General features: G+C 42.2%; 2 protein-coding genes and 1 pseudogene across 4 annotated transcripts; 1 reads left to right on the top strand and 2 right to left on the bottom strand.

The window, feature by feature from the left end:
- Nucleotides 1-96101: 96101 nt before the first annotated feature.
- On the bottom strand, nt 96102-148770 carry GPA33 (glycoprotein A33). The gene is given in 7 exon segments (NM_001035330.2): nt 96102-96689; nt 97077-97209; nt 97919-98038; nt 111479-111631; nt 122925-123141; nt 131786-131940; nt 148658-148770. Coding segments are annotated over 7 exon segments (960 nt in total). The 5' UTR covers nt 148701-148770; the 3' UTR covers nt 96102-96550.
- A 2565-nt stretch (nt 148771-151335) lies between these two features.
- STYXL2 (serine/threonine/tyrosine interacting like 2) lies at nt 151336-218546 on the top strand. Of its 3 annotated transcripts, none has more exons than XM_005203419.5 (6): nt 151336-151469; nt 152156-152281; nt 178443-178537; nt 187293-187524; nt 191400-191617; nt 215202-218546. In XM_005203419.5, exons 2-6 carry the CDS (start codon nt 152172-152174, stop codon nt 218021-218023), a joined length of 3477 nt encoding a protein of 1158 aa, XP_005203476.1. In that variant the 5' UTR covers nt 151336-151469; nt 152156-152171; the 3' UTR covers nt 218024-218546.
- LOC104971408 (dynactin subunit 5-like) lies at nt 190173-190716 on the bottom strand (annotated as a pseudogene).
- Nucleotides 218547-249462: the final 30916 nt, after the last annotated feature.

Genomic DNA, 249462 nt, shown 5'->3' with positions numbered 1-249462 from the left:
AAATAATTGATGTATTTTAACTGTGGTGTTGGAGAAGATTCTTGAGAGTCCCTTGGACTGCAAGGAGATCCAACCAGTCCATCCTAAAGAAGATCAGTACTGGGTGTTCATTGGAGGGACTGATGCTGAAGCTGAAACTCCAATACTTTGGCCACCTGATGCGAAGAGCTGACACATTGGAAAAGACCCTGATGCTGGGAAAGATTGAGGGCAGGAGGAGAAGGGGACGGCAGAGGATGAGATGGTTGGATGGCATCACCAACTCAACGGACATGGGTTTAGGTAAACTCCGGGAGTTGGTGATGGACAGTGAGGCCTGGAGTGCTGCAGTTCATAGGGTCGCAAAGAGTCGGACATGACTGAGCGACTGAACTGAACTGAACCCCTTGAATCTATTTGTCACTTCACTGTATAATGACAGTAATTGGGTTGCTGAAGAAAAAATATCTTTATTGAAGATCAGTGGACTGTATTCATCTGGGTCTATTTACGTAGTTCTGTTCCACTGATCTAATTGTCTATTATTTCAGTAGCACACTCATTTTACTACTCTGCTGCTGCTAAGTCATTTCAGTCGTGTCCGACTCTGTGTGACCCCATAGAAGGCAGCCCACCAGGCTCCCCCCATCCCTGGGATTCTCCAGGCAAGAACATTGGAGTGGGTTGACATTTCCTTCTCCAATGCATGAATGAAAGTGAAAAGTGAAAGTGAAGTCACTCAGTTGTGTCCGACTCTTCACTACCCCATGGACTGCAGCCTACCAGGCTCCTCTGTGCATGGGATTTTCCAGGCAGGAGTACTGGAGTGGGGTAGCATTGCCTTCTCCATTTTATTATTCTAGCCTTATAGTAAACCTTGAAGTAGGATAGTGCATCTTCCAACTTCGGAGTTGTATTGAATCTGTATTGTCTGTTGAATTGGCTGGGTCTTTTGCTTCTCCATATATAGTTAAAAATCAGTTTGTTGATAATCACAAAATAACTTACTGGGATTTTGAGAGGGATCGAACAGAATCTGTAGATCAGTGTTGGTAAGAACTGCCCTTTTGACAATATTGAGTGTTCCTATCTGTGAACATGGAATCTCTCTACATTAATTTAGTTCCATCAGAATGGAGCTATTTCATTTTAGGGTGTACTAATGAAATAACTTTTTTAATATTTAGAGACAGTTTTTACAGGAATTTTATTATTTTAAATTTTTATTGAAGCATAGTTGATTTACAGTGTATTTGTTTCTGCTGTACAGCAGTGAATCAGTTACACTAATAAATGTATCTACTCTTTATTTGGACTCTTTTCCCATATAGGTCACTACAGAGTACTGAGTAGAGTTCCCTGTACTGTACAGTAGGTCCTTAGTTTAGTTCAGTTCAGATCAGTCACTCAGTCGTGTCCGACTCTTTGTGACCCCATGAATCGCAACACGCCAGGGCTCCCTGTCCATCACCAACTCCCGGAGTTCACTCAGACTCACGTCCATCGAGTCAGTGATGCCAACCAGCCATCTCATCCTCTGTCGTCCCCTTCTCCTCCTGCCCCCAATCCCTCTGTGCATCAGAGTCTTTTCCAATGTGTCAACTCTTCACATGAGGTGACCAAAGTATTGGAGTTTCAGCTTCAGCATCAGTCCTTCCAAAGAACACCCAGGACTGATCTCCTTTAGAATGGACTGGTTGGATCTCCTTGCAGTCCAAGGGACTCTCAAGAGTCTTCTCCAACACCACAGTTCAAAAGCATCAATTCTTTGGCGCTCAGCCTTCTTCACAGTCCAACTCTCACATCCATACATGACCACTGGAAAAACCATAGCCTTGACTAGACGGACCAGTGTCTGCCTAAAATGCGGGAGACCTGGGTTCAATCCCTGGGTTGGGAAGATCTCCTGGAGAAGGGAATGGCAACCCACTCCAGTATTCTTGCCGCCACCCCCCGCCACAAAAAAAGGGGCTCAAAGAAAGGTCCTTATTAGTTATGTGCAAATGTCAATCTCAATTTACCACCCCACTTTTCCCCTGGTAACCGTAAGTTTGTTTTCTATATCTTTATTGGAGCTTTAGATTCACAGCAAAATCTAGAGGAAGCTACAGAGATTTCCCATATACCTTGTATCCCCATACATGTATAACTTTCCCCACATTAGCAACATCCCCTGGTTACAATTAATAAACCTAAAATACACTGACATATATAGTCATCCAAAGTCCATAGTTTACCTGAGGCTTCACTCTTAGTAGTGTGTAACCTGAGTTTGGACAAATGTAAAATGACATATATATACCCATCATTATGATACAGAGTATTTTCACTACCCTAAAAGTTCTCTGTGCTCTGCTGGTAATGTGTTTTTAATTTCAAATTCCACTTGTTCATTACGGGTATATAGGAAAATGATTTTTTGTATGTTAATCTTGTCTCCTGCAACCTTGTTATAATCATGAGTTTATAATTAAACTCGCAGTTTTTTGGTTAATTCTTTTGAGTTTTCTGCATAGGTTATTATGTCATCTGTGAACAAAAATAATTTTGTTTCTTCCCTTTCTGGTGTCTGTACCTTTTATTTCCTTTTCATATCTTATTGATATCCAAATAAATGGTCTTATTATGATGACATGAGTATCAAAGCTAGAGGTTTGGGGGAGAAGGAAGATAGATCTGAAAGAAGCACTGAAGAACAAGGAGATGCTACCCAAACCTTTAGGCTCAGTGGCAACAATGGGTCTGAGAGGAGAAACAGCATTTGAGAAGACTGCAGGCAAAACTGCTTTCAGGGAAAATCCACATTTCAGTTGTTGCAAGAAGTCACCTTGCAAGAAGTGATGAGGGCATCCAGGAAAAAAAGGTTGAAAGGCAGTTTTGATGAATCATGAATTTTAGAGGGCATGATAGTTTCAGGAATTGGAGAAGAGTGCTGAAGGGGGCAGGATTAGGGATGTATAGACCCTTTGATCTGAGTGTGGGAGCTGACCTAGGAATCTGGCGGTTCTTGTGATAACTGACAAAAACAGCACGAGAAAGCTGCTCCTGGTAGATTCAAAGCAGATACTGATGCTAAGACTATCGTTGTTAGCAGGTCAGGATGAGTGAATTTCTGTGACTTTTCACTCATGATGGATGAGCATACACCTATGGGAGGTGTACTTCTGGACCCAGACACTGACTCGTGCCAGACCTCTGTTGAGGGAAGGGCAATCACTCTAAACATGTCTACCTCATCTTGTTGATGCACAGCAGGAATTTGAAGTTGTGGAGGGCCTGGGTGTAGGAGATGGACATAGAGCATAATGCAGGTGGCATGACCGCTATCATTTGACTTGCTAGGACCAGGAGCAAGATGGAGAATCTGAGCCTGGCCTTCTACCTCTTGGAGGTCTGAAAGAGTACCGTGTTGATGAAACCCCCTGGGCATTGTCAGAAACAGACGGTGACACTCGTAAGAAATGTTTGTCCAATTTAGTCCTCCAAAATTCCCTCAGATTAAGATCACGAAGTAGCTCATTAAGCCCATGAAGCCTAGGGAAAGGTAAAACATCTTGACAGTAGAAACATCAAATAATGGAATTATTCATTCAGGTACCACAGATACTGGAACTGTTAAATATGGAATGCAAAATATTTATGCATGAAATGTTTTAAGACTCACAAAAAAGTAAGCAATAATTATTTGAATGAGGAGGCATATTTTAAGGACAAAAAATGAGAAGCTCTAGAAATGAACAAAATATAATTGTTGAAATGAAAAAAATATCACTGGAAGATTAACCACAGATGAAAAGAGAATTAGCAAGCTGGAAGATAGTACTGAGGAAATGAGTAGAATGTAGCATAGAGATACAATAGAATGAAAAATTAGAAACAGATGATAGATTTGGAGGAAAAAGTGAGAAAGTCTAGTATTTGTCCAATTGGAATTTCTGTGCAAGAAAAACTAAAAGAGAGGTGGCTGAAATTTTTCAGAAATGATGAAAAACATGAATCTTTGGTTAAATTTCTCAGGCAAGAATACTGGAGTAGGTTGCCATTTCCTTCTCCAGAGGATCTTCCCAAACCAGATGTCAAACCCTGTGCTGCAGGTGGATTCTTTACTGACTGAGCCACCAAACCTAAGCAAATATTGTTCATGTAAAAAACTGAGTATTATATTGTTTAATTCAAAGGGGTTATAAAAGGACAGCTCTAAAATGCTGGATCTGTAATAACATAAGCAGACAGGGTGTTTGCTGAAATTACCGTTCTAAATTCCTAGAATTGTTCATTAAAAGTTTAATATATTATTTGATACTGTGCTGTGCTGTTCTTAGTTGCTCGGTCATGTCTGACTCTTTGAGACTGCATGGACAATAACCTGCCAGGCTCCTCTCTCCATGGGGATTCTCCAGGCAAGAATACTAGAGTGGGTTACCATGCCCTCCTCCAGGGGTTCTTCCCAATCCAGGGATTGAACCCAGGTCTCCCACATTGCAGGTGGATTCTTTACCATCTGAGCCACCAGAGAAGCCCTATTTGACACTAAATCTTACCAAATAAATTTGGTAAAATGTCCAGGGTAACCACTGAGAGAACAGAAATAGAGTGAATAAATTATAAATTTATAAAGAGAAAACAATTAGAATACAGAAATATATAATAACAAAAATAAACTCACCCCCCTGGGGAAGCAGGAGAGAAGAAAAGAAAGAAAATGCATAGAGTTGGGGGAAAGAAAAATAGTGAAAATAAAATGGTAGAATCAAGTGTAATATATCAATAAGTACAAGAAATGTAAACTCACTGGTCAAAAGTTTACCATATTGAATTTTTTTAAAAATCCAGTTATATGTATATGCTATGTACAAGATGGCACTAGAAGCAAATTGGCAGGAAAAATGAAAAAAAAATGTAAATACATATGCACCAGGGAAATACCAACCCCTCAAAAATCTGTGGTGTTAATATCAAACAAGAGTGTTTAGCAAAAATCATTGTTAGATTTTTAAAATATTTCCTGATTAATTCAGTAATTTTTCCTTTTTCAATAGTTTCCTAAAATGTAAAATTAAAAGTAAAAGAGAATAAGGAGAAACTGACAAGTCTACCATCATGCTGTAAGATTTAAACATGTCTTTGATAAGCACACTAAAAATCAGTAAATATATAGAATATTTGAAAACTTTAGTTAAGCTTAAATAGACAATTTGTTAACTACATTCATTTCAAATACACATGGAATTTTTTTTTTCAATAGTAATGGACCAAACTGTAAGAAGAAAAGTCTCAATAAATTTCAAGGAATTGACAAATCATGTTTTTTCTCAATTATCTGTATATATCAAAAATCTTTTTTAATCTCATACATTTGGAAATCATGATGAAATCCAAAAACTTATGACTAAATTGATAGTAAAAATCTGCATAACAATTTTATTAAATACTACATACTACATGAAGAGAGAGGAAAACATATAGCTTTAAATATTTATATTGGAAGAAAAGGACTGAAAATTAAGCAACTAAATAACCAACTTAAATTAGAAAAATAACAATTTACCCATGAAAAGTAAAAGAAAAGAGAAAATAAAGAGAAATACAAAACAAAGATAATGAACTTCAACAAAGCCCAAGCTGACTCTGAAAAGATTATTAAAATAGATGAAAACTCTGAGATGAACCAAGCAAAAAAGAAGGCATATACAATAATTAGGAATATAAAAAGAGGCATAAATTCAGACCAGCAGAGGCTAAAGACATGAAAAAATACTGGAATATTTCATACCAATAAATTTGAAAACCTAGGTGAACTGGAAAAAATTCCTAGAAAAATGTAATTCACTAGAAATGCATTTAAAAGACATAGAAAGCCTATACTTCCTGTAATGGAGAAACTGAAATGCTAAAAGATTCTTAAGAATAAAATGCCATGGTCACACAGTTTAACCAGCAAATTCTACTAAATTTTCAAGAAATATATCATTCCAAATATATACAAAAATATATCGTCTGTGTTCAAGTTGGGTTTATTCAGGAGAGCAAGAGTGATTTAGCATTAGAAAAACCTATAAATGTCGTTCATCACATTAATAGGTTCAAGGGAGAAAAAGCATGTTATTAGAATGGATGGAGAAAGAAATATTTGACAAAATTCAACACCCACTTATGATTTAAAATACTATAAGTGAACTAGAATTAGAACTCCCTTTAGCCTGATGAAAAGCATCTACAAAAATTTTATAACAAGTATTCTCAATGGAAATTTAAAAGCTTTTCCTTTAAAATCAGGAGCAAGAGGCGGAAAAAATGTCTGATGTCACTAATATTTAACATTGTACTGGAGTTTCTAGCAAACACAATATAAGAAAGAAAAGCACAAGTTTTGCTTAAAAGAATCTACAAACAAAAAGTAGAAAAAAATAAGGAACTCCCTGGCAGTCCAGTGGTTAGGACTCTGCACTTCCACTGTGTTTTCACTGCCATGGGCCTTGGTCAGGGAACTAAAATCCCATAAGCCATGTGGCAAAGCCAAAAAAACCAAAACTAACAAGCAAAAAAAAAAAAGTAGAAAAAAAAAGAAGACTTTAGCTGGCTAAAAGGTCAATAAAAAAATCAAATATATTTCTATACACCAGCAACAAATAGTTTGAAAAACATTTTTAAAAAGAAGGGGGGGGGGAAGACAGCATTTACAATAGCAAAACAACAACAAAACAAAACAGAACACCCAAACTGTGAGGTACCTAAGAATCAGTTCAGTTCAGTCGCTCAGTCGTGGCCGACTCTGCGACGCCATGAATTGCAGTAGGCCAGGTCTCCCTGTCCATCACCAACTCCCGGAGTTCACCCAAACCTATGTCCATCGAGTCGGTGATGCCATCCAGCCATCTCATCCTCTGTCGTCCCCTTCTCCTCCTGCCCCCAATCCCTCCCAGCATCAGGGTCTTTTCCAATGAGTCAACTCTTCGCATGAGGTGGCCAAAGTACTGGAGTTTCAGCTTTAGCATCATTCCTTCCAAAGAACACCCAGGGCTGATCTCCTTTAGAATGGACTGGTTGGATCTCCTTGCAGTCCAAGGGACTCTCAAGAGTCTTCTCCAACACCACAGTTCAAAAGCATCAATTCTTCAGCGCTCAGCGTTCTACACAGTCCAACTCTCACATCCATACATGACCACAGGAAAAACCATAGCCTTGACTAGACGGACCTTTGTTGGCAAAGTAGTGTCTCTGCTTTCGAATATGCTATCTAGGTTGGTCATAACTTTCCTTCCAAGGAGTAAGCGTCTTTTAATTTCCTGGCTGCAATCACCATCTGCAGTGATTTTGGAGCCCCCAAAAATAAAGTCTGACCCTGTTTCCACTGTTTCCCCATCTATTTCCCATGAACTGATGGGACTGGATGCCATGATCTTCGTTTTCTGAATGTTGAGCTTTAAGCCAACTTTTTCACTCTCCACTTTCACTTTCATCAAGAGGCTCTTTAGTTTCTCTTCACTTTCTGCCATAAGGGTGGTGTCATCTGCATATCTGAGGTTATCGATATTTCTCCCGGCAATCTTGATTCCAGCTTGTGCTTCTTCCAGCCCAGCGTTTCTCATGATGTACTCTGCATAGAAGTTAAATAAACAGGGTGACAATACACAGCCTTGACGTACTCCTTTTCCTATTTGGAACCAGTCTGTTGTTCCATGTCCAGTTCTAACTGTTGCTTCCTAACCTGCATATAGGTTTCTCAAGAGGCAGGTCAGGTGGTCTGGTATTCCCATCTCTTTCAGAATTTTCCACAGTTTATTGTGACCCACACAGTCAAAGGCTTTGGCATAGTCAATAAAGCAGAAATAGATGTTTTTTCTGGAACACTCTTCTTTTTCCGTGATCCAGCGGATTTTGGCAATTTGATCTCTGATTCCTCTGCCTTTTCTAAAATCAGCTTGAACATCTGGAAGTTCATGGTTCACGTATTGCTGAGCCTGGCTTGGAGAATATTGAGCGTTACTTTACTAGTGTGTGAGATGAGTGCAATTGTGCGGTAGTTTGAGCATTCTTTGGCATTGCCTTTCTTTGGGATTGGAATGAAAACTGACCTTTTCCAGTCCTGTGGCCACTGCTGAGTTTTCCAAATTTGCTGGCATATTGAGTGCAGCACTTTCACAGCATCATCTTCCAGGATTTGAAATAGCTCACCTGGAATTCCATCACCTCCACTAGCTTTGTTCATAGTGATGCTTACTAAGGCCCAAATGACTTCAACATTCCAGGATGTCTGGCTCTAGGTGAGTGATCATACCATCGTGATTATCTGGGTCATGAAGAGTTTTTTTGTACAGTTCTGTGTATTCTTGCCACCTCTTCTTAATATCTTCTGCTTCTGTTAGGTCCATACCATTTCTGTCCTTTATCGAGCCCATCTTTGCATGAAATGTTCCCTTGGTATCTCTAATTTTCTTGAAGAGATCTCTAGTCTTTCCCATTCTGTTGTTTTCCTCTATTTCTTTGCATTGATCACTGAGGAAGGCTTTCTTATCTCTCCTTGCTATTCTTTGGAACTCTGCATTCAGATGCTTATATGTTTCCTTTTCTCCTTTGCTTTTCCCTTCTCTTCTTTTCACAGCTATTTGTAAGGCCTCCCCAGACAGCCATTTTGCTTTTTTGCATTTCTTTTCCATGGGGATAGTCTTGATCCCTGTCTCCTATATAATGTCATGAACCTCCATCCACAGTTCATCAGGCACTCTATCAGATCTAGTCCCTTAAATTTATTTCTCACTTCCACTGTATAATCATAAGGAATTTGATTTAGGTCATACCTGAATGGTCTAGTGGTTTTCCCTACTTTCTTCAATTTCAGTCTGAATTTGGCAATAAGGAGTTCATGATCTGAGCCACAGTCAGCTCCTGCTCTGTTTTTGCTGACTGTATAGAGCTTCTCCATTTTTGGCTGCAAAGAATATAATCAATCTGATTTCGGTGTTGACCATCTGGTGATGTCCATGTGTAGAGTCTTCTCTTGTGTTGTTGGAAGAGGGTGTTTGCTATGACTGGTGCTTTCTCTTGGCAAAACTCTATTAGCCTTTGTCCTGCTTCATTCCGTATTCCAAGGCCAAATTTGCCTGTTACCCCAGGTGTTTCTTGACTTCCTACTTTTGCATTCCAGTCCCCTATAATGAAAAGGACATCTTTTTTGGGTGTTAGTTCTAAAAGGTCTTGTAGATATTCATAGAACCATTCAACTTCAGCTTCTTCAGCGTTACTGGTTGGGGCATAGACTTGGATTACTGTGATATTGAATGGTTTGCCTTGGAAATGAACAGAGATCATTCTGTCGTTTTTGAGATTGCATCCAAGTACTGCATTTCGGACTCTTTTGTTGACCATAATGGCTACTCCATTTCTTCTGAGGGATTCCTGCCCACAGTAGTAGATATAATGGTCATCTGAGTTAAATTCACCCATTCCAGTCCATTTTAGTTTGCTGATTCCTAGAATGTTGGCATTCACTCTTGCCATCTCCTGTTTGACCACTTCTTGTTTACCTTGATTCATGGACCTGAAATTCCAGGTTCCTATGCAATATTGCTCTTTATAGCATCAGACCTTGCTTCTATCACCAGTCACATCCACAACTGGGTATTGTTTTTGCTTTGGCTCCATCCCTTCATTCTTCCTGGAGTTATTTCTCCACTGATCTCCAGTAGCATATTGGGCACCTACCGACCTGGGGAGTTCATCTTTCAGTATCCTATCTTTTTGCCTTTTCATACTGTTCATGGGGTTCTCCAGGCAAGAATACTGAAGTGGTTTGCCATTCCCTTCTCCAGTGGACCACATTCTGTCAGACCTCTCCACCGTGCCTGCCCGTCTTGGGTGGCCCCACACGCATGGCTTAGTTTCATTGAGTTAGACAAGGCTGTGGTCTGTGTGATCAGATTGACTAGTTTTCTCTAATTATGGTTTATGTGTCTGCCCTTTGATGCCTCTTGCAACACCTACCATCTTACTTGGGTTTCTCTTACCTTGAACATGGGGTATCTCTTCACGGCTGCTCCAGCAAAGTGCAGCCGCTGCTCCTTACCTTGGACAAGAGGTATCTCCTCACCGCTGCCCCTCCTGATCTTGAACGTGGAGTGGCTCCTCTCTGCCCTCCTGCGCCCAAGCAGCCGCTGCTCCTTGAATGTGGGTTAGCTCCTCCCGGCCACTGCCCCTGACCTCAGGCGAGGGGTAGCTCCTCTAGGCCATGCTTCTGCACTGTCCGTCACAGCCAGCGACTATAATTTCCTACACAAAGTGCTCCTGACCAAAAACTTAGACCTAGTTCTTCTGTCTATCAGTTCAGTTCAGTTCAGTTCAGTCGCTCAGTCGTGTCCGACTCTTTGCGACCCCATGAATCGCAGCACGCCAGGCCTCCCTGTCCATCACCAACTCCTGGAGTTCACTCAGACTCATGTCCATCAAGTCGGTGATGCCATCCAGCCATCTCATCCTCTGTCATCCTCTTCTCCTCCTGCCCCCAATCCCTCCCAGCATCAGAGTCTTTTCCATTGAGTCAACTCTTCACATGAGGTGGCCAAAGTACTGGAGTTTCAGCTTTAGCATCATTCCTTCTAAAGAACACCCAAGACTGATCTGTATAGAAAGACTCAAAATTGTACAGATTTTCATTCTTCCTAGACTGGTCTGTAGATCAGTACAGTTTCAATTAAAGTCCCAGCCCTGTTTTTTCAGGACTTCGCAAGCTAATTCTAGGAAGATAGAGATGAAGGAAGCCTGGACACACCTAAAGAAGAATAACGTCTTAAGAGGGATGGGACTTGCCCTGTCAGATATTTAATTGATTATAAAACTTATTATAATGATAATTAAGACTGTGAGATATTAAAGTAAATAATAGCCAAATTAACAAATAGCATAAAATCAGAAGACCCACTCATTATTATTTTTCCCATTCATTTATGAAACTGATATATGACCAAGGTAAGATTTCAGACCAACGGGACTATTTAGAAAATTGTCCAGGAACAATTCATTGGTAAATGCATAAAGGGAAAAAGTTTAATTTAGACCCCTTCCCCACGTTATTCATAAAAAGCAATTCCACTTGATCTAAGATTTTAAATATGAAAAGGAAACCTTTTAAACTTTAGAAGAAAAATGTATAAAATATCATTGAGGTCATAAAGATTTTTTTGAACACATAGTACAGAAAGAATTGACTATAAAAGAGACTACTGATAGTTGTGACTACATTAATGTAAGAAATTATGTTCATTTTTTTAAAAAGCTACAGAGAATATGAAAAGACAAGACACAAACTGGAAATTATAACCATAGAATCAAGATAGCAAATTGCCTCTGGGAAATGGGAGTGAGAAAGCAGAGGAATGTATGTGTCAAATATTACACTTAAAAGGACAATAAAGAGTCAATTTTAATAGAGGCTTTTTGGTGACTAAAGCAATAAATAGTGAAATAACAAGTTTCTTTCTCTCATGTTATGATACCTCAACCTTCCTCTAAGACAGTTTATACTAATTGTTACAGAAAGGGCTAGAGTTAATGAGTTACCTGAGACCTTTCTTCTACTTTGAGAAATAAAGGCAGGTGAGTTCTGTTTGCTGTCTCAGTAAATCAGATGTCTTTATCAGCTGCTGAGCTGAAACTCTGCATCCGTCCTTACTTTTAGGGGAAATAAAATCCCCAAACTGTCAGTCGAGCCACAGTTGGATGCCACCTTGGGAATTTATCCACCCATTACATCCCTGCTTGAGGAATCTAAAAAGTCCATTTCTCCACTTGAAATGACAGACAAGGATGGCAATTTAACTAAATTTGGCCTCCCAGGAGCTGAGAGGCAAGTCTGCCAGCAAGTCCAAAGAGCATGCATCCACTGGTACTAGAATTTGCTAAAAATAACATATATTTTCTGTCTCCTGCTGGCACACAATAGTGTTAAGCACAGCTACTTTAACACTGGAACAGATCATGATGGAGGGTGATGTGCACTTAAAAATGCTTTGAGTGAGTGGTATCACTCAGTCGTGTCCGACTCTTGGCGACCCCGTGGAAAGTGGAAAGTGAAAAGTGAAAGTGAAGTTGCTCAGTCGTGTCCGACTCCTAGCGACCCCATGGACTGCAGCCCACCAGGCTCCTCCATCCATGGGATTCTCCAGGCAAGAATACTGGAGCGGGTTGCCATTTCCTTCTCCAGGGGACCTTCCCGACCTAGGGATCGAACCCAGGTCTTCCGCATTGTGGGCAGACGCGTTAACCTCTGAGCCACCAGGGAAGACCGCAGTTAAAAAGGCTTTAACTAGTAACATTAGACCCCTGACTTTTGCCAGATGCTATCTGGGCTGTTTTAGAACTCTTTTGAGTTTTAAGGCACCTGCTTTTAACCAGAAAAAAGTCTTGTTGGAGGCCAAAGTGCTGCTGAATATGACTTGAACTTGGAGGTTAGAGCACTCGTTCTAGCTCCATATACTGCTGCTGCTGCTGCTGCTGCTGCTGCTGCTAAGTCGCTTCAGTCGTGTCCGACTCTGTGTGACCCCGTAGACGGAAGCCCACCAGGCTCCCCCGTCCTTGGGATTCTCCAGGCAAGAATACTGGAGTGGGTTGCCATTTCCTTCTCCAATGCATGAAAGTGAAAACTGAAAGGGAAGTTGCTCAGTCATGTCCAATTCTTCCCAACCCCATGGACTACAGCCTACCAGGCTCCTCCATCCATGGGATTTTCCAGGCAAGAGTACTGGAGTGGGGTGCCATCACCATATACTATAATATTTAAATAAAATACAAGTATCCTCCTGCCTAAATTGCCATGAACGCTATCTTTCCAGCCCAGTCAGAACATAATTTCATCCCTGGTTCTCTTAGGATGCCAAACACTTTCCATCTTGTAGTAAAGCAATAAATGTATGTCTGGTGTCCCCAACTTGAGGACAAAAAGACGTTCACTTTGTTATGATCACTACTGTTATTTGGAATAGGTTACTATGAGTGAGTGAAAGTCATTCAGTTGTATCCAAGTCTTTGCAACCCCATGGACTGAGTCCATGGAATTCTCCAGGCCAGAATACTGGAGTGGGTGGCCTTTCCCTTCTCCAGGAGATCTTCCCCCCAACCCAGGGATCGAACCCAGGTCTCCCGCATTGTAGGCAGATTCTTCAGGTTACTATATTTGAGTACAAATTCAGAAGATAGGAAGGATTTGTGGTAATCCTTATGCATGACTTGCAAGATAGCACTTGTATCCAGTGTACTCAATTCTGTTCTGCAGGGGCACCCAATATTTCCAGTTTCTTGGATGCCTTTCTAAAGTACCTTACACCTATAGAAACATACCAAACATTCATATAGTTTTTTATCCCCTCTTTCAAAAATTAGAAATGATAGCATACTATCCAACATCTTGTGTTTTTCTGCTTGTTGTATATGGAACTCATTCTGTATCATTCTACAATTTCCTCATGCTTTTTAACAGGTTCGTGTATTTACGTGTGTGTGTGTGTGGAGCAACATCCTGCTGTATGGTGTGACCTATCCCTGTTCATCCACAGTTAAGTTACTCCTTACCTTCTGCTGTTACAAAAGCTGCAATGAATATCCTTGTATGTACATATGTAATGTTGCACACATACAAGTATGTAAGTATCCCTGTTTCCCCAGACCACATAGTATGTTCCCAAACCTGGATTTTCTCCAGAGTGATAGTGTTTAACTATGTTTGACTATGGTATTACAGCATAATTTAAATTCCATTTCTCTTAATGTGAATGAGGCTGAATGTGTTTTATATACTTAAGAAGATATATATATATATATATATATATATATAATTTTTTTCTGTTAACCAGGCATTCCTGTCCTTTATACACTATGCTCTTGAGTAATTTTTACTTTGATTTTTAGAATCCCTTTGTATCTATGACATGAGTTGCAAACATTTTATCACAGCTTATTGTACTTTTTTATCTTTACCAATTGTTTTTGTCATGCTGAAATTTCTGTTTTTACATTGCTCAGATTTATTGATCTTTTATATATGGGGCTTAATATTACATTTAGAAATGACTTCCCCACATGGAGATGAAAAATAAATAAATAAATAAATAAATGTATATATACACCATGCTTATTTCTCAGACTTCTAGAATTTCATTGTTTTATAACTTTTTGATCCATCTGAATTGTATCTTGGTGACAGTGTAAGACTGTATTTTTGCACTGTACTCAGATTGTATTTTTTTCCAGATGATCAATTAGTTTTCCCAACATCATTTATTAAATAATCCACATTTCCACACTAATTTCAAAGTGCATATTTTTCATACCATAAATTCCGATGTTATTTAGGTCTAATTCCTGACTTTATATTCTATTCTATTCATGTGTTCTTATGTCCTGTTTTACTTATTATAACTTTACAACAAGCGTTTAATATCTGGTATGGCAAAGGAACTGTTTTATTCATTTTTAATTTAACCTCTACCCTTCATTTTTCTACTTATTAATACATTTATTTACTAGTCAAGCATTTATTAAATGCCCTCCATATTCCTGGCATTATGCCACATGTAGGAGAGGAAAGGATTAACAGCAGTCCCTATTTTAGAGAGTTCACAGAGAAGTGGGTAGATGGGTGGTACCCAGTCAATGTTCAATGAATGTCAAATATCTGTATGTTAGTGGTTAAGAGTATGGGCCTTGGGCAGATAAACAGTTTCCACTCATATCTGGACTCCACCACTTATTGGCTGTATGCTGCTGCTGCTGCTGCTGTTAAGTCGCTTCAGTCGTGTCCGACTCTGTGCGACCCCATTGACTGCAGCCCACCAGGCTCCCCTGTCCCTGGGATTCTCCAGGCAAGAACACTGGAGTGGGTTGCCATTTCCTTCTCCAACACATGAAAGTGGAAAGTGAAAAGTGAAAGTGAAGTTGCTCAGTCGTGTCCGACTCCTAGCGACCCCATGGACTGCAGCCCACCAGGCTCCTGCGTCCATGGGATTTTCCAGGCAAGAGTACTGGAGTGGGGTGCCATTGCCTTCTCCGTATAGCCTTGGCAAATTGTTCTTCTCATCTAAAAGTGGTACTAATAGGAGAATGGGGTTGTTAGGAGAATTAAGAGATTTGATGTACTTAGAAAATTCTCGCACTATGTATTTTCTAGGTGAGACAATCTCGCCCTGACCCCCGTAGGCCTTCAGGGATCTCTGAATACTCTGATAAGATGTCCTCTCCCTGGCCTCCTCCTCGCTGGCTGGCAGGAATGTCACATGACCCAAGACCCCAGCAACCTTCACACTCATGGTGGCTTCCCCACCATGTGCCTTGAGACTGTTGGACCAATCTCACTGTGCTTCCCCCGAACAACCCTGGCTCCAAACACCAGGCTCTTAAGTCATCCCTCTTCCCCCACATTGGAAGCCGCTATAGCCCTGTATGTTTCTTTCCAGCCCCCACTCAAAGCCCTCCCCATCTTATGAAACCCTTCCACTGAGCCCTCTGGAACTCAAGGGCAGTTGTGGGCACACCCTCCTGTATACACCACCTCTTGTAAGAACACTCCTTCCACTTCATGCTCTGTATTCACCTACATTGCTGGCTGCTTCTCTCCCACTTTCTTATACCCCCAGACCTAGAGTTGAGAAGGGTCCCCCCTGCTTCTTCAATGCTCTTTAAACTCCCTTTTCCTACCATCTCCCTTCTCCTCCCTAAAGCCTAAACCCTAAGAACCTCCAGACTTAAGTGTCCATTGATAGACTGTCACCCACTACCCCTCCTGTTGCTGCCATCTACCCCCCCAGAGCACTCCCACTCATTCCTTGCCAATTTCAGCCCCAGGCTCACTGTCACAGTCTCCAAAGCTACTTCTACCATGGTTCTAGGTGATGTCAATCTCCATGGAGATGATCTTTTCAAATCCTGACCTCTTACTCCCTCTACCCAGTGAACTTGTCCTCAATCCCTCTTCAACTACTCACTCTCCTAGTCATGAAAGTGAAAGTGAAAATGAAGTCTCTGACTCTTTGAGACCCTGTGGACTGTAGTCTGCCAGACTTCTCTGTCCATGGGATTTTCCAGGCAAGAATACTGGAGTGGATTCCCATCTCCTTCTCCAGGGGATCTTCCTGACCCAGGGATCAAACCCGGGTCTCCCACACTGCAGGCAGCCTCTTTACCATCTGACCCACTAGGGAATCCTAGTCATATCTGAGTCCTTATCACTAATAATAACACTACCCCACCATACAGTGAATTTCAAGTGTTCTGTGCTTGACTCATCACCTCACATTTTTAATTCATACCTTCTGGCACCCCAGGTTCAGCAATTCTTCTGTTGCACATGGGACCCACAACCTGTTGATTCAGTCACCATTTTCCCCATCTCTTACCATTCTTTGTCTTCACTTTGCTTTTTACCAAACTAAAAGGCCCCAGTCAAGCGTTATGATCACTCCCTTGCATACACATTCTCACCTCCTTTGCTCATCTTTTTCTCTTGTTGTTTGGCACAGTCCAAATCTTGCCAGAAACCCAGTCCGGTGCCTACTCTGTGTCAACAGCCACAGATCTAAATACCCAAAGAGAAAGACACCCAGCCGTGTTGCCCAGTCTTACTATGAATTCCTGACCCCCACCTGCAGGGGGCGCTTAATGCTGCCATATTTCCCTAGTCCCTAGTCTAGATGATTACACCTTTTTTTCTTTCCTTAAAATTCCAATACCCACCTCCCCATCCACACTCCTAGTTTTGTACTACTAGAATTTCAATAAGCTCCCTCTGCCACATCTACCCAGTGACTGGCATCTGTCCCACATCTGCATCCTCCCCACCCCAGCCCACTGAACAGGTGATCTGCTCCTGCTCCTCCGTAAGGCCAGCACCACTCCTCCAGGCTACATCTCATCCCTCTCACTCAGGGCATTGCACCTGCAATCTGGCTTTTTCCTCAGATACCCTTAATGCTTCCCACCCTAATCGATCATTCCCATTGGGGTACAAATTTAGTATTATTTCTCCCATTAAAAATCAAAAACAGTCCTCATACCCCTCTATTGTTCCACTCGGGGCTCCCTTTTAGAGCAAAGCTTCTCTTCCTTGCCTCAATTCCTCTCCTCCCCTTGTCTCTTGAAGCCAGTCAGGCATTTGTCCCTCTCAGTCAACTATGACTGTTCCTATCAAGGTCACCAGTGACTTTCATATTGCTAAACTGAATGGCCAAAGTCTCAGTCCCCCTCCTCTTAATTAACCAGTAACCTTTCTCTAAAGAAATGTTGAAACACAATTGAAACAGGCTCTTCACTTAGCTTCCAGAACACCACATTCTCTTGGTTCTCTCCTATCTTAGTGATTCCTCAGTCTTAGCTGCATTACCCTCCTTCTTCAAAATTTTACAGTTCCTGAGGGCTCAACCTCCAGAAAGGATCAACCCAAATGACACCCTGATTTCAAACTTCTGGACTCCAGAACTGTGAGAATAATTTCCATTGTTTTAAGCCATCCAGTTTGTGGTATTTTGTATGGCAGGCCTAGGAAATGAATACATGCTGCTGCTGCTGCTAAGTTGCTTCAGTCGTGTCCGACTCTGTGCGACCCCATAGACAGCAGCCCACTAGGCTCCTCTGTCCCTAGTTCAATAAAACTACTTAAAAACAAGCAAACAAACCTTTAATGGCTTTCCATCTCAAATCATGAACAAGTCAAACGTCATTTTCTAGTTACCCAAACCTGCACTACTTCTTTGACCTCACTTCCACCCTCACCTTTGATCCAGCCTTGCTCTTCTCCTAGCTATTCTTAAGCATTGCAGGCGCACTCCTGCATGGGGTCTGCATGATGGCTCATCCATTTACCTGCAGTGCTCTTCCAGAGATATCTGTATAGCTCTCTTCTTGCTTCCTTTGTTTGCCCAGATGTTATCTTCCCAGACATTTTTCCTCAAAACAACTGTTCCCCCACATTCCCTAGCACCCTAGCCAGATTTATTATTCACTATTGCATTAGCAGCAGCAGCATTGCATTGCATTTAGAAGTATCTGGGATACTTTGGGAATTCCCTAGTGGCCTAGTGGTTAGGACTTGGCAGCACTTTCACTGCCAAGAGATCTGATCCTTGATGTACAAGCCGGACAATGAGGCCCAAAAAAAAAAAAAAAAAATGGACCTTCATACCTTGTTTCACTCACTCATTTTTTTTCTAGTTGATTTTGGGTTTTTTTCCAAATAGTAAATTTTTATTTTGTATTGGGGTGTAGCTGATTACAAAATAAAAATCTAATATTTGGGAAAAAATAAAATCAACTAGAAAAAATAAAACAAAATAAAAAATGAGTGAGTGGCTGATTAACAATGTTGTGGTAGTTTCAGGTGAGCAGTGAAGGGACTCAGCCATACATATACATGTACCCATTCTCCCTCAAATCCCGCTCCCATCCAGGTTGGCACCTAACATTAAGAAGAGTTCCAGGTGCTGTCCAATAGGTCTTTGTTGGTTATCCACTTTAAATACAGAAGTATATACATGACCTTCCCAAAGTCCCTAACTATCCCTTCCCCTTAGCAACCATAAGTTCGTTTTCTAAGTTTGTGAACCTCTTTCTGTTTTGTAAGTTCCTTTGTATCATTTCTTTTTAGATTCCACATATAAGGGATGTCATATGATATTTCTCCTTCTCTGTCTGACTTACTTCATTCAGTATGACTCTCTCTAGGTCCATCCATGTTGCTGCAAATGGCATTATTTCATTCTTTTTAATGGCTGACTAATACTGCATTTTGTATATATGTACCACATCTTCTTTACCCATTCCTCTGTCAATGGACATTTAGGTTGCTTCTATGTCTCAGCTATTGTAAACGGTGCTGTAATGAACATTGGGGTGCATGTATCCTTTTGGATCATGTTTTTCTGTGGATAAATGTCCAGGAGTGTGATTGTAGGGTCATATGATAGCTCTATTTTTTGTTTCTTAAAGAACCTCCATATTGTTCTCCATAGTGGCTGTACCAATTTACATTCCCATGAACAGTGTAGAAGGGTTCCCTTCTCACTAACCCTCTCCAGCATTTGTTTGCAGATTTTTTGATGATAGCCATTCTGACCAATATGAAGTGATATCTCATTGGAACTTTGAGTTGCATTTCTCTACTAATTTGCAATGTTGAACATCTTTTCATGTGCCTACTAGCCATCTGGGTGTCCTCTTTGGAGAAATGTCGATTCAAGTCTTCTGCCCATTTTTTGAGTGGGTTGTTTCTTTTGATTCCATTAAAGCATCATAAGCTGTTTGTAAATTTTGGAGACTAATCCCTTACTGGTCACATTATTTGCAAATATTTTCTCCCAATCTGTGGGTTATCTTTTTGTTTTGTTTATTGTATCCTTTGCCATGCAAAAGCTTTTAAGTTTAAGTAGGTCTCATTTGTTTATTTTTACTTTTATTTCCATTTTTCTGGGAGATGGATTGAAAACGATGTTGGTTTATGTCAGAGAGTGTTCTACCTATGTTTTCCTCTAGGAGCTTTAGACCAGAGGAGTGTCCGGTCTCACATTTAGGTCTTTAATCAACTTTGAGCTTATTTTTGTGTATGGGGGTCAAGGAATAATCTAATTTCATTCTTTTGCATGTGGATGTCCAGTTTTTCCAGCACCATTTGTTGAAGAAACTGTCTTTGCAATATTGTGTAATCTTGCCTCCTTTGTCATAGATTATTTGACCATAGGTACATTGACTTATTTCTAGGTGTTCTATCCTGTTCCATTGATCTATATTTCTATGTTTGTGCCAGTACCATACTGTTTTGATGACGGTAGCTTTTAGTATAGTCTGAAGTCAGGGAGCCTGATTCCTCCAGCTCCAGTTGTTTTTATTTTTATTTTTTTCCCCAAGATTGTTTTGTCTATTCAGGGATTTTTTGTGTCTCCATAGAAATTTTGAGATTTTTTTGTTCTAGTTCTGTGAAAAATGCCATTGGTAATTTGATAGGGATTGCATTGAATCTGTAGATTGCCTTGGGTAGTATAGTCATTTTGACAATATTGATTTTTTCAATCCATGAACATGGTATATCTTTCCATCTGTTTATGTCTTCTTCAACTTCTTTCGTCAGCATCTTATAGTTTTTGGAGTACAGGTCTTTTGTCTTCTAGGTAGGTTTATTCCTAGGTAGTTTATTCTTTTAGATGCAATGATAAATCGAATTACTTCTTGAATTTCTCTTTCTGATCTTTTGTTGTTGATGTATAGAAATGCAACAGATTTCTGCATATTAATTTTGTAACCTACAACTTTACCAAATTCATTGTTGAGTTCTAGTAGCTTTCTGGTAGCATCTTTAGGATCTTCTATCTTTTATCATATCATCTGCAAACAGTGACACTTTAACTTCTTCTTTTCCAATTTGGATTCTCTTTACTTCTTTTTCTTCTCTGATTGCTGTAGCTAGGACTCCCAAAACTATGTTGAATAAAAGTGAGAGTGGACATCCTTCTCTTGTTCCTGATCTTAAAGGGGATGCTTTCAGCTTTTCACCATTGAGTATGATGCCAGCTGTAGGTTTGTCGTGTGTGTGTATGTGAGTTAGTTGCTCAGTCATGTCCAGCTCTTTGCCAACCTGTGGACTGTAGCCCACCAGGCTCCTCTGTCCATGGGATGCTCCAGGCAAGAATACTGGAGTGGGTTGCCATTTCCTCTTCCAGGGATCTTCCCAACCCAGGGATTGAACTGAGTCTCCTGAATTACAGTCAGATTCTTTATGCTCTGAGCCACCAGGGAAGCAGGTTTGTCATAGATGGCCTTTATTATGTTGAGGTATGTACCCTCTATGCCCACTTTCTGAAGCATTTTATCATAAATTGGTGCTGAATTTTGTCAAAAGCTTATTCTGCATCTATTGAGATGATCATATGGCTTTTATTCTTCAGTTTGTTGATGGTGGTATATCACTTTGATTGATTTGCAGATGTTGAAAAGTCCTTGCATCCCTGGGATGAATCCCACTTGATCATGGTGTGTGATCTTTTTCATATATGGTTGGGTATGAACTGCGAGCATTTTGTTGTGGAGTTTTGCATCTATGTTCATCAGTGATATTGGCCTGAAATTTTCTCTTTTTTGTGTGTGGTATTTTTGTCTGGTTTTGGTATCAGGGTGATAGTGACATCATAAAATGAGTTTGGAAGTTTTCCTTCCTCTGCAACTTTTTGGGACAGTTTCAGAAGGCTAGATATTACCTTTTCTCTAAATGTTTGATATAAAATTTGGTTGTGAAACCAAGGTCCTCAACTTGTATTTGTTGGGAGGCTTTTAAGTACAGCTTCAATTTCAGCACTTGGAATTGGTCTGTTTATTTTTTCCTTCCTAGTTCAGTCTAGGGAGACTGTACATTTCTTCCACATTGTCCATTTTTATTGGCAAATTTCTACTTTTTCACTGATAATTTTACTGATTTAAGTCCTATCTGGTTTTTCTTGATGAGTCTGGCTAGAGGCCTATCAATTTTGTTTATCTTTTCAAAGAACCGGCTTCTAGTTTCATTGATATTTGTGATTATTTTGTCTCTATTTTATTTCTGCTCTGATCTTTATGATTTCCTTCCTTCTGCTAACTTTGGGTTTTGTTTGTTCTTCTTTCTCTGGTTGCTTTAGGTGTAAGATTAGATTGTTTATTTGAGGTTTTTCTTGTTTCTTGAGGTAAGATTGTATTGCTATAAACTTCCCTCTTAGAATTGCTTTTGCTACACCCATTAAGTTTTGAACTGTTGTGCTTTTGTTTTCATTTGTCTCTAGGCAATTTTTCATTTCTTCTTTGATCTCTCCAGTGATCCAATGGTTGTTTAGTAGCTTATTGTTTAGCTGCCGTGTGTTTGTGTTTCTTCAGGTTTTTTTTCTTGTAGTTTATTTCTCATCTCATAGCAGTGTGATAAGAAAAGATGCTAATATGATTTCAATTTTGTTGAACTTACCAAGGCTCATCTTGTGGCTCAGCATGTGGTCAGTCCTGGAGATGTTCCTTGTGCACTTGAGAAGACTGTGTAGTCTGATGCTTTTGGAATTAAGTTTGATTCATCTAAAGTGTCATTTAAGGCCTGTATTTCCTTATTGATTTTCTGTCTAGATGATCTGTCCATTGATGAAAGTGGGGTATTAAAGTCCCCCACTATTATTGTATTACTGTTGACTTCTACCTTTCTGATGTTAGCATTTGCCTTACATATTGAGGTGTTCCTATGTTGGGTACATACATATTTATAATTGTTATATATTCTTGGATTGAACCCTTCATAGTTATGTAATGTACTTCTTTGTCTCTTATAACAGTCTTTGTTTTAAAGTCTATTTTTTCTGATATGAGTATTGCTACTCAAGCTTTCTTATAATTTCCATCTGAGTGAAATGCCTTCTCCCATTCCCTTACTTTCAATCTGTAAATGTCCATAGGTCTGAGGTGGGCCTTTTGTAGACAACATATACATGGGTTTTTGTATCCACCCAGCCAGTGTGTATCTTTTGGTTGGTGCATTTAATCCATTTACATTTAAGGTAATTATTGACATGTAAGATCTTCCCTGGTGGCTCAGAGGTTAAAGCGTCTGCCTCCAATGTGGGAGACCCGGGTTTGATCCCTGAGTCGGGAAGATCCCCTGGAGAAGGAAATGGCAACCCACTCAATATTCTTGCCTGGAGAATCTCATAGACAGAGGAGCCTGGTAGGCTACAGTCCACGGGGTTGCAAAGAGTTGGACACGACTGAGTGACTTCACTCACTCACTCATTGACATATATGATCCTATTACCATTTTCTTAATTGTTTTGGGTTAATTTTTTGTAGACCTTTTCCTTCTCTTGTGGTTCTTGCCTAAAGAAGTTCCTTTAGCATTTGTTGCAAACCTGGTTTAGTGGTTATAAATTTTCTTAACTGTTGCTTTTTTTGGATAGCTTTTGATTACTCCATCAAATCTTATTGTGAGTCTTATCAGTAGAGTATTCTTGCTGGTAGATTCTTCCCTTTCATCACTTTAAATATGCCATGCCATTCCCTTCTGGCTTGTAGAGTTTCTATGGAAAAATCAGCTGATAGCCTGATGGGAGTTTCCCTGTATGATACTTGTCATCTTTCCCTTGTTGCCTTTAATATTTTACCTTTGTCTTTAATTTTTGTCAGTTTGATTACTATGTGTCTTGGTGTGTTCCTCCTTGAATTTATCCTGCCTGGGACTCTCTGTGCTTCCTGGACTTGGTTGACTATTTCCTTTCCCATGTTAGGGAAGTTTTCAGCTATTATCTCTTAAAATATTTTCTCAGGTCCTTTCCCTCTTTTCTCTTTCTATAATATGAATGTTGGTGCACTTAATGTTGTCCCAGTCTCTTAGACTGTCTTCATTTCTTTTCATCCTTTTTTCTATATTCTGTTTTGCAGCAGTGATTTCCACCATTATGTCTTCTAGGTCACTTATCAATTCTTCTATCTCAGTTATTCTGCTACTTCTATGTATTCCTTCTATGTATTTTTTCATCTGTTTGTTTGTTCTTCAGTTCTAAGACTTTGGTAAACATTTCTTGAATCTTTTCCATTCTTTTCCCAAGATCTTGGATCATCTTCACTATCATTATGCTGAATTCTTTTTCTGGAAGGCTGCCTATCTCCACTTCATTTAGTTATTTTTCTGGAGATTTATCTTGTTCCTTCATCTGGGACATAATTCTATTTCTTTTAATTTTGGTTAGCTTTCTGTGATTGTAGTATTAGTTCTGGAGGCTGTAGGGGTGTGGTTTTTCTTGCTTCTTCTCTCTGCCCTCTGGTGAATGAGGGTAAGAGGCTTGTGCAAGCTTCCTGATGGGAGGGACTGGCTGTGGGGAAAACTGGGTCTTGCTCTGGGTGGGCAGGGCCATGCTCAGTAAAACTTTGATCCAGTTGTCTGCTGATGGGCTAGGCTCCCTTCCTGTTAGTTTTTGGCCTGAGGCACCCAGTTCTGGATACCTAGAAGTGGCAAAAATACACAGAAGAAGTGTACAAAAAAGATCTTCATGACCCAGATAATCACGATGGTGTGATCACTCACCTAGAGCCAGACATCCTGGAATGTGAAGTCAAGTAGGCCTTACAAAGCATCACTATGGACAAAGCTAGTGGAAATTATGGAATTCCAGTTGAGCTATTTCAAATCCTGAAAGATGATGCTGTGAAGGTGCTGCACTCAATATGTCAGCAAATTTGGAAAACTCAGCAGTGGCCACAGGTCTGGAAAAGGTCAGTTTTCATTCCAATCCCAAAGAAAGGCAATGCTAAAGAATGCTCAAACTACTGCACAATTGCACTCATCTCACACACTAGTAAAGTATGCTTAAAATTCTACAAGCCAGGCTTCAGCAACACATAAACCATGAACTTCCAGATGTTCAAGCTCGTTTTAGAAAAGGCAGAAGAACCAGAGATCAAATTGCCAACATCTGCTGGATCATGGAAAAAGCAAGAGAGTTCCAGAAAAACATCTATTTCTGCTTTATTCACTATACCAAAGCCTTTGACTGTGTGGATCACAATAAACTATGGAAAATTCTGAAAGAGATGGGAATACCAGACCACCTGACCTGCCTCTTGAGAAACCTGTATGCAGGTCAGGAAGCAACAGGTCAATTAGAACTGGACATGGAACAACAGACTGGTTCCAAATAGGAAAAGGAGCACGTCAAGGCTGTGTATTGTCACCCTGCTTATTTAACTTATATGCAGAGTACATCATGAGAAATGCTGGGCTGGAAGAAGCACAAGCTGGGATCAAGATTGCCAGGAGAAATATCAATAACCTCAGATATGCAGATGACACCACACTTATGGCAGAAAGTAAAGAAGAACTAAAGAGCTTCTTGACAAAAGTGAAAGAGGAGAGTGAAAATGTTGGCTTAAAGCTCAACATTCAGAAAACTAAGATCATGGCATCTGGTCCCATCACTTCATGGGAAATAGATGGGGAAACAATGGCTGACTTTATTTTTCTGGGCTCCAAAATCACTGCAGATGGTGATTACAGCCAGGAAATTAAAAGATGCTTACTCCTTGGAAGGAAAGTTATGACGAACCTAGACAGCATATTAATAAGCAGAGACATTACTTTGCCAACAAAGGTCTGTCTAGTCAAGGCTATGTTTTTTCCAGTGGTCATGTATGGATGTGAGAGTTGAACTATAAAAGAAAGCTGAGTGCCAAAGAATTGATGCTTTTGAACTGTGGTGTTGGAGAAGACTCTTGAGAATCCCTTAGACTGCAACGAGACCCAACCAGTGCATCCTAAAGGAGATCAGTCCTGGGTGTTAATTGGAAGGACTGATGTTGAAGCTGAAACTCCAATACTTTGGCCACCTGATGCGAAGAGCTGACTCATTGGAAAAGACTCTGATGCTGGGAAAGATTGAGCGCAGGAGGAGAAGGGGATGACAGAGGATGAAATGGTTGGATGGCATCACCTACTCAATGGACATGGGTTTGGGTGGACTCCAGGAGTTGGTGATGGACAGGGAGGCCTGGCATGCTGTGGTTCATGGCATCACAAAGAGTTGGACACGACTGAGTGACTAAACTGAACTGAACTGAACCCAGTCCTGGAGTGTACAGGCTCTATGATAGGGATAACAGTAACCTCCATGAAGCCTTACATCAAGACACAACTCTCAGGACTGCTGCTGCTAGTGCCTCTGTCCCTGTGACAGGTCACTGCCGACCCACGCCTCTGCAGGAGAACCCTCAAACCCTCACAGGGTAGGCCTGCCTCAGTCTCCTGTGGAGCTATGAGCCCTTTCCCCTACTCCTGGCGTGCACAAGGTTTTGTTTGTGCCTTCCAAAAGTGGAGACTGTTTCCCCCAGTCCTGTGGAAGTCCCGTAATCAAATCCCGCTGGCCTCCAAAGTCAGATTCCCTGGGGATTCCTAGTCCGTTTGTCGGATCCCCAGGCTGGGGAGCCTGATGTGGGGCCTAGAACATTCCCAAAGTGCAAGAACAGTATTATTGTTCTCCAGTTTGTGGGTGGCAACCAGGGCTTATGGGATTTGAATTTATTGTAATTGCACCCCTCCTACCATCTCATTGTGGCTTATCTTTATCCTTGGATGTGGTAGTGTTTATACTTCAAATAGGATGAACAGTTTCTTGTTTTCTCTCTTTTTAAGGGGTTATGATTATTGCCCAAATTTTTTAAAAAAATCTACTTCTTTGTTAGTTACTCAATCATGTTCAACTCTATGTGACCCTTTGGACTGTAGCCTGCCAGCTCCTCTGTCCATGGGATTCTCCAGACAAGAATATTGGAGTGGGTAGCTATTCCCTTCTCCAGGAGATCTTGTTGACCCAGGGATCAAACCTGGGTCTCCTGCATTGCAGGCAGATTCTTAACTGTCTGAGTCACCAAGGGAAAATAGTGATATTCTATCATTTCCCTCTCCCATTTTTTAGCTGAAATATTTCTACAAAAAGAAGCACCTCCACATTCACCACACATCAACTATCTAGTTTCCCTACCCATTCACAAAAAAGCAGGCATGTGCTTCATTTACCTATTTTTCAAATTAATGATATGAGTTAATAACCATCTCTAGCATCTTCCAGAGGTTATTATTTTAGCATCATTATGAACAATAGATAAAAGTATTTTTATATGTTTTAATCTATAGCAATTATCTTTATTGTTGCTCAAGTTGTCCTATCTTTGCCCAGTGGGAACTCATTTAGATTGATTTCTGAATTCTATTAACACAATTCAACTGCTCTATGATAACTCTCTTACTCTGGTATGACAAAATATCCTAACTTAACTTTGTACATTTATTGCCCTAGAACTGGGTTCAACCCTTTTTCCAAAGAGCCCTATTTTCTTTTCTGGCCAATAGTGTTTAAAGACGACAACCTGAGCTCTAGTGGTAATTCAGTGATACTAGGACACTGTGCCTAAGAAGACCTAAGTTATCCAAACACTGCTTATTCCAAAGAAAGGTTAGGCTCTTGACTAGCTCCTAGGAGAGAACCTCTAACTACTTCAGTTCAGTTCAGTTGCTCAGTCGTGTCTGATTCTTTGAGACCCCATGAATCGCAGTGCACCAGGCCTCCCTGTCCATCACCAACTCCCAGAGTTTACCCAAACTCATGTTCATAGAGTCAGTGATTCTATCCAGCCATCTCATCCTCTGTCGTCCCCTTCTCCTCCTACTTTCAGTCTTTTCCAATGAGTCAGCTCTTCACATCAGGTGGCCAAAGTATTGGAGTTTCATCTTCAACATCAGTCCTTCCAGTGAACACCCAGGACTGATCTCCTTTAGGATGGACTGGTTGGATGAAGGAACTTGGGCCACACCAGGTTATCTGTGCTAACAGTGTGAGTTATGGTGTGGGCGCTGGGTCACACAATATCTGTCAGTTGACCACTGGAGGACATACCTACATAATTGACCTCTAAAATAAAAATCCTGACATCAATGCTTAAGTAAGCTTCTGTGCTTGGGAAGTGCAAGTTGCTGCACACTATTGCTGGGAAAATGAAATTTTTTCTGTGTGACTTACCTGGGAGCAGGCAACCGGAAGCTTGTCCCTCATCTGCCTTATATGCCTTCTTCCATTGTTGATTTTTAGTCTGTATCCTTCCATTGCAAAACCTGTAATCCTGAGTATAAGAATTTTGTTGAGCTCTGTGGGTTCTTTCAGAGAATCACTGAGCCTGAGGTTGGTTTTGGGGACCACTGATTAGAGTCAAGAACTGTGTCTGGACCTCTTCAGTAGATAGAACTAGAAAATATATGTATTTTTAAGATCTAATATACATTATTTCATACTGATGAAGTACAGGCCTACAGACTCTTATTTAAACTCACTAGTCTTGCATTTGTATCTTCTTTCAACCACACTAAAAAAATGTGGTTCTTAGTATTACCAAATAAGCACACTTCTTTAATCCTGTGATACAGCAGTCTGAGAATAGCAATACCAAATCTACCACCAAACTGAGAACAATTTATGGTTTTATTTTCTGTTATTTTTGTCCTTGGGGTTAATCCTAGGGGAAATATATGATCAAATTACTGTTTTTAAAGTCATTTAAAATATTTCATTTCTGAGAATTATGTTATAAACTGGATATACAGATATAATCACTTATTTTTGCTTTTTTTAGGGATTATATTTTTATTTAATTTAAAAAAATACTTGTTTCTAAAGACAATCTTTGGAATATTCAGAAAAGATCTTCTCTTTTCCCCTTCATATATAACAATTAAATTTTTTATTATTCTTTTATTGGCTTTTATAACATGAGCAAATACATATGTGTGTATATATTAGCTATATATCTATCTGTAGATATATAATTATATTCACATCTCCTCTTTCTTATACAGCATACTCTAAGTGTCTTTCTTCACTTTGCTTTTCCCACTTAACAATATTCCCTAAAGAACCCTCCTACACTGTTGATGAGAATGTCAGTTAGTGTAACCACCATGGAAAACAATATGAAGGTTCCTCAAAAAACTAAAAACAGAGGTCTGTGGGGATTTCCCTGGTGATCCAGTGGTTGAGAATTGCCTTGCAGTGCAGGGGATGTGGGTTTGGTCCCTGGTTGGGGAACTGGGATCCTGCATGCAATGAAGCAACTGAGCCCACGTGCTGCAACAACTGAGGCCCCTGTGTTCTGGAGTCCTCACGCCACAACTAGAGAGTCTGTCCACTACAAGTAAAGATCCCACATGAGGCCACAAAGATCCCACTGCCACAACTAACACCTGCTGCTGCTGCTGCTAAGTCGCTTCAGTCGTGTCCGACTCTGTGCGACCCCATAGACGGCAGCCCACCAGGCTCCACCGTCCCTGGGATTCTCCAGGCAAGAACACTGGAGTGGGTTGCCATTTCCTTCTCCAATACATGAAGGTGAAAAGTGAAAGGGAAGTTGCTCAGTCATGTCCGACTCTTCACGACCCCATGGACTGTAGCCTACCAGGCTCCTCCGTCCATGGGATTTTCCAGGCAAGAGTACTGGAGTGGGGTGCCATCACCTTCTCCAAACTAACACCTGACATAGCCAAATTTAAAAATAAGTGTAAGTGCCATACGATCCAGCAATCCCACTCCTGAGCATGTATCCAGACAAAACCATAATTCAAAAAGACACATGCACCTTATGTTCATAGCAGCACTATTCACAATAGCCAAGACAGGGAAACAGCCTAAATGTCCACCAGCAGATGAATAGATTTTTAAAAATGTTATACATATATACAATGGAATACTACACAGCAAGAAAAAAAGAATGAAATAATGGCATTTGCAGCAACATGGATGGACTTAGAGATTATCATACTAAGTGAAGTCAGACAGAAAAAGGCAAATATCATATGATATAATTTATATGTGGAATCTAAAACATGACACAAATGAACCACTAAAAAAAATAAAAACAGACTCACAAACATAGAAAGAATAGACTTGTGGTTGCCAAGGGGGATGGGGTGGGGGAGGGATGCACTGCGAGTTTGGGTTAGCAGATGCATGTTGTTACACATAGAATGGATAAACAACAAAGCCTGATTGTATAGCACAGGGAAATATATTCAGTCCCCTATGATAAACCATAAGGGTTTGAGTACGCCTGCCAATGCAGGGTATGCAAGGTTGATCCCTGGGTCAGGATGATCCCTTGGAGAAGGAAATGGCAACCTCTCCAGTATTCTTGCCTAGGAAGTCCCATGGACAGAGTCTGAGCCTGGCAGGCTGCAATCCGTGGGGTCTCAGAGTCAGACATGACTTAGCAACTGAACACAAATGATATCATAATGAAAAAGAATATTTAAAAAAAATGTACACATATGTACAACTGAATCACTCTGCTATATAGCAGAAACTAGCACAACATTGTAAATCAAATATATGCCAATAAAAAAATGCACGTTCAACAGAAAATAATACAAAACAAAAAATAATATACCCTACAGATTACTACATTGTAGCTTTTCCTTTTATACTGTTTATATTCCATTGTGTAGCTAAAGCTTCATTTAACTGTTTTCCTGTTGATTCAGGTTGTTGCCAGTCTTTTGTTATCATAAATAATGCTGTATTATAGTACCTTATTTGTACATCTCATCATATTTTTTTTAGTATGTTTTCAGGATACTGTTCTAAAACTCTAGATTCTTTTTTTTAATACAAATTTATTTATTTTAATTGGAGGTTACTTACTTTACAATATTGTATTGGTTTTGCCACATATCAACATGAATCCACCATGTGTATGCACGTGTTCCCCATCCTGAACCCCCCTCCCACCTCCCTCCCCATACCATCCCTCCAAGTCATCCCAGTGCACCAGCCCCAAGCAACCAGTATCATGCGTCGAACTTGGACTGGCGAATCATTTCATATGTGATATTATACATGTTTCAATGCCATTCTTCCAAATCATCCTACCCTATCCCTCTCCCACAGAGTCCAAAATAGTGTTCTATACATCTGTGTCTCTTTTGCTGTCTCGCATACAGGGTGATCGTTACCATCTTTCTAAATTCCATATATATGTGTTAGTATACTGTATTGGTGTTTTTCTTTCTGGCTTACTTCACTCTGTATAATAGGCTCCAGTTTCATCCACCTCATTAGAACTGATTCAAGTGTATGCTTTTTAATGGCTGAGTAATACTCCATTGTGTACATGTACCACAGCTTTCTTATCCATTCATCTGCTGATGGACATCTAGGTTGCTTCCATGTCCTGGCTATTATAAACAGTACTGCGATGAACATTGGGGTACATGTGTCTCTTTCCCTTCTGGTTTCCTCAGTGTGTATGCCCAGCAGTGGGATTGCTGGGTCATAAGGCTGTTCTATTTCCAGTTTTTTAAGGAATCTCCACACTGTTCTCCATAGTAGCTGTACTAGTTTGCATTCCCACCAACAGTGTAAGAGAGTTCCCTTTTCTCCACACCCTCTCCAGCATTTATTGCTTGTAGACTTTTGGATAGCAGCCATTCTGACTGGTGTGGGATGGTACCTCACTGTGGTTTTGATTTGCATTTCTCTGATAATGAGTGAGGTTGAGCATCTTTTCATGTGTTTGTTAGCAATCTGTATGTCTTCTTTGGAGAAATGTCTATTTAGTTCTTTGGCCCATTTTTTGATTGGGTTGTTTATTTTTCTGGAATTGAGCTGCAGGAGTTGCTTGTATATTTTTGAGATTAGTTGTTTGTCAGTTGCTTCATTTGCTATTATTTTCTCCCATTCTGAAGGCTGTCTTTTCACCTTGCTTAGAGTTTCCCTTGTTGTGCAGAATCTTTTATGTTTAATTAGATACCATTTGCTTATTTTTGCTTTTATTTCCAATATTCTGGGAGGTGGGTCATAGAGGATCCTGCTATGATTTATGTTGGAGAGTGTTTTGCCTATGTTCTCCTCTAGGAGTTTATAGTTTCTGGCCTTACGTTTAGATCTTTAAACCATTTTGAGTTTATTTTTGTGTATGGTGTTAGAAAGTGTTCTAGTTTCATTCTTTTACAAGTGGTTGACCAGTTTTCCCAGCACCACTTGTTAAAGAGATTGTCTTTCTCCATTGTATATTCTTGCTTCCTTTGTCAAAGATAAGATGTCCATAGGTGCATGGATTTATCTCTTGGCTTTCTATTTTGTTCCATTGATCTATATTTATGTCTTTGTGCCAGTACCATACTGTCTTGATGATTGCAGTTTTGTAGTAGAGCCTGAAGTCTGGCAGATTGATTCCTCCAGTTCCATTCTTCTTTCTCAAGATTGCTTTGGCTATTCGAGGTTATTTGTATTTCCATATAAATTGTGAAATTATTTGTTCTAGCTCTGTGAAAAATACCGTTGGTAGCTTGATGGGGATTGCATTGAATCTATAGATTGCTTTGGGTAGTATACTCATTTTCACTATATTGATTCTTCCCATCCATGAACATGGTATATTTCTCCATCTATTAGTGTTGTCTTTGATTTCTTTCACCGGTGTTTTATAGTTTTCTATATATAGGTCTTTAGTTTCTTTAGGTAGATATATTCCTAAGTACTTTATTCTTTTCGTTGCAATGGTGAATGGAATTGTTTCCTTAATTTCTCTTTCTATTTTCTCATTATTAGTGTATAGGAATGCAAGAGATTTCTGTGTGTTGATTTTATATCCTGCCACTTTCCTATATTCATTGATTAGCTCTAGTAATTTTCTGGTGGAGTCTTTAGGCTTTTCTATGTAGAGGATCATGTCATCTTCAAACAGTGAGAGTTTGACTTCTTCTTTTCCAATTTGGATTTCTTTTATTTCTTTTTCTGCTCTGATTGCTGTGGCCAAAACTTCCAAAACTATGTTGAATAGTAGTGGTGAAAGTGGGCACCCTTGTCTTGTTCCTGACTTTAGGGGAAATGCTTTCAATTTTTCACCATTGAGGATAATGTTTGATATGGGTTTGTCATATATAGCTTTTATTATGTTGAGGTATGTTCATTCTACTCCTGCTTTCTGGAGAGTTTTTATCATAAATGGATGTTGAATTTTGTCAAAGGCTTTCTCTGCATCTGTTGAGATAATCATATGGCTTTTATTTTTCAATTTGTTAATATGGTATTACATTGATTGATTTGTGGATATTGAAGAATCCTTGCATCCCTGGGATAAAGCCCACTTGGTCATGGTGTATGATCTTTTTAATGTGTTGTTGGATTCTGATTGCTAGAATTTTGTTAAGGATTTTTGCATCCCTGTTCATCAGTGATATTGGCCTGTAGATTTTTTTTTTTTTTTTTTTTGTGGCATCTTTGTCAGGTTTTGGTATTAGGGTGATGGTGGCCTCATAGAATGAGTTTGGAAGTTTACCCTCCTCTGCAATTTTCTGGAAGAGTTTGAGTAGGATAGGTGTTAGCTCTTCTCTAAATTTTAATTTCTAACATGATTGCTAGGCCAAATGATAATGCATATGTATATATAATTTTGTGAAATATTCCCAATTTCTCCTCCATCAGTGTTATTTTACCATTGTGCATTCCTACCAGCTATGCATTCAAGGGCTTGTTTTACCATAGCTTGGCAAAAAGAGTATATGGTCCAAATATTGGATTTTTGTTGAACTTACAGATGGGAAGTGGTATCTTAGTATAGTTTTACTTACATGTATCTTTTGAATGATATTCAGCATCTGTTCACATGCTTAAGAGTCATTATCATGCTTTTCAATTCACTGTACGCTTGTATCTCAGATGGCTCTGCCTTATATTTCAAATTATTATCCTATCTTTCTGCTAATAGCCTCAAATTCTCAAGAACAATATACACCAAAGAACTCTCAGTTCCTGGTGTAATTTCAGTTGAAGAGTGGTACAGTAAATTCCCTACATACAAACCTTCAAGTTGCAAACTCTCAAAGATGTGAGCATGTATTTGCATGTCCAATCAGGTAAGTTAGTCATGTATCTGGCATACACTGTCATGTGTGTACATCTTCTACAAGTGGTTGTGCTTTTGTGTACTTTACTATACAGTACTGTATAGAGTGGGCTTCCCAGGTGGCTCAATGGGTAAAGAATCTGCCTGCAATGCAGGAGACAGAGGAGATGTGGGTTCCAACCCTGGGTCAGGAATATCCCCTGGAGGAAGGCATGGCAGGCCTCTCCAGTATTCTTGTCTGGAGAATCCCATGGATGAAGAATCTCATGGACAGAGAAGCCTGGTAGGCTAGAGTCCACAGGATTGCACAGAGTTGGACAGACTGAAGTGACTGTGCATGCACACACTATATACAGTACAGTAGCACAATATCTTTATTTCAAGCCCCTTTATTTCAAGTCTGCAAGCAAGAAGGTAGATAGAATTGAATCCAACAAGGAACCAGAACCTATGCCATCAATTTGATCAGGTGTGAGTGAAATTGCAACTTTCCCTCCATCTCCAATTATTGACAAACCTTCAGCTCTTCCATCTCCCACATTCTCTTCTTCCTCCAATCAGTAACTCTTCTTGCCTGTTCACTTGATGCCAGTCCCTGTATGCCAGCTATTGTACTCTATTACCTTACTTTTTAAGGTACTGTACTGTAAGATTTCAAATATTTTCTTTATTTTGGGAGGGTTGCTTTGTATTTTATGTATCATTTGTGTGAAAAGTATTATAAACCTATTACAGCACAGTACTTTATAGTCAATTGTGTTACCTAGAATTTGTTGAACTTACAAACTAATTGGACTTAGGAATGTATTCTCAGAATGGAACTCATTTGTATGTAGGGCCTTACTGTATAGAGACCATGGAGAATCACAGATGACCTGTAAGCATATGGACAAAAGTATCTTCAGATTTTTCCAGACAATGTTATGGAAAAACCTGAAAGAATTTTTGGCCAACCCAGTCCATCAACTCATTCAATCCTCACAGTAATCCTATGAAATAAATGCTATTTTTGGTTCTATTTTACAGATAAGGAAACAGTGATACAAAGGTTAAATATTAATACATTGCCCAGGTTCACATAGCTATTAAGTGAAAGAGCTAGAACTTCAGTCAAGCTACCTGGCTCTAGTGTCTGTGCTCATAACTATATGCTAGTATATGTCACCTTTTATCTTTGATCATTTTAAACATATTTATTTAGTAGCCTATTATATTTTTATTCTGTTTTACTCATACTTGGGGGTTCTAATTGCCTGCTAACTAGCACGGAAATAGCAGGGAGGGAACACAGCTCCACCCATCAACAGAAAGCTGGATTAAAGATTTACTGAACATGGCCCCGGCCAACAGAACAAGACCCAGTTTCCCCCTCAGTCACTCTCTCCCATCAGGAATCTTCCATAAGCCTCTTATCCTTCTCCATCAGAGGGCAGACAGACTGGAAACCACAATAACAGAAAACTAACCATTCTAATCACATGGGCCGCAGCCTTGTCTAACTCAATGAAACTATGAGCCATGCCATGTAGGGCCAGCCAAGACGGACGGGTCATGGTGGAGAGTTCTGACAAAATGTGGTCCACTGGAGAAGGGAATGGAAAACCACTTCAGTATGCTTTCGTTGAGGACCCCATGAAGAGTATGAAAAGGCAAAAAGACAGGACACTGAAAGATGAACTCCCCAGCTCTGTAGGTGTCCAATATGCTACTGGAGATCAGTGGAGAAATAACTCCAGAAAGAATGAAGAGAGAGAGCCAAAGCAAAAACAATACCCAGTTGTGGATGTGACTGGTGATGGAAGTAAGGTCTGATACTGTAAAGACCAATACTGCATAGGTACCTTGAATGTTAGGTCCATGAATCAAGGCAAATTGGAAGTGGTCAAACAGGAGATGGCAAGAGTGAACATCGACATTTTAGGAATCAATGAACTAAAATGGACTGGAATGGGTGAATTTAACTCAGATGACCATTATATCTACTACTATGAGCAAGAATCCCTTAGAAGAAATGGATTAGCCATCATAGTCAACAAGAGTCCGAAATACAGTACTTGGATGCAACCTCAAAAATGACAGAATGATCTCTGTTCATATCCAAGGCAAACCACTCAAAATCACAGTAATCCAAGTCTATGCCCCGACCAGTAATGCTGAAGAAGCTGAAGTCGAATGGTTCTATAAAGACCTACAAGACTTTCTAGAACTAACACCCCCAAAAGTTGTCCTTTTCATTATAGGGGACTGGAATGCAAAAGTAGGAAGTCAAGAAACATCTGGAGTAACAGGCAAATTTTGCCTTGGAGTACAGAATGAAGCAGGGCAATGGCTAATAGAGATTTGCCAAGAGAGCGCACTGGTCATAGCAAACACCCTCTTCCAACAACACAAGAGAAGACTCCACACATGGACATCACCAGATGATCAACACTGAAATCAGATTGATTATATTCTTTGCAGCCAAAGATGGAGAAGCTCTATACAGTCAGCAAAAACAAGACTGGGAACTGACTGTGGCTCAAATCATGAACTCCTTTATTGCCAAATTCAGGCTTAAATTGAAGAAATAGACAAAATCACTAGACCACTCAGGTATGATCTAAATCAAATCCCTTATGATTATACAGTGGAAATGACAAATAGATTTAAGGGATTAGATCTGATAGACAGAGTGCCTAATGAACTATGGACAGAGGTTTGTGACATTGTACAGGAGACAGGATTCCTGTACAGGGATCCAAGAAAAAGAAATGCAAAAAAGCAAAATGGCTGTCTGAGGAGGCCTTACAAATAGCTGAGAAAAGAAGAGAAGCAAAAAGCAAAGGAGAAAAGGAAAGATACACCCATTTGAATGCAGAGTTCCAAGGAATAGCAAGGAGAGATAGGAAAGCCTTCCTCAGTGTTCAGTGCAAAGAAATAGAGGAAGACAATAGAGTGGGAAAGACTAGAGATCTCTTCAAGAAAATTGGAGATACCAAGGGAGCATTTCATGCAAAGATGGGCTCGATAAAGAACAGAAATGGTATGGACCTGAAAGAAGCAGAACAGAAGAGGTGGCAAGAATTCACAGAAGAACTACACAAAAAAGATCTTCATGACCCAGATAACCATGATGGTGTGATCATTCACCTAGAGCCAGACATCCTGGAATCAAAGTCAAGTGCGTCTTAGGAAGCATCATTGAGAACAAAGCTAGGGGAGGTGATGGAATTCCAGTGGAGCTATTTCAAATCCTAAAAGATGATGCTGTGAAAGTGCTGCACTCAATATGCCAGCACATTTGGAAAACTCAGCAGTGGCCACAGGACTGGAAAAGTTTTCATTCCAATCCCAAAGAAAGGCAATGCCAAAGAATGCTCAAACTACTGCACAATTGTACTTACATCACACACTAGTAAACTAATGCTCAATATTCTTCAAGCCAGACTTCAACAATACATAAACAGTGAACTTCCAGATGTTCAAGCTGGTTTTAGGAAAGGCAGAGGAATCAGAGATCAGATTGCCAACATCCATTGGATCATCAAAAAAGCAAGAGAGTTCCAGAAAAACACTTGTTTCTGCTTTATTGACTATGCCAAGCCTTTGACTTTGTGGATCACAATAAACTGGAAAATTCAGAAAGAGATGGGAATGCCAGACCACCTGACCTACCTCTTGAGAAACCTATATGCAGGTCAGGAAGCAACAGTTAGAACTGGACATGGAACAACAGACTGGTTCCAAAAAAGAAAAGGAGTACTTCAAGGCTGTATAAGGTCACCCTGCTTATTTAACTTCTTTCTCTCTCTCTCTCTTTTTTTTTTTTTAAGTAAAAAAATTTTTTTTTACTTTACAATATTGTATTGGTTCTGCCACACATTAACATGAATCTGCCATGGTCGTACACGTGTTCCCCATCCTGAACCCCCTCCCACCTCCCTCCCCATACCATCCCTCCAAGTCATCCCAGTGCACCAGCATCCTGTATTGAACCTGGACTGGCGATTCACTTCTTATATGATATTATACATGTTTCAATGCCATTCCCCCAAATAGTCTCACCAACTCCCTCTCCCATAGAGTCCAAAAGACTGTTCTCTACATCTGTGTCTCTTTTGCTGTCTCGCATACAGGGTGATCGTTACCATCTTTCTAAATTCCGTATATATGCGTTAGTATACTGTATTGGTGTTTTTCTTTCTGGCTTACTTCACTCTGTATAATAGGCTCCAGTTTCATCCACCTCATTAGAACTGATTCAAATGTATTCTTTTTAATGGCTGAGTAATACTCCATTGTGTATATGTACTACAGCTTTCTTATCCATTCATCTGCTGATGGACATCTAGGTTGCTTCCATGTCCTGGCTATTATAAACAGTACTGCAATGAACATGGGGTACATGTGTCTCTTTCAATTCTGGTTTCCTCAGTGTGTATGCCCAGCAGTGGGATGGCTGGGTCATAAGGCTGTTCTATTTCCAGTTTTTTAAGGAATCTCCACACTGTTCTCCATAGTAGCTGTACTAGTTTGCATTCCCACCAACAGTGTAAGAGAGTTCCCTTTTCTCCACACCCTCTCCAGCATTTACTGCTTGTAGACTTTTGGATAGCAGCCATTCTGACTGGTGTGGGATGGTACCTCACTGTGGTTTTGATTTGCATTTCTCTGATAATGAGTGAGGTTGAGCATCTTTTCATGTGTTTGTTAGCAATCTGTATGTCTTCTTTGGAGAAATGTCTGTTTAGTTCTTTGGCCCATTTTTTGATTGGGTTGTTTATTTTTCTGGAATTGAGCTGCAGGAGTTGCTTGTATATTTTTGAGACTAGTTGTTTGTCAGTTGCTTCATTTGCTATTATTTTCTCCCATTCTGAAGGCTGTCTTTTCACCTTGCTTAGAGTTTCCTTTGTTGTGCAGAAGCTTTCAAGTTTAATTAGGTCCCATTTGTTTATTTTTGCCTTTATTTCTAATATTCTGGGAGGTGGGTCATAGAGGATCCTGCTATGATTTATGTTGGAGAGTGTTTTGCCTATGTTCTCCTCTAGGAGTTTTATAGTTTCTGGCCTTACGTTTAGATCTTTAAACCATTTTGAGTTTATTTTTGTGTATGGTGTTAGAAAGTGTTCTAGTTTCATTCTTTTACAAGTGGTTGACCAGTTTTCCCAGCACCACTTGTTAAAGAGATTGTCTTTCTCCATTGTATATTCTTGCCTCCTTTGTGAAAGATAAAGTGTCCATAGCTGCGTGGATTGATCTCTGGGCTTTCTATTTTCCATTGATCTATATTTCTGTCTTTGTGCTAATACCATACTGTTTTGAAGATTGTGACTTTGTAGTAGAGCCTGAAGTCAGACAGGTTAATTCCTGCAGTTCCATTCTTCTTTCTCAAGAAGAAAGAAGAATGGCTTGCTTTGTCTGTTCAAGGTTTTTTGTATTTCCATACAAATTGTGAAATTATTTGTTCTAGCTCTGTGAAGAATACCTTGGTAGCTTGATAGGGATTGCATTGAATCTATAGATTACTTTGGGTAGTATACTCATTTTCACTATATTGATTCTTCCCATCCATGAACATGGTATATTTCTCCATCTATTAGTGTCCTCTTTGATTTCTTTCACCAGTGTTTTATAGTTTTCTATACATAGGTCTTTAGTTTCTTTAGGTAGATATATTCCTAAGTATTTTATTCTTTTCGTTGCAATGGTGAATGGAATTGTTTCCTTAATTTCTCTTTCTATTTTCTCATTATTAGTGTATAGGAATGCAACGGATTTCTGTGTATTGATTTTATATCCTGCCACTTTCCTATATTCATTGATTAGCTCTAGTAATTTTCTGGTGGAGTCTTTAGGGTTTTCTATATAGAGGACCAGACTTTATTTTTCTGGGCTCCAAAATCACTGCAGATGGTGACTGCAGCCATGAAATTAAAAAACGCTTACTCCTTGGAAGGAAAGTTATGACCAACCTAGATAGCATATTCAAAAGCAGAGACATTGCCAGCAAAGGTTCATCTAATCAAGGCTATCGTGTTTCCTGTGGTCATGTATGGATGTGAGAGTTGGACTGTGAAGAAGGCTGAGCGCCAAAGAATTGATGATTTTGAACCGTGGTGTTGGAGAAGACTCTTGAGAGTCCCTTGGACTGCAAGGAGATCCAACCAGTCCATTCTGAAGGAGATCAGCCCTGGGCTTTCTCTGGAAGAAATGATGCTAAAGCTGAAACTCCAGTACTTTGGCCACCTCATGCGAAGAGTTTACTCATTGGAAAAGACTTTGATGCTGGGAGGAACTGGGGGCAAGAGGAGAAGGGGACGACAGAGGATGAGATGGCTGGATGGCATCACTAACTCGATGGACGTGAGTCTGAGTGAACTCCGGGAGTTGGTGATGGACAGGGAGGCTTGGTGTGCTGCAATTCATGGGGTCGCAAAGAGTCGGACATGACTGAGCGGCTGATCTGATCTGATCTGATGTAGAGGATCATGTCATCTGCAAACAATGAGAGTTTTTCTCTTCTTTTCCAATTTGGATTTCTTTTATTTATTTATTTATTTTTCTGCTCTGATTGCTGTGACCAAAACTTCCAAAACTATGTTGAATAGTAGTGGTGAAAGTGGGCACCCTTGTCTTGTTCCTGACTTTAGGGGAAATGCTTTCAATTTTTCACCATTGAGGATAATGTTTGATATGGGTTTGCCATATATAGCTTTTATTATGTTGAGGAATGTTCCTTCTATTCCTGCCTTTTGGAGAGTTTTTGTCATAAATGGATGTTGAATTTTGTCAAAGGCTTTCTCTGCATCTGTTGAGATAATCATATGGCTTTTATTTTTCAATTTGTTAATGTGGTGTATTACGTTGATTGATTTGTGAATATTGAAGAATCCTTGCATCCCTGGGATAAAGCCCACTTGGTCATGGTGTATGATCTTTTTAATGTGTTGTTGGATTCTGATTGCTAGAATTTTGTTAAGGATTTTTGCATCTATGTTCATCAGTGATATTGGCCTGTAGTTTTCTTTTTTTGTGGCATCTTTGTCAGGTTTTGGTATTAGGGTGATGGTGGCCTCATAGAACGAGTTTGGAAGTTTACCCTCCTCTGCAATTTTCTGGAAGAGTTTGAGTAGGATAGGTGTTAGCTCTTCTCTAACTTTTTGGTAGAATTCAGCTGTGAAACCATCTAGACCTGGGCTTTTGTTTGTTGGAAGATTTCTGATTACAGTTTCAATTTCCGTGCTTGTGATGGGTCTGTTAGGATTTTCTATTTCTTCCTGGTTCAGTTTTGGAAAGTTGTACTTTTCTAAGAATTTGTCCATTTCTTCCAAGTTGTTTATTTGCATATAGTTGCTGATAGTAGTCTCTTATGATCCTTTGTATTTCTCTGTTGTCTGTTGTGATCTCTCCATTTTCATATCTAATTTTATTGATTTGATTTTTCTCCCTTTGTTTCTTGATGAGTCTGGCTAACGGTTTGTCAATTTTATTTATCCTTTCAAAGAACTGGCTTTTGGCTTTGTTGATTTTTGCTATGGTCTCTTTTATTTCTTTTGCATTTATTTCTGCCCTAATTTTTTAAGATTTCTTTCCTTCTACTAACCCTGGGGTTCCTCATTTCTTCCTTTTCTAGTTGCTTTAGGTGTAGAGTTAGGTTATTTATTTGACTTTTTTTCTTGTTTCTTGAGGTATGCCTGTATTGCTATGAACTTTTCCCTTAGCACTGCTTTTACACTGTTCCATAGGTTTTGGGTTGTTGTGCTTCCATTTTCATTTGTTTTTATGCATATTTTGATTTCTTTTTTTATTTCTTCTGTGATTTGTTGGTTATTCAACAGCATGTTGTTCAGCCTCCATATGTTGCCATTTTTAATAGTTTTTCTCCTGTAACTGAGATCTAATCTTACTGCATTGTGGGCAGAAAAGATGCTTGGAATGATTTCAATTTTTTTGAATTTACCAAGGCTGGATTTATGGCCCAGGATGTGTTCTATCCTGGAGAAGGTTCCGTGTGTGCTTGAGAAAAAGGTGAAATTCATTGTTTTGGGGTGAAATGTCCTATAGATATCAATTAGGTCTAACTGGTCTACTGTATCATTTAAAGTTTGTGTTTCCTTGTTAATTTTCTGTTTAGTTGATCTATCCATAGGTGTGAGTGGGGTATTAAAGTCTCCCACTATTACTGTGTTATTGTTAATTTCCTCTTTCGTACTTGTTAGCATTTGTCTTACATATTGTGGTGCTCCTATGTTGGGTGCATATATATTCATAATTGTTATATCTTCTTCTTGGATTGATCCTTTGATCATTATGTAGTGTCCTTCTTTGTCTCTTTTCACAGCCTTTGTTTTAAAGTCTATTTTATCTGATATGAGTATTGCTAGTCCTGCTTTCTTTTGGTCTCTATTTGCGTGGAATATCTTTTTCCAGCCCTTCACTTTCAGTCTGTATGTGTCCCCTGTTTTGAGGTGGGTCTCTTCTAGACAACATATATAGGGGTCTTGTTTTTGTATCCATTCAGCCAGTCTTTGTCTTTTGGTTGGGACATCAACCCATTTATGTTTAAGGTAATTATTGATAAGTATGATCCCATTGCCATTTACTTGATTGTTTTGGGTTCGAGTTTATATACCCTTTCTGTGTTTCCTGTCTAGAGAAGATCCTTTAGCATTTGTTGGAGAGCTCGTTTGGTGGTGCTTAATTCTCTCATCTTTAGCTTGTCTGTGAAGTTTTTGATTTCTCCCTCATATTTGAATGAGATCCTTTCTGGGTACAGTAATCTGGGCTGTAGGTTATTTTCTTTCATCACTTTAAGTATGTCTTGCCATTCCCTTCTGGCCTGAAGAGTTTCTATTGAAAGATCAGCTGTTATCCTTATGGGAATCCCCTTGTGTGTTATTTGTTGTTTTTCCCTTGCTGCTTTTAATATTTGTTCTTTGTGTTTGATCTTTGTTAATTTGATTAATATGTGTCTTGGGGTGTTTCGCCTTGGGTTTATCCTGTTTGGGACTCTGAGTTTCTTGGACTTGGGTGATTATTTCCTTCCCCATTTTAGGGAAGTTGTCAACTACTATCTTCTCAAGTATTTTCTCATGGTCTTTCTTTTTGTCTTCTTCTTTTGGGACTCCTATGATTTGAATGTTGGAGCGTTTAATATTGTCCTAGAGGTCTCTGAGATTGTCCTCATTTCTTTTAATTCGTTTTTATTTTTTCCTCTCTGATTCATTTATTTCTACCATTCTCTTTCACTAATCCTATTTTCTGCCTCAGTTATTCTACTATTTGTTGCCTCCAGAGTGTTTTTTATTTCACTTATTGCATTATTCATTATATATTGACTCTGTTTTATTTCTTCTAGGTCCTTGCTAAGCCTTTCTTGCATCTTCTCAATCTTTGTCTCCAGGCTATTTATCTGTGATTCCATTTTGATTTCAAGATTTTGGATCATTTTCACTATCATTATTCGGAATTCTTTATCAGGTAGATTCCCTATCTCTCCCTCTTTTGTTTGGTTTGGTGGGCATTTATCCTGTTCCTTTACCTGCTGGATATTATTCCTCTGTCTCTTTGTCTTGTTTATATTGCTGTGTTTGGAGTGGCCTTTCCCTATTCTGGCAGTTTGTGGAGTTCTCTTTATTGTGGAGTTTCCTTCCAGTGGGTGGGGTTTTACGGGTGGCTTGTCAAGGTTTCCTGGTTAGGGAAGCTTGTGTCGGTGTTCTGGTGGGTGGAGCTGGATTTCTACTCTCTGGAGTGTAATGAAGTGTCCAGTAATGAGTTATGAGATGTCAGTGGGTTTGTAGTGACTTTGTATTTGGAGTGACTTTGGGTTTGGAGCAGCCTGTATATTGAAGCTCAGGGCTGTGTTCCTAGATTGCTGGAGAATTTGCATGGTATGTCTTGCTCTGGAACTTGTTGGCCCTTGGGTGGTGCTTGGTTTCAGTGTAGGTGTGGAGGACTTTGATAAGCTCCTGTCAATTAATGTTCCCTGGAGTCAGGAGTACTCTGGTGTTCTCAGGATTTGGACTTAAGTCTCCTGCTTCTGGTTTTCAGTCTTATTTTTACAGTAGTCTCAAGACTTCTCCATCTATACAGCAGTGTTGATAAAACATCTAGGTTAAAGATGAAAAGTTTCTCTACAGTTAGGGACACCCTGAGAGGTTCACAGAGTTACATGGAGAAGAGAAGAGGGAGGAGGGAGTTCGAGGTGACCCAAATGAGATGAGGTGGAATCAAAAGAGGAGAGAGCAAGCTGGCCAATAATCACTTCCTTATGTGTGCTCCACAGTCTGGACTGCTCAGAGATGTTCACGGAGTTATACAGAGAAGAGAAGAGGGAGGAAGGAGACAGAGGTGGCCAGGAGGATAAAGGGGGGAATCAAAAGGAGAGAAACAGATCCAGCCAGTAATCAGTTCCCTAAGTGTTCTCCACCGTTTGGAACACACAAAGAGATTCACAGAGTTGGGTAGAGAAGAGAAGGGGGAGGGAAGAGACAGAGGTGACCTGGTGGAGAAAAAGGAGAGTCCAAAGGGGGAGAGAGCAGTCAAGCCAGTAATCTCACTCCCAAGTAGAAATGGGTACTGAAGATTGGGTTCTTAAAGATACAAAGTTGACAACAAATACTAAAAAGCAAAGATTAAAAATCTAGAGTAGAGGTTGGATTTTCAAAAACACAATATTAAAGAAAAGAAGGAAAAAATAAGTTACAAAAATTATAACAAAAAATATATATGAAGTTTGCTTTAAAAATAGGGTCTCTTTTTTTTTGCAAAGTAATAGTAGGTTATAAAAATGAAAATTAAAGGAGTAATAGAGGACTTAAAAATTTAAAAAAAAAATTTTAAAGAATGATAGTAAAAATATATATAGGACTTTCTTTGGTATTGTTGTGGGCAGTGTGGGGTCAGTTCATTTTCAGATAGTTCCTGGGTCCGGCTTATATTTCTCAAGATCTATAGGCCCCTTCCTATGTGGTCGGTACTAACTACAGGGTTTTAATCTATTGCACCTGTCACTTCCAAGGCGGTTCCCTGTTTTAGCTTCTTCTGTTTGCTGGTCTCTTCAGTGTCTGGTGTCCGCCCTGACACAAGGGGGCGGTGGTGTACACTTTTTTAGGCTCACTTGCTCAGGCAAGCCACTCCAGTACTCTTGCCTAGAAAATCCCATGGACGGAGGAGCCTGGTAGGCTGCAGTCCATGGGGTCGCGAAGAGTTGGACACGACTGAGCGACTTCACTTTCACTTTTCACTTTCACACATTGGAGAAGGAAATGGAAACCCACTCCAGTGTTCTTGCCTGGAGAATCCCAAGGACGGGGAAGCCTGGTGGGCTGCTGTCTCTGGGGTCGCACGGAGTCGGACACGACTGAAGCGACTTAGCAGGAGCAGCAGTTCTGTCTCACTGTGGGGAGGGAGGGACGCTGCAAACCAATAACACTGGCGTGTGCTCTGTGCTCGCAGTGTCTCAGCCACACTGGGCCTGCCCCCACTCACGGCACGTGTGCCGTCCCTGCCCACACTGCTCAGGCTCTAGGTTGCTCCATTGAGAACCATCCCAGCTGCATGCACCTCCCAGGTCTAAGCTCCTCAGGTTCAGGCACTCAGGTAGTCCTCAGAGGCGCAGACTCAGTTGGGCCCACGTTTTGTGCCCTTCCCAGGTCAGAACAGCTCAGGTGATGAGGTGTTTGGTGAGCACGGTAGCTGTGACTTATCGCCTCCCCCATTCCTGCAGCTCGGTTTTTGGTTTTCTGGGTGTACAACCGGCGCACCTTCTCAGGTGGATGTTGACAGTCCAGAACCCCAAGAAGTCTTAGTTAGCAAAGAAGCCTGCTTGCAGTTTGGTAGATAATGTCTCTCTGGGGCTGCGATTGCCCTCTTCTGGCTCTGGCTGCCTGTCACCGGAGAGGGATGGTCTGCAGTGGGCTAGCTCTGTTCAGTCCTTTGTTCTGTGAGCGGGCCTGCCGGTGTCTTAGGTTAGGGCTTTTTGCGTGGTAGTTATCCCACAGTCTGGTTTGCTAGCCCAAGTTAGTTCCCTCAGGTTGCCCTCAGGGCATTCAGACCTGGTCCTTACTCTAAGCAATGCAGCCCATGCCTCCCTGCCCCAGCCCCCACTTGCTAGTGCCGGGTGCAGGCGTCTGCGCTGCCTCTCCTCTGGGGGAGTTACCGTTGGGCTAGTAATCTGTGGGTTTTAATTATTTATTTATTTTTCCTAATGATTATGTTGCCCTCTGTGGTTCCAAGGCTCGTCACAGACTCAACAGTGAGAGTGTTTCCTGGTGTTTGGAAACCTCTCTTTTTAAGACTCCCTTCCTGGGACGGAGCTCCGTCCCTACGTCTTTTATATTTTTTCCTACCTCCTTTTGAAGACACTGAGCTGCTTTTCTGGGTGCCTGATGTCCTCTGCTGGCATTCAGAAGTTGTTTTTTGGAATTTACTCAGCGTTTAAATGTTCTTTTGATGAATTTGTGGGGTAGAAAGTGGTCTCCCCGTCCTATTCCTCGGCCATCTTAGGGCCGCTCCTCCTTAGTTAACTTCTATGCAGAGTACATCATGAGAAACGCTGGGCTGGAAGAAGTACAAGCTGGAATCAAGTTCGCCAGGATAAATATCAATAACCTCAGATATGCAGATGACACCACCCTTATGGCAGAAAGTGAAGAAGAACTAAAGAACCTCTTGATGAAAGTGGAAGAAGAGAGTGAAAAAGTTGGCTTAAAGGTCAACATTCAGAAAACTAAGATCATGGCATCTGGTCCCATCACTTCATGGCAAATAGAGGGGGAAACAGTGAAAACACTGGCAGACTTTCTATTTGGGGACTCCAAAATCACTGCAGATGATGACTTCAGCCATTAAATGAAAAGACACTTACTCTTTGGAAGGAAAGTTATGACCAACCAAGATAGCATATTAAAAAGCAGAGACATTATTTTTCCAACAAAGGTCCATCTAGTCTAGGCTATGTTTTTTTTTTTTTTTTTTCCTGTAGTCATGTATGGATTTGAGAGTTGGACTATAAAGAAAGCTGAGTGCCAAAGAATTGATACTTTTGAACTGTGGTGTTGAAGAAGACTCTTGAGAGTCCCTTGGACTGCAAGGAGATCCAACTAGTCCATCCTAAAGGAAATCGGTCCTGGGTGTTCATTGGAAGGAATGATGCTGAAGAGAAAACTCCAATATTTGGTCACCTGATGCAAAGAGCTGACTCATTTGAAAGGACCCTGTTGCTGGGAAAGATTGAAGGAAGGAGGAGAAGGGGACGATAGAGGATGAGATGATTGGATGGAATCACTCACTTAATGGACATGAGTTTGAGTAAATTCTGGGGGTTGGTAATGGACAGAGAGGCCTGGCATGCTGCAGTCCATGGGGTCACAAAGAGTCAGACATGACTGAGTGACTGAACTGAACTTAACTGATGGATATTTTAAATTATTGGTTTAGGTTTTATGTTATGAGATAACAAATCCAATACTTCTTAGGTAGTTCTATTTTCTCACTAGTTCAACTAATATTTCTTGAGCACATGCTATGTCCAAACACTTCCAGCCACTGGTGATACAATGATGAATTGATTCTCCCACCTCAGGGAACTAATGGAAAAAGGAATGATATTATTCTCCTGATCCAAGCTGAAAGATCACCCCTAGAGAATATATTATTCTTTTGCCTCATTTTCCCCATGTTTCTGTTTGTGGTATGAAGAAATTGGGAATCAGCCCATTGGTGGGTTTCAACCACTGCTTTTGATTCCAGTTTCTACAGAGATGACTTTCAGTGCTGGAAGAGGAAGTGCAGTCTCATCTTGTCTCATTTGTTTCTTCTATTGAAGAAGGAAAAATTGTCCAGAGATCTTAACACTTCTCGAAGTCATACAGAGCCAGGAGCCCCTGGTCTGTATGGGCTATTTTTTCAGGTCTTACTGGGTTATTTTCACAGCATTAACCATATAGAGAACTTAAAAGAGCAAAAACAACACAAATGCAACCCCACCATTTGGTCCTCATCTAGAGAATAACTCCTATTAATGGGGCCCTGGGCAATATTTGGTGGTGGCATTATTTCTGCCAGGCTGTTCCCTAGCAAGTCTCACCTTTATGTGCCGAGCCACAGAGCTTTCCTGAGTCATGGAGCTGGTTCAAAGGAACTTCAGGATGTTTTTAATTTCATTAGGAAGACAAGAAAAGCCAGAGAAAAGTGGGAGAAGGAAGATAAAAGTAACGTGCTGAGGGAAGGCTTTTCTGAGTTGATAAACCATATAGATCTTTCCCAAAAGGAAGGACAAAGGCTTATAACATTTAGTTGCTTAGGACTAAGCAACCAACATTTATTTAAGGGTTCTGGATCTCTCTCTGAAGCATAAAGTTCAGCAATGAAGCCCAGGACTTAAATGGTCAAACTGTTTGGGCCCCAGCTCTGTCACGAACCAGCTGCCTGAATCCTGCTCAAGATACATCAATCTTCTGAACCTTAGATTCCTAATCTGTATACAGAGTGTGGTTGTCTGACTGAGAGTGTGGATGTGAGGATGGAAAGGGGTCATTGAATATGCTTTACAAAGCTCGGTGCTTCTTCCATTCCTGAACTGGCTATCCGTGAACTTCTGAAGAATCAGCTCCCTTCCCCCATGCCATCAAGCACGTGTATATATAATGCAAAATATTTAGATAGGAAGATTGAGTGGTTGTGATTCACTGAGGTTGATTTTTCTAGAAAGTGGCTCAGTTAATGTTTTGGCACAGCTTTGAAGCCTGTGTCTGGGTCCTGGGTGGGATGAGACACTTTTAATCCACCTCAGAAAGCTCTTGCTTGAAGGCAGCAGGAGCATGTGCTCTTCTCAGAGCAATATGAAATAATCACCCACTGGCACAGTTAGCTCATCTCCTCTCTAGGCAGCACAAAAGAAAGCTCAAAAACATCTCCAGTTTTGATTGCCAAGTAGGGGAGGGGGAGGGGGGGAAAGTAGCCTAAATCATGAGTCCAGGCACAAATCCACTTCTGCGTTTCTGAGATGCTTGTCCTGTTTTGCTGTGCATGCTTCCTCAGCCTCAAACACTCTGGCTCCCTGAGAGAACTATGTAAAGTCAGGGTGAGCTCCCAGCCTGAAAGTCTGAAAGGTTACTTAAACTGGCAGTAGACCAGGCTGATATGCTTATGCTTATGTCAATGCACCTAGGGATCTGGAAAGTGAATTTTAGGTGGAATAGAATGGCTTGTATTTTCATGGGTAGCCTTGTTTTGATTCAGGGGAAAAAAATATAGAAGATTGTCAAGCTAATTAAGCAATGCTCAGTTAAGACTTTAAACTATGGAGTGCCTTGTGTTTATTTTATGCAGGAAAAGTGATATAGAAACAATGGGTTTGTTTAAAAAACTGAAAAGAAGAATCTACAGGGGGCTGAAGACAAGATGCCAGAGTAGAAGGACTCATGCTTACCTCCTCTCCCAAAATCTCCAAAATCACAACTAACTGCTGAACAACCATGACAAAAAGACTGCTGCTGCTACTGCTGCTAAGTCGCTTTAGTCGTGTCCAACTCTGTGTGACCCCAGAGATTGCAGCCCACCAGGCTCCCCCATCCCTGGGATTCTCCAGGCAAGAACGCTGGAGTGGGTTGCCATTTCCTTCTCCAATGAAGACTAAAAGACTAGAACCTATCTAAAAGACATTCTATATCCAAAGACTAAGAGGAAACCACAAGATGGTAGGAGGGGTACATTAGTGATCTAGTCAATCCCATACCCGCCTGGTGGATGATCCACAAACTAGAAAATAATTATATTGCAGAAGTTATCCCACAGGAGTTAATAGTTCTGAGTTTTACATAAGGACCCCAGTATGAGGATTTGGCATTAGGAGGAGGAGCCCCCAGAGCATTTGGTACTGAAGGCCAGCGAGGCTTGATCGTAAGAAATCCACAGGATGGAAGGAAATGGAAATCCCGCTCTTGGAGGACACAGACAAAGTCTATGCACACTGGGACTGAGGGAAAAAGCAGTGACTTCGTAGGAGCCTGAGTCAGACCTACATGCTGGGGTAGGGGGATGTCTCCTGGGAATGTGGTGGGTGGCTGTAGCTCACTGTGAGGTCAAGGATACTGGTGGTAAAGGTACTGAGGAGTACTCGGTGTGAGCTCTCTTGAAGGCTGCTATTTTGACACGATGACCTGACCCCAACCCAACAACCATGTAGGCTCCATTGCTGGGATGTCTCAGGCCAAACAACCAACAGGGTGGGAACAACACCCCACCCATCAGCAGATAAATTGCCTAAAGTCTGCTAAAGTCTTCCTGAGCCCATAACTAGCTCTACCATACCCCTTGACATGACCCTGCCACCAGAGGGACAAGACCTAGCTTCACTTCAAAGTGAGAAGACACCATTTCCTCCAACCAGGAAGCCTTCACAAGCCTCTAAGATCAGCCTCACCTACCACAAGGCAGACACCAGAAGCAAGAGGGGAATGGAGACTACAAACACACAGAAAGCTAGACAAAGCAAGATGACAGAGAAATATGTTCCAGACGAAGGAACAAGATAAAAACCCCAGAAGAGCAACTAAGTGAAGTGGAGATAGGCAATCTATCTGAAAAAGAATCCAGGGTAAAGATAGTAAAGATGACTCAAGATCTCAGAAAAAGAATAGAGGCACAGATGGAGAAGATATAAGGGATGCTTAACAGTTAGAAGATATAAAGAACTAACAGAGTTAAACAACACAATAACTGAAATGAAAAAATACTATAAAGAATCAATAGCAGATTATATGAGTCAGAACAACAGATAAGTGAGCTGGAAGACAAAGTGGTGGATTTCATTGCAGTAGAACAAGGTATAGGAAAAAGAATGAAAAGAAATGAGAGCAGTCTAAAAGACTTCTGCACCAACATTCACATTATAGGGGTCCCAGAAGGAGAAGAAAGAGAGAAAAAGCCTGAGAAATTTTTTGAAGAGATAATAGTTGAAAACTTCTCTAACATGGGAAAGTAACAGTTCATGCAAGTTCAGGAAGTGCAGAGAGGCTCACACGGGAGAAAACCAAGTAGGAAAATGCCAAGACATGTGTAATCAAGTTGACAAAAATTAAAGACAATGACAAATGGGTTTGAGTGAATTCCGGGATTTGACCTTGGACGGGGAGGCCTGGCCTGCTGGGGTCCATGGGGTTGCAAGGAGTCGGACGCGACTGAGTGATTGAACTAAACTGTTCACACTTCCCAGGTACTTAGAAGCATAAGTGTTTTCTCACCAATTAAGAACACAGCTTTTGGAAGTTTCCCAGAGCAAACCTTCAATCACACTGAAACTGAGTCAAAGAACACCTTAATCTGACTTCATCATTTACATCAGTGAGAGAAGAAACATGGATTTTATCTTCAAGAATTTTGAAGCTTCCAGAAATTCTCTTGAGAAGTTATAAAAAGACAATTTCAAAGCAAAACTCAAGCTTCTAACCAAAGTGTGTGTACCAAATTTCTAGGCTGACCACTGGAAACTTCCTCTAGGAAAAAACAAAAAGGGCCCGCAGCTAGAAGAGGTAAGGGGTTCAGGCTAGAGTGCCTTAGACCTAGAGATGGCAAAGGCCTAATAGCTGCCTTGTCCTATAAAATCAACAACTGACACAACATGAATGAAAATAATTAGAATTCTAATAAAGTTTCTAGGTATTTTCCCTACTACTCTAAAGCATGTCACTTTGTTAGAATAATTATAATTTTTTAAGTAATCTACTTTATCTATCCTAATATAGCAAAACAATGACATCAACATGTAATCAATGACAAATTAATAAATCACTTAACAGTTTTTTTCATGCTGAAAAAAAAAAAATAAAAGCAATACAGGAAAAGCAAAAAAAAAGAAAGAAAGAAAAACAGAAAGGGACACTCATAAGGTTATTGGTTTTTTTCAGCAGAAACTCTGCAAGCCTGAAGGGACTGGCATGACAAATTTAAAATGATGAAAGGAAAAATCCTACAACTCAAGAATACTCTAACTAGCAAGACTTTTATTCAGATTCCACAGAAAAATCAAAAGAGTTACAGACAAGCAAAAGGCATGAGGATTCACCATCACCAAACCAGGTTTACAACAAATGCTAAAAGGTGGAAAAGAAAATCCCACAACTAGAAACAAGAAAATTATGAGTGGAAAAGCTCACTGGTAAAGATAAACACACAGTAAAGGTAGAAAGTCATTCCACACACAAATATGATATCAAAACTAACAACTGTAAGAAGTTCAGTTCAGTTCAGTCCCTCAGTCGTGTCTGACTCTTTGCAAACCCGTGAATCACAGCACGCCAGGCCTCCCTGTCCATCACCAGCTCCCAGAGTTCACTCAGACTTACATCCATCAAGTCAGTGATGCCATCCAGCCATCTCATCCTCTGTCGTCCCCTTCTCCTTCTGCCCCCAATCCCTCCCAGCATCAGAGTCTTTTCCAATGAGTCAACTCTTCGCATGAGGTGGCCAAAGTACTGGAGTTTCAGCTTTAGCATCATTCCTTCCAAAGAAATCCCAGGGCTGAAGCAGGATATTGAAAATGCATTTGAAATTGAAAGACAGCAACATAAAACAATCTTGTATGTCTATATACAGACTGCTGCATCAAAACCTCATAGGAACTGCAAGCTAAAAATCCACACCAGATATATACACATACAAAAAGAAAAAAGAATCCAAACACTAAAGATAGCCACCACGTCACAAGAAAAAAGAACAAAAGAGGAAGAAAAAAGACTACAAAAAGAAATCCAAAACAAAATGGCAAAACATACATATCAATAATTATCTTGAATATAAATTGATCAAATACTTGAACCAAAAGACAGAGGCTGGCTGACCAGATTAAAAAAACAAACCCATATATATGCTGTCTACAAGAGAACCACTTCGTATCTAGGGATACATAGAGATTGAAAGTGAGGGGATGGAAAAGCTATTACATGCAGGTAGAAATCAAAGTAGGAGTAGCAATATTCATATCAAACAAAATAGATGTTAAAGTAAAGACTGTTACAAGAGACAAAGAAGAACTACATAATGATCAAGGGTTAATCTAGAAAGAAGATATAACAGTTGTAAATATACATGCACCCAACATGGGAGCACCTCAATATACAAGACAAATATTAACAGCCATAAAAGGAAAAATAGATAGTAACATAATAACAGTGGGGGACTTGAATATCTCACATACACAAATGGACAGATCATCCAGACAGAAAATCAGTAAGGAAACACAAGATTAAATGACACATTAGACCAGATGGACTTAATTGATATTTATAAAGCATTCTATCCAAAGGCAGCAGAATACACATTCTTTTCAAATGCACATGAAACATTCTTCAGGAGAGAGCACATGCTGGGCCACAAAGAAAGCATGGGTAAATATAAGAAAGTTGAAATCAGTTCAAGCATCTTTTCCAACTGTAACACTATAAGTTAGAAATCAACTACAAGAAAAAAAAACTATAAAAAAGGGGGTCAGGGCTAAAAATATGCTATACAACAACGAATGGATCACTGAAGAAATCATAGAGGAAGTCAAAAAATATCTAGAGACAAATGAAAATGAAAACATGATGATCCAAAACCTATGGGATGCAGCAAACACAGTTCTAAGAGGGAAGTTTATAGCAATACAATTTTATCTTAGAAAACAATGAAAATCTCAAATAAACAACCTAACTTTACACCTGAAGCAACTACAGAAAGAAGAACAAACAAAACCCAAAGTTAGTAGAAAGAAAGAAATCAAAGAAAAGATAAAAAAAAAACAGATGAAAGAGAGACAAAGAAAACAGTGGAAAAGATCAATGAAAGTAAAAGCTGGTTCTTTAAAAAAAGATAAGCAAAATTGATAAACCTTTAGCCAGACTCAAGAAAAAAAGTAAGAGGGCTCAAATCAATAAAATTGGAAATGATAAAAAAAAAAAAGAGAAATTACAACAGACACCACATAAATACAAAAAAGAGACTACTAAGAGACTACTAAAAACAGCTATATGCCACTAAAATGGACACCCTAGAAGAAATGGAGAAATTCTTAAAAAGGTACAATCTCCCAAGACTGAAACAGGAAGAAATAAAAAATATGAACAGAACAATCACAAATACTGCAATTGAAACTGCACTTTAAAAACTTCCAACAGGGACTTCCCCGGTGGCACAGTGGATGGAATTTGCCTGCCAATGCAGGGGCCATGGGTTTGATCCTGGGAAGATTCCACATGCTGCAAAGTAACTAAACCTGTTTGCCACAACTACTGACCCCATGCTCTAGAGCCTGCGAGCCGCAGCTACTCAGCTTATGTGCTGCATCTACTGGAGCCTGTGCACCCTAGCACCTGTGCTTCAATGAGAGAAGCCACCACAGTGAGAAGCCTGAAACTGCAATGAAGAGTAGGCCCCCCTTGCTACAGCTAAAGAAGGCCCACACAAATCAATGAAGACCTGGTACAGCCAAAAATAAAATAAGTAAATAAATAAAAATTTTAAAAAGTCTTCCAACAAACAAAAGTCTAAGACCAGGTGGCTTCAAGGGCAAATTCTATCAAGGGGAGAAGAGTTAACACCTATCATTCTGAAATTATTCCAAAAAAAAAAAATGGCAGAGGAAGGAACACTCTCAAACTCATTATATGAGGCCACCATCAGTTCAGTTCAGTCGCTCAATCATGTCTGACTCTTTGCAACCCTGTGGACCTCAGCATGCCACGTTCCCTGTCCGTCACCAGCTCTTGGAGCTTGCTCAAACTCATGTCTATCAACTCAGCGACCTCATCCTCTGTTGTCCCCTTCTCCTCCTGCCTTCAATCTTTCCCAGCATCAGGGTCTTTCCCAATGAGTCAGTTCTTTGCATCAGGTGGCCAAAGTATTGGAGCTTCAGCATCAGTCCTTCCAATGAATATTCAGGACTGATTTCCTTTATGATTGACTGGTTAGATCTCTTTGCAGTCCAAGGGACTCTCAAGAGTCTTCCCCAACACCATAGTTGGAGGCCACCATCACCCTGATATTAAAACCCAGCAGATACCACAGAAAAGAAAATTACAGGCCAATATCACTGATGAACATAGATTAAATTGTCCTCAGCAAAATAGTAGCAACCCAAATTCAACAATACATTAAAAGGGTCATTCATAATAATTATGTGGGATTTATCCCAGGGATGCAAGGATTTTGTAATATCTGCAAATCAGTCAGTGTGATACACCACATCAACAAACTGAAGAATAAAACCCACATGATCACCTCAATAGATGTAGAAAAAGCTTTTGACAAAATCCAGACACTTCTTTATGACAAAAACTCTCTAGAAAGTGGGAATAGAGGGAACTTACTTCAACGTAACAAAGGCCATATATAACAAACCCACAGCTAACATCATTCTCAATGGTGAAATGTTAAAAGCATTTCCTCTAAGATTAAGAATAAGACAGGATGTCCACTCTCACCACTTTTATTCAACACAGTTTTAGAAGTCTTAACCATGACAGTCAGAGAAGGAAAAGAAATAAAAGCGATCCAAATTGGAAAAGAAAAAGTAAAACTGTCACTGTTTTCAGATGACATGATACTGCAGATAGAAAATCCCAAAAATGCCACCAGAAAACTACCCCAAATAGACAAAGCAATCTTGAGAAAGAAAAATGAAGCTGGAGGAATTAGGCTCCCTGACCTCAGACTATGCTATAAAGTTGCAATAACAAAAATACTATGATATACTGACACAAAAACAGAAATATTGATAACTGGAACAGGATAGAATGCCCAGAAATAAACCCATGCACAAATGGTCAGTCTATGACAAAGGAGGCAAGACTATACAATGGAGAAATGACAGTCTCTTCAATAAGTGGTGCTGGGAAAACTGGACAGCTACAGGCGAAAGATGAATTATAACACTCTCTAAAACCATATGCATAAATAAACTCAAAATGGATTGAAGACCTCTATGGAAGACCAGGTACTATAAAATTCTCAGGAAAACATAGCAGAACTCTCTGACATAAATTGCAACAATATCTTTTTGTATCCACCTCTTAGAGTAATGAAAATAAAAACCAAAAAAATGGGAGCTAATTAAACTTAAAAGCTTTTGTACAGCAAAGGAAACCATAAACAAAAAGACAACCGACAGAATGGGAGAAAATATTTGCAAACAAAGCAACTGACAAGGGATTAATCTCTAAAATATACACACAGCTCATAAAGCTCAACCTCAAAAAAAACAACCAACTCAATGAAAAAAATGAGCAGAGTATTTAAGTAGACATTTCTCCAGTGAAGACATACAGATAACCCAAAGGCACATGAAAAGACACACAACATCACTAATTGTTAGAGAAATGCAAATCAAACTATTAATACATCACACAGGTCAGAATATATCATCAAAAAATGTACAAACAATAAATGCTGTGAGACAGTGTAGAAAAAAGGGAACACTTCTACACTGTTGGTGGGAATGTAAATTGGTACAGCCATTATGGAAAATAGTATAGAGGTTCCTTAAAAACTGAAAATAGAATTGCCATATGATCCTACAGTCCTGCTCTTGGGTATACATCCAGAGAAAAGCATTAGTTAGAAAAGATCCATGCACTCCAGTGTTCAGCAGCACTATTTCCAAAAGCCAAGACATAGAAGCAACATAAATGTCCATTAACAGAGGAATTTACAAAGAAGATGTGGTACATATATACCATTGGATATTACCTAATTACCTAGCCATAAAAAAGAATGAAATAACACCATTAGCAGCAACATGGGTGGACCAAGAGAGCACTATACTAAGTGAAGTAGATCAGACAAAGACAAATATCATGTAACGTCACTTATACGTGTAATCTAAAAATATGAACTTATTTACAAAACAGAAATAGACCCATAGACTTAGAAAACAAAGCTTATGTTTACCAAACAGGAAAGGTGGGGCAGGAGGGATAAATTAGGAGACTGGGATTAATATATACATATATAGTGAAGTGAAGTCGCTCAGTCGTGTCCGACTCTTTGCGACCGCATGGACTGTAGCCTACAGGCTCCTCTGTCCATGGAATTTTCCAGGCAATAGTCCTGGAGTGCATTGCCATTTCCTTCTCCAGGGGATCTTCCCAATCAACAGGGACTTACTGTATAGCACAGGGAATGCAATACTCTGTAATAACCTATGAAAAAACTCTGAAAAAGAACAGATATATGTATAACTGAAACACTTTGCTGTATATCCGAAACTAATAAAACATCATAAATCAACTATGAAAGTGAAAGTCTTAGTCCCTCAGTCGTGTCCCACTCTATGAGACCCCATGGGCTGTGGCTTCTCTGCCCATGGGATTCTCCAGGCAAGAACACCATGCAGTGGGTTGCCATTTCCTTCCCCAGGGGATCTTCCTAACCCAGAGATTGAACCAGGGTCTTCTGCATTGCAGGTGGATTCTTTACCGCCTGACTCACCAGGGAAGCCCCAGTAGAGTTCTCTAAAATGACTGATAAGAAAGTTTTAAATTTTAAGGGTATTAACCCTCTGTTGTGGCTGCTCTCAATTTTATACAATTAATCATTCACCATAATTTTAATTATGATCTATGATAGACAGAATTTTAGTTACGTGGCTAAATCTAAAGGTTATCTTTTACTGTTCATTCTTTGCATTTGTAAGCCAGAACATGAAGTACTTGCCATATTTCCTTCTATTTATTTTATGTTTTTATTTTTTACACAAAACTTAAAATCTATTTGGAATTTATATTGACATGTAGTGGCGAGGTGAAATCTCACCTGACTCTTTTCTGAATACTAACTTGCCATCTCAGATTGATTCCTTTCTGTCTTATAATGTCTCCTTATCACCTGTCAACTTCCTAAATACCGGGGCTTGTTCTCCAGTGGACAAGCACGGGAACACAGCAGGGAGGCCAACTCGGCCAAGGTCAGCAAGAGCGAGCTAGTGAGCAGCACAGTCAAGATCTCAGCTTCACCTCTTACCATGCCCCAACTGCCCTAAAGTAATGTCAGCTCTCTTAAGTCTGCATCTAAAAGTTTTAAAAACATAACTAAATTAACAACCTTTCCAACAAGCTGATTTATATTAAGGGGAAGTAATTTGATATGCTCATCAAATCTCATCAATTAGAGAACCAGATTTCTGCTTTTGGTGGGGGAGGGCTCTCAGAGAGCCCTCAAGTGTATATTTTGGAGACCACCAGAACAACACACACAGACAGATGTGGGAGGGATGCATCTGTACATTAATACCAGTTCACAGCCTGGAAAGCAGCCCAGCATCTCTTTGATAACCAGTAGGCTTCCTGAGCTGTGGACCATATAGATGGGTTTCCTTTAATCTAGAGTTGTTGTCCATAGGCTTGAAGATGTCTATAAAGTCCATGAAATTATATGCAAGTGTGTATTTGTGGAGATTTTTTTCTGGGAAGAGGATTGTTAAAACCTTCATCAAAATCTATGGGTTAGCAAGGTTTCTGTTCTTAAAGACTATTCTAAGTTTCAAAGACTACAGTTAAGTCCATGGACCTGTGACCTACTGACCACTTGACAAGTTCTAGGAACATGTCACATATGCTCCATTTAAACTCCTCCCACCAAATGGAATCCTTTTGCCCTGTTGGTGGGAATGTAAACTGGTACAGCCACTATGGAGAACAGAATGATGACTGCTTTAAAAACTAGGAATAAAAAACTACCATATGACCCAGCCATCCCACTAGTGGGCATATACTGAGAAAACCATAATTGAAAAATAGACATGTACCCCAATCTTCACTGCAGCAGTTTACAAGAGCCAAAACATGGAAGCAACCTAGATGTCTGTCAACAGATGAATGGATAAAGAAGTTGTGGTACATATATGCAATGGAATATTACTCAGCCAAAGAAAAGAAAGAATTTGAATCAATTCTAGTGAGGTGGGTGAGCCTATAGCCTGTTATTCAGAGTGAAATAAGTCAGAAAGAGAAAAATATCAAATATTGATGTGTATATATGGAACCTAGAAAAATTACAGGACAGGAATAGAGACACAGACAGAGAACAGACTTATGGACACAGTGGGGGCAGGAGAAGATGGACAAATTGAGAAAGTATCATTGAAATATATGCATTACCATATGTAAAATAGACACCTAGTGGGATGTTGCTGTATAACACAGGGAGCTCAGCCTGGTGCTCTGAGACAACCTAGAGGGGTGGGATGGGGTAGGGAATGGGAGGAAGGGTCAAGAGGGAGGGAAACATGTATATACCTATGGCTGATTCATGCTGATGTATGGCAAAAACCAGCACAACATTGTAAAGCAATTATCTTCCAATTAAAAGAAATAAGTTAAAAAAAAAAAAAGCTCCTCTCACTATTTCTCAACTTTCTCTTCTTTTCTCCATAAAGCTGGAATTCTACACGTTCAGCATTCTGCCCATAAGATCACCTGCCAATCTTAGGACTAAGACACAGAATAAAGGCTCATCAGACATATTAAAAGGTGTGAGGCTAAAAGAAAAGAGTGGAAGGACTTCCCTGGCAGTCCAGTGGTTGACTCCACACTTCCAATGCAGGGGTTAAGAGTTCAGTTCCTGGTTGGGGAACTAAGACCCCACATACCAAGTGGTGTGGCCAAAAGAGAGAGAGAGAGAGGAAGGTGGGGGGAAAGCTTGCTGATTTCCATTGGGAGCCATTTGGATTAGGACATCTGCATTTTAGCAGGATTTAAATGGAGTGCCAAAGAATTGATGCTTTTGAACTGTGGTGTTGGAGAAGACTCTTGAGAGTCCCTTGGACTGCAAGGAGATCCAACCAGTCCATTCTAAAGGAGATTAGTCCTGGGTATTCTTTGGAAGAAATGATGCTAAAGCTGAAACTCCAGTACTTTGGCCACCTCATGCGAAGAGTTGACTCATTGGAAACGACTCTGATGCTGGGAGGGATTGGGGGCAGGAGGAGAAGGGGACGACAGAGGATGAGATGGCTGGATGGCATCACCAACTTGATGCATGTGAGTCTGAGTGAACTCCGGGAGACAGTGATGGACAGGGAGGCCTGGCATGCTGTGATTCATGGGGTCGCAAAGAGCCAGACGTGACTGAGTGACTGAACTGAACTGAAGCATTCCTTATCATGTTTCTGAAATGCCCAAGAGGAGTGCAATCACATGCCCTTTATACAATATTTCTATAAACAATTTATATGGCTAAACATTATTTTGGAGAGTCTAACCAATTAAATAAGGAAAGAAAAAGAAATCATTAAAATAATACCAAAAGAAGAAATAGAAACATAACACAGATGATATTATATACACAGAAAAGTCAAGGAAGTAAAATTATTAACTGTAGCTAAAGAACTTGTCAAGTATATACAAACATCAATATGACCCATGCTAATTATACTAATTAGGCACTATCCTCAACAAGAACAACTGCAACAAAATATTTAGGAAGCACATGAAAGCTTTGGGTCTATAAAGAGATGTGCCATGCTCACACTGTAAAGATATCAATTCTCCCCAGGTCCAGTTCACAGATTTCCTAGACCCTAATTCCTGGGTTTTACTTATTTCTATCTCCTCGGGACCTAGCCCATAGCAGGCACCCAATAAATATTGTTTGGATAAGCGAGTGAGCTCCATATCAATCAAAATCCTAAATGAATTTTTCTAAGAACTAGACAAGTGATGCCAAAATTCACTTTTAGACAGAAACAGGAAAGAATAACTGAAAAAGAAGAGCTCACGGAAACCATGTGTACCAGATTCAAAACATGCTACAGGTCAACAGTTAGTAAAACAGTGTGGTACTGGTGTGCACATACATACAGGCACACTAAAGCCATAAATCAGTGGAAGAGAAAGTGCAATTGAAAAAGTAGATGTAAGAATTATATGTTTTTAAAAAAGAGAAAAGCATTATAAAACACTGGGAAAGCCAAGTTTCATGGTGTTATGTATTTCTTAAACAGCATCTAACCATACACCTCTTCCCTTCACCTCAAGCATTATGCTGTTAAATGTGTTTTCAAGTCAGTCCCCAGGGCCCTTTTCTTAGTTCTGGTCACCACCACTTCTCAGTCTGTTCCATAACTTCCTAGCTTGTCTCCTTTCATCTTCTCCTCTTTCCCTTCCTCCACGTGCTGCCAGAGTTGTCTTCCTAAAGCACTCACTGAGTTTTCTCAACCTTCTGCATATAAGGGCTCCGCAGATCCACTGCAATGGTTTCCAAAGCTGGAACAGAAGTCTTTCCAATGATGGTCTTCCACAGAAGAGAACAAAAGCCAATCAATACTACCTGACTTCAAAAAGTTGAGTGGTCGTGGTCGTGGGTGATCGTGTGTTTGAGTTCTGCCATATTGGGGTTGTTTGGGGATTATTATTAATCCTAGCATGTCCAGAAATGCGAAAGCAGTGTGAGTACTGAAAAGGTTATAAGAGAGGATGAACAAGTATAATGGAAAGTAAAGAAACTAAAAGCCACACAGTGGGAAATAATGCCTCAATAGACTTTCCACGTACAGCAAAATTGTCTCTTCAGGGGTAGATGGTCACGCATTTACACGAGGTGAAGAAAATTGAGTACACTGGTTTTAAGGCTTCTTAAAGCTTTGGAGAACTAGTTTACTTCTCCTGCTGTACGGAAATGCATCTAGGGACTTGCAAATTGAAATATCACAGTCATTCTGGACTTGAGATTATGTGGATCTACACGCAACCTTTCTCAACCTAATTTGAAAATTAGAGATGGGTAGAGTTTTACCACTGTTAAGAGTCAGATATAGTTGTCTTTTTCCAATTTGTAGACAAAAAAATATTACATAAAGAATGCATTTTTCAGGGTTTTAGGTTTGTGCTATGAATTTTTCTTCTCCCTTGGAATTCTTAATCACCCATCATCTTGTCCTGCCTGTTATCAAGATTGCTAAAGTATCACATGTCAGAGAAGCTTGACTGAGCCCCCAGCACATCTCAGAGTCCTCAGCCTGAGCCCCTGTTCCATCTACCCTAGCACTCACCGCAGCTAGTGAAGGAGAAATATCGGATGTATTTCCCCAAGGTACAGCTGGGCATGGGTTCAAGTGGCCACTCCAGAGCATGCATCTGAAAGTATCCAATGACCATGTGAAATCCAAGCTGGTAGATGTGTAAATGTTCACGCTGACAGGTAACAGGTAGCTGGGAGTTGCCTACAAGAATTTCTGTGTAGTTCTGACCATTTATATATTTAAATGTTTGTATTTATTTCAGAATTTGTTTATTTACTCTACAATTTATGATTTAAACTCTAGGAGGCAAAAACTTGGCTAACCTATGTGGAAGAACACTGGGAAACTATAGAAGAAATGCTGATGAAACATTAAAAGAGAGATTAAATTGACTACTAGATTAGGCTATTGATAAGGAAAACACCTGAAAAAGAATTGAGGAAAAGGAGAGGAAGAGAAACATCTGAGGACTAATTAACAGGAAGAGGCCTATGCAAATAATCAGCTCTGAAATATCAAGACACAGGAAGATAATCTTACAACCCAGAGGGCTGAGGTGAACTGAACATTGTTTTCATATCATTTGCTACAAATAGGCTCTACCTATTCAAAATCAAGATATGGCATTAATATTTTCTTACTAACACCTAAAATCCACTAGAATAGGTACATTTGGCTGTATTCGAATTATTTGTTTGTGTTCCCACTCAAGTTCCTAGGCATCAGATATATTTTTTTAACCCCAGTCCCTAGCATTTGACAGATTCTCAATCACATTGGATATTCCCAGGTGGCACAATGGTAAAGAATCCATTTCCCCCCCCCCCAAAAAAAAAGAATCCGTTTCCCAAAGCAGGAGACACAAGTTTGATCCCTGGGTCGGGAAGATCATCTGGAGGAGGATATGGCAACCCATTCTAGTATTCTTGCCCGGAGAATCCTACGGACAGAGGAGACTGGTAGGCTTCAGTCCATAGAGTTGCAAAGAGCTGGACACAACTGAAGCAACAGCATACACACACAATACACATTGGTTGAGTTGAATTGATAATCGAACAATGAAATTGACAACAAACATTAATTCCATGGCAATTAAACACACAAATGACATACAGAAAACTTGAATGTATAAGGAAACACAAATATAGTGATCATGGTCATTTCAACCTTTAGTGGAAAAAATTAAAATAAGTAATGAATTTTGGGAAGATTTGGGAGAATGACATTGAAACATATAAAATATCATGTAAGAAACGAGTTGCCAGTCCAGGTTCGATGCACGATACTGGATGCTTGGGGCTAGTGCACTGGGACGACCCAGAGGGATGGGATGGGGAGGGAGGAGGGAGGAGGGTTCAGGATGGGGAACACATGTATACCTGTGGCGGATTCATTTTGATATTTGGCAAAACTAATACAATTATGTAAAGTTTAAAAAAAAAAAAAAAAAGACAACATCTGGAATTCCCTAGTGGTCCAGTGGTTAGGAGTCCACCTACCAATGCAAGGGACACGGGTTTGATCCCTGGTCTGGGAAAATTCCATGTGCCAAGGAGCAACTAAGCCAATATGTCACAACTATTGAAGCTCATGCACCTAATGCCTGTGCTCTGCAATTAAAGAAGCCACCGCAACCAGAAGCCTGCACACCTCAGTGAAGAGTAGCCCCCACTCGCCACCACTAGAGAAAGCTTGCACACAGCAACAAAGACCCAGCACAACCAAAAATGATTAATTTAAAAAATAAGATGTCTAGGGCTAAGGGGGTGTTGGTGATACATGGCATTCATCATGTCGTGCATGGTGATGTGCATTCTAGGGGACATACTTGCTGTAAATGTACTGCAAACGAAATGACTGCACTGTCATATAAGCAGGCGATTTGCAGTACATGCCTGCCTGCTCAGTCACTCAGCTGTGTCCAACTCTTGTGATCCTATGTAGTGCAGCCTGCCAGGCTCCTCTGTCCATGGGATTTCCCAGGCAAGAATACTGGAGTGGGTTCCCATGTTCTTCTCCTATAGAAAAAAAGAAGAGAAAAATATAATCCATAGTCTCTTGCTGTGTGTGTGCATGCTAAGTTGCTTCAGTCGTGTCTGACTCTTTGCAGCCCTATGGACCATAGCCTGCCAGGCTCCTCTGTCCATAGCATTCTCCAGGCAAGAATACTGGAGAGGGTTGTCATGCCCTTCTCCAGGGAATCTTCCCCACCCAGGGACTGAACCCACGTCTCTCATGTCTCCTGTATGACAGACGGGTTCTTTACCACCAGTGCCGCCTATGGACCATCCTCTCTAGGGCTTTCCTCCGTCTTTGCTGCAGGCTTTTCACTTGGATCTCCTTTGTGTGCTTCCTTTTACCATGTGCCATTAAAGATGCCTTCAAGACTTGACCTTGGCTCCTTTCTCACCACACGCCATCCAGGGCATCTCCTTGGTGTCCATGGCCTTGCTCCTTCCTGGATATCTGTGACCCTTGAAGTCCATAATCAGCCATAACTGTTTCCAGAGCTCCAGGTACTTAGACCTCACACCTCTTTTCTTTATTCTTATTTATTGCTAATCAAACCCACCTTGTTTTCAAAAGAACTTATGATATCAAGGTGGATTATAAAAATACATTTAAAAAGCTACATAAAGGCAATATGTAAAGGCAAAATCCATGTGAAGATAAAAATGAAGGCAATTAAAAAATAATGCACGATACTGGATGCTTGGGGCTGGTGCACTGGGACGACCCAGAGGGAGGGTATGGGGAGGGAGGAGGGAGGAGGGTTCAGGATGGGGAACACAGGTATACCTGTGGCGGATTCATTTCGATATTTGGCAAAACTAATACAATATTGTTAAGTTTAAAAATAAAATAAAATTTAAAAAAAATAATGGAAGAGTTATTTCACAAGGTCTGTTTAGAAAAGTTGTACATAGTTGCTTGATCTGTATCATAAGTTTGTCTTTGAACTTGCTACTAGCCATTGCAAAAAGGGAAACACAAGTTCATCAGTTCAGTTCAGTTCAGTTCAGTTCAGTGGGTCAATCATGTCTGACTCTTTGCAACCCCATGGACCACAGCATGCCAGGCCTCGCTGTTCATCACCAACTCCCGGAGTATACTCAAACTCATGTACACTGAGTCAGTGATGCCATCCAGCCATCTCATCCTCTTCCATCCCCTTCTCCTCCTGCCTTCAATCTTTCCCAGCATCTAGGTCTTTTCAAATGAATCAGTTCTTCGAATCAGGTGGGCAAAGTATTGGAGTTTCAGCTTCAGCATCAGTTCTTCCAATGAATATTCAGGACTGATTTCCTTTAGGATGGACTGGTTGGATCTCCTTGCAGTCCAAGGGACTCTCAAGAGTCTTATCCAACACCACAGTTCAAAAGCATCAATTCTTCAGTGCTCAGCTTTCTTTATAGTCCAACTCTCACATCCATACATGACTACTGGAAAAACCATAGTTTTGACTAGATGGACCTTTGTTGGCAAAGTAATGTCTCTGCTTTTTAATATGCTGTCTAGGTTGATCATAACTTTTATTCCAAAGAGCAAGTGTCTTTTAATTTCATGGCTGCAGTCACCATCTGCAGTGATTTTGGAGCCCCCCAAAATAAAGTCTGTCATTGTTTCCACTGTTTCCCCATCTATTTGCCATGAAGTGATGGGACCAGATACCATGATCTTAGTTTTCTGAATGTTGAGTTTTAAGCCAACTTTTTCACTCTCCTCTTTCACTTTCATCAAGAGGCTCTTTAGTTCATGTCAAATTAAAACAATATGTCTATAGCAAATCTGTTGCTCATGAGTAGCAAAAATCTTCCTAGTAAGCAGAATTGAGAGCAAATTCTCTAGTGGATTTTAATCAATAAAAAACGTGCAATGTAATGATTAGTATCCTCAATAACATTCTAAAGGTAATTACAAAAATGAGAGACCTAATACTGTTTCTAACAATTTTCTGCAATAGTCAGTGGAATAACATAGTTATATAAAATAATTCCAGAATAAATCAAGATGGTACAAACCAAGAATGCAGATCTGATGATTTGACTTGAGTCAAGGATGAGGAATATTATATACTTTGCAAAATTTTTCTGCAAACTTTATTTTATTCAATGGAAAATTTGAAATTTATTGGTTGGCAGTGATTTTTCTAAAGTGTAAAATATTTCTTTCTTGGTAGTTAAGTGTGGACACATTTGCTTTAAAAGCTAGACCATGAGGGTGAGAGTAAAAGTGACAACCTTTTTTGAATGTTGAAATGTAGACACTAACCTAAAGGAAGCCACTCCACTTATTTCTGCATGGAGATGATCTGAGGGGCTAGCAATGGACAGAAAACAACCCCAGGTTCCCTTTGAACCAGGGATATATCAGCAGGCAAGGCCTGAGGTCTCTATGCCATGGAACAATGACAAAATAATAAGGAGAACTGAGACAGTGAAGACACATTGGAGAATGCTAAGAGTAGAATCTTCAGGACTGGGCACAGGATGGTAAAAGGAAAAGTAGAGTCTTATATTAGGGAAAGACTTTCATTTTTTGTGCTTTTTTTCTTCTCATTTTTTCCCTGGGCAGATCACCACTGATAAGGAGAAGAGAAGAGACCCAATACCAGAGGAATCAGCTTCAAGTATCAAGGTGCCTAACCAGAGCAAATGACCAAAGAGGGACCCTAACTGAATGTTCCTCTCTTCATGCCCTTAAGGCTGAGTGACTGCAATCAGAAGAAAAGGCTCCTGAAGAGGGGCAGTGCCCGAGGCTGAGGTGGAAAGAGACTCTGTGAGATTCAGGACCTCCTTGAGGGAGAGCAGCCTAATGCCTCCTAAATATTGAGAGAGCTACATACTATGCTCATAAATTGGAAGCCTCAGTATTGTTAATATGTCAGTTCTCCCCAGTTTAATTTATTGATTCAGAGCAATCCTAATCAGAGTTACAACCAAGGAAATGGCAATCCACTCTAGTATTCATGCCTGGGAAATCCCATGAGCAGAGGAGCCTGGGGGGCTACAGCCTATGGGGTCAGAAGAGTCGGACACAACTTAGTAACTAAATCACCACCACCATATTACAAACGTAAAAGCTGATTCTCAAGTTTATGTAGAAAGGCAAAGGATCCAGAATAGCCGGAACAGTCTTGAAGAAGAACTAAGTTAGAGGACTCTGATTTCAAGGCTTACTATAAATCCATAGTAATCAAGACAGAATAGTACTGGCATAAAGATGGACAAATAGATCAAGGGGAAAGAGCAGAATTCAGAAACAGACTCAAATATATCTGGTACTTTTTGCAAAAGTAGCAAGGCAACGGAGGGAAAAAAAAGTCTTTTCAATAGATGGGGTCACAGAGATTGGATAAACGTGTCAACAGACTGAAACTTCACCTGATAACACACTCAAATATTAATGTGTGACGAATCAAATATCTAAATGTGTAAGCTGAAACTAAAATGCTTCTGGAAGAAATACATGGAAGACATTCATAAACAAGTTAGTCTCCCTAAACAAGGACGTGAGAGGATATGTGGTTAGCAGGTTGTCCACATGGACGAAAGAGCAGTGGCAAAGTAAAGCAGTAAAAGGAGACTGGTCATCCAGGGAAATTTATCAAATAAGCAAATGACTGAAAGAAAATTGAGTCTGAATCTTCATTTCTGGAAGAGGAATATACCAATATGGAAAGCGAGAAAACTCACTTGAACCATGTAGTGTGTTGAAGACATTGGTGTGAACTAATGGTCGTCATATGGAGAGATGAATGTATACATAAATATAGAGGTAAAGTAGAGGATAATGTGTGTGGAAGAAATATATTTCATTCCCTAGATCTTTTCACTTCTGAGAGGGGCTCCATTGCCAAATCTGGGACAATTCAAATGTCAAAGTAAATAATGATAGGAATGGGTCCTAGCCCAGTGGGTAAAATAAAAATGCAAGAGCCCATAGAAACTTAATAAGTTGATGAATAAGCTAAAAGTTTAATGAGAAATGGAACATTTCCATTGTCTCTTAAAACCTCTCAATAAAGCATCTTTTAGTTGCAACGGGAAAACAAGTAACTTTAGAGTTGAGAAACTGCAGATACCATCTCATCCAGTGATCAAAGTTAACATCATGAGTAACAGGAAAGTTGAACTCCTGTGCCACCTAATAGGATGCAATGAGAAGAACACAGCTTCATTTCTGCAGTATTTTTGCTAAAGATGCATGAGTTTAATCATAAAGAAACATCAGACAAACCCAAATTGAGAGACATTCTACAAAATAACTGGTGTGTATTCATCAGAAGTGTCAAAGTCATGAAAATCAAGGAAAGATTGAGGAATTGTTCCAGATTGAAGGAGACTAAATATACATAACTAAATGCAGTGAGTAATTCTGAACTAGAGTCTTCTGCTCAAATGTAAATTCCTGGAGAAACTGGTGAAACTTGAATGTGGTCTGTGGATACTGATACTGATTTCCTGATTTTGATTGCTATATTGTAATTAGGCAGGAGAATATCCTTACAGGAAGAAAATGCACATTAAACATACATATATAGGATGATGGCATGTTGTGTGGGTAACTTATCCTCAAATAATTCAGGAAAAGTCTTTTATATTTACTTGTATATTTTTTGTAATTTTGAGATTATTTCAAGGAAAATATCATAAGGGGGGAAACTCTAGTGGAGGGGTGTGCAGAATCGTACCTCCTTCCTGTATATGTTGGCATCTACATATGTGCCAATCTGATTGCAGGACCAGCCATATGAGGAATCAATTCCCCATTTTCTGGAACTAGAAAGATATCGAAAGGTGCTTGTTCTTTTTAGGCCTTCAGAATAAGGTATGAATATTTCTGAGATTCCTTTTTCAGGGGGAACTTAGATAGCTCAGTTGGTAAAGAATCCACCTGCAATGCAGGAGACCCCGATTCAATTCCTGGGTCAGGAAGATGCTCTGGAGAAGGGATAGGCTATTAATATTAGAATACTAATACTCCAGTATTCTTGGGCTTCCCTTGTGGCTCAGCTGGTAAAGAATCCGCCTGCAATGCGGGAGACCTGGGTTCGATCCCTGGGTTGGGAAAATCCCCTGGAGAAGGGAAACACTACCCACTCCAGTATTCTGGCCTGGAGAATTCTATGGACTGTAAAGTCCATGGGGTCACAAAGAATTGGACACAACTGAGCGACTTGCACTTTCACTTTCACTTAGACTGGGTCACCTCTGAATGAGCTTTAACTCTTTTGAAGGTAGGATAAGTCTCTCTTGACCCTTTAAGAAAGTGCAGGAGTGAGGCTGAGGAGGATGAAGAGACCTAGTTCTTGGGAAAAACAGGATACTCCCAGTTGGTTATAGCTGAAGGCAGCTGTGTTGTTTATTCTTCACTTGCACCTTCTTGTTTTCCCCCCAACTCCATTCTCTTTCCTTTTCTTCCTTAATTTGTACTCCTGGAGGGCACAGCCTGATCCCTTGCCATCTAACTTCTAGTTGGGTTCTGCTAATGAGAGGTGGGCAGGATGGGAGAGTGGGAGGAGAAATTGGTTGTGCTGTTTCCTCCTTTGCACACTCCCTGCATTGGCACTTCTGTGTTAGCAGTGGCATTTCTCCATGATTCCAACTGCTGAAAGTCCCCCTCTGTGCTTCTAGCTCTTCCTGGGTTCTGGAAGGTTTCACCGTCTCCTCTGCCCTGGTCCTTTCAGGCCTTGGGGAGGTTATGGCTTTCCCAGCAATAAAGAACTCATTTCCCATAATGAAAGGCAACTCCTAATCTATATAGTGAAGTGAAGTGAAGTGAAGTGAAGTCGCTCAGTCATGTCCGACTCTTTGCGACCCCGTGGACTGTAGCCCACCAGGCTCCTCTGTCCATGGGATTCTCCAGGCAAGAATACCAGAGCAGGTTACCATTTCCTTCTCCAGGGGATCTTCCCGACTCAGGGATTGAACCCAGGTCTCCTGCATTGGAGGCAGACACTTTAACCTCTGAGCCACCAGAGAAGCCCAAAGCTATATATGATGGACTTAATAAAGAAGCTAAATAGTCTGCACAAGTGGCTTCCTTTCCTTTAAGAAGTAACTTCAAGTTAAGTGATCTTAAGAATTGATTCACTTTCCTTTATGTTTAAGCTGTATGGGGAACCTGTATACAGAGGAAGGGACTGTGAAGGTGGACTAGATTGTTCAGTGTCTTAATGCCTCTCCCTAAGGAGGAGGATGAACCCCTGCCCTAAGATATGTGACATGTGTCTGGCTCTGGATAATGAAATGGGAACAGAAAGGATGGTGCCTCAAGAAGAAGCTTTATGAGTCACTTTGTGAGTCTATCATTTTTCATTCCCCTATACCTTGAGACCAGAATCACCCAAAGATCTGGATTTGTTACCAAGGCCAAGCTGTACTGCTCACCACGTGACGGGCCAATTAATCAAGATAAGTTGTTGTGGCAAGGAATAGTGACTTTATTCAGAAAGCCAGCAGACCAAGAAGATGGTGGACTTGTGTCTCCATGAACCATCTTACCAAGTTAGAACTCAGGCTTCTTTTATACTAAAATGAGGGAGTCAAGTCAAACATTTCTTGGTTCTGGTCAGCGTCCAGGAGGGACATGTTAGTTTCTTCCTCCCTGCGGTCATTCACAATGGGCCTGGTCAGGATGTTTCCTGTGAGCTAAACAAAAGTATTTTAACTTAATGCTCATTACCTGGGAGACAGGGTTCCCAGAGATGGGCTGTTATAGGCAATATCCCTTAGTGAGTAACATGTAATAGAATACAAAGATTCTTCCCTATTACAATTCCCTACTGTTGGTGTCCGTTCTACAATCTCGTGGGGAAAGGCACGAAGAGTTCCCGGTGATGAATATTCCTAGGCTCTTTAGTCAATCCTTTATTATCTACAACTATTTGAACCCGATGAAACCTCTCAGCACTTTGCTGTCTAATTTGTCATTGAACTGGAGGTTTTGGCTCCAGTTCCCAATACATATACTAAATTCCTGTGCTACTTACGTGTACAAAATTAAACAAACTGGTTGATCCTTCTCCAGCTGCAATGAAATTACCATCTACTTCGGTTGAAGAGGCAGATCTGTTGGAGGCAAGCTCGTGAACAGACGTTGGTATGGTGCCCAAAGTTTTAACATAATTGGCAACTTCTAGGTCTTTTAGGGCATTTATAGATTTTCTCACCTGGATGGACACCTAGAATGGCCTACCATACACTATTTGAAAGGGGCTTAATTTAAGCCTGCTTCTGGGAACCACTGATCTATAGCAGGGCAACTGGCAAGGCCTTATCCTTAAATTAATATTCATTGTACCGGTTTTTCCTGTTGATTGTGGTCTCCAGGATGAATGTAGTTCTAATGCTCTAATCCATATCAGGAGATAAAGGGTTGTAACTAATTAGAAGCTACTTATTTTAAAAACTAGTAGCTTAAAACTGTCATATACAAAAAAAAAAAAAAAAAAAAAGACCCACAAAACATTCTCCTTTCCTTCTGAAGGTTTTATGATCCATCATTATCATTAACCAGCATTTTACTATAAGTTAAATGGCCAATCGAGACAACTGAGACAAACAGTTCTGACACCATTCTTCCTCCACTGATTAAGATTGGGGTGGCTGGTATTGGGGATAACACTCATTTAGCTTTCTGAGCTTTGTGGGAAGACTTGGTGACCTTGCCAGCTCTTTCTGCCTTCTTGTCCACTGCTTTGATGACGCCCACAGCAACTGTCTTTCCTGTTGTGAGCAGCAAAATGGCCCAGAAGAGGATAGTCGGAGAAGCTCTCAACACATAATGTTTTGTTAGGAACCATGTCAACGATGGCAGCATTAGCAGAGTTCGAGAATTTGAGGCCATCTTCCAGCTTTTTTCCTGGAGCAATGATCTATCTTCACCTCGTCCCAGCTGACTTGCAAGCAAGGTGAGCTCTGTGACAATCCCGCATAGGTGCATATCCAGCAATGATTTAGCCTGGATAGTTCAAGATAATTCCTTGAGCTGTGAAGCAGCCGCTTCCACTGGAGGGTCATTTTTGCTATCACCAGCTGCATTGCCATGATGAACATCTTTGACAGACATGTTTTTGACATTGAAGCCCCACATTGTCCCCAGAAAGGACTTTACTTTAAAGCTTCATGGTGCATTTCAACAGAATTTACCTCAGTTGTAATGTTGACTGGAGCAAAGGTGATCACCAAGTCAAGTTTGAGAACAGCAGTCTCCAACTGACCTGCAGGGACAGGACTAATACTGCCAATTTTGTAGTCATCCAGGAAAGACAGGTGCAAGGAATACACTGGCTGGTATCCTAACAAGTCAATCTGTGGGAGAAGTGATCCTCTCGCCTCAAATGATATTACTTTGGGTTAGGTGTCAGTGTCCCTTTTTAATGGGATTTGTACTGGCCGAGTGTTTGGCCTTCCCCAGGGTGCTATGAGCACACACTTCTGAACTTACCTTTTAGTAGACCTTGGAGCAGGGGGGAGCTCTGTCTCCTTTTCCTGGGGTTTTCATTTGTGAGTTTGGGTTTTGGGTTTTTTTTTTTTTTTTTTTGCCAGATTTCTTGATTCTAGTTCACTTTTGCTTTGGTTCTCTTTTTCAAAACCCTGTCAAAGTACTGCTCTAAAAGGGCATACCTCCCTCACTGGGGTCCCAGTTTGGTTCATCTGTGGGTACAGCCAAGTGGGCTTCAGCTGTAGATAATTATCCCTATAAAGGAGGGTTATGATCCTTTCAATAACAATAGAAACCCAGCTGGCTATTTGCACCTATCCCCCTATGTGAGATAACAGCAATTGAAATTGCCCTGCCCTGGGAGTGGCTCCTGTCCCAGACTGAATACTCCACTGGTTCTTAGTTGGTGATACCAGGCCAACTTCCTGTGGTCCAGGAAATAACAGGATTTTCTTATTGGTCCCTAGAAAGAAGGGAAGTCCTGATTCCTGGAGTCAGGAATCAAGAAGAAAGGATGGTGGGAAAGAACGGAAGGTAGAGGAAGGAATGGATACATTGGCATAAGAGCAGGTGCATCTGGGACACCCAGCTCAGCTGGAAGGAGGTAAGGTTTGACTCGGCACATCCTTGCCCTCTTTCCCTTCCTTTCCTTGTTTTCCCTGATGTATTGATAAGGGTACAAGCGCTTGCACATAAGGGATATCATCATTCCTCCCCTCTTCATAGAATAGCTACAGAGTCATTCAAAAGCCACTGTAAAACCATAAATAGCAATTGATCATCTCTAACCATTTTGCTTTGGCATCACCAGTTGAGATTGTAAAGAAACTTGGTTACTACTGTGACATACAATTTAAGATAATTCCTAAAATTATGACTGGTATCATTTACCAGAGTATACTAGATTTTGTGAAAGTTAGTCACTCATTTGTGTCCAACTCCTTGCGACCCTTTGGACTGTAGCCTTCAAGGCTCCTCTGTTCACAGAATTCTCCAGGTAAGAATACTGGAGTGGGTTGCTGTTTCCTCCTCCAGGGGATCTTCTCAACCCAGGTCTCTCAAATTGCAGCCAGATTCTTTACCATCTGAGCTACCGGAGTGGGTAGCCTATCCCTTCTCCAGGGGATCTTCCTGACCCAGGAATCAAACTTGAGTCCCCTGCATTGCAGGTGGATTTTTTTGCCAGTTGAGCTATCAGGGAAGCCCATGCCAGATTTTAGGAGCCCCATATAATGTCCAAAATGTGTACATCAATGTTCACCCATCTGATATGATCCAGAGGTTTTATTTTCACTTATTTAATAATTCTTCCCACATTAATTCAACTCACTGAATAAGTCCAGTTAGTTTAGCACTCCTCTCTCAGATGGAGAGAAAACAAATAATTTGAGGTGTTCCAGGAGTCTTTGGAAAACTTCAAACTTAGCTAGAGATCAAATGAATGTCACCCAAAATTTGATTTTGGAGAAGTCTGTCAAAATACCCAGATTTTTAGTCAGTGATAATAAGATCTTAATGGCAAATACAGATCACTTAAACAAAGAAATACAGTTATCAAGGCAGAAAGGCTGGCTCGAAGGCTTAATTGGCCCTAAGGCATGTGGGATCTCAGTTCCTCCAAGCCTTGGGGGAATCTTAGTTCCCCTGAGGTGTGTGGGATCTTAGTTGCCTGACCAGGGATCAAAATTGCATCCCCTGCATTGGAAGGTGATTCTTAACCACTGGAGCACCAGGAAAGTCCCAACACTCATTTTCTTAATTAAGTTCAATCTTATTTAGTGAATCCTGACTATGTCACCTTTTTCCCTTTAACAAAATGCATTTTGATTCCTCATACCTTCTTTGTTGAAAACACAGAATCTATGTCTCTGCATACTGAAATGTTTCCCTTATATCTTCATGTTTAAACCTTAATCTCTAGTGAAAACCAAGAAGCAAGTAGTTGCGAAATATTTGTCTTTTTGTTGTTGTTGTTCTGTTCTCTTTCCTTCATTTGACATCACTAAAAGTTTTAAATATTCCAAAACTGATTTGGCTGTAAATGGAGAACCAGTACCAAACAAAATGAAACAAACAACTCAAAGGACAAACAGGAAATCCTAAGCTAACCCTCAAGTTTGCTCTTGATTTTACACACCCCAGTGACACAGGAAACCATAAGTGATCTAATTAACACAGCAAGGTAGCAGTACATGGTGGACAGGGTCCTGAGATAACCCTCCTAAGCCCCTTGTGGAGATCCTAACAGATACTGTGGCCACACATTATCACAATAAAACATCACCTTCCTCTCACTCATGGATTCATATCTGTATTCAGATCACTTATCCAAAATGCATCTCACAGGACTTTAGGGATAGTTGAAATATTCCCCATTGTTAAAGACAAATTCAAGACAAAACACAAACTTTACACACAAATGCTAACATCCAAAGAAATGAGTGAGCCAATTCACAAATCAGGTAAAAATCCAACAATTCCTTCCTCTCTCCATCAGGGTACCCCATTCAAATACAAAACAAATGGGCTTATTCCAGAGAAAGAGCCCTGAATGGAGAGGAAATAAAGTTTCCAGCTGCACACACTGGAGCAACTTACCCTATTTTATAGAGCTTATCATCTCTCAAATGTTGATTCCTTGTTCCAACTGCCAATCACTGGGGCAGCTGGGTGCAGCTTTGGGAAATCTTGAAGAGAAGATCCTCAAAACAAGGGATCCTAGCACCTGCTAGGACCTAACTTGAAAATCTCCCAATCAAGGCAGCCAGCCAGAAGTAGCAAGGCTCCTGGTTGCTGCTGCTGCTGCTGCTAAGTCGCTTCAGACGTGTCCGACTCTGTGTGACCCCATGGATTACAGCCTACCAGGCTCACCTGTCCCTGGGATTCTCCAGGCAAGAGTACTGGAGTGGGTTGCCACTGCCTTCTCCCAAGGCTCCTGGTTAGCTGTGGCTAAACTTGTTTATCAAGTCCAAGCTTGTATTGCTCACCACATGATAAGCTGATATATTGAGAGATCATTTGCTAGGCCAAGGAATAAGGATTTTATTCAGAAAGCCAGCAGGCCAAGATGATAGACTCATGCCCCCAAAGAACTATCTTGCCTCAGTTAGAACTCAGGCTTTGTAAAAGGAGAGAGAGTAAAGACAAACATTTCCCGGTTCTGGTCAGCCTCCAGATTCCTTCCTTCCTGCAGGTACTCACAGGTGGAACTGGTCAAGAAGTTTCCTGTGAGCTAAACAAAGGTATTTTAGCTTAATGCTCATTACCTGGAAGGCAAAAGTTCCCAGAGATGGGAAGTTATGTATAATTTAAGCTTATAGGCAATATCCCTTGTGATGAACTTGTAATAGAACGTAAAAGTTATTCCTTATTACAAGTTGATCTTCAGCTTGGATTCCAGAATGAGGAAGATGTGGAGGAAGACTGAGCCTATCTGAGATGGCATGTTATATGAGCAAGAAATAGTCTTTTGTTGTTGTGAGCCACTGAAGTTTTATGTTGTTACCACAGCGTAACTTGGTTTAAGCTGGTTAATACAAAAGACACTTCCTTTGTGTAATTTTTTTAAAGGGCTAATGGTACACACCACCCTGCAATATAGTTTGGCCCTTTCCTACAACCAGCAAAGACAGGTATATCCACTTACAGTTGACCCTTGAACAACAGTGGGAGCAGGGGTTTCATTCCTGTGCAATCAGAAGTTTGCATTTAACTATTAAGTCCCTAAAAACTTAACTACCAATAGCCAACTATTGACCGAAAGCCTTACTGATAACATAAACAGTCAATTAACACATATTTTTGTATGTCATACATATTATATAGGGCCCTGGGGGCTCAGACAGTAAAGAGTTTGCCTGCAATGCAGAAGACCTGGGTTTGATCCCTGAATCAGGAGGATCCCCTGGAGAAGGGAATGAAAACCCACTCCAGTATTCTTGCTTGGAGAATTCCATGGACAGAGGAGCTGTGGGGTCACAAAAGTCAGAGATGACTAAGTGACTAACACACCTCCTGCTGGCTCAGATGGTAAAAAATCCACGTGCAGTGCAGGAGCACTGAGTTCAACACCTGGGTCAGGAAGATCCCCTGGAGAGGGGATTGACTAATCTACTCTACCAACTCTAGTGTTCTTGCCTGGAGAATCCCATGAACAAAGGAGCCTGATGGACTACAGTTCATGGGGTCACAAAGAGTTGGACACAGCTGACTGATTAACACACATACAAATATATACTGGATTCTTACAATATTGTAAGCCAGAGAAAAGAAAATATTAAGGAAATCATAAAGAAGAAAACATATGTTTACAGTAGTGTACTGTATTTGGTAATACCATAAGTTTACATTGTCTGTTTATAAGATAAATCATCTGTCAGTAACTACATCAATATCATCTTATGTGTGCAAAACACTGTAGATGTTACTAACACCAGACATCAAAAATGAAAAGATAATGTGAAAAACAAAAATTCATATTTATTTACAAGTATAAAGAATCATGCATTGATAATGAAGAAGCTGCAATATGATTATTTACTGTACTGTAGCTAGTGCTATGAAATTAAAAGGCTCTTGCTCCTTGGAAGGAAAGCTATAACAAAACCTAAGGCAGTGTATTAAAAACCAGAGACATCACTTTGCAGAAAAGGTCATATAGTCAAAGCTATCATTTTTCCAGTAGTCATGTATGGATGTGAGAGTTGGACCATAAAGAAAGCTGGGTGCTGAAGAATTGATGCTTTAAAATTGTGGTGCTTGAGAAGGCTCTTGAGAGTCCCTTAGACTGCAAGGAGATCAAAGCACTCAATCCTAAAAGAAATCAACCCTGAATATTCATTGAAAGGACTGTTGCTGAAGCTGAATCTCCAATACTTTGGCCACCTGATCCAAAAAGCTGACTCACCGGAAAAGACCCCGATGCTGGGAAAGACTGAGGACATGAATAGAAGGCGGTGACAGAGGATGAGATGGTTAGATATCATCACTCACTCAATGGACATGAATTTGAGCAAACTCTGGGAGATAGTGGAGAACAAAGAAATCTGGAGTGCTACAGTCCATGGGATCAAAAAAAGTAGGACACAACTTAGTGACTGAACAACAACAGTGTAAAGTTTACAGTTTCTTCTAGTAGCCTAGCCTATAAATTAATGAATAAATCAGAAATATTGATGGCATCCAATATTGCAGTCAAATTCATAGTACTGCATTGTAAACATTGTCACATTTTTTTTAAAAACCCACTTATCTGTGATGATAGGCTTGTAGGCAGTTTCTCCAATTATGAGAGAGAGAGGCATACTACATGGTAATACAATTTTTTGAAAACAAAGTTAGAAAAGTAACATGTTAATTTTGTATTACTGTAAATATCACTCACCTTATGCCTATGTAAGGATACATGTCTTACACAAAATGTACTACATGATAAATACTTAGGCAGTGATGATGATGACACAAAAACTTCTCATAGAGTTCTTACTGTGCAGTTTTTAGATTTTCACACGAAGATACTCACACACATATACGACAGATAAACCTATTAATATTAGAGCACAGTGATTATTTACTATTCATTAAGGTGAAATGGATCATCTTAAAGGTCTTCATTCTCTTCCTGTTCACATTGAGTGGGCTGAGAAGGAGGATGAGGTAGAAGAGGCAGGAGAGGCAGAAGAGGTGGAGGAGATGGAAGTGGAGCTGCATTAAAAACATATTCAGTTCTTCCTTTTCTAGTTGCTTTAGGTGTAGAGTTAGATTATTTATTTGACTTTTATCTTGTTTCTTGAGGTATGCTTGTATTGCTATGAACTTTCCCCTTAGGACTGCTTTTACAGTGTCCCACAGGTTTTGGGTTGTTGTGTTTTAATTTTCATTTGTTTCTATGCAAATTTTGATTTCTTTTTTGAAATCTTAAAAATTAGGGCAGAAATAAATGCAAAAGGAACAAAAGAGACCATAGCAAAAATCAACAAAGCCAAAAGCTGGTTCTTTGAGAAGATAAATAAAATTGACACACCATCAGCCAGACTCATAAGAAACAAAGGGAGAAAAATCAAATCAATAAAATTAGAAATGAAAATGGAGAGATCACAACAGACAACACAGAAATACAAAGGATCATAAGAGACTACTATCAGCAATTATATGGCAATAAAATGGACAACGTGGAAGAAATGGACAAATTCTTAAGAAAGTACAACTTTCCAAAACTGGACCAGGAAGAAATAGAAAATCTTAACAGACCCATCACAAGCATGGAAATTGAAACTGTAATCAGAAATCTTCCAGCAAACAAAAGCCCAGGTCCAGATGGCTTCACAGCTGAATTCTACCAAAAATTTAGAAAAGAGCTAACATCTATCCTACTCAAACTCTTCCAGAAAATTGCAGAGGAAGGTAAACTTCCAAACTCATTCTATGAGGCCACCATCACCCTAATACCAGAACCTGACAAAGATGCCATAAAAAAAGAAAACTACAGGCCAATATCACTGATGAACATAGATGCAAAAATCCTTAACAAAATTCTAGCAATCAGAATCCAACAACACATTAAAAAGATCATACACCATGACCATGTGGGCTTTATCCCAGGGATGCAAGGATTCTTCAATATCTGCAAATCAATCAATGTAATACACCATATTAACAAATTGAAAAATAAAAGCCATATGATTATCTCAATAGATGCAGAGAAAGCCTTTGACAAAATTCAACATCCATTTATGATAAAAACTCTCCAGAAAGCAGGCATAGAAGGAACATACCTCAACATAATAAAAGCTATATATGACAAACCCACAGCAAACATTATCCTCAATGGTGAAAAATTGAAAGCATTTCCTCTAAAGTCAGGAACAAGACAAGGGTGCCCACTTTCACCATTACTATTCAACATAGTTTTGGAAGTTTTGGTCACAGCAATCAGAGCAGAAAAAGAAATAAAAGGTATCCAAATTGGAAAAGAAGAACTAAAACTCTCACTGTTTGCAGATGACATGATCCTCTACATAGAAAACCCTAAGGACTCCACCAGAAAATTACTAGAACTAATCAATGAATATAGTAAAGTTGCAGGATATAAAATCAACACACAGAAATCCCTTGCATTCCTATAAACTAATAATGAGAAAACAAAAAGAGAAATTAAGGAAACAATTCCATTCACCATTGCAATGAAAAGAGTAAAATACTTAGGAATATATCTACCTAAAGAAACTAAAGACCTATATATAGAAAACTATAAAACACTGGTGAAAGAAATCAAAGAGGACACTAATAGATGGAGAAATATACCATGTTCATGGATCAAAAGAATCAATATAGTGAAAATGAGTATACTACCCAAAGCAATCTATAGATTCAATGCAATCCCTATCAAGCTACCAATGGCACTCTTCACAGAACTAGAACAAATAATTTCACAATTTGTATGGAAATACAAAAATCCTCAAATAGCCAAAGCCATCTTGAGAAAGAAGAATGGAACTGGAGGAATCAACCTGCCTGATTTCAGGCTCTACTACAAAGCCACAGTCATCAAGACAGTATGGTACTGGCACAAAGACAGAAATATAGATCAATGGAACAAAATAGAAAACCCAGAGATAAATCCACGCACATATGGACACCTTATCTTTGACAAAGGAGGCAAGAATATACAATGGATTAGAGACAATCTTTTTAAAAAGTGGTGCTTGGAAAACTGGTCAACCACTTGTAAAATAATGAAACTAGAGCACTTTCTAACACCATACACAAAAATAAACTCAAAATGGATTAAAGATCTAAACGTAAGACCAGAAACTATAAAACTCCTAGAGGAGAACATAGGCAAAGCACTCTCTGACATACATCACAGCAGGATCCTCTATGACCCACCTTTCAGAATATTGGAAATAAGAGCAAAAATAAACAAATGGGACCTAATTAAACTTCAAAGCTTCTGCACAACAAAGGAAACTATAAGCAAAGTGAAAACACAGCCTTCAGAATGGGAGAAAATAATAGCAAATGAAGCAACAGACAAACAACTAATCTCAAAAATATACAAGCGACTCCTGCAGCTCAATTCCAGAAAAATAAACAACCCAATCAAAAAATGGGCCAAAGAACTAAATAGACATTTCTCCAAAGAAGACGTACAGATGGCTAACAAACACATGAAAAGATACTCAACATCACTCATTATCAGAGAAATGCAAATCAAAACCACTATGAGGTACTATTTCATGCCAGTCAGAATGGCTGTGATCCAAAAGTCTACAAGCAATAAATGCTGGAGAGGGTGTGGAGAAAAGGGAACCCTCTTACACTGTTGGTGGGAATGCAAACTAGTACAGCCACTATGAAGAACAGTGTGGAGATTCCTTAAAAAACTGGAAATAGAACTGCCTTATGATCCAGCAATCCCACTGCTGGGCATACACACTGAGGAAACCAGAATTGAAAGAGACACGTGTACCCCAATGTTCATTGCAGCACTGTTTATAATAGCCAGGACATGGAAGCAACCTAGATGTTCATCAGCAGATGAATGGATAAGAAAGCTATAGTACATATACACAATGGATTATTACTCAGCCATTAAAAAGAATACATTTGAATCAGTTCTAATGAGGTGGATGAAACTGGAGCCTATTATACAGAGTGAAGTAAGCCAGAAATAAAAACACCAATACAGTATACTAATGCATATATATGGAATTTAGAAAGATGGTAACAATAACCCTGTATACAAGACAGCAAAAGAGACACTCATGTATAGAACAGTCTTTTGGACTCTGTGGGAGAGGGAGAGGGTGGGATGATTTGGGAGAATGGCATTGAAACATGTATAGTATCATATATGAAACGAGTCGCCAGTCCAGGTTTAATGCACGATATTGGATACTTGGGGCTGGTGCATGGGACGACTCAGAAGGATGGTATGGGGAGGGAGGAGGGAGGAGGGTTCATGATGGGGAACACATGTATACCTGTGGCAGATTCACTTTGATATATGGCAAAACCAATACAATATTGTAAAGCTAAATAAAATAAAATTAACAAAACAAAACATATTCAGGCAGATTTCCTTCCTCAGTGATTTTCTTCATGACATCTGGTAACTCTCCTGTTTCCTCTTGGTCAGAAGAAGGTACTTCTACTGTAATGCAGCCCACCAAGCCCCGCTGTCCCTGAGATTCTCCAGGCAAGAACACTGGAGTGGGTTCCCATTTCCTTCTCCAATGCATGAAAGTAAAAAGTGAAAGTGAAGTCGCTCAGTCATGTCCAACTCTTCGCGACCCCATGGACGGCAGCCTACCAGGCTCCTCTGCCCATGGGATTTTCCAGGAAGGAGTACTGGAGTGGGTTGCCATTGCCTTCTCCGGCTCAGTTCTCTTACTTAATAATAAATGTCCTTGGTAATGGAGAAGGCAATGGCAACCCACTCCAGTACTCTTGCCTGGAAAATCCCATGGACAGAGGAGCCTGGTAGGCTGCAGTCCATGGGGTCTCGAAGAGTCGGACAGGACTGAGTGACTTACTTTCACTTTTCACTTTCATGTATTGGAGAAGGAAATGGCAACCCACTCCAGTGTTCTTGCCTGGAGAATCCCAGGGACAGGGGAGCCTGATGGGCTGCCCGTCTATGGGGTCGCACAGAGTCGGACACGACTGAAGCGACTTAGCAGTATAAGCAGCAGTCCTAGGTAGAATTTTTTTTTTTCTTCCAGAATAGGGTACTTCTATCTGCATTAAAAACATTTTCAGGCAGATTTCCTTCCTCAATGATTTTCTTCATGGCATCTGGTAACTCTCCTGTTTCCTCTTGGTCAGAAGAAGGTGCTTCTCCTGTTATCTGGATGTCTAAAATTATCAAATCATACTTTGTTGGTTTTAAATTCTCCAGCTTTAGATCCTTCACCTTCCTTTCACTTTAAGTTATATAATGACTTCGTTTTTTCTTGAATCACATTAAAGTCTATAGGTATGCCTTGTTGTTACTGTTCAGCCACTAAGTCGAGTCTGACTCTTTGAGACCCCACGGACTGCAGCATATGGCTTCCCCTGTCCTTCACTGTCTCCCAGAGCATGCCTGCCTTTCTTAGAGCAACTCTGTAACACATAAAATCTGTACTACCGATACTAGATTTAAAGGTATTTTGCAAAGAGTGCTAGGTTTTCGAAGGCTTCCCAGGTGGCTGTAATGGTAAGGAATCCAACTGCCAATGCAGAAGATGTAAGAGACGTGGGTTCAATCCCTGGGTTAGGAAGATCCCCTGGAGAAGGGAATGGCAACCCACTCCAGTATTCTTGCCTGGAGAATCCCATGGACAGAGCCTGGTGGGCTACAGTCCATAGGTTGCAGAGTCGCACACAACTGAAGTGACTTAGCACGCATGCATGCAAGGTTTTTTAGACTGCTGGAGTAGCTGCAACAATGGTTTCATGAATTTTCTCTTTTTTTTACAATGGTCCTTACGCTGGATTCATTATCTTGGAATGGTGGGCAGCTGCAGACCTCAATTTACTGTACATATCAAGCCATTCAACTTTTTCTTGTAATGTCATGTCTTGTAATGTCTGCTTCTTGAGAACACTTCCAGCATCATTAGTGATAGTTCGTATGGGTCCCATGGTGTTATTCAAGGTCTATGGTATTTCACTAAACACAAAGGAAAATACACAAGAATCATGAGATCTCCTTTTAGTGTAACATGCAATTGCCTGGAGAGAGAATCTGCTCACACAGTTTTTGATTAGCTGATTAGCATCACACAGCACAGTGGATACTCATGACACTTGAGCTTACCACAATAGCAACAGGAGGTTGTTTTGGATTATGTACATTAGTACAGTATGTACCACAGTTAATTTTATGCAGTTATGGTTTAATACTATATCTTTACACTTGTTTACATTTCCCTTTACTAAGTATGGCACCATGTATGGTCTGTTTGTGAGCATAAGCTTTGATAAATTTTATTTTTTATAATATATTTGTGTATATTTTATGATAGTAAGTGGTAAAATAGATTAGTACATACATATACTTTATATATTCATGATACAGTTATCATTATCTTAAACCTTTTGATATTTCTAGGCTACACAATTTGCGAGTTTTTCAAATTGTTGCGGATCTCAAAAAAATTTTTCCCATATACTTATTGAAAAAAAAAATCTACGTATAAGGTGTTAGTCACTCAGTTGTGTCCGATTGTTTGTGACTTCATGGACTATAGCCCACAAAGCTCCTCTGTCCATGGCATTCTCCAGGCAAGAATACTGGAGTGGGTTGCCATTTCCTCCTCCAGGGGGCCTTCCTGACTGAGGGATCAAACCTGACTCTCCCACATTGCAGGCAGACTCTACCGACTGAGCCACCAGGCCCCCTTTCATATAAGTAGACCTATGCAATTCACACGTGTACCCCAATGTTCATCACAGCACTGTTTATAATAGCCAGGACATGGAAGCAACCTAGATGCCCATCAGCAGATGAATGGATAAGAAAGCTATGGTACATATACACAATGGAGTATTACTCAGCCATTAAAAAGAATACATTTGAATCAGTTCTAATGAGATGGATAAAACTGGAACCTATTATACAGAGTGAAGTAAGCCAGAAAGAGAAACACCAATACAGTATACTAACACATATATATATGGAATTTAGAAAGATGGTAACAATAACCCTGTGTACGAGACAGCAAAAGAGACACCGATGTATAGATCAGTCTTATGGACTCTGTGGGAGAGGGAGAGGGTGGGGAGATTTGGGAGAATAGCATTGAAACATGTGTAATATCATGTATGAAACGAGTCACCAGTCCAGGTTCGATGCATGATACTGGATGCTTGGGGCTGGTGCACTGGGACGACCCAGAGGGAGGGTGGGGGGGGTGGAGAGGAGGGAGGAGGGTTCAGGATGGGGAACGCGGGTATACCTGTGGCGGATTCATTTCGATATTTGGCAAAACTAATACAATATTGTAAAGTTTAAAAATAAAATAAAATTTAAAAAAAAAAAGAAAAAAAGAAAATTAGAGATACTAAGGAAACATTTCATGCAAAGATGGGCTCGATAAAGGACAGAAATGGTATGGACCTAACAGAAGCAGAAGATATTAAGAAGAGGTGGCAAGAATACACAGAAGAACCATACAAAAAAGAGCTTCATGACCCAGATAATCACAATGGTGTGATCACTCACCTAGAGCCAGACATCCTGGAATATGAAGTCAAGTGGGCCTTAGAAAGCATCACTACGAACAAAGCTAGTGGAGGTGATGGAATTCCAGTGGAGCTATTTCAAATCCTGAAAGATGATGCTGTGAAAGTGCTGCACTCAATATGCCAGCAAATTTGGAAAACTCAGCAGTGGCCACAGGACTGGGAAGTCAGTTTTCATTCCAATCCCAAAGAAAGGCAATGCCAAAGAATGCTCAAACTACCGCACAATTGCACTCATCTCACACGCTAGTAAAGTAATGCTCAAAATTCTCCAAGCCAGGCTTCAGCAATACATGAACCGTGAACTTCCAGATGTTCAAGCTGGTTTTAGAAAAGGCAGAGGAACCAGAGATCAAATTGCCAACATCCTATGGATCATCAAAAAAGCAAGAGAGTTCCAGAAAGACATCTATTTCTGCTTTATTGACTATGCCAAAGCCTTTGACTGTGTGGATCACAATAAACTGTGGAAAATTCTGAAAGAGATGGGAATACCAGACCACCTGACCTGCCTCTTGAGAATCCTATATGCAGGTCAGGAAGCAAGAGTTAGAACTGGACATGGAACAACAGACTGGTTTCAAATAGGAAAAGGAGTACGTCAAGGCTGTATATTGTCACCCTGCTTATTTAACTTATATACAGAATATATCATGAGAAACGCTGGGCTGGATGAAACACAAGCTGAAATCAAGATTGCCGGGAGAAATATCGATAACCTCAGATATGCAGATGACACCACACTTACGGCAGAAAGTGAAAAGGAACTAAAAAACTTCTTGATGAAAGTGAAAGTGGAGAGTGAAAAAGTTGGCTTAAAGCTCAACATTCAGAGAACTAAGATCATGGCATCTAGTCCCATCACTTTGTGGGAAATAGGTGGGGAAACAGTGGAAACAGTATCAGACTCTATTTTTGGGTGCTCCAAAATCACTGCAGATGGTGATTGCAGCCATGAAATTAAAAGATGCTTACTCCTTGGAAGGAAAGTTATGACCAACCTAGATAGCATATTAAAAAGCAGAGACATTACTTTGTCAACAAAGGTCTGTCTAGTCCAGGCTACGGTTTTTCCAGTGGTCATGTATGGATGTGAGAATTGGACTGTGAAGAAAGCTGAGCACCAAAGAATTGATGCTTTTGAACTGTGGTGTTGGAGAAGACTCTTGAGAGTCCCTTGGACTGCAAGGAGATGCAACCACTCCATCCTAAAGGAGATCAGTCCTGGGTGTTCATTGGAAGGGCTGATGCTGAAGCTAAAGAGTTGACTCATTGGAAAAGACCCTGATGCTGGGAGGGATTGGGGGCAGGAGGAGAAGGGAACGACAGAGGATGAGATGGCTGGTTGGCATCACCGACTCGATGGACATGAGTTTGAGTAGACTCCGGGAGCTGGTGTTGGACAGGGAGGCCTGTTGTGCTGCGATTCATGGGGTTGCAAAGAGGCGGATACGACTGAGTGACTGAACTGAACTGAACTGACTGATGCGATTCAAACCCTGTTGTTCAAGGGTCAACTGTACTAACAGGAGAATTCAAGTACAAAAATAAGCATGTAACCTAAAACCAACAAGTGATAAAAATCAAATTTTTAAAAGAGAGACACCCCCCAATTCTATGGTCAAATGAACTGCTTGGATCATTTTTTACTTCTGATGAAATTCTACAGAATTGAATGCCCCTGGGTACTCACAGCATTGACTTAACACCACTTGTATTTTCACTATGATTGTTAATGTTTAAAAGTGATCAGTTTAGAAAGCTTTATTGGTCTGCTTCTAATCCTAACTTTCTTTTAAATCCCATTATTTTTAGCTTGTGATTTTGCATACAGCAAGGTTTTTTAGAAATGCACATACATTATATCTGAAGTCTCTATGTTACAGTAGGTAACTGCCAAACTTAAAACTCCCTAACTCTGTCTCCACTCCCACATATTTCCCATTCAGTCATCCAGTTCATACACATGGGGTCAGGAGGAAATATGATCAATGGGAAGGTCTTCAGAATCAGACAGAATTGAGTCTAATTCTTATTTTGTACTGACTTGCTATGTTAACTCAATTGACATTATCTCCCTGAGCCTCAATTTCCTCATCCACAAAGCAGAGATAGTAGATAAGACTTTCTGGAAATTGTCCGCAGAAGATATTGTCTCAGTAAGCAAACTCAATAGCCAATAACCAATATCCAACTGTCCCTGAAGAGGCCTTTCCTGGGGAACTACACTTTCCAATGGGGACCAGGCATGATCTCTGCTGATGCCCAGGGCCCTAAACCAGAACATCTAGGGAGAGGGTCAAAGCCAGTGAAGGTTTCAGAACTCCCGCAGATGGCACAACCCCTGTTTGCACACATTGTTATAGAGGATGAGTGTTCCTTGAAGACGGCTAACTTCCTTTGCTTTGATTCCACACCAGCAGCTGAGGTCATGGTGCCCACAGGGTGAGAATGCCTAGGTCAGGTGGACAAAAGTCCATTCTACCTGACAGCTGTAAATATCAAATTGACATTCTGTGTTTATTTCAAATGCTAAAATTCACTGTACCTTGGCTTCCTCATCTGTAAATGGGAATAATAATAAGATTTATCTCAGAGAGTTGTGGTGAGAAATATTAGATGCTATATGGAAAGTGATTAAAACAGTAGCTGGCTCAGAGCACGTGCTGTCTAAGTGTTTCCTATTTGTATTGTACATCAGGCTCTATCATGCTGGGTAATGTGACTCTGCCTTTGAAAACCAATGCCCTTTCAGTGTGCCCAAAAGCAACTTAAGAACAAGGCCCTGAACTGTGGCTAATTTATTAAGAAGGTACATATTCCCTGGCCCTGGGCAGCCAGTCTTTCTTTGGGTAATGATATGCATGCCTGACCTTAACATATGCCTTTCTGTTTTCTCATTGTTAGTTTATAGGAATGCAAGGGATTTCTGGGTGTTAATTTTATATCCTGCAACTTTACTATATTCATTGATTAGCTCTAGTAATTTTCTGGTGGAGTCTTTAGGGTTTTCTATGTAGAGGATCATGTCATCTGCAAACAGTGAGAGTTTTACTTCTTCTTTTCCAATCTGGATTCCTTTTATTTCTTTTTCTGCTCTGATTGCTGTGGCCAAAACTTCCAAAACTATGTTGAATAGTAGTGGTGAGAGTGAGCACCCTTGGCTTGTTCCTGATGTTAGGGGAAATGCTTTCAATTTTTCACCATTGACGATAATGTTTGCTGTGGGTTTGTCATATATAGCTTTTATTATGTTGAGGTATATTCCTTCTATGCCTGCTTTCTGTAGGGTTTTTATCATAAGTGGATGTTGAATTTTGTCAAAGGCTTTCTCTGAATCTATTGAGATAATCATATGGTTTTTATCTTTCAATTTGTTAATGTGGTGTATTATATTGATTGATTTGAGGATATTAAAGAATCCTTGCATCCCTGGGATAAAACCCACTTGGCCATGATGTATGGTCTTTTTAATATGTTGTTGGATTCGGTTTGCTAGGATTTTGTTAAGGATTTTTGTATCTATGTTCATCAGTGATATTGGCCTGTAATTTTCTTTTTCTGTGGTATCTTTGTCTGGTTTTGGTATTAGGGTGATGGTGGCCTCATAGAATGAATTTGGAAGTTTACCTTCCTCTGCAATTTTCTGGAAGAGTTTGAGTAGGATAGGTGTTAGCTCTTCTCTCAATTTTTCATAGAATTCAGCTGTGAAGCCATCTGGTCCTGAGTTTTTGTTTGTTGGAAGAGTTCTGATTATAGTTTCAATTTCTGTGCTTGTGATGGGTCTGTTAAGATTTTCTATTTCTTCCTGGTTCAGTTTTGGAAAGCTATACTTTTCTAAGAATTTGTCCATTTCTTCCACGTTGTCCATTTTATTTGCATATAGTTGTTGATAGTAGTCTCTTACGATCCTTTGTATTTCTGTGTTGTCTGTTGTGATCTCTCTGTTTTCATTTCTAATTTTGTTGATTTGATTCTTTTCCCTTTGTTTCTTGATGAGTCTGGCTGATGGTGTGTCAATTTTATTTATCTTCTCAAAGAACCAGCTTTTGGCTTTGTTGATTTTTGCTATGGTCTCCTTTGTTTCTTTTGCATTTATTTATGCCCTAATTTTTGTTATTTCTTTCCTTCTACTAACCCCAGGGCCCTTCATTTCTTCCTTTGCTAGTTGCATTAGGTGTAGAGTTAGGTTATTTATTTTACTTTTTTCTTGTTTCTTGAGGTAAGCTTGTATTGCTATGAACCTTTCCTCTTGGTACTGCTTTTACTGAGTCCCATAGGTTTTGGGTTGTTATGTTTTCATTCATTTCTATGTATATTTTTATTTCTTTTTTTATTTATTCTGTGATTTGTTGGTTATTCAGAAGCGTGTTGTTTAGCGTCCATATGTTGGAATTTTTAATAGTTGTTTTTTTTTTTTTCCTGTAGTTGACATCTAATCTTACTGCATTGTGGTCAGGAAAGATGCTTGGAATGATTTCAATTTTTTTGAATTTACCAAGGCTAGATTTATGGCCCAGGATGTGATCTATCCTGGAGAAGGTTCCATGTGCACTTGAGAAAAAGGTGAAATTCATTGTTTTGGGGTGAAATGTCCTATAGATATCAATTAGGTCTAACTGGTCCATTGTATCATTTAAAGTTTGTGTTTCCTTGCTAATTTTCTGTTCAGTTGCTCTATCCATAGGTGTGAGTTGGGTATTAAAGTCTCCCACTATTATTGTGTTACTGTTAATTTCCCCTTTCATACTTGTTAGCATTTGCCTTACATACTGCAATGCTCCTAAAAGGAGTTCGTCAAGGCTGTATATTGTCACCCTGTTTATTTAACTTATATGCAGAGTACATCATGAGAAACGCTGGACTGGAAGAAACACAAACTGAAATCAAGATTGCCAGGAGAAATATCAATAACCTCAGATGTGCAGATGACACCACCCTTATGGCAGAAAGTGAAGAGGAACTCAAAAGCCTCTTGATGAAAGTGAAAGAGGAGAGTGAAAAAGTTGGCTTAAAGCTCAACATTCAGAAAACGAAGATCATGGCATCCAGTCCCACCACTTCATGGGAAATAGATGGGGAAACAGTGGAAACACTGTCAGACTTTATTTTTCTGGGCTCCAAAATCACTGCAGATGGTGACTGCAGCCATGAAATTAAAAGATGCTTACTCCTTGGAAGGAAAGTTATGACCAACCTAGACAGCATATTCAAAAGCAGAGACATTACTTTGCCAACAAAGGTTCATCTAGTCAAGGCTATGGTTTTTCCAGTGGTCATATATGGATGTGAGAGTTGGACTGTGAAGAAAGCTGAGTGCCGAAGAATTGATGCTTTTGAACTGTGGTGTTGGAGAAGACTCTTGAGAGTCCCTTGGACTGCAAGGAGATCCAACCAGTCCATTCTGAAGGAGATCAGCCCTGGGATTTTTTTGGAAGGTATGATGCTAAAGCTTAAACTCCAGTACTTTGGCCACCTCATGCGAAGAGTTGACTCATTGGAAAAGACTCTGATGCTGGGAGGGATTGGGGGCAGGAGGAGAAGGGGACAACAGAGAATGAGATGGCTGGATGGCATCACTGACTTGATGGACGTGAGTCTCAGTGAACTCCGGGAGTTGGTGATAGACAGGGAGGCCTGGCGTGCTGCGATTCATGGGGTCGCAAAGAGTCAGACACGACTGAGCGACTGATCTGATCTGATCTGATATTTATAATTGTTAAATCTTCTTTTTGGATTGATCCTTTGATCATTATGTAGTGTCCTTCTTTGTCTCTTTTCACAGCCTTTATTTCAAAATAAACTGATGGAGAAATATACCATGTTCATGAATTGGAAGAATCAATATAGTAAAAATGAGTATACCTCCCAAAGCAATCTATAGATTCAATGCAATCCCTATCAAGCTACCAATGGGATTTTTCACAGAGCTAGAACAAATAATTTCACAATTTTTATGGAAAAACAAAAAATCTCTAATAGCCAAAGCAATCTTGAGAAAGAAGAATGGACCTGGAGGAATCAACCTGCCTGACTTCAGGCTCTACTACAAAGCCACAGTCATCAAGACAGTATGGTACTGGCACAAAGACAGAAATATAGACCAATGGAACAAAATAGAAAGCCCAGAGATAAATCCACACACCTATGGACACCTTATCTTTGACAAAGGAGACAAGAATATACAATGGAGAAAAGACAATCTCTTTAAAAAGTGGTGCTGGGAAAACTGGTCAACCACTTGTAAAAGAATGAAACTAGAACACTTTCTAACACCATACACAAAAATAAACTCAAAATGGTTTAAAGATCTAAACGTAAGACCAGAAACTATAAAACTCCTAGAGGAGAACATAGGCAAAACACTCTCCAACATAAATCATAGCAGGATCCTCTATGACCCACCTCCCAGAATATTAGAAATAAAGGCAAAAATAAACAAATGGGACCTAATTAAACTTAAAAGCTTCAGCACAACAAAGGAAACTCTAAGCAAGGTGAAAAGACAGCCTTCAGAATGGGAGAAAATAATAGCAAATGAAGCAACTGACAAAGAATTAATCTCAAAAATATACCAGCAGCTCCTGCAGCTCAATTCCAGAAAAATAAATGACCTGATCCAAAAATAGGCCAAAGAACTAAACAGACATTTCTCCAAAGAAGACATACAGATGGCTAACAAACACGTGAAAAGATGCTCAACATCACTCACTATCAGAGAAAGGCAAATCAAAACTACAACAAGGTACCATCTCACGTCGGTCAGAATGGCTGCTATCAAAAAGTCTACAAGCAATAAATGCTTGAGAGGGTGTGGAGAAAAGGGAATCCTCTTACACTGTTGGTGGGAATGCAAACTAGTACAGCCGCTATGGAGAACAGTGTGGAGATTCCTTAAAAAACTGGAAATACAACTGCCATATGACCCAGCAATCCCACTGCTGGACATACACACTGAGGAAACCAGAATTGAAAGAGACACGTGTACCCCAATGTTCATCGCAGCACTGTTTATAATAGCCAGGACATGGAAGCAACCCAGATGTCCATCAGCAGATGAATGGATAAGAAAGTTATGGTAGACAGCAAAAGAGACACAGATGTATAGAACAGTCTTTTGGACTCTGTGGGAGAGGGAGAGGGTAGGATGATTTGGGAGAATGGCATTGAAACACGTATATTATCATATGTGAAAAGGATCGCCAGTCTATGTTCGATGCATGAGACAAGGTGCTCGGGGCTGGTGCACTGGGATGACCCAGAGGGATGGGATGGGGAGGGAGGTGGGAGGGGGGTTCAGGATGGGAAACACATATACACCCGTGGCAGATCCATGTCAGTGTATGGCAAAACCACTACCATATTGTAATTAGCCTCCAATTAAAATAAATAAATTTATATAAAAAAAAAGTTGTGGTACATGTACACACTTGAATATTACTCAGTCTTTAAAAAGAATACATTTGAATCTGTTTTAATGAGGTGGACAAAACTGGAGCCTATTATACAGAGTGAAGTAAGAGAGAAAAACACCAATACAGTATATTAATGTATATATACAGAATTTAGAAAGATGGTAATGATGACCCTATATGCGAGACAGCATAAGAGACACAGATGTATAGAACAGTCTTTTGAACTCTGTGGGAGAAGGCGAGGGTGGGACAATCTGAGAGAATAGCACTGAAACATGTATATTATCATATGTGAAACAGATTGCCAGTCCAGGTTCCATGCTCAGGACTGGTACACTGGGATGACCCTGAGGGATGGGATGGGGAAGGAGGTGGGAGGGAGGGTCAGGATGGGGAACGTATGTACACCCATGGCTGATTCATGTCAATGTATGGCAAAAACCACTACAATCTTGTAATTAGCCTCCAATTAAAATAAGTAAATTTTAAAAATAAATAAATAAAAGCAGATAAAGAGAAAAAAAGTGCCTTAATATTTGAAAGTCCAAGTAAGGATTACTTGAAAAACTGTCTCAAGTGCCTAATGAGTGTCTAGCAAACAATCGTCCCTCACCCACAGGTCTCTTTTCTTTTTTTCTTCTTTCTTTTTCTTGGTCTCTTTTCTCAAACACAGTAAGGCTATGAACTGTCAGCTGGAAACCCCGAATTGGGAAGGAGGCTGGGGTAATGGTGATTGTAAGGGAACCAACAATAACCTGATTCTCATTGAGTTTATGGCTTGAAATAAATACAGCAGGAGAGTAGTCTCATCAATTCATAATGTAATTTAAGACCAAAGTAAAAGAGACCTGAAATGGAGGACAGAAGGCTCAGCACCACCCACTTTCTCACTTTTAAAACTCCTTTTTTTCCTTCAAGATGTAACCCACAGGTCACCTCCTCTTTGAAGCTTTCCCAATCCCCTCTAGCTAAGTAACTCAGGCCCCTGTCCTGCATTCTCATGGCATCTTCGCCATCTCACATGACCACGCTCCTGCCTATCACCTCCATTAGATTGTAGCGCCTCCTGAGTAATGACGTCATCAGTTTAGTTCAGTCGCTCAGTCGTGTCCGACTCTTTGCAACCCCATGAATTGCAGCACACCAGGCCTCCTTGTCCATCACCAACTCCTGGAGTTCACCGAGACTCACGTCCATTGAGTCAGTGATGCCATCCAGCCATCTCATCCTCTGTCGTACCCTTCTCCTCCTGCCCCCAATCCCTCGCAGCATCAGAATCTTTTCCAATGAATCAACTCTTCGCATGAGGTGGCCAAAGTACTGGAGTTTCAGCTTTAGCATCATTCCTTCCAAAGAAATCCCAGGGCTGATCTCCTTCAGAATGGACTGGTTGGATCTCCTTGCAGTCCAAGGGACTCTCAAGAGTCTTCTCCAACACCACAGTTCAAAAGCATCAATTCTTTGACGCTCAGCTTTCTTCACAGTCGAAATCTCACATCCATACATGACCACTGGAAAAACCATAGCCTTGACTATATGGACGTCATAGTGAGCTCTATATCCCCTGCAGCCAGTACTGTGTTTGGCACATTGTTGTTGCTGTTCAGTCATTCAGTCATGTCCGGCTCTTTGCAACCCCATGGACTGCAGCATGCCTGGTTTCCCTGTCCTTCACCATCTCCCAGAGCCTGCTCAAACTCATGTCCATTGAGTTGGTGATTCCATCCAACAGTCTCATCCTCTGTGGTTCCCTTCTCCTCTTGCCTTCCATCTTTTCCAACATTAGGGTCTTTTCTAAAGAGTCAGTTCTTTGCGTCAGGTGGCCAAACTATTGGAGCTTTAGCTTCACAGCATTAGTCCTACCAATGAATATTCAGGACTGATTCCCTTTAGGATTGACTGGTTTGATCTCCTTGCAGTCCAAGGGACTCTCAAGAGTCTTCTTCAACATGACAATTCAAAAGCATCAATTCTTCAGTATTCAGCCTTCTTTATGGTCCAACTCACATCCATACATGACTACTGGAGAAACCATAGCTTTGACTAGACAAACCTTTGTTGGCAAAGTTATGTCTCTGCTTTTTAATATGCTGTCTAGGTTGGTCATAGCTTTTCTTCCAAGGAGCAAGCGTCTTTTAATTTCATGGCTGCATGTGAATTTCATGTAATTTCACTGCAGTCACCATCTGAAGTGATTTTGGAGCCCCAAAAATAAAGTCTGTAACTTTTTCTGCTGTTTCCTCATCTATCTGACATGAAGTGATGGGACCAGATGCCATGATCTTAATTTTTTGAATGTTGAGTTTTAAGCCATATTTTTCCCTCTCCTTTTTCACCTTCATCAAGAGGCTTTTTAGTTCTTTGCTTTCTGCCATAAGGGTGATGTCATTTGCATATCTGAGGTTTGATATTTCTCCTGGCAGTCTTGATTCCAGCTTGTGCTTCATCCAGCCTGGCATTTCACATGATGTACTCTGCATATAAGTTAAATAAGCAGGGTGACAATATACAGCCTTGAAGTACACCTTTCCCAATTTGGAACCAGTCTGTTGTGCCATGTCTGGTTCTAACTGTGGCTTCTTGACCTGCATACAGGTTTCTCAATGTGACACATTGTAGGAGCTCACAAAATATTTATTGCTGAAGGAATGTGGTGGGTTCTAATCTCCCTCGTTTTCTTACCCAAGCCTGGAGCTAAGGTGGGTGAACTTTCAGAGCCCTTCCAGGGGCAGAGGTCAGCCAGGTCAGGGCTGGGGGAGGTGGCCACCTCCTTTCCACCACTTTCAAGATCATGTGTGTAAAACCTTGCACCAGGAGGGCTGGGAGACACCCAAAGTAACTAGAAGACAAGGAAATGGTCTTGAACAGGACATGGTGACAAAAAAAATTATTCATTCAACAAAAATATATTAAGTTTTGTGTCAATATATGCCAGGCCATGAGTAAGATCAGTTCTTACTCTCACAAATCTCACAGTCCTAGGCAGACACAGACCGTGGTAATGACAGTACCGTGGGACAGGTGCAAGACAGGGGTACATAGGTCAAGAGGACTTTGAATGTGTGGTGGGAGAGGGTGACAGAGCTGAGTGCTTGGGGAGGAGGAAGAGTCACCAGATCTCTGACAGTTGGAGTAGGGGTTGGGGATCTGCTTTCTTCCCTCTCTCAGGAGCGGTACTCTTGGGGTATATCTGGCCAGAACTTCTCCACCATCTTCCTTAGAGTGCATGCACCAACTCTCAGGTCCGTGTGTTCTTTCTGATGTTGCAGGCACCTGGAATATTCTTCTGTAATCAGCGGGGCTCTGTCCTGTCCCCAGCAACCATTGCCTGACCCTACGATGGCTACAAGCAATGGGACCTGCAGGATCTGACCCAGTTGTCTCCTTGCTTGACTCCCTCACCTCACCTCACCTCACCTCTCCCAGAAAGCCCAAGAGAGGCCCACAGTAGGCTGACACACGACAACAAAAGACATAATCTTTACCTTGATGTGAATAAAGCCCACTTTAAAAAAGAAATAAGAATTTCCACCAACAATTTTATTATTACTGACAGCATTTTGAATGAACCAAAGAATTTAACAAGACATATAAAAAATATATTTTTAAAAATCAAAGATGGACAACAGATTTATAGATTTGCTTTCCTGATCATTCAGAAAAAAAAGAAATGACAATTTTTACTTACTGGCAAATTGTATTTGAGTGAGAGTAGCCACTGGATCACAAGACCCAAGCAGCAGGATACTGCCAAGTTCTTGGGAACAGAAGAAGTAATCGACCAACAGGTGAGAGGCTGTGGGAGGAGTAACTAGACAGCTGGCCAGCAAAGCAGATCTGGCAGCCCAACCAAGACAGGAACAGGCCGGGCAGGGCAGGGGTAGGTCTCAAGAAGCAGAGATGGGCATGTCAGTTACTCTGGCCTGGAGAAGAATCACTGTGACCACAGGGCCAGCTGCAAACTGACTCCAGTGTACATACTCACATGAGTGTATGTTCACTTAAATCATCTCTTCCTTCATTCATGAAATTAGCAAGTGGGTTTGAGTGGAAGTCATCCTGTGTCTCGGGGACCAGAGAGGGGAAGGCTCAATCTATGAAAGCAGTTTCCTAAATTTAGGTGGACTGAGCCTGCTAAAAGAGCTGTAGACTGTGAGGGCTCCAGGAAAAGCAGGGGGTTGAGGCCCAGGCCTTGCTCCAGGAGTTCACACTATACACAGAGGGCCTCCAGGCTCCTCTGTCCATGGGATTTTCCAGGCAGGAGTACTGGAGTGGGGTGCCATTGCCTTCTCCGATACACAAAGGGAGAGACCCTCAGACAACTGTGCCATGTGGCCTGTGATGGGTGTGGGACAAAGTAACAAGATTGTCCCCATCTGTGTGTGAGATTAGGATGGGGTTATAGAGTTCACTTGCATTTGAGACAGGCCTGGAGGGGCAAGTAGGATTTGACAGGCAGAGATGGGAGTTTCATGGGCATTCCCAGCCAAACAGAGAAAGCAAAACCCCATGAGGGAGTGTGCAGTGGGAGCTGGGGTGGCCCTTGCAGGGAGCATCTGGAATGTTCAGAAAAGTTGTGGGAGATGCAGCTGGAGAGGGAGCTTGAGGCCAGGCCAACATGGGTCCAAAGCAAGGAGTTCACACCAAAGTTGGATAAATAAAGGCTTATGTACTCATTTATTCTTTCATTCATTCAACAAAAATGCATTGTGTGCAAAACCTCTGCCAGGTGCTGTTCCCCTGGGTGCTGGGCACACAGTGGGGAGGGCAACTTCTGCCATCCTGAGGCTAGTATCACCTCTGGGGAGCAGGAGTGCCATGGGGAAGTGGAGGCTGCTGCCTAGTCCAGGGTGAAGGGCCCTGAGGGTAATAGGAGGGTCACTTCAAAGGGGAGGGCACTTGGCAGGGTCAGTCAAAAGTGACATCCCCTTGGCTAGGCCAAGCCAAGTCCTCCAGCAGCCAACATGGGGAATGAAGCATCCCTCAATAACTGGGACAAAGGGTCAGAAAAGTAGGGTTTGGAAAGGAGGGGAGAGGCCTGGAGGCAGGGGGATGACCCCTAATCCTCCCACTGGCCCCAGCCTGCAGCAGGCCCGGATCATCGGCCAGCCTGGTCAGGGGTCTCTCGGCCGGCGTGCCTCTGGTCTTCATGCCTGTAGTCATCCTCACCCTCCTCTTCTTGTCTTCTGGAAAGCTCTGTCAGCTGCTCTGGTGGCTCCCGGTAGGCCGCCCGATTCCTGCAGGCATTGAGGACAGAGGGGAAGGGTTCACACTCACCCATCAGGACTGAGGGAGCTGGGTCTAGTGCTTCCTATGAGGAGAGAGCAGCCTATGACAGAGGCTTGCCCCCACACCCGGCCCTGGACACCCACAGGAAACTCTACCCTGGGATTAGAGACTGGCGAACCACGGGCCCTGGAGTCATGTCCCAGATAGCAATGCCACTTTAGGATTTGGGTGAATCATTTACTATTTTCTCAACTATAAAATGGGATGGATAAAAGTTGTTTTTATTGTTAACAGCTGCCCCCTGAGGTGTTGTGAGAGGAAGAGGCTGTGAGGAGCTGGAGCACATCTTCCTAATCTGCTTAGACCCTTGCTAACAGGCTGTCCCCGACACTCACGGCCGTGCGACCTCGGCGTCCTCAGCTTTGCCGGTGTCCCGGCAGCAGCAGCAGTACAGGATGATGCCAATGATGACAAGAGCCGCAGCCACGCCCCCAGCGACGCCCGCATACAGAGCCACATTCATGGAGGCTGGGAGAGACAGAGCCGCAAGTCCTGTGAGCGCTAACCACAGTTCCCAACTCGAGCCCATAACACAAGTCAAGATGCAGGGAGCATGCCAGGGATGAAGAACCACAACAGCCAGTGTCCCAGATGTGAGAGGTGGTCCTTCCCAGGCTCTGAGCGGTGCCTGTCTTCCCAGCCCAAGGGGCAGTGCCACCAGCTTCTGGGGGCACTCCATGGAAGGCACGGCCTTGTGGGAATGGAACCAGACAATGTGGGAGGATACTTCTCAGAATGAAGGTGTACAAAAGGCCAGATGGCCAGCAGATCTGAGCTACTCAGGCTCCAGAAAAGCCCTCAGGTGTCATGCCAGCTCCTACTCTAGCTCATTTCCAAGCTGCTCAGGGTGTCCCTCCCCAAGTGATGGGGCCCAGACTCCTATGGAAGCCAGATCTTGGCACTTCCCCGACTCCCACAGAGCAACCCTAAGGGTAGGACTAAGGTCTCCAGAAGCCAGTCTTAGGTGCTATTTCCAAACAACAAAGGGAACAGGGCTAGCCTCCAGATGAGGGGAACCTGGGACAGGAGCATCTGGTCAACGCCTCAGCCACCTGCCAACGGGAGACCCCAAGAGGCTGCCCAGCTCATCTCCCAGTCAGCTGACCCTTTGGACCCCCAGCCGGTCACCTTCTGGCCTTCACCCTCCCACTCTCCCTCCACCCCAAACTGCTCTTACGAGATCTGACAGCCACAGTGATGTTGCAGGACTCGGTCCCCACCTCGTTCCTGGAGATGCAGATGTAGTAACCTGACATTTCTGTGGAGATGTTTTTCAGAGAGAAGGTCTGTCCTGTGACTGGGAAGGAAGAAGAGTCAGGCTGAGGAGACAGTCCACCATAGTAGAATAGAAACAGCTAGGAAGGAGTATGGACTCCTGAACTCCTATGCAGATAAAAGCATTTCCATTGAGCATGTCTGAGCCTCATCTGGAATGTGGAGAAAATATCCACCTCTAGGGCTGCAGGATGATTAAACCAGGCAGAGTGCACAATTCTGAAGTGCTTAGAATTCAGGCAGGAACTGTGAAGCCACCTTAATTTTGTGACTTTGGGCAAGGAACTTAGCTTCATTAACTCTGTTTATTTACAAATAAAATAATAATAGTGCCTTCACAACAGGGTAATTGTGAACATGAAATAAAGTACTAATGAATATAAGCCCACAACCAAATGCCTGATGTAAATGCTTAGGAAACATAATATGCATTATATATTACATAGAAATGTTTTATAATTAGATGATACAATTATCACTTTTATGATCTTCGGAAACAGAATTCTGCAGCTTAGACTCATGTGAAGCAGGCTTTAGAACCTCAAGGACTCTGACTTCTGTATTTCTCTACCATGAGCGGTGTGTGTGTGAGTGTATGTGGTATTTGTATGTTGTGTATGTATGTGTATGTGCGGTGGGGTGGGAGGAGGCAGGCAGTCAGTCTAGACTCTTCCTCTTTCTTTTCCACCACTTAAGTAAGCCATTTAACTTCTGTGAGCTGTAGTTACCTCATCTGGAAGTGGGAGGGAAAGTATCTGATCCCCCCAGATTCAGGGCAATGGTCTAGATGTCCTCATGAGAAGACGTTCTACTAAATCTATGATTCTACAAATGTCTTCACCTTGAAAGCGAGAGCTAAAGCATAAAACATAAATGTTTAGACAAATTTATATATCCTATCCTCAATGATGGGCTTTCCTGGTGGTGCTAGTAGTGAAGAAACCCCCTACCACTGCAGCAGACATAAGACATGTGAATTCAATCCCCGGGTCAGGAAGATCCCCTGGAGGAGAGCACGGCAACCCACACTGGTATTCTTGCCTGGAGAATTCCATGGACAGAGAAGCCTGGCAGGCTACAGTCCATGAGGTCACCAACACTTGGACACAACTGAAGCAATTGAGCTCACATACACACATCCTCATTAATGCTGTGTCATAGCCACTATTATGAGAGAAGAGTTAGAGACCTTGTCCTCTAATTTGCTGCACAGCCAGCCTCCACTGCTGTTACCAGGTGGGTTACACTCCTTCTGAGGAGATATTCTAAATTGCAAATAGGATCTGAGTGACATTTCAGAGCAGTCCCTCATCTTCAGTAATAAGCCCAAGTTTCTTAATATGGACATGATGTTACAGATCTGGCCTTGATAATCCAGCTTTCAGTTCAGTTCAGTTCAGTCACTCACTTGTGTCTGACTCTTTGTGACCCCATGGACTGCAGCACGCCAGGCCTCCTTGTCCATCACCAGCTCCTGGAGTTTATTCATACTCATGTCCATTGAGTTGGTGATTCTATCCAACCATCTCATCCTCTGTTGTCCCCTTCTCCTCCTGCCTTCAACCTTTCTGAGTATCAGGGTCTTTTCAAATGAGTCAGCTCTTCGCATCAGGTGGCCAAAGTATTGGATTTTCGGCTTCAACATCAGTACTTCCAATGAACACCCAGGACTGATCTCCTTTAGGATGGACTGGTTGGATCTCCTTGCAGGCCAAGGGACTCTCAAGAGTCTTCTCCAACACCACAGTTGAAAAGCATCAATTCTTCAGTGCTCAGTTTCCTTTATAGTCCAACTCTCACATCCATACATGACTACTGGAAAAAACATAGCCCGGACTAGATGGACCTTTATTGACAAAGCAATGTCTCTGCTTTTCAATATGCTATCTATGTTGGTCATAACTTTCCTTCCAAGGAGTAAGCGTCTTTTAATTTCATGGCTGCAGTCACCATCTGCAGTGATTTGGAAGCCCAGAAAAAAAAAAAATTCAGCCTCTGTTTCCACTGTTTCCCCATCTATTTGCCATGAAGTGATGAGACTGGATGCCATGATCTTAGTTCTCTGAATGTTGAGCTTTAAGCCAACTTTTTCATTCTCCTCTTTCACTTTCATCAAGAGGCTCTTTAGTTCTTCTTCACTTTCTGCCATAAGGGTGGTGTCATCTGCATATCTGAGGTTATTGATATTTCTCCCAGCAATCTTGATTCCAGCTTGTGCTTCATCCAGCCCAGCGTTTCTCATGATGTACTCTGCATATAAGTTAAATAGGCAGGGTGACAATATACAGCCTTGACGTACTCCTTTTCCTATTTGGAACAAGTCTGTTGTTCCATGTCCAGGTCAAACTGTTGCTTCCTGCCCTGCGTACAGATTTCTCGAGAAATTTCTCAAGGTCAGGTAGGCTGGTATTCCCATCTCTTTCAGAATTTTCCACGGTTTATTGTGATCCACATAGTCAAAGGCTTTGGCATAGTCAATAAAGCAGATGTTTTTCTGGAACTCTCTTGCTTTTTTGATTATCCAGCAGATGTTGGCAATTTGATCTCTGGTTCCTCTGCCTTTTTTTAAAACCCACTTGAACATCTGGAAGTTCATAATTCACATATTGTTGAAGCCTGGCTTGGAGAATTTTGAACATTACTTTACTAGCATATGAGATGAATGCAATTCATCTTGGTAGTTTGAACATTTTTGGTATTTCCTTTCTTTGGGATTGGAATGAAAACTGACCTTTTCCAGTCCTGTGGCCACTGCTGAGCTTTCCAGATTTGCTGGCATATTGAGTGTAGCACTTTCAGAGCATCATCTTTTAGGATTTGAAATAGCTCAACTGGAATTCCATCACTTCCACTAACTTTGTTCATAGTGATGTTTCCTAAGGCCCACTTGACTTTACATTCCAGGATGTCTGGCTCTAGGTGAGTGATCACACCATCATGATTATCTGGGTCATGAAGATCTTTTTTGTACAGTTCTGTGTATTCTTGCCACCTCTTAATGTCTTCTGCTTCTCTTAGGTCCATACCATTTCTGTCCTTTATTGTGCCCATCTTTGCATGAATTGTTCCCTTGCCATCTCTAATTTTCTTGAAGAGATTGCTAGTCTTTCCCGTTCTATTGTTTTCCTCTATTTCTTTGCACTGATCACTGAGGAAGGCTTTCTTATCTCTCCTTGCTATTCTTTGGAACTCTGCATTCAATGGGTATATCTTTCTTTTTCTCCTTTGCTTTTCGCTTCTCTTCTTTTCACAGCTATTTGTAAGATCTCCTCAGTCAGCCATTTTGCTTTTCTGCATTTCTTTTCCATGGGGATGGTCTTGATCCCTGACTCCTGTATAATGTCACAAACCTCCATTCATAGTAACCCAGCTTTACCTCTTGCTAGTTCCCCTGGTGGCCAATTCTTTCCCTGCCCAGCTCTACTCTGTGGCAAGATTGTATCTCAGTGTGAATTTTTCTTGTCTGAATGTGCTATTCACTATACTTCCTCAAATATGATGCCCTCTGATTTTTCCAACAATCTTGTATTGTGAATGGAAGAAATATTTCAATCTCCAGTGCCCTAGAGGTAACTGGAAGGTTGGAGAAGTTAAGGGACTTCCCCAAGGTCACAAAAATAAGAAATGACAAAACAATAACAAAAATTCATTTTTAGGTCTAGAATTCCCAGGAACAGTTGACACCTTTCTGTAAAAAAATACAGAAAAGAGAACAGAGAGGGTTATAAGGAGAAAGACCATGCCAGGACCTTCCAGATCATAGATGAAGAAGAAGCACAGTTTATGAGTAATTGCCCCATTGTGGTCTCAGAAAGGACCCCATGGAAGAGAACATGAATCTTAGTGTTCTGGACAGTGCCACTAGCAGGAATGGCTGCAGGAACAGGCTGTGTGTTTCCAAAGGCTAGCATCATATAGAAATGCATCATTTATCTTCAAAATGAGGCCTCTCTGACCAAGAAACTTTGTGAACAAGATTCCACATTTGATGGGGTGACCAACAAACCAATCTTAGACTGCTACGCCTATGGAAATACCAAGTACAGACACATATTTTATGTGAATTTGTCTAAGAAGACACACCCAAAGGATTACCCACATGTCTACATCTATGGTTATTAAAGAACTTTGGCTTCTGGTTGGAGACAGGATGGCAGAGTAGAAGGACTTGAGCGCAACTCCTCCCACAAAAATACCAACATCATATCTAACTGCTGAAACAACCAGTGACAAGACTGGAACCCACCAAAAAAGATACTCTACATCCAAAGACAAAGAGGAAGCCACAATAAGATGGTAGGAAGGGCACATTCACAATATGCCCAATCAAATCCTATACCCACCAAGTGGGCAACCCACAAGCTGGTAAATAATTATATCACAGAGTTTCTCTCACAGAAGTGAGAATTCTGAGCCTCACATCAGGCTGCCCAGCCTGGGGGTCTGGCATTGAGTGAGGGGACTCCTCAGAGCGTTTGGTTTTTGACCACAAAACTCCACAGAACTGTGGAAATCAGAAACTCAACTCTGTTGAGTTGGAGGGTGCACACAAGGTTTTATGTGTACAAGGACCCAGGGAAAAAGCAGTGACTTCATAGGAGCCTGAGCCAGAAGTATTTGCTGGTTTTGTAGAGTCTCCAGGGAAGGCAGGGGGTGGCTGTGGCCACTGTGGAGACAAAAACACTGGAGGCAGAGGTAAGGGGGTGTACTCTATGGTGTGGGCTCTCCTGGAGGGCACCATTTTGACCTGGCCCCACCCAAGAGCTCCAGTGTTGGGATGCCTCAGGCCAAACAACAAACAAGGCAGGAACACAGCCCCACCCATCAGCAGAGAGGCTGCCTAAAGTCTTCTTGACCCCACTGCTGCTGCTGCTAAGTCACTTCATTCATGTCCGACTCTGTGTGACCCCGTAGACGGCAGCCCACCAGGCTCCGCCATCCCTGGGATTCTCCAGGCAAGAACACTGGAGTGGGTTGCCATTTCCTTCTCCAGTGCATGAAAGTGAAAAGTGAAAGTGAAGTCACTCAGTCGTGTCTGACCCTCAGGGACGCCATGGACTGCAGCCTTCCAGGCGCCTCTGTTCATGGGATTTTCTAGGCAAGAGTACTGGAGTGGGTTGCCATTTCCTTCTCCAATGCATGGAAGTGAAAAGTGAAAGTGAAGTCGCTCAGTCGTGTCCGACTCTTCGTGACCCCATGGACTGCAGCCTACCAGGCTCCTCCGTCCATGGGATTTTCCAGACAAGAGTACTGGAGAGGGCTGCCATTTCCTTCTCCTAAACAAGATGCTACTAAACAACAAATGAATCACTGAAGAAATCAAAGAAAAAAATTTTTAAATACCTAGAGGAAAATGAAAATATAAAAATAATGATTCAAAACCTAAGTAGTTCTAAGAGGGAAGTTTATAGCAATACAATCTTACCTCAAAAAAAAAAAAAAAAAACAAGAAAAATCTCAAATAAACAACCTAACCTTACACCTAAAACAACTAGAGAAAGAAGAACAGACAAAACCCAAAGTTATCAGAAGGAAAGAAATCATAAAGATCAGAGCAGAAAGAAATGGAGACAAAGAAAACAATAGAAAATATCAATGAAACTAAAAGATGGTTCTTCAAGAAGATAAACAAAATTGATAAATGTTTATCCAGATTCATTAAGAAAAAAAGGAAGAGGACTCAAATCAATAAACTTAGAAATGAAAAAGGAAAAGTTACAATGGACACCACAGAAATAGAAAGGATCATAAGGGACTACTACAAGCAACCATATACCAATAAAATGAACAATCTGGAAGAAATGGTCAAATTTCAGAAAGGTATAATCTCCCAAGACTGAACTGAGAAGAATACAAAATATGAACTAATCGCAAGTACTGAAATTGAAACTGTGATTTAAAACCTCCCAACTAATAAAAATTCAGATGGCTTCATAGGCTAATCTATTTAACATTTAGAGAAGAGAACCAGAGTTCCAGTTGTGCAAATCATTAGTACTTGGTACTTATACATAGAAAAGACTTAACACCTATCCTTCTGAAACTCTTGCAAAAATTACAGAGGAAGGAATACTCTCAAACTCCTTCTTTGAGGCCATCATCACCTTGATATCAAAATCAGACAAGGATACTACAAAAAAGAAAATTAGAGGCCAATATCACTGATGAGTATTGATGCAAAACTCCTCAACAAAATACTACTCAAACAAATCCAACAATACATTAAAAGGATCATATACCATGATCCAGTGGGGTTTATCCCATGGATGCAGGGCTTTTTCAATACCTGCAAGTTAATCAAGTTAGTGTGATATAACGTGCTAAGAAATTGAAGAATAAAAAACATATGATCATCTCATTAGATGCAGAAAAGAAAAAATAGAAAGCTTTTGACAAAATTCAATACTTATTTATGATTAAAAAGAACTTCAGAAAGTAGGATAGATGGAAACTATCTCAACATAATAAGGGCCAAGTATGGCAAACCCACAGCTAACATTATACTCAGTGATGAAAAAGCTGAAAGCATTTCCCCTGTGATCAGAAATAGGACAAGGATGTCCTTTGCTCAACATAGTTTTGGAAGTCCTAGTCACAGCAATCAGAGAAGAAAAAAAAAAGGAACCAAAATTAGAAAAGAAGTGAGACCAGAAAATGACCAGATTGCATCAAAGAATTTGGTAAATTTGCCAGATACAAAATTAACACACAGAAAGACACTTCTATGCACTAACAGTGAAATATCAGAAAGAGAAATTAAGGAAACAATTCCATTTACCATCACATCAAAAAGAATAAAATACTTAGGAAAAACCTACCTAAGGAAACAAAAAACCTGTACTCTGAAAACTATGAGACACTGATGAAAGATATCAAAGATGACACAGATGGAAAGATACACCCTGTTCCTGGATTGGAGAAACCAATACTATCAAAATGACTACACTATCCAAGCCAATGGCATTTTTTTTTTTTTTTTTTTTTGCTGAATTAAAACAAAAATTCTTTAATTTGTATGGAAACAAAAGACTTATAATAGCAAAAGAAATCTTGTGGAAAAAAAAATGCAGAGCTGGAGGAATCAGGCTCCCTGACTTCAGACTATACAACAAAGTTACAGTAATCAAATCAGTATGGTTCTGGCACAAAAACAGAAATATAAGTCAATGGACCAGAAGAGAAAGCCCAGAAATAAACCTAACACATGTTTGGCCAATTAATCTACAACAAAAGAGGCAATAATAATATCAGTACAATGGATAAAAGACAATTTCTTCAATAAGCAGTGCTGGGGTAACTGGACAACTGCATGTGAAGAATGAAATCAGAACATTCTCTAACACCACACACCAGGCTTCCCTGGTGGCTCAGTGGTAAAGAATCCACCTGCAATGCAGGAACCACAGGAGATGCAGGTTCGATCCCTGGGTCAGGAGGATCCCCTGGAGGAGGGCATGGCAACACACTCCAGTATTCTTACCTGGAGAATCCCACGGACAGAAGAGCCTGGTGGGCTACAGTCCACAGGGTCACAAAGAGTTGGACACGACTGAAGTGACTTAGCACTCACGCACTAACACCACACACAAAAACAAACTTACAGTGGATGAAAGATCTCAATGTAAGACCAGGCAGTACACAACTTTTAGAGAAAAACATAGGCAGAACACTCAATGACCTAAATCGTAACAATTTTTGGAGCCACCTCACAGAGTGATAAAAATAAACAAATAAAAAATGGGACCTCATTAAACTTAAAAACCTTTGCACAGCAAAGGAGACCATAAACAACATGAAAAAACAGCACACAAGATGGGAGAAAATATTTGCAGACAACATGACCAGCAAGGGATTAATTGCCAAAATATATAAACAGCTCATGTAGCTCAATATCAAAATAACAAACAATCCAATCAAAAAACATGCAGAAAATCTAAATAGACATTTCTCTAAAGAAGACATACAGATGGCCAAAAAGCACCACATCATTAAGTCAAGGATGCTCAACATCAGTGACTGTTAGAGAAAGGCAAATTAAAACTACAAAGAGGTTTACCTCACCTGGCCGGAATGGTCATCATCAATAATCCTACAGACAATAAATGCCAGAGAGGGTGTAGAAAAAAGGGAACCCTTCTACACTATTGGTGGGAATGTAAATTGGTACAGCCACTATGGAGAACAGTACAGAATACTGTTCAAGAATAGAGCTACCATATGACCCAGCAATGCCACTCCTGGGCATACATCTAGAGGACACCATACTTCGAAAAGATACATGCACCCCAGTGTTTACTGCACACTGCACACAACAGCCAAGACATGAAGACATCAACAGATGAGCAGATAAAGAAGAAGCAGTACATATAGACAATTACTCAGCCATAAAACAGAGTGGAATAATGCCATTTGTGGCAACACAGATGGATTTAGAGATTATCATACCAAGTGAAATAAATCAGAGAAAGATATCATGTAAATCACTTATATGTGAAAGAAAGTGAAGTCCAATTCTTTGCGACCCCATGGACTGTAGCCTACCGGGCTCCTCCGTCCATGGGATTTTCCAGACAAGAATACTGGAGTGAGTTGCCATTTCCTTCTCCAGGAGACTTCCCGACCCAGGGATTGAAACCGGTCTCCTGCATTGTAGGCGGACGCTTTACTGTCTGAGCCACGAGGGAAGTCCACTTATATGTGGAATCCAATAAAATGATACAAGGGTAACTTATTTACAAAACAAAACAGACTCACAGATTTAGAAAACAAACATGGTTACCAAAGAGGAAATGTAGGGGAAGGGATAGATTAGGAGGTGGAGATTAACATATACACACTGCTATATATAAGACAGTCAACAAAAACCTACAGTATAGCACAATAACTTAAATGGGAAAAGAACCTGTAAAAGAATAGATATATGTGTATGTATAACTGAATCATTCTGAAACTGACACATTTTAAATCAACTATACTCCAATATAAAATAAAAAAATGTTTAAAGAAAAATAAGATATATTATACAAGCGATAGATGTTCATTATAAAAACTTACATTATGCTCATTACAATAACATGTACATAATATGCAAGAATCTATGATGTAAAATTATTACTTCAATTTAGTCTAATCTAGAAAATCTTGCTATGTTCATCACATCAGTTCAAAACAAGATGAAGAGGGTCCCTATCCTTTGGTGTATATAAGGGAGAACAGACATAAAGCAATGGTGATTAGAGAGTGATTAGAGTTCCTAATGGGAACCCTATTAGATCTTAATCTCATCTGAAGGGTCTGAGGAGGCCTCTATGAAGAACAGAGAACAAAATAAAAATCGTTCATAATCTCACCAGCTGGAAATAACAGCACTTTAATTTGAGATTATTTTCTTCCAATCCTTTCATATATACTTTCTCCAGATTCATCCCCTGAAACTCAGCATGATAGCCTCTGGTTACTCATTCTCTGTAACACACTGTTCCTTCCATCCTAGAATTTCATACCTTGGCAATTTTTCTGGAACACTGTTTACGTGTGATATTAACGTATGATACTAAGAAAGGGTTTATGACCAAAGCAAGTTCAGCATGAGTTAGAGTTTCTGATATGCTGATAGCACCGGACACTTCTAACATGGGGTTATGGTATTAATGGCCTCGTTTTCTAAGCCAATTGGATTTTTATGTTTTTAAGAGGCGTCTTGAAGGAACACAAAACCATTCTGAGAAATATTCTATGAACCTGGACATGTTTCAGGGGTGTATGGCTCTTAACAGAGTCCCACTACTTTAGAACATGAAACTCAGTCTATATGTTAAATGTGCCCAGCACATTTCAGACAGATCAAGGTGGAAAACCTCAGGCTCTTGCCAGGCTCTTCCCATTTATCAGAGCCCAGCTTGGCACTCCTGGCCCTCTTTAGGGTCGGGAACATGTGGCAGCCTAGGCCAGAGTCAGCACTTTCCTTCCCCAGTCTCTCAAAACAAACAACAAACATGCGAAGCTACCCTGGGATTAACCAGTGCACAGACATTGCCACAAAACCTGTTTTGATTCTGATTTGGAGCTCCCAAGTCCCTTTTCCTCTGGAAAGGACCCAATCGTTCTTGAAATCTGGCCAAAACGAATGTTTCTTCTACAATGACACCTCGTGGTCAAGAAGGGAACACGTAGGACAGAAGGGTTTCCACATTCCCTCTGCTGCAGCTAGGAGAGGTTTCCCTCCAGAGCAGCCCAGGTCAGCAAGAGACACTGATGTCAAATTGACAAGGTTTAACTTCTCTGCCCACTACCCCAGCATCTCCCTGATCCCATGGTTTGTCAACAAGCTCAAGCTGCCTTCAAGATCTTCCCTGGCTGCTGGGAGCAACGTCCATGCCGCCCTTCAGAATGTACGTGGGAGTGTGTGCTCAGTGTGCCCAGTCGTGTCCGATTCTGTGACTCCACAGACTGTAACCCACCCGCCTCCTCTGTCCATGGGCTTCTCCAGGCAAGAACACTGGACTGGGTCACCATTTCCTCCTCCAGGGATCTTCCCGACCCAGGGATCAAATCCAGGTCTCCTGCGCCTCTTGCATCGGCAGGTGGGTTCTTTTATCACTGAACCACCGGGGAAGCCCACCCTTCAGAATATCCTCCCCTAAAGTGCTCCCGCCCCTAGAATTACTTCTCCCGCCTTCCTTGTTACCCAGATTCCTACTCCTTCAGTGCATGAAACTCAGCTGACTGACAGGGTTTACAAGGATGTTCAGAGGTATCACATACGTGATCGCCTCTTACCCTCTCCACAGTCTTTGGGGAAGGCTGAATGACGATCATCCCAATCTTGCAGATGAAGACACTAAGGGTCTGAGAGGCCACGATTAACAGAAGAAGCCAGAACTCAAACCCTCATTTGTTGATTCCACATTCCTTGTCCCTTTACTGCTGGCTTACTCCTGCTGATCCAAGTTAAAGGAAACAATCTCTAATGCTGAGAATTCTCCTTTAGATGTAGAAGACTTGAGGAATTCTGCTCCCCAGATTGCCCACTATGGGTTGTTTTAAAATATTTTAAAAGTCAGAAATGGGTTTCAACTGACCCACACAAGATGACACGATAGACTCCCTAGGGCTCCGTGAGGCAAGGCAGAGCCCACGTCTTTAAGAACAACACCCAACCCGCACCACCATCCAGATGCTTTTTTCAGTCACTGTCTAATCCTAATTCTGACTCTGAGTAATTCTTAACTAGAGGCAGAATAAATCTTTTCCAAAGTAACTAAGCAATCTCCATTTAAGCTCTTTTATGGCTCTCATGTTTTGGATCATTGAAAAACTGAGCTTTGGCTTCTAACAAGTAGAGGAATCCTTCCTGATGGAGGCAGGAGAGCTGTGAGCAGGGTCCCCACATCCTCCAGGGCAGAGGCCAGCCTCCCGAGTCCAATGAGCAGGCCCTGCATCATCTCTCATCTCAGCTTCTCTTCAGTGGCACCTCCCATACTTCCTGCATGCACAGTTCCTAAGCTGTCTCCATCCTTAGCCTACTCACTCTTAAGGAATCAGCTCAGATAACAGCTGATCATTCTACCAGGCACTTGGTGGTCTCAGTACTTGACATGGACTTTTATTTAAACTTCACAATAGGACTTCCCTAACTCCACATTCCCAATGCAAGGGGCATGGGTTCAATCCCTGGTTGAGGAACTAAGATCTCACATGCTGCAAAGAGAAGCCAAAAAAAATCTTCACAATATCCCTATGAAATAAATACTAATTTTATGCCCATTTTACAGATGTGCAAATGGAAGCACAGAGAGACTGACTTGCCAAGGTCACACAGCTAACAAGCCAGGATTCAAGCCCATGCACGCTCCTAACCACCACGCTCTCCTGCCTGTTCAAGTGCCCCCTCCTTGAAGAAATCTTCTTTGACCCCTCTGGGTTCTAGCACCACTGGATACAAACTACGGCAGCATTTCCTATCTTGTTACCCTCTGCTAGCTTCACTGACAGGTGGGTCAGTGGTAAAGAATCTGCCTGCCAATGCAGGAGATGTAAGAGACACAGGTTCCGTCCCTGGATCAGGAAGATCCCCTGGAGAAGGAAATGGCAACCCACTCCAGTATTCTTGCCTAGAAAATTCCATGGACAGAGGAGTCTGGCAGGCAGTCTGGCAGTTCATGGGGTCACAAAAAATCAACTGAGTGACTGAGCATGCACTCATGCAACCCTCTGCTATACATACTCTGCTGGAATGCCAGATCAACTAGTGTCTGTGGTTGACCTGTGACCACTTATGGAGTCCCTGGGCTGTACACAGCCCCGAGACAGGATGTCATATAGCCAGAGGAGAGCTGCCAGCCAGTTTTGACACACTCGATAAAAACTTGCCAGCTAGAAATATGTAAACAAATCCAGAAGCTTGTTGAAATCCTTAACACATCTATTTTACATTAGAGTGGGTTCTACTAATCCTTTTTTTTTTTTAACTTTTCAGAAGTTCTTGTTTTACCCCCAAACAAATGGTAGAGAGCTTAAGTCCCCTCACTTGGCGGAAGCCCCTGTCTGTGCCCTCATTTGGTGGGACTCGCTCTCCCGTCTCATCTCCTCAGACCTGCTGTCTATACCCACCGCTCCACCACCCACTTCCTTTCCACCCATACTGGATAGAAAGTCTTCCCAGAAGTTAATCCAGTGGGACTTTCCAGACCTTGTCTTTCTTGATCTTCAGGAGTGGTGGGTGCAGCTGGCTAAGCAGCTGGTGGAAACAGGGCCCAGGGATTCCACTGGGGTTTTCCCACATTAGTTGACTCCAAGGTAATGGCAGCGGGATGTTTATACAAAAGGCAGCTCCTTTTCTCTTTCCAGTTTGTTTCCTGATTGAAAGGTCAAATACCAAACTGCCTGGTACAAAACCAGTCTCCTGGCAACCACAGCAGAACCTACCATTTCCTTCCGTGAGAATGTGGGAACCTCATAGCAGACCCAGTTGTGTAGTGGGTGGGACCATATAACAGGGTTGAGTTTGTGGGTGGGAACCAGGGCAGTCCGAGATGTATCTGCCTAGGTAAGGGATGGAAATAGAAACTTCTCCGTCCTTAAGTGGAGCCACAGAGTCAGACTTGAGGACTCAAATGTACACTTTAGGACATAATCATAACCAAAACTAAAACCCCGAGAGTGCTTGTGCAGCGACTGGTTACTGATACATGCTTACTCAAGAGAACTCAGTTATGGGGAATAAAGAAAACAAGTTCATGTGTACAATGTTATTATTTGTCACAATAACCTATGAGGTGGGCACTATTATGAGAAAAATGCTGCTTAGAGAGATGTCCAAGATAATCCAGTGCAAAATGCAGGGGGGAGAGGCAGCCTTCAGGGGCACCTGACTGGTCAGCCCAGGGTCTCCTCTGGCAGTACACATCACATGAGCGGCACCTCGATGTGGGGCACTGGCCTTCCTTGCAGACCTTTTTACCTGGTGTGACTTGACGCTCTTGGTGCAGGACATCGTAGCTCTTCCAGCTGTACTGAGGGGCTGGGGAGCCCTCCTTTGACTGGCAGGTCAGCTGGATGTCGTTCCCAATGACAGTCTCTCCCTGGATGCCACAGTCTGGCTTGGAGGGCGGCACTGTGCAGGGGAAGAGCCAGACAGAAGCCAGGAATTAGTTGGGGCTTGGTGACAACCACTCCCTCACCCCAACACACACCAGTTGCCTTGTTTGTTCACAGGCAAAGAAAGGTAAAAACCATTCTTAGCTCACATGCCATAGAAAACAGTCTGCAGGCTGGATTTGGCTGCAGTTTGCCTACCCTTGGTTTCAGTGAAAGCCTCTCTCTCTGAAACCCTTCAATGCTAACTTCTTAGCAATGTTCCCTTCAGTTAAGCAGAACTCTCTTCCTGTGCTTTGCTGATGAAATGGAATTACCATAAGTAACTGGGTGATGGAAGAGCCCCCTGGCGGCAGTGGGATTATGTGCAGGGTAGAGAACAAGGACTGAGCGGATGGAGGGGGCAGGAAGGAACAGACACACACAAAAGAAGCCCACAGAAAGAAGGTTGCGAAAACCAACAGGCCACCCTCAATGCACAAGCCCAATCTGATCGCTTAGAATTCCTGAAGACCTTAAGCCAGGGTCGTTCACTCAACACTGTAAGTTAACACACCACTGTGTACAGTGGTTTGTTCTACAAAAATTCTGTATACCTGACTCTGCTGGGCATGGAGATGACATAGTGTGTGAGTTTTTGTGTTTAAGGAATCCAGTGGGGGCAAAAAAAAAAAAAAAAACCATGACCAGGCAGGACGCAACAATGCTGAGACAGGACAGGCATGACAAGGGACACTGACCCAGTCATGAAGCCAATAGTGGAGGTGCTGGGAGGGGTTGGAGAAGAGATGGGGTGGCGCTCCAGCCCGAGGCAGCAACCTGTGCAGAGGCCCTGAGGCAAGAAGACTCCAGGGAGTGTCCTTTTGGGTGGGAGGAAGAGGACACCAGTGGAAAGTACTATTACTGAATTCCTCAGCGGCAGGCCTGTCCATCCTGCTTCTCTCTTCACATGCCCCCTTGGACGGCTTGCTTGCCCCAACAGTGCTGCCCTTTCTACAGTGCAGACTGCACAGGCGCACACTCGCTGGGCGTGGAGGGTGAATTCCAATCTCCGCTCCGCCCAGGGCTGCTGGGAGACAGGAGGCACCTCTCCCCTCTAGCCTCACATCTGCTCTGGTATTTGCTCTCCGACAAAGGCAGGTGGTTGCTGGGTGTGCCCCCTCATTTCCTGTTGTCTTGGTGAGGGGCAGCCAGGCATGGAGCAGCGTGGGGAAAATCAAAGGCATTTCCCACTGCCACCCTAATCAGTTAGTCCCTAAACCTAAAAGGCCCTAGGTTCAAGAACAGGACTCAGGTATCCATGCCCAGACCCCGGGGACTGAAGCAGCCTGGGGAGGAAAAGGCTGCTACCTATGGGCTACTCTCACAAACAGCTCTCTGCCCTCCCTGCAGGCCCAGCCAGCAGGTATCTGCAGGACAGAAAAAGAGAGCATCACTTCTGAGGAGACTGGCTACTGGTCAAAGCTGTTCATGAGCCAAGCTTTATCTCTTGAGCTCTCCGCAGGTCCAGGAACATTCCTCCCTACCAATAAAAATTCTCACCCTTGCTTCCCAGGTACTCCTTTAACAGGATCCTAACCTTTTATTCCACAAAACAGACTGGCCACAAATACAACACCACCTTTGAAGTCTCTCACTGACTCAGAACCATGCTAAGGGTGCATGACTAGTAGCCAGCATATGCTGTACATATCCGGTGACTAGCTTTCTTATGCCACCGTTTGCTGAGGGAATATTATTAAAAACAAATCCTTAATCCACTCTAGTCAAGGCTATGGTTTTTCCAGTGGTCATGTATGGATGTGAGAGTTGGACTGTAAAGACAGCTGAACACCAAAGAATTGATGCTTTTGAACTGTGGTATTGGAGATGACTCTTGAGAGCCCCTTGGACTGCAAGGAGATCCAACCAGTCCATTCTAAAGGAGATCAGTCCTGGGATTTCATTGGAAGGATTGATGCTAAAGCTGAAACTCCAATACTTCGGCCATCTCATGCGAAGAGTTGACTCATTGGAAAAGACTCTGATGCTGGGAGAGATTGGGGGCAGGAGGAGAAGGGGACGACAGAGGATGAGATGGCTGGATGGCATCACCGACTCGATGGACGTGAGTTTGAGTGAACTCCGGGAGTTGTTGATGGACGGGGAGGCCTGGCGTGCTGCAATTCATGGGGTCGCAAAGAGTTGGACACGACTGAGCGACTGAACTGAACTGAACTGAATCCACTCTAGAGGCAGCAGTAGAAATAACGGCAAACAAGGGATCAATCACTTCCTAGGAGACCCACCTCACGGAGAAATACGTCAGGGTCCTTTCCCCAGGCCCTAAACCGAGGCACCGCCAGCCCTCACTTCATCCAGCTCCTCCCCGAAGCTCCCCTCCGCAGCCCTCACCATCAAGAACAGCTAGGACCTAGAATCATACAGATCTAGTTCAAACAGCCCTTCCACCCGCTGACGCGGGGGGCGGGGGGATTTAGGACTCTTGTAGATCTTGGATTCTCAGTTGGCGCGTCCCAGCTCCTAAATAAATTGTAGATAATACCTGAATATTTATAGAGGGCGGAGTGATGGGAGGGAGCTGGTCCAGGCCTCTGCAAAGCCTGCGACTCCCGCTGCAGACGTCAGGGGGCGCCAGAGGCCGGGAAGACGACCAGTCCTGCCCGGCGGCGCCAGGTCCCGGGTCTCCGGGCCAGGTGACTGTCCCTTGGTGACCAAGACGGTTCCCCTCCTTCCGGAAGCTCCATGCTCACCTCAGTTTACTGTGAGGTCACGCAGTCTGAATGGACGACCCCATTTAATTCAAAAGCTGTTCTGCCTAAAATCAGCCCGGCACCAAACCTTTTGGAAATGAAACTTGTAAAAATCTTTTTTCCTGGGTTTACTTAACATATAGTACCAATTATCTCTCTTTTTAAAGCAAAACTGTCTTTTCACCGAGTTTCATAATCTCATTAAATTTGTAGTCTTTGCTGTTCGAGTTTAACTAATTCGTCTCTTAAAGTGCAGCTGGTCCTAAGAGAGGAGAGGGGGGAAATCCAGACATTCACACTTGAATTGGGCCCGGCTGCCCTGCCTGAAACCAGCTTGCTGCCAGAAGAAAACCAAAGCCGTTAAATACGGAAGCCAGAGGAGCCAGAATCAGCCAGAGAAGGACCAGGTGGAGCAGAGTGAGGGACTCAGCTGGGGGTGAACCAGGATAAGGGGAGAGGGTGAGGGAGGGCAGACAGTGCAGAAGAGAAACTGGAGAAAAATGCTCGTTTCCCTGGCTGGGTAATCTCTCTCTCGGGAGCTAATGCAGATAAAATTAAGTGCTGTGAACACAAAACGGTTTAATGCAACATTAATTATAATAGCTTAAATTGGAAACAGTGTCCACTTCTGCGACAGAGGACTCAGCATTCCCTTGCTGAAGTGGCATGAAGCTTAAAGAACAGCAAGTGCTAAGACAGCACGTAATGAAATGAAAAGAGAAAAGTTCCTATGGTTAGGTTACAGATTCCGTTATGTATGGAAATAAGGATGTGGCTAGGAGCTGGAAGAAAACATGGAGAAATAAAACCCAATGATATATGTGAATGTTTGTCTTTTTTTGTTTCATCTTTCTTTAAATTAGTATATTTTTAAGAGACAAGGGGGTCATCAAACACAGCTATTTGTTTATTTGTGTCAGGAGTAAGGTCCTCGGAGCAGGAGAACAAGAACAGGCCAGCAGAACAGAAACAGGCTTCTTTCTAAGAGTCCGGTGCACTAGAGATTTTGACATGAGGAGCCCTTCACAAAGAGGCGGACTCTTGATTCCACGGGGCCAGTAGAAAAACCATCACGGCACTCCACCTGGTCAACCGAAACACAGCTGTAAAAATGCCGTAAGATAATAAAACGTGATGGTGTCAGCCTTGTCCAGCAGATTAGGGGAGGTGTTCCTGCAGCTCTAAGACCATCAGAGCTCCCCATGAAAACCTTGAAATAAATATCCATGTACTCAGAGGGCTGTGGGGCTTCCGTGTCCCAGACCTAGGTTCAGACCTTCAGTGTGGAAGAGCAGTTACAGAACCTCAGTTTTCATTGAGTGATGCTTCCAAGATGGGCATGTCCCGTGGACAGTGGGCACATCCATGGCTGGCACTGCTCTAGCCTCTCCAGCCTTTTTTCACTGGCATGGGCACAGGAAGGGCAAGATACAAGTTAATGCAATGACACCATAAAACATAATTGGCAAGCTTACATCTGCCACAAAGTGAAACAAAGGGTATGCTGAAAAGTTGTCAGTCACGCAGAGTTTGGGAATCACCCGGAATTGGAAGGCTTGATGGTTGGGAACAGTGAAGGGATTTGAGCATCAAATCCTTGTTTGCATCAAAGCTTGGACACTTTCTAGTGGTCATTTAACTGCTTGGATCTCAGTGTTCCCTTCTATCAAATATGAGTGTTAATACCCACTGTCACAGATGTATTGCAAAGATGAAATGAGATCATATCCATAGAGGACTTATTGAGATGCCTGGCACATACCAAACAGACACTCAAAAAAGGATAGTTGTTATGATTGTGAACTTGGTGTTACTTATTAAAAGACGCTTACTCCTTGGAAGGAAAGCTATGACCAACCTAGACAGCATATTAAAAAGCAGAGACATTACTTTGCCACAAAGGTCTGTCTTGAGTAAGGCTATAGTTTTTCTAGTAGCCATGTATGGATATGAAAGTTGGACCATAAACAAGGTTGAACACCAAAGAATTGATGCTTCTGAACTTTGGTGTTGGTGAAGACTCTTGAGAGTCCCTTGGACTGCAGGGAGATCCAACCAGTCCATCCTAAAGGAAACCAGTCCCAAATATTCATTGGAAGGGCTGATGCTGAAGTTGAAACTCCAATACTTTGGCCATCTGATGTGAAGAACTGACTCATCTGAAAAGACCCTGACGCTAGGAAAGCTTCAGGGTGGGAGGAGAAGGGGATGACAGAGGATGAGATGGTTGGATGGCATCACTGAGTTGATGGACATGAGTTTGAGTAAGCTCCAGGAGTTGGTGATGGACAGGGAAGCCTGGCGTGCTGCAGTCCATGGGGTCACAAAGAGTAGGACACGACTGAGCGACTGAACTGACTGATACAGGCAAAGGTCATTGCAATTTGATGATAGTTTACAAGAGAAGACACTATACATGGACATCACCAGATGGTCAACACCGAAATCAGATTGATTATATTCTTTGCAGCCAAAGATGGAGGAACTCTATACAGTCAACAAAAACAAGACCAGGAGCTGACTATGGCTCAGATCATGAACTCCTGATTACCAAATTCAGACTTCAATTGAAGAAAGTAGGGAAAACCACTAGACCATTCAGGTATGACCTAAATCAAATCCCTTATGATTATACAGTGGAAGTGAGAAATAGATTTAAGGGCCTAGATCTGATAGATAGAGTGCCTGATGAACTATGGAATGAGGTTCGTGACATTGTACAGGAGACAGGGATCAAGACCATCCCCAAGGAAAAGAAATGCAAAAAAGGCTGTCTGGGGAGGCCTTACAAATAGCTGTGAAAAGAAGAGAAGCAAAAAGCAAAGGAGAAAAGGAAAGATATAAGCATCTGAATGCAGAGTTTCAAAGAATAGCAAGAAGAGATAAGAAAGCCTTCCTCAACGATCAATGCAAAGAAATAGAGGAAAACAACAGAATGGGAAAAACTAGAGATCTCTTCAAGAAAATTAGAGATACCAAGGGAACATTTCATGCAAAGATGGGCTCGATAAAGGACAGAAATGGTATGGACCTAACAGAAGCAGAAGATATTAAGAAGAGGTGGAAGGGATACACAGAAGAACTGTACAAAAAAGATCTTCATGACCCAGATAATCACGATGGTGTGATCACTGACCTAGAGCCAGACATCCTGGAATGTGAAGTCAAGTGGGCCTTAGCAAGCACCACTACGAACAAAGCTAGTGGAGGTGATGGAATTCCACTTGAGCTATTTCAAATCCTGAAGGATGATGCTGTGAAAGTGCTGCACTCAATATGCCAGCAAATTTGGAAAACTCAGCAGTGGCCACAAGACTGGAAAAGGTCAGTTTTCATTCCAATCCCAAAGAAAGGCAATGCCAAAGAATGCTCAAACTACCGCACAATTGCACTCATCTCACATTACTAGTAAAGTAATGCTCAAAATTCTCCAAGCCAGGCTAAAGCAATACGTGAACTGTGAACTTCCAGATGTTCAAGCTGGTTTTAGAAAAGGCAGAGGAACCAGAGATCAAATTGCTAACATCCTCTGGATCATGGAAAAAGCAAGAGAGTTCCAGAAAAACATCTATTTCTGCTTTATTGACTATGCCAAAGCCTTTGACTGTGTGGCTCACAATAAACTGTGGAAAATTCTGAAAGAGATGGGAATACCAGACCACCCGACCTGCCTCTTGAGAAATCTGTATGCAGGTCAGGAAGTTAGAACTGGACATGGAACAACAGACTGGTTCCAAATAGGAAAAGGAGTACGTCAAGGCTGTATATTGTCACCCTGTTTATTTAACTTATATGCAGAGTACATCATGAGAAATGCTGGGCTGGAAGAAGCACAAGCTGGAATCAAGATTGCTGGGAGAAATATCAATAACCTCAGATATGCAGATGATACAACCCTTATGGCAGAAAGTGAAAAGGAACTCAAAAGCCTCTTGATGAAAGTGAAAGTGGAGAGTGAAAAAGTTGGCTTAAAGCTCAACATTCAGAAAACAAAGATCATGGCATCTGGTCCCATCACTTCATGGGAAATAGATGGGGAAACAGTGGAAACAGTGTCAGACTTTATTTTTTGGGGCTCCAAAATCACTGCAGATGGTGATTGCAGCCATGAAATTAAAAGATGCTTACTCCTTGGAAGGAAAGTTATGACCAACCTAGATAGCATATTCAAAAGCAGAGACATTACTTTACCAACAAAAGTCCATCTAGTCAAGGCTATGGTTTTTCCAGTGGTCATGTATGGATGTGAGAATTGGACTGTGAAGAAGGCTGAGCGCCGAAGAACTGATGCTTTTGAACTGTGGTGTTGGAGAAGACTCTTGAGAGTCCCTTGAACTGTAAGGAGATCCAACCAGTCCATTCTGAAGGAGATCAGCCCTGGGATTTCTTTGGAAGGAATGATGCTAAAGCTGAAACTCCAGTACTTTGACCACCTCATACAAAGAGTTGACTCATTGGAAAAGACTCTGATGCTGGGAGGGATTGGGGGCAAGAGGAGAAGGGGACGACAGAGGATGAGATGGCTGGATGGCATCACCGACTCGATGGACGTGAGTCTCAGTGAACTCCAGGAGTTGGTGATGGACAGGGAGGCCTGGCGTGCCTCGATTCACGGGGTCACAAAGAGTCGGACACAACTGAGTGACTGAACTGAACTGAACTTCCCTCCATTTAAGAGGATCCCCTTGGTTTGCAGAGCAGGGGGACACAGAGACTGGGTCTTTAGTTACGTGGAATGGGTACAGTTTCCTGCCCTCCTCTTACACACCTAAGTAAACACATTAGTCTTTATTTGGCCACAGAAAGCCTGGAATCCAGTCATTATAGATTCGCCAATATAGGTCAGAAAATCTGATATATCATCTTCCTTATATCATTAAAATGTCCTTCCATTGCAAATTAATATGTAAATTGAATATAATTCCAACCAACTTTTTTTAAACATAACAAAGTGATTTTAATATTAACATGAAAGAATAAATGTGTAAAACTGATTTGGAAAAGTTTAGTAAGAACAGATATTACATAGTGCCAGATTTTAAAAGCCATGCACACAAATACTGATAACTAAATATGTTTGTGTGCATGCGTGTTTGTGTCTCAACACAGACTATAGACACACTATAATCACAACAATGTGATATTGGCGTAGGAATAATCCAAAGGAGAATAAATGAAATAAGGAGTAAAAAACAGCTGTGTGTATGTAGCAATTTAACTTGTGACAAACCTGGCATTCCAGTGGGAGAATAATTGTTTCTTTGGTATAATAAATAAATGATGTTGATGTAATTGGCTATCCATTTGGAAGAAAACAAAGACCCTTAGTATCCTGTGTTCAAAAATGAATTCCTGATGAAACAAAGATCTAAGGGTAAAAAACAAGACTTACAGACATAAGAAAAGAACATTAAGTTCATTTTTATAACCACAAAGGTGGTGTGAGAGACCTTGTACAGGACAACAGTCCCCAAATCCAGAGCAGAAAACATCAATGGGATATGGAGGGACTTCTCCTGTGTCTCAGAATGTCCACTAAAATCTTCAAGTTGAGGCTCTGAATGGCTAGCCTCCCTGCTGAGGAGAGGAGTGGCCTTCCCAGGAGTGAATTCTCTAATTATCAGTTGCCCTCCTCCTTCCCATTTAAGAGAAGACTAGAGATTCATCAGAGAGATTTCTTTAAAGAAGACTGTCAGAAATAGGGACCATGAGCATTTCTCCTCCTTCTCTTGGTGGAAGGGAAGGAGGTATTTCCCCTCATCTCGTTCCCAGCCGGGGAGGAACCAAAAGAATACCATGTGGAGATAGCGGTTGTCTATTGTCAGGAACTGGCATCTCTCACTCCTCGCTGAGACTTGTAAGGAATCATTAAGTTCCTACAGTCTACTCCTGGAACGTGATGTTGGAAGGGCTTTATAGATGTCCTTGGGTATCTGAGGAACCATCTGGGGTCACATTCAGGTCCTACCTCTTGCTCAGAGAAGCTTGCTGGAGCAGACTGCAATGGCAAGGTGAGGAGAGCATGCAACAGTGAGAAGGATCTGCCCTTCCAGGTGCAGAATAAGGACAAGGCGTGTTCTTGTCACACTGAAAGGATTTGGCCTCAGAGAGCTGTTGGCTGGGTCAAGGGGAGCCCAGAGTGGACAGTGAAGAGTAAGAGCAAGTTACCATAATCAGGGGAAGGTGGAAAAGGGTGAAAGATGTGAAAATCTGCCCTGCAGGTGCGCAAAATACTTGTGTCAGGTGGATCCTTTGGTGGGGCCAGTGCTGAGGAACCCTATCATGCACCCCACAAAAGAAACAGTAGTGGGATGTCTGCTCTGATTGGGATCATGGGATAGCAAGAGAAGACGGTAAGTGGCCTGGCTAGGTGATTACGGCTTTGCTTTCCCCTTTAACACTTGGCCATGACCTCAGAGTCACAGAAGTGAGAGTGGGAGGAAGTGGACTAACGAGAATAAGGAAACAGACCCAGCCTTTAATCCACTGCTGGTCTCCTCACCTTAGGTGGTCAGCGTCAAGTTAAGGAGAGATGTGACGCTTATCTGGGCTTCCTAGGTGGTGCTAGTGGTAAAGAACCTGCCTGCCAATGCAGAAGACATAACAGATGAGAGTTGGATCCCTGGGTTGGGAGTATCCCTGTAGAAGGGCAACCCACTCCAGTATTCTTGCCTAGAAAATCCTCCCATGAACAGAGGAGCCTGGTGCGCTATGGTCCATAGGGTCGCAGAGTCAGACACAACTGAAGTGACTTAGCATGGATGTGAAACTTGAACTGAACAGATTTTTTTTCACTTAGTCAATTAACAAAATTTATAAAAAATTAAGCTTCCCTTGTGGCTCAACTGGTAAAGAATCTGCCTGCAATGTGGGAAACCTGGGTTTGATCCCTGGGTTGGGAAGATCCCCTGGAGAAGGGAAAGGCTACCCACTCCAGTATTTTGGCCTGGAGAATTCCATGGAATTCCATGGGGTCACAAAGAGTTGAACAGGACTGAGTGACTTTCACTTTCACAGAAAAATTAAGAAGATTGATAATATTCAGTTCTGGTAAGAATATAGGAAAACAAGCATGATCATATAATGTTCATGGCAATAGTAAGTTGCTTTGGAGAAAGTAATTTGCCAGTATGTAGTAACTTTTAATGAAGGCAAAGTCTTTGACCTAGAAATCCTTCTTTTTAATTTTTTTTTCCTTGATGCCTAATGATGTTGAGCAATAGAAATCCTACTTTTAAGAATCTATCCAACAGAAACAAAGATAACACAGTAAAAGAATATGCATATACATATATATGTACATACATATATGCACACATATTATACATACATATATATTTGTACAAAAAATGGAAACAGCTTGAGAATGCTCATCAGTATGGGCCACTGGAATAATCAGTACATTCATGCAAGGGAATGTATTATATTAATAGGTATATTTGTATGTAACGATCTGGAGAAATTTACATGAAACATTAAGAAAAAGAAAGTTACAAAAAAACCTTTATAATATGATTTCTTTTTTTAAGAAAAGGAAAGAAAGGAAAATGAAATGTGTGTGTGTGTGTGTTGAAAGGACTTGGAGAGGAGTCTAGAAGAATGCACACAAGTACTAGCCTTGGCCACCTTGTTAGCACTAGGGTGCAAGGAGGAGATGGTCATTCTTTATTCAGGGCTTTATTGTTTAATTCACTACAATGATTCAAAAACCCAGGCAGCTACCTTATGCAATTAAAAATAAAATCCCACTATGTAGTGTAAAGGGGGTAAAATGGAGGAACATGATCCATTTCTTTGGTTTAAAGTATGGCTAAAAAGTATTGCTACCCACCAGTGTGGGGATCATTTCTTAGAGTAGACACAGGCTGGCTCACTAAAGGTTTTCCAACAACTGTTTGACATTGAGTCTCTGGGCCTCATCTACAAAATGAAGATCCTAAAAGTAGGTGATAGTTCCAATCCTTCCAACATGATAGACTCCAATAATAAGCTATTTGTATAAAAAGAGTGTTATTGTGGGACATATTTCAGAAACAATAGAACCTGATGAATGGTGTGTTAGAGCCAAGGTCTGGGGAGATGGTGGTGTGAAAGACTTCTACTGATTAGCTGAATTTAGAGCTGCAAAAGATGCCTGACTTGTAAGAGTCATGATTTGGCCCTCAGCATCACAGCAAGACAGTTAGAATCTTTCCAGTAGGATCTAGGATTGCCATTTTTCTTCTCTTTAGTAAGTTTTCCATGAAAAAGAGAGGAGCTGGTGTGAAGGAAAGAGCACTGGAGGAAGCATGGACAAGAATCTCCAGAGATGATCCCCAGGGACCACTCCAAATCAGCCTTGACCTCTGTCCTGGGGAGCTGTATGCCCAGACAGAATCATATTTGGTTCCAGGGGGAGAAGCAGACCCCCCAAGCCTCCGGACAGACCAGATGAGGGGAGAAGTCTTAGCTCTTCATTAGGCATTGCTTCCAGTTTTATCTTGCCACCAGGGTGCCTCCTCCTCACACCCCACCCTCCCCAGCCTCTTCCTATCACCCCAGGAAGGAGGAAGCACTCACCAAGGACCAAGAGATAGGCACGTGACTTGGAGACGCCACCCAGATCTGACGTTAGCAAGACGGAGCACTCATAGGTGCCATTGTCATCCATGGTCAACTGGTCAATGGTGATGGAGGCATCTGACTGCTCGGCGTTGTTTGATATTCTAGCACGATTCTGATAAAGTTCACCGTAGACATATTCTTTGGTCAAAAATGCCCAGATGAGCACTCTTTCCTGGAAGGAAGAAGAAATACCACTTGGTCTTCAGCCTAAGGCCCTGGCATGATGCTGCAGCCTGTCCTGTCTACCCTCACCAACCGTCCCCAGGCCCAAGTGTACTGACAAGCCGACCCTGCAGAACAAAGAGCTCCACATATGGGGCCCACTCATGGATTCCTCTTATGATCTATAGTACTAAAAGCCCGGGGCACTGGAGGAATCAACCTGCCTGACTTCAGGCTCTACTACAAAGCCACAGTCATCAAGACAGTATGGTACTGGCACAAAGACAGAAATATAGACCAATGGAACAAAATAGAAAGCCCAGAGATAAATCCATGCACCTATGGACACCTTATCTTTGACAAAGGAGGCAAGAATATACAATGCAGAAAAGACAATCTCTTTAATAAGTGGTGCTGGGAAAACTGGTCAACCACTTGTAAAATAATGAAACCAGAACACTTTCTAACACCATACACAAAAATAAACTCAAAATGGATTAAAGATCTAAACATAAGACCAGAAACTATAAAACTCTTAGAGAAGAACATAGGTACAACACTCTCCGACATACATCACAGCAGGATCCTCTATGACCCACCTCCCAGAATATTGGAAATAAAAGCAAAAATAAACAAATAGGATCTAATTAAAATTAAAAGCTTCTGCACAGCAAAAGAAACTGTAAGCAAGGTGAAAAGACAGCCTTCAGAATGGGAGAAAATAATAGCAAATGAAGCAACTGACAAACAACTAATCTCAAAAATATACAAGCAACTCCTGCAGCTCAATTACAGAAAAATAAACAACCCAATCAAAAAATGGGCTAAAGAACTAAACAGATATTTCTCCAAAGAAGACACACAGATGGCTAACAAACACGTGAAAAGATGCTCAACATCACTCATTATCAGGAAAATGCAAATCAAAACCACCATGAGGTACCATCTCACTCCGGTCAGAACGGCTACTATCCAAAAGTCTACAAACAATAAATGCTGGAGAGAGTGTGGAGAAAAGGGAACCCTCTTACACTGTTGGTGGGAATGCAAACTAGTACAGCCACTATGGAGAACAATGTGGAGATTCCTTAAAAAACTGGAAATACAACTGCCGTACGACCCAGCAATCCCACTGCTGGGCATATACACCGAGGAAATCAGAATTGAAAGAGACACGTGTACCCCAACGTTCATCGCAGCACTGTTTATAATAGCCAGGACATGGAAGCAATCTAGATGTCCAACAGCAGATGAATGGATAAGAAAGCTGTGGTACATATACACAATGGAGTATTACACAGCCATTAAAAAGAATACATTTGAATCAGTTCTAATGAGGTGGATGAAACTGGAGCCTATTATACAGAGTGAAGTAAGCCAGAAAGAAAACCACCAATACAGTATACTAACGCATATATGTGGAATTTAGAAAGATGGTAATGACAACCCTGTATGCGAGACAGCAAAAGAAACACAGATGTATAGAACAGTCTTTTGGACTCTGTGGGAGAGGGAGGGGGGATGATTTGGGAGAATGGCATTAAAACAGGTATAATATCATATAAGAAATGAATCGCCAGTCCAGGTTGGATGCAGGATACAGGAAGCTTGGGGCTGGTGCACTGGGATGACCCAGAGGGATGGTATGGGGAGGGAGGTGGAAGGGGGGTTCATGATGAGGAACACGTGTACACCCATGGTGGATGCATGTTGATGTATGGCAAAACCAATACAATATTGTAAAGTAAATAATAATAATAATAATTTAAAAATTTTTTTAAATATTTAGACAGAAAAAAAAAGAACAAAGCAGTTCCTCAGAGTTATCTGTGAGGCTGTCTCCCAGGCTAAAGTCCTTAGTAATGTCCCAAAATAAAAGTTAATTCACAACCAAAAAAAAAAAAAAAACCCAGGGCAGGTAGGCACTTCATACCAGAGGCTTTCACCTCTTGTAACCTATGGCACCTCTTACTTACTCCATTTTAGTTCTGTTCTCAAACCTTTAGTCAACCAATATTAACTGAGTATATAAGATGTCCAGGCATTGTGTGGGGCAGTCATCCATGGCTTGCAACCCCCCTTTATTTATTTGATCTTACCTTTGGAATTTGTTTATTCATCAATATACTCATCATTTATCAAATAAAACATGGTACTAGCTAAGATCACTACTTTTGAGCCAGACAGCCTCAATTCAAATCCCAGCTCTGCCACTTAGTAGTTGTATGGTCTTGAGCAAAATATTAGAGGAAAACAATAGAATGGGAAAGACTAGAGAGCTCTTCAAGAAAATTAGAGATATCAAGGGAGCATTTCATGCAAAGATGGGCACAATAAAGGACAGAAATGGTATGGACCTAACAGAAGGAGAAGATAATAAGAAGAGGTGGCAAGAATACACAAAAGGACTATACAAAAAAAGACCTTCATGACCCAGATAACCATGATGGTGTGATCACTCACCTAGAGCCAGACATCTTGGAATGCAAAGCCAAATGGACCTTAGGAAGCATCACTACAAACAAAGCTAGTGGAGGTGACAGAATTCCAGTTGAGCTATTTCAAATCGTAAAAGATGCTGCTGCTAAAATGCTGCACTCAATATGCTAGCAAATTTGGAAAACTCAGCAATGGCCACAGGACTGGAAAAGGTCAGTTTTCAATTCAGTCTCAAAGAAAGGCAATGCCAAAGAATGCTCAAACTACCGCACAATTGCACTCATCTCACACGGTAGCAAAGTAAAGCTCAAAATTCTCCAAGTCAGGTTTCAACAGTACATGAACTGTGAACTTCCAGATGTTCAAGATGGATTTAGAAAAGGCAGAGAAACCAGAAATCAAATTGCCAAAATTTGTTGGGTCATCAAGAAAGCAAGAGAATTCCAGGAAAACAACTACTTCTGCTTTACTGACTACACTAAAGCATTTGACTGTGTGGACCACAACAAATTGTGGAAAATTCTTCAAGAGATGGGAATACTAGACCACCTTACCTGACTCCTGAGAAATCTATATGCAGGTCAAGAAGCAACAGATTGTACTAGACATGGAACAGTAGACTGGCTCACAAATAGGGAAAGGAGTATGTCAAGGCTGTATATTGTCACCCTGCTTATTTAACTTATATGCAGAGTACATCATGAGAAATGCTGGGCTGGGTGAAGCACAAGCTGGAATCAAGATTGCTGGGAGAAATGTCAATAACCTCAGATATGCAGATGACACCACCCTTAAGTCAGAAAGTAAAGAGGAACTAAAAAGTCTCTTGATGAAAGTGAAAGAGGAGAGTGAAAAAGTCAGCTTAAAACTCAACATTCAGAAAACTAAGATCATGGCATCTGGTCCCATCACTTTATGGCAAATAGATAGGGAAACAATGGAAACCCTGAGAGACTTTATTGTGGGGGGCTCCAAAATCACTGCAGATGGTGACTGCAGCCATGAAATTAAAAGATTCTTGCTCCTTGGAAAAAAAGCTATGACCAACCCAGACAGTTTATTAAAAAACAGAGACATTATTTTGCTGACAAAGGTCTGTCTAGTCAAAGCTATGGTTTTTCTAGTAGTCATGTATGGATGTGAGAGTTGGACTATAAAGATGGTTGAGCACCAAAGAATTGATGCTTTTGAACTGTGGTGTTGGAGAAGACTCTTGAGAGTCCTTGGACTGCAAGGAGATCCAACCAGTCAATCCTAAAAGAAATGTTCTGAAGTCCTAATATTCATTGGAAGGACTGATGTTGAAGCTGAAACTCCAATAATTTGGCCACCTGATGTGAAGAGCTGATTTATTTGAAAAGACCCTGATGCTGGGAAAAACTGAAAGTGGGAGGAGAAGGGGACGACAGAGGATGAGATGGTTGGATGGCATCACTGACTCAATGGACATGAGTTTGAACAAGCTCCAGGAGCTGGTGATGGGAAGCCTGGTGTGCTGTAGTCCATGGGGTCACAAAGAGTCAGACACAACTGAGCAACTGAACTGAACTGAACTGAGTGAAATATTTGACTCCTTTATGAGTCTCTTTCTTCTTCTACAAAGTGGAGATAATGATAATAACACTTGTATCATAGGATTTTTGTGAGGATTGAAGTAGATAATATACGAAAAGCAAATGGCATTGAGCCATGGGCTTAATGAAGCCACCTCAGGTAAGCAAGTAGAGAAATGGCAAGCCCCCAAGCTACTTAATTGAGAAAGTCAGAGAGAGGTCAGAGAGATAAGAGTGGAAGCCAAGATAAGACTATCAGAAAGCCAAGAGAGAGAGATTCTGAGATGGGGGAAGTGGCTGATCATTAGAAAAGCTAGGGAGAAATGAAATAAGATGAGGACAGAATCAGTACATTAAATTTAACAAAAGAGAAGTTGCTGGTGATTTTGGTGGAGTGTTAGGGGAGGAAGGCAGACCATGCTGGGTAGGGAAAAGAGTCAGGTCTGAGGTCTGCATGTACTCTTTATGCAAATCAGGAAAAGATACTCTAGTTGTTGGACAGACACATCTGTGCCAAGCTAATGGTGATCAGGTCCCCTGGGCTGGGTACCCAGATGCATAATTCACCCGGTCACATGCCACAGCTCTGGTAGGAACAGATGACTCTCAGGAAGCTTGGCTGAGACAGGGAAGAACAAGAAAGCAAGAGATGAGGACCTGTCTTGAGCTGTGGATGAGTGCATGGATGTTGGTCTTTCTCAGTTCAACTTTTTTTCTGACCTACTGGTTACAGCTATCCTAAGGCTTCCCCTTTCTTGACTCTCCCCCATGTCATCTCCCACTCTTGCTAGTACCTGTCACAATAACCTCCTTGAGGGCATAGATGTAATCCTTTTCTCTGCACTCTTACTTGCTATCAAGTAACAGCAAATTAAAATTAAAAATAGGGCTGTGACAGAACTCACAGAGTATTCTCACACCTAGACAGCATGTTAAAAAGCAGAGTCATTACTTTGCCTACAAATGTCTGTCTAGTCAAGGCTATGGTTTTTCCAGTGGGTCATGTATGGATGTGCAAGGTGAACCATAAAGAAAGCTGAGCACTGAAGAATTGATGCTTTTGAACTGTGGTGTTGGAGAAGACTCTTGAGAGTCCCTTGGACTGCAAGGAGATCCAACCAGTCCACTCTAAAGGAGATCAGTCCTGGGTGTTCATTGGAAAGACTGATGCTGAAGCTCCAATACTTTGAACAGCTGATGAGAAGAACTGAATCATTAGAAAAGACCCTATGCTGGGAAAGATTGAAGGCAGGAAGAGAAGGGGCTGACAGAGGATGAGATGGTTGGATGGCATCAACAACTCGATGGACGTGAGTTTGAGCAAGCTCTGGGAGTTGGTGATGGACAGGGAAGCCTGGTGTGCTGCAGTCGATGGGGTCGCAAAGAGCTGGACACAACTGAACGACTGAACTAAACTGAACTTACTTGCTCTCAACGTGATTGCCTCAAATCCTTTAGGAAGTAAGGGATCAGTCAACATAAGATCTTTAGTATTTATCTCAAAAGAGGTAAATTTATCTTTGTTAGGTGCCTGGCAGAGACCTAACATCTGGTTTGCTGAGAGAACATGTCTTCAGTTTCTGCAAGCTAATGGCAGCAGCTGCCTTCTCTAGGTTTTTTCCCTGGTATTCTGGAAGCAGATAGGACAGGTAGTCTGGCCCATCAGGGTCCCTTGGGCAACAGAGAGTAAGGTGCCCCAGGCCAAGAATTACTCTCCTTTCTCCTCAGCCCTGCTGCTCTAGGACTTGGGTGTCTTGGGTCATCCCTTCTTCTCTGTCAGGGAAAAGCTTAATGCCTTCTCTCTGAATAGCTGGGGATCTAATGCTAAGCATGTTTGCACTTTAAAAGTAGAAGTAACTTTAAAATTGATGAATAAGGACTTTTCTGGTGGTCAGTGGTTAAGACTGTTTCCACGGCAGGGGGTGAGGGTTTGATCCTTGGTTAGGGAACTAAGATCCCATATGCCACTTGGTGTAGCAAAAAAAAAAAAAAAAAATTAAACCCAAAAAACTTGTGAATAGATGTCCCTCTCCTTACAGTTAAAGAAATGTGAATTTCATCAATAATGATATATTTTCCCACTCATCAAATTCACAAATATCAGATAGTTTGAGAATAGTCTGAATTAGAGAAATAAGTGCCTGCACTGTTGGTGAACCTGAAAATTGGTCTGACATACAAAGAAGGCAACTTGACATTTATCAAAATTTTAAATTCATATAGCTTTTGACCCCAAAGTTCCATTTTAAAATAATTTATCTTATATATGAATACATATGTATAAACAATTACAATAGTAATTATAAATATATACCTAGAGACATGCATATATGGATATTTATTGCAATATTATTTGTAGTAGCAAAATATAGGGAGTAAAACAAATGTCCATCATTGGTACATATAGAGCATTCATAAAATGAAATATATAATATGAATTTTTTAAAAAAAGATAAATATAAATGCACTGACATATGGAAAGAGCTCCAAAGTATATTAAGAGGAAAAAATCCAAGTGGAGGACAGTGTGCATGAAGTTTATAGAAACTTACATATTCATATGTAAGTTCATATGTAAATATATGCCTATGTTTACATGTGATGCATCTACAGATCAGATCAGATCACATCAGTCGCTCAGTCCTGTCCGACTCTTTGCGACCCCATGAATCACAGCACGCCAGGCCTCCCTGTCCATCACCAACTCCCGGAGTTCACTCAGACTCACGTCCATCGAGTCAGTGATGCCATCCAGCCATCTCATCCTCTGTCATACCCTTCTCCTCCTGCCCCCAATCCCTCCCAGCATCAGAGTCTTTTCCAATGAGTCAACTCTTCACATGAGGTGGCCAAAGTACTGGAGTTTCAGCTTTAGCATCATTCCTTTCAAAGAAATCCCAGGGCTGATCTCCTTCAGAATGGACTGGTTGGATCTCCTTGCAGTCCAAGGGACTCTCAAGAGTCTTCTCCAACACCACAGTTCAAAAGCATCAATTCTTCAGCACTCAGCCTTCTTCACAGTCCAACTCTCATACATGACCACTGGAAAAACCATAGCCTTGACTAGACAAACCTTTGTTGGCAAAGTGATGTCTCTGCTTTTGAATATGCTATCCAGGTTGGTCATAACTTTCCTTCCAAGGAGTAAGCGTCTTTTAATCTCATGGCTGCAGTCACCGTCTGCAGTGACTTTGGAGCAGGAGAAGGCCACCCCAAAACTTGGGAATAGCGGCTGCCTCTAGTGGGCTTCCCAGGTACTGCAGTGGGAAGAATCCCACCGATAATCCACCTGATGATGCAGAAGATGTAAGAGACCAGGTTCTACCCCTGGGTTGGGGAGATCCACTGGAGTAGGAAATGGCAACGCACTTCAGCATTCTTGCCTGGAAAATTCCACGGACGAGGAGCCTGCCAGGCTCCAGTCCATGGGGTTGCAAAGAGTTGGACACTACTGAGCACACACACTCACACACTCATACACACACACACACACACACACACACACACACACACACCTCTAGTGAGGGGAATAGGGGACTGGGATTCTAGAGTGGAAAGCAGATGTATTTTCGTGTATATGAATATATACAGTTTCTGAACTGGCATAAAGAACCATTGGAAGGAAACACAAGAAACCAGATCTTGGCCAAAAGTGGTATTCACAGTACCGAATGATTGTGGCAGAAATACCAATAAATTAGAGTAAATGCGGCCCCCAAAGAACCAGTAGCAGTGAAAATTAGCCTTGTCTGGGAGAAAGGGGAGATAAGAGGATTAGGGTATGGAAACTGGGGAAGGGATGGGACAAGAGTGGCAAGGATGGGAATGAGACTTATCAATGTACTTCTTCATGATGTTTTAATTTTTGGACCATAGGATTACTATCTATTCCAAAATAGAAAATAAAATCTCCCCATACTCCCTGAAAGAACCCAAGCAGGAAGGAAAAAAAGCTACAACAAAATTTGGTCTCTGGGAGAGCTCTGTGTTAATCAAAAGTGATGACTGACTCAAATGATACAGTAAAGGTCCCTTGAGACTGGACGAGAGAAAGATGTTTGAGGGAAGGTAACTCTTTCAAACTAGAGATGGCACAGTACAGCCCTCCCTGGGTCCAACATTCACTGCTCCTTCCCCACCCAGCCCAGCCTGGGCATTAACGAGGTTTAGTCTGTCTAACTTGTATTGAAAGGTTTTGTAGTGCATGTCATCTAAGACAGGAGTCCCCAGCCTCCAGGTCACAGGCCAGTACTGGTCCTTGGCCTGTGAGGAGCCGGGCCACACAGCAGGAGATGAGAGGCAGGCAAGCGAGCAAAGCTTCATCTGTGTGTACAGCTGCTCCCATCACTCGCATTACCACCTGAGCTCTGCCTTCTGTCAGATCAGTTTCTGGAAAATAAGCTCAGGGCTTCCACTGATTCTCATGATGATGAGTTGTATAATTATTTCATTGTATATCAGAATTTAATAATAATACAAATAAAGTGCACAATAAATGTAATGTCTTGAGTCATCCCCAAACCACCTCCCACCCCCCAGTCCCTGGAAAAATAGTCTTTCACAAAATAGGTCCCTGGTGCCAAAAAGGTTGGGAACTGCTGCTCTATGGTCAGGTCATACTCAGTCCTATATGCATGCTCCCAGCATTTTAAGGATCCTTACCGTATGACTCCTTAGAAGCTTGTCCCACTGGATAAATCCTTCTCGGTTGGGGGAGGAAGTCTGGTAGGAGCATGGAAGGGTAACATTTTTCCCCCTCGCAGCCCGAAGAACATCCTTTGGGGTTTCCACAAAGATGCCATGGACAGTCACCCAGACTGGAAAGAAAGCAGGAAGTAAATGACATGGCATACCCACTCACTATCCACTGGATCTCCTCCAACCACAGCTCAACACACTACAACTGCGATCTTGGCCATGGCACACCGGCTATTCTCCTCCAAGCCTTGGGTGAAGACAAACACGTATACCTTGGTTCACCCTGTCCCCGTCCTGCAGCATCTCAATAAAGTCAAGCGGCTTGTGTGGTGGGCGAAAGCCTGGCTTTGAGCCTCAGCCCCACCCCTCCCTTTAGGCATTGTGTGAACTTTTCTTAGCCTCAGCTCTCATCCAGAAAAAGGGACATTAATACTTTTCAGAACTGTTTGGAGAATTACATGAGATAACATGTAAATGTTTTGCTTAATGCCTGGCACATAGAACACACTCAATAAATATTTCCCCCCATCTTTTTTTGTTGTGATGATAATTCACTCAATATTTAATACATATTTATGGAGCACTTATATATGATAAATTTGAATAAGATTAAGTTAAGGTAAAGAGAGAGAGGGTACTCCCAGGAGCCTTTATTCTATATAAGTTTATCAGAAAAAAAGAAAACGGTGAGAAAAAGAGTGTGGTCACACTAGCATCTCTCATCACATACATTCTTACCATGTGACATTGACTCTCCCCCATCGATACCTGGGGTCTGTGTCCCCTCCCCCTGAATCTGAGTCGGCCTGTAACTGCAGTGTGAGAGACGCCCATTTGGCTGAAGCTCTAGTAAATGGATTTCTTTCCCATAGAGTCTGGGTGCCCTTTGAACTGCTGATTTTTATGCTGTTTCTCGGGTGGGCAAGTCCATACTTGGGCCCATCAGCAATAACCCTCCTTATTGGTTTCTGTGTTAGGGGTTGGGTTCCCATGGATACAACATCTCTGTGTTTCCTACTCATTTCTATGTTGCCCTTCTGTATGTAGTAACTTTGATCAGCCCTCAGGTCTTCCTTAGGAGGAATTGCTCTGTATGTCGGTGTAGATTCGGTGTGCCTGTAAGGGTAGCATAGCACTGAGTTTAAATGCACAGGCTTCAGAGCTAGAATGCCTCTTTGGAATTCCAGTTCCTTTATCTGTTAAATGTGTAGCCTTGAGCAACTTACTTAAGCTCTCTGTGCCAGAGTCCTTGCTTGAAAAAAGGGTTGTTTGAAAATTAAATAACATGAAATGTGTACTTTGTTTAGAATGATTCCTGACCCATGCTGCTGCTTCTGCTAAGTCACGTCAGTCGTGTCCGACTCTGTGTGATCCCATAGACGGCAGCACACCAGGCTCCCCTGTCCCTGGGATTCTCCAGGCAAGAACACTGGAGTGGGTTGCCATTTCCTTCTCCAATGCATGAAAGTGAAAAAGTGAAAGTGAAGTCGCTCAGTCGTGTCTGACTCTTAGCGACCCCATGGACTGCAGCCTACCAGGCTCCTCCATCCATGGGATTTTCCAGGAAAGAGTACTGGAGTGGAGTGCCATTGCCTTCTCCATCTTGACCCATAATCAGTGCTTAATATATGACAGTTACATTACATATGTGTATGTTCTATATATATATATATATATATATATATATATTCATATTGAATAACTTCTACTTTTTCATCTCATAGTCTTTTGTTGAGGTGCATCCTTAATTAGAAATTAATCACAAGAAAAACCATCACCATCACCATGGATGAACTATTGTAAATAAATAATAATTACTAATGACTATAACTAAAGAATAGATCAAGGGGCTTCCCTGGTGGTCCAATGGTTAAGAATCTGCCTGTCAATGCAGGGGATATGAGTTCAATCCCTGGTCTAAGAAGATTCCACATATGGCGGGGCAACTAAGCCTATGCATGCTAGAACCCATGCTCTGCAATTAGAGAAGCCGCCACAATGAGAAGCCCATGCACCGCAACTAGAGAGGAGCCCTTATCACCGCAACTAGAGAAAAGCCCAAGAGCAGCAACTGAGACTCAGTGCAGCGAAAAGTAAGTAAGTTAAATAATTTAAAAAGAATAGATCACTTTTAAAGATCATAATAACAGCGAGTTGAAGTCATTTTATGTGAGTGAGAGAAGAGACTGAAATGAATGGATGAGTAAGAACTCATAAAGAAAGGGAAAATATATTGAACAAATATAGAGTGCTATTTAATGTTATTTGTAAACCTGAGAAGGATTTTTAAAGGCCAATCCTGTGCCCTAAGGCACACTTACATTTTCCATAATCCTAGATGAGAATTTATCCTATGTTTAAGCACTTCATGCCAACAGCCATCACTGGGAATCCTCCATAGCTAATCTAAATCCTTCTCGCTGACTTCAGTGAGTATCCTCTTGTTCTGACATTACTGGCAACAAAGACATCTGGCTTAACTTCTTAATAGCCTCCCATCATAAACTCAGAGGCTTCTGATGTTTGTAATCACCAGCTTTCTCATTCCTAGTTCTGTAATAAACTGTAATAAGTCCAGTTCCTTTCACCTCTTCCCATAGGCTTACTGTGACCCACATTCTATGGAATCTTTGCATCCTACGCAGTGGATGAGGGAAAAGCACCGGGTGAGGATATCTAATCTATAATCAGAACACTAGGGAGTGGAGAAGTTGGTTTCTAGAGCTTTCCAACAACCTCCCTTTCTACTTTTTGTATAGGTCTACACTGGGCATGTTCTGGGCGACTGGAAAGAAGATGCCACCCTCTCCCCAGTCGTTGCCACTCGCACATCCTGTTGCTCCTAACAGCTGTGTCTCTCCTGCTCCAGAAGTATTCTTTCTTTCCTCCTCCCTGCTGCTCTCCTTTCTTTTTTTTCCAAGGCTGGGCTCTTCCGATATTGATGAAGATCATCTGTCTAAGCTAATTCACCATAAGGTGTTAAAAACTAATAAATAGTTCAGGGATATGTTGACCTTCCCAAGGTATACAAATTGGGAGAGTAGGTGCTTTCACCTGCAAAGAAGGAATGAAAATCTCAGAATTTTGTGCCACAAGCACCACCCACGCGTGCCTTCATCCTAGTGCTCTCTCGTGAAAGGTTGTCACACAACGTGGCAGAGTGGCCAAAAGCACAGCCACTGAAGCCAACTGCCCAGGCCGGCATCCTCATCCTTAGTTTTCCTAGCAGCGCAACCTTGTACAACTTAATTAACTTCTCTGTACCTCAGATTCCTTGACTATAAAACGAGGTTAATTATACTACCTAACTCAAGGCTGTGAGGGTTGGATAATAGCATATTTAGTATGCACAACCTTTACCCTGGCAGATAAGCAAGACCTGTGTCCACATTCTATATTGTCGTGTCTTCTCCTCTGCTACACTGTGCTTCTTTCATTTTCATATCCTCAGGGCTCAACAAAGTGCCTAATACATAGGAAATACTCAATTAAGTGCCCTTTGCAAACAAAATGAATGAGTTACGAAGAACTTAAGTTTAAAAGATAGGTAGGATTTACAACCAGAGAAACTTAGTTGCTAGAAGATGTAAAAAAAAAAAAAATCAAATAAATAACCAAAGGAGCCCCAGAGAGGGGACACCAAGTCTGCAGGTGGCCCCAGGTGGAAATGGTAAAGGTCACTGAAACTCCCTAAGTGACTGGGGTGTGAAGACTCAGCTTGAGGCCTCCAGAATTGCTTGTAAATAATTAAGGTTTGTTAAGAAGATAATAAACGGTCTCTTGAGAGCTAACTAGAAAGCAATACACCCAAGGAGGCTAATGAAATGCTTGATGGAACCCGGCTGCTTGAGGCGTACATAGCACATTATGGGAACCCTTGGGAAACTGGCAGTAATGCCTCCACTTAGGAAAATCCATTTGCACAGAGAAACCACAGTCTTAGGGAGGACGTGTGCTGGAGGCCAGAAGGGACCCATCGTGCCTTAGGACTAGATAGATAGAGCTCTTACAGTGAGAAAGTGCTGGTCTCTAGGGCAAGGGGTGCAGCTCATACATGCACATGCATGTTGGTTTGTCCTGTCCCCCAAGGTGGACATGACCCCTGCAGGCTCTCAGAATGACAGCTGGGGAAGGAGAGATGGAGAGATGGGGAGGAGGGGTTAGAACTCAATGGACATTTGTGGAAGCCTTTTTTCAACAAAGATCTTTAGGAATCTATATATTCCAGTCAATTTAATGAATTTTTCCTAAGGCCCTAGTTTAGTGCAAGGCACTGAGAAAATGATCAGAGGCATGTTCATGCCCCTATCTTCTTGGGGAATCCACCAGGACCGTCTCAGCCCTTACTGGCTTTGCTGAACTGCTCCAGGGAGCTTGTGTCCCACACACATCATTATCGTGTCACTGTGGGTCTACATGTGCAGGCTGCCTCCCCTCATCACATAGCAGCTCCTTCTAGCAGGGTGTGTGTCTCAGACTTCTCTTGTACTCATCACTTGCCAGTTCCCACCCCCAAGGTGTCTACACAGAGCTGGGTGCTAATAAGACCTTGTTTGTTGAGTGGTTTGTATTCCCTGCCCAGGAAGAAGTTAGAAGTCACTGTCAGCCAGCATCCTAACAAAGCCTAAGTAAGTGTTTAGTGCAAGTGTTAAGGAGGGAAGTGTGAAGGGATGGAGGTGGGGAGAGAGGAGAGGGACTGCATTTGGATCCAGAAGAAGGATTTTAATGGAAAGCCTTACTGAGATGATGGGACTTGAAATAGCCCCCAAGGGACTCAGTTCATGTTGTTGAACTTGTGTATACAAGAGAATAAAGCAGGGTGCATAACTGTGCATATAACAGTATCTCACTTCCACAGAGTCACAGAAAGTAAATTTTAAAAGAAAATATATCAAAGTATAAAATTAATAGCAGTTATCTCTGGATTCCGGATTTCTTCTTTGTGTATTTTTATTTTGCAAACATTCTGCAGCAGACATGTGGTACTCTTACAACAATAAAACTGAGTTACATTTCTACAAGTCAAGTAGGAAATAAGGAAGCAAAGAAGTGAGGACGGACTGTTTTGTCAGGGAGCTTGCCTAACACAGAGAAATGGGAAAGCTGCAGATAGAAGGCTATGAAAGATCTTGAGAAAGTCTGTTTCATCCCCTCTGGAATGGAAGATGGAGAGACTTGAGCAGGCTCCTAGGTCATAGGGATGGAGCTCCTAGAAAAGAAGTGACTCCTTAACAAAATAAAGGAGGAGAAGCCTGATGGAGCACGACCCCTGCCTGGGTGGGTATGCGCAAAGGTGGAGGACTAGCCTTGCCCACGGCAAGAGGCACCTGTGCCCGAGTGTGCAGAAAGAGAGCAGCCGGTGGGCAGGAGTGGAGCAGTGAGTTCTGACCGGGGGCTCTGCCCTCCACCGCTACGCTCGCTCACTCTCTGTCTGTCTGAGCGTCTATCTATCGCCATATTCTGCCTATGCCGGGTGTTTATGGCATCCCTGACTCACAGGGCAGAGAGCAAGGAAGCCGCCCAAAGGGCACTGACTGCCAGGAGAGGAAGAACCCCAGGAAGGAGGCGGGTTCCAAGTGTGACAGTTGGTGCCCTGGGCAGAGAGGGTGCTCTGGGAACAGAGACAAGCTCAACAGTCAGGGGTTAGGGATATGGGAACAAAACCTGAGTGTTGCCAAGATGGAGTGGTTTGAGGAGCAACTGAACTTTACCTCCAAGTCAAATATATTCTCCACTGGCTGTCTCAATACTAAAATCCCACCACTGACTGAAGGCACTGTGCGTGTGCGTGTGCATGTGCTTGTGCATGTGCGTGCATGTGCGTGTGTGTGTGTGTGTGTGTGTGTGTGTGTGTGTGTGTCTGCATGCGCTTAGCCACTTGGTCATGTCTGACTCTGCAGCTCCATGGAGCCCGCCAGGCTCCTCTGTCCATGGGATTCTCCAGGCAAAAATACTGGAGTGGGTTGCCATGCCCTCCTCCAGGGGGTCTTCCCGGGAATGCAAGTGCTGCTTGGGAGGGAGGGAAGGCACAGTGAGTGGCTCTCTTCCTTTAACCTGCAGGGCAAATCCATCTCCTTAATTAGCCCCTCTCACCCATCCATCCCTAGAAAGGGGATGCAGGATGGATAAATGTTGATTTAAAAAAACAAATGCAATTAGGAAACTGAGGCTTGGAGAGAAGGATAGAGTAAAGGCAAAGAAAGACAGGTAGGAAACTGAGAGCAAACCAGCTTGCTGCCTGCTGAGGTTCAAAGGGGTGGGTGCTCATTCGTTGACACCCACTCAGCAAATGGCTGCTGGACACCTGTGTTCCAAGGGCTCTGCTGGACTCCGGGGGAAAATGGCAACCAGAGACAGACACAGTTCCCGCATCACAGAGATAAATGTAAAACCATCATCGTAACCAGTGGTACACAGTCAATGACAGGATATAACAGAGGATTTGGGGATGAGGAGAGGTTGTCCTGAGGAAAGGCCCTTTGAGCTGACATTGGAGGATGGGCAGGAGGGAACCACAAGAAAAAAAGGGAAGAGGTGAGAGAAGGAGAGAAGAGCATGTACAGAGGTCAGGGCACGGGAGAAGGTGGGCCATGTTCCAGAAACTAAAACAAGCCGCTCTGCAGCAATGGAAGTGGGTGGTGTGGGTGGGTGGTGTGATTCTTTTAGCCTTCCATGACGATTCCAAATAAACAGAGGCCAAGTTCAAACTTCATACTTGTGCCCTCAGGGCAGTTTAGGACAATTCTTGCTATCTGCCAGACTTCACCCTTCAGGAGTCTCCTAGAAAGCAACTCAAAAGTTACACCTCCCCCAGTTGTGGTCAGAAATGTGGGATGGGCCCAAGTCTAACAGGCCATAATAGCAATTGAGGGTTTTTCCCACCACCCCCCCACCCCCACTATCTACATCTATTTGAAACAGTTCTTTTGAGTATGAGGGTTCTTTCTTGCATCGAATGAGTGAGCACTTGTCAGTTTTAAAATCACTGATGTTTATCTTTAGATAATTAAATTAGGAGGAAAATGAAGAACCTACTGATAACAGGAAGAAGCAAGAGTCCTCTCCCGTCTGGCATTTGATGAGATAGATATTCATTACTGTGCATTCCGATTATTTTTCCAGGACAGAACATAGGGCAGAGACTTGACAACATGGGTGTGTGAAGCCAGATTGAGCTTACGTTCCGTAACTATGTCACTTGCAGGGCTGTCATTACTATATTAGCTGGCTGTGCCCCAGACAAACAGGATCTGCTGCTACAAACCTTTCTCCCAGTCTTCATCATGAGGAGGGCACTGCTATGCTCTCAGCCACTGTCTCTTATCAAAGTTTCCTGGTTTGGTTGACAATATCCTGCTCAATATGATTTTTGTTGTCAAAATTGAGAATGATGATTGATTTCAACCCAAGGAACCTGGTGGTGAGCATAAAGGGACAAGCAGTGAATTGCTGCTTGGGACATTACTGCTTGCTTGGGACATCAGCATAGTTTGTAAGATACTTCCAATTTGGAAATGAAGGAAGCAAATCCAAGTGCATGGTCCAAACACGCTTGTTCTTCAGTGCCCTTCGCCCCACATCGGTGTCACAGCAAAGCTCACTTCCAGGTCCTGATGCTGAAGGTAAGGCCCCCACTTCCTGTGCTCAGCAGTCTTGGCTCTGGTCAGAGTGTGGAGTTAGGGGCTCAGCCGTGGGCATAATGGTCGCCACCGTCTTTGGACCCCTTTCTCTGGCCCTCCTCACTCCTCAGTGTCAGCTCCTCGGGCCCATCTTCTTTTAGCCCATCCTCCTCTGGCTCCCAGTCAATCTTCAGGGAGATCAACCCTGAATATTCACTGGAAGGATTGATGCTAAAGCTAAAGCTCTGGTATTTTGGGTCATCTGATGCAAGCAGATGATTCATTAGACAAGTCCCTGGGAAAGATCAAAGGCAGAAGGAGATGAGGGCATCAGAGGATAGATGGCATCACCAATGCAATGAACGTGAACTTGGGCAAACTCTGGGAAGAAGTGAGGGACAGGGAGGCCTGGCATGCTGCAGCCCATGGGGTCACGGAGACTCAGACACAACTGGGCGACTGAACAAAGCCGCAGCAGCAAAGTCTGGCCCGCAGGATCCGCTTGCAGGAGTGGAGTTGCACAGCCTACACTGGCTTTCTGGGGGCCATCTAAGAAAAGAGGGCCTAGGAATGGGCACTGGCGGAGGCAGTGGGGCTGGTTAGAGGTCAGGTGCTGGTTGGAAAGAAGCCTAGTTTGGGAAAGTTGTCCAGATAGAAAGTTAACTTAGATTTGGAGGGGACAGAGAGAAAAATTATAAAGGAAATAAGTAGGCAGAACAGCCTCAAAATCAATCATCAAGGACAAGAATCTAGCTGTTTATGTTTAGCACACATGGTAGACTCTCGTAATTTAAAGATTTGTGCTCAATAATAGTATCTGAGAATGCTTGGTAAGATGGATACCCCAGCTGGATTAAAGGGAGTTTTATATCTGAGGAGAGAGCCCAATGAAAAGAGTCGGAGGAAAAAAGAGGACCAGAAAACTATAACTTGATACTGGAAAACCAAAATATATTGTTCACAAATAGATTGTGAGCACTTGTTCTGGAAACTATGATACAGAAAAAAAAAAAAAAATATATATATATATATATATATATATGCAGTAGTTCTTGATCCCCATGCTGCTTAGGCAAACAGGTATCAAAAAAAAGGTTAAATGGCAGTAAATCAGATGGGGGAAAAAAAAGTGATCGAGACCTCAAAATCAAATCAGGAAAAAAACAATGTGGCTTAAAGTTACCTGGAAAGGCTTTATGGAGAGAAAGAACTTGTGATACTTCAAGGTCAGCCAGAAAAAAGGAAGGTACCGACACTACAAAGAGGTCTGATGATAACATTTTTCCAGACCAAGAAGTGCAAGATGTAATGTAGCAAACATTTTTGTAATATCAAAAGTGTAGAGACATTCTAGGTGCTGAAATATTGGGATTTGGAAGAATGTCCCAGTGGTTTACAGAGTCTAAATAAGAGTTAGGAGAAACTAGCCTCACAATATGAGTCTTATCCTAATAGTAACGGGCAATAACTGAATACCTTCAAGTAGGTGTAGTATCATGGTCATAATTTTATTTTAACAGATCATTTTGGCTTCAGGGTGGACAGCAGATAGAAGTGGCAAAATAGGCTCACAAGCCCAGTTGGAGACTATGGAAGTAGCTTAGGAGAGGGAGCTTACTTCAGAGAGGTGTCAGAGGAAATAGAGAAAGATGAACAGATTTTAGAGATACTGGAGGGCTAAAATCATCAGGACTTAGTGATGACTTGAATTTGTAGCTAAAGGAGAAGAAGCTGTCAAGGCTGATATGGTGGTTTTAAAATATGGTCCCAAAATACTTTGGAACTCCTCTCATCAAAAGGACTCATGTCCCCGCCCTTGAACCTAGGTTCTGTGATTGCTTGATCAATAGAATATGGTAGAAGTATGGTAAAAGATGCTGGGTCAATATCCGGGCCCAGACTTTAAGATATTGGCAGCTTCCACCTTATATCTCTTTAGATGTTCACTCTTATAATCTAGCCACCATGCTATGAGGAAGCCCAAGCTTCCCTGTGGAGAAGTTCATAAACAGAGGAATCAGAGTTAGCAACTACTTGCCAGCCAGTGAGCCAGAGTCTTGGAAGTGGGTCTTCCAACCCCAATCAAGTCACCCCAGCTGACACTGCATGGAGCAGGGACAAGCTGTCCCTGCCAAGCCCCATCCGAGTTGCAGATTTGTGAGCAAAATAAATGCTTATTATTATTGTTTTAAGTTACTACTAAGTTTTGGAATGGATAATTACATAACAATAGAAAACAGTAACAGATGACTCCTATTTTTCTGGCTTTCATTCCTGGAGGGATTGGGTGTCATTTACTGATGTAGAGATCACTGAAAAAGGCCCAGATGTGGGGACAAAGATCATGAGTTTGGTTTACAGCTTGTGAGTTTGAACTGATTCTGAGATATCTAAATTGAAAAGTCACGCATAGTTTTGGATTTATGGGTCTAAGGCTCAAGAAAGAGATTGAGTTTGAAGACAAAACTGGGGTCAAATGTGGGTCAATCAGAATAAGTGAGTGAGTGAGTGAAAGTCGCTCAGTTGTGTCCAGCTCTTTGCGACTCCACAGTCCATGGAATTCTCCAGGCCAGAATACTGGAGTGGGTAGCCTTTCCCTTCTCCAGGGGATCTTCCCAACCCAGGGATTGAACCCAGGTCTCCTGCAGTGCAGGCGGATTCTTTACCAGCTGAGCCACAAGGGAAGCCCAGTTAGAATGGGTGTGAATGAAAGATGCAGATGTAGATGAGGGTCTAAGTGGAGGGAATTCTAACATTTCATGGTAGGCCGAGAAGCATGAAGCTGCAAGGGAGATGTGAAAGGGTTAGCCCAGGAATGCCAGAGGAGAACCAGGAATGGGTGTATCTTGGGGGACCGACGGACTAGAGTATGTTAGGAAGGAGGGAGGGATTATCAAGGTTAGACCTTGCCGGGAATACTTTCCCCCAGGCTTCCTCCCTGCTAGCCAGCATCACAGTAAGCAGTGCTACTGGTTACCAAGACCCTGGGATGGGGCCCTAGAGGGCAAAGATGAGGGCAAGATGAGGATCACACCTGTGCCCATGAACCAGTTCTTCCCTGGAGGCCTTGTTTTTCAAACTGTAGTCCCTGGAGGAGCAGCAACATCACTTGGGAGTTTGTTAGAAATTCAGATTTCCATGCCCTTCCCTAGACCTACTGAATCAGTCTGTGTTTTGACAAGATCTCAAGACGACTTCTATGCATATGAAAGTGTGAGTTAAGACATCAATTTGGAGGCTGGACACTAACTCAGGGAAGCAGCCAGATGCTGCAAAATTGAGCTGCAAATCACACGCAGAGTATCAGCCCCAGTCACGGAGACAACTATTCATTAAACCTATTTTCCCTCAAGGTCCAGTAGGCAACTCTGAACTGAGGTTTTCACATCAGAATCACTTGGGTAAATTTTCATAATCAGAGAGATGGCCAGATTCTGCCTCTCAAGAGTCTGATTCAGAGGGTCTGGGGGAGCCTGGACATGTGTACTTTTACTCCCCAGGGGATACTGATGGGCTGCCTGGGTTGCAGCTACTGCCCTAAACCATCACTCATTGCACACATACCACACTTAGGGTGACCATTCATTGCATTCTTCCCACTTCAAGGCTGGAGCTGGGACTGGGGCATTTTAATCTGATTTCATTTCTGACAGGCAGAAAGTGTAATTCCCCAGGCACACGAGCCCTCCCTGTGAGCACTGGCTTCTGACTTGTGCTCAGGCACCAGCAGGCCCTCCCCAGGCTCCAGGTGTGAGTCACACCCTGGGGTCAGGTGTGGCAACAGGGCTTAGAGCTGGGAAGGAGATAAAAGGCCAGCCTGGCCATCTTGCAGTGCACTTGCTGGCCAACACTACTGGCTCTGGTCTGAATACCACACTCTTGGAGTGGAGATGAACTGGGCACAAGGCCACTCTCTTAGAATTTGCCTGCGGTGCAGATGATGCAGGAGACCCAGGTTCGATCCCTGAGTCGAGAAGATACTCTGGAGGAGGAAATGGCAACCCACAGCAGTATTCTTTCCTGGAGAATCCCCTGGACAGAGGAGCTTGGCAGGCCACAGTCTATGGGGTTGCAAAGAGCTGGACATGACTGAGCTACTAAGCACGCACTCATGGGGTCAAGATGAACTGGCACAAGGCCACTTATCTGGTTCTCATCTTTGTACATGTTTGAGATTGAGCCCTGTAAACCTCAGAGCCTCGACCAGGCCACTGTGTGGACTTAGAGATGCAAGGGACACGAGGCGAAGATATGCCACCCTCTGACAGGGAAGGTCTTGGGAAGCTGCGCAAGCCTGTGTGACTAACAGGAACATGGTACTTCAGAGTGGGCAAATCTAAGTCGTGTAGGAAAATCCTCCTGCTGGGGACTGTAGCTCTAACAAAGGCCCGTGGGGAAGGATTCTAAAATGGCATGATCAACTTTACAATGATAGAAAATTTGAAACTTATTAATAGTTCCCAAAAAAAACCCATCATGGATGAATCATCCATGAGCTTATTGAAATTTTTTTTTAGATGGAGGAAAAAAAAATATTTTCTCATCTTGAATATTTCAGGATGATAGATTCCCTTATTTCTTGGTGAAAAGCAGTACTTTCTGCTTTTCTAACTTAAGCTTTGAGGTTTCCTCTAGTTCTAGGAAGGTAGGGCTTTTTGTTTGGTTATGTTTTTTATCAAGTCTTCAAAGATTTTAGTGACTCTGGGCAGAGTGTCTCAGAGACTTTTTTCCCCTTGGTGGACTCCTCTTTATGCCTCTCTTTTCCTGCAGCTGTACCTTCTACTATATCAAGTCTTTCATGGAGTCTGGTGGCTGAAAAAATTCCCAGAGTGGAAGAGCTTTGGTCCTATACACGAGTTGGAGCATTTTCTCTAGCAGCCTTTGGGAGGGTGGATGAAAATCTTTCATCCACAGTGACTCTCAGTCTCTTGGCAGATGTCTGCCAGGTCAGAGTGATCAGACAGTTGATCATCAAAGTCTAGTTACTTTCCTATAATTTACACTTGCCCACACTAATAACAACAACAACAATAATAATGGGCATTTACTGAATGCTTGTTATGTGGCAGGCACTGATTCAGGGTCTTTACATTGACAACCTCATTTGCTATCTCTAATAACCAAATGGGAGGTAAAATGTGCATTTTTATACATTATAGGTTGCCCTCTCCATTTCACAGATTAGGAAACTGAGATTTATTGAGGCAACTAATTTGCCTCAAGCTAAAGTCAGTTAGGAGAAGGCAATGGCACCCCACTCCGGTACTCTTGCCTGGAAAATCCCATGGACAGAGAAGCCTGGTAGGCTGTAGTCCATGGGGTCGAGAAGAGTCGGACACGACTGAGCGACTTCACTTTCACTTTTCACTTTCATGCACTGGAGAAGGAAATGGCAACCCACTCCAGTGTTCTTGCCTGGAGAATCCCAGGGACCGGGGAGCCTGATGGGCTGCTGTCTATGGAGTCGCACAGAGTCGGACACGACTGAAGCAACTTAGCAGCAGCAGCAGCAAAGTCAGTTAAGGAAGAGGGCCTGCCCTTCTTGAGTGCCTGTGACATGAGAGGATAAGCGGGTGGGAGCGTCTGCCAGGGAGGGGGAGGTATTGTGTCACTGACATTTTTGGAATTGTCATACTGACTTTTAGTAGGTTTAAGTACTGTTTTTAAATTCTTGAATGCACCACCTTCTGTTTGCATACCCTTCATATGACCTGCTTTTGCTGCTGCTGCTAAGTCACTTCAGTCGTGTCCGACTCTGTGTGACCTCACAGACAGAAGCCCACCAGGCTCCCCTGTCCCTAGGATTCTCCAGGCAAGAACATTGAAGTGGGTTGCCATTTCCTTCTCCAATGCATGAAAGTGAAAAGGGAAAGTGAAATCGCTCAGTCACATCCAAATCTTAGCGATCCCATGGACTACAGCCTACCAGGCTTCTCTGTCCATGGGATTTCCCAGGTAAGAGTACCGGAGTGGGGTGCCATTGCCTTCTCCGTCATATGACCTAATGTGATTTTATTCTGATTCCCGAAAGTCTGATGAGTCCTGGGGCCTGTTTTCATTAATTCTGTCATGGTACTCTGCCCAAGACATCAGCAAAATTTTAGTGGTTACTGAGCAAGTTCAGGTGAAGAACAGAACAACAGGGAAAGCCAGTAGGTCCTCTGGAATCCAGCTTAATCTCCACCTCCTCCAGAAAGCCCTCCCTAATTTCCCTGTTCCTCCTCATGGTGGGGAGTGTCACCCAACAGTTTTTATGTTTGACTTTTGAAGGCCTTTATTGCTCACTTACACATGGAAGTGACTATTTCACCCACAAACATTTCCACTTGGCAAACATATACCCAGAGCTAGCCACCAAGCCCGGCTTCCATGGCTCCACTGCTCCAGCCCCTTCCCCTTAGTATAAAGTATGGAGGCAAAGGTGATGAGCCCCTGGCGCCAGACTTGGAGGGTGGAGGGAAGTGGATGGGGGCAGAACACTCTATCTGTGTGTCTGAGCACAATCCCAAGAACTGGTTCCACTGGATGAGTTCACCCAGGGGTCACATACCTTCTCACAGGAAGAGGTGAAATGTACTGCTCAAGGCTGTTCACAGTTAGGGCCACTTTTCAGTCTGTTTTGTTTTGGGTTATTTTTTCCCTAAGCCCAAATCCCTTCTTTTTATTTGTGCATGGCTTTCGGGTTGCAGCCAGACTGCAAATGCAGGGGTGTGTAGGGGAGGAGGCAAGGCATGAGAGAGACTTCCAGGCTCTGGAGAAGAAGATCAGAGGTCGCTGGCCCAGCCCAGAAAGGGTGGTCATTTCCTCTCAGCCTCCTACCCTTGAGACTTGAAGCACGTCATTCGGGTCTGGATGTGATGGCTGAGACAGATTCCCTGATGACTGCAATTCATTCCAGGCCCCTCACTCCTGCGTTTCCTGTACAAACTATGTGTTTGGTAAAGAGCTGTTTGGATGAAAGAATGAACCAAGTAGGCCCTCTAGCCTGATGACGAGGGCCCCTCTGCCCCACAGAGATGGGCCTTCTGGCAGGGCCTCCGAGTTTGACCAGACCTTCCCGAGCAACCAACAGCTTCAAGATTGCGTTTGGAGAGATGGGGAAAGAAGGGGAACCTGGGGAAACCTGGGGACCTGGGAGAACCACCCTGGGCTGGCAGGCCAACTGGTTTGGAGCTTGCCTCTAGAAGCGGAAAAGTGAGCCCTAAATCAGACCCTGTTCCATTCCACTTCCCAGGCCTTAGGGCTCCCAAGTTTCCTGGCAGAACTCTTCACCTCCCCCTGTAACTGCGCAGGACCCTATGGGACTGCCCAGGACAGTTCCTTCTCTGCATGTCCTCCGCCTGCCCCTTGTTTGTGGAAAAGCTGTGGTCTCCCAGGCCTACCCTGAGTCATAAAAGTCTGAATCAAGAGTGAATGCAAAAGTAGCAGTTGGACCAGGAAAACTGGTAAGAATATAAACAGTAAATTAGCCATACAGCAGTCACAGAATGTTTAGCTCCTCCCTGAAGAACCTAGACAGCACTACCTGATCCACATTTCCTGGGTTGTTTTAGAGTTACTGAAACCCCTACCAAATGGAAGGAAGTACTTTATGACCGTGAACATGCAGCCTCCAGAGCTACTGGAGCCTGAGAGTGATGTTAACCCCTGTGACACCACCCTGTTACCTCACCACCAACCGAACAGAAAATTGCGCACAAGCTGATCACACATCCTGTGACTCTCCTTCCTCACCTGCTCCTTTAAAAATGCTTTCTTGAAACCCATTGGGGAGTTTACGTCTTTTGAGCGTGAGCCACCCCTTCTCCTATTATGGCCCTTGCAGTGAAACTTTCTCTTCCACACTCCAGTATTTCAGTTTATTTAGCCTCATTGTACACGGGGCACATGAACTTGAATTCAACAACACACCCTAGTCTTGCTAGATCCCTGAAGCCCACAATAATTTCTAAATTGCAAGCTAATACAGAGAAAGACGAATACTGTATGATATCACATGTGGAATCTAAAAAATGCTGCAAACAGATGAATAAAATGAAAAAACAAAAGCAGATTCATGGATATAAAGAACAAACTAGTGGTTACCAGTGGGGAGAGGGAAGACAGGAGCGGCAAGATAGGAGTAGGAGAAGAAAGGGTTATTGTGGGATTATATAAAATCATGTATGTGAAATATTTGACAATTGTAAACACTACAGAATTTAAAGAATCTTTCATTCAAAGAAAAATAATATTTTTAGTTTTAAAATATGGCCAAATTTTAAGATAAATAAATAAATTGCAAGCTGATGAGATTCTCAGCATGGTCAACTCCTAAAATTCCCCCAACCCTTATCTCTCAAATTCCTTGCTCATTCTACTTTCTGTCAGTTCCCAGGAGTCTGATGCCAAGACCTCCATCCTAACCAGTAGACCTTCCATGGATCCTCACACAGTGGCTTTGCTATTTAGCACCTGATTTGGAGTCTACCATTATATTAATGAACGTCTGATTTTTATTATGTGGAGTTTCCCCATGTTCTGCGTTTTCAACGACCAGAGTACAAAGAGAGCTAAAGAGCTTTGACCTTTGGAAAGAGCCTTTCTAATTGGTTGTTTTTCTCTTTGTTTTTGCTTAGTCTTCTCTCGCCCTGTAAACGATATTGGGTGAGTAGTAGTGTCTCTCTGCTAGTTTCCATATACATGATACAGATGTTACCATTTTCTCTGGTTTTAAGGCAATGGTTAAAATCTCACGTATTGGTGGTTTAGTCGCTAAGTTGTGTCTGACTCTTGCAACCCCATGGGCTGTAGCCTGCCAGGGTCCTCGGCCCATGGGATTTCCCAGGCAAGATTCCTGGAGTGGGTTGCCATTTCCTCCTCTAAAATCTCAGGTAGTGAACAAAATTCCTGGATCCACACATCCTGGCCTTTCTGGGGTTTATTGTCCTAATTTCCAGATTTTATTAATATATTTGATCCGATGATTTGACTTAGAATCAGAAAATATAGTTTTGAGAGTCTTATGAATTCTTCATTCCAGAAATGGGCTCAAATTTTATTTACTAATATGAGAATTAAACATTTCTGATTCTGGCCTGGAACCTGCTTTTTCAACAACTCAACATGTCATTCTGCCCAGAGGGAAAACACTGTGTCATTTGAGGCCCTCTCTGGGGCTGTCTGGGAGACCCTCAGCATTCAGCCCCTATCTTGCCCACCCCTGGGCACCACTCACCTGCACAAAGCACCCACAGCACAGGCTGTATCTTCCCCTCCATGGTCTGGCTCCCTGTCTGCCCCACGTCCAGCCTGGCACTGGTGGTCTCCTGTCTTGAATCAGTCTGGGCTGACTGGTTAAAGCTACAGTGGCCTCTGGCCCAACCCAGCCCAGCCTTCGGTCAGTCCTCCAGTTTCTCCCTTCCTCTACCTCTGCCCAGCCTGGCCCCCATGCCCCACCCCACAGCTAGACTGACAGGTGAGCTCACCTGTGGGACTAGACTCCAGCTCCACCCACTCCACCAAAGGCCCCAACAGGAACCTCTTTCAGCTCGTCAGTTCCTTCCCCTGCCTTCTCTCCATTTAGCAGGTGAGCAAAGTCCTGGGCTTCTCACTATAATGCAGGTTTACCTATATGAGATAGGAAGTTGCCACCTGTAATATAAAGGGAAACTATCTCAGAGGAAGGGTTTCAAAGTCAATAAAAGAAGGGTGTTGGCCACAATTGCCGAAACACTGCAAGACATATTATGATCTGTTCCTCTGCTTCCCTTCCTTGTCATTTCCCCCTACCCCACACCATGCTAGAGACACAGTCATGAGGAAGACCAGAAGTCTCTATCCCAGAGAACTGCTAATCTGACTGAGGAGGAAAATAGTATACAATCAAACAAGACAGCCAGAAATACCATGACCAATTCATCCAGTTTGCTTGGAGTTGCTCCACTGTTAAAACAGAGGGCCCTATGTCCCAGGAATGTCTCTGTCTTAGGGAAACTGAGATGGTTGGTCACCCCACTTAAAGATCACCAGTGCTATGGGGAGCATGACTTGGAAAAAGACGTAGGTAATAAAACTGTGGCCGTGGGAGGACCCACCTTGGACTGGGTGGTCAGAACGCAGTGGAAAAATTAGTACTTTGATTTTCTATGTTACAGATAGGTATCTCTGTCTCAAAGAAGTTAATGGGTTATCTATGGTCACACAGCCAGCAAGTAGTCTTCTGATTTTCAGTCCACTCTGCTAGTGATCCCGATGTCACCGTCTGTGAGTTCGGGATGGTGACTAAGGTTATAAAGAAAACAGAGGCCCTCTGCCATCCTCTCCTCCTGAGTGGTCCCGTCTATCTGCAGCCACTTTTTGGTGTATTCGCTCTCCCTTTTCTCTCTCTCCCCTCCCCTCCACCATCTGCTTCCTTATGCTGGCGGTCTGTCCACCTGATGCCCCTCTTCAGCCCCCTGCCTGATTTCCACCCCACTCTCCATCCCTCCCTCCTTCATCTCACCTCTCTCTCATACTACTTTTCATCTTCACGGAGCCTTGAAGTCTGGAGGTACATTGAACCCCCATGGTTACTCAGTTGTGGTCCTTCTTCCATTCTTCAGCAGCCACTCACCGAGCCCCTATTTTGATGCCCAGGACAGTGGTTTGGCAACTGGTCAGTGGTGATGCCATGTGCTTCTCCAGAGATGCCTTCCTGAACCACTCTATCCAAAGACGCTCCCATCCCAGCTTTGCCAAGTCTCTGCACTCAACCTTGTTTTCTTTCTTCAAAGCTCTAATCACTATGTGAAATTAATTTTTGCTACCCTAAAACTTTTTCCATGTCGTCCCCTCTGGAAATCCTCCCCTCACCATATCTGCTGTTGTAATGCAATATGTGCTTTAAAGCCCAGTTCACGTATTTGTTCTTTCGTGAAGCCATTCCTGACTTCTTCAGTCAGAAGGGCTCTCTCCCTCATTTGAACTCACACAGCACTCCGGATCTCTCTTAGGATACTAACTAACTACATTCTGCCTTGAGCTTGAGCTATATTTGGTCTGTGTCTCATCCCTCCTAATAAACTATGAGGTCATTCATTCGTTTGGCCAATTGTTAATGATACTATGCCCCAGGCATTATTCCACCTAGCTGGGAGGAAACACCATTTAAGTGTCTTACTTTGGTCACATCAGAGCTGGATGCATAGTGGATATCAGTACATATTTGTGAATGGGTACACAAATGGGCAGATGGCTGGACGAAGGGATAGGGGTCATTACAGAATGTACGGGCTTGGGGAATGAACTATTGGGTTACTGGGCTTTGTTTTGATTGTAATGTTGGTGGGTGGAGTAGGATGGATTATGAACTCATTTGAAGTTCATGAAGCTCAAGGGGTGTTTATATCACCCAGGGATGATATGGGCTGAGTGTGGGACGGGGTTATGGAAGGCGTGCACGACTGCCCAGTTCACTATCCAGAGTCATATTTCTGCAAAGAAATGGAGTCCTGGCCACAGGCAGTTAGTACCCCTTAGTCTCACCACGGTGCTCTCCCAACATCTATCAGAGGATCCTCCCCATTCTATATATCTGCTGACAGAGGGTTAAAGTACAGTTTACTTCATTCTTTCAGATCCTTGGCTTTAGATTATCTTCTGGAAGCACTCTGCATAGGCAGCCCCAGGCAGGGAGGTATGGAGAGAGAGCCTAAAGTAAACCTGTTCTTGAGGCCGCTCTGTGAAGCGTGAACTTCTCCCAATTCTGCGGCTCAGGGTCAGTTTCCAAAGAAGCAGCCAGGAGGGAAAGAGTTAAGTGGGGCCCACATTTGGGTCTGAGTCCTGAGCCTGCATGCCTTCCTCTCAGAGATCTGCCAGGCTGAGGGGCCAGAGGCTAAATTTAGCAGGCAGCTAAGGTTTCCTGTGAACAGCTGTCCTGCCCCTCAGAGAAGGAGACTGGAGAGAGGAGGGAGGTCCCTCTCACTGGTCGGAGTCTCTGGCCATTTTGTCTGGGCCCCTCAGCCTCTGGGTGGCTGCCCTCTTGGTGTGGAGATACAGGCAGATCAGCGGTGAGTGTTCTCCCTTCACTTTGTCCTGTGAGCCCAGGACTTACAACCAAAAGGGCAGCAGCTCTTCCCTGAGTGTCAGGGCCTAGCCTCATCTGGGACCAGCTCCTGGGGGGTCTCATGTTCTTTAATAAGCTGTGGGATGGCTCCTGAATCAAAGGCAGTGGCTCCTGTGGCCTTGGTTAGAGTCGCTGAAGAAGGTACCTTCCCAGTAGAGACAAAAGATGTGTGTGTGAGAGAGGGAGAGAGAGAGAGTGTGTGTGTTCAGAGAAAGTTCAGAGAGAAGGTTCAGAGAAGGACCTCTCTGGTCTGGGGAATACACATATGTTCAGCGTAAGCTATAGTTAAGGCAAACTTTGGACTCCCCTCACTGCTTTCTTGCTGGCACCTGTGGAAGGAGCCAAGGTATCACTTCTTAAATTTCATGACTCCAAGGTGGACTAGGTGGATTGCTTACATGGCCAGCCAAGTGTGCGTTTTGGTGTCCTGATAACAGTAGCTGAATCAAGTCTGACTGGGTTTTCCTCATGAGTTGTTTTCCCCATGAGTTGTTTTCCCACCAGGCGATTAACATGTGGTGACTTTCCCATCCCTAGTTCCATTGAGGTGACATCACCAACACACCTCTCACCCCCACAAAACCTCCAGAACTAGCTTTTCTAACTGCCTTATTCATGCTAAACCTACAGAGGCTGACGGGCTGTCATGGCAACCAGTGGGGACCCAGAAGAGGAGCAGGTGGTCCCGAGTGAAGAGGATGAAGCCAACGTGAGGGCTGTACAGGCCCGGTACCTCCGGAGCCCCTCCCCCAGCCAGTAAGTGTGCGATTGCTGAGTGTGGGCCTCCCTCCAGCCGTAATGGGAGTGTGCTAGGGAGCGTGACGACGAGTGGACCCCAGGGAGCCTACAGCCACAGCCTTAAGTTCATTCATTCAGCAAACATCGTTTGCAAATTTTTTATGTGTTATATTTCATGGAAGAAAAAACTTGCAAACAGATACATTGCAACACGGCATGGTAAGTGCTAGAATTAGCATGCTTAGGGTCTAGTTGATGTGGGGAAGGAAAGGATCACCTGGGCTTGGAAGGTTCATAGGAGGCTTCCTAGAGGAGATGATGTTGGACTTGAACCTCAAAGGGTGAGTAGAAATTTGGCAGATGTCCCTGGATTACAGTTCTTTTTTCCCTAGGAGGGAAATAAGGCTGGAATGGGGATGATAGACCATAGATCATAGATAAGAGAAGGCATCAAGACAGGAAGACGCCCTTAAGACATCAAATTCTAGCACTAAGGTAATTTTGTATCTGTGATCAGGCTGTGTCTTTCCACTGGGAAGTGTGCTTCCTGGAGGGTTTTCTTTATTTTGCGACAATTAATTCTAAAGTTTCTTTTATATAAAATCATTGGGGATATATGATGATGTAGAATGAAAAATTTGCATACAAATTTTAAGAAAAACCATAAAGCAACAAAGAAATAGTTAATTGCTTGCTAAAGCAGTCATGTGTATGCCTTTTCTTTTTTCTTTTGCTACAAATAATAGTAGGGGACCTGACTTCTAATCTTAACTCTGTCACCAAATTTTAAGTGAAGAATCACTTTAATTCTTGAGCCTATGTCTCCTTATCAAGAAAAAGGGAAGAAAAGACTTAGAATATTTCAAGGTAAATTCACATCAGAGCATCTCTGATGCTGCTTGACTTTCCTTTTCCTCGGGCCTCTTGGGGTCTTGTTGGCTCTGGCTTCTCGGGGCTCAACAGGCTTCCCCTTTGGAGTGAGATGGGAGCAAATGTAGGTGCTCATCACCATAGTGGACCAGACCACATTGGCCAGATGGAGCTTCAGGGATTTTCCCTTAAAGTTCAGGCTTATGTTCCCACTTAGAAAAACTGTCAGGATTGAGAGATTTAAAATACAGCCCTCCCCTCTCTATGCCACCAGACAAGGCATAGGTAGTTTTATGTGTGGTTAGGGTAAGTGATGGCTTCGTGTAGCAGTTGGAGTAATGACAGCTGTTACAGCAAATGGATGTTTTTTTCTCACTCAGGTGTGTTTCAGAACAGGTACCTGAGCAGTGATTCAGGAACTGAGGCTCCTTTTGTCTTGTAGATCCTCCACTGTAAGCCCTGACTTCCAAAGTGACTGTGTTCATCAGTCTTGAGACAAAATGGAGAATCTCTCAGGAGGGTTTTATGGGCCAGGCCTGGAAATGGCCATTTTGCTTCCACTCATACTGGCTTCCCTGGTAGCTCAGCTGGTAAAGGATTAGCCTGCAGTGCAGGAGACCTGGTTTGATTCCTGGGTAGGGAAGATCCCCTGGAGAAGGGATAGGCTATCTACTCCAGTATTCCTGGGCTTCCGTGGTGGCTCAGATGGTAAAGAATCTGCCTGCAATGCTGGAGACCTGGGTTCAATCCCTGAGTTGGGACGATCCCCTGGAGAAAGGCATGGCAACTACTCTAGTATTCTTGCCTGGCAAATCCCCATGGACAGAGGAGGCTGGTGGGCTGCAGTCCATGGGGTCGCACAGAGTCGGACACAACTGAGCGACTAAGCACTGCTGCTGCTGCTAAGTTGCTTCAGTCATGTCCGACTCTGTGCGACCCCATAGACAGCAGCCCACCAGGCTCCTCTGTCCCTGGGATTCTCCAGGCAAGAACACTGGAGTGGGTTGCCATTTCCTTCTCCGATGCATGCATGCATGCCAAGTTGCTTCAGTTGTGTCTGACTCTGTGCGATCATATTCCATTGGCTAGAACTCAGCAAGGCCATGCTTTCTTGTAAAGGAACGGTCCATGAACCCAGGAAAAAGAAGTAGGCTCAGCCACTGTAGTCTCTCGAGGCAGTTAATATTCATGTCTCCTTTTTCACACTCTTAGACCACACTTACTGCCTTCCCGGGGAAACAGCCTGAAATCCCATTTACCAATTGCTGCAAAGTTCAAAGGCTGGGTTCTCTGGAAAGTATGCCCTGTCCGGGGCTGAATGCAGCTCCTCATGATCTGACCAGGATAACAGCCCCTGGCCCTACCAAAAAAAAAAAAAAACCTTCCATCTAATGAAAGGAGGAGTAGGGGACACAGCAGCCATCAGTCCTTACAAATAATGACCCTGTTGAGTGTGGCTTTGCCCCAGAAGTGGAGAGATCTCCTAGGTGTGACCTTGATGTGGCTCTCAGGGTGGCACTCTTGATCTGTTGTTCTCTGCGGCTTCTAGCTCCATCCCCTGGGCCTTTTTCCTTGTCTGTTATCCTCCACAGCCACATCTGAAGTGAAGCTGAAGAGGGTCTCTTCCTTGAGCACTGTGTAACTTTTGCAGACTTGTCCTGCTTATGGAAACTTGGAGGTCCAAGGGCTGTTTTAAGGCTTATACCACCCAAAGGCCTTTTAAGAGTCATGACTTCTTAGAAAATGTTATCCCTTCAAAAGTTTAATTGGTTTCTGATTTACAGAAACCGGACAACTCCATGTGCCAGAAATCACACCCATAGTTCTTTCTTAGATATAATTTTCAATCCTAATTTATTTCTCTGATTCCTGGTGTATGTGCTTCACTCTCTCAGCTTAATGACAGATATCTTGAGAGAGTATCTGAAACTTTAAATTTGAGTAGGGAGTTCAGGATCAAAGTTATTTAGAATTTATAAGGATGCAATAATAAAATGTAATCAATCCAAAAGAAGGCAAGAGAAAAAAGAATACAGGAAAAGCATAATTGATAGTAAGAAAATAGTAGGATGGAAGATTTAAACCCAAATATATAAGTAATTATTTAAACATATATAAGCTAAAATACGTCAGCTTCCCTGTTAGCTCAGCTGGTAAAGAATCCGCCTGCAATGCAGGAGACCCCCATTTGATTCCTGGGTCAGGAAGATCCCCCAGAGAAGGGATAGGCTACCCACTCCAGTATTCTTGGGCTTCCCTGGTGGCTCAGATGGTAAAGAATCAGCGTGCAATGCAGGAGACCTGGGTTTGAGCCCTGAGGTGGGAAGATCCCCTGGAGGAAGGCATGGCAACCCACTCCAGTATTCTTGCCTGGAGAATCCCCATGGAAAGAGGAGCCTGGTGGGCTGCAGTCCATGGGGTTGCAAAGAGTCAGACATGACTAAGTGACTAAGCACAGCACAGCAGACTAAATACTTCAATTAAAAAACAAAAATTGGCAGACTCAATTTTTTCACAAGCCTACATACTATTTACAAGAGACACACTCAAAAATAAAGATGTACAAAGGTGAACAAAAGATAGAAAACTTATACTACACTGTTCTGGTTACTATTGTTCATAACTCCAAACCTTAGTGTCATAAAATAACCATTTTATTATGCTCATAATTTGGAATCTGGATAAGGCACAGTAGTGTGGCTTATTTGTTTCAGGATGTCTGGGGCCTCAGCTAAAAAGACTTGGAGACTGGGGATAAATTTGAGCCTGCGGTGATTCAAGAGCTGGGAGCTGGTGTCAGAGAGGCATCACCACACGTTTGGCACTTGAGGTCAAGACCTCAGTTAGGCAATTGGCCTGAATACCTAACATGGTCTTTTCATATGATCTGTCCCTGTGGGTCACTGTGGGTTTTCTCAGAGCCTGGGAGCTGAATTCCAAGACAATAGGACAAAAGTGCATTGATTTTCATGATCTAGCCTCAGAAGTCACAGAGAGGACCACCAAAGTTCAGAGGAGGCAACACGGACTCTACCATTCCATTGAAGGTGTATTAGGGTCACGTTGTAGGGAGAACAAGTGGGATGGGATACATCGTGGCCCTCTTTGGAAAGTACCCACTGCTGTAATTGTGAACACTGGCCAGAAGCAAGCCAGTGAAGTGATTTACCGATAGCAGACAAAGAAAACCTTACCTTAAAGTTTCAGAATAATCAAATTCGCTCTATAATAGGTATATTCATTTAAATTATTAAAATTTCTAGGATCTGATAAAGTAACCTCAAAATACGTAAAGCAAAGAATTGACAGAACTGAAGAAAAAGTAAAATTCACGATCTTAGTCAAATGTACGTTTTAAAAAGCACAATCTCAGCAACTGATAGAATGAGGGGAAAAAGTCAAAAATATAAGAAATGTAAATAAAAAATAAATAAAATTAACCTAATTTGCATTTATAGCCTATATACTCAACAATTGCAAGAGATAGATTCTTATCATGTGCACATGGAATTTTTAACCAAAAAGTTCATACATGCATTGGGTCATATGTATATCAACAAGTTTTTAATGCTTGAAATTATATAAAACATGTTCTCTGATCATTGCAGAGTTAAGCTAGAAATCATTAAAAACAAAATACACAGTAGAAATTTCAAGAGTTAGTATCTAAGAGAATAGCATGGAAGTTCATTGATTTTCATGATCTAGCCTCAGAAAGAAAGTCACATGAGACAAATATTCAAAAGGAGACAACATGAACTCCACCACTCCCCTGGAGAGGCATCAAGGTGACACTTACAAGAGAGCAAGTGGGATGGGATATATTGAAATATATGGATGACAGACATTCAAACTACAACCACAGTTCGATAGTACGATACTCACCAGACTGCCTAAAATTAAACACTGACAATAGCAAATATTAATGAGGATGTGAAGCAAACAAGATGTTCCTGTTCATTGCTGGTAAGAGGGTAAATTAGTACAACCCTTTGGAAAATTGTTTCCTAGAATCTAAACAGGAGAAGGCAATGGCACCCCACTCCAGTACTCTTGCCTGGAGAATCCCATGGACAGAGGAGCCTGGTAGGCTGTAGTCCATGGGTTCGCTAAGAGTCAGACACAACTGAGAAACTTCACTTTCACTTTTCACTTTCATGCATTGGAGAAGGAAATGGCAACCCACTCCAGTGTTCTTGCCTGGAGAATCCCAGGGACAGGGGAGCCTGGTGGGCTGCCATCTATGGGCTCACACAGAGTCGGCCACGACTGAAGCAACTTAGCAGCAGCAGCAGTATCTAAACACATGCATGTCCTACAGCCCAGCAGGCTTATTCCTGATACATACTTAACAGAAGTAAGTATATATGTGCACCAGAAGAGAAGTACTAATACTAGAATGCTTTAGCAGCTAACAGTCATTAAGAATTTGGAATGTTTGAGCAACATGAAGAACTGTCTAATTAATAGTAGGCTAGATAAATAAAGTCTGGTGAATATTTTAAAATACTGACCTAGGTGTTTTATTAAGTGTCTGTCACTTTGGTGTGATTGAGCTTCTGAGGTCATTGGCTGGAGAGGGCGATCAGTGAGTGCCAGGTGTGAAGGCAGAAGGTGGGTCACCGCAGGGAGAGCTGGTTCTGCCGGTTCCAGAGTCTCACATAAAGTGAGCTGGCAGCAGGACACAAACATTGATTAATAGAGACATTCCAGCAGCATCCAGTTCTTAGTCCTTCCAGCTGCCAGTCCCCCTTCTAGACAAAAACAGGCTCAACCCTAAAGCCCCACTTACACATGAAAAGGGCTGAACTCCTGAAAAGTAAGGTCCCACAGAGAGAGCACATTTTCTCTGGGCTCTCAGTGAAGTGAAGTCGCTCAGTCACGTCCAACTCTTTGTGACCCCATGGACTACAGCCCACCAGGCTCCTCTGTCCATGGGATTTCCCAGGCAAGAATACTGGAGTGGGTTGACATTTCCTTCTCCACTGTATACTCCTTAGCAGTTGGTTTTTAGTAGCTGATCCTAAATCAACTAGCCCTTTTCAGAAATGTTCAAGAAAGTGAAACACACAGTGACACTTCACAGGCTATCCCTTCCTGCAATTATTATCATAAAATCTGAGGTATAAATTAGTACAGCTGCACTGACTTTTGAGTCATCATCCAATCAACCCCACTGCACTGTACAGAACCAGGCTTAAACTGCTGCTGCTGCTGCTAAGTCACTTCAGTCGTGTCCAACTCTGTGCGACCCCAAAGACGGCAGCCCACCAGGCTCCCCCGTCCCTGGGATTCTCCAGGCAAGAATACTGGAGTGGGTTGCCATTTCCTTCTCCAATGCATGAAAGAGAAAAGTGAAGGTGAAGTCGCTCAGTCATGTCCGACTCTTAGCGACCCCATGGACTCCTCTGCCCATGGGATTTTCCGGGCAAGAGTACTGGAGTGGGGTGCCATTGCCTTCTCCGAGGCTTAAACTAGCCCAGGTGAATATCTACAGTATCTTTAAAAATGAAAAAGCAACTCACAAACTGGGAGAAAAAAATGAAAATCACATATCTGATAATGAGCTCATATCCAAAATATACATTTAAAAAACTCTCAAAACCCAGTAAAAGAGAAACCACACAATTTTGATTATGGTAATGATCTCACTTATTTGTGTATCAAACTTTACCAGTCTGTACATTTTAAATATGTGCTGTATGTGTAATAATTATACCTTAAGTAAAACTGTGGGCTTTTTAAAGCTATGGAAAGAGAATTATTAATAAAACTCTCTTCTAGAAGCCTATATAGTGATGGGGGAAGAGTGAAAATGGTGTAATTAAGGCCAAAATTAAGGTCAGCTCTGCTCTGCCACTTATTAGCCACAAAAGCTTATATAAATAATGTAGTCATAAAACTGGGATATCAGTTTTACCTAGTGACAGAAATTAAACAATATAGTAAAATATATATTATTTATATTATATATAATATATAACCTACATTATTACAATATAACATATATCTCCTGCATTAGCAGGTGGATTCTTTACCACTGAGCCACCCGGGAAGCCCATTCTAAGCAATAGATCATCACCCAAGTCTGAGCAATCCTCCCTGTACTTAATAAATGCCTGAAATTCCATCCTCCTTGTTTTATCTCTTTAGCTAAAAGCTTGAGCCTTTTTTAAATTAAGTTATATGTGGAAGAGCAAATATCCCACCAGCAGAGTCCCACTGCTAGTTTCCTAGGGCTTCTGTAACAAATTCCACAAACTGAGTGGCTTAAAAACCACACACACACACACGGCACAAACATATTCTCTCACAGTTTTAAAGGCCAGAAATCTGAGATCCAGGTGCTGGCAGGAACACCCTCCCTCCAAAGAATCCAGGGAAGACTTTGTCCTTGCCTCTCCCTTGCTTCTGTTGGCTCTAGGAGTTTCTTGCTTGTGACAGTGTAGCTCCAACCTCTGCCTCTGTCTTCATATGGTCGTCTTTTCTCTGTCTTCTCTTGTGCCCTTTTTTCACATATAAATTTATTTATTTTTGATCGGAGGATAATTGCTTTACAATGTTGTGTTGGCTTCTGCTATACATCAACATGAGTTAGCCACATGTCTTAGAGGAAACCATAGGCTGTATGCTCTTTGACATACATCACACCAGGGTCCTCTATGACTAAAGTAAGGGAAATTAAAAACAAAAAATGTAACTTACTCAAACTTAAAATCTTTTGCACAGCAAAAGAAATAATAAACAACATTAAAAGACAAACCTCAGAATGGAAGAAAATAAACACAAATGAAACAACAGACAAAAGGATTAATCTCCAGAATATATAAGTAACTCTTACAGCTCTTGTGTTCTTTTTAAGTGACATCTGCCACTGAATTTATGGTCTACCCTAATCCATGAATGGACTTCCCTCATAGCTCAGTTGGTAAAGAATCTGCCTGCAATGCAGGTTGACCCCAGTTTGATTCCTGGGTCAGGAAGATCTGCTGAAGAAGGGATAGGCTACCTACTCCAGTATAGGGCCACCCAAGATGGACGGGTCATGGTGGAGAGTTCTGACAAAATGTGATCCACTAGACAAGGGAATGGAGAAGGCAATGGCACCCCACTCCAGTACTTTGGCCTACAAAATCTCATGGATGGAGGAGCCTGGTGGGTGGCAGTCCATGGGGTCGCTAGAGTCGGACACGACTGAGTGACTTCACTTTCACTTTTCACTTTTCACTTTCATGCATTGGAGAAGGAAATGGCAACCCACTCCAGTGTTCTTGCCTGGAGAATCCCAGGGACGGGGAAGCCAGGTGGGCTGCCGTCTTTGGGGTCACACAGAGTCGGACATGACTGAAGCGACTTAACAGCAGCAGACAAGGGAATGGCAAACCACTTCAGTATTCTTGCCTGGAGAACCCCATGAACAGTATGAAAAGGCAAAATACAGGACACTGAAAGATGAACTCCCCAGGTCAGTAGGTGTCCAATATGCTACTGGAGATCAGTGGAGAAATAACTCCAGAAAGAATGAAGAGACAGAGCCAAAGCAAAAACAACACCCAGCTGTGGATGTGACTGGTGATGGAAGCAAGGTCCAATGCTGTAAAGAGCAATATTTCAGAGGAACCTGGAATGTTAGGTCTGTGAATCAAGGCAAATTGGAAATGGTCAAACAGGAGATGGCAAGAGTGAATATTGACATTTTAGGAATCAGCGAACTAAAATGGACTGGAATGGGTGAATTTAACTCAGATGACTACTATACTACTGTGGGCAAGAATGCCTTAGGAGAAATGGAGTAGCCCACATAGTCAACAAAAGAGCCCAAAATGCAGTACTTGGATGCAATCTCAAAAATGACAGAATGATCTCTGTTCATTTTCAAGGCAAACCATTCAATATCACAGTAATCCAAGTCTATGCCCCAACCAGTAATGCTGAAGAAGCTGAAGTTGAATGGTTCTGTGAAGACCTATAAGACCTTCTAGAACTAACACCCAAAAAAAGATGTCCTTTTCATCATAGGGGACTGAAATGCAAAAGTAGGAAGTCAAGAGATACTGGAGTAACAAGCAAATTTTGCCTTGAAGTATAAAATGAAGCAGGGCAAAGGCTAATAGAGTTTTGCCAAGATAACACATTGGTGATAGCAAAAACTCTCTTCAAACAACACAGGAGAAGACTCTACACGTGGAATCACCAGATGGTCAATACTGAAATCAGATTGATTACATTCTTTGCAGCCAAAGATGGAGAAGCTCTATACAGTCAGCAAAAAGAAGACCGGGAGCTAACTGTGGCTCAAATCATGAACTCCTTATTGACAAATTCAGACTTAAATTGAAGAAAGAAGGGGAAACCACTAGACCTTTCAGGTATGATCTAAATCAAATCCCTTACGATTATACAGTGGAAGTGACAAACAGATTCAAGGGATTATATCTGATAAAGTGCCTGTAAAACTATGGGTGGAGGTTTGTGACATTGTATAGGAGGCAGTGATCAAGACCATCCTCAAGAAAAAGAAATGCAAAAAGGCAAAATGGTTGTCTGAGGAGGTCTTACAAATAGCTGAGAAAAGAGGAGAAGCTAAAGGCAAAGGAGAAAAGGAAAGATATAACCATTTGAATGCAGAGTTCCAAAGATTAGCAAGGAGAGATAAGAAAGCCTTCCTCAGTGGTCAGTGCAAAGAAATAGAGGAAAACAACAGAATGGGAAAGAGTAGAGATCTCTCCAAGAAAATTGGAGATACCAAGGAAACATTTTATGAAAAGATGGGCACAATAAAGGACAGAAATGGTATGGACCTAACAGAAGGAGAAGATATTCAGTAAAGAAGATATTTACTTCAAAATACACAGAAGAACTGTATAAAAAAAGACCTTTATGACCTAGATATGCATGATGGTGTGATCACTCACCTAGAGCCAGATATCCTGGAATGTGAAGTCAAGTGGGCCTTAGCAAGCATCACTATGAACAAAGCTAGTGAAGATGATGGAATTCCAGCTGAGCTATTTCAAATCCTAAAAGATGATGCTATGAAAGTGCTGCATTCAATATGTCAGTAAATTTGGAAAACTCAGCAGTGGCCACAGGACTGGAAAAGGTCAGTTTTCATTCGAATCCAAAAAAAAGGCAATGCCAAAGAATGCTCAAAGTACCGCACAATTGCACTTATCTCACACACTAGTAAAGTAATGCTTAAAATTCTCCAAGCCAGACTTCAACAGTACATGAACCATGGACTTCCAGATGTTCAAGCTGAATTTAGAAAAGGCAGAGGAACCAGAGATCAAACTGCCAACATCCATTGGAACATTGAAAAAGCAAGAGAGTTCCAGAAAAACAACTACTTCTGCTTCATTGACTACACTAAAGCCTTTGACTGTGTGGATCACAACAAACTCTGGAAAATTCTTAAAGAGATGGGAATACCAGACCACCTTACCTGATTCCTAAGAAATCTGTATGCAGGTCAAGAAGCAACAATTAGAACTGGACATGGAACAACAGACTGGCTCCAAATCAGGAAAGGAGTATGTCAAAGCTGTATATTGTCACCCTGCTTATTTAACTTATATGCAGAGTACATCAGGCAAAATGCTGAGCTAGATGAAACACAAGCTGGAATAAAGATTGCCAGGAGAAATAGCAATAACCTCAGATACGCAGATGACACCACCCTTAAGGGAGAAGGTGAAGAGGAGAAAGAGAAGAGTGAAAAAGTTGTCTTAAAACTCAACATTCAGAAAACTAAGATCATGGTATCAGGTCCCATCACTTCATGGCAAATAGATGGGAAACAGTGGAAACAATGAGAGATCTTATTTTGGGGGGCTCCAAAATCACTGCAGATAGTGACTGCAACCATGAAATTAAAAGATGCTTGCTCCTTGGAAGAAAAGCTATGACCAACCTAGATAGCATATTAAAAAGCACAGACATTACTTTGCCAACAAAAAGTCTGTCTCGTGAAAGCTGTGGTTTTTCCAGTAGTCATGTATGGATGTGAAAGTTGGACTATAAACAAAGCTGAGCACCAAAGAACTGATGCTTTTGAACTGTGGTGTTGGAGAAGACTCTTGAGAGTCCCTTGGACTGCAAGAAGATCCAACCAGTCCATCCTAAAGGAGATCAGTCTTTAATATTCATTGGAAGGACTGATGCTGAAGCTGAAACTCCAATACTTTGGCCACCTGATGCGAAAAACTGACTTATTTGAAAAGACCCTGATGCTGGGAAAGATTGAAGGCAGGAGGAGAAGGGAACGACAGAGATTGGGATAGCTGGATGGCATCACCAACTCAAAGTTTGAGGCTGAGTAAGCTCCAGGAGTTGGTGATGACAGGGAAGCCTGGAGTGTTGCAGTCCATGGGGTCGCAAAGAGTCGGACACAAGTGATCGACTAAACTGAACTGAATCCATGATAGTCTCTTCTCAAGGTTTTTGACTTAACTAATCTGCAACAATCTTTTTTCCAAAAAGGCTTGCATTCGCAGGTTCTGGGAGATGTATCTTTGCTGGGGCCATCATTCAACCCATTGTAACTTTAGATTCAGCCCTGGGGTGATACAACTGTACTCTGTTCTGTGGAACCAGGAGAGAGATTTGCAAAAGTCCACCTAGTGCTGCAAACAGGCATAGCCAACAGGGCAGAGTTCATTCGGGGATGAAGTGATTGCTGTCCCAGCAGGGAGTCATAACATTCCCGGCCTCATCTGCAAATCTCATCCCTGGGTGAGTAAAGGACCTGAGAAAGGGGTGTAGACAGTAGAGAGAGGTGTCAAGTCTTCTATTTTTGCCTGAGTTAGACCCTGACCTCAAACACCTTAAATTCAAATCTAACTGCTGTGTGTCACTTTCTCTGGAGGAAAACCTGTAGCTAGAGAGTCACCTATCTTCCATCTGGGCAAATTTCCTGAGGTAATTCGTGAGTTAACATTAAAATGTAAAACCCCATATCCAGTGGGGCCGCCTGGTGGAGCCTTCACCCATATCCATAACCTCCATCAAACCTCCCCAGTAAACCCCGCAGTTTGAAGTACTGGTGTGCTTGCGATGCAAACCAACCTCCAGACAGGCCCTCCATCACCGGAGGCTGCTGCCCGCCAAGCCTGCCCACACAGAGGGTCTGGAGCCTACGTCTGCTGCTTCTCTTCCTCCTCAGCTATGACCCGTTTTCTCTTCCTTTCCAAATAAAGGATCAGACTTCTTTATCCTTCTATTATTCTAATTTGAATAATGTTTTTCTGTTTTCCTTAATTTTTTCCCAAGTCAAAAATCCATTTCTTGCTCTGACTTCACATCTGATTTTTCAAGCCTTTGCAGTGTTTTGGAACTTCTCACTGATGTGGTCAGGCTGCCTCTCTCGGTGGCATTTTCCCCTTCACTCTCAGCATGGTCCGTAGCTGTGCTTTGCTTGCCCCTCTTATCTTGAGGCCTGCATGTCTGGTGGGTGGGCGTGGGTGGCAAGAGACGGGGGCATGGCACGTCAGGTCTGTGTGTCCTCGTCATGCGTCCTTGGGAAATGGCTCCTCTCACACACCTTTGCTGTTTCATATATCTTTTCCCATGAAAATTTTTCTGCCATGCCTCTTTCACAAAGCTTGCTAGAAGCAGCTTGCTAAAAATAGATTTGCTTTGGTGACTTCTCTTCTTCCTTGGAGCCTGAACTTTGCCTGTATGGTCACTTTCACTGAAGCTCAGAAATCTGTTCCTTTTTTACAAAAGCCAAATCAAGGAGGACACCCACTCCTGGGCCTCTGCCTCCATTTCATTTCCAAGGGACTCACTGAAAGGAAGTGACCAGCTGTCAGGGGATCTGGGTTGAAGGATCCCAATTTCACTCCATTTTGGGTCTTGACAACCTGGCAACTGATTTAAAGACCTGGCTTACAAACTTTGCCAACTGTAATCCACAGTGGGACATACCATTTACTCACAGCATATGCATATAGGTTTGTGTAAATTTTAAAAAGGTTTCAAAAATTGTATTTATCTTTAAAATGGATGGTACCATTCTCTAGTCTTTTTTTTCTTTTCTTTTCTTTTCCAGATGCTAGGTGCGACCCATTGATTTTATGATACAATAATAGGTCACAGTCTGCAATTTTGAAAAACACCAATTTAAAGAAAGCTGCCCCCATCTCTGCTCTTGGTTAGGAAGTCCATCAAACTCTGCTTTATTATTTATCTTCAATTCACCTTCAAGGCTCTTTAGCTGCTGCTTCCTGATCCTATGATGAGGTGTATATCGATCCTAGAGCCTCTGCTTCCCTGCCAGCCTTTCTGAACAGCCAGCCCTTGCTGCTTTCCAATCACACTGTGTCATCACACTCCATCTCAGGCATGCGGGTGGAAGTACAGACACGGTCATAAATCAAAACCTCTGGAGCCACTGTCTCACTGACCTTGCAAATATAAACAGGGCCACTTGTCCAGATCTCAGCCTCCTTCCTCCTTTCTTTCTCTGTAGTCCTGCTTCTCAGTAGAAAATAAGAGCAGCTTCACAATGCCGCTGGGACACTTGTTCTCCATTCAGGTCATTTCAAGTCCTAGCCCCACACCTTCTTTAATAGACTCAGTAAACTGTGTCTCCACCAAATAGTCTGAGGACTATTAGGTTTCCATCTCCTCCTCTCATAACAGGTTAACTCATAAAAGCACTTGAAATTTACATCCTTCCTTAACACTGGAGGATGCTGACCTGAGTTTACTGCGGCTTGAATTTTTGCATCAGCAGTCAAAACAGATGCATTTTGGGGTAGGGAAGGGGCATTTGAGCGTAACTTCCCTCTTTTCTCAATCATAAACCTCCAACTTCTCAAAAGTGTATTGGGTTGTCTTCAAATGTGATTTCTCAGATTCACTGACTCATGAGCTGGAGTTCAGTCTTTACCACCAACAAGAATGAAGAATGTTTCTCCACCATTTCTATTTTCAGATTTTAATTTCAAATACTCCCCTATCAAATGTACAGCCTCAGAGTTTAAGTATATTTAGGACAGGTGGTTAGTTCCTGGTATTTGTCATGTGAAATCAAACCCACACACTCTGAAGTCAACATTGTTTAGGGAAAATGCCAGGATCAAAGGCTTGAAGAAAGAGTACCCGGTGGGGATCCCGGGGGACACCACCTGCTGAGCTCCTGACTCGCTCTTTCTGCACACCTGACAGGTGAGGGCTTCTCCTGCATTTCTTTTCAGTTTGTGCCTGTCACCTCCCTGAATGCAGAGCCCTGGAGACCTGCAGAGGAACAAAGGAAACAGATCTCTGGGAGAATGAGGGCCATGCTAGGAGGAAGTCCTTATCATCCCCACAGTAACACGAGAATTCTTGGCTAATTACCCTTTCAAGGTTTTGATTTGATCCCCCTCATCAACTCAAATCTCATTTTAAAATAATACTGACCCTTAAGAAACAAAGTAATTATTTTATTAACAATTAATAAATAAGGGCTTTCCTGATAGCTCAGTAGTAAAGAATTCGCCTGCAGTACAGGAGACACGGGTTCAGTCCCTGGGTCGAGAAGAGCCCCTAGAGAAGGAAATGGCAACCCACTCCAGTATTCTTGCCTGGGAAGTCCCATGGACAGAGGAGTCTGGTGAAATATAGTCTGTGGTGTCGCAAAGAGTCAACACAGCTAAGTCTGCATGCACTTTATGCATTAATAAATAAAAAAGTAAAACTCCTTTAATAAATATCATTGAAATGGAAATGTGACTCAAATTTATATAAAATTTAAGACTCTGAATCTAGTTTTATGAAATGTTGATATGTTAAAACTGAGACTGCTTATATATTTTGGAGATTAATTCTTTGTTGCTTTGTTTGCAAATATTTTCTCCCATCCTGAGGGTTATTTTTTAACCTTGCTTATGCTTTCCTTTGCTGTGCAAAAGCTTTGAAGTTTCTTTAGGTCCCATTTGTTTATTTCTGTTTTTATTTTTATTACTCTAGGAGGTGGGTCAAAAAGGATCTTGCTGTGATTTATATCATACAGTGTTCTGCCCATGTTTTCCTTTAAGAGTTTTATAGTTTCTGGTCTAACATGTAGGTCTTTAATCCATTTTGAGTTTATTTTTATGTATGGTGTTAGGAAGTGTTCTAATTTCATTCCTTTACCTGTAGCTGTCCAGTTTTTGCAGCACGATTTATTGAAGAGGCTGTCTTTTCCCCATTGTATATTCTTGCCTTCTTTGTCAAAGATAAGATGGCCATAGGTGCATGGGTTTATCTCTGGGCTATCTGTCCTGTTCCATTGGTCTGCATTTCTGTTTTGGTGCCAGTGCCATACTGTCTTGATGACTGTAGCTTTATATTATAGTCTTAAGTCAAGGAGCCTGATTCCTCCAGCTCCAGATGAACCCATTTGCAGGGCAGGGATTTAGATGCAGATGTAGAGAGCAGATGTGGACATACGGGGGGAAGGGAGCCTAGGACAACATTCACACAAACGATTATGTGTAAAACAGATAGCTGGTAAGAAGCAGCGGTATAGCACAGGAAGCTCGGCTCTGTGATGACCAGAGGGGTGGGATGCGGGTGGGGTGGGAGGAAGGATCAAGAAGGAAGGGACACAGTACATCAGTTCAGTTCAGTTCAGTTGCTCAGTCGTGTCCGACTCTTTGCGACCCCATGATTCGCAGCACGCCAGGCCTCCCTGTCCATCACCAACTCCCAGACTTCACTCAGACTCACATCCATCGAGTCAGTGATGCCATCCAGCCATCTCATCCTCTGTCGTCCCCTTCTCCTCCTGCCCCCAATCCCTCCCAGCATCAGAGTCTTTTCCAATGAGTCAACTCTTCGCATGAGGTGGTCAAAGTACTGGAGTTTCAGCTTGAGCATCATTCCTTCCAAAGAAATCTCAGGGTTGATCTCCTTCAGAATGGACTGGTTGGATCTGCTTGCAGTCCAAGGGACTCTCAAGAGTCTTCTCCAACACCACAGTTCAAAAGCATCAATTCTTTGGCGCTCAGCCTTCTTCACAGTCCAACTGTCACATCCATACATGACCACTGGAAAAACCATAGCCTTGACTAGACGGACCTTTGTTGGCAAAGTAATGTCTCTGCTTTTCAGTATGCTATCTAGGTTGGTCATAACTTTTCTTCCAAGGAGTAAACGTCTTTTAATTTCATGGCTGCAGTCACCATCTGCAGTGATTTTGGACCCCCCAAAAATAAAGTCTGACATTGTTTCCACTGTTTCCCCATCTATTTCCCGTGAACTGATGGGACCAGATGCCATGATCTTCGTTTTCTGAATGTTGAGTTTTAAGACAATGTTTTCACTCTTCTCTTTCACCTTCATCAAGAGGCTTTTTAGTTCCTCTTCACTTTCTGCCATAAGGGTGGTGTCATCTGCATATCTGAGGTTATTGATATTTCTCCTGGCAATCTTGATTCCAGCTTGTGTTTCTTCTAGCCCAACATTTTGCATGATGTACTCTGCATATAAGTTAAATAAGCAGGGTGATAATACACAGCCTTGACATACTCCTTTTCCAATTTGGAACCAGTCTGTTGTTCCATGTCCAGTTCTAACTGTTGCTTCCTGACCTGCATACAAATTTCTCAAGAGGCAGGTCAGGTGGTCTGGTATTCCCAACTCTTGAAGAATTTTCCACAGTTTATTGTGATCCACACAATCAAAGCAGAAATAAATGTTTTTCTGGAACTCTTGCTTTTTCAGTGATCCAGCGGATGTTGACAATTTGATCTCTGGTTCCTCTGCCTTTTCTAAAACCAGTTTGAACATCAGGAAATTCACGGTTCACGTATTGCTGAAGCCTGGCTTGGAGAATTTTGAGCATTACTTGACTAGCGTGTGAGATGAGTGCAATTTTGCGGTAGTTTGAGCATTCTTTGGCATTGCCTTTCTTTGGGATTAAAATAAAAACTGACCTTTTCCAGTCCTGTGGCCACTGCTGAGTTTTCCAAATTTGCTGGCATATTGAGTGCAGCACTTTCACAGTATCATCTTTCAGGATTTGAAATAGCTCAACTGGAATTCCATCACCCCTACTAGCTTTGTTCATAGTGATGCTTTCTAAGGCCCACTTGACTTCATATTACAGGATGTCTGGGTCTAGGTAAGTGATCACACCATCGTGATTATCTGGGTCATGAAGATCTTTTTTGTACAGTTGTTCTGTTTATTCTTGCCACCTCTTCTTAATATCTTCTGCTTCTGTTAGGTCCATACCATTTCTGTCCTTTATCGAGCCCATCTTTGCATGAAATGTTCCCTTGGTATCTCTAATTTTCTTGAAGAGATCACTAGTCTTTCCCATTCTGTTGTTTTCCTCTATTTCTTTGCATTGATTGATGAGGAAGGCTTTCTTATCTCTTCTTGCTATTCTTTGAAACTCTGCATTCAGATGCTTATATCTTTCCTTTTCTCCTTTGCTTTTTGCTTCTCTTCTTTTCACAGCTATTTGTAAGGCCTCCCCAGATAGCCATTTTGCTGTTTTGCATTTCTTTTCCATGGGGATGGTCTTGATCCTTGTCTCCTGTACAATGTCACGAACCTCAGTCCATATTTCATCAGGCACTCTATCTACCAGATCTAGGCCCCTAAATCTATTTCTCACTTCCACTGTATAATCATAAGGGATTTGATTTAGGTCATACCTGAATGGTCTAGTGGTTTTCCCTACTTTCTTTAATTTCAGCCCGAATTTGGCAATAAGGAGTTCATGATCTGAGCCACAGTCAGCTCCTGGTCTTGTTTTTGTTGACTGTATAGATCTTCTCCATCTTTGGCTGCAAAGTATATAATCAATCTGATTTTGGTATTGGCCATCTGGTGATGTCCATGTGTAGAGTCTTCTCTTGTGTTGTTGGAAGAGGGTGTTTGCTATGACCAGTGCATTTTCTTGGCAAAACTCTGTTAGCCTTTGCCCTGCTTCATTCTGTATTCCAAGGCCAAATTTGCCTGTTAACTCCATGTGTTTCTTGACTTCCTACTTTTGCATTCCAGTCCCCTATAATGAAAAGGACATCTTTTTTGGGTGTTAGTTCTAAAAGGTCTTGTAGGTCTTCATAGAACCATTCAACTTCAGCTTCTTCAGTGTTACTGGTTGGGGCATAGACTTGGATTACTGTGATATTGAATGGTTTGCCTTGGAAATGAACAGAGATCATTCTGTCATTTTTGAGATTGCATCCAAGTACTGCATTTTGAACTCTTTTGTTGACCATGATGGCCACTCCATTTCTTCTGAGGGATTCCTGCCCGCAGTAGTAGATACAATGGTCATCTGAGTTAAATTCACCCATTCCAGTCCATTTCAGTTCGCTGATTCCTAGAATGTCGACATTCACTCTTGCCATCTCCTATTTGACCACTTCCAATTTGCCTTGATTCATGGACCTAACATTCCAGGTTCCTATGCAATATTGCTCTGTACAGCATCGGACCTTTCTTCTATCACCAGTCACATCCACAGCTGGGTATTCTTTTTGCTTTGGCCCCATCCCTTCATTCTTTCTGGAGTTATTTCTCCACTGATCTCCAGTAGCATATTGGGCACCTACCGACCTGGGGAGTTCCTCTTTCAGTATCCTATCGTTTTGCCTTTTCATCCTGTTCATGGGGTTCTCAAGGCAAGAATACAGAAATGGTTTGCCATTCCCTTCTCCAGTGGACCACATTCTGTCAGATCTCTCCACCATGACTCGCCCATCTTGGGTGGCCCCATGGGCATGGCTTAGTTTCATTGAGTTAGACAAGGCTGTGGTCCTAGTGTGATTAGATTGACTAGTTTTCTGTGAGTATGGTTTCAGTGTGTCTGCCCTCTGATACCCTCTTGCAACACCTACCATCTTACTTGGGTTTTTCTTACCTTGGACATGGGGTATCTCTTCACAGCTGCTCCAGCAAAGTGCAGCTGCTGCTCCTTACCTTGGATGAGGGGTATCTCCTCACCGCCACCCCTTCTGACCTTGAACGTGGAATAGCTCCTCTAGGCAGCTAATTCATATACATATAGCTAATTCACTTTGTTGTAGCAGAAACAAACATTGTAAAGCAATTACATTCCAATTTTTTTAAAAAACTTAGACTGCCCTGAGTCCTGGGCCCAAAATATCACCAGGGTCTGGAACAGTGTTAGGTCTTACTTTCATATTGGTCTTATTTTATTGTTGCCTCCCAACTGCAACAAACTGAGGTCAGCCACTGATATTTACTAGGTTCTGTATTACTATCAGGGAGAAGAATGCCTTGGCATTTGCTCAAAATTCACTACTTACTTAATCCTTGAAATGGTGTTCTTGCTGTCATCTCCTGCAGCCTAACAGATTTCCCCAAAATGTTATGACTTAAGACATAATTTTTTTTTTTTTTGGTCTTCTTTCTATGGGTAGGGATTTGGACAGGATGGGGCAGCTTCTCTGTGTTTCACATGGTGTCAGCTGGAGTGGCCCAAGAGGTGAAGGATGTTCCTCTAGAAGGCTCACCCACATGGCTGAATGTTGGTTAGGAGCTTGGCAGAGAGTGTTGGTCAATAGCTTTTCTAGCTTGGTGGCTTTGGGGTGGTTGAGGTCATTTGACTTCTAATATGGAAGCTCAGGGCTTCTGAAGAGAGAACACCAAGAGCCAGGAGCTACCCTTAAGGTTCAGATTGAAACATTGTAGTGTCACTCCCACCATAGTCTATGTGAGAACAGTCACAGAAACCACCAAGATGCAAGGGAGGGGGACAAAGACTCCCTCTATGTGGGGGGCGTCACGGATCTGGGGCCACCATAAGAAAAGAATTTCTAACTGCCAATATAGGCCTCCAAGATGTACACATCTTGACCTCAGAAGAGCTGAGAATGAGCATGGACACAAGATAGCCAGCACTCTGGGTTTGCTCCTGGGTTTGCTCCTGGGTTTGCATCCCAGTAAAATGATGAGCCAGTAGCCAATACTTTGTAAATACCATTGTGTTGTAGCTATTGTACCTGCCACAGTCCCCTAAATATGGTACTTCCCTGAGGACAAATTCAGTCAGTCAGCGAATCAGAAAATATCTATTAATCAGACATTAAACTAGATTCTGGGAACCTAACAGCTCACAAAATACTCTAACAGCACTAAGACTATTTTGCCACAGATGTGGTTTAATGAGTCTAATAAAGAAGGTGTTGTCTCTGCCTCACAGAGGGTATGGTCTTTTAAAGGAAACAATTTATCAAATTATTTTATAAATAAATGTAAAGTTACATTAATAGAAGTGCCTCAAAGAAAAGGTGTATGGTGCAATGAGAGGTGGAAAACAGGGAAAACTTCCCTAGTGAAATGATGATTAAACTAAGACCTGAAAGATCAGTGAGGAGGGGGAGGACTGATTATCCAGGCAGTGAAAATTGGCTTTGGCAAAATGCCTGGACAAAAGGAAAATTGGTGAGGATGGAAAGCCTAGAGAATCAGTGTACTGGAAAGAAGTGAGCCCAAGGGAAGCCAGCACAAGCTGAGGCTGGAGAGTAGAAAGAGACCAGAGACTGCAGGACCGTGGAGACTATCAAGTTTGATCACCAAGGTGGTATGTGGACACCCCGCTGGCTGCCGAGAATTCCGTCCATTCAGCCAGTCACCCATGTGTTCATCCATCTACCCATCTGTCCACTCACCATCCATGCAGTCATCAAAACCTGTCTGGTCACTCATCTTCCATGTGCTGAAGGTACAGGGATAAAAATGACTGCTTAATCTGTATGACAAAGGTCCATATAGTCAAAGCTATGGTTTTTCCAGTAGTCATGTATGGGTGTGAGAGCTGGACCATAAGGAAGGCAGAGTGCCAAAGAATTGATGCTTTTGAACTGTGGTGCTGGAGAACTCCTGAGAGTCTCTTGAACAGCAAGGAGATAAAACCAGTCAATTGTAAAGGAAATCAACCCTGAGTATTCATTGGAAGGACTGATGCTGAAGCTGAAGCTCCAATATTTTGGCCACCTGATGTGAAGAGCTGACTCATTGGAAAAGATACTGGGAAAGATTGAAGGTGGGAGGAGAAGGGGGTGACAGAAAATGAGATGGGTGGATAGCATCATTGACTCAATGGACATGAGTTTGAGCCAACTCTGGGAGATAGTGAAGGACAGGGAAGCCTGGTGTGCTACAGTTCCTGGGGTCGTAAAGAGTCAGACATGACTCAGCGACTGAATAACAACAAATCTGTACATTTACAGCTTGTGTACAACCCGCTGGGTGTTCTACTCTTTATTATCTTTACAAAGCAATGAGGTCTCAAAAAGCCTCTCTAGTTCTGGCATCCAGGATGACATTAATGTCTCACAAATTTCACTCTTAATAGTCACACTTACTCCCCGGTTATGCTTATTTGAAATGCATCTTCTGGTCACAAGTTATACTTGGGAATAATCCATCGCAGTTGCTCTTGGAAATCCCTCAGGAACTACCAGTGATGATGCCACATTGTGCTGACCTGCATGGACAGATTTAGCCACATCCTGGGTAGAGACATTAGCTACTCCTTTCTTCTGTCGAAGACATTTCTTTCTTCATATCTTTGCTGGTTCTGATTACATCATTCTCCCAAGTGGGAAATCCAACGTGGGTGTCTACTACAAGGTAATTGTTCTGCTAATCAATTCAGCTAAACTTAGCACAACTTAGCTCCATTCAGTTCAGCTGGACTCAGCTCAACTCAACCAAATCCATGCAACCATCCATCCATGTTTTCAACAAGTATTCTTTAAGTATTTTCTGTGTCAAAGTCTATGTTGGGCCTGGGGATCCAGCTGGGGTTTCTCCACCAGCCAATTCACCTCCCCTTTCCAATCAAAATGGTATCCATGCATTGCAGTGGACTGAAGAGTGGACTCAGAGCAGGACTGTTCTATGTTTGCAACTTAGCTATCCCACTTATTTACTGTTTGGGGCAATTTTTTTAACCTCTCTATGCCACAATTTCCTCACCTTAAAGCATGAAAAATAAAACCTATTTTGTCAGGATTATTACAAATTCATAAAAGGCACTCAAAATGGTATCCATAACCAACACATTGGATTAACATTGACCAAGGAATATAATTTTGTTGTTGTTCACTCAGTCATGTCCGACTCTTCATGACCCCATGGACTGCAAGACGCCAGGCTTCTGTGTCCATCATCAACTCCCCAAGCTTGCTCAAACTCATGTCCATTGAGTTGGTGATACCATCCAACCATCTCATCCTCTGTCAGCCCCTTTTCCTCCTGCGCTCAATCTTTCCCAGCATCAGGGTCTTTTCCAGTGAATCAGCTCTTCACATCAAGTGGTCAAAGTATTGGAGCTTCAGCTTCAGCATCAATCCTTCCAATGAATATTTAGGACTTATTTCCTTTAGGATTGACTGGTTTGATCTCCTTGCAGTCCAAGGGGCTCTAAAGAGTATTCTCCAACACCACAGTTCAAAAGCATCAATTCTTTGGTGCTCAACCATCTTTATAGTCCAACTCTCACATCCATACATGACTACTAGAAAAACCGTAGCTTTGACTAGATGGACCTTTGTTGGCAAAGTAATATCTCTGCTTTTTAATATGCTGTCTAGGTTTGTCATAAGTCTTCTTCCAAGGAGCAAGCACCTTTTAATTTCATGACTGAGATCACTCCATCTGAAGTGATCTTGGAGCCCAAGAAAATAAAATCTGGCACTGTTTACACTGTTTCTCCATCTACTTGCCATGAAGTGATGGGACTAGATTCCATGATCTTAATTTTTTGAATGTTGAATTTTAAACCAACTTTTTGACTCTCTTCTTTCACTTTCATCAAGAGGCTCTTTAGTTCCTCTTCGATTTCTATGATAAGGGTGGTGTCATCTGCATATCTGAGGTTATTGATATTTCTCCCTGTAATCTTGATTCCAGCTTGTGCTTCATCTAGCCCAGCATTTTGCCTGATGTACTCTGTATATAAAGTTAAATAAGATGAGTGACAATATACAGCCTTGACATCCTCCTTTCCCAATTTGGAACCAATCTGTTGTTCTAGGTCTGGTTCTAACTGTTGGTTCTTGACCTGCATACAGGTTTCACAGAAGGCAGGTAAGGTGGTCTGATATTCCCATCTCTTGAAAAATTTTCCACAGTTTGTTGTGATCCACATAGTCAAAGGCTTTAGTGTAGTCAACGAAGCAGAAGTAGATGTTTTTCTGGAATTCTTTTGCATTTTCTATCATCCAACAGTTATTGGCAATTTGATCTCTAGTACTTTTGCCGTTTCTAATTCCAGCTTGAACATATGGAAATTCTCAGTTCACATACTATTGAAGCCTGGCTTGGAGAATTTTGAGCATTACTTTGCTAGTGTGTGAGATGTGTGCAATTGTTTAGCAGTTTGAACATTCTTTGGCATTGCCTTTCTTTGAGATTGGGATGAAAACTGACCTTTTCCTGTCCTGTGGCCACTGCAGAGTTTTCCAAATTTGCTGGCATATTGAGTACAGCATTTTAACAGCATCATCTTTTAGGATTTGAAATAGCTCAGCTGGAATTCTATCACCTCCACTAGCTTTGTTCTCAATGATGCTTCCTAAGGTCCAGTTGACTTTACACTGCAGGATATCTGGCTCTAGGTGAGTGATCACACCATCACGGTTATCTGGGTCATGAAGGTCTTTTTTGTACAGTTCTTCTGTGTATTCTTGCCACCTCTTCTTAATATCTTCCACTTCTGTTAGGACCATACCATTTCTGTCCTTTATTGTGCCCATCTTTGTATGACATGTTCCCTTGGTATCTTTAATTTTCTTGAAGAGATCTCTAGGCTTTCCCACTCTGTTGTTTTCCTCTATGTCTTTGCACTGATCACTTAGGAAGGGGCTTTCCTGGTGGCTCAGATGGTAAAAAATCATCCTGCATTGTGAGAGATCTGTGTTTGACCCCTGGGTTGGGAAGATCCCCTGAAGAAGGAAATGGCTACTCACTCCAGTATTCTGGCCTGGAAAATCCGATGGGGTCACAAAGAGTCAGACACAACTGAGCAAATTTCAATTTCATTTTTCACTTAGGAAGGCTTTCTTATCTCCTTGCTATTCTTTGAAACTCTGCATTCAGATGGATTTATCTTTACTTTTCCTTTCACTTCTTTTCTTTTCTCAGCTATTTGTAATGCCTCCTCACACAGCCATTTTACTTTTTGCATTTGTTTTTCTTGGGGATGATTTTGATCACTGCCCCCTTACAATGTTATGAACCTCCGTCCATAGTTCTTCAGGAACTCTATCAGATCTAATCCCTTGAATCTATTTGTCACTTCCACTGCAAAATTTTAAGGGATTTGATTTAAGTCATACCTGAATAAGCTAGTGGTTTTCCCTACTTTCTTCAATTTAAGTTTGCATTTGGCAATAAGAAGTTCATGATCTGAGCCACAGTCAGCTCCTGGTCTTGTTTTTGCTGATTGTATAGAGCTTTTCCATCTTTGGCTGCAAAGAACATAATCAATCTGATTTCGATATTGACCATCTGATGATATCCATGTGTAGAGTCTTCTCTTGTGTTGTTGGAAGAGGGTCTTTGCTATGACCAGTGTGTTCTCTTGGCAAAACTCTGTTAGCCTATGCCCTGCTTCATTTTGTACTCCAAGGTGAAATTTGTCTGTTACTCCAGGTATCTCTTGACTTCCTACTTTTGCATCTCAGTCCCCTATGATGAAAAGGATATCACCTACAAGACCTTCTAGAACTAATACCAAAAAAGGAACATCACCAGGAAATTTCTAAACATTGCAAACTAAAAGAGACCCTGTTGGTTTCCACAGAGAGAAAATAGGTCAATTATAAGAGTCAGGAAACATATTGACTTCAGACTTTTAAAATCAAAAAGATAAAGTACAAGTTTCCAGTTCTGGAAAAGATGGCAAGCACACCCTTCACCCAGACTCTCCCATGGATTGCCCTTATAAAACCTGGACAGAAGGATACAGCAACTGTTTCAGGGTTCTGAAAAGTAAATAGTAGCAGGCAGATTGGGGAAGAAAACCAGAATCCAAAGTATCACCACATCAGCAGTAAGTGTATCATACTTTCCTATGAAATACACCGTCTTCACTCAGGCAGTGTGACAGCGATGGCAGCAATAGCCTGCAGTGCCTAAGAAATGAAATATTATTCAGCAATAAGAAGGAACAACTTATTGACTCTATTATTATTATTATTCTATTATTGCAATAGATTAGATGACTCAGATTCATTTTGCTAAGTGAAATAAACCATATCAAAAAGACTACTTTATTATCACATTTATTTAACCTTCTGGAAAAGGCCACACTTAGGGACAGAAAACAGATTGGTGATTGCCAGGGGGTGAGGTACAGGGAGGGTTTGACTATAAAACAAATGAGGCATGATGGAATTTTTGTGGGAAAATGGTATCCATTAAGCCTTCTCACTTAAAAAAAAATCCTCTGTAGATATAAAGGAAAGGAAAGACTAAGTGAAAGAGATCCAGAGCTCACCATGACACCTGGAAAAGAGAAGAACCCATCAGAGAGGAGAGAACCCACCACTATGCGTGTATGTGTGACCCCATGGACTGTAGCCCACCAGGCTCCTCTGTCCATGGGATTTTCTGGCCAAGAATACTGGAGTGGGTTGTCACCTTTTCCAAGGACCCACTATTATATGTCCTAAGCCTTGTTTCTGCCCTTGATTCACCATATTCCTCAAAGATCCCTTTGGACACCTCTGCTGAATTCTTTCCAGAAAACTAACAAATACCTAAGTGACTCTATTGCTTCCCTGGACTTAGGAAGATCCTGGATTTCTTGTATCCAGAATCAGGACTGTGCAGTTTATCACGTCTTCACACTTCCCTTGGTGCTGTGCCAGCCCTTCTTCATCAGCCCATGCCTTTAAGCAGGCAGAAGATACGGTGCATGGAGGGAGTGGTGGCAGCCTACCCAGCCCAACAATCTAGCAGAACCCTGGTGGAAGCACAGGTAGGGACATCCGATCGTAATGGTAACAGAGAGGCAGGGACAGGAAAAGAAAAAGGAGCAGCAGTACATCCAAGGGTAGGAACACACAGAGAAAGTGGAGCCACATTAGTGTAGGTTCCCCCCAGTCTCTTCCCTCCACAACCCAGACTACCACGTCATCACATATCAAGGCATCAATTCTGGTCTAAAAATAAGTAGGTGACTAAGCCATAGCATACCCAGTGGTCTGCATTCTTAAGAAGGCATTCCTTTTATCTCTCATTGTTTGCCACTCATGGCTATAATCGGATCTAGGTTTCTTGTCTAAAAAGATTACCTTCCATTCAGATGCTCTAAGTCATCTCACATGATATCCTCTTCTTTCAGGTACTCAATGGTCTCAGATGCAGAAACAGAAAGCATTTTCATGGATCCCATTCACCTCTCCTCAGCTGTTGCAGCTAAACAGATCATCAATGAAGGTGATGCCATCAGACGCCAGGTGGGAGGGTCCATGGGTCATCTGGAGACCCTCAGAAGGGGCTCATTGGGAGATGTCATGTGTTTCTCATGTGATTCCCATCACATTAAGAAGAGCAGGTCCAAAGAAGACAGTTCCTCCAACCCCTCCTCATCAACCTTCATGGGACAGGGTGGAAATTATTATGTCTCAGTGTGAACAGTTCTCTAGTCAACAGCCAGGGAGGTAACTCCAATCTGCCACTAGGGCCTCTACTCCAATTTTTCAGTTAAACTCAGGGGTCCTGGTTATGCTACAGATGCAGATCTGAGAACCCCCAAAATGGCTGGGAGCATCCACAGAGTTCTGTTCAAGGGCATGTCTATATTTAAACCTGCATTTACACCAGAGATTAAAGATAGTTTTCACACTGAAGTATGAATGGGGAGAAGGTTAAAAAAAAAAAAAGATGGAATGGAAAAAGATGTTAATATTTATACAGGAAATTTTAGAGCAGAACCCATACAATATTTCATTCAAGGATACGCATCCAGATTGGATGGAAATTTGGGCAATAATCTTTCACAATTTCATTCCTCTCCCTTCTCATGCCTTTGCCTTTTGTGTCTCTCTCACTTTGATGAGTATAGTGGGGTTGCTGCTGCTGCTGCTGCTGCTGCTGCTGCTAAGTCATGTCAGTCGTGTCCGACTCTGTGCGACCCCATAGACGGCAGCCCAACAGGCTCCTCCATCCCTGGGATTCTCCAGGCAAGAATACTGGAATGGGTTGCCATTTCTTTTTCCAAAGCAAGAAAGTGAAAAGTGAAAGTGAAGTTGCTCAGTTGTGCCAGACTCTTATCGACCCCATGGACTGCAGCCTACCAGGCTCCTCCATCCATGGGATTCTCCAGGCAAGAGTACTGGAGTGGGGTGCCATTGCCTTCTCCCATAGTGGGGTAAGGCAGTCCTATTAATGACACAGCACCCACCTGGCCTTGAGCCTAATCTGGCATCCACAGCTGGTGGCCAGGATCGCTTCCCTAGTGATGAGAACCAAGCATACTACTCCCTTTCCATGTAACCCCAGGTCTTCCTTAGGCCCTAGACCCTTTGGGTCTCTGAGGACATCTGGGCCTCCTATACACTTGATGAGGAATGAGATATTTTACCTGATGTTGCTTGTTGGTCTGGGAATCCCAGGAGGCTCCATCTTCTCAAATAACTACGTTTTTTCTGTTTTCTTTATTGCCCTTCCTGAGGTTGCTATTGCCTCGCTCCTAGGCAGGCCTAGGTGTGCATTTTGAATTTTTATTTATTTATTTTTGGCTGTGCTGGGTCTTTGTTGCTGCACTGGCTTTTCTCCAGTTGTGGCGAGTGGCGGACTCTTCGTTGCAGTGTGAGAGCTTCTCACTGCAGTGGTTTCTCTTGTTGCAGAGCACAGGCTGTAGGGTGCAGAGGCTTCAGAAGTTGCAGTTCCCTGGCTCTAATGCTCAGGCTTAATAGTTGCAGTGCATGAGCTTAGTTGCTCCACAGCATATGGGATCTTCCCGGACCGGGGATCGAACCCATGTCTCCTGTACTGGCAGGAGGATTCTGTACCACTGAGTCACCAGATAAGCCCTGGCCAAGGTGTCTTGACCCCAATCCAGTTCTTTCTAAACTGCTCACAGCACCACTCTAACTCTGAAAGTTCTTTGTCCCTCCTGAGTGGTTAGGAATGTCCCTAACAGCCCATCCTGCATCATCCATGCTCTGCGCTTCCCTTTCTGCTCTACTCTCCAGGTTTGTGTGTGAGTAAGAGTCCAGTTTAAGGAGTAGTGAGAAAACCACGTGCTCTCTTTGAAAGCTTCACTGTCAGGTCTGTGGGGTTCTAGGGACATTCAACGTTTATACTGAGACCTGAAAATGAGCAATGCATTTTTTTCCAATCCTAGGTCATATCTAGGCATTAAGTCAAAGTTTCAGTAGTCTGAGTGGCTGATGGGTGGTGGAAGAAGAAGCAAAGAATAAATTACAGAAAAAAGGAAAATGTACCAAGTGATCTTTCAAAACATTGCCCTACTCAGTAATGACTAGAGATGTAAAAATGGATGTGGCAGAACCTTCCAATTTCAGGAAAGTCTGCATATGCCACACATCTGAGAGAGTGCAGAGAATTGTCTGGGCTTAACTGTCTTTTGAAGAAACTTCCAGGAGTAGAAATAAATGGGAGAACTGATGTGGCTGAGGTGTGGACTAGAAACCTAGGGAAAGTACCCGGTGTGGGTAAGGAACTGGCACATTTGTTTTAAACAGGAAGGAAAAGAACTCAAAACAATCCCCTGCTATGTAAATAGCTGAGGAAGGCCCAGCTGCATGTTTTAATGAGGCAGTGGGGAGTCTTTTTCTCAGTGTAGTAAAAATACCTAAGTAGAAATCTTACTTCTACTTAGAAGTAAGGAAAGAGAAAGGCTTTTACATTTGCCATTTAAGACCCCAGGAGAGTCCAGAGTGGTGGAGAAAATAGGAACACTTCATCTATTTTTAAACAAAATAGAGCACTGGGATTGCAGAGGTTTCCTTCTTTCTGCTTTTGAAATGGAGATCAAAGAACACTTAGAGCTGAGACCTGTGAATGGATGTGGGGCCCATCAGGTGGTGCAGAAATAAGGGAGGAGAGGAAAGGGAAGCTTTAGGGAAATGAAGCCCTCAGCCCTCAGCAGAACTCAGGACTCCTGGATCGACAGAATTTGAGTGCCATGCCCAGCTTACACACACCTGCTCATTCCATGAAGAGCAAGGCCACATCTATTTGCCAAATGCAGCTGCACTCTTCACCTACATTTCACCCATGGAGAAGAGGTGGTGCTGGAAGAGGTTATGACCAACATGGAGGACACCTGTTTCCTACTTACCTTCTTTTTCCTTCTCCTTAGTAACTAGACCATTCAGGGATGACCTAAATCAAATCCCTTACGATTATACAGAGGAAGTGAGAAATAGATTTAAGGGACTAGATCTGATAGACAGAGTGCCTGATAAAATACAGACAGAGGTTCGTGATATTGTACAGGAGACAGGGATCGAGACCAATCCCCAAGAAAAAGAAATGCAAAAAAAAAGGCAAAATGGCTGTCTGAGTAGGCCTTACAAATAGCTGTGAAAAGAAGAGAAGCCAAAAGCAAAGGAGAAAAGGAAAAATATACCCATTTGAAGGCAGAGTTCCAAAGAATAGCAAGGAGAGATAAGAAAGCCTTCCTCAGTGATCAATGCAAAGAAATAGAGGAAAACAGTAGAATGGAAAAGACTAGAGAGCTCTTCAAGAAAATTAGAGATACCAAGGGAACATTTCATGCAAAGATGGGCTCAATAAAGGACAGAATGGTATGGACCTAACAGAAGCAGAAGATATTAAGAAGAGGTGGCAAGAATACACAGAGGAACTGTACAAAAAAGATCTTCATGACCCAGATAATCACAATGGTGTGATCATTCACCTAGACCCAGACATCCTAGAATGTGAAGTCAAGTGGGCCTTAGGAGCATCATTACGAACAAAACTAGTGGAGGTGATGGAATTCCAGTTGAGCTATTTCAAATCCTAAAAGATGATGCTGTGAATGTTGCACTCAATATGCCAGCAAATTTGGAAAACTCAGCAGTGGCCACAGGACTGGAAAAAGTCAGTCTGCATTCCAATCCCAAAGAAAGGCAACACTAAGGAATGCTCAAACTACCACACAATTGCACTCCTCTCACACGCTAGTAAAGTAAAGCTCAAAATTCTCCAAGCCAGGCTTCAACAATACGTGAATTGTCAACTTCCAGATGTTCAAGCTGGTTTTAGAAGAGGCAGAGGAACCAGAGATCAAATTGCCAACATCTGTTGGCTCATCAAAAAAGCAAGAGAGTTCCAGAAAAACAACTACTTCTGCTTCATTGACTATGCCAAAGCCTTTGACTGTGTGGATCACAACAAACTGTGGAAAATTCTTAAAAAAATGGGAATACAGGACCACCTTGCCTGACTCCTGAGAAATCTGTATGCAGGTCAAAAAGCAACAGTTAGTTAGAACTGGACATGGAACAACAGACTGGCTCCAAATCGGGAAAGGACTATGTCAAGGCTGTATATTGTTACCCTGCTTATTTAACTTATATGCAGCGTACTTCATGAGAAACACTGGGCTGGAAGAAGCACAAGCTGGAATCAAGATTGCCAGGGAAAATATCAATAACCTCATATATGCAGATGACACCACCCGTATGGCAGAAAGTGAAGAAGAACTAAAGAGCCTCTTGACAAAAGTGAAAGAGGAGAGTGAAAAAGTTGTCTTAAAACTCAACATTCAGAAAACTAAGATCATGGCATCTGGTCCCATCAGTTCAGTTCAGTTCAGTCACTCAGTCATGTCCGACTCTTTGCAACCCCATAAATCGCAGCACGCCAGGTCTTCCTGTCCATCACCACCTCCTGGAGTTCACCCAGACTCACGTCCATCGAGTCAGTGATGCCATCCAGCCATCTCATCCTCTGTCATCCCCTTCTCCTCCTGACCCCAATCCCTCCCAGCATCAGAGTCTTTTCCAGTGAGTTAACTCTTCGCATGAGGTGGTCAAAGTACTGGAGTTTCAGCTTTAGCATCATTCCTTCCAAAAAAAATCCAGGGCTGATCTCCTTCAGAATGGACTGGTTGGACCACCTTGCAGTCCAAGGGACTCTCAAAAGTCTTCTTCCAACACCACAGTCCAAAAGCATCAATTCTTCTGTACTAAGCCTTCTTCACAGTCCAACTCTCACATCCATACATGACCATAGGTCCCATCAGTTCACGGCAAATAAATGTGGAAACAGTGACAGATTTTATTTTTTTGAGCTCCAAAATCACTGCAGATGGTGACTGTAGCCTTGAAATTAAGATGCTTACTCCTTGGGAGAAGTTATGATCAACCTAGACAGCATATTAAAAAACAGAGACATTACTTTGCCAACAAAGGTCTGTCTAGTCAAAGCTATGATTTTTCAATAGTCATGTATGGATGTAAGAGTTGTTCTATAAAGAAAGCTGAGTGCTGCAGAATTGATGCTTTTAAACTGTGGTGTTGTAGAAGACTCTCAAGAGTCCCTAGGGCTGCAAGGAGATCCAACCAGTCCATCCTAAAGGAAATCAGTCCTGAATATTCATTAGAAGGACTGATGCTGAAGCTGAAACTCCAATACTTTGATCACCTGCTGCAAAGAGCTGACTCATTGGAAAAGACCCTGATGTTGGGAAAGACTGAAGACAGGAGAAGGAGCTGACAGAGAATGAGAAGGTTGGATGGCATCACTAACTCAATGGACCTGAGTATGAGTAAACTCTGGGAGTTGGATGATGGACAGGTGATGGACCCCATGGACTGCAGCACCCGGGTGCTGCAGTCCATGGGGTCGCAGAATCAGACATGACTGAGCGACTGAACTGAACTGATAAATTCTTAGAGAAATGAAAGATCTTACTTTCCTCTATATTTGATAATTTGGAAGAAAATACATTGGAAGGAGAAGATAAAGTTTCACTCAAGAGGGAATTCATTTGAAATTTGAGCTTTTTTGGGCTGTTGTCAAAAAGGTCCTGTATGATGTCTTGTGACTGGCATCAGGGCTCATTGCAAAGTTTTCCCAGCTGTCATAGAGCTGGGAGGTTGTGGATCACAGGCCTACACTCTAGAGAGGCAGTCAGTTCAGTTCAGTTGATCAGTCATGTCTGACTCTGCAATCCCATGGACTGCAGCATGCCAGGCTTCCCTGTCCATCACCAACACCCAGAGCTTGCTCAAACTCATGTCCATTCAGTTGGTGATGCCATCCAACCATCTCATCCTCTGTCAGCCCCTTCTCCTGTCTTCAATCTTTCCCAGTATCAGAGTCTTTTCCAATTGGTCAGTTCTTTGCATCAGATGGCCAAAGTACTGGAGTTTCAACTTCAGCATCAGTTGTTCCAATGAATATTCAGGACTGATTTCCTTTAGAATTGACTGGTTGGATCTCCTTGCAGTCCAAGGGACTCTCAAGAGTCTTCTCCAACACCACTGTTCAGAAGCATCGATTCTTCCATGCTCAGCTTTCTTTACAGTCCAACTCTCACATCTATACATAACTACTGGAAAAACCATAGCTCTGACTATATGCACTTTGTGGGCAAAGTAATGGCTCTGCTTTTTAATATGCTGTCTCGGTTGGCCATAGCTTTTCTTCCAAGGAGCAAGCATCTTTTAATTTCATGGCTGCAGTCACCATCTGCAGTGATTGTGGAGCCCCCCAAAATAAAGTCTCTCATGTTTCCGTTGTTTCCCCATCTTTTTGCCGTGAAGTGGTGGGACCAGATGCCATGATCTTAGTTTTCTGAATGTTGAGTTTTAAGCTGACTTTTTCACTCTCCTCTTTCACTTTCATCAAGAGGCTTTTTAGTTCCTCTTCACTTTCTGCCTTTAGGGTGGTATCATCTGTGTATCTGAGATTTTTGATATTTCTCCCGGCAATATTGATTCCAACGTGTGCTTCATCCAACCCAGCATTTTGCATGATGTACTCTGCATATAAGTTAAATAAGCAAGGTGACAATATACAGTCTTGATGTCCTCATTTCCCAATTTGGAACCAGTCTGTTCCATGTCCAGTTCTAACTGTTGCTTTTTGACCTGCGTACAGATTTCTAAGGAATCAGGTAAGGTGGTCTGGTATTCCCAACTCTTGAATTTTCCAGAGTTAGTGTGCTCCACATAGTCAAAGGCTTTGGCATAGTCAATAAGGCAGAAGTAGTTGTTTTTCTGGAACTCTCTTGCTTTTTTGATGAGCCAACAGATGTTGGCAATTTGATCTCTGGTTCCTCTGCCTCTTCTAAAATCAGCTTGAACATCTGGAAATTCACAGTTCATGTACTGCTGGGGCCTGGCATGGAGAATTTTGAGCATTACTTTGCTAGTGTTTGAGATGACTGCAATTGTGCGGTAGTTTGAACACTCTTTGGCATTGCCTTTCTTTGGGACTGGAATGAAAATGGACCTTTTCCAGTCCTGTGGCCACTGCTGAGTTTTCCAGATTTGCTGGCATACTGAGTGTGGCACTTTCACAGCATCATCTTTTAGGATTTGAAATAGCTCAACTGGAATTCCATCACCTCCACTAGCTTTGTTTTTTAGTGATGCTTTCTAAGGCCCACTTTACTTCCAATTCCAGGATGTCTGGCTCTCGGTGAGTGATCACCCCATCATGGTTATCTGGGTCCGAAGATCTTTTTTGTACAGTTCTTCTGTGTATTCTTACCACCTCTTCTTAATATCTTCTGCTTCTGTTAGGTCCATACAATTTCTGTCCTTTTTTGTGCCCATCTTTGCACGAAATGTTCCCTTGATATCTCTAATTTTCTTGAAGAGATCTCTAGTCTTTCCCATTCTATTGTTTTCCTCTATTTCTGTGCACTGATCACTGAGAAAGGCTTTCTTATCTCTCCTTGCTATTCTTTGGAACTCTGCATTCAGATGGGTATATCTTTCCTTTTCTCCTTTGCTTTTGGCTTCTCTTCTTTTCTCAGCTATTTGTAAGGCCTCCCTAGACAAGCATTTTGCCTTTTTTGCATTTCTTTTTCTTGGGGATGTACAATGTCACAAACCTCCATCCATAGTTCTTCAGGCACTCTATCAGATCTAATCCCTAGAGTCTATTTGTCACTTCCACTGTAAGGGATTTGATTTAGGTCATACCTGAATGACCTAGTGGTTTTCCCTAGTTTCTTCAATTTAAATCTGAATTTGGCAATAAGGAGTTCATGAATTTCATGATATGAGCCACAGTCAGCTCCCAGTCTTTTTTTTTTTTTTTTTTTTGCTGACCATATAGAGCTTTTCCATCTTCGGCTGCAAAGAACATAATCAATCTGATTTCGGTATTGACCATCTGGTGATTCCACATGTAGTGTCTTCTCTTGTGTTGTTGGAAGAGAGTGTTTGCTATGACCAGTGTGTTCTCTTGGCAAAACTCTGTTAGCCTTTGCCCTGCTTCATTTTGTACTCCAAGGTGAAATTTGCCTGTTACTCCAGATATCTCTTGACTTCCTACTTTTGCATTTCAGTCCCCTATGATGAAAAGGACATCACTTTGGAGTGTTAGTTCTAGAAGGTCTTGTAGCTCTTCATAGAACCATTCAACTTCAGCTTCTTCAGCGTTACTGGTTGGCACATAGACTTGTATTACTATGATATTGAATGGTTTGCCTTTGAAATGAACAGAGATCATTCTGTCATTTTTGAGATTGTGCCCAAGTAATGCATTCAGACAATAAATGAAATAAGTAAACTAAAGGTGTATTAGAACATGACCTAGCATAAGTGACTGTTGAAAATTTTACTTTTCCCAGTTATTTGCCCTCTGTACATAATGGATTCGAACTAATGGAATGAATTATGTTACTAAAGAATGTCATGTATTCATCTGGTAAACGCATCTAAGCATACATTTTGTTTCACTATGGGTTTTACAAGTATAAATCAGACATATACTAGCTACTTAAGGACCATGGTCCAAGAAACTATCAGCCAGTTTTATAGAAATATGGGAGGAGATGAGGGAAACTGACGTCCCTTCTCCCACCCCAGTACATCTATGCTACTGCTGATCCCTGTTAAGTCCTTCCTGGAAGATCAGATTCATCCCATACACAGAGTCCCAGCAGAAAATGGGCCAATTGTGGATTCTTCCAAGGAGCAGGGAGGGTCGTGGTGTTCTTTCTCTTTGATGAGAATGCTGCTTCTCCCCCTAGAACTCAAGCCACGTGGGGTCAGAGTCGAGGCAGAGTGTCCAGGCATGCTGGAGTCTGCCGAGCAGTTGCTGGTGGAGGACCTGTACAACCGCGTCAGGGAGAAGATGGATGACACCAGCCTGTACAACACTCCCTGCATCCTGGACCTCCAGCGGGCCTTGGTCCAAGACCGCCAAGAGGCTCCCTGGAATGAGGTGGATGAGGTCTGGCCCAACGTCTTCATAGCAGAGAAGTGAGTCTGATGGCTGGATGGTCATGAGCCTTTGTCCCAGCCCTCTGGGTAGTGCCCAAGAGAGATGAAATTCCCCCAACTTGGACCAACAGCTCCAATAGCTCCATCCAGCAAATGGATGCTGCCTGAGCGTTTTTCCAGCCCCCACCTTGGAGAAAGACCCAGGCCACCCATCTGCACACAGGGATTCCCAGGCGAAAATGCTGGTATGATTGTTTATCCTCCAACCTCCTGACAGGGCTCTCGTTCACAGCCTTCCCCGCTGCCCCAGGTGCCCTCTCTGGGCCTTCCTACCTGCCCAGAGCCTTGCCAATAGCACACACCTCACTATTACCATTATTCCATGACATCCGTAACAACCATATAATGGGGCACTTGGAGCCATTGACAATATTGATTTTATATGTATTTACTAACTTATGAAAATACCCACAATATATTAAGAGGATAGATAGGTTACAAAACCTGTATATACGATATGATACTAACTGATATAGTGTGTGTGTGTGTGTGCACGTGTGCTTTTGCATAGACAACAAATTAGAAACAAATGTGATAAAAATTTCACAATACTTCTTGCTGGGAGGTGGTTCTATAAGTGATTTTTGAATTGTATAGATATCCTACAGTAAACATTTATTTTTATAATCAGAAAACAAAATGTTGTTTTTCAAAAGTTTATCAGTGGTATCCAGAACAAAACCCCAAACAACTCACTCACATCTTATTCCTTCATCATGGTCTTGCCAGTACATAATTGGTAACAAAAGACTGATTTGTGAAACCATTTTTGCTGATCTACTGGCTTCTTAATGAGATCTTTTCCCAATATAAGGGAGGGAATTTGGGGCCCTGAAAGCAGGCAATAGGTAAAATAGCTTTGGACATTGGGTCTTATACTCCAGCATGGTATAATATGTTGCCCAGAACCCAATTCCCAGAGCTGGGCACCAAGTCCCAAGTGATCTCTAATTAGCTCCATAGATTCAGAAACATTCACACTGTGATGAACAGAGACTCTGGGCATCTCCAGAAACCCCCAGCTGAAGGCCTCTGCTTCTTCTTGGGCAACGCTGTGTGCAGAAGCTCTTCAAACTAAGCCCCACCTGTCCCACTGCAGTAAAAAGAACTCTGAACTAGGAATCCCAAACTCCAGTTCTTCTTCTGTTTGTTTCATGTGTCACACCTTTAATGTACAAACATAAAAAATGAGAAACCAGAAAGCAGTTTTATATTGAACTAGCAGAGGTGACTACATAGAGTTCTCTTTGCAAACCCCAGACCAGATATTAAGTCAAGACAGCTGCTGCTAGATCCTGACCTTTGAGGCTGGACTGTCCTACCCCATTCGCAGTAGCACTAGAGCATCAGGCAAGGCCGACCTTCTCAGGCCTTCACTTCTAAGTCTTCCTACTAGAGCAGAACGGGAAGGATTGTGCCATTACCCAGAAGATAAGGACAGCACTGGCAACTCTGTCTACTCCTCAGGACTCCAGGCCCCCAGAATGATTTTAAGAGATCCCTATGTACATAGGAGATTGGGCCCAAGTATTGATATTTTGGTCTGAACTGTGAGATTTCTGGCAAATGCAGGATGGTTTGAATGGTTCCAGGCCAGAAAGCAAGTGTCACAAATGCTACATCTCCAGTGAAATAAGGCGTACACTGCTGCCCCTAAACACCATGAGACAAGGAGTGGCTGCTAGTCTAGTCCATCCATACGTGAGACTCAAACATGGGACTTTGCAAAAACAAAATCTGAATGCTAAGGGCCCCCCTTTTAATGAAAGCCAAGGTGCTAGAATAGAATGCTAGAAAGTCTTAAATTATTCACCCCTAATTAAGATGATCAGGTCATTTTGGAAAGAAGAGAAATACTAACCACCCTCCCTGCAAGTTTTAGTAGCCAAGAGGAACCTGGGCACTGAAAAGTGGCAAACACTTTTTTTTTTTGCAAATGACAAGCAGCTGTGGCAACTGGCCAATTGCATGAGCAGCAGGGAAGCCAACAGTGACCCCTGCGAATGGTGCTCACTGTGGCAGCTCGTAGCCACGGGCTGCACACAACCTCCCCACTGGGATAGAATGCCCTGCTCCACCGGCTGCCCGCAGGGCAAAGGGCGGGAGTGCTGGAAACAGATGAGTCTATGCTCCCCACATCATGGTACAGAGTGACAGTGAATAGATATGGTTTAAGCACAGCATTTGGAGACACCCTCCAGTCGTTCTGTTATTAAAGTCTAAAGAGCTTAGAGCCTGGGAGGATTGAGAAATTCTAAAGAATTAAACAAACAAGCAAAAAAAGAGTGTGAAAAGTGAAGTCACTCAGTTGTGTCTGACTTTTTGTGACCCCATGGGCTGTAGCCTACCAGGCTTCTCTGTCCATGGCATTTTCCAGGCAATAGTCCTAGAGTGGATTGCCATTTCCTTCTCCAGGGGATCTTCCCAATCCAGGCATCGAACCTGGGTCTCCCGCATTGTAGACAGACACTTTACCATCTGAGCCACCAGGGAAGTCAACAACAACAACAAAAAAAGAATGTGGGAGGTGTCAAAGACACAAGAGCTCTTTGTAGATGCTGTCTGGCTCACTTTGTCCCCAAGTTCATCTTAGAGTTCAATCAAATTCAAGACACAAGGCAGAGACATTAGACCTGTGTCAAGGGCAAAAACTGTTGGTAGTCGCTCTTGGCGATGTCAGTCATCAGCTCCTGAGTACATTCTGGAAGCTCCCCTGAGAAAAGTCCTGGGCAGCCTGAGAAGACGGTGAATGGTGGGACCACAGTTTCTGGGGGTAATACTGTGTTGTCAAGAATTTTTCAACAGCCTTTCAAGACACATCAGCACTCAGTCACACAGTTCTTGCCAATGTGAACATAAGAGCCAATATGAGCTGCGTTGACCACACGATCTTCCTCAGTAAAGATGTGGTCCCCAATATGTAAAGGAAAAAATGCAACCTTTGCTGAATTGCTTGAATGGTGGCCTTAGGACACTCTGACTTTTCACACCACAACGATGTCCAACTCTTACATTTGTCAGATCCCCTCGGATAATACAGTCGTTCATCACAATGGTCTTGCCACTGAGAACGATGTTCTGACTTCCTCACAATACAGACTGGCCACTAACTTTGTTCTCAGGTGCCATCTTGATGTACTCGGACTTGTAGAGTGGCTCACCCAACGCCATGGCCACCAACTCCTCAGCGTGGCTCTGGCTCCTGTCAAAGTCTGCCTGCCAGTCTTTCTGACTGGAACTCTGGCAACTTCCGGCTGCTCTACCACTTCCGCTCTGGGCGGTCAGTGATCCTGACCTCCAGTTCTTGTTCAGAGTCTTTTCTTAGGAACAAGTTCTAAAACATAGTTGATTCATTTTTACAATCTTCAGATAGGAAAAAGAATAGTTATTCTACTTCTTAAGTTTATTATTAGGATAAATTAAAATAGCGCATATGAAAGCACTTTGAAAAATATAGCATGCCACATCAGTGTGAAACATACTTAATTTTATAATTATTTTTGACTGCCACTTTTGTGTCTTGATAAATGTCGATCCTGAAGGCATGGAATTTTAGCCTAGAGCTTTCTCAGTCAATCAATGTTTTCCTTGCACATCAGCCCTGTTCTCCTCTTTCTCCTGTCCTCCCCTGCCCAGCTCTCCCTCCCTTCTCTCTCTTGCTAGAACTAGGTCACTGGTCCATTTTTATAACAATATTTGCAGTAAGCCCCAGACATACCGTGGAGCAGAGGAAGTGGTTTTCACCCAGCTGGGCTCTCCTGACCCTGCTGAAACAGGCTTCCAATCTCAGAGGTAAGGTACCTTTCTAGTTCTGATGCTGGCAAAAAAAAAAGTCCCTGCTTCTTTCTCTTTAGGAGTGTGGCTGTGAACAAGGGGAGGCTGAAGAGGCTGGGAATTACTCACATCCTGAATGCTGCTCACGGCACTGGTGTCTACACGGGGCCTGAATTCTACACTGGCCTGGAGATCCAATACCTGGGTGTGGAGGTGGATGACTTTCCTGAGGTGGATATCTCCCAGCATTTCCGGAAGGCAGCCGAGTTCCTGGATGAAGCCCTGCTGACCTATAGAGGTGAGGGGGTCTGCTCACTCCAGGCTGCTGGAATTCCACAGCAGGAGGAGCAACATAAAGAATGTTAGGAAAACCTCCAGGTTATCTGCTGTCTGGAGGTCATCTATGTTAAGATGGTTGTTGTCTCATTCTAGGACAAGGGGAAAGGAATGGAGCAGTATTCACCTGATAAGTAATCATTGAGGGCCCAACACGGGCCAGGTGCTATTCTAGACATTGTGGTGAAAGATATGGACAAAGCTTCTGGCCTTTGATACTTACATTGCAGTGAAGGCAGAACAATATAAAAAAAAAAAGAAAAAGAAAATGGTCAGATACCAATCAGTGTAAGGCAGAGATGACAACTGGGATGATGTACTGGAGTGGCTGACAAGCTCCTACCAGAGTGGTTGAGAAGGCCTCTCTGAGAAGGAAACATTTAAGCTGAGTGACAAGAGGAACTAGCCATGGAAAAACTGGAAGAAGAATATTCCTGGCAAGGGAAGTGTCAGCGCACAGACCCAAGGTGGAATAAGCTTTATGTGTTCAGGAATCACAAGGCGATTAGCCTGGTGGGTTAGGTGGGCAAGTGAGGATGGCAGGGGCCCATTGTGCAGGAAGCTGAGGGCCGGGGGAAGGGAGCTGAAAGGCACCTTGAGCTGACCTACATTATGAGAAACTCATTCCTTGAACTTTGGAGGCAAGACTGGCTGGGGAGGTGAGAGTGGGAATGAGGAGAGCAGAGCTGATGCTATCACTGCTGTCCCAGTGGGATGATCAGAGATTGTCCACAGAGTTGATGGGCATTGGTCTTGTGAGGATCTCAACAAGGAGAGACTGGAGTTTATACAGTGGGGGTGAGTGGTAGCTTAGGATCTGGGGCCCAAAAATCCAGGCTGCAGTCAGTAGTTGCTATGCTCTACAAGGAATCACAATTTTCTTACCTATAGAACAAGTAGATCTAGTGCTCCTAAAATTACTGTGAGGATTAAAATTGCAAAAATGCATATAAGAGCTCACTTAGCACAGAATTGGACCAATAATAAATGTTTTAAAACTTATAGCTATTACTATAATAAATATTAGTCATTATTCCTGGGAGGGACATTTCCTGTCATCACCAACTGGCCAGGAAGGGTAACTTTTAATGGAAATATGTATAATGCAAGAGACACAGGTTTGATCCCTGGGTCAGGAATATCCCCTAGAGTAGGAAATGGCAACTTGTTCCAGTATTCTTGCCTTGAAAATTCCATGGACAGAGGAGCCTGGAGGGCTATAGTCCATGGGGTGGCAAAGAGTTGGACATGACTGAGCACACATATACACCCACTTTATGGATCACAGTCTTGTCATGCTGAAGGAGCTTGCATAACTCAATGAGGAGCCATGCCATGTGGGGCCGCCCAAGACTGATGAGTCACAGTGAAGACTGCTGACAAAACACGGTCCACTGGAGGAATGAATCACTCCAGTATTCCTGCCATGAGAACCCTATGAACTGTATGAAAAGGCAAAAAGGTATGACACCAGAATATGAGCCCCACAGGTCAGAAGGTGTCCAACATGCTACTGGAGAAGACCAGAGGGCAATTACTAATAGCTCCAGAAAGAATGAAGCAGCTGAGTCAAAGTAGAAATGATGTTCAGTTGTGGATGTGTCTGGTGGTGAAAGTAAAGTCCGATGCTGTAAAGAACAATATTGCACAGGAACCTGGAATATTGAGTCCATGAATCAAGGTAAATTGGATGTGGTCAAGCAGGAGAGGGCAAGAGTGAACATCAACATCTTAAGAATCAGTGAATTAAAATTGATTAGAATGGATGAGTTTAATCCAGATGACCATTATATCTGCTACTGTGGCCATAAATCCCTTAGAAGAAATGGAGTAGCCCTCATAGTCAACGGGAGAATCTTAAATTCAATACTTGGGTGCAACCTCAGATATCCAAAAATGACAAAATATGCAAAAACCTCAGATACGCAGAAACGACAGAATGATCTTGCTTCGTTTCCAAGGTAAAACATTCAACATCATGGTAATCCAAGTCTATGCCCCAACCACTAGTGCTGAAGAAGTTGAAGTTGACTAGTTCTATGAACACCCACAAGACCTTCTAGAACACCAAAGCTCCTTTTCATCATAGGGGATTGGAATGCAAAAGTAGGAAGTCAAGAGATACTTGAAACAACAGGCAAGTCTGGCCTTGGAGTACAAAATGAAGCAGGGCAAAGGCTAACAGAGTTTTGTCAAGCAAATATCCCTTTCCAACAACACAAGAGACAACTATACAAGTGAACATCACCATATAGCCAATTCTGAAATCAGATTGATTATGTTCTTTCCAGCCAAAGATGAAGAAACTCTAACAACCAGCAAAAACCAGACCTGGGGCTGACTCTGGCTCAGATCATGAGCATCTTATTGCAAAAATCAAGCTTAAGTTGAAGAAAGTAGGGCAAATCATTAGGCTATTCAGGTATGACCTAAATAAAACCCTTTATGATTATACAGTGGAGGTGATGAATAAACTTAAGGGATTGGATCTGGTAGACAGAGTGCCTGAAGAGGTATGGATGAAGGTTTGTAACTTTGTATGGGAGGCAGTGACCAAAACCATCGCCAAGAAAAAGAAATGCAAGAAAGCAAAGCGGTTTTCTGAGGAGGTTTACAAATAGCTGAGGAAAGAAGAGAAGCAAAAAGGCAAGAGGGAAAAGGAAAGACATACCCAATTAGTCACAGTTCCAGAGACCAACAGGGAGAGCTCAGAAAGCCTTCTTAATAAACTATGCAAAGAAATAAAGGAAAACGATGTAATGGGAAAGGCTAGAGATCTCTTCAAGAAAACTAGAGCCATCAAGGGAACATTTCATGCAAGTATGGGCACTATAAAGGACAGAAAAAGAGGACTGAAGATGGCAGAGAAGTCAGTGGATGTGGAGTACATCTCTCTCCATGGATACATCAGGAATACACCTTAAGATACAGAAGTGCGTGCATAACACCAGCTGAGAGTGGACAGGAGTACCTGACCAGAGGAAAAGAATATATAGAACCATGCAAAACTTGGTAGGATGAAGGAACTAAGGGGGAAAACAGGAGTGTTAGTAGAATTGGACCTGCCCTCGGTGAGTGGGGGAACTAAAGCAGGGGTCCGATCACACATCGGGGTAGTTGTCTGAGTTGGAGGAGAAACATTTAAGGCTGAGAGTGAAACAGCTGATCTGTGGCAGCTTAAGTGGAATGAGAATCAGACAGTCCTTGCTGCAACCATACATACCCTGGACACAGATGAGGGTCCCCTGGAAGGCGCAGCTCGGCTGAGAGCTGGAGTTTGGGGAGTGAGCCCAGGGCGAGGGCTGCTGTTGACTGCAGAGAGACAGATCGAGGGGAGGTGAAGGAGGAGATTGTGATAAGAAATGCCTGTGGAGGAAAGCCAGGTGGCCATGGAAGCAAGGTGATACTGCTAAGTCACACATAGGGGAGAGAGCCATCACTATAGCCTCTCTCTCCCCACATGCCAGCATTGGCAGCAGCTGAATAGAGAGGCTGGCCCATCAAACGTCTGATGCACTGAACTACAGAGTAGGACCTCACCCAGTTTGCTTCTTTAAGTGACTGATGTGCAGAACAAGAGTAGGACGCCCGGCCAGGGGGGGGTCCCTCTATGTGCCTGAATGGGCAGAGCTACAGAGAAAGACTGGCCAAAGAGGCGTTCTGATTGCCAGCTACAACGGGCTCGAATAAAAGACTCTGATAGGGCCATAACTCCTGCGGCGGAGGCAGTCCGTGTCCCTGCACACTTCGCGCTGCCAGGGTCCCCACAGGCCAAGCAGCTGGGCCACCTTCACACTCAACTCTCACTGGAGCAGAGCTGCCACAAGCAAAAAAGTCTTGCATCTATGCGTGCAGGGTCACTTCAGCAGTGTCCAACTCTTTGCAACCCTGTGAACTGTGGTCTGCCAGCCTTCTCTGTCAGGGAGGGGGGTTCTCCAGGCAAAAATACTGGAGTGTACTGGCCAGTACTGGTTGCCACATTCTCCTACTACTGCTGCTAAGTCGCTTCAGTCCTGTCCAACTCTGTGCGACCCTATAGATGGCAGCCCACCAGGCTCCCCCATCCCTGGGATTCTCCAGGCAAGAATACTGGAGTGGGTTGCCATTTCCTTCTCCATGGAGTGCCATGCCCTCCTAGAGCACTGTATTTCCTGCTGCCCTAGCCAGCTCCCCTGAGTACCTGGTGCTGCCAGAACCCCTGCGACCCAAGCAGCTGCACCTCCTCCACACCTGGCCCTCACAGGTGCAGACCCAAGTCCTCCAGGGCAGCCTCAGGACCAAACCCCAGTGGATGACCCACATGCAGAGGTGGAAATAAAACCCGAATTGAAACCCAGGGGCAGTGGGGCTAAGGAAGAAGACCCAAAACCTTTCCACCAGCTGTACTAGCTGCAGATTAAATCCACATGATCAACTAGGCAGACTCTGTCTATGGAATATATAAAAGGTCATTGAGCGCTCCCACCAAAGAAAATTCAGTAGTTCTGATAACTGTGGACATTGGAGGCAAGAACATACAGGAGTAGGACCAGATTAGAACCTGAGCTGCCCCCACAGCAGGTCCAGAGATCAGCACAGTGTTGGAGGGCATCCGAGGGAGGTGAGGTGGACTGTTACTCCCAGCGAGGGGAAGGACTCTGACAGCAGTGACTCAAGAAAAACATTTATTATTTTTATGTTTGTTTTTTTTTTTTTTTTTTAAGATTTGACCTATGTTTTTTTTTTTTTTAAACTTTACATAATTGTATTAGTTTTGCCAAATATCAAAATGAATCCACCACAGGTATACATGTGTTCCCCATCCTGAACCCTCCACCCTCCTCCCTCCCCATACCATCCCTCTGGGTTGTCCCAGTGCACCAGCCCCAAGCATCCAGCATTGTGCATCGAACCTGGACACTCTGTAGATTCCTTTGGATTTTTTTCCCCTTTCCACCCACCTCTGTTGCAGTTGTTGATTTTATTGGCACTATGTAATCTAATTAAGATTTTGAGCTTTATTTTTTAATCAGTAACATTTTTTTATTGCTATTATAAACCTTTGCCTCTACATTGGGCTTTTGCAGTTCTGTGGAGTTTTCCTTTTTCTTTTTTTCTTTCTTCTGTTTTTTCTTTCTTTTCTCTTCTTTATAATTTTAATTTTTTAAACCTATTATATTTTTTCTACATTTATTCCTTTGTTTGTCTTTCCTACTGTTCTTTTCCCCTTGCAGTTAATCTTTAATGTATATAAATCTTCTTAATCTACCTCTATTTAACTTTGCATATCTATTCTTTCTTTCTTTCCTTTCCTATCAACAATTTGGTAGTTTAATTTTCATTGCTTTATTCCCCAATTGGCACCTTGCTTTAGTTTTGTTTTCCAGTTCGTGATTTAGTTAGTTTTGTTCTTAACTGGTAAATATAATTTTTTATTTCCTTTGTCTGTTGGGTCAGTCTACTGTACTTTACTTTTGTTGGTGGACCGTTTTCACTTTGCTCATGGGTGTATATGTGTATATGTGTATATTCCATTATTTTAATTATTTGCCTGATTTTGTAATTGCCATTTGTCTGGGGTTCATCTTTGGTTTCTCTTTTTTGGATATTTGTTTTAATCTCACTTAATCCCATAACAAGGAGAAGGCAATGGCACCCCAATCCAGTACTCTTGCCTGGAAAATCCTATGGATGGAGGAGCCTGGTAGGCTGTAGTCCATGGGGTCATGAAGAGTCGGACACAACTGAGCGACTTCACTTTCACTTTTCACTTTCCTCCATTGGAGAAGGAAATGGCAACCCACTCCAGTGTTCTTGCCTGGAGAATCCCAGGGACGGGGGAACCTGGTGGGCTGCCGTCTATGGGGTCGCACAGAGTCAGACATGACTGAAGCGACTTAGCAGCAGCAGCAGCAGCAATCCCATAACAAACCACTTGTGGAATCTTTGTTCCCAGAGCTTTTGGAGTGGGAGCACTGACTCCAAGACTCTAGACAACCAGAGAACTAACCTTAGGGAGTATCAAATAGTGAGAACTCACACAAAGAAAATCACTTGAATACAAGACCCAGCATCACCAACCACTAGTAGCACCCTGTGCAGGATGCCTCATCTAAACAACAAATAAAACAAAAATACAAACCCAATCATCAGCAGACAAGATTATCACCTCACTCAGCCTTACCCATCAGAGGAAAAACAAACAAAAACTCAGCACAAATCTCACCCTTTACAAGCTTACACAAACCACTGGGCCAACCTTAGGAGGGCAGAAACCAAACAGAAGAAAGAATTCAACCTTGAAGCCTGGGAAAAGCAGACCTCAAACACAATAAGTTAAAAAAAAAATAATGAAAAGGCAGACAAAAACTACACAAATGAAGGAACAACTAGAAACACATTAGTCCAAATAAATGAAGAGGAAATAGGCAAACTACCTGAAAAAGAATTCAGAATAATGATAGCAAAGATGATCAAAAACTGAAAACAAAATGGATAAAATGCAAGAACAAATTAACAAAGACCTAGAAGAATTGAAGAATAAACATACGTAGACAAACAACACAACTAATGAAATTAAAAGTACTCTAGAAAGAATCAATAGCAGAATATCTGAAGCAGAAGAATGAATCAGTGAGCTGGAAGACAAAGTGGTGGAAATAACTTCTGAAGAGCCGAATAAAGTAAAAAGAATGAAAACAACTGATAACAGTCTCAGAGACCTCTGGGACAATATCAAATGCACCAACATTGGAATTATAGGGGTTCCAGAAGAAGAAGAGAAAAAGAAAGGGTATGAGAAATTTTTTAAAGATATAGTTTGAAATTTCCCCAACATGGAAAAGGAAATAGTCAATCAAGTGCAAGATGCACAAAGAGTCCCATACAGGATAAATCCAAGGAGAAACATGCCAAGACACATACTAATCCAACTAATAAAATCTAAACACAAAGAAAAAACATTAAAGCAGCAAGGGAGAAGCAACAAGTAACATACAAGGGAAAGCTCATATACTTAACAGCTGATCTTACAGCAAAAACTCTGCAGTCCAGAAGGGAATGGCAGGATATATTTAAAGTACTGAAAGGAAAAATCTACAACCAAGATTACTATACCCAGCAAGGATCTCATTCAAAATTGATGGAGAAATAAAAAGCTTTTCAGACAAGCAAAAGTTAGGAGAATTCAGTACCACAAAATCAGCTTTACAACAAATGTTAAAGGGACTTATATAGTCAAAAAATACAAGAGAAGAAAAAAGAGCTACAAAATCAACCCCAAACATTAAGAAAATGGCAATAGGAACATATATATCAATAATTACTTTAAATGTAAATAGATTAAATGGTCTAACCAAAAGACACAGACTGGCTGAATGGATACAAAAACAAGATATATATATACAAAAACAAGATATATATATATATATATATATACACATATATGTATATATATATATATATATATACATACACACACTGTCTACAAGAAACCCACTTTAGACCTCAAGACACATATAAACTGAAAGTGAGAGGATGGAAAAATATATTCCATGCAAATGGGAAGCAAAATAAAGCTGGAGTAGTAATCCTCATATCAGACAAAATAGACCTTAACATAAAGACAATTACAAGAGATAAGGAAGGACACTACATAATGATCAAGGGATCAATCCAAGAGGAAGACATAACAATTGTAAATACACCCAACACAGGAGCACCTCAATACATAAGATAAACACTAACAGACATAAAAGAAGAAATTGACAGTAACACAATAATAGTAGGAGACTTTAACACCCTACCCACACCAATTGGCAGATCATCAAAACAGAAAATTAATAAGGAAACACCAGTCTTAAATGACACATTAGATGAGATGGATCCCATTGATATCTTCAGGACATTCCATCCAAATGCAGAAGAATACACCTTCTTCTCAAGTGCACATGGAACATTCTCCAGGATAGACCATATCTTGGGTCACAAATCAAACCTCAGTAAATTTAAGAGAATTGAAATCGTATCATGCATCTTGTCCAACCTCAGCACTATAAGACTAGATAACAATTACAAGAAAGAACTGTAAGAAACACAAACATGGAGATTAAACAACACGTTTCTAAATAACCAACAGGTTACTGAAGAAATCAAAAGGGAACTCAAAAAATTTCTAGAAGCAAATGACAATGAAAACATGACAACTCAAAACCTATGGGATGCAGCAAAAGCAGTTCTAAGAGGCAGTTTATAGCAATACAATCCTACCTCAAGAAACAAGAAAAACATCAAATAAACAACCTAACTTTACCCCTAAAACAACTGGAAAAAGAAGAACAAAAAAAACCTCAAAATTAGTAGAAGGAAAGAAATCATAATGATCCAAGCAGTAATAAATGAAAAAGAAATAAAAGAAACAATAGTAAAGATCAATAAAACTAAAAGCTGTTTCTTTGAAAAGGTAAACAAAATTGACAAAACTTTAGCCAGACTCATCAAGAACAAAAGAGAGAAGAATCAAACCAACAAATCAGAAATGAAAAAGGAGAGGTTACAACAGACAATGCAAAAATACAAAGGATTATAAGTGACTTATGATCAACTAAATGGCAATAAAATGGATAACCTGGAAGAAATGGACAGAGTCTCAGAAAAGTTCAATCTTCCAAGACTGAACCAGGAAGAAATAGAAATTATGAACAATCCAATTACAAGCACTGAAATTGAATCTGTGGTCAAAAATCTCCCAAAAAACAAAAGCCCAGGACCAGATGGATTCACAGGAGAATTCTATCAAACATTTAGAGAAGAGCTAAGGCCTATCCTTCTAAAACTCTTTCAAAAAACTGAGGAGGAAGGAACACTTCCAAACTCATTCTACAAGGCTACCATCACCCTGATACCAAAACCAGACAAAAACAGCACAAAAAAAGAAAACTACAAGCCAATATCACTGATGAATGGAGATGCAAAAATCCTCAACAAAATTTTAGGAAACAGAGTTCAGCAACACATCAAAAAGTTCATACACCATGATCAAGTTGGGATTATTCCAGGGATGCAAGGATTCTTCAATATATTCAAATCAATCAATGTGATATACAATATTAACAAATCAAAAGATAAAAACCATATGATCATCTCAATAGATGCAGAAAAAGCCTTTGACAAAATTCAGCACCCATTTATGATTAAAACTTCAAAAAATGGGCATAGAAAGAACCTACCTCAACATAGTAAAGGCCGTATATGATAAGTCTACAACAAACCTTATTTTCAATGGTGAAAAACTAAAATCATATCCCTAAGATCAGGAACAAGACAAGGGTGTCCACTTTCACCACTATTATTCAACATAGTTCTGGAAGTCTGAGCTACAGCAATGAAAGAAGAAAAAGAAATAAAAGGAATCCAGATTGGAAAAGAAGTAAGCTCTCACTGTTTGCAGATAACATGATACTGTACATAGAAAACCCTAAAGATAGTGTCAGAAAATTACTAGAGAATCAGTGAATTTAGCAAAGTTGCAGGATACAAAATCAATACTCAGAAATCACTTGCATTTCTAAGTACTAACAATGAAAAATCAGAAAGAGAAATTAAGGAATCAATCCCATTCACCATTGCAACAAAAAGAATTAAATATCTAGGAATAAACTTACCTAAGGAGACAAAACAGCTGTACACAGAAAATTATAAGACACTAATGGAAGAAATTAAAGATGACATAAACAGATGGAGAAATATTCCATGTTCCTGGGTAGGAAGAATGGATTTTGTGAAAATGACTATACTACCAAACTGCAATCTACAGATTCAGTGTGGTCCCTATCAAATTACTAATGGCATTCTTCACAGAACTAGAACAAAAAATTTCACAATTCATATGGAAACACAAAAAATCCCGAATAGCCAAAGCAGTCCTGAGAAAGCGGAATGGAGCTCGAGGAATCGACCTTCCTGACTTCAGATTACACTACAAAGCTACAGTCATCAAGACAGTATGGTACTGGCACAAAAACAGATATATAGACCAATGGAACAAGATAGAAAGCCCAAAAATAAAGCCATGCTCCTATGGGTATCTTATTTTTGATAAAGGATACAAGAATATACAATGGGGCAAAGACAGCCTCTTCAATAAATGGTGCTGGGAAAACTGGACAGCTACATGTAAAAGAATGAAATTAGAACACTTCCTAACAGCATACACAAAGATAAATTCAAAATGGATTAAAGACCTAAATGTAAGACCAGAAACTATAAAACTCTTAGAGGAAAACATAGGCAGAACATGACATAAATCAAAGCAAGATCCTCTATGACCCACATTCTAGTGTAATGGAAATAAAAACAAAAGTAAACAGGTGGGACCTGATTAAGCTTAAAAACTTTTGCACAGCAAAGGAAACTATAAGCAAGGTGAAAAGATAACCCCCAGAATGCGAGAAAATAATAGCAAGTGAAACAACTGACAAAGGATTAATTTCCAAAATTATAAGCAGCTCATACAACTCAATGCCAGGAAAGCAAACAACCCAATCAAAAAGTGGGGAAAAGACTTAAACAGGTATTTCTCCAAAGAAGACATACAGATGGCTAACAAACACGTGAAAAGATGCTCAACATCACTCATTATTAGAGAAATGCAAATCAAAACTACAGTGAGATATCACCTCACACTGGTCAGAATGGCCATCATCAAAAAGTCTACAAACAATAAATGCTGGAGAGGGTGTGGAGAAAAGGGAATGTTCTTGCACAGTTGGTGGGAATGTAAATTGATACAGCCACTATGGGAGACAGTATGGAGATTCCTTAAAAACCTAGGAATAAAACCACCATATGACCCAGCAATCCCACTCCTAGGAAACCAAAATTGAAAGAGACACATGTATCACATTGTTCATTGCAGCACTAATACAATATTACATGGAAGCAACCTAGATGTCCATCAACAGATGAATGGATAAAGAAGTTATGGTACATATACACAATGGAATATTACTCAGCCATAAAAAGGAATGCATTTGACTCAATTCTGATGAGGTGGATGAACTAGAACCTATTATACAGAATGAAGTGAGTCAGAAAGAGAAATATAAATATCATATTCTAATGAATATTAAGGAATCTAGAAAAATGATACTGAAGAATTTATTTACAGGGTGGCAATCGAGAAACAGGGAATAGACTTATGGACATGGGGAGGGGGGAGGAGAGGGTGAAATGTATGGAAAGTGTAACATGGAAACTTACATTTCCATGTGTAAATCAGATAGCCAATGGGAATTTGCTGTATGGCTCAGGAAACTCAAACAGGGGTTCTGTATCAATCTAGAGGGGTGGAATGGGGTGGGAGATGGGAAGGAGGTTCAAAAGGGAGGGGATAAATATATACCTATGGCTGATTCATGTCGAGGTTTGACAGAAAACAACAAAATTCTATAAAGCAATTATCCTTCAATTTAAAAAGAAATTTTTTTAAAAAGGACAGAAACAGTAAAGACCTAGCAGAAGCAGAAGATATTAAGAAGAGGTGGCAGGAAAACACAGAAGAATTGTACAAAAAAGGTCTTAATGACCTAGATAACCACTCTCATATGAAAGTGTGGTCACTCTCATAGAGCCAGACATCTTGGAGTAGAGTGTGAAGTCAAGTGAGCCTTAGGAAGAATTACTATGAACAAAGATAGAGGAGATGATGATGAAATTCCACCTAAGCTATTTTAAATCCTAAAATAGGATTGTTGTTAAAGTGCTGCATTCAACTTGTCAGCAAATTTGGAAAACTCAGCAGTGGCCACACAACTGGAAAAGCTCAGTTTTCATTCCAATCCCAAAGAAGGGCAATACCAAAGAATGTTCAAACTACCATACAATTGCACTCATTTCACATGCTAGAAAGGTTATGTTAAAAATCCTTCAAACTAGACATGAGCAGTACATGAACTGAGGATCTCCAAATTTTGAACCTCTAAACAAGCTTGGTTTAGAAAAGGCAGAGAAATCAGAGATCAAATTGTCAACATTTGTTGGATCATAGAGAAAGCAAGGGAATTTCAGAAAAACATCTACTTCTGCTTCATTGCCTATGCCAAAGTCTTTGACTTGTGTGGATCACAACAAACTGTGGAAAATTCTTTAAGAGATGGGAATACCAGACCACCTTCCCTGTCTCCTGAGAAACCGTATATAGGTCAAGAAGCAACAGTTAGAACCATACATGGAACAACCGACTGGTTCCAAATTGGGAAAGGAGTTTGTCAAGGCTGTATACTGTCACCCTGCTTATTTAACTTCTCTACAGAGTACATCAGGGGAAATGCTGGACTGGATGAAGCACAGGCTGGAATCAAGATTGCTGGGAGAAATATCAACAACCTCAGATATGCATATGATACCACTCTAACAGCAGAAAGTGAAGAGGAACTAAAGAGCCTCTTGATGAAAGTGAAAGAGAAGAGTGAAAAAGTCGGCTTGAAGCTCAACATTCAAACAACTAAGATCATGGCATTAGGTCCCATCACTTCATGGCAAATAGAAGGGATAAAGTAGAAACACTGACAGATTTTATTTTGGGGGGCTCCAAAAGCATTGCAGACAGTGACTGTAGCCATGAAATTAAAAGATGCTTGATCCTTGGAAGGAAAGTTATGACAAATCTAGAAAACAGAGACATCGCTTTGCTGATAAAGGTCCATACAGTCAAAGCTATGGTTTTTCTAGTAGTTATGTATGGATGTGAGAGAAGGCTGAGCATCAAAGAATTGATGCTTTTGAATTGTAGTGTTGGAAAAGACTCTTGAGAGTCCTTGGACTGCAAGGAGAGAGATCAAACCAGTAATCCTAAAGGAAATCAACTCTGAATACTTACTGGAAGGACAGATGCTAACGCTGAAACTTCAGTACTTTGGCCGAAGAGCTGACCCACTGGAAAAGACCCTGATGCGGGGAAAGCCTGAAAGCAAAAGAAGCAGGCAGCAGAGGATGAGATGGTTAGACAGCATGACCAACTCAATGCACATAAATGTGAGCAAACTCCAGGAGACGGTGAAGGACAGAAGAGCCTGGCTGTGCTGCAGTCCATGGGGTCTGAGTCCTACGTGACTTAGTGACTGAACAATAACACATATGCATGTATATGTATACATATATAGAGAGACAGAGACAGAGGCAGCGAGAGGCAGAGAAAGTTCAGAGAGAGGGAAAATATTTTTATATATGTGTATTTTTATTAAATAATTCATGTGTTACATATATATATAGATAATTATATATCTATATAAAATGATTTTCTCTTTTCAATACTTAAAAAAAAACAAAAACCCTATTTTTAAGAACGTATTTCTTCTGACTAAAATAGACTTGGGCGTGTCTGCCTGGTGTCTGTGAGAGAGGGGATTTCTTCCGCTGCTTTTCCTGGTGCTATCCACCAACTTCTTGGCAGAGCAAGGGAAGCACAGACTCACGCAGCATCCCGGGTGAGAGAGGTAGTTCGCACAGTGGAAACGTATGCCCAGAATCGCAAGAAGCTGCCCAAGGGTGGTGGCGTGGACCTTCAGGGGCTGCTGTGGCTGGAGCAGGGAGTGTCCCGTCTCGGGGAAAGAGAGGCAGTAGCACTCCCTCCAGGGCTGGTTCTGCACCCCCAGCTCCCCCGTCCCACCCACAGTGGTGCATCGGGCCTTCCTGCCAGTGTGGCAGCTGAGCTGGAGCCAGCCTAGACCGTGGGTCAGCCAGGTGGTCCCCATCTCCTGCTTGGCCTGTGTGTCCTGCGGACCATCCCCCCTTCCCTTGCTACTGTGAACTTCAGCCTCCCACTCCCTTGTCTCAGCACCCCTGCAAGCCGGGGAAAGGACAACATCCTTTACAGTGGTTGCTGCTTTTGTGGGTAGTTCCTACCTCCCAGCAGACCTGGAATTAACCTCCTGGACCTTAGTTTCTGTGATTTTCTCCACTCTAGGACCAGGAGGAAAATGAAATATACTCCTGGTGCTGGGCCTTTTACCTAATAATCACAGTGACCCCTTGAGAACATGTTATTTACCTTTTACAGATGGTGAAATCCCGACTCATGGACGCTTAAGTGACTGAAAGTGAAAGTCACTCAGTCATCTCCGAATGTTTGCAACCCCATGGACTATACAGTCCATGGAATTCTCCAGGCTAGAATATTGGATTCAGTAGCCTATCCCTTCTCCAGCGGATCTTCCCGACCCAGGAGTCCAACTGGGGTCTCCTGCATTGCAGGGGGATTCTTTACCAACTGAGCTATCAGGGAAGCCCCTAAATGACTGAAACCATGTAATAATTAAGATCCCCTTGGTTGCTAGTAAGGGGAGGGATTGCGGGCAGGAGGAGAAGGGGACGACAGAGAATGAGATGGCTGGATGGCATCACTGACTCGATGGACGTGAGTCTGAGTGAACTCCAGGAGTTGGTGATGGACAGGGAGGCCTGGCGTGCTGCGATTCATGGGGTCGCAAAAAGTCGGACATGACTGAGTGACTGAACTGAACTGAACTGCACTGGTTGCTAGTAAGTGGAAACCATTTCAAACTACTTAACAAGCAGCAAAGGCATTAACTATAACAAGACAAGAAGAAATCCAGAGACAGGAATGTGGCCTCAGGATGGTCTAGAACAAGGACTGGACAACCTCAGGACTCTTGGTTCCATTTCCTCTTTCTCTCTACATCGAGAGCATGGCCCTCCACAGGCCTGGCAATAACTGCTGATTTTCTTCCTCAGTTCCATTTCCACATTCCCTGGAGAGAGAAGTTGTCAGACTCTGGTCCTTTGTCTACCCTGAATTCTATCCACAGTGACAAGGAGGGTTGACCTCTGGGCAAGTACTTTTCATTTTCCTGAAATGCAGAGAGAGAAGAAAGTTCTGAGGGAAAAGAGGATTGTGAACTGAGAGGATACAACACAAACTCCTGCCATACAAAGGCATACTGATCATGTGAGAGAACTTGAACCCAGCCTTACTCAAGTCCAGGGCTCTCTCCACTAGCAGTACTCTTCAAATTTTTAAGCACATCTAGACAGACTGAGATGTGAATCCGAGTTCTTGTCTGCAGAGCAAAAGAATGGAATCCATGAACATGCAAACATTCAAGAGAATAGAATTCATTAAAGAGGAGGAAAGTATAAAGCTCTCAGCATAGACACTGAGAGGGGGTAAGGAGTCCCCCCAAGGTGGGACTTACAGCAGTTTTTATATCCTTCCTTAAATCACATTATTTCTAACCAATCAATTTAAAGGTCAAGATACTTAACACCTTTATGGCTTCTCTTGGGGGCTTCCCTGGTGGCTCAGAGATTAAAGCGCTGCCTGAAATGCGGGAGACCCAGGTTCGATCCCTGGATTGGGAAGATGCCCTGGAGAAGGAAATGGCAACCTACTCCAGTATTCTTGTCTGGAGAATCCCATGGACAGAGGAGCCTCGTAGACTAGAGTCCACGGGGTCGCAAAGAGTCGGACACGACTGAGAAACTTCATTCCATGGCTTCTCTTGATCCTTGGATTAAGTCACCACCCTTTTTCATGCCCTCTGACCATTTTACCATGGACCAGACATATGGGTTTAAGATTAATGATCCCCAGTTGTTCTACACTGACTGCCTAGAAATGTGTACCTCAAGACTGAGCCCCAACACCCCCAAAATCAGCCCCTCTATTGATCAAAATGATGACTTCAAATTTTAGAAAAAGACTTCCTTCCTCAAGCCATTTTACTGCTGGAGAGTTTTCATCACAACCAAACAAATCTACTTCCACTTCAAAATGAAAGGCACCCCCTGAAGTTGATATCAGGCACAAACTATACCTTAGTGTGGCCTAAGAAAATAGAAAATCCTTCTGCTGCTCTGGGTGAATTGGGTGGGGACCCCTGAGTCTGACCCACCCAGCCTTTCCCTTGTCCCTGAGGCAGCCCCTGAGGCTCCTCAGAGGAATCCCAGGTGCAAGGAACATAATATGACAAAGCATGGATGGCAACCTAGGCTCTACGAGACTGAGTCTAATTGTATTCAATATTTGATCCCCTTATGAGGAAGCCTATTGGTTTGTGTCCTGAAGTGTCTTGAACTGAGCTGGCCTAGTAACCACCTCCAAAAAAATGGAGTGAGTCTTCGGTATTCACAGTAGTAAACTGCTGCCTAGTTTGCCAGTTAAAAGTGACAGCTGAGCCCTGAGCTGGAAGAGGAAGGGGATAAGACGTTGAATCTGTAGATGCTTTTTTAGTGGCCTTGATTCTTTCAGTTAAGTTCAGTAGCTCAGTCTTCACTGACTCTGTGACCACATGGACTGCAGCACAGCCAGGTTCCTCTGTCCTTTACTATTTCCCAGAGTTCACTCAAATTCATGACCATTGAGTTGGTCATGCTATCTAACCATCTCATCCTCTACTGCCCCTTCTCCATTTGCTTCCAATATTTCCCAGCATCAGGTTCTTTACCAATGGCTCTTTGCATCAGGTGGCCAAAGTATTGGAGCTTTAGCTTTCGCATCAGTCCTTCCAATGAATATTCAGGGTTGATTGCCTTTAGCATTGACTGGTTTGATTCCCTTGCAGTCCAAGGGACTCTCAAGAGTCTTCTCCAGCACCACAGTTGGAAAGCATCAATTCTTCAGCACTCAGTCTTTTTTATGGTCCAACTGACTACTGGGAAAAACATAGCTTTGACTATATGGACCTTTATTGGCAAAGCAATGTCTCTGCTTTTTAGTGTGCTGTCTAGGTTCATCATAGCTTTCTTTCCAAGGAACAAGCTTTAATTTCATGGCTGTAGTCACCATCTACAATGATTTTGGAGCCCAAGAAGATAAAGTCTGTCTCTGTTTACATTTTTTCCTCATCTATTTGTCATGAAGTGATGGGACCTAATGCCATGATCTTAGTTGTTTGAATGTTGAGTTTTAAGTCAGCTTTTTCACTCTCTTCTTTCACCTTCATTGAGATGCTCTTCAGTTTCTCTTCAATTTCTGCCATTAGGCTGGTCATCTGCACATCTTAGGTTATTGATATTTCTCCCAGCAATCCTGATTCCAACTTGTGTTCATCCAGCCCGGCATTTTGTATGATGTACTCTGCGTATAAGTTGAATAAACAGGGTAGCAATATACAGCCTTGACATACTCCTTTCCCAATTTGGAACCAGTTAGTTCCATGTCTGTTTCTTACTGTTGCTTCTTGACCTACATACAGGTTTCTCAGGAGACAGGTAAGGTGGTCTGGTATTCCCATCTTTTTAAGAATTTTCCACAGTTGATACAAAGAGCTGACTCCTTGGAAAAGACACTGTGGCTAGGAAAGGTTGAAGGCAGGAGGAGAAGGTAACAAGAGAGGACAAATGGTTGGATGGCATAACTGACTCAATGGACATGAGTTTGACCAAACTCAAGGAAATGGTGAGGAAAAGGGAAGCCTGATGTGCTACAGATTATGGGATCACAAAGAGCTGGACATGACTGAGTGACAGAACAAAAAACATAGTCATAGGCTTTAGTATAGTCAATAAAGCAAAAGTAGATGCTTTTCTGGAACTCCCTTGCTTTTTCTATGATCCAATGGATGTTGGCAATTTGACCTTTGGTTCCACTGCCTTTTCTAAATCCAGCTTGTACATCTGGAAGATCTCAGTTCACGTACTGTTGAAGCCTCAGTTCAGTTCAGTCACTCAGTCATGTCTGACGCTTTGCAACCCCATGGACTGCAGCACACCAGGCCTCCCTGTCCATCACCAACTACTGGAGTTCACTCAAACTCATGTCCATTGAGTCGGTGATGCCATCCAACCATCTCATCCTCTGCCATTCCCTTCTCCTCCTGCCTTCAATCTTTCCCAGCATCAGGGTCTTTGCAAATGAGTTAGTCCTTCAGGGCAGGTGGTCAAAGTATTGGAGTTTCAGCTTCAGCATCAGTCCTTCCAATGAATATTCAGGACTGATTTCCTTTAGGATGGACTGGTTGCATCTCCTTGCAGTCCAAGGGACTCTCAAGAGTCTTCTCCAACACCACAGTTCAAAAGCATCAATTCTTTGGTACTCAGCTTTCTTCATAGTCCAACTCTCACATCCGTACATGACTACTGGAAAAAGCATAGCTTTGACTAGACAGATCTTTTTGCCAAAGTAATGTCTCTGCTTTTTGATATGCTGTCTAGGTTGGTCATAACTTCTCCTCCAAGGAGTAAGTGTCTTTTAATTTCATGGCTACAGTCACCATCTGCAGTGATTTTGGAGTCCCCCAAAATAAGGTCTGTCACTATTTCCACTGTTTCCCCATCTATTTGCCATGACGTGATGGGACCAGATGCCATGATCTTAGTTTTCTGAATGTTGAGTTTTAAGCCAGCTTTTCACTCTCCTCTTTCACTTTCATCAAGAGGCTCTTTAGTTCTTCTTTGCTTTCTCCCTTAAAAGTGGTGTCATCTGCATATCTGAGGTTATTGATATTTCTCCCAGCAATCTTGATTCCAGCTTGTGCTTCATCCAGCCCAGTGTTTCTCATGATGTACTCTGCATATAAATTTAAATAAGCAGGGTGACAATATACAGCCTTGATGTTCTCCTTTCCTGATTTGGAACCAGTCCATTGTTCCATGTCCAGTTCTAACTGTTGCTTCCTGACCTGCATACAGATTTCTCAAGAGGCAGGTAAAGTGGTCTGGTATTCCCATCTCTTTAAGAATTTTCCAGAGTTTGTTGTGGTCCACACAGTCAAAGGCTTTGGCATAGTCAAAAAAGCAGAAGTAGATGTCTTTCTGGAACTCTCTTGCTTTTTCGATGATCCAGTGGATGTTGGCAATTTGATCTCTGGTTCCTCTGCCTTTTCTAAATCCAGCTTGAACTACTGGAATTTCAGAGTTCACGTACTGCTGGAGCCTGGCTTGGAGAATTTTGAGCATTCCTTTACTAGTGTGTGAGATGAGTGCAATTGTGTTGTAGTCTGAGCATTCTTTGGCATTGCCTTTCTTTGGGATTGGAATGAAACCTGACCTTTTCCAGTCCTGTGGCAACTGCTGAGTTTTCCAAATTTGCTGACATATTGTGTGCAGCACTTTCACAGCATCATCTTTTAGGATTTGAAATAGCTCAACTTGAATTCCATCATCTCCACTAGCTTTGTTCGTAGTGATGCTTTCTAAGGCTCAGTTGACTTCGCATTCCAGGATTTCTGGCTCTGGGTGTGTGAGTGATCACACCATCGTGATTATCTGGGTCATGAAGATCTTTTTTGTACAGTTCTTCTGTGTATTCTTGCCACCTCTTCTGAATATCTTCTGCTTCTATTAGGTTCATACCATTTCTGTCCTTTATTGTGCCCATTTTTGCATGAAATGTTCCCTTAGTATCTCTAATTTTCTTGAAAAGATCACTAGACTTTCCTATTCTATTATTCTCCTCTATTTCTTTGCATTGATTGCTGAGGAAGGCTTTCTTATCTCCTTGCTATTCTTTGGAACTCTGCATTCAAATGGGTATATCTTTCCTTTTCTCCTTTGCCTTTTGATTCTCTTCTAGTCACAGCTATTTGTAAGGCCTCCTGAGACAAGCATTTTGCCTTTTTGCATTTCTTTTCTCTGGGGATGGTCTTGATCCCTGTCTCCTGTACAATGTCACTAACCTCTGTCCATAGGCACTCTATCAGATCTGATCCCTTGAATCTGTCACTTTCTCTGTATAATCATAAGGGAAGTGATTCAGGTCATACCTGAATGTTCTAGTGGTTTTCCCTACTTTCTTCAATTTAAGTCTGAATTTGGCAATAAGGAATTTATGGTCTGTGCCACAGTCAGCTCTCAGTCTTGTTTTTGCTGACAGTATAGACCTTCTCCATTTTTGGCGCAAAGAACATAATCAATCTGATTTCGGTGTTGACCGTCTGGTGATGTCCATGTGTAGAGTCTTCTCTTGTGTTGTTGGAAGAGGGTGTTTGCTATGACCAGTGTGTTCTCTTGGCAAAACTCCATTAGCCTTTGCCCTGCATCATTCTGTACCCCAAGGCCAAATTTGTCTGTTACTCCAGGTGTTTCTTGACTTCCTACTTTTGCATTCCAGTGCCCCATAATGAAAAGGACATCTTTTTTTGAGTGTTAGTTCTAGAAGGTCTTATAGATCTTCATAGAACCATTCAACTTCAGCTTCTTCAGCATTACTGGTTGGCGCATAGAATTGGATTACTGTGATATTGAATGGTTTGCCTTGGAAATGAACAGAGATCATTCTTTCATTTTTGAGATTGCATCTAAGTACTGTATTTTGGACTCTTTTGTTGACTATCATGGCCACTCCATTTCTTCTAAGGTATTCTTGCCCACAGTAGTAGATATAATGGTCATCTGAGTTAAATTCACATCCATTTTAGTTCACTGATTCCTAAAATGTCGATGTTCACTCTTGCCATCTCCTGTTTGACCACTTCCAATCTGCCTTGATTCATGGACCTAACATTCCAGGTTCCTATGCAATATTGCTCTTTGCAGCATCGGACTTTACCTCCACCACCAGTCACAACCACAACTGGGTGTTGTTTTTGCTTTGGCTCCATCTCTTCATTCTTCTGGCGTTATTTCTCCACTGACCTACAGTAGCATATTGGGCACCTACTGACCTGGGGAGTTCATTTATCAGTGTCCTATCTTTTTGCCTTTTCATACTCTTCTTGGGGTTCTCAAGGCAAGAATAGTGAAGTGGTTTGCCATTCCTTTCTCCAGTGGACCACACTTTGTCAGAACTCTCCACCATGACCCATTGAAGCCTAGCTTGAAGGATTTTGAGCATTACCTCGCTAGCATGTGAAATGAGTGTAAATGTGCAGTAGTTTGACCATCCTCTGGCACTGACCTTCTTTGGGATTGGAATGAAAACTGATCTTTTCTAGTCCTGTGGCCACTGCTGAGTTTTCCAAATTTGCTGACATATAGCATGCAGCACTTAACAGCATCATCCTATTTTAGGATTTGACATAGCTCAGCTGGAATTCCATCACCTCCTCTAGCTTTGTTCTTAGTAATGCTTCCTAAGGCTCACTTGACTTCATACTCTACTCCAGGATGTCTGGCTCTGGTTGAGTGACCACACCATTGTGGTTATCTGGGTCATTAAGACCTTTTTTGTACAGTTCTTCTCTGTATTCTTACCACCTCTTCTTAATATCTTCTGCTTCTGTTAGGTTCATACCATTTCTATCCTTCTTTGTGCCCATCTTTGCATGAAATGTTCCCCTGGTATCTCTAATTTCTTGAAGAGACCTCTGCTGCTGCTGCTACTAGGTCACTTCAGTCGTGTCCGACTCTGTGCGACCCCATAGAGGGCAGCCCACCGGGCTCCCCCGTTCCTGGGATTCTCCAGGCAAGAACACTGGAGTGGGTTGCCATTTCCTTCTCCAATGCATGAAAGTGAAAGTGAAGTTGCTCAGTCGTGTCTGACTCTCAGCGACCCCATGGACTTCAGCCTACCAGGCTCCTCCGTCCATGGGATTTTCCAGGCAAGAGTACTGGAGTGGGGTGCCATTGCCTTCTCTCTAGTCTTTCTCATTCTGTTGTTTTCCTCTGTTTCTTTTCCTTTGTTCACTCAAGAAGGCTTTCTTATGTCTCCTTGCTATTCTTTGGCACTTTGCATTCAGATGGGTATATCTTTCATTTTCTCCTTTGCCTTTCACTTTTTTTCTCAGCTATTTGTAAGGCCTTGATTCTTTAGTGGCTTGCTTACCTACCCCTAGTGACTGCTGGCCCTTGGTAATTGGCCTTTCAGCATTATTGGATCTCAGGTGCCCTCAAGTCTTGCCTGGGTCTCTGACCTGCTATAAGACAAAGACATAGCCTTAACTGATGCAAAGATATAATAATAAAAGCCACCCCCATCCCATATTGTAAGATAGGACTCCTGAATGATTTAATAAATATCCCTGAAGACTGCTGGAAAACAGATTGATGACAGTCTGGAAGGAGATCTCTAGTGATCCCAATGTGCATTTTAAACAGTTACTAGAACAAAGGCATAGAAGGCATGTTTGTCATTTTTATGAAGGAGGCAAGGTAGAGGGGGAGGTTGGGGAATCACTAATGTATTGAATGGTAAAGTTGAGACTTGCAAAAGCTTCTGTTAGGCTATAAGAACAGGCTATATTTACCAAAAGCATTCATAGGAATTTATACAACTATCCTTATGCTTTAAGAATGCTACAAGAAAAGAGAGACATGACTTAATAGCAGTTTTAGAAGGCTTTACAGGTTTCAGTTGATATAAACAATCATTTGAGTTCATTGTATGACATATCCACCCACATTGCAGGCTCAGATGGCATCAGTGAAAGCCCAGTGCCTAGAACAAGAGTAATGAGGGGCCCACTCCACTCCATTTGGGTCATTCCAAACCTGAAATATCTTGTTCCACACTGACACAAATTCCTTTGGAATAAAGCTAATAAATCCAAGTTTGACCTGAAGAGAGTATCCACTCCCCAATCCTTGTACTTGTTCAGAAAATGTTTCCACAAGCACAGGGTAGCCTCACTGCTCTGACTTCTGTAATATGGGGACAATGATGCTTGTCCCTAATGTGACTTGAGCATGGATGAATATGAGAGCAAAGGAAACATACTAAATCCAGATCATATAGTAATGAAACGTGGAAAAGTGTTTGTCTAATGATTGAAAGATCCAGACTAGACAGGAAAAGGAAAAAAAAAAAAAACTTCAGTGAAGAATATAATAGTGATTTTCTTTAAAATTTTTGTATTAAAGACCTAATTCATATATTTATTATTTACCCTAGTATGTCAGAGTAGGAGTACTGAATGCTTGTTACAGAGAGTTATCCTTTGCCCTAACATGGGAATGAATTTTCAGAAAATTAGAATGACCTAAATATGGAGTGAAAGATGTGTTGTATTCTGTCTGTCCAAGATACTGAGCTCTCTATCACTGAAACTATCCGGCAGATTCTGAAAGATGGATTGTCCAGGATCAAGGATGTTGTAAAGGGAATTCTCAAATGACTCGTGGTCCTTTCCAACACTGAGATTCTACTTCTTTCTGATTCATTCATCTTAGCCTTGTTCGTTTTCTACTTCCTTCCCCATTACCCATATTCTTTTATTTTTCCTCCTTCTAATGCTCAGGTTGGTGGAAAGTAGAAATGCACTCCTGCAACCCACTCCAGTCTTCTTGGCTGGAGAATCCCCATGGACAGAGGAGCCTGGCCGGCTAAAGTCCATGGGGTTGCAAACAGTTGGGCACGACTGAGCAACTAAGCACAGCACAGCACAAAATTGCACTCAGTGTTTCAGAAGTGGGGACAGTGGTTAGATCCTTTTTTCCCCACCCACTCCCCAATCCTTGTACATGTTCAGAAAATGTTTCCACAAGCACAGGGTAGCCTCACTGCTCTGACTTCTGTAATATGGGGACAATGATGCTTGTCCCTAATGTGACTTGAGCATGGATGAATATGAGAGGCAAAGGAAACATACTAAATCCAGCACATCAAAACTTAAAACAACAACAACAGCCAAACTATTGCTGTTCCATCACCATCTGCTGTGTTTTCTTCACAGGGAAAGTCCTGGTCAGCAGTGAAATGGGCGTCAGCCGTTCGGCTGTGCTGGTAGTAGCCTACCTGATGATCTTCCACAACATGGCCGTCCTGGAGGCCTTGATGACTGTGCGCAAGAAGCGGGCCATCTACCCCAACGACGGCTTCCTGAAGCAGCTCCGCGAGCTCAACGAGAAGCTGATGGAGGAGCGCGAAGAGGACTTCAGCAGGGAGTGTGGGGAGGAGGCAGTGGAGGAGGGCGAGGACGCCGGGAGCACGGTGGCAGCCAGAGTGCACACCCTCACCGTGGAGGAGGAGGACGACGCTGCCAGTCACCTGAGTACCTCCTCCTTGGGGAGGGCCAGCCAGGCCTCCAAGCCCCTCACCCTTATCGATGAGGAGGAGGAGGAGAGGCTCTACGAGGCGTGGAAAAAGGGGCAGAGCCTCCCCACGGGCAAGGTCCTGCAGGGCGAGGACGACAGGTTCTCAGCCTCCTCTCGTCAAGGTGAGGAGCCCGAGGATGAGGATGTGGAGCGAATCATCCGGGAGTGGCAAAGCCGAAATGAGAGGTACCAGGCAGAAGGGCACCGGAGGTGGAATAGGGAGGAGGAAGAGGAAGAGGAGAGCAATGGCAGCTCCTTCGTGAGGAGAAGAAGGAGGCACACGCTGAGTGAGAGCAGCACCTCCGAGAGTGTGAGCAGCCATGACATCCGGGTCCTGAAGCAGCAGCTGCAGATGAGCAGCCAGAACCGAGGTGGGAGACGCCGCTCTGACTCCATGTCCACGGAGAGCACCTGGGACATGTGGGACCAGAGGCTGCAGGAGATTGAGAAGGAGGCTTCCCGAAAGTACCACTCCAGGAACAAGAGAGAGGAGGTGGACGCCAGCTCGGAGGTGGGGAGCAGGGCGCGGGAGGATGACGAGGAGAGTGTGGCCTCCGAGGCCAGCTCCTTCTATAACTTCTGCAGCAGAAACAAGGACAAACTCACCGCCCTGGAAAGGTGGAAGATCAAGAGAATCCAGTTTGGATTTCACAAGAAGGACTCAGAGGCAGGAGATGGCAGCAGTGAGCAAGGTGCGGAGGAGGTGGAGGGGGAGAAGAAAAACCTCTCTGATGTCAATCTGTCTGCCTACCAGGCCTGGAAGCTGAAACACCAAAAGAAGGTGGGCAGTGAGAACAAGGAGGAGGTGGTGGAGCTCAGCAAGGGAGATGACTTAGCCTTGGTCAAGAAGCGGCAGCGGAGGCTGGAGCTGCTGGAGAGAAGCAGGCAGACACTGGAGGAGAGCCAGTCAATGGGAAGCTGGGAGGCAGATAGCTCAGCTGCCAGTGGGAGCATCCCCCTGTCTGCATTCTGGTCGGCAGCCCCCTCAGTCAGCGCTGATGGGGACACAGCATCTGTGCTCAGCGCCCAGAGCCACAGCTCCCATCCCTCTCAGGCCCTAAGCAAAGTAGGCGGATGCCTGGCTTCCACCCCCACCACACCTCTACCTAACCTGCATGTGGGGCCTGGAGACACAATCTCCATTGCCAGCATACAGAACTGGATTGCCAACGTAGTCAGTGAAACTCTCGCCCAGAAGCAAAATGAAATGCTGTTGTCGCCCCGCCCACTGTCCGTTGTAAGCATGAAGGCAGCACCAGCAGGCAGCTGCCTAGGGGATGACCAAGTCTCCATGCTCAGTGGACAGAGCAGCTCTGCCCTGGGTGGCTGCCTGCTGCCTCAAAGCCAGGCAAGACCCAGCTCTGAGACCCAGTCTGTGTTGTCCTCCCATACCATGAGTGCAAGAGCTGAAGGTACTGGGAGCAAAGTGAAGGGGACCAGCAAGCCTATCTATAGCCTCTTTGCTGACAATATTGACCTAAAGGAGCTTGGCCGGAAGGAGAAGGAGATGCAAACAGAGCTGAGAGAGAAGATGTCCGAGTACAAAATGGAGAAGCTGGCCTCCGACAACAAACGCAGCTCCCTTTTCAAGAAGAAGAAGGTCAAGGAAGATGAGGATGAGGATGATGACGTGGGTGATAGGGATGAGGACACTGACAGCGCCATAGGGAGCTTCCGGTATTCTTCCCGCAGTAATTCCCAGAAACCCGAAACAGACACCTTCTCCTCCCTGGCTGTCTCTGATGGCTACGGAAGTGGCAGCAGAGCTGGCAGAGAGAAGGATAACAGTATTAATAAGTGGCTCAGTGGCCTCAGGACAGAGGAAAAATCTCCCCAAAGTGATTGGTCTGGAAGCTCCAGGGAAAAGTGCACCAGATCTTCCCTGATTCGGGAGACAGAGTCTAAGTCTTCCAGTTACAAGTTCTCCAAATCCCGGTCAGAGGAGCAGGACACCTCCTCCTACGACGAGACCAATAGCAACTCGGTAAAAAGCACTTCACGGTTCTCTGCTTCCTCCACCAGGGAAGGCAGAGAGATGCACACATTCTCCAGGTCCATGTTTAGTGAGACCTCAAGCTCCCGGGAGGAAAGCCCGGAGCCCTACTTTTTCCGCCGGACCCCCGAGCCCTCTGAAGGAGAAGAGTCCCCAGAACCACGGCGTCCAAATGGGACCAGATCCAGGGACTGGGAAGATGTGGAAGAGTCATCCAAGTCAGACTTTTCTGAATTTGGAGCCAAGAGGAAATTCACCCAGAGTTTCATGAGATCTGAAGAGGAGGGAGAGAAAGCGAGGATGGAAAAGAAAGAAGAAGGGAGGTTTGCTTCAGGGCGGCAGTCCCGGTATTGGAGAAGCACTGACAGGGAGGAGGAGGAGGAAATGGATGATGAAGCCATCATTGCTGCCTGGAGACGCCGGCAAGAAGAAACAAGGACTAAGCTGCAGAGAAGAAGGGAGGATTGAGCTGGGCAAAGGGAATCTGGGAGAGACTGAAAACACAGGGAGAAGCCTTACAGCTTAGCACAGAGCTCAAGACACACTTAGCCACAGCCCACCAAGGGACAAGGATGGGGAAAGGATCATATGGAGGGGCAGAAGTGAAATGAGCAGCACCAGGCAGGAAACCACCAGAGGTGGGGTAGGGAGGAAGCAGAGAAGGGGAAGAAGAGCATAAATGTGAGGTCCAAATGAGGGACCAGCTGAGGCCATTTCTGTTGCCCAATGCTTCTGAACTTTGATGCTTCACCTATGTTTGATTTTTTTCATCACAGACTAGAGATGAGTTCACAAAGGCGCTATAGTTTGTTGGAGACTCCAACTTATTCCAGGAAGGCTGTGAGTACAGGACATGGTTCTCTATGTAGAGGTTTGATAATGAGACCCAAGAAATCTATCCTGTGGCAAGTCTCACCTCTCCCAGCAGCTGAGTTCTGGTTGTTTCTTGTGAAAGTTTTGGATCTCCATTAAATTGATATGTTGTCAAGCATTTCTTCTTCATTCTGGTCACTTTTAACTCTTTGGGTATTAGTGGAAACCCACTTTAAGAGACACAGATGTGTTACCAAGAGCCACCCTCACCTTGTGCTACAAAAGCTGTCTCCAGACAATACCAATATCATCTTATATTAAAAATATTAATATATAAAATATTATTTTAAAATAATATTTATTATTATAAGAACTAATAACCAAGTATTTAGTTTAGGATACAGTGCAATGGGAAGCCATGGGTCTCCTGCAATGCAGGCAGATTCTTTACCATTTAAGCCACCTGGGAAGCCCCAGGGAAGGGGAAGACATGAGGGGGACCCTTGAGAGTAACAGATGGAACTCAAGAGAGAAAGGTTTTATAGTGGTGAGCTAAAGGTAGAGAGTCCCTCTGGAATGGCAGGGGTTAAAAGCAAACCACCATGAGGGAGAGAAGAAAAGAAGCCCAGCACAAGGAGATGGAGATGTATTTTTATGAGGTCTTGTGGTCATCCTTGCTTTTCATTCCTTTGAGGATCACTGGACAATGCTGTGGGCAGTCCATTTGATCCTTCTCTGCACTCTGGATGGGCTAGGTTGGTGAGATTTCGTATGTGTTGTTCCCAAGGATTTCCACCTTCCAAACACAGGTTGAATTGCCAAAGCAAGAGACATGTTTTGGGCACCTATCTCAAACATTGGGGAACTCATTTCTATAGTCCTTTCAACCTGGAGCATCTTGCAGGATTCGAAAACAGGCATGTATCTAATTCATGAGATATAGCTGAGAGGGCAGAAGAGGAATGAGGAATCCACCAATGGGATGTATAGTAAGTGATCATTAATCATGTGATCATTTTTCCTAGAAATTGAGTTTTATAGGACGTGGGCATGGTGCATCTTTTCTACATGGATTATTAACATTACATGTTGCAGTGAGCATGAATACACCAAGGCAAAAGGAACAGACTTGAGCTCAAACCCAGACTTGCACATTAGCTGCTGTCAAAATAACTGAATTAATTTGCTCACTTTCCTTCTACCACATCAGCCTGCAGTTCAATCACTGATGGTGCTCATCTCCCCTTCACTAGCTGAGAGAGAATGAGGCCTTAAAAAAACACAGCTCAGTCTTTGTCCCATTTCCCCCTTTCCTTCTTCCTTTGCTCACTTTAGTCAGCCTTAGTCCCTAGTTTCCGTGTTCAACAGGTCGTTGTCATCATCTAAGACGGCACTATCCTCATAGGCAAGAAGGCTGGTTGTGGCTCATTTTACCTTCTGGGCAAGCTCAAAGCTTCCTCTCTCATTTTACCCCTATAGGAAAGTTTCTGACAAAGGCATAGACAATCAGTTGAGCATCCATTCTAGAAGACTGATCTTCTAAAGACAGGATTGGCAATATCCCTGGGACAACAGTTCTCTTTTTCTTTTCCTGATCTTCTTACCTTGAATTAGCGTGCAAATTGACCATCAATATTTAGAGACCCAAGTTCAGGGACTGAATTAACTGACAGGCCAGTTGAGCAGCTTCCCCCAGTGCCTGTTCATAAGGATCCAATTAACACAGATCTCTACACATGTCTTTTTTTACTAACCTAAGTGGGAAATAAATAAATTGATCTCAATCATGTCGAGAAACTTTTTAAAACTCTCTAGTCAGCCCTAACAGTCCACTGAGCAGATGTTGAACAAGCATGTTAAAGCATCTCAGTTTGAAGAGCCACCTAGTCTTTCTCCAAACCTGAATTTGAGCCTGGCGAACATGTACTAAAGAAATGACCTAGTCTGCTTTTAGTTGAGCTCCTAGGCTAGAAAGACAGCAGTGGTCCTCATAGTCTGTATGTGGACTAGCTCAGAGGAGGAAACCCGAGAGAAGTCAAAGTCAAGACCTGCAGAAAGGCTTTTGCTTGTTGTGTCTCCAATGATGGCTCCTTCAGGGTCCTGTGTTCAGGGAGGTGTCCATCTGAGAGTTCAGGATTCTGAATTCACCTGATTCCTGGAGTCCAGATTGTATTTTAGTAAATCACATTAATGCAAACTTTATATGAGTTATAATGAGCTTGAAGGAATAGATGGGGTTTGAAATGTTAGGATCCCAAGTGTGACTTCTGAATTAGACCCAATCTAGGATGATAGGGTGGACTTCAGCCTTCCAGTCTCTGAATGACATGAAAAGGTGTGTTTTATGTCAGTAAAGTTCTCAGAAGATGGCACACCCAAAGTGGATGATGAGAGTTCAGTGGGGGAACTATTTACAGAGGCATGGGCAGGGATAAGAGAGCAAACAGAAACAGTGACTCACCCATGCACTAGAAGAGTGGGATACTCATCCCCTCTTGGGACTGAGGGGGCAAAGTGAGGGAGCTATTTATAGGGCCAGCAAGAGCCATAACCGCAGGAGGAGGACCACCTAGCAACCTGGCAGGGGAGTGAGGTTAACGAATACCCTGACCTCTCTCCCCTCCTAAATATTGATCTCATGCTAGTAATTTTTTTAGCCAAATCTAACTGTAATCCGGCAGGTGGAAAAACCCAGTAGTCTGGAGAAGAACAAAAGGTGAGTTGGGAGGGGCGAACAGAGAATTACCAGCACAGATGCTAATGCCCTTACATGGAAAGACCATCTCAGTAGAGCCTTTCTGATGATGCTGTTTTAAATGACTGGGAACAACATGCACTGAACACAAGACTGATCCACTACTAAGAATTAAGTGATGACCGGAATGGGGTTTTAGCTACACAAAACCAGCTAATAGAGTCAGTGATTTTGTTTTACAGAAAAGAAAAAGAGGGGACAGATCTGAATTCATGTATCATCTACTTTTAAGTTATACAAAGAGCTCACTGGGAGACTTCCATGATAAGGGAGAATAGTATACAGAAAGGGGCCCCACAAGAGTGGAAATCCTGCACCAGATTTGGAGGTAGGTGGTAAGAGACAGAGAACGCATTTTTTAACCTCCAAGGCCTGGAGGGGAAATGAAGTCATGGAGTCTGTGAAAAACAAGGTGGATCTGAAGCACCCCAGCAAGAAACAGGAGACACACCCAAATTAGGTAATTCAAAAAGGAGTCATTTACAGAGGTGCAGGCAGAATGGAGAGGTATAGTGTGAACCCTGGGGTTAAGGGTTAGGTCCCTGGGCCTGAAGAGTCAAGAGCAGATGGACGATATCCAAGAATAAGGGCACAATTTCAGGCCAGTACACCAGTTATCCTGTGATATACTGTTGGCCCTGGGTTATGAAGACTCAGCTTTTAGTGTTTGGAAAATTACCAGAAGAGGGCATATGAATTTCTCTGGATTCCCTGAAACCTTTATTCCTAGTGTTATTAGCCAATGACAATTAAATAACTTCTTGCCACAACCTGCCTAAAACACGCTAAACAGAACTGCCCTTGTGAGAAGAATCTTGAATAAAAATTTGTACGTAGCCTTGGGATCATCTGTCCTTATGAACTTTGGTTCAGGGCTCATGTTTTAAAGCACTATTTTCTGTGTCAGCTCCTGTTGCTATGCAGGATGCCTTCCATCTCTTTCAGGTACCAACTAGAAACCACCTCCCCATCCCTGCAACACACACACTCAAAAGTAAATTTCATGTAAAACCTCTAAGTCATATCATCCCCCCAAATATCTGCCAAATTTAGTGTAAATCTATCCATGTGCATGTGAAGGTAGTTATCAACATAATTTTATTTCTGTAGGTTCCAAACACCACTACCATCATTTTTGGACATCATGGCCCCATCCAGCATCTGGGAGCAGCTGTGCACACAGACCAGCCGCTGCAGCCATCCCATTTCCAGCCATTCAGTCACCTTGATCCCAGGCGGACATGGCCTCTCACAGTGGGCAGAAGATCCACTTAGTTTAGCTCTGTCTGTGTCTAGGTTCCTGGAGGCAGAAGCTGGACTCAACTTGGTGGAAACCCAGAGGGGTAGCCATAACCAATAATTCAGTTCAATTTAGCTCTGTTTGGTTAGAGTTAGAGTGAATGCCAGCCTTACCAACACTGCCCCAGGACACTGTGCTCTTATGATCATTCTACATGAAGTCATGGAAAACAGAGACAATTTCTAGTAAGAGAGAGTCCTAAATCCCTCAGGAGAAAGGTTTATTGAAAAATTGCCCAGGTTAGAGAACAATCAAGGTCCCTGGGTCCAAGCTTAGTAGCATGTCAGGCAGATAGGAAGAGCACCAACCTCTGAATCTTCAAAATTCACAGCCAACTCTGACACCTCCTTTCCCTTGTCCCTCACCTGAGCCATGTGATTCTGCTCTGTGCATGTGTTTTCTTCATTTTATGATCACCACCATTGCCCCAAACCGGTACTCTGCCTAGCAATTGCAGCCTCATTTCCTTTCCATCTAGTCTAGAAATGAATTAATCTTCAAGTTCACAATTCTGGTTCTTTATCTCCTTCTGCTTAAAAATTCTAATAGCTCCCTACTGCCTATGAAACGAAGTTTAAATTTCTTCCCTTGGCATTTGCGAGCCGCCTTCCCCTCCACTTCCAGCCCGACCTACCTCTCCCTTCATGTACCCCACTTCCGCCTCTGTGAGAACAGCACACCCTTGCATACACTCTTTTGTGCCCTTTCTCAGGCTTTCCTCTCTGCCTCAGGGTCCCCCATCCCACCCACCCTGCTATCTCCATGCTCAGACACCTCCATCCTCTGAGATTCTCCTCTATCAAAACTCTTCCAGCCACCCTGACCACATGTATCTCTTCCTCCTCTGAAATCGCACAGTATTTTGTTTGTGCCTGTTTTTGGCACTTACTACACTCTGCTTTTTATTATAGGAATTTGGTACTTAAGGTTAAGAATGTCTACCTTACTTAAGGATTAATAGTTCAGTTCAGTTCAGTCACTCAGTCATGTCCAACTCTTTGCGACCCCATGAACTGCAGCACGCCAGGCCTCCCTGTCCATCACCAATTCCCGGAGTTCACCCAAACTCATGTCCATCGAGTTGATGATGCCATCCAGCCATCTCATCCTCTGTCGTCCCCTTCTCCTCCTGCCCCCAATCCCTCCAAGCATCAGAGTCTTTTCCAATGAGTCAAGTCTTCGCATGAGGTGGCCAAAGTACTGGAGTTTCAGCTTTAGCATCATTCCTTCCAAAGAACACCCAGGGCTGATCTCCTTCAGAATGGACTGGTTGGATCTCCATGCAGTCCAAGTACTTAAGGATTATTGTGAAGTTATAATTAAATAAGGTATTATTTTAATATGCCTAGACAGTCCATGGCATACAATAGAACTTGGTAAGTAAATTATACATTGGTATATGTAATTCTATAATAAAAACAACACATTATTATTGCTATAGTTATCATTATAATAAACACAGTGTGGTGAAGTGGTTAAGCACACAGCTTTGGAGTCTGATTGAAAAACCACCAACTTATTACATATTTACCATATTCCAAGGGCTATGCTGAGAGCTTCAAGCATGGGTTATCTACTTTATTCTCTTCAAAAATTTAACCTTTATTTATTTACTTCAGTTTTTAAACATGTGTTGTGCTAAACACTATGCTGGGCACTGAGAATTCAGCAGAAGTCAAACAAGTGATAATTTGCCCTCAAGGACCTAATAATTTTATTGAGGGCGATAGATGGTAAAAAGGGAATTTAGAATATTATTTATATATTTATTATCTGTTTGCTTATTTGTCTGTCACTCTCTCCCTCCTGGGCTTCCCTCATAGCTCAGTTGGTAAAAAATCTGCCTGCAATGCAGAAGACCCCAGGTTGATTCCTGGGTCAGGAAGTTCTGCAGGAGGAGTGATAGGCTACCCACTCCAGTATTCTTGGGCTTCCCTTGTGGCTCAGCTGGTAAAGAATACTGCTGCAACACAGGAGACCTGGGTTCGATTCCTGGGTTGGGAAGATCCCCTGGAGAAGGGAAAGGCTACCCACTCCAGTATCTCTGGCCTGGAGAATTCCATGGACTGTGTAGTCCATGGGGTTGCAAAGAGCCAGACACAACTAAGCGACTTTCACTTTCACTCTCTCTCCCTACTAGAGTGTAAGTTCCATGGGGTTGTGTTTCCTGTTGTATCCCCAGCACTAGAAGCCAAGCCTAGCAAAAAGGGGACTCTCGACAGACAGTTATTATGGCTAAAAATAATAGTGCTCTGAAAGATGGTGGTCGGGGGTGGGGTGTTACCTTAGATGTGGTGATTAGGGAAATATTTCTCTGATGTGTCAAAGAAACTGATAGGGACACTGATGCTCAGAGAGGTAAAATAACAAATTACCCAAGGCCACATGGCTGCTCTAGGTCAAATTCAAAATTCAAATTGAGGTCTGGTTTGAGAGCCCACACACCTTGCAGGATAGATGACATCTCTAAAGAGCTCAAGACAGTGCCTGGCACACGACAATTGCTCAGGAAATATCCTTTACATCTTCTACTAAATTGTTAGTCTTTAAATCAATTTGTTTTAAAAGTGTGGAATTATTGATTGGTGAATTAATGATTCAGCATGAATCATTTTTAGGACCCAAAGATGTTAATTTGTTTCTGTTTGGTGACACTTTTCCCTCTTTCCTCCCTTTCTCCACCCCCCTCTAATGAGTGGGCAAGTTGTTTAGGGGGTGATGGGAGAGATAACATCACAGGATACTGGAGGTTGGAGGGAATTCCAGGCATCTCTGGGAGGCAGAGCAGCTCAGCCAGCTGCTTGGGAGAGCAACCCTCACTTCACCAACAATGACTGCTGGACCAGAGTTGCAGGAAGCATTTCTCTCCAAGTCACAGTAACTCTGCAAATGCTTCAGTAGAGCCCAGTCTTGACAAATGTCCATACTCTCCAAACCAGAGCAGAAGCTGGGGAGGAGGGCTGGGAGGCAAAAGGAAAGCATCAGAGTAGTAACTGCTCCTGGCCTGCTCTGTGCCGGCTGCCACCAGCCTGCTGTGGCCTCGCTCACATGGGACTGCTAAGAGCTGTTTGGGGAGAACCAGGCATTCCTGAAAGGAATACAGAGCAACAAGTCCCCTGTAGCAGGCAAAAGGGCAGATGGCAGGCATGACTCACTGCCCTTTGCTGGACATTGAGACCCTGTGGCTTAAATGGATCATTGCTTTATTAGCATTTCTCAAACAAGAAGAAAATGTAAACAAGCACTCAGACAGGAAGCAATGCGATGGCATCCTGCTTCCCCTCTCTCCCCACCAACACCATTGCCCCAGAGAACACAGACCAAGAAAGTCCCCAGAGTTGTGTTGCTCGTCCTTTTGGGAAGCCGGCTGACGACCTCTCAACTCCATTCCATTTAGCCTACTGACCAACATAACAATTCTGCAAAGCTGGTGTCAATATCCCCCTTTTACAGATGGGAAAATCTGGCTGAGAGGAATTAAGTGATGTGCTTAGGATCACAATTTAAGTAAGGAAACAGGGATTTGAACCTAGATATGTCTGACTTTAAAGCCACTTTTTTCTACCACACCATTTTCCTTTAAAAAGATCTATGCCCAGGGAGGAATTAAAAGCACAATTGCAGAAAAATCTGAAATCAAATTGTAGGCTGCTGACAGATTGACCATCCAGAAGATATAGTCCCTGAACAAAGCCCAAGCTCAGACTGGCTTTCCTCCATCCAGCATGTTAGCCTGCTCACTAATAATCAGTCCAGTGAGAAAGAGTTACAGGAAGATGACAAGCCCAGAACCCCCAGGGACCACTGTTAAATAGGAGCTTTACTTAAAGGATGGTATGTTCAAAGAGGTTGAGATTTCCACACGCTTTCTCTTCTGACTCCCAGGGGGGAAGCTTTCATTCCAGGGAGTCACAATATTTGTGCATCTTTCAGACAGCTTTCTCTTTTTAAAGCTGCACAGCATAGGCGGTTGTGGAGCTCTCAATTTATTACAAAGGCTGCTGGGAGAGACGCAGAGAGCTGGAGGGTGTATGTGTGAGAGGAAAAGAGAGCAGAGACAGAGAAACAGAAGCAGACAAGAGATATTAGGCAAATCACTCATCCTCATAGTCCCTTAAACAGAAGAAACATGCCCCGTCTTTAATAGCAGTGGACTCAAGATGAATGAGGATTTCAGTTATTGAAACCAAGTCCCCCTAAAACCAAGTTCCTCTACTGAGTGTATGATTCCAACACCTGTTCCCCTCCAGATTGCGGAGTATCAAAAAAAGGGGGGTTGAAATGGAGCAGGACCCTGTGGTGCCTTCTAACATACAAAAGCCTTTACGTGTCCCCTGTTTCTTGTTTGTAGGGAAAAGGCTACAGCCTTCCTGACCTTTCCTGAGTTCCAAAGGGCAGATTCAGTTGCTAATTAGGGAAGAGAGGGAATGCAGAAACAGAGGAGCGGTCAGGAAACAGTAGTGTAGGATAAAGCAATGTCCTCCTTGAGGGGTATATGTAAGACCCATGGGTCAAACCCGTGCTCCCTGCAATGGAAGGGTGGATTCTTAACCACTGGACCACCAGGGAAGTCCCAACAGGACAGTTTTAAGCAAAGTTTTAATCAATATATCTCTACTGGAGTTTTTCTACTGGAGCTAAGCCTTCCCCCCTCAACCCAGGTGGAGACTGTAACTTCAGGCTGAGCACAAGTACTTAGACCTCCAGATTGGTTGGAATCAAATGGCTGATAATTGAGATGTGACCCCATTACCTTATCACAAACCAATCAGAAGAAAGTCACACACCCTGCAGCCCTTTCCCCCCAGATTTTGTCTAAACACTCCCCTGAGAGCTTCGCTAGTGGTTCAGTGGTAAAGAATCCACCTGCCAACGCAGGAGACATGGACTCGATCCCTGATCTGGGAAGATCCCACATGCCGCAGAGTAACCAAGCCCACGTGACACAACTGTTGAGCCTGTGCTGCAGAGCCTATGAGTCACAACTACCGAGCCCACGTGCATAGAGGCCACGCTCCACAGGAGAAGACACCGCAGTGAGAAGCCCAAGCACCGCAGTGAAGAGTAGCCCCTGCTCAGCAAACTAGAGCAAACCCGCACAGCAACGAAGACCCAGCACAGCCAAAAATAAATAAATAAAATTGCTTTTTAAAAGACACTTCCCTGTAACTGTTAAGGAGTTTGAGCCGCCCATTCTCCTTGCTTGGGCCTTGCAATAAACCTTTCTTTTCTCCAAATTCCGATGTTCTGGTTTGTTTGCCCTCACTGTGCGGGAGGTACCCAAACCTGGGATCAACAACAGTGTGAGCAAAATTCAGCCAAATAGGTTTAATAGTAGACAAACATTGTATTTATTAGTCAACAATACTTGGGACCTGCTATAAAAGATCCCTCTAATTGATTTCATCCCTTCATTCCTTCTTTCAGTCCACAAGCACATATGGAGTTTTTACTAGGGAACAAGAATTTTTCTGGGTGCTGGAAATGGAAAGATGAATGAAACACAATGTCTTTCTCTGAAGAGTTTGAATACAGTCCAGCAGATTCTCTAATGAAAGGCACTTCAGAGCCCAGAGGCTACTTTGGCTTGAAATCCCAGTGTCAGAATCTTTCCTTTGAGTTAAGGCACCAGCTACAGTTAAAGTGTCTGTGAATTAAGGGTAGCTCAGTGGCATGGATTAGCTAGCGTCCCTTTGAAATGAGACAGACACTGAGAAAGAAAGTTTTGATGGAGGAATATCAAAAGGTCCAAGAGTCTAAAAATTGTCAGTGGAATAACAAAGGACACGTGAGGCCATGGACAAATCAAAAAGAGGGCCTCTTTCCACCTTTCTTCTCTGTTGTTTTATGTCTCTTAAGATACACATGTCTTTGCACACAATGCAGTGAATCACAAGAAGCGAGCACAGCACTCTTTATGTTTTTTTTAAATTTTATTTTATTTTTAAACTTTACAATATTGTATTGGCTCTGCCATATATCGAAATGAATCCACCACAGGCATACATGTGTTCCCCATCATGAACCCTCCTCCCTCCTCCCTCCCCATACCATCCCTCTGGGTCGTCCCAGTGCACCAGCCCCAAGCATCCAGTATCGTGCATCAAACCTGGCGACTCATTTCATATATAATATTATAGAGGGAGAGGGTGGGATGATTTGGGAGAATGGCATTGAAATACGTATAATATCTTTATGTTTTTTTAAAGTCTGTGTGTGTCAGCAGTTTAGTCAAGCCAATCGGTGTTTTTCATTTGATCATGAAAATTGTGAAGTTTTAGGCAATAATGTTTCCTGGATACAACAATATTGTTTCCAATATGATTTCAAACTGGATGAGTTTTTAAATTGTATTAATTATTATAAATAATTTCACCACCCATGACAATAAACAATATAAATCAAGTACTCTAAACTCTGGTCTTATAGCCCTGATCTTCAGTGAAATCTCAGCTTTTTTTTTTTTTTTTTTTTTGAGTCTACAGTCTCTTTTTTTCAATTTGTATTGGAGGATAATTGATTTACAATGTTGTATTAGTTTCAGGTGTACAGCAAAGTGAATCAATTACACACACACACACACACACACATATATATATATACACACTCTTTTTTAGATTCTTTTCCCATATAGGCCATTACAGAGTATTGACTGGAGTTCCCTGTGCTATACAGGAGGTTATTAATTATCGATTTTGTATATCATAGTGTATATATATCAGCCCCAATCTCCCAACTGATTGCTCCTGCCCTTACCCCCTGGTAACCATAACTCTGTTTTCCACATATGTAACTGTATTTCTATTTTGTAAATAAGTTGATTTGTACCATTTTTTAAGATTCCACATATAAGAGATATTGTATGGTATTTGTCTTTCTGTGTCTGACTTAAGTTCACTCAGTATGAGAATCTCTAGATCCATCCATGATGCTGCAAATGGCATTATTTTGTTCCTTGTATGTGCCACATCTTCCTTATCTCTTCCTCTGCTGATGGACATGTAGGGTGCTTCCATGCCTGGCTATTGTAAACAGTGCTACAGTGAAAATTGTGGTGCACATAGCTTTTGGAATTATGGTTCTCCCTGGGTATGTGCCCAGGAGTGGGATTGCTGGATCATATGGTAGCTCTATTTTTAGTTTTTTAAGGAAACTCTATACTGTTCTCTATAGTGGCTATACCAATTTACATTCAGGTAAAGCAAGGGAGAGTGTGTTGGCTCCAGAGTCAAGCTGAAATGATTTTTAAGGCTAGTTTTGCCAGTCTAGATGTGTGATCTAGCAGGTAATTGAATTTCTCTAAATCTACTTCATCTGTAAAATGGGTGGAGTGGGTTGTCATGCCCTTCTCCACCCATTTTACCTGAAGTAGATTTAGAGAAATTCAATTACGCTTTACTTGACCTCACAGTTACAAAATGCTCTAACAAATATGGCATGTAATTTTAGAACTCCATGGGCTGTTCTGACTCTCCTACTTTAACTATCATTCCCAGACCTCTAAATCAAAGACTGATATCATAACAAACCCTGGACACATAATTTGTAATTGAATTGTCTATATATTGATGTTTCTTCAGTTGAATGTCCTGACCATGTCTGGAGTTATTTTCTATGTTTGTTCCTTTTTCCTCTGAGGAGATATATTTGATCTGAGACCATCTGTTATTTTCTGTAACAATTTTCTCATTTGGCTTTGAGCTAGCTGCAGGAATCAGATGTGCTACCTCAGATTTGTTGGTTCACACCAAAAACATTATTAATACCTACTGCTTGAGAATGCTCTGGTAAAGTGAGAATGACCTTTGTTAGTAATGCCACTATCAGCTTTTCTAATTAAGTTGTTTGAATGCTATGATTTAGGTACTCTGAAAAAGACAGGAGAGAAATGGAGCCCCTGCTAGTGCCATTCTGGAGCAGAGGCACATCTCTTCACAGTGTCAATGAAAGAGCTGCATCTATTACAGGCGCTCAGCAATTCCACTGTGGAACTATGCGGAGCTACAGCTGAAGGGTGCTGGTGACTTAGTGACCACTGCAGACTTCTGCCGTCCCTAGAGTAAAGGCACTTTAATTGCTCGGGTTAATTGCTCTGGTCTGAAAGAAACATTGAGAATGATAGGAAATCTCTCCATGTCAAAAGTATTTTTTGTAAGACATTCAACTTCCAGATTAGAAAAGACAAAACTACACTCACTGATCAATTAGAGAGTAAATTAAAGAATTAAAAGAGTAGATAATGAAGTGTAAACTGGAATGATACAGACCGTTACACTTTCTTTATATACATTATTGAGATTCCCTTCTTCCATTACCAGAAAAGAAAAAAATAGAAAAGAAATTTTCAGTGAAGCAAGTTTGTAACATAAAGAAAAACATACACAAGAAAATCATACCACCTGGAGATAATCCCTGTTTTGATATTTCTCTATGCATATATAAATATGTACTTTATATATTCAAAATCACATTATATAGACTATTTTTTAAACTTCAGTTCAGTTAAGTGAATTGTTAAGTTCAATTGTGTCCAACTGTTTATGACCCCATGAACCATAGCACGCAAAACTTCCATGTCCATCATCAACTCCCCGAGCTTGCTCAAACTCATGTTCATCGAGTTGGTGATGCCATCCAACAATCTCATCCTCTGTCATCCCCTTCTCCTTCTGCCTTCAATCTTTCCCAGCATCAGGGTCTTTTCTAGTGTGTCAGTTCTTTGCCATCAGGTTGCCAAAGTATTGGAGCTTTACCTTCAGCATCAGTCCTTCCAATGAATATTCAGGACTGATTTCCTTTAGGATGGACTGGTTGGATCTCCTTGCAGTCCTAGGGATTCTCAAGAGTCTTCTCCAACACCACAGTTCAAAAGCATCAATTCTTTGGTGCTCAGCCATCTTTATAGTTCAACTCTCACATCCATACATGACTACTGGAAAAACCATAGCTTTGATTAGATGGACCTTTGTTGACAAAGTAATGTCTCTGCTTTTTAATATGCTGTCTAGGTTGGTCATAACTTTTCTTCTAAGGAACAAGTGTCTTTTAATTTCATGGCTACAGTCAACATCTGCAGTGAGTTTGGAGCCCCCCAAAATAAAGTCTGTCACTGTTTCCACTGTTTCCCCATCTATTTGCCATGAAGTGATGGGACCGGATGCCATGATCTTAGTTTTCTGAATGTTGAGTTTTAAGCCAACTTTTTCACTCTCCTCTTTCACATTCACCAAGAGGCTCTTTAGTTCTTTGCTTTCTGCCTTGAGGGTGGTGTCATCTGCATATCTGAGGTTAATGACATTTCTCCAAATGATATGATATTTCTCCATATGATATAGATATTTCACCATATGATATGATCCAACAGAAGTTGACAATTTGATCTCTGGTTGCTCTGCCTTTTCTAAATCGAGTTTGAACATCTGGAAATTCTTAGTTCACGTACTGCTGAGGCCTGGCTTGGAGAATTTTGAGCATTACTTTGCCAGCGGGTGAAATGAGCACAATTGTGCAGTAGTTTGAAGCTTCTTTGGCATTGTCTTTCTTTGGGATTGAAATGAAAACTGATCTTTTCCAGTCCTGTGGCCACTGCTGAGTTTTCCAAATTTGCTGGCATATTGAGTACAGCACTTTCACAGCATCATCTTTTAGGATTTGAAATAGCTCAACTGGAATTCCATCACCTCTACTAGTTTTGTTCATAGTCATGCTTCCTAAAGCTCACTTGACTTAGCACTCCAGGATGCCTGGTTCTAGGTAAGTGATCACACCATCTCGGTTATCTAGATCATTAAGAACTTTTTTTTGCATAGTTCTTCTGTGTATTCTTGCCACCTCTTCTGAATATCTTCTGCCTCTGTTAGGTCCATATCATTTCTGTCCTTTATTGTGCCCATTTTTGCATGAAATGTTCCCTTGGTATCTCTAATTTTCTTGAAGAGATCTCTAATCTTTCTCATTCTATTATTTTCCTCTATTGCTTTGCACTGATCACTTAGGAAAGCTTTCTTATCTCTTCTTACTATTCTTTGGAAATCTGCATCAGATGGATATATCTTTCCTTTTCTCCTTTGCCTTTCATTGCTCCTCTTTTCTCAGTTATTTGTAAGACCTCGTCAGACAACCATTTTGCCTTTTGGCATTTCTTTTTCTTGGGGATGGCCTTGATCCCTGCCTCCTGTACAATGTTACAGTGCTTCAGGCACTCTGTCTATCAGATCTAATCCCTTGAATCTATTTGTCACTTCCACTGTGTAATCATAAAGGATTTGATTTAGGTCATACGTGAATGACCTAGTGGTTTTCCCTATTTTCTTCAACATAAGTCTGAGTTTGGCAATAAGGAGTTCATGATCTAAGCTACAGTCAGCTCCCGCTCTTGTCTTTGCTGACTGCATAGAGCTTCTGTATCTTTGACTGCAAAGAATATAATCAATCTGATTTTGGTATTGACCATATGTTGATGTCCATGTGTAGAGTAGTCTCTTGTGTGGTTGGAAGAGGGTGTTTGCTATGACCAGTGCATTCTCTTGGCAAAACTCTGTTAGCCTTTGCTCTACTTCATTTTGTACTCCAAGGCCAAACTTGCCTGTTCCTCCAGGTATTTCTTGACTTCCTACTTTTGCATTCCAGTCCCCTATGATAAAAAGGACATCCTTTTTGGTGTTAGTTCTAAAAGGTCTTGTAGGTCTTCATAGAACCATTCAGTTTCAGCTTCTTCAGCGTTAGTGTTTGGGGCATAGACTTGGACTACAGTGATATTGAATGGTTTGTCTTAGAAATGAACAGAGATCGTTCTGTCGTTTTTGAGATTGCATCCAAGTACTGCATTTCAGACTCTCTTGTTGACTATGAGGGCTACTACACTTTTCCTAAGGGATTCCTGCCCACAGTAGTAGATATAGTGGTCATGTGAATTAAATTTGCCCATTCTAGTCCATCTGAGTTCATTGATTCCTAAAATGTCAATGTTCACTCTTGCCATTAACATTTTAAACTTAATATTCACTTAATAGTTTTCCCATTTAAGATACTTTTAATAAACTTTATAGTATTTTTGTCTTTGATCTGGGACTCATTTTGCAAATTTCTATGATTGATTAGTTATATGTTCTGGCTTTCCTATAATAAACAATATTGAGATGAGTAACCTTATACATCCCTGGTTGTTTATCTGTGTAGTTATTTCTTCAGAATAAATTCCTGTGCATACATACAGAAAACCAAAAACTTCTTTGTAATATGTTGCCAATTTGCCTTCTAGAATGTCTGTATAAATTCATTATCAGCAACAGTACCGAGTTCTCACATCCCACCTGTGCTGGTTATTATCAACATATGTGCACTTTTGCTGATACAAAATAATTGTTTGAATTCTAATTAAAGCTAAGATTATTAGATTCTTCCTGCTGCCAGGTACTGGGCTAATGCCTTAAGAGATCATGTGAGTCTGCCATTTTTAGGTCCTCCATCAGCCCAACCAAGCAAGACCAACCTTCTAGTCTGGGTGATTCATTATCCATTGCTCTTAAAGAGACCAGAAACTAAAACCCCATTGCCTTTGATTCCATCTTTCATCTGGTAATGCTCAGGAGTCAGTGCTCTGGCCACCAGCTCTCTGTGCATTATGCCCAGGATGCTCTGTACTTCCTGGCTATACCTGCACACCCATTGTCCTCCACTTCCAACCCACCCTCTTCAGGTACTTTTTCTTTATAGCTTCTGCTTTAAAGAAAGAAACGTCTTTCTTATTCAGTAATTCATACATGCACATTTATATTTACACATACTGATGTTCACTGTATTTCCTCACAACTTCTTATACTTTTGGAAGGTTGGTAATGATGTCCCCTTTTTCATTCTTGACTTTTAGTAATTTCTGTCTCTTTTTCTTTTTTCTTGCTCGGTCTAGCTAAAGATTTGTCACTTGTGTTGATTTTTATTCAAAATATTCAATTTATTGATTTTCTCTATTGTTTATTTATTTCTTTTTAAAAATTTTTAAATGTTTTATATATATATAATTAATTCACAATGTTGTGTTAGTTTCCGATGTACAGCAAAGTGATTTAGTTATACATATTCATATATTTCTTCTTTTTCAAATTCTTTTTCCACATAGACTATTACAGAATATTGAGTATAGTTTCCTGTGATATACAACAGATCCTTGTTGATTATCTGCTTTACATGTAGTAGTGTGCATATGTCAATCCCAGCCTCCCAATTCATCCCCCTCGCCCATTTCCCCCTTGGTATCCACAAGTCTGCCCTCTAAGTCTCTGAGTCTCTTTCTGTTCTGTAAATAAGCTCACTTGTGTCATTTCTGTAGATTCCACATATATGATATCATATGATATTTGTCTTTCTCTGACTTACTTCACTTAGTATGATAATCTCTACGTCCATCCATGTTGCTGCAAATGACATTATTTCATTGTGTTTTATGGCTGAGTAACATTCCATGGTATACATGTACCACATCTTCTTTATCCATCCCTCTGTTGATGGACACTTAGGTTGCTTCCACATCCTAGCTATTGTTAACAGTGCTGCAATGAACACTGAGGTGTATGTATCTTTTCAAATTATGGTGTTCTCCACACACATGCCCAGGAGTAGGATTGCTTGATCAAATGGTAGCTCTATTTTTAGCTTTTTAAGGAACTGTTCTCCATAGTAGCTGTACCAATTTACATTCCCACCAACAGTGTAAGAGGGTTCCCTTTTCTCCATACCCTCTCTAGCATTTATCATTTGTAGACATTTTGATGAAGGCCATTCTGACCAGTGTGAGGTGATACCTCATTGTAGTTTTGCTTTGCATTTCCCTAATGATTAGTGATGCTAGACAACGTTATCCTTGACTGTGGTAGATTAATTAAGCTGTACCCAGACCTCTAAGAGAATGCCTTTACTCATGCTCCCTTGGCAAGTTGCTGCAGAATTGTGGGTGCAGGAGCAAAATGTTCTTTGTAATAATTATCAGTGTGTGTTTATGTGCATGTGTGAAGTACTCAACTTATCTCTATTCAATACCTAAGAGACTGCCCTAGACAGCATGAAACTTAACACATTCTGCAATTAAAGCAGAAATTGGCAATTTGGATATCAGCCAAAGGAAACTGATCTAATACTAAGTAAAACTTTGATGTCAAGGCAGAGTTCAGAGTACTGAAAGGGCAGGTAGAACATTCCCACAACACAGGCAGGAATTACAGGCTCCCATCCTAGATACAGGGTTAAACTGCTGGGACCTAGAGCTGTCAATTACATCACACTTACCATCACTTCATGGGAAATAGATGGGGAAACAGTGGAAACAGTGTCAGACTTTATTTGGGGGGCTCCAAAATCACTGCAAATGGTGACTGCAGCCATGAAATTAAAAGACACTTACTCCTTGGAAGAAAAGTTATGACCAACCTAGATAGCATATGGAAAAGCAGAGACATTGCTTTGCCAACAAAGGTTCGTTTAGTCAAGACTATGGTTTTTCCAGTGGTCATGTATGGATGTGAGAGTTGGACTGTGAAGAAAGCTGAGCGTCGAAGAATTGATGCTTTTGAACTGTGGTGTTGGAGAAGACTCTTGAGAGTCCCTTGGACTGCAAGGAGATCCAACTAGTCCATTCTGAAGGAGATCAGCCCTGGGTGTTCTTTGGAAGGAATGATGCTAAAGCTGAAACTCCAGTACTTTGGCCACCTCATGCGAAGAGTTTACTCATTGGAAAAGACTCTGATGCTGGGAGGGATTGGGGGCAGGAGGAGAAGGGGACGACAGAGGATGAGATGGCTGGATGGCATCACCGACTCGATGGACATGAGTCTGAATGAACTCTGGGAGTTGGTGATGGACAGGGAGGCCTGGCGTGCTGTGATTCATGGGGTCCCAAAGAGTCAGACACAACTGAGTGACTGAACTGAACTGAACTACCTCAAGTGAAGGACAGCTCTGAGCAGCTTCCCGAGTTTCATCTTGAAGGACATCAGAGACTGTTCCTACTGATGCCAGGAAGCCAGAATTCTCCAGCACCTTCCCTTACCCTTGGTCTTCTTCTCTTTTGTTTTCTTCTAGTCTCTGAGTTAATGAGTATAGAGAGAAGAGAGAATAAAACTTCCTCAGAGTCACAAGCCTCTGATTGTATTCTCCTCTTGCCTAGACTGAAACAAGTAGCTAGAGAGGAAAAAAAATTCTGCTCATAACCATCATAAGTATTTCAGTGGAAACCTCTGAGCAGCAATGTCAGTGTAAGCTGCAGAGTGCTACTGAGACAGGAAGGGGACAGGGCACAATCTTTAAAAGAATGACAGCCACGGAAGTTATAACCAAACTGGTTATAACCAACTAGGTCCAAAATGGGATACAATTTACTTCCACTAGACTTAGAGCCTTAGTATATGCTCATTGTAATACATCAGCCTACGATAAATGACCCACCATAGGAACTATAACAGTTACAAGGCCAACAAAAAAAGAACAGAAAATGGGCAGTGACCAAATTCCTGGAAATCTCCACCCTTCCCCAAAATGGCTGGAATGCTCATCCTCCTCATTAGCCTATGAAGTTAACCCAACCTTATAAAAACCAATGACCTCGCATCCTGGCACCTCTTGCCTTCTGAGATGGCCCAAACTCTGTCTCTGGAGTGTGTACCTCCCTGAATAAACCTCCTTTTGCTTTCCTATGGCTCGCTCTTGAATTCTTTCCTGTCAGAAGCCAAGACTCATACCTGGCTGCTGTCTCAGGGACTTGCCAGGGCTCAGGGAAGTCCCTGGGATGTGACTATCCCCTCACACCCCACTTTCCTTCCTGCCACACTATGATAGTGTGGTCTGCATGAATGGCATGAGGAGAAGAATGTTACTAAGACTCTATCCGTCTTTATTCAATCCCACAAAACAGAAATGGACACTATTCCAGGAATGGAATGAATAACCCTGGCTGGGGTTGGAATGTTCATCCATCTTTTCCATAGCCCAGAAGAGATATTACTCAAAATTACCTAACTGGCTAATCTCTGATTTTATATATATATATGAATACTCACGGTATAGTCCAGTTCTATTTCCTCAATAATGGAAAAGATTGCCAGCTGTCTGCCCACTATTCATTCTCTCCCCTGTTTCTTTATAATATAATTGTGATTTGGGGGGAGGGGAGTGGTTAAATGTCCAACCAAAAACTGAATTTCCCAACTTGTCTTATAGAGATTGGGTAACTCTATGACTAAGCTCTGGCTTCTAAAACATTGAACCTTTGGGGAAAGCCCCTTAAAAAGGACTGTTGAGTCATTTGGGAGTCCCCATTGGCATTCCCCTTCCTTTCCTTCCTGCAAAGAACTGTGGATTCAATGTTTGGACATGCAATGTCCAAGTCGTGACCTTGAAGTGATCTGTGAATGGTAACCACACAATAAGTTTGGCTTCTAGAAGGAGTCAGAAGCATTAAAGGGTTCTGCAGAGACAGCAGATCAGCCTTAAACTGCCCATATCCAAATTTAATTTACATGAGAGAAAAATAAACTTCCATCTTTTTTAAGTCACTGCTATTCCAGAGCTCTGTTGCTAAAAGTGGAACAACTCCTAACACCTTATGTAATGGGCAGAATGTCCCTGGTTAGGTGTATTTCCTTTTTCCAAGAAAAATTGGTAATACGGATTTATACATCAATCTCCTATTAAGTCTAGTTAGTAGGGAAAAAGCTCCCAAAGCCTCTGTACTTGCAGTGAATTTCTGGATCTTGTGCTGCATGGAGCATCAGATAATGTTACCTGAAACCCAAGTTCTCCTTTTGGTGGGTGTCAAGCCAAAAGACACAGTCAAGCCAAAGAGTAGGAGTAGGAAGGATTTATTACTTACGGCAAGTAAGAAACACCTGGGATCTTTCCCAACGTAGTCTCTCTGAACAGCAAAATTTTAAGCTAATACGTGCATATTCATGAAGGGGCTTGGGAGGTCAACAGAGTCCAAGCTTTAGTTGATTGAAGTCATGAGGGTCAGAAAAGGTCAACATCATCATCCCTTAGGTTCCAGTTGATCTGGAAATCGAGCACTTCAGGCTAATATTTGCCTGATAATAATCATTTGCTTATGTATTCTCTTGTTCCTTTAAGATCAGTAATTACTAAAATCTATTTAAGGGCAAACATTGAGGCCAGGCTTAGGTCACAAAATGGCTTGGGCCAAAAATGGTTTCTCTTATGTTAAGAAAGCCATGTCTGTTTCTCTTTCTCCAGGAAATCCCTACCCTGTTTGGTTAAAATAATAAAATCTTCTACTTAGGAAAGCAATCAAGAAGACAGGGCCTTGAATTGGGATTAGCTTTTAGATAAAGTGGTAGACAAGTTTTGTGAAAAGTTGAGAGATGAAACAGAATTAACTCAAAAAGTTAGGCAAGTTCTAGGTGACTAAAGCAGGAGTTATTTCAGGATTCTCCATGCTAATCCAAACTGTCATCCACCCATCCCAACCACTATCATATTTATATACCACAGTGAGCTTCAAATTTATTCATGATCCCTAGTTTCAGGAGTTGGTAGTGTAGCTGCAAGCAGATTGGGTAAGGGGTCCCTGGAGAAAGAGAACCAGGAAGGGCTTACTTGATAGAAGAGAAGCCACTTTGGCCTAAGTCATTTTATAATATCAGCCTGGCCACAATGCTTGCCCTTGAATGGGTCTCAGTAATTAATTATTGTACAGGAAATGAGGGAACCTAGGAACTAAGGAAAAGCAGTCAAGAAACAATAGTTCATCATATAATGGAGTCTTAGTTCTTCATCAAGAAATGTACATAACAATCTAACACTTTGATTTCCATAAGAACTAAGGCTCCCACCCAGGTGGAAAAGAGAATCATCATGTTGACCCTCCTGACGTCAGTCAACAAAAGCTTGGACTCCATAGATCTTAGTTCCAATTCAATGCTGAATTCTCAAACCCCTTCTTGAATATGCATGTGGTGGCTCAGACAGTAAAGAATCCGCCTACAATGCAGGAGATCTGAGTTTGATCCCTGAGTGGGAAGATCCCCTGGAAGAGGGCATGGCAACCCACTCCAGTACTCTTGCCTGGAGAATCACCGTGGTTGGTGGAGCCTGGCAGGCTACAGTCCATGGGGTCGCAAACAATCGGACATGACTGAGAGACTACGCACAGCTTAGCTTAAACTTACCCAGTTTTGTTGTTCAGAGAGACTCCGCTTTGGGAAAGATTCCCAGCGTTACTTGCTACAAGTAATAATAAATCCTTCCTTCTCCCAATCTTTGACTTGGTTGTGTCTTTTGATTTGACACCCACCAAGAGGCAAATCCAGTTTTGGGGTAATATAGCCACCACAAACTTTCCCAATGGGAAGCAAGTTTCATTTCCTGCCACCCAAAATGACCCTTTGTTGTGCCTGAAGTAACCCTGAGAGATCATACTGATCATTTTTAGGACTTGACTATTGTCCAGTATGCATAACCCATGCTTAGTAACTATTGATTAATTCAGTTCAGTCACTCAGTCGTGTTCAACTCTTTGCCACCCCATGGACTGCAGCACGCCAGGCCTCCCTGTCCATCACCAACTCCCAGAGTTCACTCAAACTCATGTCCATCGAGTTGGTGATGCCATCAAACCATCCCAACCTCTGCCGTCCCCTTCTCCTCCTGCCTTCAATTTTTCCCAACATCAGGGTCTTTTCCAAAGAGTCAGTTCTTTGTATCAGATGGCCAAAGTATTGGAGTTTCAGCTTCAACATCAGTCCTTCCAATGAATATTCAGGACTGATTTCCTTTAGGATGGACTGGTTGCATCTCCTTGCAGTCCTAGGGACTCTTGAGAGTCTTCTACAACACCACAGTTCAAAAGCATCAATTCTTCAGCGCTCAGCTTTCTTTATATTCCAACTCTCACATCCATACGTGACTATTGGAAAAACCATAGCTTTGACTAGATGGACCTTTGTCGGCAAAGTAATGTCTCTGCTTTTTAACATGCTGTCTAGGTTGGTAATAGATTTTCTTCCAAGGAGTAAGCGTCTTTTAATTTCATGGCTGCAATCACCATCTGCAGTGATTTTGGAGCCCCCAAAAAACAAAGTCTGTCACTATTTCCAGTGTTTCCCCATCTATTTCCCATGAAGTGATGGGACAAGATGCCATGATCTTAGTTTTCTGAATGCTGAGTTTTAAGCCAGCTTTTTCACTCTCCTCTTTCGCTTTCATCAAGAGGCTCTTTAGTCTTCACTTTCTGCCATAAGGGTGGTGTCATCTGCATATCTGAGGTTATTGATATTTCTCCCGGCAATCTTGATTCAAGCTTATGCTTTATCCAGCCCAGCATTCTGTATGATGTACTTTGCATATAAGTTAAATAACCAGGGTGACAATATGCAACCTTGATGTATTCCTTTCCCAGTTTAGAACTAGTCTGTTGTTCCATGTAAAGTTCTAACTGTTGCTTTTTGACCTGCATACAGACTTCTCAGGAGGCAGCTCAGGTGGTCTGGTATTCCCATCTCTTTCAGAATTTCCCATAGTTTGCTGTGGTCCACATAGTCAAAGGCTTTGGCATAGTCAATAAAGCAGAAGTAGATGTTTTTCTGGAACTCTCTTGCTTTTTCAATGATCCAACGGATGTTGGCAATTTGATCTCTGGTTCCTCTGCCTTTTCTAAATCCAGCTTGAACATCTGGAAATTCATAGTTCAAGTATTGTTGAAGCCTAGCTTAGAGGATTGTGAGCATTACTTCACCAGTGTGTGAGATGAGTGCAATTGTGCGGTAGTTTGAGCATTCTTTGGCATTGCCTTTCTTTGGGATTGGAATGAAAACTGACCTTTTCCAGTCCTATGGTCACTGCTGAGTTTTCCAAATTTGCTGGCATATTGAAAGCAGCACTTTTACAGCATCATCTTTTAGGATTTGAAATAGCTCAAGTGGAATTCCATCACCTCCACTAGCTTTGTTTGTAGTGATGTTAATTGATTAATTAACAGGACAAAAAAGAATCACCAAAGTAAAAGTGGCCAGAATTTCCATGGGTGGGTGAAAAGGTTGAGGAAAGTGTATTTTAAAATAAATAATTGAAGGCCATTTATGTTGAGATTTATGTTGGCAGTTGATGGAAGGTAAGGGGAAAGTCCCATGTAAGAATATCCTGTGGCTCTGGCCCATGATGTCAGCTTTTGGAAGAAACAAGGAAGGAGGTGGAGCTGAAAGGAGAAGTGAGACCACTGCTGAGCACTTTCCCTGAGCCACAGTTTTGCCCAAGCCATGGTTTGACCATGGTAGCTATTTCTCTCCTGGATAACCCCTCTCCAAGCCAACTACCCATTCTGTCCTGCTTTGCTTTGGCCCCCACCTCCTGGATCCTCTTAGTGCAGGGCCAGTCCCACTTAGGTGTTTATTCAGGCCAGGAAAGAACTTGACCAGGATGTCCACGGCACCAAATGCCTGTGGCTCCCTCAAGTGGGAGAGTCAGGCCCAAGGTGACCCAGGCAGTGACCACCTAAGAGGCTCCACTTATGGCTGGCCCAGACCAACCCCAGAGAAACCTACTCTTCCAAAAAGCCAAGGTCACGACAGTTATTTTAGCTATTGAGCACCACAGTTCTCTATGTGTGTGTGTGCATGCTAAGTCACATGCTTGGTCATTCTGTCATGTCTGACTCTGCGTGACCCTCTGTCCATGTAGATTCTCCAGGAAAGAATACTGGCGTGGGCTGCCATGCCCTCCTCCAGGTGATCTTCCTGACCCAAGGATGGAAACTGTGTCTCTTACATCTCCCTAACACACATCTCTATGTGTGTTACCTCATTAATACCTACTCTCTGAAGTCAGTTCTATCATTGTGCACATTCTGCATTTGAGGGACCAAACTTATACAGGTTAATTTGTTGCAGAGAAGAAGCCAACTCTGACTCCATGTTGGAAATCGTTTCTTTGACATGCTTTTCATTGCTTTTTTTATTACAATCATATACAATAGCCTGCCTCAGAGGACCCTGCCTTACTGAAAACTAAAATGTCTTTGTTCAGCTCATAGAGAGATTATCTGAGCCAGCCCATCTATGAATAGGTACAACAAAAAGAAGAGATTAATACACCCCGTCCAAAGGCTGGCCGTTCTTGGAGATGTTTTGGAAGACTGAAGACCCTTTCACTTCACTTCCCCACTGCCTCTCCTTCTCTACCCTGCCTTTTGACTTAAGTTCCTCATTGCTTCTCTTTCTCTGACTTTATAAAAGAACCTAGCATCCAGACCTTGGGAAGATGGTTACTCCAAGACATTAGTCTGCCGTCTTCTCTATTAGCCAGTTTTCTGAAAAAAAGTCGTATTCCTTGCCTCAACACGTCTTCTCTTGGATTCATTGGCCTGTCGTGTGCTGAGCAGAGCAAGCTTAGACTCCATAACAAATTTGGCAAACCAGCCAGGAGTCTTGCTGCTCATGGTTAGCTGACCTTGGTTAGGGAATACTGGAGCAAGGCCCTAGCAACCGCTGGGACCATTTGTCCTGAGGATCTTCCCTTCAAGACACCTGAAATGGCACCAATTGCCCCTAGTCCTTGGTCACTGAGGCAAGGAACTGACAAACTTCTACAGGTCAATGGACTCGATTTCATTCATAGGGTAAGTCTACCCAATTCAATAGCTGGTCCAGCCAGTTCATTTGTTTGTGGGTTTGTGTGCCCTTTTGTCTTGTGAGTCAATATATTCCCCCCTCAATTTGTGGAGAGGGAAATTTTGAGTTGGGACCAGTTCACTGGGGAACTTGTTCTTGTGGGGCAAGCCTATCATAGTTGGAATTAGTTCCTTTGTAGGGTAAAGTTTATTTACCTGATTTGGAAACTGGTTCATCTGTGCTGTGTCTTTTTGTGTTGCAAGTCAATGGGTTCGATTTTGTAGGTAAAGTTGCTCTGGTGTGCACACCAGAAACATATCTGCCCCTCAACTGGGGCTTTTCCTTTATGGGACAAGCGAATCTGGTTGCGGTATCCTGTTAGAAAGGGTATCCTGTTGTTGCACTTTTGCCTGAGTTGGTACTGGTTCACTAGGAACTAGTTCTTATGAGGGTAAGCCTACTCTAGTTGGAACTAATTCATTTTTGTAAGTTAAATTTATTTACCTGAGTTGGGAACCAGTTCATCTGTGCATTGATGCTGGAATCTCTTTGTGCCATCTTTGCTGGAATTTGCCTATGTCTTTTGGGTTTTGGTGTATCAAACTTATGAAAATGGGAAATATTTCATCTATCCCAAAGGAAGGATCTTGGGGACACATTTTAGATATAAGATCAAATGATCAATGGCCCCTGAATGGCTCACAGTTAAACAATCTGGCAGTCAGTGTTGTAGCCACATGTTCCGGGAAACAAACTCACTCAGAAGGACAATGCAGATAGTGGAGTGCAGTTTATTACACCAGCAGGCCCAAGATCCTCTTAGCCAAGGACCCCGACCAGTTTTTGTGAAAACCTTATATACCCTAAGTGTACTTGCTCAAACCCACCTCCCCAAATTCCTTGAAACTAGTCTAGACAAGGTAAGAGAGATACGATCAAAGTTAACCCATGATTCACATGTCATAAGCCTAGATAGTTAAGCAGTGGACATTTATCAATAGGCCTGTGGTCATATCCCAATAAACATAATGGAATTTACAACTTTGTTCTGTTACAGCGATAATTAGCATATTCTTTTAGGCGATGGAGAGTCCAAGTACAAGTCCTGAGGCTCCTTTATCCTGGGGGTCTGGTTTTCCATTGGTACGGCACTTCTATAGACACCGAGCACAAAGTTCAGAGTCCATTGGGAGGGTGACCATGTGTGTGGCCTAATGTTTGCAGCCTGGCCTAAGATGGAGTCCAGCTCTGTCTGTTTCCTCCTTCATCAGAAGTACTTTACAGAGGAGAGGACCACTCTGATAATGAACAGGACCAAGGGTTCCCTTGGAGTTATGGTGTCCAATTCTAATTTCCGCTACAGGAGCCCTGGATAACTTTGACAGTGTGGAACACGATGATTGAGTCTTTAATAGATACCACTTTTCTTTGTAAATTAAACTCTCAAGTAACTTTTTCCCCAGAACAGCTTGACATCAGGGTCCTACAGGGGCCTTTTTGCCCTTGCCCAATCTGGGGAGCTTTGGCTCCCACTTGGGGGGCTTTGGCTCCAATTTGGGGTGTTCTCCCTGTGAAGGAAAACTCTGATCTTTTGGACAAGGATCACAGGTCTAATGGGACTGGGAAATCACGTTAATGTGACTATCTGGCTGGCTAGGTTTTGGTTCATTCTGGTTACTTTGGTAATGCGCATACATCTGGTACTAACTGCTCAAGCTAAAATGAGAGGTACTTGCTATAAGGTTCCCCCTGGCTGCTGCCTTCCTGGCAGGACTACAAGGTGGATTATTCAGCCTGTCTTTCCTGTTACCTTCACCTCTTTTCCCCTCAGTATAGATTGATTTTTAGGAGACCTTCTCCCCTAGGCTAGAGGAAAAGGTGTGAAACTTTCCATGAGTGGATGGATGTGTCAGCCCTTCAGTTTCCATGAGGTGGCCACCCAATTCTTTTGTGAAAGGAGGGAAGAAGCAAAACTGTCTCTGTTTTACCAATGTAGTCTTTACAGGGCCAGAAGTGTGGCTCCAAAAATTCTTTTCATTTCTAAAACCTTCCCTGTTTATCTTAAGAGGCTTGTAAATATTAAACAAAAGAGAACTAAAGTCATCCTATGAAGAATGACAGACTGGTTCCAAATAGGAAAAGGAGTACATCAAGGCTGTATATTGTCACCCTGCTTATTTAACTTCTATGTAGAGTACATCATGAGAAACGCTGGGCTGGAAGAAGCACAAGCTGGAATCAAGATTGCCAGGAGAAATATCAATAACCTCAGATATGCAGATGACACCACCATTATGGCAGAAAGTGAAGAGGAACTAAAAAACCTCTTGATGAAAGTGAAAGAGGAGAGTGAAAAGGTTGGCTTAAAGCTCAACATTCAGAAAATGAAGATCATGGCATCCGGTCCCATCACTTCATGGGAAATAGATGGGGAAACAGTGGAAACAGTGTCAGACTTTATTTTTGGGGGCTCCAAAATCACTGCAGATGGTGATTGCAGCCATGAAATTAAAAGACACTTACTCCTTGGAAGGAAAGTTATGACCAACCGACATAGCATATTCAAAAGCAGAATTATTACTTTGCCAACAAAGGTCCGTCTAGTCAAGGCTATGGTTTTTCCTGTGGTCATGTATGGATGTGAGAGTTGGACTGTGAAGAAAGCTGAGCGTCGAAGAATTGATGCTTTTGAACTGTGGTGTTGGAGAAGACTCTTGAGAGTCCCTTGGACTGCAAGGAGATCCAACCAGTCTATCCTAAAGGAGATCGGTCCTGGGTGTTCATTGGAAGGACTGATGCTGAAGCTGAAACTCCAATATTTTGGCCACCTCACGCAAAGAGCTGACTCATTGGAAAAGACCCTGATGCTGGGAGGGATTGGGGGCAGGAGGAGAAGGGGATGACAGAGGATGAGATGGCTGGATGGCATCACTGACTCGATGGACATGAGTTTGAGTGAACTCCTGGAGTTGGTGATGGACACAGAGAAGGCAATGGCAACCCACTTCAGTACTCTTGCCTAGAAAATCCCATGGATGGAGGAGCCTGGTAGGCTGCAGTCCATGGGGTCAGTGAGGGTGGGACATGACTGAGCAACTTCACTTTGACTTTTCACTTTCATGCGTTGGAGAAGGCAATGGCAACCCACTCCAGTGTTCTTGCCTGGAGAATCCCAGGGATGGCAGAGCCTGGTGGGCTGCTGTCTATGGGGTTGCACAGAGTCGGACATGACTGAAGCGACTTAGCAGACTTAGCAGGGAGGCCTGGCGTGCTGTGATTCATGGGGTCAAAAGGAGTCGGACACGACTGAGCGACTGAACTGAACTGAGCTGAACTGATGAAGAACTTGCTTGTATCTTTGAGATGCAAATGTTTTTTTCTCTGGTCTTCTCAGGAACCCTTATCTGTCTGTGCTGTCTTTGTGTGTGTGTGTGTGTGTGTGTGTGTGTGTGTGTGTGCTGTCTTTTTAAAGCAAATTTTAGAGAGGGTCAAGTAATTTAGAGAGGTAAAGTAACTGGTGTTGGAGAAGACTCTTGAGAGTCCCTTGAACAGCAAGGAGATCAAACCAGTCAATTGTAAAGGAAATCAATCCTGAATATTCATTGAAAGGACCGATGCTGAAGCTGAAGCTCCAATACTTTGGCCACCTGATGCGAAGAGCTGCCTCATTAGAAAAGACCCTGATGTTGGGAAAGACTGAAGGCAGGAGGAGAAGGGGACGAGAGAGGATGAGACAGTTTGATGGCATCATCGACTCAACAGACATGAGTTTGAGTGAGCTTGGGGAGTTGGTGATGGACAGAGAAGCCTGGCGTGCTTCAGTCCATTGGGTCACAAACAGTTGGGCATGACTGAGTGATTGAACTGAACTGAAAGTAATTTAGAAGTTGGCTTGTCCAAGATAATTAGAAATTGCTTTTTTCTGCAAATATTAGTGTTTAGCCATCTAGCCAAGGGAGCCTGACTTGTTCCATCTGTGAGAAACCCAATATTAATCCGAACTCTTTTGTAAACTGATGGGTTTTACATTGCTGTACCTGATTCAGGACTGAAATCTTGAAATAAGAACTGAGGCCTCACTGTTTGTGTGTTTATATATATCTTTGTTTTTGGATAACATTGCTGCAGTTTATTTGTTAAAAGAGCTCTATTTGATTAGCTTAAATAACAGTAACGACAGTCATTCAGTCGTGTCTGAGTCTTTGCAATCCATGGACTGTAGCCCTCCAGGCTTCTCCAACCATGGGACTCTCCAGACAAGAACACTGGAGTGGGTTGCCATTCCCTTCTCCAAAATAACAGTAATAAGCATTTACAAACCAAACAATTCTAAATACAAGAGAAATTAAGTTACATGAGTTTCAGTTTCATGTGAACTACGAAATAGTTAACATTAAATTAGTACCTGCTATTAATGTTTAAATTTGTTGATCTAATTATAATAATACAGACATGTCTTGAGTCATCAACATATTAACTATAATACTAAGTATAATACTTTTGTTGTGCCTAAGTTTAACATAAATAAGGTATTATATCTGTTACTAATTTGTCAGCAAGAAAAGTACCTCAATGTGGGGGAAAAATAACTTAAGGAACCCTAAGGTATGTGTTATCAGTAGAAGAAAGTGTGAGGAATAAAAATAAAGAAATGCTGAAAAGAGTTATGCTTGATCAGGATTTTCCTAAGACTGGATTGAATTTAGCTGGGTAAATGAATCTTGTTGGGAGTAAGCTAAGTCTTGGATTTGGCTTTTTCTTTATGTTCAGATTCTTGGAATGCCATTTTTGAAAACAGATTATATGAGTTTCTTTGCCTTTAAGTGATTTGTACTGATTTTGAGATCTCTGGTTACTCTGGTTAAGGAATAAGTATTGTTCAAATGTCTTTACCAATTAATCAGATGTTTAACCATGACTTTTAAGTCTTTCGTTATTTATAGACATTTTTGTACTCTGATGCTGTTACAAAAAGGCTTCTTTTATCAAGGAGATTCACAGGAAGACTATGGAAGCAATTACAATGGTTCCACGTCAAAATGATGGCTATGTGAGCCAAGATGGTGCATTAGTCGACTTCCATTAGACCTTGAGCCTCAGTACACACTCTTGGTAACATATCAGCAAGTTAAATGATGCACCAACAAGTGGGTAGTGGCCCAATTCAATGTAAAGAAACTTTTAGGTAAAGTAAAAATAAATGAAATAAGACTTTTTTAGATAAAGAAACTTTAAGGAAAGAAAATACAAATGAGAACAGAGTTTTGAGTGAACTGTTCGAAATACATGTTTTAGGAACTCTCAGTACACGCGTGCATATGAAGTCGCTTCAGTCGTGTCCGACTCTGTGCAACCCCATGGGTCAGGGCCAGCAAGGCTCCTCTGTCGGTGGGATTCTCAGGCGAGAATACTGGAGCAGGTTGCCGTGCCCTCCTCCAGGGGATCTTCCCAGTCCAGGGATCCGACCTGCATCTCTTATGTGTCCTGCCTCAGCAGATGAGTTCTTTACCAGTAGTGCTACCTGGGAAGCTCTAAGGATCTCTCCAGATACTCTATAACCAGTTAAAATTGTGCTAAAGTGGTCATGTATGGATGTGAGAGTTGGACTGTGAAAAAAGCTGATCACCGAAGAATTGATGCTTTTGAACTGTGGTGTTGGAGAAGACTCTTGAGAGTCCTTTGGACTGCAAGGAGATCCAACCAGTCCATTCTGAAGGAGATCAGCCCTGGGTGTTCTTTGAAAGGAATGATGCTAAAGCTGAAACTCCAGTACTTTGGCCACCTCATGCAAAGAGTTGACTCATTGGAAAAGACTCTGATGCTGGGAAGGATTGAAGGCAGGAGGAGAAGGGGATGACAGAGGATGAGATGGCTGGATGGCATCACTGACTCGATGGATGTGAGTCTGAGTGAACTCTGGGAGTTGGTGATAGACAGGGAGGCCTGGCGTGCTGCGATTCATGGGGTCGCAAAGAGTCGGACATGACTGAGTGACTGAACTGAACTGAACTGAAGCTAAATGATGAAAGGTTTGTGGAAAACGGACCCCAAAAAGGGTTTTGTACATGACTAGTTAGGACTGATTAAGTTTAAAAGTAAGCTGGTGCAAAACATAAATTTGGCTTTTTTCTCTGTTAAAGCAGACAAGTTTTCTGAAGATGCTAAATTGCTTTTGATAACAGATTTTATTTTTATTTACTTTTTAAATAATCTGTATTTGCCTTTGAAATCTTGTATTGTTACTTTGGCTAAGTTTCATAGTGATCTATGGCCTTGTTGTATTTAATTTTCTTTCTTTTTTTTTTTTTTTTGTATCCCTTTGTCCTATCCCTTTGACAGGGCTTTCCAAATCAAATTACAATAAAGTTCCTTTGACCTTTAGCTAACTCTGGAGTGTTTCAACGGGCCCCTGAAACACCTCAAAAGGAGACAT

Source organism: Bos taurus, chromosome 3 (assembly GCF_002263795.3).
Source record: "Bos taurus isolate L1 Dominette 01449 registration number 42190680 breed Hereford chromosome 3, ARS-UCD2.0, whole genome shotgun sequence".
NCBI lineage: Eukaryota > Metazoa > Chordata > Mammalia > Artiodactyla > Bovidae > Bos > Bos taurus.
The sequence above is the reverse complement of the archived record's forward strand: the minus strand, read 5'-3'. Positions and strand labels throughout refer to the sequence as shown.

Bases quoted from the DNA above. Each gene is read 5' to 3' on its own strand.
- STYXL2 (XM_005203419.5), top strand. From the start codon at position 152,172: ATGGCAACCAGTGGGGACCCAGAAGAGGAGCAGGTGGTCCCGAGTGAA. The intron at 152,282-178,442 runs GTAAGTGTGCGA...CTCTTCTTTCAG, and splicing joins CGGAGCCCCTCCCCCAGCCA to GTACTCAATGGTCTCAGATG. The intron at 178,538-187,292 runs GTGATGCCATCA...TTCTCCCCCTAG, and splicing joins TAAACAGATCATCAATGAAG to AACTCAAGCCACGTGGGGTC.